Consider the following 288,358-nt stretch of genomic DNA (forward strand, 5'->3'; position numbering starts at 1 on the left):
AAGATCCCTTCAGTACTTTCTCAGAAATAGCGATAAAAAATTTCAATTATCAAAATACAAGATGACTGCCTGTCGGCCATGTTGTTTTCCGAATAGTCTCAAAATGCAATATGCATAACCAGGCACAGAGGGGAACCTACATATGAAATTTCAGAAAGATCCCTTCAGTTCTTTCTGAGAAATAGCAATAACAAACTTCAATTGTCAAAATCCAAGATGGCTGCCTGTCGGCCATGTTGTTTTCAGATTAGTCTCAAAATGCAATATGCATAACTAGGCACCGAGGGAAACCTACATATGAAATTTCAGAAAGATCCCTTCATAAGTATCTGAGAAATAGCGATAACAAACTTTAATTGTCAAAATCCAAGATGGCTGCCTGTCGGCCATGTTGTTTTCCAATTGGTCTCAAAACGCAATATGCATAACTAGGCACCAAGAGGAACCTTTATATGAAATTTCAGAAAGATCCCTTCAGTACTTTCTCAGAAATAGCGATAACAAACTTCAATTGTCAAAATCCAAGATGGTTGCCTGTCGGCCATGTTGTTTTCCGATTGGTCTCAAAATGCAATATGCATAACTAGGCACCAAGGGAAATCTACATATGAAATTTGAGAAAGATCCCTTCAGTACTTTCTCAGAAATAGCGATAACAAACTTCAATTGTCAAAATCCAAGATGGCTGCCTGTCGGCCATGTTGTTTTCCGATTGGTCTCAAAATGCAATATGCATAGCTAGGCACCAAGGGGAACCTACATATGAAATTTGAGAAAGATCCCTTCAGTACTTTCTCAGAAATAGCGATAAAAAATTTCAATTATCAAAATACAAGATGACTGCCTGTCGGCCATGTTGTTTTCCGAATAGTCTCAAAATGCAATATGCATAACCAGGCACAGAGGGGAACCTACATATGAAATTTCAGAAAGATCCCTTCAGTACTTTCTGAGAAATAGCAATAACAAACTTCAATTGTCAAAATCCAAGATGGCTGCCTGTCGGCCATGTTGTTTTCAGATTAGTCTCAAAACGCAATATGCATAACTAGGCACCGAGGGAAACCTACATATGAAATTTCAGAAGATCCCTTCATAAGTATCTGAGAAATAGCGATAACAAACTTTAATTGTCAAAATCCAAGATGGCTGCCTGTCGGCCATGTTGTTTTCCAATTGGTCTCAAAACGCAATATGCATAACTAGGCACCAAGAGGAACCTTTATATGAAATTTCAGAAAGATCCCTTCATAAGTTTCTGAGAAATAGCGATAACAAACTTCAATTGTCAAAATCCAAGATGGTTGCCTGTCGGCCATGTTGTTTTCCGATTGGTCTCAAAATGCAATATGCATAACTAGGCACCAAGGGGAATCTACATATGAAATTTGAGAAAGATCCCTTCAGTACTTTCTCAGAAATAGCGATAACAAACTTCAATTGTCAAAATCCAAGATGGCTGCCTGTCGGCCATGTTGTTTTCCGATTGGTCTCAAAATGCAATATGCATAACTAAGCACCAAGGGGAATCTACATATGAAATTTGAGAAAGATCCCTTCAGTACTTTCTCAGAAATAGCGATAACAAACTTCAATTGTCAAAATCCAAGATGGCTGCCTGTCGGCCATGTTGTTTTCCGATTGGTCTCAAAATACAATATGCATAGCTAGGCACCAAGGGGAACCCACATATGAAATTTGGGAAAGATCCCTTCAGTACTCTCTGAGGATTTGCGATAACAAGAATTGTTTACGGACGGACGGACGGAGGGACGGACGGACGGACGGACGGAGGGACGGACGGACGACGGACCACGGACACAGGGCGATTTGAATAGCCCACCATCTGATAATGGTGGGCTAAAAAGGTCGACAAGGGACATGGAATGATGGCATAAGAACACTTTCTATTCAGATTAACAATAAAACATTAATTTTAATTTTCTTATCAACTTTTATTTTCCAATATTTCATTGTTGGATTCTTCTCCTCAAAATCATGAAGAACAATATGAAACATGAAATTTTTATCAATGGAAATCAACAACGTATCAACCGTATGTAAATGATATAAATATAAATTACAACAATGATCACCATATCATTACTAGGTCTAGTTTTACCTTGTAATATATATTAACAAAAACAAAACATCTGGATACAACAACTTTTCAAACCCAGTCCATAAATATCCTGGAAATAAAAAAGTAACTTTCATATTTGTTATGAAAGTCATACTTCCTTCAGGATGTAAAAAACATTATCTTTAAGATTCAAAACAATTCATTTCTTCTTGCACCACAATGTTTTATTGTAAGCTTGAAGACTCCATGCTGAATCATGTGGCTTTGAAGTATGGAAGTATGAAGCACTTATAGTATTAGAAATGATTCGATATAACAAAACGAGGCCTCACACCTCACAACAGTTACCTCCCTTTGTTGTACATACTGATGGCGTTAGACCACAAAGTACAATGTACAAAAATGTAACATCCAACTGATGTATTGAGTTCTTTGTAGGAAACTTTCATTGTTAGTGTTTTAATTGTTACTAGGAACAGTATAAATAATTGGCTTTTATTATATATTGTACACTATTCTGTGTAATTACCATAGAGTACGATCTATAAATACTGGATATCCAATTAACTCTAAACAGAAGTGAAGTCATCATTGATCCAATACTCTCTAAACAGAAGTGTGGTCATCATTGATCCAATACTCTCTAAACAGAAGTGTGGTCATCATTGATCCAATACTCTCTAATTAAAGTGTGGTCATCATTGATCCAATACTCTCTAAACAGAAGTGTGGTCATCATTGATCCAATACTCTCTAAACAGAAGTGTGGTCATCATTGATCCAATACTCTCTAATTAAAGTATGGCCATCATTGATCCAATACTCTCTAAACAGAAATGTGGTCATCATTGTTCCAATACTCTCTAATTAAAGTGTGGCCATCATTGATCCAATATTCTCTAAACAGAAGTGTGGTCACCATTGATCCAATACTCTCTAATTAAAGTGTGGTCATCATTGATCCAATACTCTCTAAACTAGGAAACTCGCTTACTGCTGTCAAAGATGACATTTTCATCAGTTTAAGAATATCTTTCAACAAATCCTTATATCAACAATATATACATTCAATACTGAGATTAGAGATATTATATGATAAGGCCTTTATCTACTTAAGGGCATATGTGATACAAAGTTATAAAAAACCATAGGTGTGTAGAGCCAACACAGGGCAATTGAGAAAACGGGAAAAACTAAAGGTGAGTATTCAATCCCAATAAGGTCACGATATGTTGGTGTCTGTATTTTCTGTACATCTTCTGGTTTCGCCCGAACATGTGGGATAAGTATTCAACACAATTTTTCTTGATACATCTTACCCCCTTAAGTACTAAAATAAAGGTTAAATATTTGTGATGAATACAGTTAATGTCACATGATATTTAACTAGTAACAATAACTCTAACAGTTCCATTGTACAATGTACTGAAGAAGCTGGTAAACATACTGAAAATGGAGACACCAACCTATCCTGAGTTTTAATTTTTGTTGCGATTGAATATTAACCGTTAAAATTACAAATAGATACACGATTTCAATTAAAATCTCAGCATCACAAATTTACTTATGTTCAGTCAAAACAATACTGTTAATTAAGTGTTGTATATGCTGATACCCCCTTGGGATATAATGGACTTTATTTTATGCTTCATTAATTATATAAGGTAACTAATGGAATGTTCCAGAAAGGGGAGTAATCAGTGTACACACAATTTGGCACTAGTATCATGGCAAATATATCATACATAATATTTACAAATTTTAAATAAATTATTGCAATTGCACAATTAACTTAATGAAAAGGGAATAAATATTACATACAAATTATAGGAAAACTGAGAACCAGAGTTTTGAATTTTTTATCAAATTCTTTTGATTTCTTATAAAAAATGAAAATAGATATAAAATGTATCTTATAATCTTTAAAATACAACAATTGTTTCTCCAATCTGCTCGAATACCACTGATATGTAAAGTTGAATTCAAACACTGATAATGTCATGTACTGATAATATCATGAACTGTTAATGTAATATACTAATAATGTAATATCCTGATGTTGTAATGTGCTGATAATGTAATGTACTTATAATGTACTGCACTGATAATATAATGAACTGATAATGTAATTTACTGAATATATAATGAACTGATAATGTAATATCCTGATAATGTAATATACTGATGATGTAATGTTTTGATAATGTAATTAACTGATAATGGGTCCTGATAATGTAATGTACTGACAATGTAATATCCTGATAATGTAATGTACTGACAATGTAATATCCTGATAATGTAATGCACACTCTTATAATGCAATGTGCTAAAAATGTAATGTTCTAAAATATCCACACGGCGAACAGTTTGGAGGCTGACTAAACGAAAATTTCAACGCGCGAAAATATCCACTTTTACAGTAACCTAATGTACACACTTATGATTTAATTATACAAAATCATGAAGGCAATATTTTAAGTGTCAAAAAATGTAATCCTCAAGGCAAAAGGGGAGATAAAAAAAAATAGACACAGAACTACAAAAACACAAATGCATATCAATGTTCAAATTGCATATCAGCTTTCCTTGCTTGGCATATGTTCTTTACTAAAAGATTTCCAACAAAATTCTATAGTTTTCGTATAAAAATTACTACTACAGGATTATTGAACAAAGTGTTCCCCCAAAATCTACTTGGTTCTCACGAAAACTACTGCATAAAAATGTTTACTTTTGAAAACAAGAATACTGCATACCCAGACCTACTTAACAGGAACCGTATTCCATCTAATAAGTGCACCTGTCTGATAAGCGTACCCCCACCTTTTCGGGAAAAGAGGATGGGTGTGTTTCTTGAAACGTGAAAAGTTTGACCTTTAATACCTCACTGATCTGCCAATATAATCTCCAGTCTTTTAACTTAAACAGATATTGATAGTTTTTGTTGCATAAAAGTATTTAAAATGAAAAAAAAAAAAAAATTTCTTCTCAAATTTCACCTGAAAATACACATGGTTGTAATAAGCCCATCCTCTTGTGTTTTTGTAAGCACACAGTGTGCTGATTAGGTCGAATTTGGTACTCCTCAAAAGACCCTCTGGGAACCTCATAAAGTACTGCAGCCCTTATCAAGTATTCCACACCAAACAACATGTTAAATAATTCTGCTAACAGGACTACTTCCAACACTTCCACTGTATACAGTATTTTTTTCATGATAGCAACCAGGGTCCAGTTGTTCAAAAAGTATTTAGGCTAATCACAGTTTAACAACGACTTTGAAATTCTGATAAAATAATTTTTGGTGAAACTGACTTGACAAAATTTTATAAAATGCTGCAACACCCTTCATTCTCTTCATCTGTCTTTTTAAAGGAACGATACACACTTATCTTTTAAAATAAAGATGAAATATATAACATTTCCTCTAATCCAGTAATTAAGCTAATCACCTTTTGAACAACTGGGCCCTAGATTCATGACTTACATGACAATGACAATTCAATCAACAGACATATTGGGAAAGGGCTTTCATAGGCTTCGCCTGCTGCACCTTTCCTGCTGTCTCTTAAAACACATCCAACAAAAAAATAAAAATCACAAATTCATCTTGTGTTGAATAAATCATGTTTCCCTATACATGATAAAAATAGCACTGCCCAATATTCACAACTGCAATGGACAAAATCTAGTACAGGAAAAATATACAGTCAAACCTTGTCATCTCAAATTTTGATAACTGAAAGACTCTGTTTAAGTTAACATTCAGTTCCAACAGTGAAAAATCTATGTTAACTATCTCATAGTTACCAGGAATACTTACGTAAAAGTTTGTTCATGTCCCCATTAAACTGATTTCAAGATATAAAGGTTCAACTGCACCTAGTTCAGAATCTGGACAGCCAGATAACAAATTTTAGTATCAAAATCATTTCTATAAAACATATTTCTGCATAATATTTTGCAAAATTTATTCTGGCAAATTCTGACAATATGTAATTGCTTTCTAAAGCATGAGTTCATTGTTTATGAAAAGAGTTGTACTTGAATGATTTTCTGAAAAGTTATCAAATGGTATACATCTGTCAATAACTGTGTATGTAAATCAAGTTGTGTCATAATGGGACGTCTAACGCAGCTGTTGGGATGGACATCTTGGAGTCTAGACTGTGTTACTACGAATACAAATCTGTCTTAAAGACATAACAAACAAGATGGCTGGATTCTTGCAAAAAATTGATACAAAAAAACAGTCTGCCATGCTCTGTGATGAACATCTTTCGAAAAAAAGAAGATGTTTTCTTTGGCAGATCACAAACCTCCTAGAAGTAGAGATCTTGTTAAAAATGTTTCATCGGTATGGCCGAAAAACATGTTCCGGAGAGTCTGACCTTTCCCCACTATCCACTTGACCTCTTGGTCATGCATTTATGACCTTGTAAATGTCCATGCATGCAATTTGAAGGCAGGATATGTTTTGGGAATGTTCATTCCATGGAGATCATTAGGCATATTGCAGCTTAGCACTGTAGCTTCTCATCCTGGGAATGACCTTGGGATTTGACCTTGAAGTTGGAACAGTACATCACACCAGGTGTTTGAACATGATGTTTGGAAGTGCATTCCTTCTCTTTCGCCATGTCCCTAAGTCTATTGTCTGTTGTTTCATATTCTTTAACCACAGTTTCACTTCATTGTCCTCACCCTGAGTGATAAAGATTAAAAAAAGAAAAATAATAAGTTTTCCAAAAATATATCTAACTATGTTCATAAAGTGACAAATAAATTTAAGTTTTCAATTGAATTTTGAAAAATGAATTTGTTTCTACACAATGCCTTGATTAATATAAATTTACATGGATTACAAGAAAACAAAACAAAGTCATTTGGTTTACCAAATTCCCAACAGACCTGTTTTTTTTTCATTACCTTAAACACAAAAGGCTCCTTGTTGTTTTCCAATACTTCAAACATATCCTCAGTGTCTGGGTCATGGTTCACTATACATCGGTTCAGCATGAACGGCTCCTGTAACAGATGGTAAAGAATTGATTGACGTATGTCCCAGGGAATATATACCTATATCAAATGTTCTAATTTTGAAAAGAGACTTGATTCCGATTTCTTGCATGAAACATCAGTAAAAAGTAATTATTTCAAAATTCTGATTGGTCTATAAGAAAGAACAGTTTAAATATAATTTACAGTTTTGAGATATTAATTTACGAAAGAAGATACATAAATATACTTTTCTTAGTCTTGGAATGTAAGTATGATATATCATATTCAAACTGTAACCTTTCCAGATACCAAGCAGAAGCAGTTTATTCTTCATAATAAAAAAGATCATCTTGAGAATAAAAATATCCTAAACTGTGATTCATGATGCCAGCTTCATCATATATTGTCATGTGACTTATGATATCATGTGATCTACTGTCATGTGACTTGTGGTATCATGTGACTTACCCTTAATGTCTGGTATTTGCCATTTTTCTCCTTGAGTAACACCACGGCGGCTTGGATGACTTGACTTTTACGAGGAAACAGCATATCGTCCTCATCAGATTGGTGAAGCTCACCCTAAATGGGTAAATTAGACAGGAAATTATAAAATAACTATGCAAGCAAAATATGTATGAATAAAACATAAATAAAGTCTGGCAAGTGGAACAAAAAATAAGGTATGGCTAGAGTCAGTCTTGCTAGAGTCAGTCAAGTGGAACAAAAAATAAGGTATGGCTAGAGTCAGTCAAGTGGAACAAAACATAAAGTATTGCTAGAGTCAGTCAAATGGTATAGACAATGTCAATCAAGTGGAACAAAACATAAAGTGTAGCTTAAGTCTGTAATTTTTACCTTTCCAAGGGTTAGAAGAATTCCTTGCACTGTAGAAAATTTAAGTCGGGGGCGTTTGGTAGCCCAATTATGATCAGCTGCTAAGGCAACCTGCAGTCGGCATGTTGTGATGTCATAAACATCCTTCTTGTTCCATCCGAGAATGTCAATGGCTGCCTGTAACAAAATCTTTAGATTATCAGAACATTTGTGGGAATTCAACGGTGATCATTTGATCAGTCAAATTATCAAGTTAATTTTACCTTAAATTCAATCAAAAAGGTCTATTGTTGTAAGTTCAGTTGTTATTTTATAAAAATAGCAATAACAACAACAACAAAAACTTCGGCCCAACCCAGTATTACCAAATTCATCCCCCAATAAGCCCAGGGGATCAACGCATGAAACTTTCACACAATGTAGAGGGTTGACTTATTACACAACATTTAAATCACTTTTCAGTATATTTCTTTAAACTACAGCAGACAAAGATGGGCTTAACCTAGCCCAAGTTTCCTCTGGCCCCAACACCATGTCTGGTGTCCTACACCAGCCATGGTGTCAGGGCCAGAGGAAACTCGGGCTAGGCTTAACCAGGTAAACACTTCTTGCAGTACAGAAAATATAATTATATCATAAGAAAATGAACATTGAAATCAGCCACACAGTACTGAAGAGTTATATCTACCAAATATACTAGATTAGATTTTATGACTTTCAACATAAATCCCCCAAGCTTATAGCAGAATAGATGTATCTCAATTTTTATCATTTTTTACCTGTATTTTCCCAAATATTCCAAAGGACATTCAAAATTAAAAAAAACTTTGCCTTTAGTTTGATGTGCAAATTCCTAGCGGTAGGCTAGCTGAGACATGTCAGCAACATTTTTAGTTTCACAAAATTCTTTCAGTTAAAACATGAATTGAAATACTCTTATCTTTATAAGAATTATCTCCCTTGGATTGTAATAATCTGTGGTGAATGACAAATGGTACCAAGGTAAAATAGAACTGACAAGAATTTACCCAGAGATTCTTAACTCTTAATTCTATCAGCCCACCTACCTTGATCTTAATCTACAGTCCAGTGTTTCGAGTTGTCTCCCCTTAAGCTTTATCTGTATAGAAATGTTATTACCAAATTTACTTGGCAATTATAAGCCTATGGTGGGAAGTAAGCCAACCTATATGATATTTATTGCAGTTTTGTCCAACTGCCAACAAATGTAACATAATTGTCTCATAATACGCCCACCCCAACTCCTCAACTCCCGTAAGAGACCCCAGGCTGATCACGTCATATATAGCTAGTACTACATGAACTGTACTCAGGATTGATTATACTTACTCGATTGAGTTCAACTTTCTCCATAGAATGAGCCTGTCTTTGTAACAGTAGGTCTGCTACCTTCTTCTTCATTTTCATGGACCCACTACTCTTTTGTGTTTTCTGTAAATAAAAAAAAACATCAGCAATTGGTACAATTTACAAAAAAATATGGTATCAAAACCAATTAATTTTTTTTTATTATAATTTTTTTTTTTTTTTTTAGATTTATCAACATAGGAAGTCAAAAAAGTGACTAAAATCCTAAGTTATTACCTTAAAGTTAAAATAAATATTTTTCTGATGTGATTTTTGAGTTTTATGACTGATTTTCGAAAACAATTTTGAATGAAAAATGCTCTGACATGATTGAGAATTACTCACCGAGTTGATATGGGCGAGTATTTCTTCCATTTTAGCTTTCGCTGTCATGATGGCCACTTTGTCTAGATTTTCAGACGAGGTGGACTTGTAGAGGCGTTCCAGTAGTAAAGGATATCTGTAGGACAACCAACAGTAATCAGTTTCAGTGAATTTCCCAAAGTTTTCAGTATAGATGAATACGCAAATGCTTAGGATATCTCAAACTTTTTTCATGCCCCCCACTGACTTTTTGGTTTGATTAATCTTAATTTATGTCCTATTAACAGCCAGGGTCATTTGATGATGTTCCAGGTTTTTGGAGGTGGAGGAAAGTTCCTAGTTCCTAGAGAAATACCACTGACCTGTGGTCAGTACCTGGCAACTGCCTAATGTGGGTTTCGATCTCACAACCCCAGAGGTGGAGTGCTAGTAATTAAGTGTCGGATACTTTAACCACTCGGCCACTGATTCAAAGATAATATGGTTTAACTGTATGCATATATATGTAACAGAGCGCATGATTAATTAAATTTAAATCACTGCCACCACCAGGGATCAAACCCGGACCTCTGGCTTACTAGTCTTACGCTCAACCGATCAAGCTAATGAGAAGATCTCTCTAGCCGAGCGGTATATTGCAGCTAGTATTTACCAGGGTTACATACTACCCCTACAGGAAAGAACTCGTCCTTGAGTTTCCAGGGGTAACAGTGATGTTTTCGCAAGCAGCGATGAGTATCATTCCCAAGTCCCTTAGTGACATGGGCGCCAATGTAACAGAGCGCATGATTAATTAAATTTAAGTAACTGCCTCCGCTAGGGATCGAACCCGGAACCTCTGGCTTACTAGTCTTACGCTCAAATGATTTAGCTAAAGAGAAGATCTCTCTAGCCGAGCGGTATATTGTGGCTAGTATTTACCACCGGGGTTACATATACATTGTAATTGTCAATCACCTAATGAAGGTGATAGGATACAAGGGAATCTATGTGTAAAATTAAGTCAAGTCAAAGTGTAAATACAGAAATTTGTTTTTTCACAATTTAGTTTCCATCATGGTTACCTCATAATTCGTTGGACTGGGAGGATAAGGAAAGACTTGAGAGGCATTCGTCGTAAGGCAACATTATCGTCCTGTGAGGCTTGTAAGAATATCCTAAGGAGTTCTTTCTCCTTTTCCAGTTGTTCTAACAAATTGCCAGCATGGCTCTGAAAACAAATACAGTCAATTAGATCAGGCATGTTAAAATGAAGTTAAGTAAGTAAGAAATTTTTATAGAAAAGACACAGACAGACAAGTTAAGTAATTACTTTATATCCTGACCTCCACTCTTGATTAATTTGGGAGGGAGTTGGGGGGGGGGGGGGTAAATGTACAGATGTATTGATATGTAATCCCAAAAAGAATCTTGTTAAGAGTAATGATAGCTCTCCCATATCAAGAGTCTGATAAGCTTTCCCACATCAAGAGTCCTGCTAACCTAGAGTTTGTCTGTGTAGTGGTCTGCTCTCCTACATCAAGAATCTTGTTAACCCTGATGTTAATGTTGGTAGAGCGGTCCTTGTACAGTATTCTGAGTCTTATAACCAACATTTCTCTGTGTAAGAATTAGCTTTTCCATATCAAAAGTCTTGTTAAACCTTAGCTTGCCAGTGTAACTGTCAGCTTTACCATATCAAACATCTTGTTAACCAAGTTTTTCTGTTGTGCATACATGATCATTGATCTTTCCAATATCAAGAGTCAAATTGTGAGACTTTGTGGTATTATTGACAGGTTTTCCATATATCCAGAATCCAGGCAACCTGGAGTGATCATTCCCTGGAGATCTGTTGTAACGGAGAACATGTCTCCTACGGAAAGGTGATAATTGTATTAAACTTCCTCGAGTGGCAGATAATTAATTGTATTGAACTAGACTGAATCCTTATACAATATAGGTCACTGTGGCACATGTCAAATTTTCATATATTCTTGATTAACCACTATATGTACATAATCCTATATCTAGATCTCTTGGCAGTCAGCAATCCTTCACAAGAGTGAGGAAAAATATAATTGATATCCATAAACATGTACTATAAAAATATATGAAAATTAAAAAATAAAATAAAAATAAATTAAGTATCAATTTATTTCAAAACTATATTTTCTAAGGAACCTTTTTCCATTTAAAGTCTTAATTGTGTAAGAATCATCATTAAAAGTCTGTAGAAAATCTAAATCAACGATTCTCATATGTTTTGAACGTGGAAATTTATGCGAGGGGGGAAATTTACGCTAATTACTCCTTTTGATCGCGAAAATTTCCCCCACGTGTATTATTTTGATATCAATTTGCCTAATCTCAAACTACAAACAAATGTGGATCGATTGCGAAAATTACCCCAGCGTATAGTTTACATATCGAAATTGCGAAATTAACCCCCCGCAAAAATAACCTTGTTTACAAATTTTTTGATTGCTTCATATTCATCTCTTGATTGAGAAACCGAGAAACACAAACTACCCCAATGGGATCAAACCATGGACCACAGGTCTTAACGAGAGGTTTTGTTGCCCAATGTTTTCTCCACTGAGCTATCATGGCCGTGCCCTAATTGTCATTTAAGCATATTTCACAATGTGTAGAAGCTTACCTGATTAACACAATAATTCTCAAATGCCATCATCAGGTCTGTTGACATTAAAAACAAGTTGCCAATGGAAACTGTCACAAAATCCTGCCAACGGAATAAAATCACATTCAGTTTCTCACAAATACTGTAATTACCATAATTAATACAGAGCAAAAAGTCTGTAACTTTTTCACACATAATAAAGTTGTCAAAATTAAGATATTTATTTTGAACATTTTCAACAGAAACACATGTAACTATTATTTTGTAATCTACAAATCATTTCAACAGTTGAAACAGTAAACTTACGTGGTCATCACTATTGCTAGCATCCTGAAGAGCCACGTCCAGTTTGGCCGTAAACTGGGCATTGGCATTTATAAGCTGCTCCAAATTGAGGAAGATGGCTTCAACTTGTTCTGAGCTTAGAAGTCCATTTGTTTTCATTGGTTTATAGAAATGCTGAAAATATAAAAACAATCAATCTCTTTATTGGGTCAAACTTGTCTATAAAGGTCACAAGAACACAGAAAACTGGCCTTTATAGAGAGGTTGATAGTAAATGTTTGGCGCTTTCAAATTTTTTCGTAAGAGCAAACTTTCGTAGTTAGCATGTGCAACGATGATATAACAATAGTATAAAGAACAATTTTTATCGTATTTATATTTGTGATTCCATAGAAACCAAGAAAACAACGAAAGTTTATACTTGATAAATGATGCATGCTATAAAGTATATTTATTTCAGAATTATTTCTTACCGTAGGCAATACAGGTAACACATAAAACAGTTTCAACTGAAGTAATTTCCTTTTTTCCTTTTTCCAAAAACAAAATTTACATTCCGAGTCTTCTGATGATTGTATAGAGTTAGGGCTTAGGATACATATTTTTCAAAAACTTTCTTTAAGAAATTAAAAATTTTGAGTTCGGATGAAGATCTAAAATTATTATGACTGAAGGAATAATGATTTAAACTTACATCCTTAAGAATGTGTAAGTCTCGTCCATAGCTTTTCTCCGTGTCTCTAATTTCAATAATTATGTCTTTTCTTTCGGTCTTCTTTGCGTCCTTGTTACCAACACTGATAATTGACTCTGCGTTTTCTTCATCTCTCTGTTGAAAGGAAAAAATTAAACAAATTCAAGAAAGACCAAATGGAGAAGGAAACCCAATCCTCCATACTAAAAAAAAATATTCCAGAATTTACTGTAATTTTAGATACAGGTTATTTTGTTTTCTGTAGGGGCTCTCATTCGGTTATTTTTCATGTGTAACCTCTTTCGATTTGGACTTGTAAATTCGGGGAATTTCTTGCCCTCAATTCATTATATCATATTTTGTGTATGTATTTCTAATCTAGAGGATAAGCTTGGGATCGCTCAAGCTCGGGGGTCGCCCCATCTGAAACAGTCTTAGCAGAGCCGTCTGCTTTAGCTACCAGCTGCTTATATTACTCTGTGGCTTAAGATCGCTCAAGCTAGGGATCTCTCCTTTCTGTATTCAGTCATAGCTAGCTAAGCTTGTGATCGCTCAAGCTTGGGGTCGCATGCCCCTAGAGTATAATTAGTATTTTAATTGTTTAGGTGTATCTGTTTTAGTGGTGAGTCAAATCATGTACTATTGTTAGTTGTGTTGATGTAATTTAGTTGTAAGAATGAACAGCCCCTCAGAATGCCAAAACATTTAATAATTAATATGAGCCTGAACTAGTTACTGGTTCCATTCAATAATTTTTTGAACTTTCATACTGTTTTGTTGTGTTGTGTATAAATCTGTATTTAATGACATTTAATGAGATTGTTCTGGTACAGAATACACATCTTCTGCACCAGACTTAAACTAATTATGTGATATACATTTGTAATACAAAAATAATCATATATCTGATTTGAAATTATGCGTTAAGTCACCGTTTTCCCAGAATTTTTACTAAATCAATTTGTAAAACATAATTTCACTGTATTTGCTGGTAAGTTGTTCCACACAAGTTTCTTTTAGTATGAGTACATTGTTGAGGTACATAACTTTAATGTAATAACTTTAGAGAATTTCCTCATTATCAGACCATTTTGAAGCAATCCCTCAGAGAAACCAGTTTGGCTTTCAGCAGTTATGCTGTTCCAAGCAACCCTCTCTATTTTGGGGAGAAACTCATTATTTTTCACCCCAATATTGGATATATATTAAACTTCATGATTCATAATTTCAAGTTCCAATTAATTCACAAGAAAGAGCAATGTTACTATGTCAAAACAACATCCATAAAATGTTCATTTCAAGGCCTAAAGTGATTGTGTACAATCTCCATGGAAATCCAACAAGAGTAATATAGTGACACGGGGCCATCTCATACTCGCCAACGAGGCTCGATTTGTGATACTAGATTTAGACCAAATCAGTAAAACATCTTTATTAATAATATTTTCCAGAATCCAGTTTGTTCATCAGTAAGAACAGCTATTTAATTAAATCTCTAGTTTTATGGCCTTAATTTGCCAGGAAGAGGTAGCCAATTGCAACTACATATGTATCTCCCCCAGAGAAAAACTAAAAAGCTGTCAATTATTTCTTCTGGTGTGAAAATGACGTAGATTCTTTTATAACAAAAGATAAGGAAACGTAACAGATGGAATTGTTCAATCTATTTGTCAAGTTGAGAAATCTCACAAAATTTGAGGGACAGATGGACGAAGGGATACCATAATATTCCCACCAAGTTTAAGGACGGAATGACAAATCTATATACCATAATACTCTTACCAAGTTTTAGGACAGACAGAAAAATCTATATACCATAATAATCTTGCGAAATCTATGTACCATAACACTCATCAAGTTTAAGGACGGGTGGAGAAAACCAAAAACCATAAAACTCCCACCAAACTATAGGATGGACAGACAGACGGACAAACCCATATTATACAATTCCAATAAAGTTTTAGGACAAATGGACGGACGAAGCTACACCATAATACTTTAATTAGCTTTTTAATTGTCTTTAAAAATTTGGCAAGCATAGAAAACAAGCATAGATGATCTTTAAAAATCAGTTTGGGACACAAGAGTTGTCATTATGACATATATCTGTCTCAAACATTAAAGTTTACACACACTTACCCAAGTATTGTAGCTGCGGACCATCGTCAATTTTAAAACTTCCAAATAGATAATGTTAAATTTCTAAATTAAAATTCCACAAGGTGTATCTAAAAGTCTAGCACCAATTCACAAATATGAAAATTTTGCCTGACACAGAAACTTTTAATCCAACGAACTCTGCAGTACGATTCTGTGCTGCCTCATATCAGCATGTTGAAGGGGTTATTGATCTATCATCAGGAGGTCTCCAAATCACCTAGCGACAGCCTTAACGACAGGACTGGAGGCTGACCAATGATAGACCAATCAGAGTATTGCTCAACTCAGGTATTTCTGAGAAGTGCTGTCACATTGATTACAGCGTACATATGACGTCATTGGCAGACATCATCTTGTTAATTGACACTTTGGCCAAGGTACTTCTGGCTTGCAAACCTTTTGAATACATATTATATATTCACTCAAATAGCAACATGATAACAATTATGTGTGTAACGGATATGTTGAGAAGTAAAACCGAAAAAAATATCGGTTAAAGAGCAAAAAAATGTATCTGTGATAACTGAATCTAGGACTCTAGGTTTACCGAAATACACAATTTATGTCTGTAATTGGTTTCAACAGTAAAAATTGGTTCAAGTATATGATGTCCAAACAAATCCTTTTCGGTCTGTTTCATAACCTTAATGATATTGACTTTTTAAATTCCTGCGCTATACAAAATTTCATTTTGTTACTTGATGCCAAATTAATATATTAGTTGATTAAAAAAAATTATACCAATCAGGAGAAGTACTCTGCAAACGCTGTTTGGCTTCATTCTAGAACACCATCATGACTCTAGGCCTCTTCTTGCTTTTTTTTTTATTCTGTCATGATTAAAACAAGATTTGCCAGCTTATCCAAATCACTTCATAGTGTATGTTTTTTTAATTGGCTGCTGAAGGCAATTCCAGCATTTCTGTCGTTATCTGGCTGTTTTATGAAGTCTACCCTTGTTATACTGCCACCTTTTGTCCATGGTGATATTGGCGGTATAACGAGGGTGGAAGTAATATCCAAATTTGATAATTTAATTTATTTGTGTAAAATACATTAAGCATTATTCAAAGTTTTATTGCAAAAACATCATGCACATTGATCTGCTCAGCGAAGGATATCGCTGAAGGGTAACTGTCTCTAAAAATAGAACATTAGACTGTTCCAAAACAACCGAATTGGTGATTACATCGAGGGAAATGAGTAGTGATTAAGAATTTGTGTATATTACAAAGTATGGCGAACGGCAGTATGTGAGAGTCGCAAACGTATTGAGGGAATTATAAAGTGAGGAAATCCGGGGTTTTAGTAAGTGGTAGACGGAGGGTGTTATCTGGTGGCCGTATTATTGGGTGGCGATAGGTCGAGGAAGCAATTTATACATGCTTGTTATATAGCTATGTATAAATACTGTTATAATTTATGACGTCGCTCTAGGTATATGATGCTGCATCATGGACATCGTAAACTAATTACCAAAGGAATCGGAAATAGCCAGGGAGATAACTGGTCAGGGGAGGTAACTGGTCAGGGGAGATAACTGGTCAGGGGAGATAACTGGTTAGGGGAGATAACTGGTTAGGTGGTCAGGGGAGATAACTGGTCAGGGGAGGTAACTGGTCAGGAGAGATAACTGGTAAGGGGAGATAACTGGTCAGGGGAGGTAACTGGTCTGGGGAGATAACTGGTTAGGGGAGGTAACTGGTCAGGGGAGATAACTGGTTAGGGGAGATAACTGGTTAGGGGAGATAGGGGAGATAACTAGTTAGGGGATACAACTGATTGGGAGAGATAACTGGTCAGGGGAGATAACTGGTCAGGGGAGATAACTGGTTAGGGGAGATAACTGGTCAGGGGAGATAACTGGTCAAGGGAGATAACTGGTTAGGGGAGATAACTGGTTAGGGGAGATAACTGGTTAGGGGAGATAACTGGCCAGGGGAGGTAACTGGTCAGGGGATACAACTGATTGGGAGAGATAACTGGTCAGGGGAGATAACTGGTCAGGGGAGATACTGGTCAGGGGAGATAACTGGTCAGGGGAGATAACTGGTCAGGGGAGATACTGGTCAGGGGAGATAACTGGTCAGGGGAGGTAACTGGTCAGAATTTATTGGTCAGGGGATACAACTGATTGGGAGAGATAACTGGTCAGGGGAGATAACTGGTTAGGGGAGATAACTGGTCAGGGGAGGTAACTGGTCAGAATTTATTGGTCAGGGGATACAACTGATAGGGAGAGATAACTGGTCAGGGGAGGTAACTGGTCACAGATTTCTGGTCAGGGGAGATAACCAGCCAAAGTTTACTGGTCAGAGGATACAACTGATTTGGGGAGGTATCTAGTAAGAGATTTCTGGTCAGGGGATACAGCTGAATAGATGAGATAACTGGTCAGGGGAGATAACCAGTCATAATTACTGGTCAGGGGAGGTAACCAGTCAGAGATAACTGGTCAGCAGAGATAACCAGTCATAATTACTGGTCAGGGGAGGTAACCAGTCAGAGATTAGTGGTTGGGGATATAATTGATTTGGGGAGAGATTAGAGATTACTAATCAGGGGAGGCAACCAGCTAGATATTACTGGTCAGAGGAGATAACAAGTCGGAGATTACTGGTCAGGGGAGATAACAAGTCGGAGATTACTGGTCAGGGGAGGTAACCAGTCAGAGATTAGTGGTTGGGGATATAATTGATTTGGGGAGAGATTAGAGATTACTAATCAGGGGAGGCAACCAGCTAGATATTAATGGTCAGAGGAGATAACAAGTCGGAGATTACTGGTCAGGGGAGATAACAAGTCGGAGATTACTGGTCAGGGCAGGTAACTAGTTAGTGGCTACCGGTCAGGACTGATTTGGTGAGATAATGATCAGGGATTACCTGATACAGGAGCCAATTATAAATACCCCATTCCAACTGGAAGGCAAAATTCACTTTATATGTGAACAGTACCAGTACAGATCACCCATTTCATATAGCTGCTGTGTACCTGTTCAGTCACTGTGAAACAGATACATCGACAGTCAATCAAACGACCATTAAGTGTCTGTAGCGTAAAGAACACATACAGATAAGCTAAGAAAAAGGCCCATTCAACATTTCTTTGCAGCAATAAAGAAAAATCAATTTGGTTTTGTACTATAGAAGAAACAGATTGCTATAGCAACTTTCAAAATATTGTTCACGTATAAGTGACTTCATGCTATCATGTTTACCTTCTGATTTGTTTGTTTGTTTATGTTTAGGGTTGAACGTCATCACAACAGCTACGATTTTATAAAAAATCAACGATGGATGTTTTTATAGTGAATTCCCCTGAAATGAACCAAACCTGAACTTGTTAACAGGACACCAGGGCTTTTTAGGGTCAATCAAGGGATCCAATCCCAAGTGAGCTGATTTCATGTATAAGCCAAATTCCCCTTTGCATTTTTTCCTTGAAAATTCACCCAATTTTTCCCCTGAAAAAAGTTCCAGTTACCCAACTAACCACATTATAATTGGCTGACCAGTCTGAGTCCTAACCACCACAATATAATGGGCTGACCAGTCTGAGTCCTAACCACCACATTATAATGGGCTGACCAGTCTGAGTCCTAACCACCACAATATAATGGACTGACCAGTCGGAGTCCTAACCATCACATTATAATGGGCTGACCATGCAGTCTGAGCCCTAACCACCACATTAAAATGGGCTGACCAGTCTGAGTACTAACCACCACATTATAATTGGCTGACCAGTCTGAGCCCTAACCAACATTTAAATGGGCTGACCAGTCTGAGCCCTAACCACCACAATATAATGGGCTGACCAGTCTGAGTACTAACCACCACAATATAATGGGCTGACCAGTCTGAGTCCTAACCACCACATTATAGGGACCACGGAACCAAATCAAAAATAGAATGTGGGTTTTCCCCGTTTGGGCAGAAGATTTAATAGGAAGGTGAATACATCGGGGCCTACTGATTGGATATTAAGATGAGAGAAGTTTCCAAAGTTTTAATATGTGGGTCGGGCAATACATATAGATGTAAAATATATAGAAAAACAGTTATTTTTTTGCTAGCCTGTTTTTGTCAGGGGGAGGTAATTAAGTGTGTATTTTGTTATTAATTTAGATGAATTTTTGGTGCTGATTTCAATACAAGATGGCGGCCCCCATATAAAAAAAGTTCAAATTGGTAGAATTTTTTATAATTCCATTTAGAGGTTTCCGAGATGACATACTTCAAAATTATTGCTACTGGACCAGTGTTGAAAACTCCATTTAAGCAGTACAGTGATAAACGTTAACATTACGGTCTATGGGAAATCATTTGGTTCCGTGGTCCCTATAGGGAGCTACCGGATTTGACATTGTATGCCGTTCAGCGTCCCTGGACACCAGATTACGGGACCGATCTGAACATATTCGGCTGGTATTTTCATCATGGAGATATTTTGGCAGAATTTAAGCAGGAAATTAGATTCTGAGCTTGTTTATAATGAAAATATGGGCCTGTGTACAGTGTAAAGGGGGCCATAGACCAGGTTAATAGGAAAATATAGTATTTATTTCAATGGTAGCTGTATAACGTGTGTTTCGTAGTCCCGTGGTGTGTCTGGTTGTACTGTAGTCAGTACCCCGGTTCGATTTTTGGTGTTTTTTCTGGTTGTACTCTTGACTCTAGCCCGGTTCGGTGTTCGGTGATGGGATTGGTTGTTCTGTTGTCACTACCCCGGTTCGATTTCTGGTGGTTATTTTGGTAGTTTTGTTGTCCCTAGCCCGGCCCACTGTCCTGTGTGTGTGTTTGACTCAATTATATACAAAAATGCTCTTGTCCTAAGTTTTTTTAAGATAAAAGGCGAGAAATAAGGGGGGTGGGGAGATAGCATGGAGTCATCTGCCCTTGATCTTCAGGGTATTTCTTATTTGTTTATATTTTTCAGTAGTACAATATCAATACTCTTATATGACCAAAAGACATCTATCTGGATTTAAAATTCAGCAAGATATTTCTATTTTAACTAAAAATTTGTTTCAATTTTTATGTCCTTTTCTAATACGAATCTCCATCTCCGGTACCAATAGAAGACTTGACCTACCAGCCCAAGACTTGCAGCCAGCCACTTCCTATTTGGACATCATACCCTATGGTCCTATCCTGTCCCAGAAAAGTTAAATTTGGAAAATGTGTACGATTCTATAATGGGCTGACCAGTCTGAGTCCTAACCACCACAATATAATGGGCTGACCAGTCTGAGTACTAACCACCACAATATAATGGACTGACCAGTCTGAGTCCTAACCACCACAATATAATGGGCTGACCAGTCTGAGTCCTAACCACCACATTATAATGGGCTGACCAGTCTCAGCCCTAACCACCGAAATATAATGGGCTGACCAGTCTGAGTCCTAACCACCACATTATAATGGGCTGACCAGTCTGAGTCCTAACCACCACAATATAATGGACTGACCAGTCTGAGTACTAACCATCACATTATAATGGGCTGACCAGTTGGAGTCCTAACCACCACAATATAATGGGCTGACCAGTCTGAGTACTAACCACCACAATATAATGGGCTGACCAGTCTCAGTCCTAACCACCACAATATAATGGGCTGACCAGTCTCAGTCCTAACCACCACATTATAATGGACTGACCATGCAGTCTCAGTCCTAACCACCACAATATAATGGGCTGACCAGTCTGAGTCCTAACCACCACATTATAATGGACTGACCATGCAGTCTCAGTCCTAACCACCACAATATAATGGGCTGACCAGTCTGAGTCCTAACCACCACAATATAATGAGCTGACCATGCAGTCTGAGCCCTAACCACCACAATATAATGGGCTGACCAGTCTGAGTCCTAACCACCACAATATAATGGGCTGACCAGTCTGAGTCCTAACCACCACAATATAATGGGCTGACCAGTCTGAGTCCTAACCACCACAATATAATGGGCTGACCAGTCTGAGTCCTAACCACCACAATATAATGGGCTGACCAGTCCAAGTCCTAACCACCACAATATAATGGGCTGACCAGTCTGAGTCCTAACCACCACAATATAATGGGCTGACCAGTCCAAGTCCTAACCATCACATTATAATAGGCTGACCAGTCTGAGTACTAACCACTACATTATAATAGGCTGACCAGTCTGAGTCCTAACCACCACATTATAATAGGCTGACCAGTCTGAGTACTAACCACTACATTATAATGGGCTGACCAGTCTGAGTCCTAACCACCACAATATAATGGGCTGACCAGTCTGAGTACTAACCACTACATTATAATGGGCTGACCAGTCTGAGTCCTAACCACCACAATATAATGGGCTGACCAGTCTGAGTCCTAACCACCACAATATAATGGGCTGACCAGTCCGAGTCCTAACCACCACATTATAATGGGCTGACCAGTCTGAGTCCTAACCACCACAATATAATGGGCTGACCAGTCTCAGCCCTAACCACCACAATATAATGGGCTGACCAGTCTCAGTCCTAACCACTACATTATAATGGGCTGACCAGTCTCAGTCCTAACCACTACATTATAATGGGCTGACCAGTCTGAGTCCTAACCAACATTTTAATACTGGACATCAAGCCCCTTAGATAGTGCATACATCTTTCTTTGCTTTGGCTTAACACTTAAGGTTGTGCCAAGTCAGTCATTAGGGAAGAAAAAGAGGCCAATGGGCCGTTACTCATTCTGTACCATTGTTGACTCTAGTCGTCAGAAAAATATGCTCCCTATTCCATGTTGTTGACTACAGTCAACATAATTTCAAGCTCCCTCTTCCTCGCTAACAGAATAAGCTGACGTTATCGAAGTATTGATTTGTTGAAAACAGCACCCGACACATACAAATATCCAATCTAATGACCATAGTCACCCGACACATACAAGTATCCAATCTAATGACCATAGTCACCCGACACATACAAGTATCCAATCTAATGACCATAGTCACCCGACACATACAAGTATCCAATCTAATGACCATAGTCACCCGACGCATACAAGTATCCAATCTAATGACCATAGTCACCCGACACATACAAGTATCCAATGTAATGACCATAGTCACGCGACGCATACAAGTATCCAATGTAATGACCATAGTCACGCGACGCATACAAGTATCCAATCTAATGACCATAGTCACCCGACGCATACACGTATCCAATCTAATGACCATAGTCACCCGACGCATACACGTATCCAATCTAATGACCATAGTCACCCGACACATACAAGTATCCAATCTAATGACCATAGTCACCCGACACATACAAGTATCCAATCTAATGACCATAGTCACGCGACGCATACAAGTATCCAATCTAATGACCATAGTCACCCGACGCATACACGTATCCAATCTAATGACCATAGTCACCCGACGCATACACGTATCCAATCTAATGACCATAGTCACCCGACACATACAAGTATCCAATCTAATGACCATAGTCACCCGACACATACAAATATCCAACATAATGACCATAGTCACCCGACACATACAAGTATCCAATCTAATGACCATAGTCACCCGACACATACAAGTATCCAATCTAATGACCATAGTCACCCGACACATACAAGTATCCAATCTAATGACCATAGTCACCCGACACATACAAATATCCAATCTATAATGACCATAGTCACCCGACACATACAAGTATCCAATGTAATGACCATAGTCACGCGACACATACAAGTATCCAATCTAATGACCATAGTCACCCGACACATACAAGTATCCAATCTAATGACCATAGTCACCCGACACATACAAATATCCAATCTAATGACCATAGTCACCCGACACATACAAATATCCAACATAATGACCATAGTCACCCGACACATACAAGTATCCAATCTAATGACCATAGTCACCCGACACATACAAATATCCAATCTATAATGACCATAGTCACCCGACACATACAAATATCCAATCTATAATGACCATAGTCACCCGACGCATACAAGTATCCAATCTAATGACCATAGTCACCCGACACATACAAGTATCCAATCTAATGACCATAGTCACCCGACACATACAAATATCCAATCTATAATGACCATAGTCACCCGACACATACAAATATCCAATCTATAATGACCATAGTCACCCGACGCATACAAGTATCCAATCTAATGACCATAGTCACCCGACACATACAAGTATCCAATCTAATGACCATAGTCACCCGACGCATACACGTATCCAATCTAATGACCATAGTCACCCGACACATACAAGTATCCAATCTAATGACCATAGTCACCCGACACATACAAATATCCAATCTAATGACCATAGTCACCCGACACATACAAATATCCAATCTAATGACCATAGTCACCCGACACATACAAATATCCAATCTAATGACCATAGTCACCCGACACATACAAATATCCAATCTAATGACCATAGTCACCCGACACATACAAATATCCAATCTAATGACCATAGTCACCCGACGCATACAAATATCCAATCTAATGACCATAGTCACCAGACGCATACAAGTATCCAATCTAATGACCATAGTCACCCGACACATACAAGTATCCAATCTAATGACCATAGTCACCCGACACATACAAGTATCCAATCTAATGACCATAGTCATCCGACACATACAAGTATCCAATCTAATGACCATAGTCATCCGACGCATACAAGTATCCAATCTAATGACCATAGTCACCCGACACATACAAGTATCCAATCTAATGACCATAGTCACCCGACGCATACAAGTATCCAATCTAATGACCATAGTCACCCGACACATACAAGTATCCAATCTAATGACCATAGTCACCCGACACATACAAGTATCCAATCTAATGACCATAGTCACCCGACGCATACAAGTATCCAATCTAATGACCATAGTCACCCGACACATACAAGTATCCAATCTAATGACCATAGTCACCCGACACATACAAGTATCCAATCTAATGACCATAGTCATCCGACACATACAAGTATCCAATCTAATGACCATAGTCATCCGACGCATACAAGTATCCAATCTAATGACCATAGTCACGCGACGCATACAAGTATCCAATGTAATGACCATAGTCACCCGACACATACAAGTATCCAATCTAATGACCATAGTCACCCGACACATACAAGTATCCAATCTAATGACCATAGTCACCCGACACATACAAGTATCCAATCTAATGACCATAGTCACCCGACACATACAAGTATCCAATCTAATGACCATAGTCACCCGACACATACAAGTATCCAATCTAATGACCATAGTCACCCGACGCATACAAGTATCCAATCTAATGACCATAGTCACCCGACGCATACAAGTATCCAATCTAATGACCATAGTCACCCGACGCATACAAGTATCCAATCTAATGACCATAGTCACCCGACACATACAAGTATCCAATCTAATGACCATAGTCACCCGACACATACAAGTATCCAATCTAATGACCATAGTCACCCGACACATACAAGTATCCAATCTAATGACCATAGTCACCAGACGCATACAAGTATCCAATCTAATGACCATAGTCACCCGACGCATACAAGTATCCAATCTAATGACCATAGTCACCCGACGCATACAAGTATCCAATCTAATGACCATAGTCACCCGACACATACAAGTATCCAATCTAATGACCATAGTCACCCGACGCATACAAGTATCAAATCTAATGACCAGTCACCCGACACATACAAGTATCCAATCTATAATGACCATAGTCACCCGACACATACAAGTATCCAATCTAATGACCATAGTCACCCGACACATACAAGTATCCAATCTAATGACCATAGTCACCCGACGCATACAAGTATCCAATCTAATGACCATAGTCACCCGACGCATACAAGTATCCAATCTAATGACCATAGTCACCCGACACATACAAGTATCCAATCTATAATGACCATAGTCACCCGACGCATACAAATATCCAATCTAATGACCATAGTCACCCGACGCATACAAGTATCCAATCTAATGACCAGTCACCCGACACATACAAATATCCAATCTAATGACCATAGTCACCCGACACATACAAATATCCAATATAATGACCAGAGTCACCCGACACATACAAGTATCCAATCTAATGACCATAGTCACCTGACACATACAAGTATCCAATCTAATGACCATAGTCACCCGACGCATACAAGTATCCAATCTATAATGACCATAGTCACCTGACACATACAAGTATCCAATCTATAATGACCATAGTCACCCGACACATACAAGTATCCAATCTAATGACCATAGTCACCCGACACATACAAATATCCAATCTATAATGACCATAGTCACCCGACACATACAAATAGTCACCCGACACATACAAGTATCCAATCTAATGACCATAGTCACCCGACACATACAAGTATCCAATCTATAATGACCATAGTCACCCGACACATACAAGTATCCAATCTAATGACCATAGTCACCCGACACATACAAGTATCCAATCTAATGACCATAGTCACCCGACACATACAAGTATCCAATCTAATGACCATAGTCACCCGACACATACAAGTATCCAATCTAATGACCATAGTCACCCGACACATACAAGTATCCAATCTAATGACCATAGTCACCAGACACATACAAGTATCCAATCTATAATGACCATAGTCACCCGACACATACAAATATCCAATCTAATGACCATAGTCACCCGACACATACAAGTATCCAATCTAATGACCTCAGTGTTAATTTATTCTAATTCTGCATTTCGAGTGAAGCTAAAGTAAGGTGATATTTGTTTGCTTGTATGCTGTGTTTATCGCTCTAAACAGCCATTTTTAGAGTCATTTTTAGATGGAGTATCCTTGAAGTAGCTGGTGACTACCTCACTAACCAATGAGAGAGATCTGTCACAATTAATTATAGAATCCAGAGCAATTGGGGTAAAAATCTCTTTACAAAAAATATTCTTTAGCTGAGGTTGCCAGTTTCGTCCAATGCACTAATACCAACTTAGGAGCTTATTATGTTGCTCTCTAAAAATGAAATTTAAAACACCTTTGAAAAATATTGTAATTAAACTTAACTGATACATTGAACTGTCCAATGTTGCAATATTTATATGTGTGACTTCTCGCACATTCTGCACCCAGTGAAGTTTGAGGTGTGACTTGCTGTGTAATTGTTTATCTATAAGATTAATCCCTATCATATTTTATTACACACCCATTATCCATACCATTTCACTCCCCTTCTCACATACACAGATCCTGCATTCATTGCAAACCAATCCTGTTGTTATGGATACAGTAGAAATACCTATTTGTAATACACAGGAGAGTTCTACTTCCTGTCATCAGATATTTCAAGGTCATAGGATGTAACCAAATAAATCAATACAGTTCTTGGTCCTTGTGTATGGGATAACCCCATGATGGATTTAGTAGTTATTGTGACCAGGAGGCTTGTATTGCTCTCAGTTTACCATCAAAACTATTCTCACTAATGACTATATCAGGTTATAATTTGTTGAGAATTCTAACAAGTGTTCATTAATATACCGTATTTGACCTAATAAGGGCGCAGGTGCGGGTAATTGACAGTGGGGGCGCCCTTATTAAGATTAGTTATTCTGAAGTTTTATGAAACAGACTATACCTTATAGCAGAATACCCAAGGTTGTGGAAACGGTAAAATATTCAGTCATAAAAATATTCTTGATGAAGATATCTATTCATTATCATATATTAAGCTTAAACATCACTTGAATACTCCTGTCAGCCGATCTTTAGAACAGAGAACGTGTGTTCCACAATTCATGTTCAAATGGAACTCTTTTGTGTTCTATTTATAGAAACAGCTAGGTGATTTCCCAGATCATATCAGACATCGTTTTCTTTGACCTAATATTTGATTTACAAAGTCTTTTACTAGCTTTCTGTTCTGAACAAAAGTTATTTATCAACAAGAATGAAGTCTTTACTTTATCTTCAAATAAAGATGGTAAGTTATTATTTGTATGTGTGTTTAGTTTTGGGTGCTCTTTGCACTGATATGTCATCTGTAGCAATACACAAAATGTGGCGAAAACATGTGTTCCAGTTACTTAATTTGCTGAAGAAAATTGAACACATAAAGTAGCAAAATATTTCCCATGAATTATTACTTTAAAATTTGAACACCATTTTGACACTCGGTCAAAGATTTATTTCCTTGAAAAAAGGTAGGGGCGCCCTTATTAGGTCAAATACAGTATTCATTTTATAGGAATTGAGTATTACAGATATGCTTATATATGATGATATTTATGATGATTGGAAACTTGGATTAAAATTTCATGCAAGTTTAAGGGTAAATGATGCTTTTAATATTACAAGACATATGATTTTGTTAGAGTTACCTCCCTTATATTTACAGAAAATTACATTTTTGCTCTTAATTACTTGTTGTATTTAACAACTTATTAATGATCATGTCACCATTCATCATCAAGACTAACTTTTATCAGATTTATAACGAATCAGAAGCCACAGCATTTCCCATTTAATTAAGTGTTGGATTGGCTATGAGCTGGCCCAATGAGAATGTATGTACATTATAAACCGTTTTACTGTGCAAACAGGAAAATGGATGTATCGATGAGCTTCTCTTCATAATGTGTCATGGCTGTGAATTAAGGTTAAATCTTTATATAATGTCCACTTAACACCTCTTCTTAATACTTTGATACAAACAAAATATACCTTCACGAACATTCATTTCTTTAAAGTTGCTTGTTTGTTTGACTAAAATCATTTCTGATACGTCAATATTAAGCTGACAGGAAGAAAATGTCTGATCAGATCCTGTAGAAACTGGGACTCACTCACATTTGATTTATGTTTCACTATTGTTATTGTAACAGAATCTGGTGTAGAGGATCGTAATTATAATTTATATTATAAACATAACTATTAGTTTCCCAGTTGCTTGTTATATGAGTTAACCGAAATCATTTCTGATACATTATTAAGCTGAGAAGAAGTTATATATCTGCATGATCAGTATGTGACACAGCTGTGCAAAAACATTTTTTTTAAAAATTGAAAAACAATGTCAACGTTAATGACCTTTCTTTGAAAATGAAACACAATAAATTACAATAGTTAACAAGGCATTGTTTATCTATAATCCCAGCCCTCTGACAGTATGTATGCTACTAAATCATCGTCATAATGGATTGTCTTTAATTGATATTTCAGTTACCGAAGCCCTGTTGACTTTCTCATCCAGCCTCATTTCATGAACGCTCTGCAATGTACATTAATGTACTTAACACCTTCGCTGTCAAATCCTATCGGACATCTACAGGCCACTGTACATGGCATATTTCTATAAATATGGCTTTAGCAAAATGTCAACTAACTAGAAAAACAATTGTGATGATATGGAAAGTGACATCTGTTGCGTGGCAATTATGACGTCATAATGGTATCCAAAAGAACAGCGACATTTCATGGCAAAAAGGATGTTCAATTTGAAGAGCTACTTTGTCCACAATCAAGAACTATTAATAAGATAAGCCCCCTCCCCCAATGTAAATTTTTAGCACTTTTTTATCCTCAAATAAGCCCCCTCCCCTTGTGTATAATTTTAGTACCATATTTATCCCCAAATAAGCCCCCTCCCCTAATGTAAAAATTAAGTACTTTATTTAACCTCAAATATTTTTGGCCCCCCAACTTTTTGTGAAAAGTTTATTAGCTGTCTTTATCCTCAAATAAGCCCCCTGAGGGGCCCTCCCCTTGAGTAAAATTTTAGTAATATATTTATCCTCAAGCAAGCCACCTCCCATAGTGTAATAGTTTAGTACTGTATTGATCCTCAAATAAGCCCCCTCTTTTAGTGTACAAGTTTAGTACCAGATTTATCCTTAGATAAGCCCCCTCCCCTAGCATAAAAGTTTAGTGCCATATCTATCCTCAAATAAGCCCCCTCCAATAGTGTAACAGTTTAGTACTGTATTTATCCTCAAATAAGCCCCCTCCCCTAGTGTATAAGTTTAGTACTGTATTTATCCTCAAATAAGCCCCCTCCCATAGTGTAACAATTTAGTACTGTATTGATCCTCAAATAAGCCCCCTCTTTTTGTGAAAAGTTTAGTAGCTGTATTTATCCTCAAATAAGCCCCCTCCCCTAGTGTAAAAGTTTAGTACTGTATTTATCCTCAAATAAGCCCCCTCCCATAGCTTAACAGTTTAGTACTGTATTTATCCTCAAATAAGCCACATCCCCTAGTGTAAAAGTCTAGTACCATATTTATCCTCAAATAAGCCCCCTCCCATAGTGTAACAGTTTTAGGTAAATTGAAAAGAAGACAGTGATATTGGGAATATAAATATGAACATTGGCACGCATTACCATGGTATCTATAGTTGTTGACAAATACGCTTATCAATAACAAGGTCTACTTGCCTAAACAGTCATCTGACTAGAAAGACTTACAACAGGGGGTATGATGTTATATTCACACCACTAAGATTCTGTTTTCCATGATGATAGCATTTTTGGTCAGCAGTACTTTTAAGTATGTACATCACAATCATTTGGTTGAAAAAGCTCATTTCAAATTGAGTTCCCACCCTACTGTCCTCAGAGGTGAATCCAGCTTCATTTATTAAAATCATGATTGCCTTACCCCAGTAATGTTTCAGACCAAACTTGGTTGAAGTCCATTAAGGCATTCAGGAGAAGTAGTGTTTTAAATCAAAATTTCAGCTATGTTCACTTTTAGAGACTTGCCCCTCTATATCCAGGGATTGAACCGGCCTCATTTATATGCATTTATTTGATAGCTCTCCCCAATGATGTTTCAGGCCAAATTTCGTTGAAATCTTTTAGACTTTAAGGAGGATTAGCCAGTTAATGTAAAAGTTTACACTTGGTGGACTGTGGCGTCATCGCATGAAAAGACGGACGAAGCACAACAGTTTTAAGTCATCCCGACTGGGTTACATCTAGTGAGCTAATAATCTATACATTTTTATTAGCAAATATTATCTTTGGTTCTCAAAAATATGTATTTGCAAGACAAATCAAGCACAGTTTGAACGTTTTAGACTGAAGTGGTCAGATTCAGAAAATGAATCAGCTAGATGAACCAGTACTTCGACTGGAGTGGTGTGTTCCATTACAAGTAAGCAGATTAGTACCAGTTCACCTGGTACGGCCCAAATAAAGGTATTCACAATGTGACATAGTTGAGCTAATAATAATCGGGAAAAATTCACTGTGGAAAACTCAGACATATGACTTACATTAGGGTTGATAATGGAAAATCCAGAGTTGTCTCCCACTTTGGTGACAAAACCATAGGAACCACTACTTTCTGTCGGACTTGGTGGTACTTCCTGTGATCCATCTTGACCTATGACCCCACTGTCTGTACTTGCATCACTGACCACACTCATTCTGATTCGGCGTTTTCGGTCGCGCTCAGCTTCTGTTTCGGCCAAGGTAACAGCCTATTCATAAAAAATGATAAACAGTTAGACGAAATCAAATTTTGGGTGTCATGGCAATATCAATACATGATTTTAAACCTTCTAACCATTTATAAACTTTTATAGCAACTGATCAAAATACTCAAGTTGGGGAAGGTAGATGTTGAAATATATATATTTGTAATAACCAACAAAAGCCTTGTTATTAATCTCTATGGACTTGGCATCATTGTTAAAAGATAATACTCATCAGAATTGATATCCTTACTTCTCTATCGTAAAAACAAATCTTGTCTTAAGGTAGAGAGCCCCACCACTTCTCTACTGTATACAGGCCTTGTCTTAAGGTAGAGAGCCCCACCACTTCTCTCTACTGTATACAGGCCTTGTCTTATGGTAGAGAGCCCCACCACTTCTCTACTGTATACAGACCTTGTCTTAAGGTAGAGAGCCCCACCACTTCTCTACTGTATACAGGCCTTGATGTTAAGGTAGAGAGTCCCACCACTTCTCTACTGTATACAGGCCTTGTCTTAAGGTAGAGAGACCCTCCACTTCTCTACTGTATACAGGCCTTGTCTTAAGGTAGAGAGCCCCACCACTTCTCTACTGTATACAGACATTGTCTTAAGGTGGAGAGTCCCACCACTTCTCTACTGTATACAGACCTTGTCTTAAGGTAGAGAGCCCCATCACTTCTCTACTGTATACAGGCCTTGATGTTAAGGTAGAGAGCCCCACCACTTCTCTACTGTATACAGGCCTTGTCTTAAGGTAGAGAGCCCCATTACTTCTCTACTGTATACAGGCCTTGTCTTAAGGTAGAGAGCCCCACCACTTCTCTACTGTATACAGACCTTGTCTTAAGGTAGAGAGCCCCACCACTTCTCTACTGTATACAGACATTGTCTTATGGTAAAGAGCCCTGCCACTTCTCTACTGTATACAGACCTTGTCTTAAGGTAGAGAGCCCCACCACTTCTCTACTGTATACAGACCTTGTCTTAAGGTAGAGAGCCCCACAACCTTTCTACTGTATACAGACATTGTCTTATGGTAAAGAGCCCTGCCACTTCTCTACTGTATACAGACCTTGTCTTAAGGTGGAGAGCCCCACCACTTCTCTACTGTATACAGACCTTGTGTTCAGGTACAGTGCCCCACCACTTCTCTACTGTATACAGACCTTGTGTTAAGGTAGAGAGCCCCACCACTTCTCTACTGTATACAGACCTTGTCTTAAGGTAGAGAGCCCCACCACTTCTCTACTGTATACAGACATTGTCTTATGGTAAAGAGCCCTGCCACTTCTCTACTGTATACAGACCTTGTCTTAAGGTGGAGAGCCCCACCACTTCTCTACTGTATACAGACCGTGTGTTAAGGTAGAGAGCCCCACCACTTCTCTACTGTATACAGACCTTGTGTTAAGGTAGAGAGCCCCACAACCTTTCTACTGTATACAGACCTTGTCTTAAGGTAGAGAGCCCCACAACCTTTCTACTGTATACAGACCTTGTTCTCTACTGTATACAGGCCTTGTCTTAAGGTAGAGAGCCCCACCACTTCTCTACTGTATACAGACCTTGTCTTAAGGTAGAGAGCCCCACCACTTCTCTACTGTATACAGGCCTTGTCTTAAGGTAGAGAGCCCCACCACTTCTCTACTGTATACAGACCTTGTCTTAAGGTAGAGAGCCCCACAACCTTTCTACTGTATACAGGCCTTGTCTTAAGGTAGAGAGCCCCACAACCTTTCTACTGTATACAGACCTTGTCTTAAGGTAGAGAGCCCCACCACTTCTCTACTGTATACAGGCCTTGTCTTAAGGTAGAGAGCCCCACAACCTTTCTACTGTATACAGACCTTGTCTTAAAGTAGAGAGCCCCACAACCTTTCTACTGTATACAGGCCTAATAGTCTTATTGTGTAAATGATGTTTCCATGTTATTTTTGCTTTTATAAACAAGGAAATTCATAGGTTGGGGGCCATTTAAGAGAGATTTACAACAATTATTGATAATTTTGTAGGGATTATATTATAACCATGTAATACCTCAGCTTCATCAATCTCATCGATCCAGTCCTCTGTAAACCCATCATCGGATGGAAGACCTCGATGGCGTCCTATAAATGGGATTGAAAAGAGCAGGCATGATAGATGACTCTAAAATTTTCCTAAGAAAATGATACAGAAATTAATACATGTTTGTAAATTGAACTTTGACCCTGAGGTGTAGTCTTGTTTCTGATACAAAACTGGAGACAAACTAACCTGGCTATCAGATGCACTTTTTAATTTCTATGGAGATAAACTTTGTTACAGTTGCTATGGTAAAACTTACTAAGGAAATAAACATACATAAAATGGAGATGTACATAACGATGACTGTTATTGACTATGGTTGCTATGGAGATGTAATGTAATGTAATGACTATGGTTGCTATGGAGATGTAATATAATGACTGCAGTTGCTATGATGATGTACTGTAATGACGATGGTTGCCATGAAGATGTACTCTAATGACTATGGTTGTTATGGAGATGTACTGTAATGACTGCAGTTGCTATGATGATGTACTTTAATGACTATGGTTGCTATTATGATGTACTGTAATGACTATGATTGCTATGATGATGAACTGAACTATAATGACTACAGTTGCTATGGAAATTTACTTTCGCTAACTATGGTTGCTATGGCAGTGAAATATAATTGCCATGATAATGTACTGTAATGACTACAGTTGCTATGGAAATTTATTGTCAATGACTATGGTTGCTATGGTGATGAACTATAATTGCCATGATAATGTACTGTAATGTCTATGGTTGCTATGGAAATTTACTGTCAATGACTATGGTTGCTATGGCGATGAACTATAATTGCCATGATGATGTACTGTAATGGCTATGGTTGCTATGGAAATATACTTTCAATAACTATGGTTGCTATGGCAATGAAATATTATTGCCATGATGATGTACTGTAATGTCTATGGTTGCTATGGAAATTTACTTTCAATAACTATGGTTGCTATGGCGATGAACTATAATTGCCATGATAATGTACTGTAATGACTATGGTTGCTATGATGTACTAACGAATGAACTGTCCTGGGGATGGTCGCTTGCCTCCAGTGAATGGGTCACTTTTGTACGGCCTGTCCTTGCGTTCCCTGCGTTTCTGTAATGCTTCAGGAGTACTGACGGACACATCAGACGATGATCGGTATACATTCTGAACGATAAAATTAGACTAGGATTAACAAAATGCTTAATTTGATTACTTTAAATTGAATCAAGTAAAAGGCTAATATTGAATATCTTTAACAGAACTTGAACTGAAATATACTGCTAATTATTATGAATCATAAGATGATTATTTCAGAAACAGCATCATTCGCCTATCTGCCTATATAAAAATGAATTTCAATATTTACAGCTAAACTTTGAGCTTATAATTATAAGTCCAAGACATGTCATAGAGAAATCAAATACACCCTGCTTAATGACTTGTGTGCCCACAACTACCCTCAACTGATTATAAGTTTTCTAAAGCACACATTTAATAGGATAGTAGCATATCTATAGGTATTTTCAGCACAATTTTGCCTGAACAAAAAAATAGATAAAAAAAACCCCACCAAAATGTCATAATTGAAATTTAAAAAAAACAAAAAAAACCCAAACACTTTACTCATCTAGATGACTTGCATTACTCAAAGCAAAGCTCTATTTCAAAAAATCTGAATCCATGTTAACATGTACCCGGTATATTATGAAAGTGCAGTTCAGTACTAAAACATCAAACAATTTAGATATTCAAACAATTTATATATGGCATAGTTATTGTACCTTAGTAGAGTCAAATGTGGCTGCAGAATAATTGTTTTCAAACTCTGTCCCACTTCTTGGCTGCTCGTTGCCACAAGGTCTGTAAATATTATCAATACTAGTCGGTAGCCATGACGAAGGTTTGTTGCTCGTGTCAGAAGCAACAGATTCCGACGTCGACATGAACGACTGGTCACTATGGTTACAAGATTCTTGCGTTGCTGTTTCTTCTTGATCAGACAGAGGAGAGTTTAACATAGGTTCTGGAAACACAAACGTTGAATCCTCACATTGAACAGGTGATGTTATAGACGGAAAGTTAAACTGATTTAGCTTCTCCGAGAAAAACGGACTCTCCGGGAAATAAAAAGTGCCATCATCACTAGGACTGTTATTGTCTGAAGCTGGGACATCAACAACATTAAAAGGTCCAGTTTCATTTAGTGATCTTGACAAAAACGGAACATACGATGTTTCAGTTTCAGTTTTCAATACTGGTGATTTCATAGCTTCTGTGATATCATCAGATTGCATATAAAGTGTGGGCGGTTCACTGTCAGGTAATGACGGTAAAAGGATTGAGGGAGGTGGGCGAGAGGGCAGAGGTGGAGTTGAGGGCTCATTGGGAGGGGAATTAGAGGGTAGAGGTGGAGAAGGCGGATACAAATTCTCAGTGTCATTTCTTCCCAGACTAGATGATTTCACCTCGGATATGATCTCCTGCACATGTGACACTTGTTCACTATCCAGAGATCGTGAAGTCAACAAAACTGATGGTGATTCCGTTGATTTTAGATTACAGTCACTCTTTGTGCGAGAAACTCTCGGTGGGCGAGTAGGCAATTTCCGTTTTCGTGGCCTTATACCAGTTTGCACAACCTGTGACCTTGAGGGGTCATTGACTGGCCTTGACCTTGGTACAGGTCGAGGAGGAGTGTCAGGTTTTGTCTGGCGTTTTTGTATCCGGGGAAGAATTTTAGGCTTTTCAGGACTCAACGGTTTATCACAAATTGAATTGTCTTCTTTATTTTGATTTTGATCCTCACTTTTCCCCCCGATAGTGCTTGTTGTGTTAGATGGACCAGTGTTTATCATATCTATCACAATTTTATTTCCATTTGAACCCTCCAGACAGGTGTCCGGACTGCCAGGTGGCTTGGTCAAGGTCACTGTTTCAATGTCACCGAAAAAATCTTCTGGAACACATGTAGCACTGTTTAGTGTTTCCGAGAAACCTGTTTCCGAATCTAGGACTTTTTTCTCAGGAAACAGACCACAGTCTCTATCACATAGTGATCTTTTGTCAGGTAATTGAATATCATCGGTACTTGACTCAGAAGGAACTTCTAAAGTGATGAAATTGTTTTTGTCTCTAGAAGATTCCTGTTGAGAATTGAAAGTGAAGGTATCCTCCCTCATGCTACCTGAGGGACTTGAGGAGCTTGAAGGTTTATGATGAGTACTTATATTGCACATTTGTTTTGTGGTTGGGACATCCAAATCTTCTAGCACTAACATTTCACCCTTACCAAGGTCAAGGTCATGTCTTTCAATGTCACAATCCTCAGAGCTGTTTCTTTGGAGACAGATGTTTATTGGTGGTTTTTTGCTGGAAATCAAATCAGAAACCTCTTCATCATCAAAAACTTCATCTGACATCTGTGTTTCCATTGAACTTCCCATTAATGCAAGGACAATATCCTTAGGTATCTCACTGTCACTGATTTTCTCTGTTGGCATAGCACTAGTTACCTCCCCTGAATTATGTTGACTTGACTCACTTGGATCACATCCTTCCTCTCTAGGGAAGGAAACACTGGTTATCTCCCCTGAATCATGTCGAATTGACACACTAGGAGTCTCTACCTCAGCAGGGACAGAAGCACTGGTTATCTCCCCTGAATCATGTCGAATTGACACACTAGGAGTTTCTACCTCTGGAGGGACAGAAACACTGTTTATCTCCCCTGAATTAATTAGACTTGACACACTAGGAGTCTCCACCTCAGTAGGGACAGAAACACTGGTTATCTCCCCTGAATCATGTCGATTTGACACACTAGGAGTCTCTACCTCAGCAGTGACAGAAACACTGGTTATCTCCCCTGAATTATTTAGACTTGACACACTAGGATTCTCCACCTCAGCAGGGACAGAAACACTGGTTATCTCCCCTGAATTATGCTGAATTAAAACATCAGGTGTCTCCTCCTCAGGTGCAGGGAAAGAAATACAAGTTACCTCCCCTTCATTTTTTACTTTGTCTCTTGTTATGGAATGTAATTCCTCAGAATTATCCAAAGATATCTGTGAATCACTTAAATCTGGAATACTCTCTGCTGAGTTGCACTGTTCTAATGATGGTATTTCACCCTTTTCTCTAGCGACAGATGTCGAAGCTATCTCTCTCGCCTCCAGCTGACATGGCATTGAACCCTGTACATCAAGAACTGATTCACAATTTCCAAAAGCATGTGTATCAACTTGCTCACTGGTCTGAATAGTAACTGTCTCTGGTGTCACTTGCTCCAGTCTTTCAACAATGTTTTCTTGCACTTTTTGTTCGTCCTCATTAATCGGCTGTAACTGATCTGCAGAATCAGAGTTTTCGGAGGAAACTGCAGTGATCAGAACTGAAGCTTCTGCCAAACTCTGAGAGGACACTTCTGGTAAACGAACAGCACTCTGATTATTGTTTAACAAGGATTTCGCTTCCTTTGCATATTGATGGCCACTTGCAATACGCATTTGCCTCTGTTTTCTAAATTCTGAAAAACTTGGCACATTGAATTTTTGTCTTTTGCCTCTGCTATAAATGGCTGTTACGGCTTGGGTCCTTTGGCCATTAATAGTTACCTCCTTTCTGATTCCCGAAAGTTCATCCACAATATCTTGAACTTCCTGTCCACTGCTTATTGACACACGTCTTCGTCTTTGTTGCCCTGTATCCTTAGCTTGGCCTTGACTATAATGCTTTTCATTCCTTTTATCTGCCGTAGAAAATGAGGCTGACTTCCCATTATTACTAAGAGGGTTATCAAAAGTTTGTGATAAGTCTATATTCGTAAGATCTACATTCGAATATGCTTTACGCATGCCACCACTGAAAACTCCTCCACGCTGTTTATAAATCCGCTCAAGTATGTTCTCATGATTTTGTCCGAGATATTTTTGAAACAGATTGTTACTAAGTAGTACATCAAATCTTGAAGAAACTGGCACACGCGACAGAGCGTTCTTACGCGAATTTGTCCGATGCACTCTGCCTTTTTCCGACAAATCATCCCCATCATCATTGGCCTCACTGTCATTCAAGTGTTTCAATTGTCTGACATTTTTACTTGCCTTGGCAACAATTTTGCGTGAGAAAACACCCTGGACAACGGGCGTATCCGACCTTGCATTGCCTACAACATGTGCACTTGCCACAGAGACAGGCATACTGTCAATCATATCCTGATCTACCTGCTCATCTGCGTCATCCATGTTTTCCTTGTCCTCACGTGGTTGTCCAATGTTACTTACTAGGTTTCATATTTCTGTCATGCATTTCGTCGAGATTGTCTCCCCTTTCCTGAGTCATACTTCTCTGACCCCTAGAGTTCGCTGTTTGGCCAAAACAATGGCTCTGCCTTCTATCTCAACACCATTCTCAGAAGTATGACATCCTTGTCCTTGAACCGCTGTGTCTTTAACCTCGGAGCTGTTATGATATTTACTGTTAGAGTCATCCTGATCGATCGTCTCATTTATACATTTATGTCCACCATCAACATTTGAGCTCATCAACTGACATGATCTTCAAAGCTTGTCGTCCATTTTTACAGCTCACTGAACCTTAAAAGACAGAAAAAAAAATTAACTACTTTGCTAATATCTCAATCAAAACAGTCAAGTTTTAAAGAGGATACAGTGTGCACACAACAAGGATCGCAGAGGGCTCCCATCGCCCACTATGGTGACCATTGAATGATATTTATTGGTTCATTGTAAGACTGATATTTTCTCTACCTTTGCCTTCTTTCCCTTTTTCCTCTTTTTTTTCTAAATAATCTGATAAAAAAGAAAAGAACTTTCTGAGAAATAGAGATAACAAACTTAAACCATCAAAATCCAAGATGGCTGCCTGTCGTCCATTTCGTTTTCCCAATCGAACCCAAAATTAAATGGAAACAATTAGGGACTAAGGGGGACCTACATGTTAAATATGAGAACGAATCCTTGGAGTATTTTTCAAGAAATAGCCATTACAACTTCAACTATCAAAATCCAAGATGGCCACTGGCCAGCAATTTTTCCCCCCAATTAAAATCAAAATTAATTGGGTACAACCAGGGACCAAGAAGAACCTACATATGAGGTTTGAGAGATATTCCTGCAGTTTTTCTCCAGAAATAACGATAACAAAATTCATTTATCAAAATCCAAGGTAGCCACCTGTCTGCCACCTTGATTTCCCTGATAAGACTCCAAATTGAAAGGGCACAACTAGGGACAGGTCTGCTGAAGTCACAAATAATCTCAATTTTAAGTATAACTGACATCAGATCATCTAAATCTGATTTCCACCACGGCCTGAATTGAGTAACACCAGCCAATATGACATGAACATCACAATTGATCAATGTAGATTTACTCAGAATTCAGGAAACTCTTAATCACTTAATCAATGTGTGTAGCAGACTGCTGAATTTCTAAAGCAGTGTAAGTCAAAATGCCTGAACATACTTTAATACATATTTTTCTGGATATAAGATCATGCTTGGGGATAAGCCAATTGTACCAATTTCTAGTAAAATTTCAAATCATTAAAATTCTGACCAATCAGAGGACTCCATTTCACTACCATCAATCAAGCTTTTGGAAACTGTTGTCGCCTAATACACCTATAGCTACTAACTATTTCATAAACACTGGACAATTCAGTACTTTCAGTACTTTGATTTAGTATTTCAATTAAAGTACGCCAAGGCACTCCTAAGGCAGTCAACCTTTGTCAGTGAAAATGAAGTTTTCATATTAACATTTCAAATTTTAGGAAGAAAAAGAAGTCGGAAAAATAAAAATAATACTGAGAAACAGAATAAAAACAAAAAATCCATAAATGAATAATTTTCCATTTTGATGTTTGACAAATCTGGCTGAAATGTACATCAAACTAATATCTAAATATTTGAAATATTCAAAGCATTTCTGTAATCTCCTTATACTGTCGAGGACAGTCTAACTTACCTACCTAAGTACTTAGTTATTGATAGGACTTCCGTCCTTTGTTATAAGTCCCTATTGTTATCGTATCTATTTTTTACCTGTGTGTTTGTAGTAATTGTTGATTGGAACCTCTAGATGTTTATTTTCACCTGAAGTTTGGCAGAAATTCAAGAAAAGCTTCAGCAAGTCAAGCAAAAATCATAAACCATTAAGCTATGTTTAGCACTAAACTGTATTGTTGAAATGTTAAAAATGTTCTCGTTTTGAATAAACTTTTTACCATATAAAGAATTCTTTTGATTTACTTGTTTGTTTTTTGTTTCTTTTATAGACAATGTATATATATAATTTGAATTGATTGAACTTCTGAGTTTTTGGAACAAATAAATGAACAATTGAAAAATAAAAACTGCCTGCATGGAAAATGTCAAAAGCTTCACTACTGCTGTTGTCCAGAAATTGTAAATGCATAGCATCAAAAAGGATTACTAGATTTTAAACGGAGGCAACTTGTTATTCTTAAGACTTAATCAGTAAGTCCTTGAGTATTGGGAACCTAATGAATGGAATGTCCTGGAAGGGAGAGGGGGATAATTCAGAATTAGTTTTAATTATCATATCCCTGACCTGTTCTGCCATGAAATACGTGATCCCATCATCAATCTTGTAAGACACATGTAATATTTAACACTATTGTGAGGTCATCAATGATTTATGATGTCACAATTTACCATATGACATCGATAGAGAAACACAGACAGCCAAGGTCAAAGTTCACCTGCCTTATATCATAATTCGTTTGAGTTTTCACAAAATATTACAGACATGCCTCACTTATGGCATATCAAATTAATGACAGTCGCGAGTGAATTTGAAGATTTCACATCTACTATTTTATGTACAAGATTTTGCTCTATATTCGTACAGGGTTCTGATCATGATTTGAACATGACAATCAGTGAAAATCGGTGTAACTAACAAAGAATGGAAATGATGTAATTGCACACAATGTCGGGTCAGGTGGCACAGTGGAAACACTTGCCTTTCACCTAGGCGGCCGGGGTTCAATATCACTATCGCACGTGAAAAGGTATGGTGTCACGTGCCCAACCGCATGGGTTTTCCTCGGGTACTCTGGTTTCCTCCCATACTAAGACCCCTCCTGCGCTTCCAACGGGCTAACAAGCGTGATTTTTAGAAGTTGATATCACTTGTTTCGCAATTGATGCAAAATGATTTAAGTTAGAGTTTGAAATACAGGTGATGTTGCACCAGCAATCACATTACCAACAGGTGTATTCAAATCTAAATCAAGATTTTAACAATAATTTCTTCAAAAATTAACAATAAAGTTTGCTTTTTGGCTAATTTAAAAAAATAAATCAAAAAAACCATTTTGTGTGTGTTTTTACTAGATATATTTTTAAAATTTGTAACAGAGTTGTACAAATTTACATTTTTGTTGTTTTAAATTCAGTTTGTATCGTCTGTGAATTCATCAAATTTATTGACAAGATTTCAAAAAATGTATTGGTTAGAATAACAGGCTAATATTCAATTAGTAAATACCTCTTTTGTTTGCAGATTAATGGTAAGACCAGGCTACATGTATGTATTGTTACTTCCATTTAAGCAATTAACAACTGAAATATAATTAAAACCATGTATCTTAAATTACCAAATCTATTTACCTGGTCGTAATAGGTATAACACCTCTTTGATTTTTTAAATCTTCGTTAAAATTCCAGTATTTTATGGCGTGTATCAATTAATGATATACAACTAATTAATGAAATAAAACTCATAATTGATTCAAGAAACACCTTACAAAATGGCGTACTCTTGAAACAATGGCTATATATAGGCTTGACATTCAGTCCCCTGACAAAGTTGTACAACAACTTAGAAAGCATTCTATGAATTTCAAAAATATACATTTCATAGATTTTATACTTACTGTGTAAATAATGTTCAGATTTATCCCATGTTTCCATTTAAAACAAACATCCAAATTTGGTAATTAATGAGTTGATTAGGTTCACATCCTAGACATAGGATTTTTAAAAGCCGGCAGGTCTTCTACCCTCCATGGGTGTCTGCCAAGTCTACCGAGCTGGAAACTGTCTATAGAACTGGGCCTATCATTTATACCGTTTTAACATTTTTACAACCCTGTGTTTTTGATATCTAGCTAGATGTTCTGAAGTAAACTAACATGTGAAATCACTTTAAAAGGATATTTCCAGATAATATATATACTGACTGTAGTTTGAATGTATTTTATTTAGCTGATTTCGATTGACCCTACTTGACCCTTGTTTGAAATTAGTTGACTGTAATTGACCCTACTTGACCCTACATGACTGTAATTGACCCTACATGACTGTAATTGACCCTACATGACTGTAATTGACCCTACATGACTGTTATTGACCCTACATGACTGTAATTGACCCTACATGACTGTAATTGACCCTACTTAACCCTTGTTTGAACATAGTTGACTGTAATTGACCCTACATGACTGTAATTGACCCTACTTGACTCTTGTTTGAACATAGTTGACTGTAATTCACCCTTCTTGACCATAATTTGAAAGTAGTTGACTGTAATTGACCCTACAATTAACATTATGGCCCAATAGGGTTAATTTGCTGATTTTGAACCGACTTAGACTACTACATCCTACTTCAACATAGGTCACTCATGATCAGGTGAATGATGGTTAACCACCTGTAACCTTTAGATGTACCTGTGCCTCGACAATTATATTAACATTGATATAAATTGTCTTTTCAAAAATAATATTTACATTAACAAGTACCTGTTTCAAAGGTCAAGGAATGCGTCACCTCGGAATAAAGATAAAAACTTCAACCTTTTGACTACTGCTCTGGTGTGAAATATATTTCCTGTAAATCACACATATACTTTTCATATCCTTCTACAATATACTTCGTCTTATATGGAAAGTACCTAATACAAAATCTAATACATTTAAATAAAACTAAATAAATCTTTAAAAATATATAAATAAAAACCCAACATATCGTTAGCCCACTAACCTCTATATCACTAACACTTTTATACACCTGATTTAAATATCTTGTTCCCGATTTAAGATTACAGTCTACTTCATAATTTTGTTTTGTTTCTGATATTGTTACCAAAGAATGATTTAAAAATTATGGTCTGGTATTTCATAATTTCATCTTGTTCCCGATATTTATACCGAAGAATGAAGACTATATGGTCTATTTCGTAATTTTGAGGAATATTCATGCATGTCTTTTCTTCTCAAAACTGCAGAAATCTGAACCAATTAAAAAGCAACCCTAAAAGTAAAATAAAATATATGAAGATCTATAAATAAAAATTAATTGTGGCATCTAACTGTTTTTATTTAACATCTAATGCATTGGTGATATACTGATGTATGCAATAATGAATTAGCATACTTCAAAAGCTTTAAAAAAAAGTTTTAGAAAACATTATAAAGAAAGTTTAATTAGTAGAATTAGCAGAATGCTTTTAGTGCAGAAAATAGAGTGTTTAATTTTTGCTTGTCAAATGGGCTTATTGTAGGATACACATGGCCTAATGGGCTTATATTGTAGGATAAACATGGCCCGATGGGCTTATTGTAGGATAAACATGGCCCGATGGGCTTATTGTAGGATAAACATGACCCAATGGGATTATTGTATGATAAACATGGCCCAATGGGATTATTGTATGATAAACATGGCCCAATGGGATTATTGTATGATAAACATGGCCCAATGGGCTTATATTGTAGGATAAACATGGCCCAATGGGCTTACTGTAGGATAAACATGGCCCAATGGGATTATTGTATGATAAACATGGCCCAATGGGCTTATATTGTAGGATAAACATGGCCCAATGGGCTTATATTGTAGGATAAATATGGCCCAATGGGCTTATATTGTAGGATAAACATGGCCCGATGGGCTTATTGTACGTAGGATAAACATGACCCAATGGGCTTATATTGTAGGATAAACATGGTCCAATGGGCTTACTGTAGGATAAACATGGCCCAATGGGATTATTGTATGATAAACATGGCCCAATGGGCTTATATTGTAGGATAAACATGGCCCAATGGGCTTATTGTACGTAGGATAAACATGACCCAATGGGCTTATATTGTAGGATAAACATGGCCCGATGGGCTTATTGTACGTAGGATAAACATGACCCAATGGGCTTATATTGTAGGATAAACATGGCCCAATGGGCCTATTGTACGTAGGATAAACATGACCCAATGGGCTTATATTGTAGGATAAACATGGTCTAATGGGCTTACTGTAGGATAAACATGGCCCAATGGGCTTATATTGTAGGATGAACATGGCCCGATGGGATTATTGTAGGATAAACATCGGACAACAGGCTTATTGTAGGATAAATATGGCCCAATGAGCTTATTATAGGATAAACATCGGACAACAGGCTTATTGTAGGATAAATATGGCCAAATGGGCTTATTGTAGGATAAATATGGCCCAATGGGCTTATATTGTAGGATGAACATGGCCCGATGGGATTATTGTAGGATAAACATCGGACAACAGGCTTATTGTAGGATAAATATGGCCAAATGGGATTATTGTAGGATAAATATGGTATGTTATACCAATCTACTTATGATATAATATGTATGCTATGACACTGCCACAGAGCAAAGCATAGCTGGTCTACAACAATAGGTAACTGTAGATATATTTTACTCGACAAGCAACGATCAAACTTTAAAAACCAGTGTACTATACATAAATATATAACAATAGAATTTTAGAATGTCTACAGCCATTTGGTACATCAAAATATTCAAACAATACCGATATCTCTATTGATACATATTATCTACCTCCAATATACAAATACACAACACAGGACTGACGTTTGTCTTTTGAGAAGGCACAGGTCTGCCGTTTGTCTTTTGAGAAGGCACAGGTTGTGCTTTGTGTCTCGATGTCTGAGGGCAAGGTTCTTGTACAATGTGTATAAGGCATATTGTTTCTTTCAATCAATAGTACTTGAATCTGATCAGGAAAGATCGACTACCGGTACCGTAATTATATATATCAGTATGATAATTACATGTAAGGCATTTTTTTATCAGAACTTTGAGTATTCAAACTAGGTAGTGTAAATTTCAGAAATGAAGTATCCTCAGCTTAATTCAACACTATTTAATTTTTGAAATTAAAATTAATGCCAATTAACTGATCTGAAAAAACTATATTTCAAAGAAGCTGATTATCAAATCAATTAAATGTTATATATGTAAATGTTCAAATTGAAGATGTGGAGGTGTATTAATTATGACAGCGATGTCCTTCATTAATCGGTTTTTCTAGTTCTAGCTGTGGTAGATGCACCGATATCACCACCTACGTACCAGCAAGCTGTGCCAAGTCAAAAAGTTCCTGGTACTGTAAATCCATTTTCTCAGTTATAAAATGTATGTGTTTTAACAATCTAGTTAAAGGGACATAACCCTTGTAATACTTCATCCTGATGCAGGCAAATCTTTTCTCATCAAACCTTAAAATCCATCAAGTTTCTGTATTTTTATTATCATGTCTGAGATCAATGTTTCATAGCTAAAACACCTAACACATACAAATTCACCAAAATACCTTCTTTCACTGAAGGCTTGAAATACAAGATAATTACGAAAAATACAACGAAGTCAACAACAATCTGACAGCTACGGAAAGTTTGCTGCTTAAGATCCTGAAGATCTGTTACGAGATTACTGTACTCAATCACAAATATAAGAGGCATTCTCATCAATAGCTAAAATGGCTTTAACTCTACAGCATTGCTCGACTTATTGTATATTTTTCGTTACAGCCGACTAATTTCTGAGATCTTACGATATCAAAACAACATTATACCATTTAAAAATTTGCTCCCGATATCAAATGTCAAAACAGGAATTCTAACCACATACTGTTGACAGAAACATCACCCAAATTATCTGTCAAATCTTTAATCATGCGGCCAATCAACAAATCGTTCAAGAAAGAAAACTATTCAAATTCTAGCACGGCTTAAATTTTACAGGGCTAATCTAAGAACACAATTAGTATATTACTTCCTAAACTTGCCAACATCCGAAGTACAAATAGTGATTCTGATTAGTGTGGAAAAGAGGACTTCATTTAATAAATAAACAAATAAATAAAAAGATAAATAAATGAATCTATTTATTTATTTATCTCTCTATTTATTTATCTATTTATCTATCTATTTATTTCGTAAAACTTTTCTGAATATTTCAATTTCTTAAGATTTCAAAAGTGAAAGATGTCATTTAATTAAAAGACAATTTTTTTTTTTGTAAATCTTTTATGTGAGTAATATAAATGATAAAAGATTGTGAAGATAGACAATTAAAAAAACCAAATGCAAGTGCACATGGTGACTGCACATTTGGAGCTTAACTAAATACCAATGAACCTAATATTTAAGAAGTTTGTATACTAGAAGAATTAGTTATTAATCTCTGTTTTTCTACACTCAACTGACCTTACAACCATGATGTCCAAATTAAGAAGTGTTTTCAGTGTTAATAATCATTTATAGATTTAATCAAATTTAACATACAAATACAAGGTATTACCTTTCAATAAACTTCTCCTTCATTTCCGACCGCTCGCCTCTGGCAAGGGACACAATCCAAATTCAAATCTGAAATATAGATATAAAAAAATAAGTTCACGTGTATTTCTAAAGCTTTTTTGTCTAAAAATGAAATTTCAATAAAAAGTACTTTATATATATTTCAAGAAGTCTTGTTATGAAAAGAGTCACAGTGAGGTAGTCACCTGCTACTACTACAAAGGGATATTGATTAATTTTGTTAATGTCCAATTAACAGCCTGGTTCACTTAAAGAACATGCCTGGTTTTAGAGGTGGAGGAAAGCTAGAGTACCCAGAGAAAAACCACCAGCCTACGGTCAGTATCAGGCAACTGCCCCCATGTGGGCTTCGAACTTGCAATGGTAAAATATTTGGGTTACTCTGAAGGATGTTTCGTCTTTATCATGATCCTATTGACACTAAGTTCAAACTTAGAAATACAGGATGTATATCATAGGGTAATAAACCAACCAAAACAAAATAGTTTCCCAATCAGATTCAAAAGCCTCTTTGGTCCTTATAAATTATAAGGAGTTCTCTCCCTTGTACTCCATTTTGGAGATATGTCTATATATCATATTCTGTTGTTTACAACTCAGTTTAAATGCTGTCAATTAAACTTGTTATTATTCAATAACAGCAAAACTAGAATTGTAAGCCAAAGGCTAACTTAATCACATAGCTCCAATATACAAATTCATGTAAAGAAATTATTAAAGGGACACAACTCCTAAAAAAACCTGTTGAAATGAAAAATATGTCAAAACCTTAAGTACCAATAATAAGTATATCAAGTCCATAAACAAACTGTCCAAAAAATAAGGAGTTTTAGGGACAGACAACCTGATTCCAGTATTTATATGTCACCACCTGTTGCCACATACAAATTTTGGCAGCATAATGGGGATGGCCATATAGGCCTGAAATGAGCATTTATACATACATCTGAAACGAATACTGCATATACATGTATACCGTTGATTTATGATATTTACATTACATATCATACATGAATATTTACTTTCATATGTGAAAAACAGCAGTGAATGTTTTCTGATCTATAACAGCCTCTGTACATGTGTTCACACTGTAATCGAGGTGCCTTGCATTGGTTGTATAAAATTACTTTACACAAGGACAAAGTTTTAAGTTCAGGTGTCCTAAATGAACCTGGAACGATAAACGTACTACCCAATATATTAATTTGGAAGTACCTACTCCGGAAAGTCGCCCTCTCACCTGGCCCTCGTTATCTACCTGTATAAACAAGATTGATACCTGTTTATAGACTCTATCTCCTGCTAAAGTATGGTACTTCAATCTTTTGGTGGAATGAAAGTCACAGAATGACACAATAAAATAATAAAATAGAGATATTGTTTTATGGATCCTAGTCTGAATGACTGACATTCTATCAACTTTGATATATTGTAGTTTATGGATGATAGAATTATATCTTGCTATATCAGAACGAAATTGAGCCGACTGACCCATATTGGAATCACACATCTGTACATAAAATATCTTCAAATTTCTTTTCAAGGTCTTTTACATGATCCTTGAGTGTATTTTTGACTCGGGGTCACTCTCCAGAATGTTTTGACTCTTGTGAACTTAAGCTATTATCCAATTAAAACAAAAAACGTCATTGGCACAAGCGACAATGAAACAGCTGTCACACGGTTGTGAATATACTTTCAAAACAAAATTCTAGAATTTCTTCAGGATTTTGATCTGGTTAAACCAAATTCAAAGCAATTTCAAGATTCTACTTAATTTATTAAGGAAACTGCCATAGAGAATAAAGGACATATTTTACCTGAAAGATTTTTTCAATATGTAATAAAATGCTTCACACTTTCAATGAATGCATGATTTTAGTGTTAATCAAATAATTTCTTGCAAAAAAGTAATATCAACTTAAATTGCTCACTCTTGTTGGCCTGGTCCGTAGCCTGCAAGGGTGAAAACTGGAGCACCCGAACAAAACCCACATTGTCGGGCAGGTGACTATCATACCTTTTCATGTCCGATCAAGAAATTAAACCCGACCGTAGTTTACTGTAAACGTACATATTTTAGCGGTAATCTTATTTTAGTGATTTTGGCGGCGAGAGAATTTCGCCAATTTTTGGTTGCCCTTCTGGTAGTTTATCTGCAATGTTTTGTATCGCAAGCATTGTCGGAGTGTAATTTATCATTTTGTTACCTGTTTTAATTAGCTTTAGTGCTAAAATTTGAGCACGCTAAAATAAGTATGGTTTTAGTAACTTGTTGACATGACGTGCCCATTGCAGGAGCATGTGAGGTTGGCAATGTAAAGGTATGGGGTCACCTGATTGATCATGTGACTGGTTTTCAATGTAATGGTATGGGGTCACCTGATTGATCATGTGACAGGTTTTCAATGTAAAGGTATGGGGTCACCTGATTGATCATGTGACTGGTTTTCAATGTAATGGTATGGGGTCACCTGATTGATCATGTGACTGGTTTCACACCCCTCCCCCCAAACAAGTCCTGTTTCAATCTGGTTCAATTGTTTCATAATTTTTTGTACGAAAATATATTCAAGTTTGATGTAAAAAGATTAAAATAATGATACTCAGGTTGTCATTTGTGTACAAAGTTATGAATTTGATGACTATTCCAAGCGTAATTAAGCAAGCTATCAGAGATTGAGAGGCTTCCTTGGAACCTTCAATTAGAACCTGGGTCATGATGGATGGAGAAGTGTAAAAATGGGAGTATAGGTCACCTTACTAGCTCACAGGTTGATGAATGGATCCTTTAGCCTGGTGGTCGTATGTCAAAATAGAGAGCGAAAAGTCACCGGTTCAAACCCCAGACAGGATATTTACAATTATATCGTACCTATAGTTCTGTAACATGTGACAAATGTTCTTGTATCTTGTGTACAGTGTAATATCAAGCATTCGTAAATTATCAAGAGAGTAAAGTTATAAAGTGATCGGTGAGACAGTGGAAGGATATCGGTACAACATTTTACCTATAAACAATTTGACTGTCTGCCAAAACAGACAGAAAAAGTTAATTTGTAACAAATAGTGTACCTGTGTTTTTTCTTGGTATGCAGAGAATGTAGGGTATTGAAAAAATACACAGGTTTAATCTATCTTGGAATGTCAGATAATGACATTGGCTGAGTGAGATTAAGGAAGTGGGGAAACTCAAACTAAATTAATTCTATGTCCATCACGATTCTTCTGAGGGTCATTTTATGCTGAGGAGCTTTTTATCCTCGATGTCAAAGGTTGAAATTACAACAGAGCATTGCATTTACAAACTGCTTGGGAACACACTTCCTTTGAGTTGTAGAGATGAAATGGATAAATTCATTATGTGGGGAGCGTGACAATTTTTTTTAGATAATTGATAAAAAATGAGGTTGCAGTGTTCGAGTGGTAAAGGATCACTAGCCCTCCACCTCTGGGTTTGCGAGTTCGAAATCCAAGTGGAGCATGCTCAGTTGCCTGGTACTATCTAGTGCTTTTACAAACATGGTGATTATTCTGAACACCAATCCTGACACCAGTTATCTAAACAGGCTGTTATTGTATAAGACTTTGATGAAAGTTTTTTATTTAATATTTTCAATACAAAAAAGTTTTTAAGTTTAAATAAACTTATTTGAAATCCAACATAATGAAATACATAACCTAGCTTTTATTGAATATTTATTTCAGATTAATAGTCTTTTAAAAATAAACTTGATAAGTCTATTATGATTATTTTCACCATCTTTAATGTCCTTTAATGTTGATAAATTTAAAAATTATAAATTGAAAGGCAAAGATAATTTCATGTTGAAAATTGTGCAATTGGATTTTAAAATATCGTTAACAGGTTCTTCACATGCACAAGTTTACTCCTCCATAAGATATATACATATTTAAATACCATATGTAGGCATGTTAAAATCTATGGAATTAATTGTAAGGGTGATTGTAAAAATAATCAAATATTTTCAAGAATATCTGAAAGGAATCAATATGATACATTAAATTTGTGCTGTAAGATCCATCAAGCTAACCAATCTCATTGCAAAGTAAAACACAAGTTTGAAAAATTATTAATAAACCGGTTTCCAAAACTAGTTTCTGGAAATCAAAAAGACCTTAAAATTGAGTATGGTGAACCTTTGAATTTTATACAATAGTATAAGAGTTCTTTAAAATTTGAATAATGAAAATATAAATGCATCGATCATAAAAATATAGAAAAACTTCAATTATTACCAGTACTTAAATATATATACTAACACATATGTATGCTTATACATAAATCTTCATTATTATAAACAAACTTGTTTCCAAAACCAGTCCCTCAAATAATTCTTCATGTATAATTGGCTCTGAATGAACTGTATCCATCCTAAAATAAACGCAGGAGGCCAGCACATCAACTGTGATTTAAAAAATAGGGGTAGGCTTATTACAGGTGTGGGCTATTTGCAGGGGTAGGCTTATTACAGGTGTGGGCTAATTACAGGTGTGGGCTAAATATTACAGGTGTGGGCTAATTACTGGTGTGGGCTAAATATTACAGGTGCGGGCTTATTACAGGTGTGGGCTAATTATTGGTGTGGGCTTATTACAGGTGTGGGCTTATTACAGGGGTGGGCTAATTACAGGTGTGGGCCTATTACAGGTGTGGGCTAAATATTACAGGTGTGGGCTTATTACAGGTGTGGGCTAAATATTACAGATGTGGGCTAATTACAGATGTGGGCTAAATATTACAGGTGTAGGCTAATTACAGGTGTGGGCTTATTACAGGGGTGGGCTAATTACTGGTGTGGGCTTATTACAGGGGTGGGCTAATTACTGGTGTGGGCTAATTACAGATGTGGGCTAAATATTACAGGTGTGGGCTTAATTATTACAGGTGTGGGCTAATTACAGGTGTGGGCTTATTACAGGTGTGGGCTTATTACTGGTGTGGGCTAAATATTACAGGTGTGGGCTAAATATTACAGGTGTGGGCTAATTACTGGTGTGGGCTAAATATTACAGGTGTGGGCTTAATTATTACAGGTGTGGGCTAATTACAGGTGTGGGCTTATTACAGGTGTGGGCTAATTACTGGTGTGGGCTAAATATTACAGATGTGGGCTAAATATTACAGGTGTGGGCTAATTACTGGTGTGGGCTAAATATTACAGGCGTGGGCTAAATATTACAGGTGTGGGCTAATTACAGTTGTGGGCTAATTACAGATGTGGGCTAAATATTACAGGTGTGGGCTTAATTATTACAGGTGTGGGCTAATTACAGGTGTGGGCTTATTACAGGTGTGGGCTAATTACTGGTGTGGGCTAAATATTACAGATGTGGGCTAAATATTACAGGTGTGGGCTAATTACTGGTGTGGGCTAAATATTACAGGCGTGGGCTAAATATTACAGGTGTGGGCTAATTACAGTTGTGGGCTAATTACAGATGTGGGCTAAATATTACAGGTGTGGGCTTAATTATTACAGGTGTGGGCTAATTACAGGTGTGGGCTTATTACAGGTGTGGGCTAATTACTGGTGTGGGCTAAATATTACAGGTGTGGGCTTATTACCAGGCATGGGGTTATCACTTGATAAATATGGTAACACTACACTATTTCTACATGAATAATCAAAGTTAAAAGTTATGCATTGAAATTTGAAAATTGTTTAACATAGATTAAAATTGAAGAGATTGTTTAATATTGATGTGTAAGATGTATGCTGTAAACAAGTGTTTATGATTGATGTGGGGATGAAGACCTTGTCTGAAACACAACACATTATGGAAATGATGCACCTTGATTTGCATACGTTGCAGACAATTTTACGCATCATTATATAATATAGATAAACATGTTATTTGTGGTTCTAGAATCATTCTGACAATGTGTTAGGGAACTTTTAAAGATGGAAAATAGAATGCTTATGTGAATTCAGAATGGGGAAAAACATTCCTGACAGGAATCGAACCTGGGTCTCTGGTGTGATAATGCCTGGCTCTACCAACTGAGCCTTTGTATTATGATGCATGCTTGTTTGTTTGTTTGTTTTTGTTTACCATCCTATTAACAGCCAGGGTCATTTAAGGATGTGAAAAACCACCCGCCTACGATCAGTACTTGGCAACTGTCCCTCATAGGTTTCAAACTCGCAACCCAGCGGTGGAGGGCTAGTGATAAAGTGTCAGGACACCTTAACCACTCGGTGGAGGTCTTGTGATAAAATGTTGGGACACCTTAACCACTCGGCCACCGCGGCCCCATAACATGCTTCTTCAGCTGAGTGAGTGAGACTTAATATCACAGGACCCACCGACCTTTTCAACTATAAATTTGATACAATTAACCACAGGTTCATTTTTATTTTCAACTCTAAATAATTCTTATTATGTATCGTAACGATAATGTCTGGTTTATCCCTTAGTGAAATACACCCAGAATTGTATATCATTTGTTATGGTATAAACCAAAACTATATACATGCTCGCTCCTCAAGGCAAAGTCTTGAAGTCAACAACAAACAACTGTGTATTCGGTAAGTACTCATCCTAAGAGAAAACAAAAAGCATTAAGAAACAATATTTGGTAAACTGGAAGCTTTACAATAAATATTTAAAATTTCTCCATTGGTATGTATAAATTTCTTACCTACGTGTGCCATAACGGGTTCAAAAGTGTTCATTGAAGAGTTCTGTTTGATCTGGGTCATGCAAATGCTTTAAGTTTGATCTAATAACTGTGTAAGTATTTGTTGTTGTGAAAATATTTTGAGGAATGACCTTTAATGCTTCGGATTATTAACAAGCTTACAATAGTATCTTGGATTACCTCCCCTGTTCAGACCTGGTGGTCAGGATGAAATTTCACTAAAAAATGTGAAATGAAATAACTGGTGTTAAGGATGAAATGCAGTTTATCTCTCTAATGAAAAAAACAAGAATACTTCACTGTATCTATCGATACAAATTTACTTCATTGTTAATTACTATAGCAATATATTCTAAAACTTTTATACATATCGCCATCAAATAGTTACTAATTAGGTAACTTCATAATACTATTATATTTAAAACATTTTTGGGAAATAAAGAAATTGTAGGCAAAAAGTAATGTTTTTATTTCTCTTAAAAATTAGATGAAAACTACAGATGAAATGAAAACTTATTTATTTATAAGATCTTCATTACCTGCAGTAGAAATTTCAGAATTTTTCAATGAATGCTTATTAAGATAATCGAGCTGAAAAACATGTAGAGGTGTGCCGAAAACAATTAAAAACCAGTACTGTTATATGGAAAGAAAAAATAGAATTTTAATTTTAGTACTGTTTCTTTGTTCTTCAAGAAATAATTATGATAATTTTGTGTCGATGACATTTACACACTGTTCTGCATGGTAGATTAAGTGTGGAGTCATTGTGCTCTGGTGTGGTTGTTTCTGAACTTAATTCATTATTATGAATTATTCTACACATTTCTTCACAAACAATTGCTTGCCCACATAGACATATTCTTTGAATTACAAATTTGACAATTTTAAGTATTTCGATTACCCTAGTCCTAATTGTACAAAGATAATTTACACACAGTCATAATATAAACTTTCTTTTGTGTTGAAAGATTCTAAATAAAGAATTGTAAATTACATGTATGAAATTTTGTTTCAAATTCTGACAAAGAAAATGAGTAAATATGAAAAAGGCAGTGTTTAAATGAAGGGTATTGATTGTCAGTCAGTCAAGTATATTTCAGGTTTGTGTTGAGATAGAATTTTAGTCTTTCAATCTGACATGAAAATGTATCTTTTAAAGCTTCTGAACCTTTTATAAATTGAGTTTGTCATGAGTGACTTATAATGCTTAACACTATACAGCTAATGTCCCTTAATTTTTCTCTTGAAGGTGCTACTAAAAAACTTAAAGTAAAGGAACAGGATAAAAAAACCATGCCCTATCAGGATGCAAACCCAGGTCGCCAGTGTAATAGTCCACAGATTTACCTTCTGAGCCAAAGAAGCATGTCCTGTAAGCTGGGTGACAGAGACCATATCTAACACTATGTACAAGCCACACAGACCCACTCCGTCAGCTGAGTGACAGAGTCTGTATCTAACACTATGTACAAGCCACACTGACCTGCTCCGTCAGCTGAGTGACAGAGTCCGTATATCTAACACTATGTACAAGACACACCGACCCACTCCGTCAGCTGAGTGACAGAGTCCGTATATCTAACACTATGTACAAGTCACACAGACCCACTCCGTCAGCTGAGTGACAGAGTCCGTATCTAACACTATGTACAAGCCACACTGACCCACTCCATCAGCTGAGTGACAGAGCCTGTATCTAACACTATGTACAAGCCACACACACCCACTCCGTCAGATGAGTGACAGAGACCATATTTAACACTGAGTACAAGCCACACTGACCCACTCTGTCAGCTGAGTGACAGAGCCCGTATCTAACACTTTGTACAAGCCACACAGACCCACTCCGTCAGCTGAGTGACAGAGACCGTATCTAACACTATATACAAGCCACACTGACCCACTTCATCAGCTGAGTGACAGAGCCCGTATCTAACACTATGTACAAGTCATACTGACCCCTTCCATCAGCTGAGTGACAGAGACCATATTTAACACTTTGTACAAGTCACATGACCAGATCCTTTTACATAAGTTCTAAAGACCAATCCTGGACTATGAAGAATCAGACTAAACAGTAATCATGAATGATACAATGTTCCTACGGTCGTCACGACGTTCTTTCGTCATGAAAAATTGAACATGTCATTACTTCATGAAAAATTGACCATGTCATTAATTAATCTTTAATATTCTTTTTCGAATTCTACTCAATACGTCCCATTTCTTCACTAAAGGTTTAATTGGTTAAAAAAAATAGATTCTTTCTAATTTAGGAAAATTTGGACAATTTTAGAAGTTCTGCAATCATTTCTTTTTTATTATTCTAAATTATTGAGTACCATGGGTACATTTAAGGTCAAATACGATATGTCTAACAATTTCAAGTAATTTTATAATTTGATAAGAGCTAAGATAATTTTATGATAATTAAGGTACTACCAGGTATGTAAGTTATAAAAAACACATATATAGATATATACACCCCCCCATTAAATCATTAATGGAGTGTAATCTATCATAATTATCTCCGTATAGGATATCTGTTGAAAATCGTCCTGGGAACTGTGTCAGCTGATAATGCTAATTGATTTCAGTCAAGGATTGTTAGCTTAATAATTAATTATTGATGATAAATTATATTATTTTTTTTTATCAATTGTCTATAAATTTTGTATATTTTCATTAAACTCATTTTCATAGAAATACGTTAGATCCTGGACTGTATATCCCTGATTTTACTTAAATAAAATAATAAGGTTGGTAAAAATAGCTCAATGTATTATCTGATGATTATCAATGTCAGTCGCTTAAAGGCATTACCAGCAAAAACTCAAATGTATATATATACCACATAATAATGCATATGTAATGCATGCATATTACCTTTCAAAAAATATTATTGGTTAGTTTGGTAGTTACGTCAATTTTTCATTACATAATGATATTGAAAATGCATCCAAGCCATAATAAATTAACCCCCCCCCCCCCCCCCCCCCTCCAAAGGGGCCGCGGTGGCCGAGTGGTTAAGGTGTCCCGACACTTTAACACTAACCCTCCACCTCTGGGTTGCGAGTTCGAAACCTACGTGGGGCAGTAGGCCGGTGGTTTTTCTCCGGGTACTCCAGCTTTCCTCCACCTCCAAAACCTGGCACGTCCTTAAATGACCCTGGCTGTTAATAGGACGTTAAACAAAAACAAACAAACAAACAACCCCCCCCCCCCCTCCATCCGATTTTAAATGGGTGAGAATCTTGGAATTAATAGTTATGGCTTTAACATTTGAATCTGTTGTTAAAGAAAATATATCTCAATTTCCTCATTATTAAAGACTCGAGGCATTATATGAAATAATGATGCTGTAATGATAGCAAAAATGAAATATAACCTGATTTATCGGGCCACAATGACAATCAATAATGATTTATTGTACTTGAAATCACGTAAACATCTCCAGTACTCAAGAACTAAAGGTATTTTGAAATGTTCTGCGTTATTTTGTACATAACACAATTCTTCTTGTATTTTTCAGTTACAGTTTTTGGATACATTTGAGGCCGAATATAGGCTGCTTCCGTCATGGAATTTTGTTGTATTTTCCCAATTTCATGTGCAAGTGTACAACCAGAATGTATTTTACATAATGTTTCACAAACATATCTACATATGCTACTAGTTTCTATCTGTTGATGATATTTCCCCAATTAGCAAAAATGCCACTGTATTTTCCCCTGTAAAATGAGGATAAGAAAATCATTTCTTTCAAGGGTCTCTTTGCAAATTTGCATTTTTCATTTGTATTTTCCTCATGTTTGTAGACTTTGAGATAGAATGATGATTTTAATTTACGCTGGTATTATCGGTTTTTTTTTAGTACAATATGTATATTGTACAAGTTAAGATAAAGAATATGTTATTTTGTAAATACAAAGTACCGCACTGTTTCATCAAGGCCAGGACAGCTCAGAAATCAATACATTTAAACAACTGTGCCAAACTTTTCCGAGGCACTCAATCTTAACACAAACTTACCATACAATTAACTTATAAATACTTTATTATTCCGAGATAATAATTGCCGTGTTTCCACAAGATTTTCTGGCACGTTAAAATTTTAAATTGCATGTGTAGTAAAGATTACTAAAAGTTGTACACTAGTGAAATCGAATCTGACAGGCAGAATGTGATTGTCAATGTCATTGGGTCAAGGTCATTGGGTCATCAACATCAACAGTTGAAATGATTTAGGGCTAATGTCACTGACACATTTCATGTAAATATTCTCATTTAAAGATGTCAATGATGTGTTTTGTGTCCTAAAATTATAACACATCATATTTATAGTGTCTTCAAATGAATTGGTGCAGACACAATTTAACATTGACGTTTGGTTTGTTTGGTTTGTTTTTGTTTAACGTCCTATTAACAGCCAGGGTCATTTAAGGATGTGCCAGGTTTGGAGGTGGAGGAAAGCCGGAGTACCCGGAGAAAAACCACCGACCTACGGTCAGTACCTGGCAACTGCCCCACGTAGGTTTCGAACTCGCAACCCAGAGGTGGAAGGCCTATGCTAGTAATAAAGTGTCGGGACACCTTAACCACTCGGCCACCGCGGCCCCTAACATTGACGTGTATAAAAACTTTAAACAGTAGATTGCTTATAACAAAGGCACTTATTAAAATTACTAATCGAATATATGTATGTATGTATGTATGTATGTATGTATGTTATGTATGTATGTATGTATGTATGTATGTATGTATGTATGTATGTATGTATGTGTATGTATGTGTGTATGTATGTATGTATGTATGTATGTATGTATGTATGTATGTATGTGTATGTATGTATGTATGTATGTGTATGTATGTGTGTGTATGTATGTATGTATGTATGTATGTATGTATGTATGTATGTATGTATGCTTTTGATGGTTTATGGTATTAACAGCATCAGATTTTAGCACAGCAGTCCAAAAACACACACTATGATATCAGTGTTCTAAGTAATTATCGAAAAACAAAAGATATAGAGAGAAAACAATTATACAGCATTAATCTGCCAATATCTCCGGCCGATAAATAAGACCCAATTTTTTCAGAATCATCAATTTTATAATGGTTAACAAAAGTGGTTAACATATCAACCCAAAAATTCAAACAAGGGGCAAACTTTTACATTAGAGGAGGGGCATATTTTTTCACTAGAATAGGGGCAAATTTTTACGCATTAGAGGAGGGGGCATATTTTTTCACTAGAAGAGGGTGCATTTTGTTTCACTAGAATAGGGGGCAAATGTTTACACATTAGAGGGACAAACTTTTACACATTAGAGGAGGGGGCCAACTTTTACACATTAGAGGAGGGGACAAACTTTTACACATTAGAGGAGGGACAAACTTTTACACATTAGAGGAGGGGGCAAACTTTTACACATTAGAGGAGGGGACAAACTTTTACACATTAGAGGAGGGACAAACTTTTACACATTAGAGGAGGGGGCCAACTTTTACACATTAGAGGAGGGGACAAACTTTTACACATTAGAGTAGGGACAAACTTTTACACATTAGAGGAGGGGGCAAACTTTTACACATTAGAGGAGGGACAAACTTTTACACATTAGAGGAGGGACAAACTTTCACACATTAGAGGAGGGGGCAAACTTTTACACACTAGAGGAGGGGACACATGTTTACACATAAGAGGAGGGACAAACTTTTACACATTAGAGGAGGGGGTAAACTTTTACACATTAGAGGAGGGACACACGTTTACACATTAGAGGAGGGATACACTTTTACACATTAGAGGAGGGACAAACTTTCACACATTAGAGGAGGGGGCAAACTTTTACACATTAGAGGAGGGACAAACTTTTACACATTAGAGGAGGGGGCCAACTTTTACACATTAGAGGAGGGGACAAACTTTTACACATTAGAGTAGGGACAAACTTTTACACATTAGAGGAGGGGGCAAACTTTTACACATTAGAGGAGGGACAAACTTTCACACATTAGAGGAGGGGGCAAACTTTTACACATTAGAGGAGGGACAAACTTTTACACATTAGAGGAGGGGACACACGTTTACACATTAGAGTAGGGACAAACTTTTACACATTAGAGGAGGGGACAAACTTTTACACATTAGAGGAGGGACAAACTTTCACACATTAGAGGAGGGGGCAAACTTTTACACACTAGAGGAGGGGACACATGTTTACACATAAGAGGAGGGACAAACTTTTACACATTAGAGGAGGGGGTAAACTTTTACACATTAGAGGAGGGACACATGTTTACACATTAGAGAAGGGATACACTTTTACACATTAGAGGAGGGACAAACTTTCACACATTAGAGGAGGGGGCAAACTTTTACACACTAGATCTAGAGGAGAGGGCAAACTTTTACACTAAAGGAGGGGCTTATTTGAAGATAAATATGTTAAGTATCTATTTTAGACTTATGTACAAAAGGCCCTGACAACAAACTTTAGATAGCTTGTAAGAACTCGTATCTGAGTTCTTTCACCTTTGTGACCCTGTGTAGCCAATACACATTACAACAAAGGGCAAGCAATGTCTGTCAACTCATTGTGTTACAAAATTAGAAAATAAATTTAAACCAGGAGTCCTATAATGAATTCCTGCTTTTCAATATTAGTTAACAATCAACCCTTGTTATGGTCTTAAACTCTTATTACTTTACTTCAGAAAGAAATGAAATTGGAATTGGCTAATGATAATGTTACGATAACTTATGGTATGGTATGTATATTAATTCATATCACTATCTAGATAAAAAAAACTTTTAGACCTACAGTAGAGAATTTGCTTGTCAAACTTTAACACAGCTTACAAACAAAATAAGCCATTGGTAATATTTTGACCGAATAATGAAACTGGCATTATGTCAGAATGATGCACGTTTTAAAGCTGTAGTTCTGGCAGGTAAGAATTAGATCGACATAATACCTGAGGTTATAGGTTTAAATTTATCATGTTTACCTGTCTTTAAAGTCAATGCACCTGCACTATAATTAATGTTACACATTTATATACACAGTTATAGAGTGACCTCCCCTCCACAGAGTGACCTCCCCTCCACAGAGTGACCTCCCCTCCACAGAGTGACCTCCCCGCCACAGAGTGACCTCCCCTCCACAGAGTGATCTCCCCTCCACAGAGTGACCTCACTTCCACAGAGTGACCTCCCCTCCACAAAGTGACCTCCCCTCCTTTATAATCAGAGTGACTTTCCGTCCACAGTTCAAGAATGACCTTCACTTCATACCACAGAGTGACCTCCCCTTTACACCACAGAGTGACCTCCCCTTTACAGATATAATGCAATATCTCAGTTATTTTACAAAAAGGTTTATTTAACAGTGATAGAGTGCAGCCATAACTAGTAAATACTTCAGTCTACTACATAACAACAGTTTATATACAGCCAATTGTGTACAGCAGAAACTTGGACAAATTAAAAATTTAAATAATGTAAGCTATATATATATACATAATGAATGTCTCCAAATTTCCACTTGGTTGATCCCTGACAATCATATGGTCTATTACCTCAATATAAATCATATTTTCAGAATATAGAACTCCAGGTAAAAATGCACACCTGTGTGTGATTAGGAAACAGACAGCAGTGTGTTACCTGTGAACGAGCAGTCATAAGGTAAACTACCTATTTTGTATAAGTATACCTACTGGGTATATACATTTTTTTTACATAACAATGGAAAGAATAGCTAATTGGTTAATCTACAAATATTACAACCTACAATTATCCTTCAAAAATTAATTTCATGGAATTTTTATGGTATTGAAATGTTTAAAAAATATAATGCATATATAATACACATTTTCAGTATGAATGACTTTGAGTTTCAAGATCAGGATCTCATATTTTGATTTATTTATAAAAAAAAAATGAATCTAACAATGCATGGAGAATATTATAAAACTAGGACTAATTTGTCGAGTCATGGTATCAAATGATGTGGTCCCAGGTTCATTAGCACTCCCGATTACATTGAAACAATGAATCTAAATATCCGGAAACCATTTAAATGTTAGGATACATTTCACATCATACTGTAGAAATATTACAGGTATGGAAATATATCTTAAAACAGCAGCAATATGTGATAGCCGAGATTTAAAAAGTGACCTTAGTTGCAATGAATAGTTACACAATGAAGAATTTACAGAAGTCTACTTCATGTTTCGCAACAATATTCAAAACAACAGCAGGAAGGCAATTAGCCCGAGTTTCCTCTGGCCCTGTCACCATGTCTGGTGTAGGCTACACCAGACATGGTGACAGGGCCAGAGGAAACTCGGGCTAGAAGGCAATTAAAATTCAATTCAAAACTAACATTGAAGAAAATGGCAGTTTGTTCGTCAAAATTGCCAAAAACAATAGAATGTGCATGCCAACATTCCCATTGCAGCTGAAAGTAACAAATGATCAAATGAGAAAAAGGATGGATGGTTTTATATTTCCATAATTCAATATACACATAACATTACAAAATTTACATTATTACCATGCAACGTCCAAAATTGTTAGATTCTGTTTCTACCTTTTAAATAAATACTAAATTCCACTAGCTCTGTTGGCTTTATATTTGTATGTAACTTGCGATATTATAAACATTCTTCATTAGGAAGGTGAATTTGTTTAGTTTCATTTTTGTGGGTGTTACTTGGATTTCTATACCTTGAATGCCATTTTATACATTTATATGACGAGCAGCGCAAATAGTTTTCTTTCTCCTCTTCCTCATTCTTATATTAAAATTTTTCTAGGTATCTTATGAATTCCAAAGAAAACCTAGCTAAATGCTTTGAAGTGCAATTTCAATTTATCTACAAATTAAGCCCCAGTCCACAAATAAGCTCCTGCCCATAAATAAGCCCAAGCCCTTTCTTCATTTTGCAGAATCATCAATATTAAAAAAGTTAACTAAAAGTTATTCACAAATAAGCCCTCCCCAACCTTTGATACTAAACTTTTAAGCAGGGGGATAAATATGGCTTTAAATATAGTCAGCCATTCATATCAAGTCACATGACGTAATTAACAACATTCTAATTGCCATATAGACTAAAGCTAAGTATTTAAAGTGACCAAAATGTCATGGCTTAACTTTTAAAATGTCTCATATAGAAGTTACAGTATCCATTTAGGACTTCAGCTACATTATACATTTAGTTACAAGACCCTGGCTCAGCAAGGCCACGTACCACAAAGACGACCTTTCATATCAGCGATCTTTAAAACGTGACACAAATGCATACAGTTTTGATATTTCAGTGTTTAAATGTATTTTATACCTAAACAAACATATCTTAGGACTATCGTTGTACATTCATGAATAATGAAACAATCATAACTGGTATGCTGTGTCGATGTACTTTTAAAAAATAGTATTGTATGCTGGTATGATACTGTTTCAACCGATCCCCTAAACTCATTCACGAGACGTCCTCATTTCATTCATGATGGTTTCATCATAATGTGTGGACTTGGGCAGACGGCGATTGGCTTTCTTCCCGAAACAGGAAGAAATGTATACTGCTTATATTTCAAAAACAAAAATATTTTATAGAATGTCATTTCGACAAAGTTGCATTCATTTTGCTGATCATATTTGAGTTTAATTATTTCCATTTTTCAATGAATTAACATCATTTGAAAAGCTGCCAATCACAATATTGAAATGTTTTTGTTGGTGCCAGAAAGGGTCTGAAAGAATAAACTTTAGGAGAAAATGTTGATGCAGAGTTCTGAAAAATTCAGTAGTATTTAAAAAAAAAAGAAGCTTCCCATATTTATTCTGCAAAGCCATGGGAGCAATTTTAATACAGAAAGTGCAACTCAAAGAAAATGGTGGGCTTATTGTAGGAAAAATATTAGTATTTGTTTACATTAATAGTTATGAACGGGTTTCTTACCAAGCATGGGTTCATTTTTCGATAAACACGGTAGGTCACTTTTGTCACACCATTTCCATAGGTTATTTATTATTTTTGAAGTTTCTTCTATAAAAACTAATTACTCTGGTTGCATAATATTCTTTCATAATCAATAGACATAACTTTTTTTCCAATTTTAATTTGAAAGAAAAAATTAATATCGAAGAAACAAAAACCATTGGAAATCAGGATGAATGTCAGACAGTTGTATATAGTGACATTGAGGATGAACGGATGAAAAGCTGATGACTTTCAAATGAAGGATATCTCTCATAAAATATAACCTTGAGATTTTATAGACCCTGTAATATACACCTTTTGTAAATAACAACTGATATAAATTTTTACATTATACATACATACATCAACCCACGCTTTACATCAGATTGTGAAATCTAAAGTTACTTTTCAAATCACGAACGACATTTGGTAACAAAGCATGTTTGATAGGTAATATGGCACACTATAAATGGGTATAGTGCCAAAGTCTGATTCTCACATAGAGGTCATGAGAGGTCATTCCATAGGCTATGAGCCTGATCCAGCCTGAGATTATGATCTCAGAGGTGTGTTGCAATCCCTACTTCGGGAAATTGATGTCTTTCTGGAAGCTGAAGGTCACAGGAAGCCCTGTGCTGTGTGTGGTTGTGTCCTTTAGCAAGGGACTTTTATTTACCTAACTTGCTTCTGATAGCATGCAACACCTGGCTTCCTGTATGTTGTTCAGTGAGGTAGCCACCAGCTACTACATATCACCCCCTGTCTCAGAATGACCCTTACTGCTGATGAGGAGACATACCCAGCAAAACAACCCAATTCCTTTAAATTTTCCACAGTTGTTAAACCAGGAAACAAAAAAAAAAAAGAAAAAGAAAGGAAGTATGCTAATTAACAATGCAAACCATCCTCAAAAAGTGCTGGACAAGAATCGAACAAGATGCAGTGCTTATATAGCAACGGACATCAGGTTTCTATTTCCATTTTAATACAATCGCAATCTGGTTCATAGGAAGTTATGGAATTATCAGTTTAGGAATCCTTTACTGCAGAAAAACACTCTGACTTAATTAACAATTAGATATAATTAATAAGCAACTGTGGTGTCCTAGTTCAAAAATGTTCAGGGAATCAAATACTGCTGTAACAGTGAATTCTAATGTTGTACAAATATGTCCAGATATGACCCTATTAGTAAGAAAACAATTTCAAAATAAAAGCTTAAACGGTATGATATATATTACCTCGACAAGATGTTTTGACAGAAAGCATTATTCCTAACCAGGTCAAGCAAAGTCAAAACAGGAGATCGATACTCAGATAGTCCGTCCAAGTATGACCAAGCTAAAAGATACTCTTGGTTACTGTTCAGACTGACAAAGCTGAAAGATTTTTGAATTATAAAATTAATTCCTCTGAAGTTTACATCTTATGCCGAGTACATATTGTTTTTCCATGGAAATTACTTTTAAGACCCATTAATTCTCCTAGCTCTTTGCATCAATATCTTTTTTTTTTATACAAGCTTGTTAGATCATTAATTGATAATCATACTCAATTGAAATCTAGTATCTTGGTATCATTATCAAAAAATTATCTTTGATGTTCTCATACAAAACAATGATTAATATGAAATCGTGCTTTCCTCCTAATAAATCTACAAAAAAAATCCATAGTTGAAAGGTATCTATAACCACTTGTGATTTTAACCACTATTAACAGCCAGGGTCATTTAAGGACATGCCAGGTTTTGGAGGTGGAGGAAAGCCGGAGTACCCGGAGAAAAACCACCGGCCTGCGGTCAGTACCTGGCAACTGCCCCACGTAGGTTTTCAATTCACAACCCAGAGGTGGAGGGCTAGTGATAAAGTGTCGGGACACCTTAAACACTCGGCCACCGTGGCCCCCAATGCTATGCAAGCTTCCCTCTGATCCCAACTAGAGCTCGGCCACCGTGGCCCCCAATGCTATGCAAGCTTCCCTCTGATCCCAACTAGAGCTCGGCCACCGAGGCCCCCAATGCTATGCAAGCTTCCCTCTGATCCCAACTAGAGCTCGGCCACCGTGGCCCCCAATGCTATGCAAGCTTCCCTCTGATCCCAACTAGAGCTCGGCCACCGTGGCCCCCAATGCTATGCAAGCTTCCCTCTGATCCCAACTAGAGCTCGGCCACCGTGGCCCCCAATGCTATGCAAGCTTCCCTCTGATCCCAACTAGAGGTTGGGGTAGCGGTAATGAAAATCAATGTGACTTGGCTATAACCTCAGCAAGGTATACATAACAGACAACGAATCAATGCTTTATACATTCAGACTAGGAAATATCGAACCAAACATCTTAAATGCCTAAAAATATTGAACTGGATGTCAAAAACAACTAAAGGCAGAAATTTTATGTTTTTAGGAAGTACTAAAATCATATTTATAAGATATGTCCGAGACATTTTCATACCTCAAAAAAACTTTTAATCAGAAAAGCCAGGCAACAGATTGATGATAGAATTCAGGACATTTTGTAAGTGATTTTTTTCTTTGATTAATCAATTTAATTGATAAGCTGTTTTCAATGACAGTTTTCTATGATCGACCATGATTTGGCTTAAACACTTTTTTAAGTATGATATTTTTTTTTCAAGTCTGATAATTTAACACAGGGATGAACAGGACTTTGATATGAAATACTTTTAAAAAGAACAGTATCAATCTCTAAAAACCTAGAAGTGCTTGTAACAAGAAAACTTTTAAGAAATTATTCATATTGAAAATTACTAAAAAGTGATAAAATGTAAAATTTTACAAATACTGTTTCTATAAACTGACTAAAACAAATACATTGATGAACATAGACGGATATTATAACTTCCTGGAGTCTAGAAAATCATGCGATCCATCATACACTGTAGAGATAAATAGGAGACAACTCTGTTTAGAGTAAATTTAAAACATTTCTTGATTGCGAAACCTGAAAATAGATGAACAGTATGGTGTTGTAAGATGCTTTGAGCAATCACATTTTGATATGCTTTTTAATCCCATCATTAAGACAGAATATGGCTTTTGTTCGAGTACCATTTATCCTGCAAATTTAGTTGAAGTTTGAGGCCAATTTAATTAATGAACTCAGACTCAAAGTTGGGCGGGGCCTAGTACAGAACAATCAAATAGTGTAAATAAGCCTTGCTTTGCTTAATATAGGTGGGCTTATTACTAGGCAAGGGCTTATTGCTGGATAGATACTATACAGTCAAAAATTTCAAAAACAAAATCACTCCAGTCTGCTATTGGCCTATTGGTCCTAAAATGTCAGGAATTTGGACTCCATACAAAAGATGATTAAAAAGCAATTTTCCCATGCCTTGTCCAAACCGTTTGAAGCTGAAGATATATATGGGCAGGTAGGAAGAGAGCAAAAGGCTGAACCGTATACAATGAAAATAATTATGATGCCTCTTCTTGGCAGGGAACACACCTTCAAGTGGACTCCTGTCTCAAATTCGGAATAAATTAAATCACGACACTAAGGGGGAGACAACCCTTCTTTGTTATCTTGACACCTAGAATTATTACCTTTACATCCAAACACTTTGCTATTTTGACATGTTGAAATTGATCCGTATTTTCAACATCTCACCTTGGATAAAGCAACTAAGAAACTTGATCCTGAGCTGTTGAAATCATGCCCAGGAGGTACATGATTTGACACATAAATCTAACGTGCGTGCTTGCTCAATCAACTTTTTTATCTTGTTTAAATCTACCAAGAATAAGATAGGGACAGCATACAAATAAAGGAAAGGATTATGTAGGTTTAGTAATTAGCAATCAATTCTGCACTTTAATATTGGATACTGTATTAAAATTAAACAGGTAGCTTTGAAAACTTTCTTGAGTTTATCAAGCAATTACTAAATCTAAACTGGTTTTACTAATTATTTAATTATGCCTTGATAAAAAAAACTGTGGAGTCAAAGAAATTTGTTTCTTACATAACCACAAGACTCTTTAGATTTGAAAAGAATTTCTAATACTGCAACATAGCCTTTCACCCCTACTGACCATATTGGACTTCAACTGATGAATGAAAGGTAGAGTCCACTTAGGTTTCTTAGGGTTGAGTGGGTTAAATTTAAATTAGAGATAAATCTACTAATTAAAAACTTTGTAAATTGGAGCTAACTATTTTTCATTACATAACTGTAGACTTGTATACAATTGAAAAGAATTTCTACTTCTACACAGTAGATTAAGGCTATTTGATATTAGAACCTTTTGAAGTTGAAAACTACTTAAATTTTTAATCTGTTGATAATGTATTTAAAACACCTACATCCAAAGATTATAAATCTCTAGACACAATGTGTTTACTGGTAAACACATAGGACCTTGTGTTAGGAAGTTAGCCCCAGAAAATATAGAACTAAGCGAAGTACCGGTAGATGGTTCATCATGGCAGAAATCTTTTGATAAAGATTGAATTTCTGATTCGTGACTTGTTACTTGGTCTCTCAACCAATCATACTATGTACACTGTATCTAATGGTAATCGTGATAAAAAAGACATCACAGGTAAACAAAAGATTTTTTGTTACATTCTGAGTTTAACTCAAATTTATGGTTAAGAGATGAATGAATCAAACTCAATGGATATATGGTACACGAAGATTATAAATAGAATATTTATAAATTTGCGTTTTTTTAATGTTTGAAGGAAGAGATGTCTCTGATAAAAGAAAGGGGTCAATATTCAGGACACACTTGATATCAGTTTGGAATGAAATATCAGATTACGAAAAAGATACTTTAAGTTCAAACCTATCCAAATTAAAGCAATTGTGAGCGGGCTGGAATAAATATCCAACATCCCAAAGTGTGACCTTTGACCTTTGACCTTGACTGATGATTACTAAAAGCTAATCGGGTGTAGAACTTCATGATGTGATGTTAAAGTGTAAATGAATGTTTGATCGGGAAACTTTAATTTTGTCCTTTGAGCTGGATTTCTTGGAGAGATGTGACCACAATCTCCGATTGAGTGGACACCATATCACCAAGTTACGAATGGACCCGAGTTATGATGGTGTTTGTCAGGAGGGAACCATAATCACGTCATTTGAGGAACTCAATTATAAAATAACTGCTATCATTGGCTCTTAACAAAAGTCGGTCAATTACGGATATAAGAAAATCAATAAGAGCTGTCATTAGTGACAAACTGTTGTAGTCAGCAGTTTTTTATGTAGTGAGGCGATATGTTCGTCTGATACACAATGATATTGTTCTATATAGCTGATCCAGTATCACGACTTAAAAAGACATATCAGATTCACCAATTCACTGCTGGAAGGTACATTGGTGAAACCTGACTTTACCGACCACCGACTTCACCGACACTGACTTTACCGACCACTGACTTTACCTGACCACTGACAGCGACCACCGACTTTACCGACCACCGACTTTACCGACCCCTGTCTTTACCGACCATCAACTGAACCGACCACTGACTTTGCCGACCACTGACTTAACTGACACTGACTTTATGGATCACTGACTTAACCGACCACCGACTTTACGGATGACTGACTTTACTGACCACTGACTTTACGGATCACTGACTTTACTGACCAATGACTTTACCAATCAATGACTTTACCGACCAATGACTTTATCTACCACTGACTTTACCGACTTTATCAACACTAATTTTACCGACCACTGACTTTACGGATCACTGGCTTTACCAACCACTAACTTACCGACCACTTACTTTACCGACTTTATCGACACTAATTTTACCGACCACTGACTTTACGGATCACTGTCTTTACAATTCACTACTGGAATGTACTGCAGTAAATGTTAATATTTTAGTGGTTTCCACACTGGAAGTATTCCACTGAATAATATTTTTGCTAATTGTAGTTTCAGTCATTTTTTCTACTGTTTTCTATGGTCAGTATTTTGAGTCTGGGTATTCCACTTCCTCATGGCATTGATTAAGCTGTATTAATTAAGTAATGCACTAAAATTTAAGTCCATCAAAATTGGCATATTTTACAAGACATAAAGCTTGACAATGCCAGTCCGCATTAGACAGGGGATGGTTTTAGAGAGGTATCTGTACTAGACATCGGTCAGGGGCCACGGTGGCCGAGTGGTTAAGGTGTCCCGACACTTTATCACTAGCCCTCCACCTCTGGGTTGCAAGTTCTAAACCTACATGGGGCAGTTGCCAGGTACTGACCGTAGGCCGGTCAGTATTGGAGAGGTATGTACTAGACAGGGGTCAGTATTGGAGAGGTATCTGTACTAGACAGGGGTCAGTATTGGAGAGGTATCTATACTAGACAGGGGTCAGTATTGGAGAGGTATCTGTACTAGACAGGGGTCAGTATTGGAGAGGTATCTGTACTAGACAGGGGTCAGTATTGGAGAGGTATCTATACTAGACAGGGGTCAGTATTGGAGAGGTATCTGTACTAGACAGGGACCAGTATTGGAGAGGTATCTGTACTAGACAGGGGTCAGTATTGGAGAGGTATCTGTATTAGACAGGGGTCAGTATTGGAGAGGTATCTGTACTAGACAGGGGTCAGTATTGGAGAGGTATCTGTACTATACAGGGGTCAGTATTGGAGAGGTATCTATACTACACAGGGGTCAGTATTGGAGAGGTATCTGTACTACACAAGGGTCAGTATTGGAGAGGTATATGTACTAGACAGGGGTCAGTATTGGAGAGGTATCTGTACTAGACAGGGGTCAGTATTGGAGAGGTATCTATACTAGACAGGGGTCAGTATTGGAGAGGTTTCTGTACTAGACAGGGGTCAGTATTGGAGAGGTATCTGTACTAGACAGGGGTCAGTATTGGAGAGGTATCTGTCCTAGACAGGGGTCAGTATTGGAGAGGTATCTGTACTAGACAGGGGTCAGTATTGGAGAGGCATCTGTACTAGACAGGGGTCAGTATTGGAGAGGTATCTGTACTAGACAGGGGTCAGTATTGGAGAGGTTTCTGTACTAGACAGGGACCAGTATTTGAGAGGTATCTGTATTGGATAAAGGCTTTCAAGGGCATCAAATATTTCATTTCCCTTAGATTTATCTTAATGTTTGATATTTCTGTATATGACAATTGTTGTAGCATCTATACATCAACTTCTATATATCAAGTAAATTAAGTCATTATACAGGACTCTATTTAAACCTATCCCATCCAGTTCGTGTGACTCCTGGAAAACATCTTTAAAAAGTACATTTAGAACGTTAAATGGTCCAAGCTGGATCTAACTAACTTGTTTAATATGAAGTTTATGGCAAAAACATTTACAGAAACACTTAACTCAATAAATCTTGTACAAATATAAACCTATGTAAATAGAATTATGTTTCCTAAGACCAGTGCAAATAAAATGTGTTTAAAGGCCTGCAGACTTTCTGTGAAAAATCTATCTACCCACATGTCCATTAGAAAGAATATCTAGAATTTAGAAATAAATTGTAAATGATTACAATATCTCCTATTGAAGTTTTAAAAGATTGCAAGCCGAGGGTTGCTATTTACAGATATGAAAATATGTGCATCAGAACCAAAAACTTTCTTTTTTGGAAATATATTTTTGATTTCTAGAGGTTGGGAACTAAAGTATCTTTAACACAAACTTGTATTGATCAATCAACTGTTTGGAAAGCCGAACTTCAATAGAGTTGTATTGTACTTACTTAGAAGATTAATTTCTTGGTCATTTACACAGAAACGAGTTTAAATTTTTCCTAACTCAGGTCGTATAATGTCCACTTGGACAGCAAGAGGTCGATAATTCTAGGCAGGGTATTTATCATAACTCGTTCATATTACAGATTTGGTGCTGTTGACCACCACAAGTGAAAGTTATAGGAGATTTAGAGACTGCCTTCGCGTTAGAGAACCTGATGGGTTATGGTTGTCTTTGGGGGCGAAGACTTTGCCAAGGAGGAAGTAGTGTAAATGTTGAGAGTATAGGCCACCTTACAGACTAGTTGGAGGGAACCCTTCAAGTTCAGTCTAGTGGTAGGATGTTTGCCTTGAGAGCGAGAAGTTGCTGAGTTCGAGTCCTAGAGCATTTTCCTTTAGCCTAGTGGTAGGATGTTTGTCTTGAGAGCGAGAGGTCGCTGAGTTCGAGGCCTAGAGCATTACCCTTTAGCCTAGTGGTAGGATGTTTGCCTTGAGAGCGAGAAGTTGCTGAGTTCGAGTCCTAGAGCATTTTCCTTTAGCCTAGTGGTAGGATGTTTGTCTTGATAGCGAGAGGTCGCTAAGTTCGAGGCCTAGAGCATTACCCTTTAGCCTAGTGGTAGGATGTGTGCCTTGAGAGCGAGAGGTCGCTGAGTTCGAGGCCTAGAGCATTACCCTTTAGCCTAGTGGTAGGATGTGTGCCTTGAGAGCGAGAGGTCGCTGAGTTAGAGGCCTAGAGCATTACCCTTTAGCCTAGTGGTAGGATGTGTGCCTTGAGAGCGAGAGGTCGCTGAGTTCGAGGCCTAGAGCATTTCCCTTTAGCCTAGTGGTAGGATGTGTGCCTTGAGAGCGAGAGGTCGCTGAGTTCGAGGCCTAGAGCATTACCCTTTAGCCTAGTGGTAGGATGTGTGCCTTGAGCGAGAGGTCGCTGAGTTCGAGGCCTAGAGCATTACCCTTTAGCCTAGTGGTAGGATGTGTGCCTTGAGAGCGAGAGGTCGCTGAGTTCGAGGCCTAGAGCATTACCCTTTAGCCTAGTGGTAGGATGTGTGCCTTGAGAGCGAGAGGTCGCTGAGTTCGAGGCCTAGAGCATTACCCTTTAGCCTAGTGGTAGGATGTGTGCCTTGAGAGCGAGAGGTCGCTGAGTTCGAAGCCTAGAGCATTACCCTTTAGCCTAGTGGTAGGATGTGTGCCTTGAGAGCGAGAGGTCACTGAGTTCGAGGCCTAGAGCATTACCCTTTAGCCTAGTGGTAGGATGTGTGCCTTGAGAGCGAGAGGTCGCTGAGTTCGAGGCCTAGAGCATTACCCTTTAGCCTAGTGGTAGGATGTGTGCCTTGAGAGCGAGAGGTCGCTGAGTTCGAGGCCTAGAGCATTACCCTTTAGCCTAGTGGTAGGATGTGTGCCTTGAGAGCGAGAGGTCGCTGAGTTCGAGGCCTAGAGCATTACCCTTTAGCCTAGTGGTAGGATGTGTGCCTTGAGAGCGAGAGGTCGCTGAGTTCGAGGCCTAGAGCATTACCCTTTAGCCTAGTGGTAGGATGTGTGCCTTGAGAGCGAGAGGTCGCTGAGTTCGAGGCCTAGAGCATTTCCCTTTAGCCTAGTGGTAGGATGTTTGCCTTGAGAGCGAGAGGTCGCTGAGTTCGAGGCCTAGAGCATTACCCTTAAGCCTAGTGGTAGGATGTGTGCCTTGAGAGCGAGAAGTTGCTGAGTTCGAGTCCTAGAGCATTTTCCTTTAGCCTAGTGGTAGGATGTTTGTCTTGAGAGCGAGAGGTCGCTGAGTTCGAGGCCTAGAGCATTACCCTTTAGCCTAGTGGTAGGATGTTTGCCTTGAGAGCGAGAAGTTGCTGAGTTCGAGTCCTAGAGCATTTTCCTTTAGCCTAGTGGTAGGATGTTTGTCTTGAGAGCGAGAGGTCGCTGAGTTCGAGGCCTAGAGCATTACCCTTTAGCCTAGTGGTAGGATGTTTGCCTTGAGAGCGAGAAGTTGCTGAGTTCGAGTCCTAGAGCATTTTCCTTTAGCCTAGTGGTAGGATGTTTGTCTTGATAGCGAGAGGTCGCTAAGTTCGAGGCCTAGAGCATTACCCTTTAGCCTAGTGGTAGGATGTGTGCCTTGAGAGCGAGAGGTCGCTGAGTTCGAGGCCTAGAGCATTACCCTTTAGCCTAGTGGTAGGATGTGTGCCTTGAGAGCGAGAGGTCGCTGAGTTCGAGGCCTAGAGCATTACCCTTTAGCCTAGTGGTAGGATGTGTGCCTTGAGAGCGAGAGGTCGCTGAGGTCGAGGCCTAGAGCATTTCCCTTTCGCCTAGTGGTAGGATGTGTGCCTTGAGAGCGAGAGGTCGCTGAGTTCGAGGCCTAGAGCATTACCCTTTAGCCTAGTGGTAGGATGTGTGCCTTGAGCGAGAGGTCGCTGAGTTCGAGGCCTAGAGCATTACCCTTTAGCCTAGTGGTAGGATGTGTGCCTTGAGAGCGAGAGGTCGCTGAGTTCGAGGCCTAGAGCATTACCCTTTAGCCTAGTGGTAGGATGTGTGCCTTGAGAGCGAGAGGTCGCTGAGTTCGAGGCCTAGAGCATTACCCTTTAGCCTAGTGGTAGGATGTGTGCCTTGAGAGCGAGAGGTCGCTGAGTTCGAGGCCTAGAGCATTACCCTTTAGCCTAGTGGTAGGATGTGTGCCTTGAGAGCGAGAGGTCGCTGAGTTCGAGGCCTAGAGCATTACCCTTTAGCCTAGTGGTAGGATGTGTGCCTTGAGAGCGAGAGGTCGCTGAGTTCGAGGCCTAGAGCATTACCCTTTAGCCTAGTGGTAGGATGTTTGCCTTGAGAGCGAGAGGTCGCTGAGTTCGAGGCCTAGAGCATTACCCTTTAGCCTAGTGGTAGGATGTGTGCCTTGAGAGCGAGAGGTCGCTGAGTTCGAGGCCTAGAGCATTACCCTTTAGCCTAGTGGTAGGATGTGTGCCTTGAGAGCGAGAGGTCGCTGAGTTCGAGGCCTAGAGCATTACCCTTTAGCCTAGTGGTAGGATGTGTGCCTTGAGAGCGAGAGGTCGCTGAGTTCGAGGCCTAGAGCATTTCCCTTTAGCCTAGTGGTAGGATGTTTGCCTTGAGAGCGAGAGGTCGCTGAGTTCGAGGCCTAGAGCATTACCCTTAAGCCTAGTGGTAGGATGTGTGCCTTGAGAGCGAGAGGTCGCTGAGTTCGAGGCCTAGAGCATTTCCCTTTAGCCTAGTGGTAGGATGTTTGCCTTGAGAGCGAGAGGTCGCTGAGTTCGAGTCCTAGAGCATTTCCCTTTAGCCTAGTGGTAGGATGTTTGCCTTGAGAGCGAGAGGTCGCTGAGTTCGAGGCCTAGAGCATTTCCCTTTAGCCTAGTGGTAGGATGTTTGCCTTGAGAGTGAGAGGACATTATTTTGAGGCCTAGAGTATTTCCCTTTAGCCTAGTGGTAGGATGTTTGCCTTGAGAGCGAGAGTTCGCTGAGTTCAAGGCCTAGACAGGGTTCATACGGATTATGTCAAACCAAATTCAAGGCCTTTTCAAGGCTTTTTCAATGTCTTAATTAAATATTCAAGGCCCATTTTACTCGTCATCTAAGTCATCTTGAGAGGAAACAAGAGAACAAAAAGGCAACTTATAACTATCCACTTGATCAAAATACAACTTGATATGGTAATTATTTACATCTGTACGAGAGGCAGCATAATCAAAGTTGAATCCAAATGATCAGTGGCCAGGGTTTCACTTCTCATAATGAAACCTTAATATTCAAGGCTTTTTCAAGCCTTTAAACTAATTTTCAAGGTTTTTCAAGGCCCAGAATGAAATTCAAGGCTTTTCAAGGTCCAAGGTGAAATTCAAGGCTTTCTCAAGGCCCGTGCTAACCCTGCTAGAGTAGGCAGGATATATTTTATTAACCCTCGCTATTAAAGATTTCGTACAGTATAATATTCACCCTTGAATAATTATATAAATTGTCCGGTTAGATAAAGATGACTTTTCTGTAGCTTTCTTGTGGATAAAAAAATAAAGTATACATTTATTATACTCATACACCTATCTCGGGGGCTGCGGTGGCCGAGTGGTTAAGGTGTCCTGACACTTTATCACTGGTCCTCTACCTCTGGGTCCCTAGTTCAAAACCAACACGGGACAGATGCCTGGTACTGACCAAAGGTCAGTGTTTTTTCTCGGGTACTCCGGCTTTCCTCCACCTCCAAAACCTGGCACGTCCTTAAATGACCCTGGCTGTTAATAGGACGTTAAACAAAATAAACCAAACCAACACGATTTGCCTGGACCATCCTACCTACAATTATAACAATACAGGTATGTATGACATAGGTATACACATTACTAGAGACTTGTTACCTATCCACCACTAAGTGGCTACACTATGCTCTATCGGGTATATGGGTAAGCTTCGGTGGGAAACACCACATCACCGAGGTTACAGGCGATGCAATACTTAGGTGTTTCTGTGCACTTAATTAACCCCTGAACTCGCTGTCAACTTCTGCAGTGCACATTTGGGATAGCATGTACATGTAGGTGTGTTATCAAAATTGTCTGATGTGTTTTACTTTTATAAAAGATTTTCCAGGAACAAGATTCTCAATTTGTTTATATCCTATAGGTGTTATCATACAGATAGAATTGTACAGGTAATTATGATATTGTACAGGTAATTATAATATTGTACAGGTAATTATAATATCATACAGGTAATATTGTACAGGTAATTATAATATCATACTAGTAATATTGTACAAGTAATTATAATATCATACAGGTAATAGTGTACAGGTAATTATAATATTATACAGGTAATATTGTACAGGTAACAAATAATGTATAGGTGATATTGTACAGAAAATATCATATTTCATATGTAATATTATTTTACAGTTACCATAATATAGTGATATTGTAGAGAAATCATTGTCCAGGTAATATCACTCTACCTCCTGACTACCTGAGTATTTGTTTATTAATGTATGTATCCTCAGGCCGAGATACTATTTATCTAAATACATAAAGGGACTTATTGATTTTCGTTTTCAGCATGATAGTATTAACGTATATAGAGATAGGCAGGTATTCCTAACGAGGTAGCATAATGGTTCTGTAGGGTTTGACAGGTGTATATAAATACTTAACAGGTAGGTAACTTCTCAACATTCACCTCGGTAAACTATAGCCTAAATTAATACCAAATTAATACTCTACTGTCTGTTTACTCTCGCTCCGTAATTATTTTTACAACGACAATCCTAACTCTCTCAAAGTGTAAGCATATCCAGATTCTGCAGGAAAAACACTTAAACGGGTGTATATAGCACATATATGGCACCTGGACTACAAGCTCCAACCCCTCGACACGAAGCCAGTTCGTACTGTTAGCATGTTGCCTCATAAACACAACACCATTTTGTTGGCAGAGAAGGGATTGCAGCAAAGTTTTCATAGTGTTTTGGCTGAAAGCTGGAGTACCTGGCAAGGGTTTTGGTTTGTTTTTGTTTTACGTCCTATTAACAGCCAGGGTCATTTAAGGACGTGTCAGGTTTTGGAGGTGGAGGAAAGCCAGAGTACCCGGAGAAAAACCACCGGCGTAAAGTCAATACCTGGCAACTGCCACACGTAGGTTTCGAATTCGCAACCCAGAGGTGGAGGGCTATAGTGATAAAGTGATGGGACACATTAACAACTCGGCCACCGTACGTGGCCCCTACCTGGCAGGGGCCATGATACCTCAGTCGGTAAGACCACTGGCCATAGATCCTAAGGTGAAGAACCGTGGTGCAAGGTTTGACTCTCCTTATCCTTGTCAGTTTGTGTTTCTCGAGAACCTGAGAAACAGTCTAGTCTGTGCTGTCATAGTTGTGTCCTTGGTGAGACACTTTACTCTTATATTACTCTAGATGGCATGTGACAGGTCTCCTGCATGTTGTTCAGTGAGGGAGTCACCAACTACTACAAGGAGAATCCTCTCTCCTACAACGTATTCTTCAACCTCTGTGACACACAAGACCCCATTCCGCCTTCTCTAGGTATTTTAGTTGGGCACCAAATGTAATAGCAAAAGAAAAACCGGACTCGAACCCAGTACCTCCAAACTCTAGACAGCCATTCTAACCATTTGAGCTAGCTGGTCATTATGCTCAGTTCATCAGAGATGCTGGCTGTTGGAAAAAATATATTTTTAACCGGTTGCTCCAGCTTTGATCTAGGGACCTCTACACTATAAAATGAGAAGATCGACTCTCCTCAGGGGTCGCGGTGAAGGTGTCCCGACACTTTAACACTAGCCCTCCACCTCTGGGTGCCGAGTTCGAAACCCATGTGGGGCAGTTGCCTGGTACTGACCGTAGGTCTGCGGTTTTTCTCCGGGTACTCCGGCTTTCCTCTACCTCCAGAACCAGGCATGTCCTTATATGATCCTGGCTGTTAATAGGGCGTTAAACAAAATAAACTTAACTAAATATAAACCTCAACTCTCCTTCATTACCCTGATCACTATCATATAATCTGAGTTTATATAATAATGACTTTGTAGTGTTCCAATAGAATCTATAGTATGCAGAGTCCGCAGCTAAACCAGATAACCAAGGTTCGCAACCATGAATAATTAAACCAGTAAATTATACAGAACAAATGATGTCTTCTGGCATCGTACACTCCAATGAATTTGTCATTTTTTTCACGGAAAAAAATCCATTTGTTTTTTTTTGCAAAACAAATAACAATCAAAATAGTTTTTGTGTCGGACATACAGTCTAGAAAAACAATTACGGTAAGTCTCAATTTAGACAGATATGACTTTACTACACAACTTTACTCTGGTAAATAGTCCAGAGTCACTGTTTCTGGGGGTTAACTTTAAATTTTAACCTAAAGTAATAAGATCTACAATATTCACATGAAAAATGTATGTCCATGCAGTTTTAAGGGATAATTGACTCTAAAGTTGAACAAATAAATAAAAAAATATCTTACAATGTTTTGTTTTCACTGTCAAAACCATAATTAACGAGATATATAACGTAGTCTTCGTCCAGCCCATTACTGGTTAAATTTTCAAAATACAAAAATCACATTTCTCACATAAAATTTTTGACAAATGAATGATGTATGGCGTCATTTCATTACACAATATATAGTTATATCAATCAAATTAAATGCATATTTTCTCACGAAAAACACCATCTGTCAGACAGTGTTTTTGTGAGGAAATATATCATAGATCCTATCGGTTAAATTATTGACAATTTGGTGTGGTACATATACCCCGGTATTTTATTTCTGGCAGATAACTTTGACCTTTAACCTTGTCACACAATTTGATTTTGAACCTATCTAGCAAGATCACATGCCTCTCTAGATCTATGGCCACTTATAACAGGTTTGATTGACCTGAGAATGTACCTAATGGGTGACGGGCCTACAATTTTCCCTCAGGCTTGTAAAACTGAAAACTTTCCCTATTAAAACGCACTTAAGTTGTTCTAATTGTATACAGACTCATATATTCTCATTTATGATAAAACGTACTATGTATAAAAAAATTACAAAAAAAATAAAAAATTTCCTCTAGATTTAATTGATTATGAGCATAGATGGTTACGAGAAATATCCCCAATGTCTGTCAGTAAGGAAGTACAGCTTTCATCATCTCTTGTACGGGTTTCAACAATCACTTAACCCTCCATTATAATGACTGGGAGCAGTTTTGGGGATTTGACGGGTTATCCCCCTCTAATATGACATTAACAAGAATCTAAGCTTTTGCAGGGACCAAATATGACCGTAATCATGAATAATTGAACCAATGTTCCAGTTTCCTGGGATTCTTTTATGTCAATACCATACAATACCATACAATACCATACAATACCATACAATACCATACTCAATGCTTTTTCTGAGGGTTTTTTTGCCTAATGACGGGCCTAATTTTTACAATTTAAATTATATTATTTTCACAAATTTGCTGTTACTCCTGAAAAAATTCCTTCTAAATTTCTTCCCAAAATGAGGTAAAATAATCCAACCCCGACTCGATGACAAAAAGCCTGATATATTACAGGACCATAGATTCTTCTGGTACAATGATTAAACATATCAACTGTTTGGTAAAGTTTGTTCAATAAGATTTTAAGTTAATTAACTTGATCAAAGCACATTGTCAAGACCAGATCTTATAATAAGACAATTGGTTTGGTTTGTTTTTGTTTAACGTCCTATTAACAGCCAGGGTCATTTAAGGACGTGCCAGGTTTTGGAGATGGAGGAAAGCCTGAAGTACCCTGGAGAAAAACCACTGGCGTACAGTCAGTACCTGGCAACTGCCCCACGTAGGTTTCAAACCCGCAACCCAGAGGTGGATGGCTAGTGATAAAGTGTCGGGACACCTTAACTACTCGGCCACCGCGGCCCCTTAATAAGACAAATCATGGACCATAAAAATTCCCTCTTAGTCCACCTTATCTCTATATATATGGTAAAAAACATGCTCAGTAATATGCCCACCCCTTGCCGTGATCGAGCCACTTTTAAAAACAAACATACTGGATATTGCTAAAAAATACATGTCCCCTACTGGCCCCCACTTAAAATGGTACAAGTGACCTTGACCCAAAAATTCTTGAAACTCCAACTTGTCCAGGATATCAATGGTCCTTTATTATTGTGTTAAGTTTGATAAAAATTCCCGAAGGAATGAAGCCAACTTGAGAGCTGATGAACATTGGAGTTATGTACGCCTATAGAAAACGGAAAGAGAGAAAACCTTTATATTTCCCCCGTTTTCATCTGTAGTGGACTTATTAGCCCGAGTTTCATCTGGCCCTGACACCATGACTGGTGTAGGCCAGACATGGTGTCAGGGCCAGAGGAAACTTGGACTAGGGACCAATAAGTTGTGCATGCCTGCGTGATTTTGTAGCCACATATTGGGTAATATCTGAAAGGTTCATTTCAGATATGGTAATATCTATAATTATTTTTCTGCATATCAGATTAAACAATGACCAGACTTGGTCCCTCTTATTAGCCATGAGCTGAAATATTTGGCTTTGTCAGGTGACAGGAATTAAAAGATCAGAAATCAGTTGCAGCTTTATTTCAACGTCTGGTTAAGTGACCAAGAATAAAACACAGAAGTCCATCTGTATTCTGCCCCTCACTTTATCGCCAACCCTGCGATATACTGCCATGAATTTGCTTGAAATGTTTTTCCTCACTGGTAACATACAGACAGACACTGCGTATTATCACAAGCCAATGAATGTCACACACCAATTACAGCTGTTGTCTTGTCACCGGTCAGAATACTGCATTGCAGATTGATCTTGCAACATCAGCCTTAGTCTGCATACATGTGTACAAGTATATATGCACAACAGCTAAAGTTGCTGCAGCCATACGTCGATGGACCATTAGGAAATTGCATCAGAGGTGGCAAGTACTTTTCATTAAAGATTATATGTTTTGACATAAGTGACTCTGTACACCAAATAAAGAGATTGGTAAGAAGCAATTTTACTACAGTAATAAATCTTATATTGTGTTTTGAACAGATTTTCAACATCAAGAAAAAGACACAGTGTCCTTAAACTGCCAACCCTCTTAATTATCTGGGAGGGCAGACTCAAATTTTGGACCCTAAATTCATATAAATTATCAGTAAAACTTCTTATTCTCTATAATTAGGAACAAATCGAATTTGCCCACTAGAAAGGGTAGCTTCAAATATGAATTTACAAGGTATTAGATTGTCAAAAGTTCTATAAATGTACAAAGTCAAATCTATCGAAGCGACCATATCAATTAGGCTTCTACCCTCTGTTGTAAGAGACTATTTAAATTCCCAGCGAGCATCTCACCTACATATTTATACCACATCAAGTGACCATTTCTCTAACACAACAGCATACTTTCTTTCCTGTGGTCATATATAAAAACCCTCGATCCAATGAATGACCAGAAGTCTCGGAAAATGCCATCCATTCCGACTTTCATTTTCAACTTCTTGGAAATTTTAAATGTGTGCAATCTCCTGTGACCACAGGAATGTAGGCATGTATATATGTTATTTAATTGTATTTCCAAAACAAGAAATAATTTGTCCTGTATTTAGCAGTAAAGCAATTACATATAACATTGTCATATGGAAAAAATCAAATTAAAATATGACTCACCTGTAATTGTCACAGACCCATTTGCACCTGTATATTCCTGACGAGTTTGTGTCCTCACTGTTAATAACAGATCCTGAGAGTATTGATTTTGAAGATGATTGTGACTAGGTTATGATTAAACCATTCCCAGTATACACTTCCACAAATGCCACAGAAATATCTCACCTGAAAATAAATCAATGAAGATTTTGTGTGGATGTTTACCTTATTCAGATATACAATATTAACTAATTCCAAATACGGCACGCCTTTCACAAAAAGCAATATTAGCACCAAGGTCTATTTTCAGCCATATTATATTGTATTTTTGTAATTCATTGTATATTTGTGTATTGATGTTTGTTATTACAATTTCATACGAAAAAAAAATCAATAAATACCTAGAATACCGGTAGCTTAACACATATGAACCCAAATCCTCTGAACATCATTTAATGATCTGAATTGATTTGAAATCTGCGTGGTTCCTAGTCATATCTATAAATTAAAGTAATGCTTGTTGTGATTAATAAAATTGCAAGTATTGTCATTTGTCAATTCAGAAATGTTACCTAACAAATTTTCACTTGAGAATAATTGATTAGCACCATTACGTAAATCTCGTGAAACATTGCAACATTTTCTGCCAACCGAGCTGATGTTGAATTTGACATCTACAGTGTACCGATACATTAAAATTATATAAGCTAGCTATATAGCTGACCAAAGCTTCCAGATTAAAATATGAGGCTGGTCATCGTTTCTGTCAAGACTACCTGTGTTTACACCTGAGCTCATTAAATCATATCCTGTCGTAATGTCCAGGTGTGACCACTACTGTCGGTTTAATCTGATAACGGAGAAGAAACACGTGTGAATATAGGAGACTTACAGAAAATCCACTTCTATATCATGTATATTCCAGGTAAACACACATACATCCAGCGAATTGCTATATGGTTTTAAAGCTTATCTTGACTCGTTAGCGTCCAGGTAGCACAAGGCTACCGACTAGTACACACCTGTACACATGACTGGCTGCTAACACTCTGATCCCAAATAGGTATATCTACCCCACTTACACCCGGGTACTCAGAGAAATGTTTGCTTCACCTGGGCTATCCATTTCTCCATGTAGACTTATAGATTGTCGTGTATGTAACGGCTCTGTTTATTTCATGCTTGAAAGCCAATTACGATATTATAATAGCATCGGTCCTGGCTGGGAGAGGTCAGGTATGTGTTACACCTGGACGACTTCATTGTTTGTATTGCCATATGAATAAACATTGTATATTGCATTGTTAAAATATGTACACATTATTTGAGCACTGCATTGTATGTGTACCTGGTAATTCTAAGTGAGCCTGTATTCTGTGTTTTGTTTGCAAAATTTATGAGATAAATTGTAACTCATTTACAAGCTGAATACATAAAAAGTATTTGATGTATAACTTTTTAAGATAGCTCAAAGTTGCATTTATTCAAAATGAAATCTAAACCTGTTTCACAGTGACCTTGTTGATGCTTTTCTCCATATCATAGTCAGAATGCACACACATTATTTTGACACCTGTCCAAACCTAAAATTCTGGCAGCCTGAGAGAGGTGATTCTTTTACCTTTTAGTTATCTAATGCTTCACTCTATAATGTACTTCTAGTGGATGACCTTTGGCCTTGAATTAAGAGACCGGGGTCATGGATCTGATATCTTCCTGTCTATAACTACCACCTGCCTATAACTACCACCTGTCTATAACTATCACCTGTCTATAACTACCACCTGCCTATAACTTCCACCTGTCTATAACTACAACCTGTCTATAACTACAACCTGTCTATAACTACCACCTGTCTATAACTACCACCTGTCTATTACTACCACCTATCTATAACTAACACTGTCTATAACTAACACTGTCTATAACTATCACCTGTCAATAACTACCACCTGTCTATAACTACCACCTGTCTCTAACTACCACCTGTCTATACCTACAACCTGTCTATAACTACCACCTGTTTATAACTACCACATGTCTATAACTACCACCTGTCTATAACTACCACATATCTATAACTACCACCTGTCTATAACTACCACCTGTCTTTAACTACCACCTGTCTATAACTACCACCTGTCGATAACTACCACATGTCTATAACTACCACCTGTCTATAACTACCACCTGCCTATAACTTCCACCTGTCTATAACTACAACCTGTCTATAACTACCACCTGTCTATATCTACCACCTGTCTATATCTACCACCTGTCTATAACTACCACCTGTCTATAACTACCACCTGTCGATAACTACCACCTGTCTATACCTACCACATGTCTATATCTACCACCTGTCTATATCTACCACCTGTCTATAACTACCACCTGTCGATAACTACCACCTGTCTATAACTACCACATATCTATAACTACCACCTGTCTATAACTACCACCTGTCTTTAACTACCACCTGTCTATAACTACCACCTGTCTATAACTACCACCTGTCGATAACTACCACATGTCTATAACAACCACCTGTCTATAACTATGATCTATCTAAAACAATTGTCTGTCTATAACTACCACCTGTCTATATTTACCACCTGTCTTTAGCTACCACCTGTCTATAACTACAACCTGTCTCTAACTACCACCTGTCTATAACTTTCACCTGTCTGTAACTACCACCTGTCTACAACTACCACCTGTCTATAACTACCACCTGTCTATAACTACCAGATGTCTACAACTACCACCTGTCTATAACTACCACATGTCTATAACTACCACATATCTATAACTACCACCTGTCTATAACTACCACCTGTCTATAACTACCACCTGTCTATTACTACCACATGTCTATAACTACAACCTGCCTATAACTACCACATGTCTCTAACTACCACCTGTCTATTACTGCCACCTGTCTATAACTACCACCTGTCTATAACTACCACCTGTCTATAACTACCACCTGTCTATAACTACCACCTGTCAATAACTATCACCTGTCTATAACTTCCACCTGTCTATAACTACCACCTGTCTATATCTACCACCTGTCTCTAACTACCACCTGTCTATATCTACCACCTGTCTATAACTACCACCTATCTATACCTACCACCTGTCTATATCTACCACCTGTCTCTATCTACCACCTGTATATAACTACCACCTGTCTATATCTACAACCTGTCTATAACTACCACATGTCTATAACTACAACCTGTCTATAACTACCACTTGTCTATAACTACCACCTGTCTATATCTACCACCTGTCTATAACTACAACCTGCCTATAATACCACGTCTATAACTACCACCTGTCTATAACTACCACCTGTCTATACCTACCACCTGTCTATATCTACCACCTGTCTCTATCTACCACCTGTCTATAACTACCACCTGTCTATTACTACCACCTGTCTATAACTACCACCTGTCTATAACTACCACCTGTCTATATCTACCACCTGTCTATATCTACCACCTGTCTATAACTACCACCTGTCTATAACTACAACCTGCCTATAACTACCACCTGGTAGCATTAGTGTATCAAACGTGTGAGTCGGGCATGATAGAAAGAAATTAGCCATTCAAGCATGAAAGTAATATCGATATTTCTATGTGTTGATTGAAAATTGTACACCAACAGCTTTTTCTGATAGTGCTTTCATCATATTTTATCACTACTTTTGATGGCAGTTTTAGAACCATGCATCTATATATATATATATATCATTCGGTAATGTCGATATCTAATCTGCAGGCCTAGACACAATTTCTTATACAATTTGTATAAAATACATTTTCACTTCGCTCCGCCCCACCTCAATGAAACTAGTATTTAAATTTAGATAATTCATTTCCTGATGAAGATTTTGGGTCGCATGCTTCTGTTCTGAATGGCGAATCCCTTTTTCGCCGGCGTGTGAATTCACACACTGTGTACATTGGGGACTTATATATTTAGTTTTGTACCACTAACAGCGTGTGCAGTTCACTTCAATTGCATGAGATTCACTTCCCTTCATCAGTCCATGTAAGCAACAAAATAGACAAACAGTCCATCAATGGCTTTAAAATTAATGTGTGCTTCTGATTTCACCAGCTTAGGCGATTAGGTTTGGTAGGTAGGGGGATATTTGTATTTCATTCTGTATACTGAAAACTCCATATATTTGTGGTAACCTTATGTTTAAGACATCCTCTCAAAAACTGGAAAGGGATATCTTTTAAGTTGTGGCTAGTGGTAAAATAATAACAAGTACATGTATATAATGTTCTTTCTATAGGTCATGTCATACAGAAATGTTTATACTGATATCAACTTAGGCAGATAAAAGACCGTGATCATTTAAAATGTGATACGGAGGCTGAAACCTGACGAGGAAAGTTCTAGTCACACAGTCTGCTGGGCTTCAACACAAACAGACTAGAGAGGTACCAAATGGAAACATAAGTTTACATGTGTAAACTGTCTCGTAATTAGCATGTCCCACCACTTCTCTACTACATAAAGGCCTTGTCTTATGGTAGAGAGCCCCTCCACTTCTCTACTGTATACAGGCCTTGTCTTATGGTAGAGAGCCCCACCACTTCTCTACTGTATACAGGCCTTGTCTTATGGTAGAGAGCCCCTCCACTTCTCTACTGTATACAGGCCTTGTCTTAAGGTAGAGAGCCCCACCACTTCTCTACTGTATACAGACCTTGTCTTATGGTAGAGAGCCCCATCACTTCTCTACTGTATACAGGCCTTGTCTTATGGTAGAGAGCCCCTCCACTTCTCTACTGTATACAGGCCTTGTCTTATGGTAGAGAGCCCCTCCACTTCTCTACTGTATACAGACCTTGTCTTATGGTAGAGAGCCCCACCACTTCTCTACTGTATACAGACCTTGTCTTATGGTAGAGAGCCCCATCACTTCTCTACTGTATACAGGCCTTGTCTTATGGTAGAGAGCCCCTCCACTTCTCTACTGTATACAGGCCTTGTCTTAAGGTAGAGAGCCCCACCACTTCTCTACTGTATACAGGCCTTGTCTTATGGTAGAGAGCCCCTCCACTTCTCTACTGTATACAGGCCTTGTCTTAAGGTAGAGAGCCCCTCCACTTATCTACTGTATACAGGCCTTGTCTTAAGGTAGAGAGCCCCATCACTTCTCTACTGTATACAGACCTTGTCTTATGGTAGAGAGCCCCACCACTTCTCTACTGTATACAGACCTTGTCTTATGGTAGAGAGTCCCACCACTTCTCTACTGTATACAGACCTTGTCTTATGGTAGAGAGCCCCTCCACTTCTCTACTATATACAGGCCTTGTCTTAAGGTAGAGAGCCCCTCCACTTATCTACTGTATACAGGCCTTGTCTTAAGGTAGAGAGCCCCATCACTTCTCTACTGTATACAGACCTTGTCTTATGGTAGAGAGCCCCACCACTTCTCTACTGTATACAGACCTTGTCTTATGGTAGAGAGTCCCACCACTTCTCTACTGTATACAGGCCTTGTCTTATGGTAGAGAGCCCCACCACTTCTCTACTGTATACAGACCTTGTCTTAAGGTAGCTAGCCCCACCACTTCTCTACTGTATACAGACCTTGTCTTATGGTAGAGAGCCCCATCACTTCTCTACTGTATACAGGCCTTGTCTTATGGTAGAGAGCCCCATCACTTCTCTACTGTATACAGGCCTTGTCTTATGGTAGAGAGCCCCTCCACTTCTCTACTGTATACAGACCTTGTCTTATGGTAGAGAGCCCCATCACTTCTCTACTGTATACAGGCCTTGTCTTATGGTAGAGAGCCCCTCCACTTCTCTACTATATACAGGCCTTGTCTTAAGGTAGAGAGCCCCTTCACTTATCTACTATATACAGGCCTTGTCTTAAGGTAGAGAGCCCCTCCACTTATCTACTATATACAGGCCTTGTCTTAAGGTAGAGAGCCCCTCCACTTATCTACTGTATACAGGCCTTGTCTTAAGGTAGAGAGCCCCATCACTTCTCTACTGTATACAGACCTTGTCTTATGGTAGAGAGCCCCACCACTTCTCTACTGTATACAGACCTTGTCTTATGGTAGAGAGTCCCACCACTTCTCTACTGTATACAGGCCTTGTCTTATGGTAGAGAGCCCCACCACTTCTCTACTGTATACAGACCTTGTCTTAAGGTAGCTAGCCCCACCACTTCTCTACTGTATACAGACCTTGTCTTATGGTAGAGAGCCCCATCACTTCTCTACTGTATACAGGCCTTGTCTTATGTAGAGAGCCCCATCACTTCTCTACTGTATACAGGCCTTGTCCTTATGGTAGAGAGCCCCTCCACTTCTCTACTGTATACAGACCTTGTCTTAGGTAGAGAGCCCCAACCACTTCTCTACTGTATACAGGCCTTGTCTTATGGTAGAGAGCCCCCACCACTTCTCTACGTATCCAGACCTTGTCTTAAGGTAGAGAGCTCCAACCACTTCTCTTACTGTTAATATATACAGGCCTTGACTTAAGTAGAGAGCCCCAACCACTTCTCTTACTGTATTACATGCCTTGTCTTAAGGGTAGAGAGCCCCACCACTTCTCTACTGTATACAGGCCTTGGTCTTTATGGTAGAGAGACCCTCCATTTCTCTACTGTATAATTTGCCTTTGTTCTTTAAGGTAGAGAGCCCCCCCACCCTTCCTCTTACTGTATACAGGCCTTTGACTTAAGGTAGAGAGGCCCCACCACTTCTCTACTGTATACATGCCTTGTCTTAAGGTAGAGAGGCCCCACCACTGCTCTTACTGTATACAGGCCTTGTTCTTATGGTAGCGAGTCCCACCACTTCTTTCTACTGTATACAGGCCTTGTCTTAAGGTAGAGAGCACCACCACTTCTCTACTGTATACAGCCTTTGTTCCTTATGGTCTGAGAGCCCCACCACTTTCTCTACTGATTATACAGACCTTGTCTTATGGTAGAGAGCCCCACCACTTCTCTACTGTATACAGACCTTGTCTTAAGGTAGAGAGCCCCACCACTTCTCTACTGTAATATATACAGGCCTTGACTTAAGGTAGAGAGCCCCACCACTTCTCTACTGTATACATGCCTTGTCTTAAGGTAGAGAGCCCCACCACTTCTCTACTGTATACAGGCCTTGTCTTAAGGTAGAGAGCCCCACCACTTCTCTACTGTATACAGGCCTTGTCTTATGGTAGAGAGCCCCACCACTTCTCTACTGTATACAGACCTTGTCTTATGGTAGAGAGCCCCACCACTTCTCTACTGTATACAGACCTTGTCTTAAGGTAGAGAGCCCCACCACTTCTCTACTGTAAACAGACCTTGTCTTAAGGTAGAGAGCCCCACCACTTCTCTACTGTATACAGACCTTGTCTTAAGGTAGAGAGCCCCACCACTTCTCTACTGTATACAGACCTTGTCTTAAGGTAGAGAGCCCCACCACTTCTCTACTGTATACAGACCTTGTCTTAAGGTAGAGAGCCCCACCACTTCTCTACTGTATACAGACCTTGTCTTAAGGTAGAGAGCCCCACCACTTCTCTACTGTATACAGACCTTGTCTTAAGGTAGAGAGCCCCACCACTTCTCTACTGTATACAGACCTTGTCTTAAGGTATAGAGCCCCACCACTTCTCTACTGTATACAGACCTTGTCTTAAGGTAGAGAGCCCCACCACTTCTCTACTGTATACATGCATTGTCTTAAGGTAGAGAGCCCCACCACTTCTCTACTGTATACAGACCTTGTCTTAAGGTAGAGAGCCCCACCACTTCTCTACTGTAAACAGGCCTTGTCTTAAGGTAGAGAGCCCCACCACTTCTCTACTGTATACAGGCCTTGTCTTAAGGTAGAGAGCCCCACCACTTCTCTACTGTATACAGACCTTGTCTTAAGGTAGAGAGCCCCACCACTTCTCTACTGTATACATGCCTTGTCTTAAGGTAGAGAGCCCCACCACTTCTCTACTGTATACAGACCTTGTCTTAAGGTAGAGAGCCCCACCACTTCTCTACTGTAAACAGGCCTTGTCTTAAGGTAGAGAGCCCCACCACTTCTCTACTCTATACAGGCCTTGTCTTAAGGTAGAGAGTCCCACCACTTCTCTACTGTATACAGGCCTTGACTTAAGGTAGAGAGCCCCACCACTTCTCTACTGTATACATGCCTTGTCTTAAGGTAGAGAGCCCCACCACTTTTCTACTGTATACAGGCCTTGTCTTAAGGTAGAGAGCCCCATTACTTCTCTACTGTATACAGGCCTTGTCTTAAGGTAGAGAGCCCCACCACTTCTCTACTGTATACAGGCCTTGTCTTAAGGTAGAGAGTCCCACCACTTCTCTACTGTATACAGACCTTGTGTTTAGGTAGAAAGTCCTGCCATGAGGTTTGTAGTGAAAGAAATTTTATCAGAATACTTGAAGAAACACTTGTAACTGGGTTGGTGACACATTGATCAGTGTATTGAACCCTGGTGAAGTTGGTAAAAGAGAAATCATTATCCACCTCAGAATTTATCTACTACCTGTCTTGAAAGACCAGGCTACCAATGCCTTCAAATGGTAAACTCACTTCTGACTCAGATTAAAATGATAAATTCATGAATTAAAAAAAAAAAAATCTCGCTTCATCAATAACTGACAATTGACAACAAATTAAGCACATGTATTATGGTATGGTAGAAAATATGTTCTAGTCAATATGATGAAGGTCAGATATTTGAAAACTTTCTATTATGACCTAAATACATAAGTACCACCATAATTATGTAGCCATAGCCCGGTTTTTAGCATACTGTAGAATTAAAGGATGACATTTCAAAGCTTGTTTAGGTTGTCATTGAAATATAATAGGAAAAAATAAGGCATACAGCAAAAATGAATTTAATGTACATCTAGAATTTCAGATAAGTTATTGTTTTGAGGGAAAAATCTATACAAAAGAAGATTCAGTTTTAAAGATATTTAAAAACATTCAATTTTGAAAATGTTATTTTACCAATCATTAAGCTGACTATGCTTAAGAAAGATTGACTAAAGTTAATTGGACAGTCGATACATGGAATACCTTTGAACTGATAATTGAGAACTATTTATAGAATGGGCTGATTGAAGTCGTTCATGAATCGATCGATAATGATATTTCTTAAAAGACAACTTATAGTTCCACGTTACTGTAAATCATAAGGTCGTATCAATATTCGTGTTTGACTCATGTGAGAAAAAGACAATCTTCAATTATTTGATATTGTTATTTAAGGAATTTAAACTTTTATTTTAAATGCTTAAGGAGTTTTTTGTCCTTAGAATTTATTTAGGTGTGAAAAATGCAAAAATATAATATTTACATGTAAATGAAATACCGTTATAAATGTGATTTGAATTATCTTTCTTTGAACATCCCCACCACATCAGACAACACAGAGACAGCCCAGTAACACGTCATTTCAACTTCCAATCACAGAGCTAATTGGAAGCGATCGGAATACTATTAGATACACCGACTCTTTACCATGACAACACTAGGGAGCAATGTCCATGGGTAATTGTTGTATCCTACTAGATACACCAACTCTTTACCATGACACCACTAGGGAGCAATGTCCAAGGGTGATTGTTGTATCCTACTAGATACACCAACTCTTTACCATGACACCACTAGGGAGCAATGTCCAAGGGTAATTGTTGTATCCTACTAGATACACCAACTCTTTACCATGACATTACTAGGAAGTAATGTCCAAGGGTAATTGTTGTATCCTACTAGATACACCAACTCTTTACCATGACACCACTAGGGAGCAATGTCCAAGGGTAATTGTTGTATCCTACTAGATACACCAACTCTTTACCATGACATTACTAGGAAGTAATGTCCAAGGTTAATTGTTGTATCCTACTAGATACACCAACTCTTTACCATGACACCACTAGGGAGCAATGTCCAAGGGTAATTGTTGTATCCTACTAGATACACCAACTCTTTACCATGACATTACTAGGGAGCAATGTCCAAGGGTAATTGTTGTATCCTACTAGATACACCAACTCTTTACCATGACACCACTAGGGAGCAATGTCCAAGGGTAATTGTTGTATCCTACTAGATACACCAACTCTTTACCATGACATTACTAGGGAGCAATGTCCAAGGGTAATTGTTGTATCCTACTAGATACACCAACTCTTTACCATGACACCACTAGGGAGCAATGTCCAAGGGTAATTGTTGTATCCTACTAGATACACCAACTCTTTACCATGACACCACTAGGGAGCAATGTCCAAGGGTGATTGTTGTATCCTACTAGATACACCAACTCTTTACCATGACACCACTAGGGAGCAATGTCCAAGGGTGAATTGTTGTATCCTACTAGATACACCAACTCTTTACCATGACACCACTAGGGAGCAATGTCCAAGGGTAACTGTTGTATCCTACTAGATACACCAACTCTTTACCATGACACCACTAGGGAGCAATGTCCAAGGGTAATTGTTGTATCCTACTAGATACACCAACTCTTTACCATGACACCACTAGGGAGCAATGTCCAAGGGTAATTGTTGTATCCTACTAGATACACCAACTCTTTACCATGACACCACTAGGGAGCAATGTCCCAGGGTAACTGTTGTATCCTACTAGATACACCAACTCTTTACCATGACACCACTAGGGAGCAATGTCCAAGGGTAACTGTTGTATCCTACTAGATACACCAACTCTTTACCATGACACCACTAGGGAGCAATGTCCAAGGGTAATTGTTGTATCCTACTAGATACACCAACTCTTTACCATGACACCACTAGGGAGCAATGTCCAAGGGTAACTGTTGTATCCTACTAGATACACCAACTCTTTACCATGACACCACTAGGGAGCAATGTCCAAGGGTAATTGTTGTATCCTACTAGATACACCAACTCTTTACCATGACACCACTAGGGAGCAATGTCCAAGGGTAATTGTTGTATCCTACTAGATACACCAACTCTTTACCGTGACACCACTAGGGAGCAATGTCCAAGGGTAATTGTTGTATCCTACTAGATACACCAACTCTTTACCGTGACACCACTAGGGAGCAATGTCCAAGGGTAATTGTTGTATCCTACTAGATACACCAACTCTTTACCGTGACACCACTAGGGAGCAATGTCCAAGGGTAATTGTTGTATCCTACTAGATACACCAACTCTTTACCGTGACACCACTAGGGAGCAATGTCCAAGGGTAATTGTTGTATCCTACTAGATACACCAACTCTTTACCATGACACCACTAGGGAGCAATGTCCAAGGGTAATTGTTGTATCCTACTAGATACACCAACTCTTTACCGTGACACCACTAGGGAGCAATGTCCAAGGGTAATTGTTGTATCCTACTAGATACACCAACTCTTTACCGTGACACCACTAGGGAGCAATGTCCAAGGGTAACTGTTGCATCCTACTAGATACACCAACTCTTTACCGTGACACCACTAGGGAGCAATGTCCAAGGGTAATTGTTGCATCCTACTAGATACACCAACTCTTTACCGTGACACCACTAGGGAGCAATGTCCAAGGGTAATTGTTGTATCCTACTAGATACACCAACTCTTTACCATGACACCACTAGTGACCAATGTCCAAGGGTAATTGTTGTATCCTACTAGATACACCAACTCTTTACCATGACACCACTAGGGAGCAATGTCCAAGGGTAATGGTTGTATCCTACTAGATACACCAACTCTTTACCGTGACACCACTAGAGAGTAATGTCCAAGGGTAATTGTTGTATCCTACTAGATACACCAACTCTTTACCATGACACCACTAGGGAGTAATGTCCAAGGGTAATTGTTGTATCCTACTAGATACACCAACTCTTTACCATGACATCACTAGGGAGCAATGTCCAAGGGTAATTGTTGTATCCTACTAGATACACCAACTCTTTACCGTGACACCACTAGGGAGTAATGTCCAAGGGTAATTGATGCATCCTACTAGATACACCAACTCTTTACCATGACACCACTAGTGACCAATGTCCAAGGGTAATTGTTGTATCCTACTAGATACACCAACTCTTTACCATGACACCACTAGGGAGCAATGTCCAAGGGTAATTGTTACATCCCCAGTCAGTCTTATGAAATACTATTACAAGTTCCATTTCTTTTAAAAATTTGTTAATTCCCATCCTAAAATTTTAACTGACCAAAATGTTGAACAAAGTAGCCTTTAGGGACTTAAACCGGGATTAAAACACTGGACGAATGCTCTAGCTGTTTGAGCTACATGTACTGTACTTCTCCATCAATGTTCAGCTAAATCCAGTTCCACTACATTTCAGTTCCTTCAGCAAAGTCTTCAACGTTGAAGACAGACATGAGACCCTATACCACATCTGATGGTATTTAGTACCAAATGTAACAGAAGAGGAAAGACTGCAACAACCAGACCAGGACTCGAACTCCGGACCTGGGGAACTTGTCTAATATCAAGAGTCCCACCACCTTAACCTAAGGTAGAGAGTCCCAACACCTTAACCTAAGGTACAGAGTCCTGCCACCTTAACCTAAGGTAGAGAGTCCCACCACCTTAACCTAAGGTACAGAGTCCCACCACCTTAACCTAAGGTACAGAGTCCCACCACCTTAACCTAAGGTAGAGTGTCCCACCACCTTAACCTAAGGTAGAGTGTCCCACCACTTTAACCTAAGGTGCAGAGTCCCACCACCTTAACCTGAGGTAGAGAGTCCCACCACCTTAACCTAAGGTACAGAGTCCCACCACCTTAACCTAAGGTACAGAGTCCCACCACCTTAACCTAAGGTAGAGTGTCCCACCACTTTAACCTAAGGTGCAGAGTCCCACCACCTTAACCTGAGGTAGAGAGTCCCACCACCTTAACCTAAGGTACAGAGTCCCACCACCTTAACCTAAGGTACAGAGTCCCACCACCTTAACCTAAGGTAGAGAGTCCCACCACCTTAACCTAGATACAGAGTCCTGCCACCTTAACCTAAGGTAGAGAGTCCCACCACCTTAACCTAAGGTACAGAGTCCCACCACCTTAACCTAAGGTACAGAGTCCCACCACCTTAACCTAAGGTAGAGAGTCCCACCACCTTAACCTAAGGTAGAGAGTCCCACCACCTTAACCTAAGGTACAGAGTCCCACCACCTTAACCTAAGGTAGAGAGTCCCACAACCTTAACCTAAGGTAGAGAGTCCCACCACCTTAACCTAAGGTAGAGAGTCCCAACACCTTAACCTAAGGTACAGAGTCCCACCACCTTAACCTAAGGTACAGAGTCCCACCACCTTAACCTAAGGTACAGAGTCCCACCACCTTAACCTAAGGTACAGAGTCCCACCACCTTAACCTAAGGTACAGAGTCCCACCACCTTAACCTAAGGTACAGAGTCCCACCACCTTAACCTAAGGTACAGAGTCCCACCACCTTAACCTAAGGTACAGAGTCCCACCACCTTAACCTAAGGTACATAGTCCCACCACCTTAACCTAAGGTAGAGCTTCCCACCACCTTAACCTAATGTAGAGAGTCCCACCACCTTAACCTAAGGTACAGAGTCCCACCACCTTGACCTAAGGTACAGAGTCCCACCACCTTAACCTAAGGTAGAGCTTCCCACCACCTTAACCTAATGTAGAGAGTCCCACCACCTTAACCTAAGGTACAGAGTCCCACCACCTTAACCTAAGGTAGAGCTTCCCACCACCTTAACCTAATGTAGAGAGTCCCACCACCTTAACCTAAGGTACAGAGTCCCACCACCTTAACCTAAGGTAGAGAGTCCCACCACCTTAACCTAAGGTAGAGAGTCCCACCACCTTAACCTAAGGTACAGAGTCCCACCACCTTAACCTAAGGTAGAGAGTCCCACCACCTTAACCTAATGTAGAGAGTCCCACCACCTTAACCTAAGGTACAGAGTCCCACCACCTTAACCTAAGGTACAGAGTCCCACCACCTTAACCTAAGGTACAGAGTCCCACCACCTTAACCTAAGGTAGAGCTTCCCACCACCTTAACCTAAGGTAGAGAGTCCCACCACCTTAACCTAAGGTACAGAGTCCCACCACCTTAACCTAAGGTAGAGAGTCCCACCACCTTAACCTAGATAGAGTGTCCCACCACCTTAACCTAAGGTACAGAGTCCCACCACCTTAACCTAGATAGAGTGTCCCACCACCTTAACCTAAGGTACAGAGTCCCACCACCTTAACCTAAGGTACAGAGTCCCACCACCTTAACCTAAGGTAGAGCTTCCCACTACCTTAACCTAAGGTAGAGAGTCCCACCACCTTAACCTAAGGTAGAGAGTCCCACCACCTTAACCTAGATAGAGTGTCCCACCACCTTAACCTAAGGTACAGAGTCCCACCACCTTAACCTAAGGTAGAGCTTCCCACTACCTTAACCTAATGTAGAGAGTCCCACCACCTTAACCTAAGGTAGAGAGTCCCACCACCTTAACCTAAGGTACAGAGTCCCACCACCTTAACCTTAGGTAGAGAGTCCCACCACCTTAACCTAATGTAGAGAGTCCCACCACCTTAACCTTAGGTAGAGAGTCCCATCACCTTGACCTAAGGTACAGAGTCCCACCACCTTAACCTAAGGTACAGAGTCCCACCACCTTACCTAAGGTAGAGAGTCCCACCACCTTAACCTAAGGTACAGAGTCCCACCACCTTAACCTAAGGTAGAGAGTCCCACCACCTTAACCTAAGGTAGAGAGTCCCACCACCTTAACCTAAGGTACAGAGTCCCACCACCTTAACCTAAGGTAGAGAGTCCCACCACCTTAACCTAAGGTAGAGAGTCCCACCACCTTAACCTAAGGTAGATAGTCCCACCACCTTAACCTAAGGTACAGAGTCCCACCACACTAACCTAAGGTAGAGAGTCCCACCACACTAACCTAAGGTAGAGAGTCCCACCACACTAACCTAAGGTAAAGAGTCCCACCATCTTAACCTAAGGTAGATAGTCCCACCACCTTAACCTAAGGTACAGAGTCCCACCACCTTGACCTAAGGTACAGAGTCCCACCACCTTAACCTAAGGTAGAGAGTCCCACCACCTTAACCTAAGGTACAGAGTCCCACCACCTTAACCTAAGGTACAGAGTCCCACCACCTTGACCTACGGTAGAGAGTCCCACCACCTTGACCTAAGGTAGAGAGTCCCACCACCTTAACCTAAGGTACAGTGTCCCACCACCTTAACCTAAGGTACAGAGTCCCACCACCTTAACCTAAGGTAGGGAGTCCCACCACCTTAACCTAAGGTACAGAGTCCCACCACCTTAACCTAAGGTAGAGAGTCCCACCACCTTAACCTAAGGTACAGAGTCCCACCACCTTAACCTAAGGTAGAGAGTCCCACCACCTTAACCTAAGGTAGAGAGTCCCACCACCTTAACCTAAGGTAGAGAGTCCCACCACCTTAACCTAAGGTAGAGAGTCCCACCACCTTAACCTAAGGTACAGAGTCCCACCACCTTAACCTAGATAGGGAGTCCCACCACCTTAACCTAAGGTACAGAGTCCCACCACCTTGACCTAAGGTAGAGAGTCCCAACACCTTAACCTAAGGTACAGAGTCCCACCACCTTAACCTAAGGTAGAGAGTCCCACCACCTTAACCTAAGGTACAGTGTCCCACCACAGATGGATGCTCTAACCATTTTTGCTACCTCAGGCTATACTGGTTTTCATACCCAACCAGTTCTACTACTAATAGTTGAGCAACACACAAAAGAAATCCAAAACAGCTGATCACTTTACACAAGTAACTTGACACACTAAGAGTTATAAAATGATATTCAACATGACATCAAGTCATTGTACAATACATTCATAAACAAACAATACTGATTTTCAGTTAAACAGAAAATTGACCTTTGACCTCAATGTGACCTTAACCTTATCTACAGATATGAAAACTGAATGCTAAGCACCATCATTACATCCGACATAATTATTCAATAACAAAATAAGGTCAAAATACATTGTAATTAATTTGACCTTTGACCTCAATATGACCTTAACCTTATCTTCAGATATGAAAACAGAATACTTAACACCATCATGACATCCGACATAATTATTCAATAACAAAATGAGGTCAAAATACATTGTAATTAATTTGACCTTTGACCTTAATGTGACCTCAACAATAGGCACACACACCAGAAAATGACTCTTGTCTATGTGAAAGATCTACATGAATAGTACCTTTAATAAGTAAGAGGTTCTAGCCCAGACCTCTTATTTGACCTTAATTGACCCCAACATTAGGTGAACAAATTCAAAAAGTATCGAGACACACAGCCCTGCCATCCTTTATATTGATATTGACCAATATATCCACAGCAAGTCAGAAAGGAAAAGGCCTAGACATGCATGTCAGACAAACAAATGACCTTTGACCTCATTATGACCTTTGCCCTTAGGTTTACTGACAAAGAAGTGGTAAGCAACATCTTTCCATTTTCCATGTATCCATCAAATTTTACTGACCTATTTTAGCATGTCAGATGATTTTGGCCAGAAAAACATCTTGGACAAACAGACCATGAGACAAATGGACAAAAAGTTCATGAGACAAATGGACAGACCATGTGACAAATGGACAGACCATGTGACAAATGGACAAACCATGTGACAAATGGACAAACAGACCATGAGACAAATGGACAAAAAGTTCATGAGACAAATGGACAGACAATGTGACAAATGGACAAACCATGTGACAAATGGACAAACAGACCATGAGACAAATGGACAGACCATGTGACAAATGGACAAACAGACCATGAGACAAATGAACAAATAGTTCATGAGACAAATGGACAAATAGTTCATGAGACAAATGGACAAAATGGAAACTTTCTTTTGGTTGAGCTGCTAAATGTACGTCATGTGGTTACTGTTTGGTTTTATTTGTCTAACATCCAACTAACAACTAAGTTCATTAGGAAAACCTCCCCTGTGTGAGACATCATAGTGCTACCTCACTGAAACAAAGGCACCCAGCAGGACACCCCACCTGATTTCATTTTACTGACAACTGGCAAACCAGTCGTCTCACTCCCAAAATGCTGAATTCTAAGCAGGAGTAGCACTTATACCATTTTCAAAGATTCTGGTATGTCTCTGCCAGGGGACAGACTGTAAAGCATTCCTCCCCGAGGTTAACTCTCATTGCCAAGGCTGAAAGTAACCATAGGTAGAGTCAATATAAACATCAGGAAGAAGAAAGTTGTTTAGAAAGAAGAGGAAAAAAATCCTTAATTTAGTCACGTCGTATCGTGCAATGGGGCAGAAGGTACCGTGTTGCTCACCAGTTTACAAATAATTGTCTACCTTAAGTTTATAATAAAACATTCCGTACTTACCATTAAAAATGGAAAGGTCAATTTCCAATCCTATGTGTCAAGTTCGACAAATTTCCGGGTAAAACCAACTCAACAATACAATGATATCTTAGTGTATATCCACAGTCCCTTGTAGTAAAAAAACACAGCCACAAGAATTGAGTCAGTAGATAATCAAATAAATAAATAAATAAACAAATAAAATAAATAAATAGATAGATAAATAAATTGTCTCAAACAACTACATGAGGTAAAAATATCCTTGAAATTAATCCTCGATAAATATTTAGAATGAGAAACGATTTCTCTATAGCACTAGAACATAGATACTACACTGGCTTAAAAATGTCGGCACTGGTCTTACTAAGTTCCAGGTGTTGGTATAAATATCAGAACATGGAATACTACAATATACATGTATTATAAGCACTAGGTGAGGCAGGGACCATGGTTTTAAAAGGCTAGTCAGCTTAACAAGAAATAAAGTTGTTTTCTTTTTTGTAAATTTTGGGAAAGGAGAGAAAAATAAACAATTGTTTATAATTTAAAATCTTAAATAACAAAAGGATTTTAGAAATATTTGATTAAATAGTCTATAGAAACTAGAGATTTTTAATTAGATTTTTTTTTTTTTTTTTTTAGTTAAGGTGACCTAGTTTGGAACACATGTGGTCAGCAGGCATGTTGATTCCTGAGTATGACAGGGTGGTGTGGCCATAGATTAAAGGACTCACAATTACTTAAAGATTTGTTAGCTTGAAAATTATATTGAAATATTCAAATTAGTTTTATTTCTAAATATTTGTTAATTTTGAATATTTTCCCTCGACAATTAAATTTAATAACACAAACCTTTCGTTAGAATAAAAATACATGTATTTTTTCACAGAAATCTGATAAAATTTTGTTATGACTTTTCATGTATCAAGTTGACCAATCTTTGAAAATCTTCTCCCCATGGTTTAATACACCTAATTAACATGGTTGAACAAATGGCCTGAGGCTTGTGAAAATACATTAGTAATTAAGTGAACATTACAGAACTTAATCAGTCAACATTACACGCAGTGGTGTCAAAGCCTACAATTAGCACTTTGTCCATGGACAATCAATATCAGTTTTTCATTGTAGAGCCTATTGATTGGGTAAACCACTGGTACTAATCCTTTTATCATTGCTATCATTTTTTTCACACTTAACATCATTTTAATTCCATTATCATTTATATTTTTTTAAAGTGTTTTCTGAAGGATGGGTTTATATATATACAAAATTTACTTTAAGTACAATGTTTGAATATTTAAACTGAAACTTTTGTAATCTAATCAAAATAAGATGGGGAAAATATATTGAAAGTATCTTCAATTAAAAATGCAAAAAAAAAAATGATTTTCAGCATTGAAAGATATATCTGTTATTGGTCAAGATAAAAGATGTGAACACACAGGTAAAAATGTTTTCAAGGTCATCATGTGATAGGAAGGTCAAATTATATGATCTAGGTCAAGTTAATAACCACCAATTAATTAGACTTCGTCTCAGGTGACCTAAAAAATCTAATTGTAGAAAATTATAGTCCGTTTTATAATTTCCGTGAAAAAAATCCCTGTATCTGAGACTCATTGAAACTTCAAAACTATGAATCATGAACTATGCCTTGATAGCTAGTATTTAACATTGATCAGGTATAAGTTGTGTTGAGTTTTAATTATGTTAATACGCCGATATAAAAAGTCGATGTTACATGATGCATGTTTACGGTTTTACCGTTATATATAAAGCTGTTTAAGAGATTAGCGGAATGGTCTGAAGAACTTTAATTAGTCAGATTAATCCTTTAGACCCTAGTTAATGTTGATTACTAGATATTACAAACGCGAAGATCGAACGTGAACAAATACAGGTATGATTTCCTTCATGGTGTGTCGTTTTTATTTAATCTTTAAATATTTCTAAAAGCTGTTGGACGAATGCGGAAAATTGAACGACAGTAACACAATTGGCAAAAATCATGTTGCAATGCTACACATGGGGTGCATGGTCAGGTAGCATAGTTGTAACACTGTAACAGCCTTTCATCTGGGCGGCCAGGGTTTGATTCTCCGATCGGACGTGAAAAGGTATATAGGGGTCACCTCCCAGACCACTTAGGTTTTCTCCGGGTACTCCGGTTTCCTCCCACAGCAAGACCCTGAGTCACTCGCTTCCATCTAGGTCAACAAAAGTGACTAATATAAGTCGATATAACTTGTTTCACAATTGTTATAAAGTTTTGTGATAAATAGAATCTCATACTTCCCTAAAGTAGATTGGTTACGGTCAACAAATTAATGTCATTGTACCTGCCTGTGACATCAAATCATTTATCACATTTGATTATAGTTCCTATTTTCCCTGATGAAAATGGAATTTTTCATTTGAAAAATATCAACTTATTTTGGCTGTATCTGCCTTTTTTAATTTTCATTTCTTACTTTTTTAAAAATATCTTTTTTACCAACCAAAGTAGGCGACTTAAATTATCATTGAAGTTTTAATTTCGACACCAATTTTAATGTTTTTTCTTATTATTATATATTTTTTCAAATGTCTCTTTTACAAACCAAAAGTATGTGACTTACAAGACTATCAGTTTTAATTTTAACACTGGAGTGTGCCCATTGGTTAAGGGTAGATAACTCTTTCATTTTTCCATAATTGTGCCAAATTTACCATCATCTTACTGATGTAATGTGATGTCATTAATCAATAAAGACAAGATATCATGATCAAAATATCACCAAAATAAAAAATATTGTTTCGCAGAATATTTGGGGGTCTTGGGTCATCCGAAAAATTTGTGCATGTACATGCCTGTTCAAATTTGTAGGATAAAATACATCTTTTAAAAAATTATCAACTTTTATTTCTCCTATTATCATTTTACAACTATTTTTAGTCCAAGTTTCTTCTGGCCCTAACAGACCTTTGACCTCTTGAAAGACATATGATATACACCAGACATGCTTATTGTAAAGTTGGCTGTTAATATCTTATCAGACATATTTTATTTTACAACATAATGACAAAAATATCATTGATTTAATCTTAATTGATTTTATCTTTTCCATTCTTCAAGAATGGAAAAATACACCAGTTTTTTTATCATTTTAAACACAGAAAACAGGTTTGATATCTCTTACAAAGGTTCACAGCTTTTATCAAGAATTTTTGTTCACCTATAATTGTAAAACAATGTACATGTCTCTTATTGTACAAATTTCTGTCTTAAGGACAACAAACACAAAGATGTAGATTTGAAATTTCCTTTATTATAGAAATTCAAATATGGCAGAAACTGACATACAAAAATAAATATAAAATACAATAAATATAATGAACTACTTCTTAGTAATGAACCGACATTTTTCTACTACAAAACAAAATACAACCTCTCATCCCTTTGAACCTAAATGGAACAAACCATGTGAATGAAAGGTTGGATCCATTTTGTCAATATAGGTAGGATCCATTGTGTCAAAGGCACAGGATTTATCAGTTTCAGAAATTAACATACAGGACAAATCCTGTGAGTATATAAGCACCATTTAATTTTATTATTTTGTAATATCACACAAAAATCTGTGGACAAAATAGATCAGTCTGGATTAAAAAAAAAAAAGATAAGAAAATGTCCATATTGTCACTGAAAATCAAATACCTCCTTTACATTGGTTTCAAAGTACAGTTTGTATAATATTATCCAGATTTTCATATTTTCTTATATACAATTACCAGAGTGAATATATATCATTAATAATTTTTTCCCCATGTAGTATTTATTTCATGGTAAAATTACAACTTATTACTGGTACTCCGTGTTAAGTTTGTCTTTGCCATTACATTCCTTAATATCAATTTTCATGATAATTCACCAGACTAATCCACAAAGTTAAATCTTATTTGGATGATAATTCCAAATTCTGTAGATAATGCTCTCAAAATCAAGTTCCAGTATTCACAGATAAAAAATTCCAGGTATGGCAAAAGTTAACCAGGCTACAAAATTTAACCAGGTAAATAAAATAAATAACAATTTCATTTTATTTCAGGATCTGTTACCATGGTTGCGTAGTAGTAAAAGGGAATATGATGCAAACAATAATGAATTTCTCTCTAAATTTACAACTCTACGATCGAGCTTCTTCTTGAGGATAAATGACTTCTAATTAGCTAGAATTGAATTAAAAACCTGTCAAACACTGATGGAGATTTCAAAATTTATAGATTTTAAATTATGATATTGCCAACATGCATCCATAATACTATTTATAATTTTCTAGTTATCTCCCTTGTATTATACTTAATTTTTTAAAATAAATTCCAGACAAATATGACCTTCTGAGAAAATTAAAATTTGATTATAAATTTAACTGAATAACTATAACATTTATTAAAATGACACTCATAATTGAGTCTCCCTGACTTCAGCCTAAATAAAATCTTGTTTATTTATGAGAGTAAATTTTAGTTAAAATTTTGACCAAGAAATTTTTCCTTGGGTCTACAATAAAATATAAAGCGAACTCTCCAAATAAATGCCTTTTTTGGTATTAAAATAAAAATTGTCCATAAGACATGGGTACAAAGAACATGTATAATGTTTGGTAAAATAATCATTTGTTTGGTTATAATGAAACTTTCTCGATAAGTTACCCTTCTTCACAATGTACAAAAAACACAACACCAGGGCAATTGAGGATGAACTTTTTGCAGTAAACAACATTTCGTCCCTATGGAAAGGTTTGGGGTAATGACTATTTTGGTTAAAGGTCTTTCTCTTTCAATAGATACATTAATACACCAATCTATTTTAAGAAACTATATTCGATAAGATCTGAAGACACTGTATTATGCTATTTTTGAAGGGTTCTATTGTTGCTATTTTAGAGAGTAGAATAATTCCCCGAAAATAAAATTTCTAGAAAAAGTTTTACCCCGTTGTACAATTTCTGCCAAAAGTGAATCTATTTTAAGTAGAAAATTTGGTAAAACCTTGGACTGTATGAAAACAAATACTTTACAGTATTAAATGGTTAAAATCATTAGAAGTGACTGTTCGATACAGCATCTGATCCCTTAATGGATATTTTTTTACATATAAAAACATGATGTATACTCTAGCAGGGTATAAAGAACTATGTCAGTATCCAAGTAGACACATACATATATCCGGGATAAATTTCTGATAAAATTTGTATTATTATTACTAAAGAGCCATTTCTCAAATGAAAGGAAACGTACGAATGCTACACGTTATTCCCGTATATACTCAGTGGGTAAAATCTCATCAATTATATATGTTTTACCAGTAACCATATTGTCTCTTATTGTTCTCGGTAATATCTCTCAAGAATTACTACAAACACTTCCTCTCGAGTACTCACACACACACATCGAAATCCTATCTTATTGCTTGTAAATCTCTCAATAAAATACACCTGTTAATATGAGTCTTATGAGGTAGAACAACCCTCGTAAAACACCAGTATACTTAATCAGTACAGCTGAATAATCAGATCTGAAGGTCACTACAGAGCTCCTTATTGCTAAAATGTCCTTGATAGATGTTTTACAGAATTTAATATTGCTAGCATAGATATATCATAAAATATCAAAGATATTCATTGGGCAAGACTGTTCAGTAAAAAACCCTCCGGGCCGAATTTTACACAATGAATTCATCTTCACTAAGTCCACTGACTAAAGAATCGCTGGCGTAACAGTTGCCGTTGATTTCCTTGTTTGTTGTTCCGTTGACTGCATCACTCTGCGGTTTCCATGGTAACATGGCATTGAGTTCTCTGATTGCACGTTCCTTTCGCTTGAGTTCCTGTTTCATGGACTCCAACTGCTTCTTCAGATTATCCACCTCGGGTTGAGATTCTTTCTGATTCTGTGAATGAGCGAGATATAAAATAGTTTATTTTGTTGTCAGCCTAGTTAATTGTTTAAGTAAATACATAAATAAAACAATAATTAGATAAATGAATGATAGCCGCCGACGTTTGAGTTTCTCTTTTTATTTTTTGAATTGAAAGTAATCGAGGAAATGTCTGTAAGACATAAATGCGAAATTTGGGTTTCTCTTTTTATTTTTTTAATTTAAAGTAATCGAGGAAATGTCTGTAACACATAAATGCCACTGCTGCCACTTGACACCCGGATACACAGTTGGGTAAGGATCGCATCAGCAGTTTCTGAGATAAGTTAATTACATTGCATCTGGACGGGGATGGGACGGGGATGGGACGGGATGGGACGGGATGGGACGGGGATGGGAGGGACATGGGTAACACAATAATCTCATTCATGGCGGGGCATAAAAAAATGTATCTGGTATGTAAATTTCCATGTTGTAAGCATGGATTTTTGTGAGAAAAAAAACAACAAAAAAACCCAGTATTTTGGCAGTGTTGCATCTTTACTGATCAAGAGACAATTATTAAAATGTGTACATCTTATTGGTGAAACCTACATTCACCTAATAAACTTCTATGATACTGTAGTAAAGCTGGCTTATACAATGTTACTTCAACTCAACCAGGAGGTCATTAGAAGGACTCAAAACTGTTAAAATTCATTCACAGACACTGACAAGTTTCACTCTTTGAAATATCAGGAGATTAAAAGGCCAGACACATGCTACATGCATGGCCAAAGGGGGATAAATCTAAAATTCTCTGCAATATCAGAAATTATGACAAAAAATTAATTAATTAACTAGTCCTCATTCAGTCACAAATAGAACTCAATATCTCAGTAAATCAAGACGGATCTAGTTACCTTGGTTACCGGGGTAGGTGTAGATGACCATGCCCTGGCGACAGTGAACACAAATTCTTCAGGACCTTCCTGTATCAGTGCCTTTATGCCCATCACAGATTCAGCCATCACTAGGCTTTCATTCACCTGTAAAACGTAAATTTATTCATCAAAACACCATTCTTCTGCTTCCTGCAAATCATACTTTACATACCCAGTATTTTTAGTTTCAGATTCTGTAACAGAATTTTATATTTAAGTTCTGGTGACTTAGTATAATCCGAGATGAAAAAAGGATAATCTTAAGAAGTGCTGAAATTTACTTTTTTTTTTTGAGGAAGCTATATAATATATGGAATTAGCTATTTTGGGGAGCTAAAAAGGCTCAAATCAGCCAATTGTCTGAAGGTTTTAATTTCTATACATTACAGATTTCTGGTTTATTGAAACAGATTAATACAACTTTACTGTAGCTCTTAGAAAGTTTGAATCTTGGTCATTTTCTTAATGAATGTGTACATACTAAATGATGCAAAAAAAAAAATGTGTCTAAAATCTGCTTACCTCTATGATTATGTCCCCTTTACAGAGCTCTCCTAAATCACAGTACTGACTGAGTTGCCTAGATACATCAGCTACAGTTACCATGGTGAAGGACACATTATTGGTAGGGATTTTCACAGGTTTAAATGCACTGCCAGGTCCGCCCAGCTGTGCATATTTCCCCTGAGGTGAAACAGGAAGAGAGTTGTCTTTCCTTGGCAGTTTGCGTAGTACAGGCAAAGCTACAGAACACTCGCACAATCTCATGTTATTGAACAACACCGATTTGTCCTCAATCGTGAAGCGAACAGACGCCAGTTCATGTGACACAAGGATTTGAAAAAGACATGGTGTATTGCTATTTTTACTGTCTTCATCCGACCTAGTATTGAATTTAAAGTTGCCGGGCAATGTACTATATTGTGATGTTCCTGGATGTGTACCGTTTGCTTTCATGGGTCGTGTCACAGTTGAGTGACCCGGCTGGCTTGTAGATGCATTATGCTGTGAACGAGTGTGCTTCAAGTTCAAGGTCAGTGCATTTACAGGATAATCCAAAATCCTAGGTGGTTCACCTCGAGGTGACATATTTGACCTTTGATCAGACCTCGGTGACCTTTGTCTTTCTGACCTTGGTGACCTCTGTCTCTCTGACCTAGGTGACCTTGACCTATAGTCTATTACTGTGTCCTTAACATGGCCAGTTGAGGGCTCTCTGTTTCTGATGAAAGGATTTCCACCCTGTTGGATGGGACGATTCTGAGAGTCAATGTTGTTCTGAATTGTTTTAAAGTGTCCCTGATGAACATTGATATTGTTAGAGGTAGGAGGCACGGCTTTGATGCCCATTGTGGCATTGTTCCAAGCGGACGCAGATTTGGCCTGATCAGGTGGTGATGTCATAGAATTGTACACTTTTTGTGCAGGAGAAATCCGTCGATTTGCTGGAGAACTCACAGAACTGGAACCTCTTTGCACATGTGAAACATGACGATTGGTTGGTGAACTGATAGAGTTATGCCCTCTTTGGGCGGGTGATACATGTCGATTTGTTGGTGAACTTACAGATTGATGTCCCCTTTGTACAGGTGACAGATGTCGATTTGTTGGAGAACTTACAGAGTTATGTCCCCTTAGAGCAGGTGACGCATGTTGATTATTTGGTGACACAACAAAATTTTGTCCATTGTTATTTTTTACTCCCTGTCGGTGTGGTGGCGACACAACTGATTTATGCCCCCTTGGTGGTGATGAGTTGTGTCCCCTTGTCCCAGACTGGTTGTATGAGTTGTCTGTCCTTGGTACCCTATTCACAGGTACAGCACTATAGACGGACAAGTTGCCCATGGCAGCCGGGGGACTGCCCGCACCAAAAGACACTGGCCTGACCCCTGGGTCAATGTCACCACTTGATACTGATCTCATCACTGAAGAATGTCTTCTATTTGGCTCCAAGCTCTTTGCGTTTAACTTGCTATCACTATTGTTTGTATTGGGAAAGCAAGGAGCATTCACTTTTGTAGGACTACTAGTGGCATTAGGGGGACTGAAAGGTGAGTTGAAATCCACAGTCTCCCTGTGACTTGTAGAGTCACGCCGATGACTCCCCCCATACACTTTACCGTTAGTGTACAAACTCTGGGCAAATTTCTGTAAACTTTTTGAATAGGAAGATGAGGAATACACATCATTTTCAGGATCGTTTGTAGAATATCCTGAATCGGCTGTACTACTGACTGAAGTTACAGTTGTCACCCCTGATTCACCTCGCACACTAGATGGCATCGTGGCGTAATTCCCACCCACATAGTCCGACGTATCTAACGGTGGGTTGTTTAACTTATCCACCGGTGCTGATGCCCTCTGTTCCGATATATTTTCCAATTTGCCATTTTGAATTTCTTTGGGTTGCGATGATTTGGATGAGGAATCCGATGACTGTGAGTCTAGGAGGTCTGACACTTCGCGGTCGGAAGGAGTACCACTGACCCGTTTTGATTGGTCACTGGTGGACTGGGGTGTGTTGACAGACTGACGCGACGAAGATCCACTCATACTACTGTGTACGTTGATCCGTTGTCGCACCATCTCAGTGTAGTGCTTCTTCTTTTCCGAGACATCACTTCCTCTCGGCACAACAGGAAGTGAACGCCGTGGCTTTGCCGGAGCTACAAGATTATTCACATTAGTTTCACTTTTACTGACAACAGACTCTTTGTTGTTTGCTGCACTTTCCCTCGAAATCTTTTTTCATTTCCCGTTTTAGAATTAACTAGCTTACTCTTAATATCTTCTGGCATTTTGGTTGTGTCTTTTGGCAATGTGAAGGAAAGTTTTTCACCTGCTACATGCTGTGAACTTTCATACTTTCGCTGCCCAACAAGAGACAGTGTCAATCCCGTTGTCAGGTCACCAAGGCTGTGTGACCTTGACACTTGTTCAGACACGGGTTCTTCCTCTTTAATATCTGCCTCCCTCCGAACTGGCTTATACAATTCATCACTTTTTAATGCACAGTTTTCATTCGTCTCTTTCTCAAACATCCGTGATGGTTTCGAATGTGAATAAATATCATTATGACTACTATACATTCGATTTCCATTGGATAGTTTCTTATTATTGTTTATCTCCCTTGCACCATAGTTATGTGTCCTGTGATTTGATTGGCCGTTCCTCTGTCTATACTGTGACTGTGAATGAGACAGAGTACTGGATTGGTAGGAGCGTTCAGACATGACCTCTGACCTCCAGTCGTCTTGTTCGTCCCTCCAATGATTTTCCTTGTCGGAGTTGTTGGTTGGCACGTTGTTGTTTGAGTGGTCGGTTAAACCGTTGGACAGATTTGAAATGCCCTCTGATGGCAACTGTTGAAGATCCGACTGTTTTCTCCTCATCTGTGTAAAACAAATAATCAAGTCATTTAGGTCATAAACAGTCAAAACATAAAATCTGACTTTTCATTCATATTCTAGACAGTACTGAAAGCCCATCCCTAATTTTGATATAGATATTAAGTACTGAGGAATTCAGATTATCACAGGATCTAGTAATTATCACATTTTCATATTGTACTATAATTAATCTCGGTTAATTTCTGTATTGACCACATCTACCTACATTTCACAGTTAGCCAATAAGACATGCGCTAGTGAACAACAATGATAAATTGTCACACAGATTTTGTGAACAACAAATTAATAGAAATTTCTGCAAAAAGATGATTGTTCCATTGGCAGTAAATATAAATGAAGAAATGGAAATGAACCCTTTTTCAACTATTTTTATTTGGGACATTTTTATTCAGATTTTCCACAAAGTATTCACATGATACAGAAAGAAACAAAGAGAACTTTCACACACACTTACGTACACAAACACCTACGTACACAAACCCTTGTAACCCCCTTTTTTACATTGTTCTCAAGGATCTGTAGATTATTTTAATTATTATATACAACACCACTCTGGGATGAAATATTGTTATAATATATAAGTATTTAGTAGTAGACATAGTTACCCTATACTTGGCATGTCGGCGACCATCACCATGGTAAGCTCCGTCCAACTGTTTGTACAAATTGGAGTCGGACGCGCTAAGATTAGCCCAGCTCTGTGACTTCAGCATCTGAAGAGGATAAAAACAAACTAATTACTATAACAAATTAATAGTAATTAGAATAATGTTCTACTTTCATAGGTTGACAATTCAGAGAGAAAATATGAATTCGTTTAGGACAATGCAGATACAATACATTAGTATTATAGAAAGTATAATAGACTGGTTTATCAAAACCAGTGTAGGATGATTTTTAAGCATTTAAATATTCTATATTGGTTGTATGTACCAAAGTCTTTACACATTCAAACTTACCAGTCTGAAGAAAAGGTTAATTATAACTTCATGAGGCACGTGTTCACATAATTTTACAACACTGCTAAATCTACGATTTCTTCAATATAAAAGTGATCAGATGAAACTATTGCGGAAGTCTGCAGATAAGAACTACCTTTTTTTAACCTGTTGTACCTGGAACAGGTACATAGTAATATCTGAACCAGTGTATCTAATACAAGGTTCACCATTATATATATCATATGTTATATTGTTGATAGCTAGGTCACTTAATAGGAGACATCTACTAAACTCCTAATTATATTACCCTGCAGGTAATTATGTTAAGTTAATTAGTACTCAGAATAGATAATTAAGGGGTTCTCGTCTACAGCACTTTGTACCAATTAAACTGTCAAGCATTAAGTCTGAGCTAGAAGTACTCCACCAATTCACACCTTGTCCACATTTCCTATGTTAGTCAAATGCAAACTGATAATTGAACTTTGACCTATCAATTATATGTCCCACACCTTTTCCCTGCAGTAAGCTAACAAGTCTTGTAAGAAAAGAAAAATTCCTTAAATATATAAATATTATAACCAGTCACAAGTGTTGAGTACTGTTCATGTAATTGTCTCAAACAACTTCTCTCTTTTCATTATTAAAGCTGATCAGGTATGTTTTCCCTGGCAAGTATCTGTTCTAAATGAGGTAAGATTAAAACAAGATGGGGTATGTATATAATAGACATTGTAGGTTTGGAGTATTTCCCTGTTTCGCACCTGACTTCTGGTTTCTTTATTCACCTGTTTAGCACCTGACTTTGGTCTCTCTATTTACCTGTTTAGCACCTGTCTTTGGTTTCTTTATTTACCTGTTTAGCACCTGTCTTTGGTCTCTCTATTTACCTGTTTAGCACCTGACTTTGGTTTCTTTATTTACCTGTTTAGCACCTGTCTTTGGTCTCTCTATTTACCTGTTTAGCACCTGATTTTGGTTTCTCTATTTACCTGTTTAGCACCTGTCTTTGGTCTCTCTATTTACCTGTTTAGCACCTGACTTTGGTTTCTCTATTTACCTGTTTAGCACCTGACTTTGGTCTCTCTATTTACCTGTTTAGCACCTGTCTTTGGTTTCTCTATTTACCTGTTTAGCACCTGACTTTGGTCTCTCTATTTACCTGTTTAGCACCTGACTTTGGTCTCTCTATTTACCTGTTTAGCACCTGACTTTGGTTTCTCTATTTACCTGTTTAGCACCTGACTTTGGTCTCTCTATTTACCTGTTTAGCACCTGTCTTTGGTCTCTCTATTTACCTGTTTAGCACCTGACTTTTGTTTCTCTATTTACCTGTTTAGCACCTGACTTTGGTCTCTCTATTTACCTGTTTAGCACCTGTCTTTGGTTTCTTTATTTACCTGTTTAGCACCTGACTTTGGTTTCTTTAGTTACCTGTTTAGCACCTGACTTTGGTCTCTCTATTTACCTGTTTAGCACCTGACCTTGGTTTCTCTATTTACCTGTTTAGCACCTGACTTTGGTTTCTCTATTTACCTGTTTAGCACCTGATTATTGTTTCTTTATTTATTTGTTTAGCACCTAATTTTGGTTTCTTTATTTACCTGTTTAACAACTAAGTTTGGTTTCTCTATTTACCTGTTTAACAACTGAGTTTGGTTTCTCTATTTACCTGTTTAGCACCTTACTTTGGTTTCTCTATTTACCTGTTTAGCACCTGACTTTGGTTTCTCTATTTACCTGTTAAGCACCTGACTTTGGTTTCTTTATTTACCTGTTTAACAACTGAGTTTGGTTTCTCTATTTACCTGTTTAACAACTGAGTTTGGTTTCTCTATTTACCTGTTTAACAACTGAGTTTGGTTTCTTTATTTACCTGTTTAGCACCTAATTTTGGTTTCTCTATTTACCTGTTTAGCACCTAATTTTGGTTTCTCTATTTACCTGTTTAGCACTTAATTTTGGTTTCTTTATTTACCTGTTTAGCACCTGATTTTGGTTTCTTTATTTACCTGTTTAGCACCTGACTTTGGTTTCTCTATTTACCTGTTTAGAACCTGACTTTGGTTTCTTTATTTACCTGTTTAGCACCTGTCTTTGGTTTCTCTATTTACCTGTTTAGCACCTAATTTTGGTTTCTCTATTTACCTGTTTAGCACCTGATTTTGGTTTCTCTATTTACCTGTTTAGCACCTAATTTTGGTTTCTCTATTTACCTGTTTAGCACCTGATTTTGGTTTCTCTATTTACCTGTTTAGCACCTGACTTTGGTCTCTCTATTTACCTGTTTAGAACCTGACTTTGGTTTCTTTATTTATCTGTTTAGCACCTGATTTTGGTCTTTCTATTTACCTGTTTAGCACCTGATTTTGGTCTCTCTATTTACCTGTTTAGCACCTGTCTTTGGTTTCTTTATTTACTAGTTTAGCACCTGACTTTGGTTTCTTTATTTACCTGTTTAGCACCTGACTTTGGTTTCTCTATTTACCTGTTTAGCACCTGTCTTTGGTTTCTTTATTTACTAGTTTAGCACCTGTCTTTGGTTTCTTTATTTACTAGTTTAGCACCTGACTTTGGTTTCTCTATTTACCTGTTTAGCACCTGACTTTGGTTTCTCTATTTACCTGTTTAGCACCTGACTTTGGTTTCTTTATTTACCTGTTTAGCACCTGACTTTGGTCTCTCTATTTACCTGTTTAGCACCTGACTTTGGTTTCTCTATTTACCTGTTTAGCACCTGACTTTGGTTTCTCTATTTACCTGTTTAGCACCTGACTTTGGTTTCTTTATTTACCTGTTTAGCACCTGACTTTGGTTTCTTTATTTACCTGTTTAGCACCTGACTTTTGTTTCTTTATTTACCTGTTTAGCACCTGACTTTGGTTTCTCTATTTACCTGTTTAGCACCTGACTTTGGTTTCTCTATTTACTTATTTAGCACCTGACTTTGGTTTCTTTATTAACCTGTTTAGCACCTGACTTTGGTTTCTTTATTAACCTGTTTAGCACCTGACTTTGGTTTCTTTATTTACCTGTTTAGCACCTGACTTTGGTTTCTTTATTTACCTGTTTAGCACCTGACTTTGGTTTCTTTATTTATCTGTTTAGCACCTGATTTTGGTCTTTCTATTTACCTGTTTAGCACCTGATTTTGGTCTCTCTATTTACCTGTTTAGCACCTGTCTTTGGTTTCTTTATTTACTAGTTTAGCACCTGACTTTGGTTTCTTTATTTACCTGTTTAGCACCTGATTTTGGTTTCTCTATTTACCTGTTTAGCACCTGTCTTTGGTTTCTTTATTTACTAGTTTAGCACCTGACTTTGGTCTCTCTATTTACCTGTTTAGCACCTGACTTTGGTTTCTTTATTTACCTGTTTAGCACCTGTCTTTGGTTTCTTTATTTACTAGTTTAGCACCTGACTTTGGTTTCTCTATTTACCTGTTTAGCACCTGACTTTGGTTTCTCTATTTACCTGTTTAGCACCTGACTTTGGTCTCTCTATTTACCTGTTTAGCACCTGACTTTGGTCTCTCTATTTACCTGTTTAGCACCTGTCTTTGGTTTCTTTATTTACCCGTTTAGCACCTGACTTTGGTCTCTCTATTTACCTGTTTAGCACCTGTCTTTGGTTTCTTTATTAGCATCAAACATTTATTGTTGGCATCTTTCTTCTCCAGTTCATTCAGAACGACATCATCATCTCGCAGGAAGGAGTGAACTGAAAAAGGAAAGGAAAATGATGAGTAAGGGTTTCAATCTATTAGGAATGATAATATAAATATGACAAAGCGTATCTAAGTCAACTTGTATAGTTTTTTAGCACCCATTTATACATAGAAATATACCCTTTTTCTTGTGAGAGGTTTCATGTGAATTGGCAAGAATCATTAAAATTTTCGATCAAAATTTCTTCTTTTTTTTACAACAATTGCGAAACAAATCATACCAACTTATGTTGGCACAGATGCCAGTGCACGAGAGATCTTACTGTGGAAGGAAGCCTGAGTACCCAGGAAAAAAATCTCACAATGTTGAAATTTTGTACAAATCTATCCACATACAAACTTACTAAACTGAAAAAAAGTTGCAGAAGTGATTATTATAAATGCCCTGTATTTTTACAGAGATGATTAACTTAATTTCAATTTTTAACACAAACATCTATAACTTGGAGACCAGTAGTCTAGCTTGTGATAGTACAAGTAGTGTGTCACTATTGAGCTTCATGTGATCTCAATATACTTTTAAAAAAATCACATGCAAAAAAACAAAAACGAAAAAAATTGAAAATATGATAATCATCTAAAAAATCCTTTCCCAAACAAAATTGAAATACAAATATTCAATTTTATATAATAATCAATAAAATGATATCAAAATATAAGTGTTTGGACAATTAGATCAAATCAATATGAAACATTCAAATAAATGCCCTTAAAAATTAAAGCATTCAATAAGATTATACAAACTAAACATATTAAAATTTCACAGACTTACAAATTTCATCTTCTATATGAAGAATATTCAATTTAAGTTCCAGAATTTTTTTCCAGCACATATTCTCCATTCTGTATGGCATGGGACCTGGCGTGTGTTTGGTGGGTGTCAGAGTATATCAGGGTATGTTTGAGTATATGGCTATCACAGATCTATCTATTGATAAATCACTGATCTACCGGTGGAACACGAGCCAACAAAGTAACAGGTGGAAATACGAGGGTAGGGTGGGGACCCCGGACACAATAAAAAATATATATCAACATTTTTATCAACAATAAAAATTTTACAACAAAAAAAAAAAGAAGATTTATATACTGTCCAGAGAATGAAAACATTTGTATTGATATATACACACGCATGATTTTTATCTTATCTAATACCACCCTAAATTAAATTTTTTTTTTTTCATTCTTTGATTTAAATGAAATTCCTTCTTAAGTGCCTCTTGTTGTATTTTAAAAACATATTCAAAGTTCTTGTTTCCATGAGACAAAGGAGAACTTTGGGAGGTCAGCTATTGAAAATAGCCTTACGATAACGTGCTGGTACTCAAGTTATATAACCAATACCCGGTAACATCCAATCTGTCGGGTGGCCAAAACTGACAGATATGTCTTCGAACAAAGCAGGCCCCTTTGACAGATTTTAATCAAATAGACTTTCTTTCAATGTTAATCCAACCCCAATCAGGAATGACAGTTGTAAAACAAACATTTCCATTTATCATTTGACAGATTTAGAATTATTAAAAAAATAATGTCTACCGTTTGTTCAGAATATTTGCATTGGCAGGCTTCCACGATTAAGACAATTTTATCCCTTATTGTAGGTAGGATGTTTATAATTTGCCCTAGTAGGTGTCGGGTTCAATTTAATTTACCACAGCACAGGAACTTAAAACAAATACTAAAACTATGTAGTTTTCAATACGACCTATAACCCTGCACAGTAGATTGTTTGAGCGCTCAAACCGCTGAGAAGCATATACCTCTGTGTGATATTGTGTACAACGAAACCTCTATACGATGTGCCCAACACACGATACGCTCAACACACGATGTCAAATTGCTTCTCAGGTTTTAGTCTTTGTTGAGAGACCTAGTATCAAATTTCTATATTTCAGAGATATAGTAATTGTTAATTAGATATATTTTATTGCATGACACAAATTTGCCATGTGACAACAATATGCAGGAACGTGAGGTCTCATAATCTAGATTAATACGACAGGATTTGACTGATAACATTTACATGTGTAAGGAATCACTAAAGACCACATGGTCGGACTTTTATCACGTTTTGAAACTTATCAAACGAAAATCATTTAAACCTGTACCCTTATGTTTTATTTACTAAATATCTCGTTATTCTAAATTAGATTAATTACAGACTGAAATATATGTTTACTTCTCAGGTTTGTAGACACATCCAAATCAGATATAAATTGGACTAGCCTAGCTTATGTAGACTGAGGAAGAAAAACATTATCATTTTCTATAATTTGTATGTCTACATGTGTAATATCAATATCAGTTATAAATATACTGACAAGTTGTCCCAGTTTATCGAGATAAAGATTAAAATACAAAATTTTGTCTCAAATGATATTTATGTGTATATAGACAAATGATATTCATGTGTATATGTTTGGTGCGTGGGAACATACGAAATATGAACTTACGACAAAGTGTTTTTGGTGTACTAAAACTACCTATTATTGGCAGTTAATCAACTGCACTAGACTTGCTCAAGTTATTTTATTGATACCCAAAATATTGTACTTTGTTTGACATAAGCACTCTATCTGTAACTCGATTCCTTCACTTGATTGACAGATTAACTTCCTTCACTTGATGACAATTTAAATTGTAACTATATTCCTTCACTTGACTGACAGATTTAAACAAAGATTTCTTATACACAAATTTCTTAAGAATTTGTAAGGTTATATTATGTGACAATATTATACCAGCATTCCTTCCCCAAAATATCATTGCCAAGGATGCTTATAATCATATAAAATATGGGTCTCATTGTAGTAGCTGGTGGCTACCCCAATGACCATATCAAGAAGTCATAGCCATGACGGCACTTTCATTTCAAAAATATTTATTGTGAGAAAACAAATGGATTGAACAAAAGGCAAGCTTATTTAAGTCCATGTCGGCACAAATTGGTCTGTTGAGAAGCCTGCATCCCATGAAGGAACGAACACTAAACCTCGAATCAACACCTAAAGGTGGATTAGCCGGATGTTCAACAATCTGACCAGTCATGGTTCCTTGTTTATAGATGTACTAGAGTTTTCTACTCTCTCTAATGTGATGCTTCCTTAATAAAACTTTTTAGATCTCTACATTTATGTACATATGTGTAACAGGATATGTTTCATTCCTCTTTCCTTGATGTATAAAATGAATCATTCACCGTGTATGAATTTTCATTATTTTCGTGGTTGGTATGGAACCATGACTACAAACATAACTAGAACTGTCGCCAGGATGGCTGACTAATACCCCCGCAATCTGCACGAGTCAATGGTGAATTGGAACTGTTAATTAGAGGCTAACTAAGATAACCCAGTAATATAGTGACCAGTTGCCATAGCGACCATAATTTTGAGAAAAAGAAAGTGGCGTGCACATCTACACATGGTCCTCTATATTTGTGTGAAGTTTCATTGAAATCGGCCATTTGGTTTAGGAGGAGTTGTCCGGACAATCTTAAAGTTATGGTTCTTATCGGAAAACCTGTTTATAGTGACCAGTTTCCATTGCAACCATAATTGTGAGAAAAAGAAAGTGGCATGCACATCTACACATGGTCCTCTATATTTGTGTGAAGTTTCATTGAAAGTGGGCGGCCCTTTGGTTTCGGAGGAGTTGTCCGGACAAACTTAAAGTTATGGTTCTTATCAGAAAACCTGTTTATATTGACCAGTTGCCATAGCAACCACAATTTTGAGAAAAAGAAAGTGGAATGCACATCTACACATGATCATTAATATTTGTGTAAAGTTTCATTGGAATCGGCCTTAACTAACTTCGTTGCGGGGGTATAACAAGAGGCCCAAGGGCCTTAACGGTCCTCTGACTCTAAAGTCCCTTGTACTCTCTAATTGTAGCTACATACTCAGTAGCAAGTATAGTGGTACTGTTGGCCATGGCGGCCATCTTAGATTTCGGACCGACCAGAAAAATACCACTTGTTCAGGACTATCTCAGGATCATTTCAGGTAAGTTAGAGCAGAATCCCTCTGGTGGAACTTGAGAAGAAGTTTGAAATAGGTTTTGTTCAAGAAAACCATGACTGCACATCATGCTAAAAAATGTCTGCCATATCAGTTTTTACCGGGCCAAAACATAACGACATTTTTTTGGCTCCCCTTCCTTAACATCCTCACCAATTTCTAGCTCAATGGCGACCGTGGAACTGGTTTAAAATGTGTTTTTCAAGATGGCTGCCACGGCGGCCATCTTGGATTTCGAGCTGACCCGAAAAATTACAACCCTTGATTGGGACCTTCTCAGGATCATTTCTAATAAGTTAAGTACTGAATCCCACAGGTAGAACTTGAGAAGAAGTTTGTAAGAAGTTTGTAAATTTTACAGAAAGGTGAAGGTGAATGACGACAGACGAAGCACAATGACTATACTTCATCCGGACCCTTTGGGTCAGATGACCTCACAAATATTGTTGTATGTGTCATTGTTATACTGTTGTTGTACTGGTAATTACTACAAAAGTTTATACTCATGAAATAATTTGAAAGCTTCAAACTACGAAAGTATACACATGAACATTTCATGTTATACAGTATTACATATATGTGCCGACAGATTTCTTCATAAACAATCATTTTACTAGTACAAAGTGACTGACTGTATTTTTTTCATTAACTTGTAGTTTTCTTGTTGTATTGTTTTTTAGAATTATTTTACAAATTAGAAAATTTTCTGTGAAATTAAGTATACTATATAAACTCCAAAGTTGTATATTAATCCTGTCAACCCCCTTCTATTGAAAAGATTTTCTTTGAGGGTCCAATCTCAAGGCTCAGGTAAACAATTTTTACAGACTCACACCTAAAGTACTAATAAATCAAAGACACCTAAAATGGACACCTTGGCTATTAACTTTAATTTTCAACAAAGTTTATTCTAATTCTTTTTTTTTTTTTTAAATAAAATCATCTGTGATTTTGTAGTCAGGAATTTATTAAGGAAATTATGGTGAAATATCCATTATCTTGTTAATATTACTACTTAATGCTGACACCATATTATAGTAATTGTAAAATTATATTTTTTTCGGTTCTAGATAGTCACTCATGTAAAGATCCCTTTGTCTTATATCTTATAACAGAGTTTAAAATAAATCAATTACTTACACTTTACTACACAATAAACAATGTGACAAAACAAAATCTTGTATCCTATATTGACACAGCGCTCAGTTTAACTGTTAAATACAGGATATTAAGTTTACCCCTTGGAAGGTTTACATAAAACATGTTCCGTCACCGATGGTGTGGACGATAGATATCTAGGATACTACTGAGATCTGTAACGACTTGACACTAAAAATCTTATCTGTTGGACAGGTAACAAGACAAACACAGTTATCTCCCTTTACCCAACATGGGTTAACCTCTTGCTCCATTTGTAATTTGCTTACCAAAGGGGATATTTAAACAATGGCTTCTGTTTATTCTTATAATAGAATATGAAATTAACTGGACCAAAAGGTCTACACCTCCAAAGATTTGTTACACAAAACATTTGAAAGAAACAGCAACTTCAAAAGTAGTTTTAAGTATCATTTGCCGGAAGGGACATCTATACATTCATTGGCTTGAAAATTTGAAAATGTGCAATCCCACCACTTAAAAAGTTGGCAAACATATTGACAGACTTATTTTCACAGAACTTTAATACACAACTCACCATGCCCAAAACTAGAAGCGACGGTCAGAGCATGCTTTGATGTCTTCTTGTTTCGTTTGTCAGGTGTTGCGGGATTAAGTAAAATGTTGGTCTTGACCTTATTAGCGCGATCGCCTGGGGACACAACGATGCTTCCACACTGGACCTGAAATACACAACGGTTGTAACATTAGGTAACTTGACACGAGACAAATGATCAAACCTGAAATAAATCTGTCATTGTGACACTCGACCTTTGTCTGTGACGATGATATTTCAGTATAATCAAGAGCTTAGAGCACCGAAAGTTTCATTTTTGATGGACTACCAATTATTAAAGAGCATTGTCTGGAACATCACTAACAGGTAACTTTCTGATCAAAACAAGACAATATTTAATAAGCTGAAAAAGATGTATTTAGATCATGGGTTCAGTATGGAGAACATATGGATACTTATTTACGACTTGAACATATGAGATCAAATGTTGTTTGGTTTGTTTAACGTCCTATCATCAGCGATGGTCATGATTAAGGACTCTCCTGTATGGGAGATGCATTAATTTGCTAAAAGAAACTGAGCGAAAATTTCAAGATATGCCTCTTTATGGTAAAATATCTAGAATTTCATTCAGGAACTAATTCAACCTTAATATTGAATCTTTCGTTGTTTGTTTAACATATGTTATATAGGATATCCTATTAACAGCCAGGGTCATTTAAGGACGTGCCAGGTTTTGGAGGTGGAGGAAAGCCGGAGTATCCGGAGAAAAACCACCGGCCTACGGTCAGTACCTGGCAACTGCCCCACATAGGTTTCGAACTTGCGACCCAGAGGTGGAGGGCTAGTGATAAAGTGTTGGGACCACACTTTATCACTATAGCCCACATTGAATCAGTCATTCCGTAGGTTTGTCGGATGCTTGTTGGCAAAAGCTTGTTAGAATGTGTCTAGGACGGATGAAATTATATTTACAGTCGGACTCAAAATCCGACACTGGTATCTTAACCGTATATACATAAACTAACACTCGGGGTACCTTACTCTATACCAAATATAAACCTTCTGTTACACAATGTAAAAATTTAACCATAACCCTGGTAGTTTCACATTTCATGTTTTGTATATTTTATGTAGTAGGTGCTTGACCTCGGGTGTCCCCTCTGTTTGAAGGGTAAATGAAGGGATACGTTGACACACACACAGCGACCTGTAGAAATTATCCCTGATCAGTTTACATCAGATACCAGCCTGATGAATAAGCTTATAAATATTTACACCACAAGTACTAACAGAACCAGCTACTGTTGCAGCTAATATTGGACTCGATTAAGTCCTGAGGTGACAAAAATTCTGTATTGTATGCATGAGTGAGTAGGCTACTATACTGAAAGTGTGACTGTCTGTTAGTCTCGATAGCCAGTGTTCTAACACAGGGGCTTGACACATTCATATGACCCAGAATATTAACACTGGGGTCTGTCCCCTAGATTACTTAGCCCTTGTCAGTAATAAATGATCTGGGGGCTGAACCCTGGGGCTAAGAAGTGACAATATATCTTTGGGCTAAAAAGTATGATAAATATATTAAGTTGATATGACTTGTTTCGCAAATGTTGTAAAATAAATAAATTTACATTTACATACAATATCTAAAATCTAATAGATGTAGTCAACAGTCTTTATAATGATGATATACAAATTGTAAGCCAATTCATGTTTCCTGCATCCATATAAAGAAATAATCAAAGGGACACAACTCTCAGGAAATTAATCTCAAGCTCACAACTACTATGACACAAGATAATATTCACCATGCAGTTCCATAAAATTAGGATGTGAGAGTTAGACTTATCACTCAGATTAAATTGTCAGAAAATCGACGGACAGATGTCCTTCTTTCACACAACAAAGTATATCTCGTCTATTTTGTTGTAGCAAAATTTTCAAAGATTTTTTTTTTTTTTAATATTACTGATATTCAGAGTTGTTTTTATCATATTACCCTAGAGTTCCATTACAACGAAGTTAAGAAATGAGGAAACAAGAATCATTGCCAAAAAATAAATTAGATTCTTCATTTTGCAGCAGAAACGTGTATACATTTTAATTACCACCAGAGAGAGCAAAAGGATTGGTAGAACAGAGCTTTTAAAATCACTGCCATGTGTGGGGAGTTACTCACTCCAACAACCACATAACCTAATTTATTGTTTTAAAATGAAAAAAATATCTAAATATAACAATAAATTTCTCTATCAGAAGATGTTGCATGATTGCTACTAGCTCTGATAATGGGAGAGATTCTCTACGACCGAAACACTGCCAACTTTTAGTTTGGTTCACGTCACGTTTAATTTTCTAAACAGATTCATTGAATAGTGTTCTAGTAACATTATCATGTCAGATGCCAAATTATCTAAACTAGAGGATTTTTTCCCCCAAATAGTACAAAGATATTCTATAATTTGATGAAGACCGTGCCAGAAGAAGGATATAAGTGCTGGCTTACGTAACGCTATAAAATTCATCCTCTGAATTTGTGCCGAGCTTATTTTATTTTTTTTCTCTCGATTAAAATCATGAAACTGTCTGAAAAGATAAATGTTGTTGGCATGGCTTTAATCTCTTCACAAAGAATAGATTAAGTAAATATCCCATGAAGATAAAACATTTCTATTAGGGTTAATACTCCAAATCCTAGAGGTACAAAGTTGTGTCGGTCAGGGGGAAACTTTATCGTGTAACATTGTTTAATAAACCTATTTGAAGTTTAAAGTAGATACTGTATTTGCAGGACCATGTGTTTTATGAAGTAATATACCCGTAATGATATGTTATAAGCTAAGGGGGCCAAAAACACATAAAACTTGATGAAAAGTATAAAGAACGGCTTATTGCCGAACAATGAAATTTAGCATGTTTTCATATTTTCACTGAATGGTAAGGTTACTAAAGGCTTAATACAAACACAGGTTTATGTTTCAAGAATAAATATGGTATCTTTCTCAATTACCAGAATTTCTATATAAATTGTATATTCAGAAAAGTTTCTGTTATTACAATTATGGTGACATGAATTGAAATAATATTTTAGTCCAACATTCAGGGGCTGTAGTCTTTGACCCCAGTTATAGGTTTACATAACACATGTGACTACAACTTCAACCTTACCTCTTCATCCTCCCATGAGGGGGGTTTGTCGGGTTCCGATTTCGCCCTTGGACGACGTGGGAGTTCTATGGGAGAGGATGCCCTGGGGTTGGGGTTAGCGGTGTATATTATCCAGACCATCCTGCTTACCCCAGGGACGGACACCCAGGGTCAACGTCAATGATAAGTTAGGGTATCGTCAACTTTAAACTTGACATCAAGATATAACATCCAACATCGACATCGCCAACAACACGGTCCTTGTAAACGGTCAACTCAACAACACCATGAATATCAAATATATCTGGTGACTACCTGTACCGTAAATTCCATTTACCATATCACTGTACTGAAGATTTCACTCACCAAGTGAAGTTTTTCTATCACAACTTATAAAGCAATTCAGTAATCCAGGAATCTGATTATGGTAAACTTGATTTTCTTGTTATTGTTAATTTCCCTTCTCCAGTTCAGAGATGCAACATAATTGTGACTCCCCACAAGGTTACGAGATACAAACGACCACTTCTCGTACTCCTGTATGAGTTTGTCCCCTCCGGAGCTGGAATCGGCTGTGATTCCTAACAGTCGACATCACACTACCAAGTCCAGGAATCATCTGTAGAACATTAATTATTCAACACTCCAGATCTCGGCTAACTAACACATAAGCATGTTTTCATAAATACAGCACTCATCTGGACACACCTCAACTTCTAATTAACTGTGATGAAGTCATCACTTCTACGAAAATTAACACCCATCTTATAATCATGAACACTTGTGATACTTTATATCATATCAACGTTGGAAATTGAAGGATTTTGCACTTCATAAACCTTTTAAAATATGATTACTTAGCATAAATAAACTGCACCAACAAAATCTACAGACACTGTATTGCAGACCTTAATATCTGTACCCAAGAAAACATCCATCTTCGCATCAAAAGTATAATACCGCATTATCAGTTTGACATTAGCAACTCAGATTTTCCATATAAGGACATGTCCATATTAAGATGAATAAAATCCAAATGTGTGAATTTGTATGTCCCAAATACGTAGAGACTTGCAAAACATGTCAAATCCAATCTCTCCAAGTCCAACACTGGTATGGATCAACATTTCAGAAATCAATACCATAGGTATTTAACCTGGATTTTCACAGCTGTCTGCATCTATTTCTTGATTTTCATTGTACAACACAAATATATTGATTCAAATACAGACAGCATAAGAATATCTTTCCCTTCCATCTCCCAAAACATATCTCCCGGCAAAATAGAATCCCAATCAATACATCTCATAAACGACAAATATACTTGTGTGTGAATGTTCATTAATATGCAGAATTCTCACATGTTTTTCATCAAGATGTAGAACGTCACAACAAAATCATCAGAGTTCCTTAAGTAACGCGACTATAGCCTCAGAGACTGTGTGAACCAGCTTACTAGGACAATAACACTGCCGAATATAAAATCCAACCGAATATAAAATCCAGAAAATCCTCTCAACAACCCCATCTTCTGCAGCAGTAAATTTGTTCCTCCATTGTTGTGTAAATTATCCTCTCTGTTAGACGGGCTATGTGTCAATATTGCATCAATAACACCATTATCTTGCGTTACTGAGAATGCCCTCCAGCCTCTGGTAATTTCACAAACTGTATCCAATTCCCTCTCTGTAGTCATCACTTCTAATCCTACTCTATATAACACATGTTCCCTCCTAATCCTACTATAACACATCCTCCCTCCTAATCCTACACTATATAACACATCCTCCCTCCTAATCCTACTCTATATAACACATGCTCCCTAAGTCTATAAACTCTATATAACACATGTTCCCTCCTAATCCTACTATATAACACATCCTCTCTCCTAATCCTACTCTAAATAACACATCCTCCCTCCTAATCTTACTCTATATAACACATCCTCCCTCCTAATCCTACTCTATATAATACATCCTCCGTCCTAATCCTACTTCAAAAACACATCCTCACCATTGACACTATTCTGGTACAATGTGTAATGTTACAGTAAATTAAATAAACTTAAACAACATGCTATGCTTGACATCAATACCATGACATGTGTTTAAATATTTTCATATAATGTCTCGCTGATTTCAAAGACTGCTTACTAACATCTGGTACATTTACATAAATATCACTGTATGAACTTTCATTTCGTAAAATAATACAGCCCCACTATATCACATGGAATGTACCACACGCTATTAAATCAGCTGTATCATTTCATCAGGTCCCAACTGTTTGTAAAACAAACAATAGCTAGATCCAATAAGAAGGAATCAAGACTTTCGCTTATACATTATTGTCACGAAGATATCAGACTAACTACCGTATGTCCCTCAGCAGATCCCCACCAACAGATGGAAACATCAGCTATGTCCCTCAGTCGATCCCCATCAACAACAGATAGAAACATCAGCTATGTCCCTCAGCAGATCCCCATCGACAGATGGAAACACCAGCTATGTCCCTCAGCAGATCCCATCAACAACAGATGGAAACACCAGCTATGTCCCTCAGCAGATCACCATCAACAACAGATGGAAACACCAGCTATGTCCCTCAGCAGATCACCATCAACAACAGATGGAAACACCAGTTATGTCCCTCAGTCGATCCCCATCAACAACAGATGGAAACATCAGATATGTCCCTCAGCAGATCCCATCAACAACAGATGTAAACATCAGCTATGTCCCTCAACAGATCACCATCAACAACAGATAGAAACATGAGCTATGTCCCTCAGCAGATCACCATCAACAACAGATGGAAACATCAGCTATGTCCCTCAGCAGATCACCATCAACAACAGATGGAAACATCAGCTATGTCCCTCAACAGATCACCATCAACAAATAGAAACATCAGCTATGTCCCTCAACAGATCACCATCAAAAGATAGAAACATCAGTTATGTCCCTCAGCAGATCACCATCAAAAGATAGAAACATCAGTTATGTCCCTCAGTCGATCACCATCAAAAGATAGAAACACCAGTTATGTCCCTCAACAGATCACCATCAAAAGATGGAAACACCAGCTATGTCCCTCAGCAGATCACCATTAACAGATAGAAACACCAGCTATGTCCCTCAACAGATCACCATCAACAGATAGAAACACCAGCTATGTCCCTCAGTCGATCACCATCAAAAGATAGAAACACCAGTTATGTCCCTCAACAGATCACCATCAAAAGATAGAAACACCAGCTATGTCCCTCAGCAGATCACCATTAAAAGATAGAAACACCAGCTATGTCCCTCAAAAGATCACCATTAACAGATAGAAACACCAGCTATGTCCCTCAGCAGATCACCATCAAAAGATAGAAACATCAGCTATGTCCCTCAACAGATCACCATCAACAACAAATTGAAATGTTTCATTCTGAATACAATAATACAAATCCATAGAGTAGATGGTAGTATTATGTATATATTCTTTTGTCAATAAGAATTGTAACATCATTGCCATCTTATTTTTTGTTTGAATTTTACAGGTTCCATCCTGTCAGCCAGGTACATGTATATGAGGTAGAAATATATCTGGTTACAGGCAATAGCTACATGGTGCATTAATTTTCATTGATAAATTTCTAACTGAATGAAAATTGACTGCTTGTATGTAAATAAATTAAATGACGCAAAGAGGTTGTATAATTACACCATGTAAAATCCTGAGACGCTAACAGCCATGGGCCATTTTCAGAAATTTTTAGACCATTTCAAATATAAGACAGGTCTGAAGGCTGCAATTTATTTCAAAATAAAAAAAAAAAAATGATGGGACCTTTGTTTTGAAGGACCCTTAATGGCTGACTCTAATGTACCTTAAATTACATGTACTTTAAATTGTAATAAGTCCTCAGGCCATCACAGAAGTTTACTCAAAATAGAGGCTGGGACAATGACATATCATTTGTTAACATGTATACTGATTCCAGACATGAGTTTATAGCCAGATAAATGCCGTGTAGATGATATAACATGTTGTGTCGTTCATGCTATATGTTATGCTTATTACAATGTTACTGTGTAAAAGAAAGGCTGCGATAGCTCAGTTGGTGTCGGAGCGCCGACTGACCATGTTACCTCAGCTGAATCAGATCCGAGGTGTTTTGTTTTACAGTCTCTACCCATGTTGGTTTGTGTCCGTGGCCGAGACACTTTATGCTAATTGCTCTGGATGACATGCCACAGACTTCCCCTATATTGTTCGATGAGGTAGTCACCAACTACTACAAAAAGACCCAGCCTCAAAATTACCCTGGCTGTTCACATGGTGATAAACCCTGGCAGCAAACTATGTAAAAATCTGTGAACATCATAAAAATGATTAATGCTACTATATGAGGGATTACAATCTACTTAAAACATACAGATGTAACTCCTATGGCCAGGATCTTGTCCTTACATTGAACACTCAATTTTACCTAAATCAAACCCATAAAAAATGTCTTATCATCGTTAATATAGCAGCTAGCATGAAAGTCAATATATCTTCGTTATTGTTACTGGGTGAAAGAAATTCACGGAAGATATGTCAGTCCTCTCAAACTTTAAATACCAACGTCTGACAAGTGATCTTTTCAAGATGTGACTTTCAACATATATAATCTACACAATTTGATCTGCTTAGTTGAGCCTAAAATCTTAACTTTTCTATCAGCTGTACAAAAGAACATACTGGTTGTAACAGGTGGACTGGTGTATGTTTTCCTAAGATGTGTGAGATTTGTACTCTCATGAATTTCTCCTGATTTGGCCTGGATAAGAAGACAATAAATCTCTACCAGAACTGATACTAGGCTTAACTTGAACACCACAGAATTTGCCTCTTGTCCAGCTCCAGATAATATTCCATACTAGTACCTAGCAATCTATTACTACCTCATAATGGTCCTTCTGTTCAGTCTTTGGACAGTTTATGATGGTCAATGTCATCCCAAGGTCAGGGCGTACTTTCCCATCTATTTACAGTGTAATGGGCAGCATAGGGTGAGAAGAGATATGGCTATGGTTTTCTACATGTAGTATAGCAGAAGGTTTGGTGTTATAAAAAGATACATCAAAAGTTTTTACTGAATTATCTTTTAATGATATTTTTCGGCATAGCCGTCTAATTTTGTTTTGGCCCCCTGGGATATGACACGACAGGTGGTGTTACTGGTCAAGATGAAGTATGTGATTGGTCAATGTAGCGGTCAATGCAAAATGCAGATATGCAGTTAAAAACGAAACAGAGTTAAGATTGAATACAAGCTAAATAAGTGGATGTATCTTTTCAAATGACACATTAATAATATCATATTCCTGATTCAAATGCAGTCTTATTATCACCAAAAATGATTCAAACTGATCTAATTTTGTTATCTGTGCTGAAACGCATTAGTTCGTGGATTTATTTCACCAGCAGTATTACATTATAACCACCAGCATTTAAACTATGCCGTTTATCTTTTTTAAAGATATTTCTTGTTTAGGATTGTAACTTAAAGCAAGATATAAATACATGTACATCTTTTGTTGCTTGTGAAATATGTTCTTATTCTAAGTTTAAACTAACTGGAAAGATGATATACAAATAGCATATATCACTTAATGGTGACAATTATGTGCAATTTTTAGTTTTTTTTTTTTTGTTGAATGCCATATTTATCCTCAAATACGCCCCCTCCCCTAGTGTAAAAGTTTATAAGTTTGGGGAGGACTAATATTTGTGAATCAACTTTAAGCTTAAAAATTGTAGAAGGGAAGATGGGCTTTTTTGTGGACAAAGTCTTACTATATTTGTGGATAGGGACTAAGTTGGTGGACAGAAATTTAGGTCTGCTGAACCTAACATGAAGCTAAATTGTAATTTAGTAATTGGCACGAGACATGATTATCCTTCCTATCAGAGTTAACAAGGATCTTGTTATGTCTAAATGTTTTATGGCTCCCAATCAAACATTTTGAACACCATGACCACCGCTTATCATTACTGAAGCTATGCCTGGGTCTTTCAATTAACTCAAGTCAACAAGAGTTCAACATATCTGAAATCAGCTGAAGCTAATCAATAATAAATATTGTCCCAGGCTGCCAGTGAAATCCTTGATGTGGACAGAACAGCCTGTCACACGACCCACATAATATTCTCTCACATAATATTCTCTCATGTTTCCTACACCAGTCAGCCTCCATTTAGCCCCAACAACTAGTAATTAGCCTTTGATTAATGGCCATTCGGTCACAAACTTATTTTTTTCCATTTCCTGTTTATCTTTGACACATAATACAGCAAAATACAGCACATCGATAAGGCTCAAGTGGAAATGCAGTTGAATGTTACAAATTCTAGAAAATATCATTAAATGTCATTTTAATACCTTGGTATGTGTTGTAAATGTTATTTATTACCTAAGTACTATACAAATGTGTACAGAGGAAAATCTCTAATGTTCAAAAATGATTCCCTTTAATTAATCAATACAGCTGTGTAGATTTTACTGTAATCTGTTTACATGCAAGTACTTTAGATCAAATAAACTGCCAAGAGTCCCAAAGGATCTGTGATACTTTCATGTTTCACACTCAGATTTTCTGAAGGGCAGCAATTAAAATTGTATTACACTGGTAAAATAAATAACTGCAGTAGGAAATGAGACTCAAGGACCAATCAAAAATTGCATTATAATTTATATTGGTAAAAATAAATAACTACAGTTAATTAAGTCTTAATCAAAATTATAATATGGTGTACATCCGTAAAAATATAAACTACAGTACAGAAATGAGACTTAAGCGCCGCAATTAAAATTGTATTATTGAGGAAAATTGAACAGTAGAAATTGAGACTAACAATAAAATTATCTCACGGAAAATAAACATTTCTATTGGTTAAGTGTTGTTAAATGGGATTCTAATCCTAAGGTTGTATATAGGATAAATAAACAAAATCTGACCAGAGAAGTAAACACTAGTATGACCAGCTAGCTCATGTACAGGAATAAAATCACCGACCTACATAGTAAACACCTACTATACAGACTCCAGACATCAATACATGTTTACAAGGTCTGTGTTTTGCCAAATCGGTGAGCGAATACAACTCTAGCTCCAAATATATGTATGAAGTGCATGATATATGCTTTCAATATATCTTTGATATCTCCTTTCTTCATCACTTACAATATTGCAGTATTAGAATTCAGAGTAAATGAGCACATCTCTACTATACAAATACACACTTGCAATGTCTGAATTATGTTGAATGATTCAATGAAAAATCCCTTTTTATCCCACAAATTTACACTGTTTAGAAATTATTAGTGGATAAATAATAGAGGAGTATTTCCTCAAAAAATAAACAAAGAAAGGAATTATCAGTAAACAACAACGAGGAACTCCTCCACATATCAACACTTACTGAGGATGAGCTTTCCTCTACATATCAACACTTACTGAGGACGAGCTTTCCTCTACATATCAACACTTACTGAGGACGAGCTTTCCTTATTCCCCATTGTTAAAACCACGTCTCCATCAGTGTTGTAAAACTAGAGGAACTAACTCAGTTACACTATAGCACACATTCTCATGGTAATTAGCAAACACCATACTGACAGGTGCCCTAACTCTGGGTAACATATCTGTGACTATATCACCATTGACTCAGCATCAGGACCATCATCATCCTTGTATCTATACTCAGCAGCAGCAACAACAACAGTAGCCCCCCCCCCCCCCCCCCCCCCCCCCTCCTTACCTGATTCCATCAAAAACTTCACAAAGTCCCAACAAGTATCAGATAAACTTGAGTTTAGTTGTACCAACAACATCACCAGACATTCGTTATACAAACAAGTAGCCGACTTCGCCACACAAACTCCTGGCCTGTGTGTAAATAGAACTGAAACAGGTGCTCCACAAGTCATACCCATTTCACTGGAGTATCAAATACAGCCCCTATAGGTATCGACCATCAACCAGCCATCTCCACAGCCCCTATAGGTATCGACCATCAACCAGCCATCTCCGATATAGATCATTAGATCAGATTCTTCAAGGCATTCTCATCTTCCATATTCCTATATCTTTGTTTCCAGCCCTGGTTAGATTCCTTCACAATGAAATCAAAACTTTCACTCTTCAATATTTTTAGCCAATCCATTGTATCAACCAGCCCCAGTTTCATCAATGTTACATTAACTTAAGAAAACATTACAGAATTTAAGGAAGGTCCTAAGATTTGTAATGATTTCTTACTGAAAATTTAAAGTTAAGGAATTTCCTAAATGTGAAGAATATTAATGAAAGTGGTCCTATTCATCTCAGGAGATGCTTGTGGTCGGATTGTATGGCCTTGCTCTCCCTGGTAGGATGATCCCTATGTAGTAACACATATATACCCTGGTGTGTCCAACAGGAACCTGTCCATATGGTCTGTATCATATGTCTTCCTAATCTTATCTAAGAGTTATCTGCCCTTGGTCAGCATCAGTAGCCAGATTCATTAGCACCCTAATCCCCTTATCCTCTATTGTTTATCACCCTTTTACCATCTACTTGACCAGTACAGCATGCCACTCTGTATACCTACTCAAGGGTATCCTTACCTTCACAGGATGTACTGTGATGAGTAATGATATTGTTGAGTTTACTTTAGTTTCTATTGTTTAACATGCTATTAATTGCCAGGATCATTTAAGGAGGTGCACAGTATTCGAGGTTAGGGAAAGCTGTAGTACCCGGAAAAAAACCAACGGCCTACGGTCAGTACCTGGCAACTACACCACATAGGTTTCGAACTTGAAACCCAGAAGTGGAGGGCCTTGTGATAAAGTGTTGGGACACCTTAACTACACTGATATTGTAATGATTATAGACTGGCTATAGGTAGTAACGCCCCTTATTTTCTTACTACATTTCCTCATCTTATTTTAAAACAAAGAGCCTGGTTAAATCTGGAAAAGCAATATCTGGAATCTAGACTCAGGCAAATTTTAAAGAGACCAAAATCATAAGTCTCATTGTTTTTCTGAAATTTTCCTTCTTTTGTTTGAGATCTTTTCCCCTCCCAGCAGTAATTTCCAGAAATATGTTACTCAAGAAGAGATATGTTTTATATATTAGTCTGTAACTCACTGTAGATATTCTTCGACTAAGGAAAATATCCAGAAATAATATTTAAGTGCTTCATTACTGTTGAAAGTTATCAAACTTACACTCTAGGTATCAGGTTTGCTACTAGAGATATCACTGTATATATGACCAGTATGTAAAGTGATGAGGTCAAAGGTCACACTCTAAATATAGTATACCACACCTAGCATTGGAAGCTGCAATATGACACAACCACGGGCATCTTGCCCATTTGACCAAACATGCATGTACACAATCTTACACGATTCATTAAACGAGGAGAAATCTGTTCCGTAACTTGTCTGTGTAGTCGTGTGATTTATTAAATCTTCCTCAGGTAAAAGTACAGGGGATTTATACAGACACGCTACATAACACAATCATTTCTAACTATAAAGTAAAACCTACTAACATCAAATAGATGTAAACATGTATTGCAAATAATACTTATTGTGCAAATCACTGCTGTTCAGAAACTTTTCCTAAAATATTGTACTGCTCAAAAGAAACTTTCCCATTTGGTTAAATCACTGCTACCCAGAATCTTCCTCTTTTGCTGAAAGCACTATTTATCAGAAATCCCTCCTTTGCATGAATCACTGCTCACCCGAACTTTTCCTATTGTAAACTACAGCTACCAAGAAACATTCCTCTTTTGCATAAATTGCTGCTCCAGAGATTTATTCCCTTTGAATGAATTACTACTCTCCTTTTCCCAGAAACTTTTCCCTTCTACATAAATGACTGCTCCTGCAAAACTTGCTCTTCCTAATTTTGTGTATGTGGTTAGTATGCCTGGCTGTGATTTCTCTGACCATTACTTCTAACTGGATAGAAAACTGCTGGGATGATTGATATAGACTTTGACTGGTCAATAAAGCTGGTCATCAATTTTGTCTAGGGCCACTTGACCTCAGCTGGAAGCTAAGGTTATTATGAGGAATCTTCAAGGGATATGACCATTGACCTCAAGGTGATGAAGGTCAGTATGGAAAAATGAACTCTTTGAACTATTGTAATGGAGAAAAAAAATGGAGAAAACATACCTTGAATGGATGATCAGTATGGAATCATGAGCTATGAATGATTCTTATTTCAATAAGAAAAAAAAAAGAAAAAAAAAAGAAATGGAAAAAACAGACCCAGAGTCACATCAGCAAAAACAAGAGCTGAAGTGAAGGCCTCACTAGTTTCAGATGCCTTGTAGCGCCCCCCCCCCCCCCCCCCCCCCCCCACAAAAAAAAAAGAAGAAGAAGAAAACCCTACACAGATAACTATAGTCTCTCATGTTGGAGTATAATCTTTAACTTCATTCCAATTGCTCAAATCAGTAATGCAAGAAAATCAATTCAATTTCACCTAATTTCATTTCATAGCCTCCAAAGCCTTCAATTATAAATCCTTTCCTTCTAAATTTTAGCTCTAATTTTGATCAAACTATTTTTTCTATGAAAATAAAGAGCCATAAATATTGATGTATCTACCCCTGAAATAGTACATTATCCTTCTGCTAAATAAACATGTATAATGGAGAAAATATTGAATTCCTAGTGTGATGTCCTTTATGACTACCATTCTCCTGCTGCTCAGTGATTGAATAAGCGGGAAACATCCCATAATTTCTATAATGAATAAAGACTGATCTGGTTATAGAGCCAGTATCAATATTGATCTTACTTCCCTTTTTAAACAGTAAAAGTGACAAGGTGCTTCACTAATTATATACGCCCAGTGGCTTGTAAGTGTATTATACAGAAAACATCCTAATAAGGACACGACTTGTAAGTGTATTATACAGAAAACATCCTAATAAGGACACGACTTGTAAGTGTATTACAGACAACATCCTAATAAGGACACGACTCGTAAGTGTATTACAGACAACATCCTAATAAGGACACGACTCGTAAGTGTATTACAGACAACATCCTAATAAGGACACGACTCGTAAGTGTATTACAGACAACATCCTAATAAGGACATGACTTGTAAGTGTATTACAGACAACATCCTAATAAGGACATGACTTGTAAGTGTATTACAGACAATATCCTAATAAGGACACGACTTGTAAGTGTATTACAGACAACATCCTAATAAGGACACGACTCGTAAGTGTATTACAGACAACATCCTAATAAGGGCATGTTTTTCAGAGCTACATCCTTAATGTAATTACACATACCCGATGCCTTCATGTGATGAGATTACATTACATATGTATTTATCCACACATAAATCCCTGCCCATAAATAAGCCTCATACTTCATTGTTGCAAAAAGCAACCATTCAAAATTATAAATGAGCTTCCTGCGGATCACAAATAAGCTGTCCCCAAACTTTTACACTAGGGGCTTCACGGATACTGTACATTATACAAAATGTATAACTCTGATTCCTCTTCATTTCTGATGTAAAATTACCTATAATTTAGTTAGAATAAAATTCTGTAATCACATCTTACCTACATCTATGTTTTCTAACCATCAAAACATCACAGGTCCTCAGTCCAAATGATGACTTCGTTAGTCACAGTATACTAGACACCAAACTTACTTTACTGAGCTTAAATTAACCTTCAAATTATCTGTATCAAGTTATATAATTCAATAAATTACAGTCCGCATTGAATTTTTAAGGAAAAGATAACGAGATCTGATTTGGAAAATAATTGTTCTATTGAATATTTCTAAGTACAACCTGACTGTAAATCGATATGGAAGTCTTACCCAAACCTGTAAAGTTTACGTAACGACGGGTATGGACGTACCTGGGTATGGTAATTGTAATCAATGCGTCTATGTATGTATATGTATGCTGTTACCTGCCCTTAATAGGTTCTATGAGGAATGCTAATTAATGAAAATCATTATTGTTTGAAAACTGACACCTGAATCACAATGAAATACCTCTATACTGACGTATTGATTATAGAATACTTTACCGTCTAGAGTACTTCTGATATAAACAGGGCCATATTGTTTAACATCAAAGGAGAATTTATTCACGTTCTATTATTAGATATTTCGCTTTATTAAATTTTAATGGTTAATTACCCCTATCAATACGGATAGCAACATCTTGTTTTTATAGAAAGCCACGGTTTCCTGGATTTTCCTTATCCGATGGAGATTTTCCGATGGAAAATTATGGGCAAATTTAACATTCCTCAATTGAAATGGATTTTCCATTTCATACAAAAATTACATGCAGACTTTTTTTTAGCAGCCATGCTGAAGGAGTTTTTCCATGAGAAAATCAAGGATATTTCATCACTAAAGAAAATTCTCATAGTAAAAAAATCTCTACCTATGTTTCCTTAACTAAAAGATTTGTTTTTACAATGCTTGAAACTTACAGAGCACTGTTGAAAATAAAAGTAAAAGAATATTTGTGAAAATGATCCTGTTATCTAAGACAAGCATCCGACATTCTGACTATCAGCAAATACATGATCACATATTCATACTTATTCATGAATACACAATGTGCATGTAGCACACATCAAAGACCTTTTTTTAGATTTCATGGAAACATATGGGTAGTTATTACGGAAACAGCAATCCGATACTCATGGGAAATAAAAATTCCAGGCAGATAGAATGGAATGTGATTTTAACATTATAACTTTCAATATCAATGGATTACAAAAATATTCCCAAGTAATTGTGAACCTGTTCCTACTAGACTGCTTGTATGTATTTTACCTAATTAGCACCCTGGGAATACAAAAATTGGGAGAAAATTAAAATCATTTAATGGCCATCTAAAATTTCTGAATTGATACTAATATGGAAAACAGGGTAAACATAACATAACATTTCAGTAAGGTTTGGTATATTTCAATCGCGAAAATGATGGGATAATTTTAAGGAGTAGAACATTTATTGAGATATGAAATACGAAACATTTATTGTTGTTTTATTTCATGTTGTTCATGACACAATCCTAATTGTAATAATTTGTTAGTAAGTTATACACTATACATCTTGTATATCAATATGTGAACTTGTAACAAATTCTTTTCAATTAAAATGATATAAGGACTTCGTCTCTTAATCATTAAAACTTAATTATCCACAGTTTGTTTGTTAACAGAAAGGTTAATATAAAAAATTTCATCTAGTAATTAACAGCATATTAAATAAAACTAAAAGCAAATTACTTATGTAATACCACTTCCTTCTAACATGAAAGAAATAAAAATATGGACAAGAAATCTAGAATCCATAGATATCAGTCAAACGCTGGTCTGGCTTTGGTACCTTACCGTCAAACACTTGATTGAATCTGATTTCATCAAACCCTGTCATACCCTAACAAACCCAGTGGTCAGAATCTCCTTCCCTGTAGCACTTTTCATGATAGGATTCCATCAAACACTCGACAGACTCTGATTCTACAAAACCAATTGCCATGGCAATTCCGCTTCTGATGAAACACATTGAGCCCAGGATTCTATCCAACGCTTTTCATATTAGAATTCTATCAAACATAACTGTGATCTGTTAATATTCCATCAAGCACTTGTCAGATTCCTTCTGAAAATCAGATAACATTTACACATAGCTAGCAGTTAAAAGATGATAATAAAGGATTTTAAATCAAACACAACTGAAACCATTTGGACACCATCCTGATCCTTATTTCAGCAATATTAGTCTCCACTGCTCAAACCAAGGTAAAATCCCATAAGATGAAATTATCGGTGAAAAACTTAGAATCTGACGCACAAATCCAACAATACTAAATTACCATGCAGCTCCTTTCCTAAAAAATGTTTAATGAAATACCTTCAGAATCCTGTAGGAAGTATAGGAATACACTGTTGATTTCATGCCAGATTTCAAATGAAGCTTGACACTCCTCAGAAATTAACCCCAACAGACACATGTTGTTAAACAAAACAGCCATCAATTATTTCTAGATACCATGATTACTAAATTATCTCCTTCCTGGGTCGTTCATTAATATAGAAAGGTCATATCCTATACAGGCCCTGCTTATCCATATTCTGGGGTGGTGTTGGGCAGATTTCGGCAGTGGAAATGAAAGGATTTTGTGGCAGCTTGTGTATGTCTTTCCTGTTAAAGTTGATCTTTATGTATATGTTTATTTATACCAAAATTGATAAAGGCTGGAGGGAAATGTGTATTATCTAGGTTTGGTTGTAGGTGTTTGTTACCTGTGATAGTAAACAATTGGCCAGGTATGGTCTAGGTAAGTCAGCACCTTCTGGCTATAGACAGATACACATCTACAGTTACTGAGGGTCTGGAGTAGAGAGAATGTTGCACCTGTGTAATCTGACATTCTGGTTTTAGTCAGATATATATAGTTACTGAGGGTCTGGAGTAGAGAGAATGTTGCACCTGTGTAATCTGACATTCTGGTTTCAGTCAGATATATATAGTTACTGAGGGTCTGGAGTGGAGAGAAAGTCCCACCTGTGTAATTTGACATTCTGGTTTCAGTCAGATATATATAGTTAATGGGGGTCTGGAGTGGAGAGAAAGTCCCACCTGTGTAATCTGACATTCTGGTCTCAGTCAGATATATATAGTTACTGAGGGTCTGGAGTAGAGAGAAAGTCCCACCTGTGTAATCTGACATTCTGGTCTCAGTCAGATATATATAGTTACTGAGGGTCTGGAGTGGAGAGAAAGTTGCACCTGTGTAATCTGACATTCTGGTCTCAGTCAGATATATACAGTTACTGAGGGTCTGGAGTAGAGAGAAAGTTGCACCTGTGTAATCTGACATTCTGGTCTCAGTCAGATATATACAGTTACTGAGGGTCTGGAGTAGAGAGAAAGTCCCACCTGTGTAATCTGACATTCTGGTCTCAGTCAGATATATATAGTTATTGGGGGTCTGGAGTGGAGAGAAAGTCCCACCTGTGTAATCTGACATTCTGGTGTCAGTCAGATATATATAGTTACTGAGGGTCTGGAGTGGAGAGAAAGTCCCACCTGTGTAATCTGACATTCTGGTTTCAGTCAGATATATATAGTTACTGAGGGTCTGGAGTGGAGAGAAAGTCGCACCTGTGTAATCTTATCTTTTGGATATATACAGTTACTGGGGCTTTGGAGTAGGGGGATGATTAACCTGTGTAATCTGACATTAACTCTACTAATAAAGTGGGCAGAAATCCAACCAGTGTAATCCAATATACAGTAGGTAACTGGGGGTCTGGAATGTAAAGAGAATTTTTTCAATTCAACCTGTATAATCTGACATCCTGGTAGATAAATTACTACAGAAAATATCAGTTTTTGTAGCGCACATAACCTATTGTACAGCTAGATTATTCTGGACAAATTAATTAAATGGAAAAAAAAAAAAAATTCATCCAATTAAACCTACAACATAGTTACAAACTAATTTATTTTCTTGTCACTATAACATTTAGATTACGAGTAATTTGATGAGGATTAAGTTATCAGAGGTGGAGATTTGGTTCAGTAAGGTTAATGATTAAGTCAGTATTCACACGATAAGGAGACAAATAATTTCAACTGGTGGTATAGAGCTGGTAGACTGGTAATGGACTAAAGTCTGATGTTTTATAGAGTTGGTAGACTGGTAATGGACTAAAGTCTGATGTTTTATAGAGTTGGTAGACTGGTAATGGACTAAAGTCTGATGTTTTATAGAGCTGGTAGACTGGTAATGGACTAAAGTCTGATGTTTTATAGAGCCGGTAGACTGGTAATGGACTAAAGTCTGATGTTTTATAGAGCTGGTAGACTGGTAATGGACTAAAGTCTGATGTTTTATAGAGCTGGTAGACTGGTAATGGACTAAAGTCTGATGTTTTATAGAGCTGGTAGACTGGTAATGGACTAAAGTCTGATGTTTTATAGAGCTGGTAGACTGGTAATGGACTAAAGTCTGATGTTTTATAGAGCTGGTAGACTGGTAATGGACTAAAGTCTGATGTTTTATAGAGCTGGTAGACTGGTAATGGACTAAAGTCTGATGTTTTATAGAGCTGGTAGACTGGTAATGGACTAAAGTCTGATGTTTTATAGAGCTGGTAGACTGGTAATGGACTAAAGTCTGATGTTTTATAGAGCTGGTAGACTGGTAATGGACTAAAGTCTGATGTTTTATAGAGCTGGTAGACTGGTAATGGACTAAAGTCTGATGTTTTATAGAGCTGGTAGACTGGTAATGGACTAAAGTCTGATGTTTTATAGAGCTGGTAGACTTGTAATGGACTAAAGTCTGATGTTTTATAGAGCCGGTAGACTGGTAATGGACTAAAGTCTGATGTTTTATAGAGCTGGTAGACTGGTAATGGACTAAAGTCTGATGTTTTATAGAGACGGTAGACTGGTAATGGACTAAAGTCTGATGTTTTATAGAGCCGGTAGACTGGTAATGGACTAAAGTCTGATGTTTTATAGAGCCGGTAGACTGGTAATGGACTAAAGTCTGATGCTTTATAGAGCCGGTAGACTGGTAATGGACTAAAGTCTGATGTTTTATAGAGCCGGTAGACTGGTAATGGACTAAAGTCTGATGTTTTATAGAGCCGGTAGACTGGTAATGGACTAAAGTCTGATGTTTTATAGAGCTGGTAGACTGGTAATGGACTAAAGTCTGATGTTTTATAGAGCCGGTAGACTGGTAATGGACTAAAGTCTGATGTTTTATAGAGCTGGTAGACTGGTAATGGACTAAAGTCTGATGTTTTATAGAGCTGGTAGACTGGTAATGGACTAAAGTCTGATGTTTTATAGAGCTGGTAGACTGGTAATGGACTAAAGTCTGATGTTTTATAGAGCTGGTAGACTGGTAATGGACTACAGTCTGATGTTTTATAGAGCCGGTAGACTGGTAATGGACTAAAGTCTGATGTTTTATAGAGCTGGTAGGCTGGTAATGGACTACAGTCTGATGTTTTATAGAGCTGGTAGACTGGTAATGGACTAAAGTCTTATGTTTTAATCCCATAGAAGTACAATCTACCTCATATAACGAAGTCTTTTTTTTTTTTTTAATCATATTGAAGTACAATCTATCTCACATAACTTAAATGATGGTAGAAATCACAGTAAAGAAAGGCAATTATACTCTGAAATTGTACAGGTAAAATTCAAGCCTAACAATTTTGTTAAGTTTTTATATTTGCGAATCTGATTTGTTCACTGTACAATATGATGTAGCATGCTATTACACAGGCCTATAAGTTGACTGCTATAAAAATTTCAATTAAATTGAAATTGAAATTTGCAAGAGTCACATTGATACTACTGCAATGAAAACTAAAAAAGACTAAATAAAAATCATGTTGTCTGGGATTTCTTGTTCTCAAATCAAGATGAAAGTACTGTAGGAGGCGTTAGTCAGATGTAAAAGGAGATATTTGAAATAAAGCAAGAATACAAATTAAACTGATATCAACATGACTAAACATTTCCACTTAAGTGTGTCAAACCAACTGGACATAATGGTTTTCACAGTCCTGATGAATGTAATGGTTTAGACTGTTTCGATGTAAATAATGGTTTTAACCATCTTAAAAGTTGCAAACCTACTTCTAAAAGTAGTTAAACATTTCTTATTTCAATCAAACCTTTACTTAAAAAGTCAAACATTTTAATTTTTTTTCAAATCAACTTCTACTTAGGTACATGTCATTAACATTCATACTTTAAACCATCTTTTATACTTAAGTAGTTCAAAATTTGCATTTATGTGTTTAAAACAAACTTATATTTTATAGGCCTGGGTATTAGAAATGTCGAAACAATATGATATGCATTTCGATAAGTTATAACAATACACGATATGTATTGAAAATACAGGGAGTGTCTGCTACTTTTTTTGTTGAAAGTGTGCAATGTCTTTCAATATCTTGTAAACAAAATTGTTTATTCCTTTCTATTTTGATCTTAGAATAATATCAAAATTAGATTGACAGCTTTTAAAAGTTATTACACTTTTTTTTCAACAAAGACCTCATTTTTAAGGACAATTATTTCAAAATTAGATATCAATTCCATCTATTTTAATAGATCCAATGGCAATATTCACAATAAACTGTGATTTGTGATTTGTAGCTTTTTAATTTAGACCAAGATGTAGATAATAGCCTAGTAGCTATATAGGTACTGTATATAAATATACAGCGTTTTACATGCAAAATATTGAAGAAAACTTTCATATTTGATATCAATTCAATTTGATTGTATAAGGCCCTTGGGGTGGGGAAAGAACCCTGGGCCTATTTTTACATCAGGATTGTGTTCATCTCTTGTTGTCCAGCAAGATTATGGAGGGTGTGTTCTCCATTTGCCCACTTTTTTTAGAACAAAGAAAAGTGTATACTTAGGAGAACAATGGAAAACCAATTATAGTCAGTTCCATAATAATTTTACCTGTGTTTACCTGTATGATTTACCTGTGCTAAAAAGTGGGCAAAAAGAGAGGTATATTTATGTACCTGAGAAGTGGAGAAAATAACACTAAGTTATAGTTGTTTTTTTTTATTTTATCATTTATCCGTGAATTTCATCATACACACATCATATTTACAAGCATATATATATAAGAAAGAACACACATTAGATAGTTAACATATCCACAAACATTATACATAAGCACTGGTAATACATTATAATATATATTATATGCTAAAAACATTTTTCATACATTTTGTATTACATTCTTCAGTTAAAAAAGAACATCATATTCACACATATATATAATATTAGATACATAACATATTTACAAACATATATAGCACATTATACATTAAGCACTAGTAATACATTAGCAGTAACATATTGCATTTTTTCATTACACTTGCATAATATAATACAATTTACGTAACATTTCAGAAAAAAGATATATCTCTCTATCTTTATATGCAATATTATTATTTTTTCATATAAAGTACTGTATATTTAAATATAAATACTTATAAACAGGTACATTGCGCATCATAAATAACAACAAAATAATAATACTGTAATCAATGTGTATTTTTTCCTATATAAAGTACTGCATAAAATTATACATGTAGCTACTTATATGTTATAGTTCCTTATAGGTATGAGCCATGTAGCACAGGTAACACTGGTGAAAATCCCAGGTAAATCACAGGTAAAAACAAGGTGAACTACTCTGAAATAGACTATAATCCCTATCACAACATTTTCCCCATATTGTGATTTTAAAAAGTGGGCAAATGGAGATACAGCCTTATGGAGTTGGGATCTGAATGGTTTCACAGATAAAACAAGAGGCCCAGAGGGCCTGTATCGCTCACCTGGTTTTATGAGATATGAAACAAAAATGATGCTTAAGTTTATTTGTCAATATATCATAAGCATTTTATATGGGTACATGTACATTGGTTTATTGTTATTCTTAAAATGTCAATTTAGCGAAATTGACCTATTTTGGTCCCATCCTTCAGCCCCCGGGAGGTTAACCCCAACATTCGTACAATTTTGAATACCCACCCATAACCATGCTACCATACGAATGTAGGTTTTATACCAAATTGTGCAATCAATCCATGAAATGAAATTGACTTTGCGTACAACCCCATAGGGATTGCTACCACACCAATGTGAGTTATATCCATAACTTAGTTTCAGAGAAACCAATTGACCCCTTTTGACCCTGCCCCCCGGGGGTCAACCCCACCATTTTTACAATTTTGAATCCCTACCCAAAAGGATGCTACCAGTCAAGTATGAGCTATATCGATTGCTTAGTTTCAGAGAAGAAGTTATTTCCGTCAATTGAGCCAAATTGACCCCTTTTGAGCCAACAATTGAATTGCAATTTATGGATACTTTTTGATTTTGGCAAGAAAACATTCTTTAAAGGGCATGTCTGCATCATTTTTAATAATTTGCCTTTGAAACTTCGCACACACCTTCATAAGAGCCGGTTCTTTAAAATGTGAATGAAGGTCAAGGTCAGAGAGATAAACTCAATATTTGTAGCCAGTCACACATCTTACATATATCCAGCCTTCGTGTGTATGTGCAGTTTTGGGTCATTTTTTAATTTTGGTAGGAATTTCTTTTTAAAAGTGCCATATCTGCGTCATTTTGATTATTTGACCTTGATGCATTGCACACACCTTTAAAAGGGCTGATTCTTTAAAATGTGACCCAAATTAATAATTTGAAAGAACTTTGAATTTTCTTGATCATTTGACCCCCATGACCTTGAATGAAGGTCAAGGTCAAATATAAGTATAACATTTGTAGCCAGCCATACGTTATCGATGCGCCAAACATCAAGCCTTCATGTGTATATTATAGATAAAAGAGCAGAAACCTTTATTCTGCAATTTTGGATTATTTTTTAATTTTGGCTGGAGAAAATAGCTTTATGATTCTTTTCCAAGTGCCATATCTTTCTGCCATATTTTTATCTGATGACAATAAAATATGCACATTCTGTTTCAGTGGACTATGTTCTTTCATATGAAATGAAAAAAAAAAAATCAATATAAGATTTTTATTTTTGACATTCGAACCCATAACAAGTCGTTGGCCTTGACATTCTCTGACAATATGTCATTGAGAAAAGTTTGCCCTAACCACGTGCTAACCAATTTCCAATGAAAATGAAACAAATTATGCTAAAATATGTGTGATGAGTTTTCTATATAAACTATAGCAAAATGTATCCTCTCCCCAGGGAGAATGCGACACATAGGGGGCCATGAAATTAACAATTTTGATAAAACAGCTTAAGAACCTTTTGTACACCATTCTGCGATATCTTGGTCTTAAGAAGAAGACCGACACATGACGACAGATCAAATTATAATGGTGTATATTATGAGCTGAATGTCAAAGGATTGTAAACTCTGTACAAATTGTATTATATTATCAGGCAGTCAGCCTAAATGTATGTTTCATTTCTACCATATTAGAAGTTTGATGTTTTGTACGATATATATATATACTTAATTTTTACACATACATTAAAGGAGTTAGCTACTTTCATAAATTAAGATGTTTTTTCTAGAGTTTACTAGGCCGGATGAAATATGATCATGAGCAATCAGTATGGTAAATATGAGATTTGATAAAATGCCTCTCGTAGTCAACCAATCATGATCACTCAACTTCTTTTTGTAGGAGTCAATATTATATGTAGGAGAATTAAACTCTCGCGATGTCTGTTGCACATAAGTACAAAGAAATACATTATCACTGAAGCCGAAAAAATTCACACTTAAGTAGCAATAACACATAATAGTCAAAAACCCAATATATGTGATCAGTGATAAGAAACAGTACTTATAAGCATTTTTGGGAATTTATCCTGAAACAGCTATAGCCTTCCATATTTGACATCCCACAGATTGTTGCTTGTATATATATATAGTTTTAAAGGTCAACATTGGAAAAAACCTAAATGGTTATACATGAATTCATAATGAATAGAATTATTGACAAAAAAGTTTCATTTATTTTCACACTTTCTGGAGACCAATAAGGAGATTGATGATCATTTTAAGGGATTTGTTCGTGACATGAAAATCAAACATTTTTAATGAAATTTCAAATACAAATATAGATTTATTTTGAAAGTTATGAGGATATTGATATTTGAGAAAGTCTTATATTATATGGATTGTATATCGATTGCCAATAGATATACATGTATTTATCATTTTACATGAAAACAACAAAAAGTTATATTACATGAAAACAACAAAAAGTTGTACTAGTACGTTAAAATGCAATTGGTATACATTTTGTTAATCTACAATTACTTTGTATTGTTTAAATATTCTATGTAATACAAACATTTCACAGCTTGGTGCATACAAATGTATATACACTGTATATATATTACATGAAAACATTTGAAAAGGTTGCATTGAATCGTGAGCTGAATAATATATAAATAAGACAAGCTGGTTCAATAATAATTTAGCATTTTCATATATATTACGAGTGCGAGTAGCTACTGCAGTAAACCTTATCACAAAAATCCAGATTCTGTATATTGTCTCTGTCGGGGAAGGTACAGCACAAATGACCACCACGACAGATATGTGCCAGTTTTCTTAGTTTTGAAAAATAAACGATCGAATTCCATCACGCCATCACGTAGGTCTGCCGATTCATAGATTTGAAACACAGGGACTTCGATCAGTTCACAGGGACACGTTACAATAATAATGTATGTATAAAATATATGGGGGGTCGATATAAACATAAACAGACGAAACACGTGATCGCTAAATATCGGACCAAATCTCATAAAATCTCGTGAACAAACTACCAAGTTGTAAACAAAAGAAATGTTGTTAGCCAAAACCTGGAGGGTTTTATGAAAATCGGAAATTTGTTTGCGCTTGGGTTGTTATGCCGTCTTTATTCCTAGTAGTTAAACAAGTGTCCTCTGTAAGGTAACGTCAGAATATCGCAGTTATCTCCCTTCAATCAGTATTTTCGATATAGATTTGCAAAAATCGATGCAGGTGTAGATATTTACAAGACATTATTCTTATTGTTTATTCAAAATAGTTCCTGAAATATTCACAACATTATCAGCATAGTTAATACATTTCTGTGCACATCTACTTTGAATGACGGACTACAATGACGTGCCTCATACTTGGACTAATAAGCGAATCATTACCCCTAGTTACAGAAATTACCACCAGAGGTCTCAAATTCCGGGCTTCCGCCGAAGAGAAATTTATACTGAATATACCTTTTTTCATGTAATAGCACTTTATTTGTAGTCGTGATAGTTTTCATAAATGTATATATAGTTCAACTACATCATATATGAACCGAAAGAAACTACAAAATGAACTGTGAAAGGAAATATAACGAAAATGAAAGTGAGAGATTGTGACGTCACAACTCGTAGGTGATTGTAATATGGCAGGCGTAAACGCCTCCATAAAAAAAGGGAAATACATTTAATTATACACTTTAGATTGTATCTGTCAAAATAGTAACCTGATCCCTAAATCTACATTCTCCTCCCCTTCAACAAAGACTTTGACCCTGAACACACAAAAGAAAATTTCTATGGCTTCATTTAATCTGGTGTGGAATATCACAGGAAAAATGTAATGATTTAAACCCAAGACCTCCAAATTCCAGATAGAATCTGTAACCGACAAACCTGACCTCCAAACTCCAGATAGATGTTATTACTGACTAATGGACCTCGAAACTCTAGATAGATTATGTTACCGACTAATTGGACCTCCAAACTCCATATAGATGTTGTTACTGACTAACTGGACCTCCAAATTCCAGATATATTTTGATACCAACTTATTGGACCTCCAAACTCCAGATAGATGTTATTACTGACTAATTGGACTCCAAATTCCAGATAGATGTTGTTACCGACTAATTGGACCTCCAAACTCCAGATAGATTTTGTTACCGACTATTTGGACCTCCAAACTCCAGATAGATGCTGTTATTGACTAATTGGACCTCCAAACTCCAGAAAGATGTTGTTACTGACTAATTGGACCTCCAAACTCCAGAAAGATGTTGTTACTGACTAATTGGACCTCCAAATTCCAGATAGATTTTGTTACCGACTAATTGGACCTCCTAACTCCAGATAGATGTTGTTACTGACTAACTGGACCTCCAAACTCCAGATAGATGTTGTTACTGACTAACTGGACCTCCAAACTCCAGATAGATGTTGTTACTGACTAACTGGAATTCAGTAACTGGCCCAACCATAAATATAAACTACCTCTGACTATTGGATACTCATCATAGATAGCAGATATTGTCAGCAGAGATTTTAATGTGTGCCTTTGGTATAACTCAATTACCTGTCAGATATGTCCAGTAGTCTCCATGGGTGGTCCACACTTTGATGAAAAGCTACTTGTCATAAGGGTCAATAGATATAACCCCAAGTCATGTATGAAATTAATTCAACTCCAGAAGACCACAGAGAAATTATTAAATAACTTTACCCTCCGGACTGATTATATCTATAGTTCAGCATGTGTGATGGATGCATATGGTTGTTTTACTCTGGGTCATGATGACACTTGGTAGACTTGTACAAGTCCAAAATGAACCTAAAGGTAGAATTTATGAATTGTTCAATGAGCTCTGTCGCAACAGCTATAAATATCAATAAACCAAACCTGATATGCAACAATTCTCGTGTGTAATAATGCAGCATAATTGCAATCACAGGAGAAGGAAATAGAAAAGGAAAGTAACTGGAAATATGATGTGGTTTGGAACACAAAGGGAAATAACTTCAAGTATTAAGGGAGATAACTGGAAACACAAAAGGGAATAATTTTAATTTTAAAGGGAGATAATTCAAAGCACAAATTGGGACTATTTTAATGAAAAATTGAGGCAATTTGAAGCATAAAGGGAGATAACTCAAAACGAAGGGAAGAAATAAAGATTCGATCAAGATCAATCCTTTTGCAACAACAGCAATTTATGTTGTAAGAGGAAAAAAAATTGTACACATTTTTACAATATCAATCTTTCTGGATTATGCTGTCCTGTTTGAGTGCTAAATTATACAACTTGCTCAGCAGGAGGGACACATGTGCATTACCTACTTATACCATTGGGTGAATCATTAAGAACACAATCTAGAATTGTAAAAAATCCACCATGTAAGGTCATAACCTTCTAAATTATAGCACTATTGATCAGAATCACAGAAATTCAAAAAGAATTATTAAACATCAAGAAATCATTCTATCATTTCACCTCGCTATTCAAATATTGATTTCCGTTTTAATCCAATATATCAGGTCTGGAGAGTCTGTCAGTGGTATACAACAGCTGGATTGTTCTCGGAGGTCAGGGGTCACATTCACTTAGCGGGACATGTATTGTCACCAGTGAATTCTATGGTCTAGATTTACATATGAAAAACTAAATTTGAAATGAAGAAATTGATCCATTCTTAAATAGTGTACAGAATTTAAAAGCTACAAAAATTGTAAAGACGATTTTGCAAGTTTCTGAAAGCTACTGAAACTAAGAAAAAATCTTTAAATTTACCAAAGCTCCAGAGACTCAACAGTTGATTCCCACTGGTGATAGTTTTGTAAAAACCAGCATATGGTCTGTTCAGGTGTTGCAGCAGTTCGGACAAAACATAACATCAGATATAAACAAGAGTTCCTTCTGTATGAAAAAGTAAATAACTTACCAGCATCACAATACCAGGTTGGACACGTTTTTGTCAACTTAAATCACTGTGAGAGATGTACTGTTCAGAATTTCAGACTACTACCTGAAGACACCTGTCGTTAGTACAACCCATCCCACCTGTACCATTTATATACCTGTACTACTGTAATCTGTCTAGGTTTGTTGCAAAAACCTAGAATGTATTTTAACATACCTATATTGTTCCCTGGGCAGACATATACTTCATGATTCGACTATTGATAATCACGTCACCAAACATTTCTAATTTACATGTCGTTAGCCAAACACCTGTCGTCATACTACACAGAATACACAATATTACACACACATCAAATAGGAACCTCACACTTTAATGTTTCTACAGAAATAAATGTAGCAGAAAATTGGGGAAATGGTCAGAGTGATGATCCATAAAACTATATAGCATGGCATCATGTAAAATAGATAAAAATCTTAAAACATCCAGTATTACATTAGCGGTAAATCAATATTATTAGATGATGATATTGCAAATATTTATTGATATTTGATAATCAAACATTTTTTTAAGTAAATCAATTTTTAAAAAGAATTTTAAAATACAGACATTACTGGTATCAAAATATTAAAATAAACTACAATTTCATCTTTTTTGTATAAAGCCAGCATTTTATAATACTAAAGCCCTAATAGATAAGAAGACTAGGATAATTATATTTTTTTTTCTAAATTCTCGAGTTCTTGAAAACAGGAACTCTTCAATGATGGAGATAATAAATTGTTAAGTGCTGGAGCACTTTAAAATCTGAAATTTAACCAAATATTGAAGAAAAAAATATCAACATCCTTGCTAAGTAACTTCACTTTCTTCCTGCTGTAAGTTCTGTACTTAATTCAAATCACACTGCAGATCTTAAAAACATAATCATTAAGATTTCAGCATTTTACAAAATTATAAAAGAACTTTTCTTCACAGGAAATTCATAGATCATAATTATTTTAATATAAATTCTAAGGCCACTTTTATGCTGGTACTTTTACACAGATGAGTTAGAAGGGGGTTAAACCAGTGCTTTTAATAAAGTCATTTAAAATCTCCCCTGTTCAACAGCGTTCATCTGATAATGTCTATAATTATGTTTTTGATTGATAGATAAAGATTTCTGGCTATGATCCATATCCTTAGTGTGTTTGCCAGTAAAATCCCTTCCCAGTCTCCTTTACACTTAAACACTTCCCCGGATAGACCAGGTATCGTGCAACTGGCTAATAGGCAAAGTATGGCAAACATTCACATGTAAACCATCCTTGTTAATATGAACAATACTAAACAGAGGCACAGAGTACATAAGATTACCAATATGTAATGAAAAGTAATTGGAAAATGAAAGTACAAAGTGTTGGTTATTCTACCAGGACTGTACCGAATTATCACAGGCACTCACACAATATAGGGATAACTAATCTGTTAGATTTACCTCCCTTGTATAGGAAAAATACAAATGTGAAATGGGTTAATATGAAAATTTTAACAGAATATTACAGGAAATGAACAATTTCTTAGGATAAAAAAACAATACTTTTTTTTAAATATGAAAAAAAAATGTTAGACGGAAAAATACAATTGTGCGTATTCACAAAACGTTTGCTGTGTTGTAATTAAGTACTGTTTTTAACAGATCTACAATTCTTCATCCGTCAGATGTTATAACTTTCACCTGTTTTCAGTTACCAAGACAATTTTTCCATTAGTTCCCTGCTTCTCTACAGATAAACCTGGGCACATGGAATGCTGGAACATGATGGCCCAGTTAAATTAAATCCCCCAACAGAAAGTTTTGTTTCCCAAAGTCTGGTAGGAATGTGTGGAAATGGAATGTTGTGGACAATATTTGACCATTAACAGCTGATAATTCAGAATGGTCAATCCATTCCAGTGACCACTTATGTGGTCACTCAATAATAGTAAGTTAATGTAAACATCTATGTGTCCAGTGGAGAGGTGCTAAAATACCCACGTCCAACAGATCCGCCCACCACGCTGGTGGTCATTCATGTCCAGTTTATTTAAATCTATCAAGTATGGTTCAGAAAACCTTAGAACTCCTGGTCATTGTGGCATCCACTTAACACTAAAACACCTTATGTAATTTTTCAGAGTCATGGCATTCATTGGCCTATGAATTTCACCAGATTGGGTGGAATGTTTATCACAACTGACCACAGCTTGACAAGTAAACATTGGTCAGTTTTATAGTAAGTAACAGTATCCAAAGCTCTTCAAAAAGGAAAACAAATATCTACACAGGATTACTGTGTCAATATTTAACGTAATTCAATATAACAGAACATTCACTGATACTCAATGGTCTGACGTAGAATCAAAATATTGTCAGAACCTATATTTGATGTAATATGATGGCATTCATTGACATATGGATACATGATATGAATAATGTACGCACCTTTTTTTTAATGAATATACACACTTATTTTTTTAATGAATATCCCCAAACGTCCTTCATATTTTGACCTTTTTTCCCCCAGAAGCTATGATGATCTCTATATCCCTCTCCTAAGCTAAAAAAAAAGATGGTTTATCATAATGTTATTTCTGACAGATTACATTTGTAAATTTATGTGTAGATAAGTTCCGTGGTAGCTTTGTTTGTGTTCAATAGGACCTCATTTTGATGGCGGAAGTTGATAAACAAAACCAAACGGATGACTTCGGTTCATTCACTTCAGCTTTGGCAGGTGAAATGGTTCATTGTTTTCTGATTGGGCAGGTGAAAATGTTCATTGTTTTCTGATTGGGCTGGTGAAAGGAATTCCACTTACTAGTACACCAGTCATTATCAAACTTGATGATTAAAGATTAACTGATTTTAAAAGGTTATCAGATTGACAAGTTTTATCACAGTTCATTGATAAAATTCCAGTCTAGAGCCATTAAGTGGACCATTGTCAACTCTTGATAGTCTGACCTTCAGAACAATCAACTCTTGATAGTCTGACCTTCAGAACAATCAACTCTTGATAGTCTGACCTTCAGAACAAAGGATATCTAAATGCCATATACAAAAATAAATGTTATATATATTGACTTAATGAATTTTCTCAATAAACTTAAGTTTATATTACTGTTTTGATGCTGAAGATGGGAGAAAACTTGATCAGAGAAATATTCAAGATATCGTTGGTAAAATCACTTATACAAGGTTATTACATAGCGGAGACAGTTCCAGGAAAAAAAATGAAAAAAAATCACAAAAAAATAAAGAAGGATATATGTCTCCAAAAATAATCCCAATACCCTGTGACATACAAGTTCTTCAGTTTAAGACTAAATCTCTAACAGATCCATTCTGACTTTATTGGTTATTGAAGAACTTTGAAAGCTCCAGTTGACCCAGTTGTAGAAGTATACAGCAGCATATTGGGAAGTATGATTTGTGATGGGCATCTATCTTTTTAAAGTGAACTTGATATGTATTTGAAATAAAGATAATTATAAGCTAGTCTTGTGTTTGTCATAATTTCTAAATTTATAATGTCATAAATTTAGCTCAAAGAAGAAATGACTAAGATTATGAAATGTTATAGGATTGATCAGTTAGGTATTTCAGACCCTAACCAGCCAAACATTGACTGATATATATATATATAGTTACAATGTAGGGCATAATTATGAGACAATCTATATTGAATATTTTCGTATGATCAATCTTACCTTGTCAAATGTGTCCGACGGACCTAAATCCAAAGTCATCCTCGTCCTTAAATTGACACAAAATTGACATCACGATCTTAACGTATTATAGAAGATCTTGGCAATCCTATGGAAATATGTCATAACGATCCATCTCTAATATCTCATTGTGGTTAGAATCATGATTCGTGTTTATCACAGATACAGGTATGAGTGTCGGTATACCACAGGTACTATTGTATAAGGACGATCCATAGTCCCAACTAGAGTAAGGTTACTCAATCTACTTCCGTCAGTGATCTTTTCAGTATACACACCACACCTATGTATAATTACCGAAATATTAACCCAAAGGCCTACTCACCGAATAAACACTTGTAACAATTGTTAAAAACATACAAGTGATTTAAAATCATTGTAAATATAAACTTTAATATAATACTTTTTCACCTTCTATTGAGGGATTGAACCCTGGCTACCGAGGTGTTTTTTTTAATTCTCACACCATTATTACTGTATTTAACCATAATAAGCACCCTAACCCCATGAGTACCCTTAAACTTTTCTAGTCAAGAGGACCAGGATGAGAGAATTGTGCCAAATTTTTTTCAACCTTGAGACCTTTCCTCTGTAGATGATTTCCTCAAAAAAATACACACCTCCTTGCCTACCTTACTTGTTTTAAAGGACAAAGTATATTAATTGGTAAAACTTAACTTCAAAATCTGACTATCAATATCTAGGCATGCCAACGACAGGATTCATTCAATTGATGAGACAGAGTCTGTATGGTAAAGTTTTCCCGAGTGAATTTGATCGTACCTGGTTACACCTGTACAAAGGGTCCAGTGATAACCAGTGTAAGGAGTAACACAGGAACAAGGTGATGTTGTTCACATCTACTTACAGGTAAGTGGGGGTGGTACATAAAGTACACAGGTATATCAGCTAAACACAAGCCTGTACAGCTTGTCGTATTTTCCACAAATAAGACCCGACCAACAAATAATCACTATTCATAAATATTTATAAAAAAAAAAAAAAAACTCCCCTGAAATTTCCATGATAGGGAGGGTGCTATTTTGAAAATAAATACAGTAAGGTTTCGTCAATAGATCTAGAAGTTTGTCAGACACCTGAGATTATCAGAGCCGACAATAACCATCAATACCTTTTGTCAAATAATCACAACAATCACTGATAGGTCTTAGTAACAATGGTGTAGGTCTATAGGGCCTTCAGCCTGGTGTCAGTAACTGAGTCAGTCTGCCTCCAGCTGTAACTGGTGTAACATCAAAGTAAAATCTCTACCTTAAAGCCTCCTTAATCACTGTCAAAGCTGACCGCTAATACCTATACTGACCAATCACCAGTCTGACCACTAAGTACCTTCTGCTTCATCATCTGTCCTCGAGCTTGACCACCAAATATCTAACAATCGTTCAGCTCTTATTTCTATTAACATATTTTAAGTATTTGTCATACATTTCTAAATAGAGCTAAACATTGTTAAAATTCCCTTTCCTTAACACATTTCAATTGATTTTGAAAACTTGACATAATTTTGACAGCTAACAGAATCCCTCCATCTTGTGGTGTTAGTCATTCTCAGAAGCTAAGATAATGACGTGTTGTGTTATGTTTATTTCCTGAGGTAAGATACCAATTACTTCATAAACAATTGCCCTGCATACATAGCATATGACATACCTTGACGTTTAAGTGAGGTAGCCACCAACTACTACAAGGATAATCCTGCCTTAAAATTTCCCTTGCTACTCATAGGGTGATACACTTGGCAAAGAAAACATATAATCCCTATCCCTTACATGTACAAATAAAAATACCCCCACCCTCCCTTACTTCTCTCCAAAGTTAATATAATACTCCCCCCCCCCCCCCCCCCCAACTCCAATAGACCATTCCCAATATTACATTAATGGAGAATGCCAATTAAGAGGCTGTAGCCGTTTAAATTTTGAATAAACCGGCAGAACACAAGAGCTTGGTTATAGATACAAAACATTAAAAAACTGCCAACATGCTGAAGAACTTACCAGATCACAAACATCCCGCATCCTTTAGCTTGTAATTACACACAAAGAGAAAGTTATTGATGATCTGCTTTTCCCTGTTCATGAAATATACCGTTACACCTGCTCCATACCTTCCACTAATGACTGTTACAATCCAGGCGTTAATAACATGCAGAACTACGGGCCAGTACAAAGTTTTTCTTTTCCTCGAGCCAGTATAAACTTTTTCTTTTCCTCGACCAGACAGCAATATTTCACGATTCAACAATTTCTTCACCAGTACCAACCACTGTGGTGAAAGGATTAAATTTTGTTCCAACTGTTCTGGACGAGCTGACCAGTGGAATAGAATTGACCATCTGCCCAGTCAACAATAAATCTATTGTGTGTTTCATTATAATTCGGTCTGATCCCACTTATTCAAATATTCAAATTAACCTTGAGGGGATGAAATCTAAAACCTGAGACTTCCAAACACTTCATTAAACCTGAATGTAGGGCAGCTAACATCTAAGCATCTACGTCATGTCAAAACTATTTTCTTTTCCACACATAAAAACCAGCATGATTGAAGCCACTTTATTTTACCTTTTTTCTTTTGTTCGTGTTTCGTTTTTACCTGGACAACTTCCTATTCCAATTTAAATCCGGCAGATCTTGTGATCTCTGTCCCGACCAGCCGTCACGCACACACGTTAGACAATACCGAACTTTAAAACTAATATCTAGCCAATATGCCATGAAAATGAGATATTTTTACTTAAATGTTTTCGGCACATGCCATTCAATAATCAATTTCCTATCTCGTTTCATCTCAGGGCTACTGAATTCCAGGACTGGCTTGCAATATTAATCAATTACATTGAAAAAAAATAATCTTGAGGAACTTTTTTAACAAATCAATATCATTATACTGCCATGCTATAATGTGAACTGAAAATACTGAGACTGAAAGTTTGATGTAATTAAACAAACAAATAATTTTTGACATTAATTAATTTGGTGCATACTGGTAGTGTTAATTTGATGACTAATTGTTATAGTAAAATTTTGGTAATTTGTTAAAAAGTCTTAAACTAGCATGAAAACAAAATGTTCAATATTCATTCTATATTAACAGGGAAAAAAAAGAAAAGAATTAAATTCCAGTAGACACAAACCCATCTGTGTCAGTTAACAAACAAATCAAACATACAAGAAATAATTATGTTCATTCCTATTTGATTTGCAAGGCAAGCATAACGTAATTAAATCTACATCTATGTACATGTATTTGGTACAGGGAGACATTCACATTCCAGATGAATGATTAACTCACATGCAGGCAGAAACCTGCAGAAAATTTATCATTTATGTAAATATTTTAATTTCTGTAATTTCAAAATACATAGAAAATAATTTAATTTTGTTGGACGTACAAGTTATACTTAGTAGGAATCTGCATTCTTAATGGTCATAAAGGATGATGTAAGTTCATTATTTCTTGTCCTGACTTGAACACTGTTTATAGGCAAAAACTAACCTAGAAATACTGCAATATGAAAATCACATAGACATTTAAAAAAAAAATGCAAATACCTTAACTAACTAATTCAAGCAATATTGGGGATAAATTGTCAATAATAATTATCTACTCAAATCCATAATATGATACCCAGTAATGTTTTACTGTTTAAAGATATCAAGCCTAGAGGGTCAATTGATATATTTACTTAAGATTCAAAGAAGGTATGGGCTTATCACAGGACAGAGGCCAATATCAACGGTTATATATAAACAGTTAAAAATCTTTTTCCTTGTCCTGCAAATCACCAGTAAGCCTACCCCCTAGTTGAAGTTGACTTCTGTAAATATGGTACTGTGTGGGAGGAGCTATAGGACTTTTATCAGTTGGACATTTGACAAAATTATTGTTTTAATATATTGTCGTTAAGTACAAAAGTCCATTGGACAGAAGCCTATCTCGATGTCCAGCATGTATCCTGAGTCCTTGTCTCAAGTGGATAGGCCTATCCCTGAGTGTCCAGAGCATGCATATCTCTGTCCCCAAGGGTCAGTTAAGTTCTTGTCAACAAACATGACATTCCATAACCCTATCTGGGGTTCAGCCTCTGCTTAACATTCCAGGACCTACCATGGTCACCAAAACAACCTCTACTTACAAGGTCACACAAGGTCACAAAGGGAAACGAAAACAACTGACACACGTACGTCAGATGTACATTTCACTTTCATGTGTAAGAGATAAGAAATGAGCATGTTGTTTTCTATATTAAATGTTACCTGTCTGTATCTTGACAGGACAGGTCAACAGTTGTGGTACAGAGCCTCACAGATAAAAACCTTTATTTTTCAGATCTAGAAACAGATATCATAAAATATCTTCCTATACAAATCTTGTTGATTTCAAACTGAAATCTTTCGTAATTTTGATACATATCTTTACATGTATAATAATGCTAATCTAAATTGTTGGTCCTAAGACCTGTTAAGTATTGATGGCCCGTTCAGAATATAATAATAATAATTATTAAAATCTTAACATTGCAAATTAAATTAGGCCCACTTTCATTTACACTCATGTCAAGGACATAATGACCTACATATATGATAACTAGGTCACCCTGACCTATATTTTATGATAATTGGGTCACATGATATTTAGGTCATAGACTTACAATAAAGTCTGTGCTATGCCAAGTGAAATATATTTCAGTGTAATTTTTATAGAAGAAAATACTTTTCACAAACAAACTAACCAAACCTTTTGGTAGTTTTACCATTTCAGGAACATTCTACCGAAGTAAATCAGTAAAACTCACCTGATAGAAATACGGTAAATAATACCATTCCTCCTCCTCCTCGACCTATTGAGTAAAGTGATCCTCCTGTACAGACAGGTACACAGACACCTAACACCATCCGACAGTACTACCATGATACTCCATCCTCAAAACTGTTCTATGTTTACAATCCTCAAATGTCAAATTACAGAATTTCAAAAATGTTAACTAGTGCATTGCATTGTAAAATTCTTTCAATTTCAGGTTCATTTAGTTTCAATTTCCACACAAGTTAAATTTTCTAGCCGTGTACACAAGCTGTCAGAAACAATGATCTATTGACTTGATATCTGAGAAAGGAGGGAGGGGTGGGGGGGGGGGGGGGGGGGGGGGGGGGGGGGTTCCCAGGCCCTCAGTGTAGGTGAGGTAAAATGCTGGACCTAAGGGAAAAAAAGAGGTGAGAGGAGGGCAGAAGATGAAAAAAAAGGACTGCATAGGGGCCAGAAAGGGACTGGAAGAGATCACAAGAGACCAGGTTCTCATAATATACTGAACAATAATGATGACAAATCTCTACTAGTAGACATTGGGTCAATATGTGAGGGTACATCGGGTCACTGAGAGGTAGCTAGAGGAAGAGGGAGGGGTACATCGGGTCACTGAGAGGTAGATAGAGGAAGAGGGAGGGGTACATAGGGTCACTGAGAGGTAGATAGAGGAAGAGGGAGGGGTACAAGGGGTCACTGAGAGGTAACTAGAGGGAGGGGTACATGGGGTCACTGAGAGGTAACTAGAGGAAGAGGGAGGGGTACATGGGGTCACTGAGAGGTCACTAGAGGAAGAGGGAGGGGTACATGGGGTCACTGAGAGGTCGCTAGAGGAAGAGGGAGGGGTACATGGGGTCACTGAGAGGTCGCTAGAGGAAGAGGGAGGGGTACATGGGGTCACTGAGAGGTCGCTAGAGGAAGAGGGAGGGGTACAGGGGGTCACTGAGAGGTAACTAGAGGAAGAGGGAGGGGTACATGGGGTCACTGAGAGGTCGCTAGAGAAGAGGGAGGGGTACACGGGGTCACTGAGAGGTCACTAGAGGAAGAGGGAGGGGTACATGGGGTCACTGAGAGGTAACTAGAGGAAGAGGGAAGGGTACATGGGGTCACTGAGAGGTAACTAGAGGAAGAGGGAGGGGTACATGGGGTCACCGAGAGGTCGCTAGAGGAAGAGGGAGGGGTACATGGGGTCACTGAGAGGTAGATAGAGGATGAGGGAGGGTACAGGGGGTCACTGAGAGGTCGCTAGAGGAAGAGGGAGGGGTACATGGGGTCACCGAGAGGTCGCTAGAGGAAGAGGGAGGGGTACATGGGGTCACTGAGAGGTAGATAGAGGATGAGGGAGGGTACAGGGGGTCACTGAGAGGTCGCTAGAGGAAGAGGGAGGGGTACAGGGGGTCACTGAGAGGTCGCTAGAGGAAGAGGGAGGGGTACATGGGGTCACTGAGAGGTCGCTAGAGGAAGAGGGAGGGGTACATGGGGTCACTGAGAGGTAGATAGAGGATGAGGGAGGGTACAGGGGGTCACTGAGAGGTCGCTAGAGGAAGAGGGAGGGGTATAGGGGGTCACTGAGAGGTCGCTAGAGGAAGAGGGAGGGGTACATGGGGTCACTGAGAGGTCGCGAGAGGAAGAGGGAGAGGTACATGGGGTCACTGAGAGGTAGCTAGAGGAAGAGGGAGGGGTACATGGGGTCACTGAGAGGTAGATAGAGGAAGAGGGAGGGGTACATGGGGTCACTGAGAGGTAGATAGAGGAAGAGGGAGGGGTACATGAGGTCACTGCGAGGTCGCTAGAGGAAGAGGGAGGGGTACATGGGGTCACTTTCGAGGTCACTAGAGGAAGAGGGAGGGGTACATGGGGTCACTGAGAGGTAGATAGAGGATGAGGGAGGGTACAGGGGGTCACTGAGAGGTAGCTAGAGGAAGAGGGAGGGGTACATGGGGTCACAGAGAGGAAGAGAGTTCGACAAGTTTGTTATGAGAAAGATGAGATATTTAAACAGGAAAAGAGATGGTGGGATGGAAAAATGAAATAAAAAGGGGCAAATTGGGAGGATATTTGAGTAATGCAAGGGGAGATAACTGAAAGGTAATCAAGTTAGATCTGTAAGAAATAAATGTCATGTTCATCTACCTACCATTTCTGTGGAGGGGGGGGGGGGGAGCTAAAATCACATCATCTCTGAAAGAGTTGGTTGTGAGGAGTAGGGGTAAAAAATGATACAATTTTGAGTTGGAAGGTTATAACAGGGCAATTAAAGCAGTTCTTTCCGTACAGTTATGTGTAACACATTAATAGTTCTATACATACTGTTGAGTACATTTGTTGTGAATATCAAAAGCATAGGGCATAGAGACCAGTTATAGACAACACATTACCCGCCTAAAACCACCCGCTGGGAGTGTAGCCTACATCAACTATACACAAAATGCATCCAATCTTTCTTCATTTCAAACTTGAGTTGAGATATTTATTAAAGTTTAAAGGTTAGGGTATGTATGCCACAGTCTAAGATTTAGGGTGATAGTTTAAATCTGTATGATATTGGGTTTTAAGTGATAGTAAACACATACAAACACCCCATAATACCTGGCAGTAGTTCTCTGTATGTTAGTAAACAAATCGGCCATGCAGCCTCCCCGCCAACGCCAACCGTTGGAGGTACCCTGTACTTACTGTGAAGGTCTTGTCCGATTCCTGGTGGAGACTTGACACAGATTTCATATATGAAAACAGGATAGAAATGAAGTATTCAGTTCTAAGGCTTACACTGTTGTAGTAGTACAAATCCTATTTACTTGTGTGGTCCACCTGTTCGGTTTGTAATACACACACTATATGTGTAGGGAGACACTGCACACATTTAGGACTTGGACACAGTCTAACACATGTACCACAGCCCTGCTTGTTATATCCAACACAGCCCTGTATGTTATACATAAGACAGACCCCTGGTTTATAACGGGCACCATCTGTAGTATCACATGTGAAGTGATAGGTAGGACACTTTCAGTGTAATGTTATAAAACATGTGTAAACATTGATTTCCAGGTCAACCCTCTAATCAACTTCAGTGGCTGTGTAATGTTATAATAATGTCTATTGGGGATCCTCTCTGGTATTTGGGTATAGTCTGACTAACCAGTGTTATCTGACAACCTGTCTAATCTGACAACCAAACACCTGCCAACAGTTACCAGACAACCTGTCTAATCTGACAACCAAACACCTGGCAACAGTTACCAGACAACCTGTCCAATCTGACAACCAAACACCTGACAACTGTGCTACATGACAACCTGTCCAATCTGACAACCAAACACCTGACAACTGTGCTACATGACAACCTGTCCAATCTGACAACCAAACACCTGACAACTGTGCTACATGACGACAACCTGTCCAATCTGACAACCAAACACCTGACAACTGTGTTACATGACAACCTGTCCAATCTAACAACCTAATAAATGCCAACTGGCTAACTCAACAACCTGTCCAATCGGACAACCAAACACCTGGCAACAGTTACCAGACAACCTGTCCAATCTGACAACCAAACACCTGGCAACAGTTACCAGACAACCTGTCTAATCTGACAACCAAACACCTGACAACAGTTACCAGACAACCTGTCCAATCTGACAACCAAACACCTGGCAACAGTTACCAGACAACCTGTCCAATCTAACAACCAAACACCTGGCAACAGTTACCAGACAACCTGTCCAATCTAACAACCTAATAAATGCCAACTGGCTAACTCAACAACCTGTCCAATCTGACAACCAAACACCTGGCAACTGTCTAACTCAACAACCTGTCTTATCTGACAAACACCTGACAACTGTTTAACCTAACAACCTGCCGAGTCTGACATACAAACACCTAACAACTGTGTTACATGACAACCTGTCCAATCTGACAACTGTTTAACCTAACAACCTGTCCAATCTGACAATCAAACACCTGACAACTGTTTAACCTAACAACCTGCCCAGTCTGACATACAAACACCTGACAACTGTGCTACATTGACAACCTGTCTAATCTGACATCTAAACACCTGGCAACAGTTTAACCTAACCAGGTCAACTGTACAATCTTAAAGAGTTCCTGTATTGTGCTACTTTTTACCCATTCAGACAACTTGTTGTATCTGACAGCCTGCTCTATCTGACAGCCTGCTCTATCTGACAGTCTGCTCTATCTGACAGCCTACTCTATCTGACAGCCTGCTCTATCTGACAGCCTGCTCTATCTGACAGCCTGCTCTATCTGACAACCTGCTCTATCTGACAGCCTACTCTATCTGACAGCCTACTCTATCTGTCAGCCTGCTCTATCTGACAGCCTACTCTATCTGACAGCCTACTCTATCTGACAGCCTACTCTATCTGACAGCCTGCTCTATCTGACAGCCTACTCTATCTGACAGCCTACTCTATCTGACAATCTGTATTTTTGGACAGCCTGCTCTATCTGACAGCCTACTCTATCTGACAGCCTACTCTATCTGACAGCCTACTCTATCTGACAATCTGTATTTTTGGACAGCCTGCTCTATCTGACAGCCTACTCTATCTGACAGTCTGTTCTATCTGACAGCCTACTCTATCTGACAGCCTACTCTATCTGACAGCCTACTCTATCTGACAGCCTGCTCTATCTGACAGCCTACTCTATCTGACAGCCTACTCTATCTGACAGCCTACTCAATCTGACAGCCTACTCTATCTGACAGCCTACTCTATCTGACAGCCTGCTCTATCTGACAGCCTACTCTATCTGACAGCCTACTCTATCTGACAATCTGTATTTTTGGACAGCCTGCTCTATCTGACAGCCTACTCTATCTGACAGCCTACTCTATCTGACAGCCTACTCTATCTGACAGCCTGCTCTATCTGACAGCCTACTCTATCTGACAGCCTACTCTATCTGACAGCCTGCTCTATCTGACAGCCTGCTCTATCTGACAGCCTGCTCTATCTGACAGCCTACTCTATCTGACAGCCTACTCTATCTGACAGCCTGCTCTATCTGACAGCCTGCTCTATCTGACAGCCTACTCTATCTGACAGCCTACTCTATCTGACAGCCTACTCTATCTGACAGCCTACTCTATCTGACAGCCTACTCTATCTGACAGCCTGCTGTATCTGACAGCCTGCTCTATCTGACAGCCTGCTCTATCTGACAGCCTGCTCTATCTGACAGCCTGCTCTATCTGACAGCCTACTCTATCTGACAGCCTACTCTATCTGACAGCCTGCTCTATCTGACAGTCTGCTCTATCTGACAGCCTACTCTATCTGACAGCCTGCTCTATCTGACAGCCTACTCTATCTGACAGCCTGCTCTATCTGACAATCTGTATTTTTGGACAGCCTGCTCTATCTGACAGCCTACTCTATCTGACAGCCTGCTCTATCTGACAGCCTACTCTATCTGACAGCCTACTCTATCTGACAATCTGTATTTTTGGACAGCCTACTCTATCTGACAGCCTACTCTATCTGACAATCTGTATTTTTGGACAGCCTGCTCTATCTGACAGCCTGCTCTATCTGACAGCCTGCTCTATCTGACAGCCTGCTCTATCTGACAGCCTACTCTATCTGACAGCCTGCTCTATTTGACAGCCTGCTCTATCTGACAGCCTGCTCTATCTGACAGCCTGCTCTATCTGACAGCCTACTCTATCTGACAGCCTGCTCTATCTGACAGCCTGCTCTATCTGACAGCCTGCTCTATCTGACAGCCTGCTCTATCTGACAGCCTACTCTATCTGACAGCCTACTCTATCTGACAGCCTGCTCTATCTGACAGCCTACTCTATCTGACAACCTGCTCTATCTGACAGCCTACTCTATCTGACAGCCTACTCTATCTGACAATCTGTATTTTTGGACGGCCTGCTCTATCTGACAGCCTGCTCTATCTGACAGCCTGCTCTATCTGACAGCCTGCTCTATCTGACAGCCTACTCTATCTGACAGCCTGCTCTATCTGACAGCCTACTCTATCTGACAGCCTACTCTATCTGACAGCCTACTCTATCTGACAACCTGCTCTATCTGACAGCCTACTCTATCTGACAGCCTACTCTATCTGACAGCCTGCTCTATCTGACAGCCTACTCTATCTGACAATCTGTATTTTTGGACATCCTGCTCTATCTGACAATCTGTATTTTTGGACAGCCTACTCTATCTGACAGCCTGCTCTATCTGACAGCCTGCTCTATCTGACAGCCTGCTCTATCTGACAGCTTGCTCTATCTGACAGCCTACTCTATCTGACAGCCTACTCTATCTGACAGCCTGCTCTATCTGACAGCCTACTCTATCTGACAGCCTGCTCTATCTGACAGCCTGCTCTATCTGACAGCCTGCTCTATCTGACAATCTGTATTTTTGGACAGCCTGCTCTATCTGACAGCCTACTCTATCTGACAGCCTACTCTATCTGACAGCCTACTCTATCTGACAGCCTACTCTATCTGACAGCCTGCTCTATCTGACAGCCTGCTCTATCTGACAGCCTGCTCTATCTGACAATCTGTATTTTTGGACAGCCTGCTCTATCTGACAGCCTGCTCTATCTGACAGCCTGCTCTATCTGACAGCCTACTCTATCTGACAATCTGTATTTTTGGACGGCCTGCTCTATCTGACAGCCTACTCTATCTGACAGCCTGCTCTATCTGACAGCCTACTCTATCTGACAGCCTACTCTATCTGACAGCCTGCTCTATCTGACAGCCTACTCTATCTGACAGCCTACTCTATCTGACAGCCTACTCTATCTGACAGCCTACTCTATCTGACAGCCTACTCTATCTGACAGCCTACTCTATCTGACAGCCTACTCTATCTGACAATCTGTATTTTTGGAAGGCCTGCTCTATCTGACAGCCTGCTCTATCTGACAGCCTACTCTATCTGACAGCCTGCTCTATCTGACAGCCTACTCTATCTGACAGCCTGCTCTATCTGACAGCCTGCTCTATCTGACAGCCTACTCTATCTGACAGCCTGCTCTATCTGACAGCCTACTCTATCTGACAGCCTACTCTATCTGACAGCCTACTCTATCTGACAGCCTACTCTATCTGACAGCCTACTCTATCTGACAGCCTACTCTATCTGACAATCTGTATTTTTGGAAGGCCTGCTCTATCTGACAGCCTGCTCTATCTGACAGCCTGCTCTATCTGACAGCCTACTCTATCTGACAGCCTGCTCTATCTGACAGCCTACTCTATCTGACAGCCTGCTCTATCTGACAGCCTACTCTATCTGACAGCCTGCTCTATCTGACAGCCTACTCTATCTGACAGCCTGCTCTATCTGACAGCCTACTCTATCTGACAGCCTACTCTATTTGACAGCCTGCTCTATCTGACAGCCTGCTCTATCTGACAGCCTGCTCTATCTGACAGCCTGCTCTATCTGACAGCCTGCTCTATCTGACAGCCTACTCTATCTGACAGCCTACTCTATCTGACAATCTCAGTATTTTTGGACAGCCTACCCTATCTGACAATCTGTATTTTTGGACAGCCTGCTCTATCTGACAGCCTGCTCTATCTGACAGCCTACTCTATCTGACAGCCTACTCTATCTGACAGCCTACTCTATCTGACAGCCTGCTCTATCTGACAGCCTGCTCTATCTGACAATCTGTATTTTTGGACAGCCTGCTTTATCTGACAGCCTGCTCTATCTGACAATCTGTATTTTTGGACAGCCTGCTCTATCTGACAACCTGCTCTATCTGACAGCCTGCTCTATCTGACAGCCTGCTCTATCTGACAGCCTACTCTATCTGACAGCCTACTCTATCTGACAACCTGCTCTATCTGACAGCCTGCTCTATCTGACAGCCTACTCTATCTGACAACCTGCTCTATCTGACAGCCTGCTCTATCTGACAGCCTACTCTATCTGACAGCCTGCTCTATCTGACAGCCTACTCTATTTGACAGCCTACTCTATCTGACAGCCTCCTCTATTTGACAGCCTACTCTATCTGACAGCCTGCTCTATCTGACAACCTGCTCTATCTGACAGCCTGCTCTATCTGACAGCCTGCTCTATCTGACAGCCTGCTCTATCTGACAGCCTGCTCTATCTGACAGCCTACTCTATCTGACAGCCTGCTCTATTTGACAGCCTGCTCTATCTGACAGCCTGCTCTATCTGACAGCCTACTCTATCTGACAGCCTGCTGTATCTGACAGCCTGCTCTATCTGACAGCCTACTCTATCCGACAGCCTACTCTATCTGACAATCTGTATTTTTGGACAGCCTACTCTATCTGACAGCCTACTCTATCTGACAGCCTACTCTATCTGACAGCCTACTCTATCTGACAGCCTACTCTATCTGACAGCCTGCTCTATCTGACAGCCTACTCTATCTGACAGCCTGCTCTATCTGACAGCCTACTCTATCTGACAGCCTGCTCTATCTGACAATCTGTATTTTTGGACAGCCTGCTCTATCTGACAGCCTGCTCTATCTGACAGCCTGCTCTATCTGACAATCTGTATTTTTGGACAGCCTACTCTATCTGACAGCCTGCTGTATCTGACAGCCTGCTCTATCTGACAGCCTACTCTATCTGACAGCCTACTCTATCTGACAATCTGTATTTTTGGACAGCCTGCTCTATCTGACAGCCTGCTCTATCTGACAGCCTACTCTATCTGACAGCCTGCTCTATCTGACAGCCTGCTCTATCTGACAGCCTGCTCTATCTGACAGCCTACTCTATCTGACAGCCTGCTCTATCTGACAGCCTGCTCTATCTGACAGCCTACTCTATCTGACAGCCTGCTCTATCTGACAGCCTACTCTATCTGACAGCCTACTCTATCTGACAGCCTGCTCTATCTGACAGCCTACTCTATCTGACAGCCTGCTCTATCTGACAGCCTACTCTATCTGACAGCCTACTCTATCTGACAGCCTACTCTATCTGACAGCCTACTCTATCTGACAGCCTGCTCTATCTGACAGCCTACTCTATCTGACAACCTGCTCTATCTGACAGCCTGCTCTATCTGACAGCCTACTCTATCTGACAGCCTGCTCTATCTGACAGCCTACTCTATCTGACAACCTGCTCTATCTGACAGCCTGCTCTATCTGACAGCCTGCTCTACCTGACAGCCTACTCTATCTGACAGCCTACTCTATCTGACAGCCTGCTCTATCTGACAGCCTGCTCTATCTGACAGCCTACTCTATCTGACAGCCTACTCTATCTGACAGCCTGCTCTATCTGACAGCCTACTCTATCTGACAGCCTACTCTATCTGACAGCCTACTCTATCTGACAGCCTACTCTATCTGACAGCCTACTCTATCTGACAGCCTGCTCTATCTGACAGCCTACTCTATCTGACAATCTGTATTTTTGGACAGCCTGCTCTATCTGACAACCTTCCACAACTAATTCTGTGGTGTCCAGAGTCTGAAGCCATATTGTTAACATATGGAATTGTGTCAAGGCCAAACAAGCCCCCTGTCTCTAGAATATCAAAATTATAAATGAAATGGCATGGGCTTTATCATTTTGGTCTCTACGGTAATTCTAGCCTAAGTTTCAAACTAGAGGATAATAATCTAGCATTAGAATTCAGCTGAGCAATCCTTTACACAACCTTGGTTTATCAGAACACATAAATCTATTTATTATCATGGAGAAGCTGTCTAGTCTGGTGAATACCTAACATCATTGTATGGCCAATGTAAGAAATAGATAGCAGGTTATATTTCAAAATATTCCATATATGTACTGTGTATTTACATTTTCTAAAACAGTTTTAATCTGAAGGTAAACAAATTAGAAAATAATAAAATCTAAAATTTTTGATGCATCACAGTGAAAGTTAGATATTAATTCAGCGATTTGAGTTTTAGTAGGCGACGGTGTCTAACAGGTCGCCTGAAAAAAGACTTTAATAAAACTTCAAAGATGACAAGCATTCAGATAGACTTCAAACAACTAAACAAAGAGTTACCTGTATATGAACAGGCTTCTTCAACAGCTGTTTGTTATATCTTTGATGCTGAAACACTTCAGTCCTCAGAAAGGTATAGAAAACTCAAGAGTTGTGAAGGCCTAAACCACCTAGGTTACTTGAACAGACTTTTTCTTTATTTATGATATTTTATGATGCTTTATATGCCTCTGTCTGCAAAATATTCTGTGAAAGAATTATACGAAGTGTATAATTTCCTACAATGTCAGATTTTGTACCGAGAACCATGGGACAGTAATGTATATATAGTAATGTCTTCCATCTTCTGTCAGTGACAGAATGAGTATACCTTGTACTTTTTCATACTAAAGCAAACTGATGGACATCTCTATACCTTAAGACAATTTTAAGGATACAAGCATACATTTTTCTTATATAAAGCCTCTGAGAAGTCAGGAAATGAAACAGCCGAATATTCTTGATTACATCTTAAGCTGCATGGAATATTGTATAGACTAGATACGAACCCTGAAATATACAATCTTTACACCTGAGAAACATTCAGAAGGGTGAAGATTAAGTTTCATGACACATTGGAGCCAGATCCTCTACCTCCTGCATAACAATCTAAATATCAGTTTAAATTTAATCTTTTAAAATCATTTAATCTTTTTAATATCAATGGACATTTAAATGTAAATCCCTCACTGTAATTCAACAATAATTTAATCCAGTGACTTCTGGACTCTTGGAAAATGGGGCAGGTGATTAGAGGATTGAATTACAGGGAAATTTATGCTTTGTTATGTTATTCCAAAGCAAGAATCTGTTCTAGGCCAATCTTCTAAAACCTTATTACAGGCTTATTACAGGGTGTGATGTTCTACTACAGCTTTCATGCATAAAAAAATGTTTTGAAACACACCAACACAAACAGTAAAAGTTCAAACCAGGTATTTATATTCTCATTAAAAACAGGTATTTACATTCTCATTAAAAACAGGTATTCATTTCTCAGGTTCAAAATTCATTGGATGAATAAAGACTTGATAATAGTAAATTAATCATTAAATAAAATTCATAAAATTCCACAAACACATGCATTGTATCACTATTTCTTATGGGGACAAAGAGACCTAATTTAGAAGTACATTTTATTTTTAAAATTCTAAATGAGAAACATGGCTTCCTTTTTTTTATTCAATAATATAAAACAGCATAATGTAGGTAATATATATCAGGACAATGATCATGACCTATCGCCTCTTAGAGTCACCCACACATTTAAACCTTAAGCTGTTGATATTTTTCTGTACAAAGCAAATGTTTATTTGTTAATTAACTGTGATATATACGTTTAGTATAAATTCAATAACATTTAGATTTTTTTTTCATTTCTGGGCTTGGTCAAAAAACTGAATTATATTGCATGCATACATTTATTATCTTAGATGTTTCATTATACACTCCACAATACTGATTTTTCTATTTCAGCTCCTTATCACATAGCATTGGCCTTAACAACCTATGCCCTTAGATAAATGGATGAAAACAATATTATTTGCATTTCTTTTTAAATTAAGTTTTGCAGATTAATTATTGATATTATTTTTTCCAGAATTTGTGTTATCAAAGAAGGCAAACACAATGTGATACAGCTAACCAAATAATGGGATGCTGATCAAATTCGGTCCAAACAACATTTATTTTTTAGTTTTGTGGAGGATTCATCTTCATCTTAGTATGTATACTTATAGATTATCTTTGTTATGTGTATATATTTAAATCATAATATAATTTTAAAAAATTGAGTTACTAAAATATTTCAATATTTCTGAGAAAAGAATTCTTAATTAAAGAATGTACTGAATTGTTTCAAATCTGATCAAGTTTTATTATTATGCTAACAAATCTTTATCAGTTAGGGGTCAAAGGTCGTGATACATGTCACCTGTCAATGAAGAACATGTAAATCATCAGAACAGGGCTACAATAACAGTGTTAGAGGACAGAGGGAGACAGACAGGGCATGTTCCTAACAAATATTTACTTAATGGCACTGTCAAATACATGTATGACAGGAAAATCATAAAATATACCAGTAGGCTTAATTTTTAATCAGAAACTTGTATCCTGTCTAGAATTATGGCCTGTCTAAAAATGGCAAAGCATGTTAATGCTGTATACATGTATCCTGTACAATCTTATGTGAGTTTGCAGATTTTTGTGCAATAATGATACGTTTGCTAATCTTTTGTGCAATTATGTATTTTTATGAAAAATCCTTAATGAATATCCCTGATCTCATTATGAAAGACATTTTTGAAACAACCTATAGCCTGCTAACCTATTATTATCTGACAATGATCTCATTATGAAAGACATTTTTGAAACAACCTATAGCCTACTATATCTGTTATTATCCGACAATGAATTATTTACATCAGATAAAGATTCTAGCTGGCAAAGTGTCTGAGGAACCGTGACGATATCGGAGGGTAATTAATACAGGTAACTGGTAATTATAATACACTGTAGTTTCACAGTATTACAAAGTATTCATTACCATGTAATAAATAATAAAAAAAACAATCAACACTCGTAATGCTGTTAAATCTTTAGGAGTTGGACACACGTACAAACATTTAGGCTATATTAGCTCTTTGTTTGACTGATAACCTTATCTGAGAAATATTTTAAGTCTTTGTTGTAAGTTGTATGACACTTAGATGACTCAAAGCAAACTGTCAATGTTTGTATAGGGTAGGTTGTACAGAGACAAAGATAAACAGTCGCACAAAGAAACAAAATCAAATTCTAAATCAATATTCTAGACAAAAATATCTACAGAATATTCAAATATAACTCCATGTTATCATGCTTGCTTTTTTTTATATAATGTTGATTGATTTGAAAGACTCTCAAGTTTCCAATGTTAAGGAAACAGTACTTGTTGGAGCCATTATTAAGCTGTGTGGAGTTTACACAAGCTATCTTTATCTTTCTAACACTCATGTGGATTTCTTTCTCGCAACAAATGCTATGGATTTCGAAATTCTTTTTGTTACAGATATTTCACATTTTTTTTAACCATATTGATTTAGACAAATTCTAAGGCCTTGTCTGGTGTAAAGGAATGATCCAAACAAGACTTAAGACATAGAAAATCAATCTGTTTTAAAGAGATTAACAAGTATGAAAACTTAACATCAGCAGATCAAAACTAAACCATATGTCATGTTTCCTCACCATTTGTTTGCTCCAACTGACAACCCTTTATAATACTCACTTTTCATAATCAATAATGGACAGAATCTCTTTTACATTTGACCTTGACCTTATCCCGACCAATGCCATTAGATCAAATGACCTTGGCCTAAAACAGGGGCTTATTTGTGGACAGGGACTTAGTTGTGGGCAGGGACTTATTTGTGGACAGGGACTTATTTGTGGGCAGGGACTTATTTGTGGACAGGGACTTATTTGTGGAGAGGGACTTATTTGTGTACAGGGGCTTATTTGTGGATGGGGGCTTATTTGTGGACAGGGACTTATTTGTGGATGGGGCTTATTTGTGGACAGGGACTTATTTGTGGATGGGGGCTTATTTGTGGACAGGGACTTATTTGTGGACAGGGACTTATTTGTGGACAGGGACTTATTTAGGGACTTATTTGTGGACGGTGACATATTTTTGGACAGGGACCTATTTTTGGATAAATGTTATACAGCAAGGTACGTAATTGACACTTCGTATGTGTAATGTACATCCTTGATATATTACACACAACTATCCCCAACTTATTAATGACTACAGGATCAAAGCTGACCAGTATGGGAGACAGCATATATAATTAATCACTCGGTTTACATAATTAATCCTAACTGACCAGTGGTCATTCCCTATATATAATCAATTATAGCCAGTCTTTACACCTGGGACATGAAGACTGACCACAGACATAATGATTAAATGACCCATAGTGTGTATTACCATTCCCACCTGGCCTTAAGCTCCTGTAAGCCTGGATTTATAAACTGTACAATGATTGGAAAACAAGTTATATCAACTTATATTAAGAAAACTTGTGGCCTCATGGGATGGTAGAGAAACCCTACATGGTTTGATAGGTGACCTCCTGTATCTTTTTTACATCGGTGGGTGAGTGGGGGTTCGATCCTCTGGTTGCCTAGACTTGTGAACAGCCCCTTGACTTATGATCAGCCCCTAGACTTGTGATCAGCCCCTATAGTTGTGATCAGCCCCTAGACTTGTGATCAGCCCCTAGAGTTGTGATCAGCCCCTACAGTTGTGATCAGCCCCTAGAGTTGTGATCAGCCCCTACAGTTGTGATCAGCCCCTAGACTTGTGATCAGCCCCTAGACTTGTGATCAGCCACTAGAGTTGGTCAACTGGGACTAGTACCTCAATATATTGATTTAGTCCACTAGTTAGAAAGACTGCAGTTGATTTGAAACAGTCTGTAATATAATGGGGGGCCGTGGTGCCCGAGTGGTTAAGGTGTCCCGACACTTTAACACTAGCCCTCCACCTCTGGGTTGCGCGTTCGAAACCTACATGGGGCAGTTGCCAGGTACTGACCGTAGGTCGGTGGTTTTTCTCCGGGTACTCCGGCTTTCCTCCACCTCCAAAACCTGGCACGTCCTTAAATGACCCTGGCTGTTAATAGGACGTTAAACAAAAACAAACCAAACAAACCAAACTGTAATATAATAGTTCTTAATGTAAAAATGTTCCTAAGTCAATAGATAGATTGGTACATCACACAAGCCCCTTGCAAGCCAAGATACATAGTATTATGTATAATTACTTAAACTGAATGAGCAGTGGAAAGGCACAGAATGAGGAAGTCAGCCTAAACCTTGTCCATATGGAACCACAAATAAATGATACAGTACCTACATCCTCCAATAAGCCCATGCCTGATGATATGCCCATCAATGTCAATTACAGTTCAGCTGAAATGCTATGTTGTACGGTAATAATCCCAGCCCTTAATTAGTATAAGTATTGGCCCACTGGGTTAATTAATGATTAACTACACTTCACAACTTGTTGAAAATATAGGAAAAATTCAGAACTTAAGCAAGTCTATGTCAAGGAAAGACAGATTGATCAAATGAGCATTACCACAGGGACATATTTATGTTCCCAACAACACGTTCATTTAAAACAATCCAGAGTCTTTTGTTTAAAGACTAAAGATTATATTGGTAGATCAGTGAGATAAGGAACCTTTTATATGTTTCAATTAGTGCACCAATCATCTCCCCCCCCCCCCCCCCCCCCCCCCCCTCCCCCAAAAAAAAGATTAAAAAAAGATTAAAAAATAGATTGCGCTTATAGGGGCAGGTGCCCTTATAAGGTTGATTGTGGCATATGTATACTGGACTGAGGGTTGAGAATTTGTACAAGTCCCTGTGAGCTTGACAGCTGTATCTGAGGATGTATTGGGTCATAAACAATACTGTATAGATTTAAGTTAAACATCTAAAACAACTGTCTCCTACATATGATACATTACAACCCGGAAAACATCTGCTTTACAGACAAAGCTTGTTTTGAAAGTCATATGTCTGTAAAAACTTACTGAATAAAACTAGGTCATTGTGAAGTTACTGGGGTGGAATCTTCTTAGAAAAGGAAATTTGTACCTCTGTCTATGTATAGAGTCAGACGTTGATGCCTAAATAAGTCAGGATCTTATCAAGGTAAAATGCATCTATAATGACTATGGAAAAGACATATCAGGTATGACAGTGGCAGAAAGTCAGAGATCCCTTTTTAAGTTTGGGTTTGTTTTTGTTTAACTTCCTATAAACAGCCAGGGTCATTTTATTTAAGTACGTGCCAGGTTTTGGAGGTGGAGGAAAGCGGAGTACCCGGAGAAAAACCACTGACCTACGGCCAGTACCTGGCAACTGCCCCACATAGGTTTCAAACTCGCAACCCAGAGGTGGAGGGCTTAAAGTGTCGGGACAACTTAACCACTCGGCCACCACGGCCCCTTCCCTTTTTTTTTTTTTTTCTTAAGTGAGAGCCATGTAGACTTGGTGGAAGCAACACAAAATTAAGAAATCTGTTACATTGCTACCTATAAATCTTCAATATTCCCTAACTTTAAAGGTTTCCAATGGGAAGCCTTACAGAATTTAAGGAAAAAATTTTAGTTAAAGAACCTTCCTTAAATTCTATAATGCTTTCCTACAGGAAATTTTAAGTTAAGGAATTTTGATGAAACTGGCACCAGATAAAGTAGATATCAACATATAAATTTACATTCCAGTCCATAGTGGTTATATCCAGAGATCCAGGAGAGAATTAAATTATGACATCTGTTACTTATAACCATACAGTGCTCTAATGGCCGTGGTCTGAGGATCCTATCTAATTATCAGCAAACGGTTGACAATGTAATTGTTGGTGTCTTCTTAATTCATAGTGACAGATCATCGAAATTAGAAATTTTGGCAATTTAGACATTGATCTGCCAAACCTCCAAATTAAATCTCCGTTAAAATGTCCCCACTATGCTGTATATATGATGGAACTGACATGAAGTTTGTTCCCACACCTGTGAATAAGTTTGACATAAATTTTATCAACAGAAATCTGAGAAAAAAAAACGTTAATGGAATTTTGAATCTTATCATAAGGTATGTGATTCAGTTATAAAACTTTGGTGGTACATGTATCTATAAAATTCAGACTTTCAGTATTTATTTATTTTGTTTTTTTCAAATACAGGTGCTCTTAATACATGTGACAGGTGCATTGGTGCATTCCCATCCAACCTATAATCACAATCTAACGAGGGATCACCGCACCGATAATTGGCATTTAATATGTTCATGACAAAGACATTCCCAATTTGAGTTGAATTCTTTTTACCATGGCAGAAACTGGTGTTTAAAAGGATTTTTTTTAAATACATTATGTAAATTAGGTTCCATACCTGGACAATTGATCTAGGTCATAGAAAGATTTACATGCATGGTCATTTCAATATGTGACTATATCCTAGTTAGGCTGTGTAGTCTTCTAAATATACATAGGTTTATATATAATAGAGATATATATTGATATATATATTTTAAAATATTAAAAAAAAAGGTCTAAAATGTATTTTTATTAATTGCTGAAATTCAACATGTCGTTTTTCTAGTTTGATAAATGAATATTACATAATAGTATTATCCAAGTATCAAATGACTCAAAGTTGAACCTCTGCATTGTCAGAAAATCTATAAAACAAATGACATAAGTGATAAACATACAATGATAAGATATTGTATATATGTTACCTGTAATTTTATGAATATCATTTGTGTAACTTTTGAAAATTGTAGCCGCAATATAATACTGCTTGGTTAGAGAGAGGTTCTCTTTAGCTCGATCAATTGCATTTACAGGTTTAGTATCAGAAACCAATGGTTTCAGGTTCGATCCCAAGCAGAGGCATAGACCTAAATATAATTGATCATGACCTCTGTGACATTTGTTTTCATGAAAGTTTGAATATGATCGGTCTTATAAAGCAAATACTTGATTGATACGAACTCTGTGAATTATATGACAATAATAAATCAGTTAAGTGTTACCTGTAGCTGTGATAATACCATCCGTTTTCCAGACTGTTTCTGTCTTTGTGTTATAAAGCCTTTTAGCACCTACACCTTACCTTTCTCTCCTACCTGTGTCATCACAGGTAATAAATCGTAATCAATGCTGCCCATTGTTCAGGTGCTAATAATTTACCTTTAAATCCTTGCTCCTGATAAAGACGATCTGCAAACTATCCCTCCAGGTAAATGATCAACAACAACAGAAATGCCAGGTGAAAATCCTAATCTCGTTAGGTAAATATAAACACTTAGGCACTTGTTATCACAAAAAAAGAGGACAGAATCACGTCAATTTTGAGCTGTAAAACAAGCGTGTAGTTTTCACTTTGTCTGACATCCCTACCAAGTTACACTGTCAAGAATACTACAGTTTTAGTATCGGAAACCATCACATCGGTGTGTTGAACTAGTGTCTGACCTCGACTAATACCAAATCGTGGGCTTATATGACAAGCCACCCAGTCATTGTTGTAAATGACAACCTCCTCTATTACACCTGAATGTGCCGCAATTTTTTCACCTGAGTATAGTCTGTTTCGGAAAAATATCTTACACTGGAATTTTACTAATCAATTAATACGTTTGACAAATGACAGCTACCTTCAGTATTAGTGTATAAGGAATATTTTTGGTGTGCAGCCCAAGAAAAAAACTCTTAAATAAGAAATGGTTATTCAGATATTGAAAAAGAAAATAACAAAAAGTAATAGATTTAACACTTTAAGATGTAGTTGGCTTGGTCTTCAACTACAGCAAGGTCTTTCCCAGGCCAATGATTGACATATACGAGCCGCAATAAACCTAGCGGCTTAAAAAACAATTCACTGCCCTTTCTGTTCAGTCAAGCGAACATTCATTTTCATGCCTAAGCAGTTTTTTTCAAAGAGTAAAAAAAAATCAAATAATTAAATGTAATTATTCTGTCGGAGAATTTTTAGCTCTTTTACATGAATGGAAATTTCAAGCTCTTCAACGCTGGTAATATTAGCTTAAAGACAGGTAATACGAGGAACCAAACAGGTTATATATGAGTTAACATGCAAGTAATATGATGCACCTAGCTCAATATTTGACATAGTAATTGAATATTTTTCTACCCTGGAGTTAACACAGATCTTTAAAAGGGAACAGATATTACAAAATTGTAAGGTACTATGATATTATGAATAAAATTTAATTAAAAACGAATATTTCTAATCATAATTAATCTACAATGTACCGTAGCTGCGTCGGTTATAGCTAACTGGGTAGAAATTATGAGGAAGCTAGCTAGAGCCAAGTAGAAATTGACATACCTTGTAGCTCAAAAGTGATTACCCGATATCCTGTCATTATCCCTATGTGCCAAACACATCAACATTGGAGAAACTAAAGATGTGACTTGTTACTGAACAATAAAACAATAATTATCAGCAGTTTACTGAACTGCAATATAATCAGGTGGGCTTATTACCAGGCATGCAGGGCTATAATTGCTGGAGGAATACAGTATAGCTAATTACTTTTAAGTGTTGTCTTTCTAACTGTCCTTGAATTCTAGATCATATACAGGTAACTCGATAGTGTGATTCGTAACAAATGTTATCTTTCAGAATGCAGCATTTTATTGTCTTGTCCTTTTGACTGAAGTGAAATAGAAACAGGTGGGCTTATTACCAGGCATGGGCTTATTATTGCCCGATAAATATGGTATAACTGATGACTTTGCAAGTGAAGTGTTGTCATTATATATGACTGTCTTTAAATTGATATCCTGTAACTCAATAGCGTGATTCACCAAAAATATTTTCCCTTCAGATTCCAGGGTCTATTTTACTGAACTGCATTTTACATGGGTAAATGGCTCATTTGCAGGCATGTACACATGTTCATAAATTTAAATCACTGCCCCGCCAGGGATCGAACCTGGGACCTCTGGCTTACTAGCCTTAGCTCAACCAATCATTTACCAGTGCTACATATGTATAAGGTAGAAACCTTATAACTGTCGCTTGAATTGTATGCAATGTTCTGTAGGTACCTCAATAGCATGATTCATAACAAATGTTATCTTTCATAATCCTTGTCTTTTGTCCTGCTCAGTTTCAGATTTCTTCATGAAAATTTCAGAAAAATTCTTCAGCTCAAGTTAACGTTTCCTACGTACACAACAGATACCAATGCTGCTATATAGCTAGATATATTGAGTCTATAACCACAGGGTGTTGTCACAGAAGGGGCCTATTTCAAAATCAAAATATTTACAATTTCTGTTACAGAAGAATGTTTTGGAACCAAAGAGCCCGACGGGGTGAACAGGTAAGTCTTCCCTAATAGGAAAGGTAAACCACACCTCTCAGGTACAAAAGGAAAGATAGAAATAAACGATTATTGTCTACAGGTGATGAATGAATGTCTTTAAGATTTGTCACAGATTTAGAAGGACGGTCGTGAAAAGTTTAACTTGTGTTCCCCGACAATCGCCCTGTGTGCAGGAGAATGTTGTCAAAATAATCCTGTTTTAGAATATAATGTGACAATACGGATACCTGAATCGATCAAATTACAATTCTAAACTGAAATACCTGTAAATAGGTCAGATAAGTGTGAGGGCGTAGTCATCAAAAGTATTGTCCCTTTAACGACACAGGAAAGTAAATTTTATATTCACGATACTCTGGCAACATAATTCATTTGAAAAATGCTAGAGTCAAGATGAAGTTAACAAAATCAATAACATAACCTTTTTTATCATACCAGGATACTCATTTTACTTAAACAGACAAAATATTACTAGATTATTGCATGACTATAATTGTCAACCTCCCCTATATACATTTCAATATGATTAACATAAATCAGGAGTAAAAATGTAACGATAAGAGTTAAGTAATTCAAAGATTTTATGGTTTTTAAATTGATCTGCACCCTATACAGTAAATATAACCAAAGATTTTTTTTATTCCGTTAATGTAAGTGCAGAGTAAATAGCATTTGAAAGGTATTGGAATTTAATTTGCACATTTAAATGCCAGGATATCCATGTTGATGCTGTAATTTGGAAACGTTCCATAATGGTGAGTGCCCATTTAAAAATTTAATCTGAGATGATTTTTTTTATGTATTTTTCAACTAAGGTATGTGTAATGCTTGTATATTAAATATATCTCTTCTGCCTTACAGGAAATTTGAACTGTTAAATGCATGGGTACCTTCAGAGAAACAGCACAGCTCTCGTAATGAAAATGTGTTTACCAATTTGTAAGAAAAGATTTTAGACACCATGTTAGGTTACGTTAGGAATTATGTCAACATTGATCAGAGCCTAATGTAATATTGTGAGAATAAGTAAAATATATCCCAAGTAATACAAGTTTGGTGAGACTTAGCAATATCAAAATGTCACCAGCATAGCAGATATGACTCACTGATATTTTCAGAATAAGTAAAATATATCCCAAGTAATACAAGTTTGGTAAGACTTAGCAATATATCAAAATGTCACCAGCATAGCAGATATGACTCATTGATATTTTCAGAATAAGTAAAATATATCCTAAGTAATAAAAGTAAACTTAAGGATTTCCCTTTTGCCAACTTGTGGGATATCTATTTATAGAGTGACAACAATCTAGTGAGCTCATGCTTGAGTGACTTTCCCTTTAGCCTAGTGGTAGAACGTCTGTTTATAGAACAAAGATAGCTATAGCCAATTCAAAACATATATATAGTGCGAGTGGGAATAATTTTCATTAATCTAAATTCCTGTAACAGATTTGGTGCCGTGACCAGTACATGCACATTGTACACTGAGGTTGATGGGAATTTCCTTGTGGTAGAGCATCTGTTTATACAGCTACAGGTCACTATTTCAAGCAATAGCATGGGCATCTTTTATTACCTCTTCCTTTTACACAGTTATCTCCCCTGATATGTCCTTTTACACAGTTATCTCCCCTGATATGGTCCTTTAACACAGTTATCTCCCCTGATATGGTCCTTTTACACAGTTATCTCCCCTGATATGGCCCTTTTACACAGTTATCTCCCCTGATATGGAAATTAAATCTGTTATGATGATAGTTATCATGTCATACAGTTAATTACCTGGTTTATTGCCATACAAGTTTACAAGCAATACCCAACACTATCAATTTAAATACCTGTCTGATAAACTGATAAACTCCTCGATTTACTCTACCACTTGATATGTACAATTCACTCTGTAGAGGTCAGACATCACAAAAAACCCACTTGGGATTCTTCTATAATGCTGATAATTTTCAACCTGTTTTAACACAATGTACCTGTACTTTATTTATTACATTCCTAGGATGATAAAATATTACCTGTTGATGACAGAATCTACCTGTCTTGAGACATATTACCATGTTTAGTAGCGAGACTGGCTGTAAGACTACACCAGTGAAGTGGTACTTGGACAATTCCTGTGGACTATTGAAGACTCAGATGGCCCCCTTTATATGACACTTAATACCCTGTAAGGTTGTTTGTTGTACCCTAAAATGGTTTTCTCTTCAGGAAGCAGACATTTTCTAATAATTTAGTACCACTTGGACCAAGCGACCTTCTTATTTCATGAATTCGTTATAGATGAGTGCTTAAACCACATGAAGTAGGTGGAATGTGTACCATGTTTTATCCACGTTCGGTCAGTTAATCGGCCTCTACCCCCTTCTAACCCCCAAACCCCCACCCATTCCAATATTACATTATATCTACCCAGCTATTCAGATCATATTTCAGGCTTTCTCTCACTGATTTGGGATGGGGGCATATTTGCCGCATTTTTGGAAGAAAACTTAAGAATTGGAAAGGAAATTTTCAGGAGTTAATTGCAAATTTAGGGTATTGGGCTTTGTATCTAGAGGTTCAATTGAGACATAGCGGTCATTTATGGACAGAAGGCAGCAAAATATAAAGATGGCCCTTTATGACTTGGAATATTTGAACATCTTTTATCAGTTTTTTATGACGTCAACTATAAGTATCAGATTTTTAACCAAAGGTTTTGAAGTTTAATATGTGTCATTTGTAGGGTATGAAGTTGTTCATATTGAATCAACTTCTCAAATGTTATAGCCCTTCATAACTTTGGAATCATTAACATCTGTTAGGTTTATGAATCGGTTATTGAATGTACAGGGTACAGTGCCATGTTAAACACTGCCATTGTGGTCATTATAAAAATCGTCTTCACTTTCATGTATTCATCAACAAATGTCCAACAATATTTGAAACGTGACTCTTGTTAAGTTTTTTTAGACCAAATTATTAAAGCCATACCATAATGAAATTGTTTTAGTAGTTGGCTTAATTCTCTCTCCCGATGAATGGAGAGACTGGTAGATAGTGTGTACGATGTTTTTGATGGAATTTAGTATATAATAGTAATGGTATCAAAAATCTTAATAATATCATCTTATCTAGAATTATGTAATGTTAAATGTTCAAAAAGAAGAATCCTTTATTTTAGCAAAAACATTTCACCATAAATAAGAAAATTGTCACATGAAGATTTGAATTAATTTAAACAACAAAACTGGGAACAACTGAAATTAAATCTAGCCTAAACATTTTCTTTCCTTTTCAATTAAATTTCATCAATGTCGGTATAGATATTACAAAAGACAATTTATTGAAGTCTTTGTGTCACCTCTGAGGCTCAATTTTTGGCAATTGCCATACATTTCGAAATACAGTAGAGCTATTCCTTAATTGAAATGTCTATTGTACTGAAATTAATTTCCTTGGAAAGTACATATATTTATAACAGCAAATTTTCTACATTAGGTTTGATGAAACCAATAATCTGAGTGTATCCTAACATATGACTAAACAAACATATTTATCCTCAGGTTTAGTACTGTATTTATCCTCAAAGAAGCCCCCTCCCCTAGTGTAAAAGTTTAGTACTGTATTTATCCTCAAATAAGCCCCCTCCCCTCGTGTAAACGTTCAGTACTGTATTTATCCTCAAATAAGCCCCCTCCCCTCGTGTAAAAGTTCAGTGCCATAATTATCCTCAAATAAGCCTCCTCCCCTAGTGTATAAGTTTAGTACTGTATTTATCCTCAAATAAGCCACATCCCCTAGTGTAAAAGTCTAGTACCATATTTATCCTCAAATAAGCCCCCTCCCATAGTGTATAAGTTTAAATAAGCCCCCTCCCTGTGTGTAAAAGTTTAGTACTGTATTTATCCTCAAATAAGCCTCCTCCCCTAGTGTTAAAGTTTAGTACTGTATTTATCCTCAAATAAGGCCCCTCCCCTAGTGTAAATGTCTAGTACTGTATTCATCCTCAAATAAGCCCCTCCCCTAGTGTATAAGTTTAGTACTGTATTTATCCTCAAATAAGGCCCCTCCCCTAGTGTAAAAGTTTAGTACTGTATTTATCCTCAAATAAGGCCCCTCCCCTAGTGTAAAAGTTTAGTACTGTATTTATCCACAAATAATCCCCCTCCACTAGTGTAAAAGTTTAGTACTGTATTTATCCTCAAATAAGCCCCCTCCATTAGTGTATAAGTTTAGTACTGTATTTATCCTCAAATAAGCCCCCTCCATTAGTGCAAAAGTTTAGTACTGTATTTGTCCTCAAATAAGCCTCATCCCCTAGTGTAAAAGTTTAGTATTGTATTTATCCTCAAATAAGCCTCATCCCCTAGTGTAAAAGTTTAGTGCCATATTTATCTGCAAATAAGCCCTTTCCATTAACGTAAAAGTTTAGTACTGTATCTATCCTCAAATAATTCCCCTCCCCGAGTGTAAAAGTTCAATACCATATTTATCTTCAAATAAGCCTCCTCCTTTAGTGTAAAGTTCCAACACCATATTTATCCTCAAATAAGCCCCTCCTCTAGTGTAAAAGTTCAATATCATATTTATCCTCAAATAAGTTCCCTCCTCTAGTGTAAAAGTTCAACACCATATTTATCCTCAAACAAGCCCCCTCCCCTAGTGTAAAAGTTTAGAATTTAAGTTTTGAGAGGGCTCATTTGTAAACCACTTTGGACTTTTTTTTCTGAAACTGATGATTCAGCAAAAATTGGAGGCTTACTTGTGAGCAGAAACTTATTTGTGGATAAATACGGTTATAATAATTGGGAGCTGTTTTTATTTCCTTGATATTTCCAGTCTGGGTGTCAATAAACTGCTTGCACCCTAACTCAATTCTCTACATACATGTATGTAACAAACTATCTCGATCCAACCACTTAAGTTGTCTACAACATCACCGGGAACCATTATAACACACATCAGCACTTCTCTAACTAATGTTCTCTCTGTGGCTGTATATTAAGGCAATCAGATGAGCTACAAATTCAATTAGTGAGATATTATACTTCTTGTGTTTCCAAATAGGAATGCAGAACCCGCATCAAATAGTGTCGTATATCCAGCTAATTAGCATACATCTGAGCTAATTAGTATACATCTGATCAAATTACCTTACTTCTGAGCTAATTAGTTGAAATGTTAACTGTATTATGAGAAAATAAGTAAGAAATACAATCAGATTCGTTTGATACTAAAGATGGACTCATAATTTCATCAGAAAATCTGTAGCCTAGCTATAATAGTATGACAATCCAAGCAATTAATACAATTTCCAAACTTGAAATAATTGCCCAATTTTACTGAATTTGAAGTACAGTGTATTCCTAAAATATTTAAAGGAAACGTGTAGATTACAGAAAAATTTGTACGATGGGCAAGTACTCGCCCATTTCCCATATTTACTTGCTCATTGACAAAATCTATGACCTTATTAAGTTGGAATAGTTCTTGTCATGTAATTGATAACTGTGTTGTAGTTCAAGATTTCATCTCATCTTTTTTAATGTCTAGATACAATTATTATCATTTAATTCAAGGAATGGAAAAGTTAAACACTTCTTGTTGGAATAGCGTGTTTTAGTGACTGGAGAGTTAGAAGGGAGACAACTCTTTCATGATTGTGTTACTGGACAAGTTTGTAGCTGTTTGGTGATAGACAAAATTGAAAAATAAAGCGACTTACCACTGGCCAACTCCGTCCATCGTAAACATCTACCACGAATCCTTTATTCTCCTTCATGGTAATCCTGTAGAAGATAGAAATATGTATTGACAACACAACCAAGTCAAAGCACGCTGCTTATCTATAATTATTTTGATACATATAATCAAATCTTTAATTTTAAGAGAAAATATCCTGTATTTACAATATTTCTCGTCAAAATCAAATAACTATGAAGTTCAACTCTGTATCATTGAAGTGTGAATATTGCCTGAAAAAAAAACCAACATGATAAAAAATACAAACATACCATTGTGTTTCATAATTCTAAATTTAATTATAATTCTTAACTGTATTTTTTGATAATGATACTTTTCAATTTAAATGGCCCTGCGATTGCGTGTACCCTACCAATACTACACCTGAAAGAAAGTCGCCACACAAAATGCTGACTTTGTCATAAATTTCACAACAGAGGAGGGGAATATAATGCTGCCATAAATATTTACAGTTCAATGAAAGCTGTTACATCATATTAACAAACAACAGAAAGTTTGGTCTTGATAAGCGGTTGGTGGTCTATGAGTGTAAACTCGGTTACATTATATTTAGTCGTGACAGGCGGGTCCTTCCAGGGTGCAGCGCAGTATGTGATGTGGTTCATGAAATATAAAACGTAGGAATTCTGCTTGAGTTTGTGTATGACCATCAACACTAGTATTGGGTGGTCACGCAGAAAATAGAACCAGAAAAGTGTTGTAAATCACCGCAGATCATTATGTTTTTCCATATGAAGGTGATTTATGCGAATTAAGTTGTTATATCCAGTAGGGTTGGAGTTTGGGTTGAAATAGGTTTGAAATTTGGCCTTCATTCATCCTTGTGTGTCCTAGCTAGTTTCTTCATTCTTGAGGTCTTCAAACTAATTGATAATTGTGTCAATACTGACAGGCAAGTTCAAGCTCCAGCTCAAGTTTTACTTTGATATCTTGGACTTCTCTAATAAGATGAAAGGACAATTAAGTTTAACATTTTGTTGTACAGACAAATAGAAAAGGAATATACTTAATGACCCCCCCCCCCCCCCCCCCTCCCCATAGGTGGCTTTTTGTTAGGTTTGTCACAAGTCAGCTGACTCCCTCACCTCCCTCTCTAACACACCTACACCTAAGCTAGACAGTCAGGATCATTTTGAGGCAGGGGCAGGGAGTTCCTTGTAGTAGCTGGTGGACACCTCATTCAGTAATATATAGAAGACCCATTGCATGATATCCCGAGAAATTAGAGTAAAGTTTCTTGTTCAAAGACACAACCACAGCAGTACAGGACAGACAGTATTCTGAGCTTAGAAACACATAACTGCTTGCACTCTGGAGGCCCTTTGCATGCCATCCAGAGAAATTAGGGTAAAGTGCTTAGTCCACGATCACAACATTGACAGCACAGCTCATTCCTGATCCAACATTTAATTCATACAAATAAAGTTTAATAATAAACTCCAGCATATATCTAAAATCATTTCTCAAGTTACAAAGAAATTCCTGGTGATATTTCAAGATATCAGTCAAAGAGATCTGGGTTAATTCAAAATTTTAAACGTTTCCCAATTAACCTCTATTAAAGAATCTGCTTACCTGGACTTGACGGAGATGAAATGGATCAAGTTTCTTCAAAAGTAAGTACAGAATCTAATGAGCACACACTTTTAACTCCCTATTGTATTTCTTGAAATCTTGTAGCGATTAAATTTCTCATTTTTTCTCTAGATACAATGGGCCTCTATACATTCATTCAAGCCGCCCCGGTAAATATTCTTAAATTTTGATATTTTCAATAATGAAAAATTTGTTCCTAGTCAAATCTGGAATGTGCAAAATATGTATTTAAATTGTTGTTAACTTTTAACACTAACTGGGTCTTTTGTCAAGGTATGATCCCAAACGTAAACATCTTGCTGATAATATATCATTAAATTTGTAATGTTGTCATCTTTAACATACACAGAACTACAAACTACATGTAGTAATACAACCACTATAAATCATACAGTAATTTTTTAATGTATAATTAATCAGGTGACATTTCATATTCTGAACGAAGTCCACAGATGTTGAAACATATTGTACTAGCTAGGTTGTACTTTCTGAACCAACACTAAAAACCCTGAAAATAACATATAACATGCAGATACAGTGGGGATATCTGTGACGATTGTTATCCAGCGTAGGTCTGCACCGTTTTAATTGAAAACTTTTTCTCTAGAAATAATCGTACGAGTATATCATATCCTGTTAAACACTGGGCTTTATGCTATAGAAATTGATTGCTCCTGAATTAAGCTTGCAATGCTTATTCAAAACGCACACTTTTAAAATAGCCTACATGTAATATGCTAATGAGGCTGGCCATCTACAGAATAACATAGTGTATTAGATATGAGATACAAGAGTATTTATTTAAAGTTGTATGTAATAACAGGAAACTGTTTTAACTACCTGTGGTTCAGCATCAATCAAGGTGAGACAGGTTAATACAGATATACATACATATGTATGACATTTCTACCTACCAGCTCACCTGCTACCAAAGTTGGGACATTGTGATATTTCAACCCAATAAGCTAAAACCATTAACTTTTGTTTCAATGTATTAGATAAAGGGTGGGATGATGTGGGACAATAACATTTGTGAATATTTTTACTGAACTATTAGAAATTGATGGACTTATTACCAGGCATGGACTTATTGCCAGGTATGTGCTTATTACCAGGTATGGACTTATTACCAGACATGGACTTATTGCCAGACACAGGCTTATTGCCAGGTATGGGCTTATTACCAGGTATGGGCTTATTACCAGGCATGGGCTTTTTGTCAGACATGTACTTATTGCCAGGCACAGGCTTAATTATTACTAGACATTGGTTTATTGCTTGTCATGGGCTTATTACCAGATATGGGCTTATTGTCAGGCATGGGCTTATTGTCAGGCATGGAATTATTCCCAGACACAGGCTTATTACTAGACATTTGTTTAATGCTTGACATGGGCTTATTACCAGATATGGGCTTATTGCCATGCACTTACTGTCATGCATGGACATTGGTTTATTACCAGAAATGGGATGATTGTCAGGTACTGACTTATTACCAGACAATTACCAGGTATTACCGGACAAGAAACACTACAATTCTTTCGCTAACCTTGCCACAGATACAGTACTTCCTCAAGTGAAGCCCGTTTGGTCTGTGATGTATAAGTTTCTTCCCTGTAAAAGGGAAGTTGGTCAGTCCCCCAGCCACGTAACCTCAGGTGAAGATCCGAGGTGCGTGGTTCGATGGCCTATACTCATGTCAGTTCATGTTTCTCAGGAAGCTGAGAAACAAGTCAGTCTGTGCTAGCTGTCGTGGTTGTGTCCCTGGGTAAGGCAAGACACTTTACCCTAATTGCTCTGAAAGGCAAATTAAGTGAAGGGCCTCTCGTATGTTGTTCAGTGATGTAGTCACCAACTACTACAATAAAACGCCACCTCAAAATCACCCTGGTTGTTCATGGGGCGATAAACCCCGTCAACTAAACACCTTCCCTGTATAACGAAATACATGTTATTCTCTGAACTGTGATCCATCAATATATCAATGTATACACGACAATTACACGTAAATCAGTAATTACAATAACCACACAAAAACTTGATTAAACATATATTTACTACGTAATTTTACAGAATTATAAATCTAACGCATGTCTAGTCATCGTAAATCTCGCTATACAGTTGTTCTTTAAAATGTCACACACACGTCAAGTACATAAATCTATCTGTCACACATTAATCGAACTACGCATTCTTACATGACTTTTATTATTTGTAGAACCACTGAGCTGTTGTCTTTTTTATGCTAGCTCACAACGCCTAATGCTATAACGATGATGGATTAGAGTGACCTACCTTTTTTAATTTGTGTTTTCATGACATAATTTTATAAGATATTTATAATTATTTTTTGTAAACATAAGAAATATTTCAACTCCACCATAAAACCAATTGGGAGAAATTGGATTAAACATTTGAACTAAACAAGAGGTCAAACAGGCCTGTATTGCTTACTTTTTATGGTGATTGAAATATTCTACATTTAATCTTGAAATGCTAAGAAAATGATTTGAGTATTACAGTCAAAGTTCATAAGTTGACCCCCTGCGCTTATTACAGGATTATTTTCGTAAGCAGATACAACTGATAATTAAGAAATGGAACAGTGTAATATCATATATTTGTATCCCTTATCAAAAATGTACGTATCAGATACTTTTTTGATGGGCGACACACTCTGGGCTCTCACAAGTTTCATCAACTTTTAAGGTAAGAAAAACCCCTTACTTAAAATTTTTCATAGGAAAATCTTTCAGAATTAAAGGAAATTTTCATAACTAAGAATTTTACCTTCAATCAATAATGCTTTCCAATGGAGAATTTCATGTAAAAGAATTTCCTTATATCAAGGAACATTTATGAAAATGTGGTCTTGTTAATTGTTACCATAATGAACACCTGATTTTGGTTGTACCTGTATTTTGACTTAGTCTATTGGTTCTATAGTTGTATTTGTACAACCATTACTAGCCTTACGGATGTTATTGACTGTGTATATCTATCCTTAGTCTATCGGTATTTACATTTTCCACCTGTTTCTGTCTCTAGCACCATACGATCACAACAACATTTAGACAGAGGATATCTAATTATCAAAGAGTCCAAAGTTTGACTATAATCCTACTGTCTGCTAAAACCCTCAGCTCTACACATACATACAGGTACGTTTGGGGATTTACGAAATTGACAGAGGGTTTTGGAATCATTCCATTGCGACAACTCTACGGTATTAGTTGTGACGACATGTAAACATGAGATTATCCAATTTGTCTGAAATCTGACGAGTAAATATGTTAAAATCACTGTGGTTTTATATAGTTACCACAATCTTGTAGTGACAAATCACAAATGTTTGTTAAATAAATATTTGTACGGATATGTATCGATTCCAATATAGATTACATTCTACAGCTTAAATATACCTAGACATTTTAACGAATTCTTTAACTTTGAAATGAGGGAGGGATAGTGGGTAAAACCATTCCAACTTAACTCTTTACGTACTCATTCAAATTTCGCGGTCGCTACCGGAAGTGAATGCTGGGTAGGTCCTTTGTGTATTGGAGCATATGGCTATCACATCAGACGTCGATAAAACGATCTTTTACTGATCTTTTACTGTTGTATAATGCTTAATATTAAATGAAGTTTATCATATGGAACAAGTTCTGAGTACGGAAACTCTTTTACCCAATTTTTCCTTTAAAATACGGCGAAATCACCAGGCAGAATCGCGGGAAATGACATGTTAATCGGCACATGTGTCACACATGTGCAAGAAATCACGCAGCCAAAACATCGTTTTTTCGGTGTGTAAAAATATTTTACATATTTCTTACTTATTTTGATGATAAACGTTACTCAATTATATATATATTATCGTTTTTAATGATTTTATTGTGTTTAACACCTCAACAATCTCGCAGAAAACGAAAGTAAATTTGAGGCCGCCATTTTGTAGCTATGTAAACAGCTCAGCATGAACCGGCGGAATTCTTTGAAATAGACAATCTTAACGAATGAATTATGCTTCTGGTACGTAAAATATACCATCAATACAATATTTACATTGCTTTTTATTTCTTAAAAACATCATTTCCGTGTCAATTCCTTCGTATGACTATGCTAAACCAGCAAGTAATATCAACATCTTTCGCGATGTTTTACGACGATTTGAGTCGTCACAAAGGATGGAAGGCATGTTAATTGTGACGTGTGTAGTCGTCATGAAGGATACAAGAGCACATTTTTGTGACGTCTGTAGTCGTCGTGAGTACGGAAAGAGTTAATGTAAAAGAAAAACAGTTAGTCACACAAAATACACTATGACCATCATATCAATGTTTGAATCTTTCAAAATCTAATTTTACAGAAGATTGAAAATGTAATAATCAGACTCAGACTCGAACTATAGACCTCCAAACTCTAGATGGACACGTATTTGAGCTCCCTGGCCACTGACGTTCAGCCTAGTCCTGTTCCGCTACATTCTTCCCTCTTTCAGCAAAGTCTTTGATGCCGAAGACATACACAAGACCCGTTATATAACCTCTGTGGGTATAAGCTGGGCATTGGATGTAACAGGAGAGGGAAAATGCATGACCAGACTGGGACTCAAATCCTTGACCTCTGAAATCTAGATGGATGCTTATCATTTGAGCTACCTGACCACCAGCGCTCAGCCAAGTCCAGTTCTGCTACACTATTCTTCCACAATATGTACCGAGTAGGAAAAGTGCCTGGACTAAAGTTTAATGCCCTTGATATAATTTTGGAATCCTCAATGTCCGGTAGAGTCTACCTAAAATTCTACTTGGAGTTTACCAGGAATCCACCCCGGTTCCTTATCGATTTTTCCTTATTCCTGGCCCTAAAAAGCTTCATCAACATTCCTTAAACTTATTTTATCTATAAGGAAAACAATGTAGGAGACGACGAAAATTTTCTTCAAATTTGAATTGTTCTCCTGTGGAAAATTTTAAGTTATGGAATTTCCTTCAGGACTTGCATATATTTTTCTCACACATATATATATATATATACCTCTTTCTACCTATCTATTTATACTTATAACATCCTGTATATTTTGTATATAAATTCCATCTCGTTCAGCCATCATACAGGCTCTGATAAATTGACCTTACAATACCTACTTTCACTCCCACAACAAGACAGTGACCCCTATATACCTCTATTGAAAATGTTTCCCAATAATTCTTGCATAATTTCAGATTTAGTTAGCGTATAGTCGAGTATAAAAATCTCAGTTTACATTACTACAAGACAAATTGTGAACGAGATTCTTCTTCACAGCCAAGGTGTCCATACGAAAATCAATTTAACAGGTTCTTGACCTATGTAAATGTACTAACACATATATTTTCATTTCTCATTCAACATTTTTTAAGCCTATGCTTTGTCAACAAGGCAACCGGAGTCCAAGTCCTACAACTGACTGTGAGGCCAGGTTTTAATTTAAAATGATTATTTGAAATGGTTTATGTTCCTTTATGTACTCAGAGAAATATTGGACAAATATTCTCAATCAAAAGCACATGTACAGTAGTGTATATATGATATAATTCAATATTGGACTTATAATCAAAGAAAAGGTGTTAAGCATTAGCGAAAAGCACCGTTGGGAGTATTTTCCAAAACTGAAAACTGAGACTGTGCTTGAATAACATGTGGTTATAAAAATACACACAGTGAAATAGAAAGCATTGTCTTCATTATTGTGGAATTTTAATCACTGCTCTATGGTCGTGGGTTGTAATGTCATTTTTTCTTCAAATGAAAACTTTTGTTACTCTAAATTGTGTTATGCCGAGGCAACCAATCAAAATCATATATTCATCTGTTAGGTTTTGTCATGGTTTTTGATTGGTCAATAAAATGACTTGTGAAAGAATAATCCTTAGACTTATGTCGGGCAGGAAAATACAGATAAAATAACATATGTATGGGTTGAGCACCCTTAAAGAAAAATTTGTGCTCCCTCCAAATTGACTTTGATGCCCTTTTAGGGCTTACCTGTCAAACAGATTGGCATCAAAAAGGATCAGATTGAGAATTTATCTGATAAATTGTGGCCTTTCATACAAAAATTACCATATTTATGCCATTTCTGATGATTGCAAAACATTTGTATAGTATCTGTATCAACAGTATGACTTCTCACTCCCATTCACAACCCCTCGCTTAACGGCTTCTCGTTTAAAGACGACACACATTACGTCTGCAATCTTGTATACGCTTTATCTCAGATTGTGTAGGAATGTGTTTTCCAATAAAACATCCTTTTCACTGATCTCCTAATGACAGAGTAGTTGACATGCATAAGTGTCGTTTTTTCTAGGCCTTCAATTATAGACCTCTGTCGCTCTAAAGTGTGCTGTGCAGAGTTAACCAATTAAAATCCTCTACTCCACAGTATCCCATAGTTTTGTCATTGTTTGAAATTTGGAATCGTTATGCTTTCTAATTTCTCTTTGAAGGCAGCTCTTGTTAACAGATATAATTCAGTTACAAATCCGTGTTGTATAATCCATTCAAAAAGTGAAGTTACCTTTTGGGTACTTCCATTATGTTACATCTTTTACCCTGAATTTGTAAAATCAGACTTTCTGAGGATATTGAAAATAAAAAGATTCATTAACACATAGTGAATACTGTCTAAACAAAAACTGGAACAATCAATCTTTAAAATATTAAATCAGTGAAACATCTGCCAAGACAATTAACTTTCTTGTGTCAAGAAATATTTTATAAATTTGTGCAGACAAGCCATTTTGACATGTCACTTCCATTAATTAAAAGACATAACCAATGTTACGAGACCACTTTTAAACTGGACATTACAATTATTTCTATTGAAGGTGTACTTGGAGATCCCTTACTTTTCAACTTCTTCATAAACTTGATGAGATAGTCTCTGTCTCTGAATAAAGGTTTGAATCAATTAACCATCAATCCCATATCCCATAAAATAATGGACCAATTCTTTCTGAATAAGGATTGTTTCACCAAGCAGACGATGGTCAGACTCCCGTAACAATAACGGACCAATATTCAAAGCTCACTTTCTCAATAAAGGTTTACCGGTATCTTAATGAATCAACAATTAATTGGGACAACCGGCCCTTACAATGAAGAACCAACTATTCAAAGCTCAGTTTCTGATCATGAATAAAGGTTCTTATCGAGTTATCAATTAATTATGACACTCGTTACAATAATGGACTAACTTGTCAAAGCTCACGTTCTCAATAACGGTTCATCTAACCGAGTTTAATCAGGATAACACTTACCATAATGGACTAACTTGTCAAAGCTCACGTTCTCAATAACGGTTCATCTAACCGAGTTTAATCGGAATAACTCTTACCATAATGGACTACATTGTAACTTGTCAAAGCTCACGTTCTCAATAACGGTTCATCTAACCGAGTTTAATCGGGATAACACTTACCATAATGGACTAACTTGTCAAAGCTCACGTTCTCAATAACGGTTCATCTAACCGAGTTTAATCGGAATAACTCTTACCATAATGGACTACATTGTAACTTGTCAAAGCTCACGTTCTCAATAACGGTTCATCTCACCGAGTTTAATCGGGATAACACTTACCATAATGGACTACATTGTAACTTGTCAAAGCTCACGTTTTCAATAACGGTTCATCTAACCGAGTTTAATCGGGATAACTCTTACCATAATGGACTACATTGTAACTTGTCAAAGCTCACGTTCTCAATAACGGTTCATCTCACCGAGTTTAATCGGGATAACACTTACCATAATGGACTACATTGCAACTTGTCAAAGCTCACGTTCTCAATAATGGTTCATCTCACCGAGTTTAATCGGCGGATAGCGCTTACCACAAAGGACCAAATTGTTGAAGCTCACTTTCGGAGTAAATTACCGTTTGTCTGAATCACTATTGGGTATCAATTCATTATCAACAATCTTGATTTCTCACCAGGAAACTTTCCTAAAAACTTAAGGCTGAAATAAAGCTTTTGTATCATTCTCTGTGTGCCCAAATAAACATGGTATACACCACAGGTACTTGTAGGTATATATTTTGTGAGATCAGACAAGACTCGGTGAAGACAATGTAACCAGGCCTATACTACATACTAATTTAGGTACTCCCTACCACAATCCCTTCTACTCACTATATACATGTATACATAGTATATATATATGTCTTTTTGTACCAACACTATAGAGGTTTGTGTACATTTGTTTGATATCATAATGCTTTGTTCTTCGCATTACTGCCACTTTGTATGTTGGAGGACAATTAGCAAAGACACGAAAACTGGAAAAAAAAGCGTTTCCATGGTGATGAAATATCATACATGCATCCATACTAATAAACAGATATGCAGAGCTAACAGTGAAAGAAAGTAGGAAAGCATTTCTTCCTGTTAAGTGCTCAGGCAGGAATCTAACACAATCTCGAGCGTGATGATCCACAATTACCAACTCTCAGCCAAAGAAATGTGCTCTGCCTGCTGAGTGACACAGACCAATTTGCGACTTTTCATACACTCACACAATCATATTGCACTCATTCAAGATTGCCGTCCGATAGTCCTTAAACTTGCACAAGTACAAGTCACACTGACCCATTCCATCAGCTGAGTGACAGAGATTGTAGTTAACACTATGTACAAGCCATACATTTCGTCAGCTGAGTTACAGAGTCCATATCTAACACTATGTACAAGCCACACCGACCCACTCCATCAGCTGAGTGACAGAGACTGTATCTAACACTATGTACAAGTTACACTGACCCACTCCATCAGCTGAGTGACAGAGACCGTATCTAACACTATGTACAAGCCACACCGACCTGCTCCATCAGCTGAGTGACAGAGTCCGTATCTAACACTATGTACAAGCCACACCGACCCGCTCCATCAGCTGAGTGACAGAGTCCGTATCTAACACTATGTACAAGTTACACTGACCCGCTCCATCAGCTGAGTGACAGAGTTCGTATATCTAACACTATGTACAAGCCACACAGACTCACTCCATCAGCTGAGTGACAGAGTCCGTATCAAACACTTTGTACAAGTCACACTGACCCACTCCATCAGCTGAGTGACAGAGACTGTATCTAACACTATGTACAAGTCACACTGACCCACTCCGTCAGCTGAGTGACAGAGTCCGTATCAAACACTTTGTACAAGTCACACTGACCCACTCCATCAGCTGAGTGACAGAGTCCGTATCAAACACTATGTACAAGTCACACTGACCCATTCCATCAGCTGAGTGACAGAGACTGTATCTAACACTATGTACAAGTCACACTGACCCACTCCGTCAGCTGAGTGACAGAGTCCGTATCAAACACTATGTACAAGTCACACTGACCCACTCCATCAGCTGAGTGACAGAGACTGTATCTAACACTATGTACAAGTCACACTGACCCACTCCGTCAGCTGAGTGACAGAGTCCAAATCTAACACTATGTACAAGCCACACTGACCTGTTCCATTTACACTTTAATACGGTATTTACAGGATTCAAAAGTAAACTTATATTTTTCTAAACTAATTTTTAATGCTAATTTAAATGCTCATGATTTTGGATAAATGTCCATGACACAAATATTCACCTTTTACTTTTAACATTGACAACACAACATTAACAGTGATTCTATAACTACACACAACAATCCTCTAATTATGATATGGAAAACACCAGCATTGGAGACCTTAAAACCAATGTCAAACAGAGATCAAGTTACTGTGGATAATGAATTTTAGCCACGACATAACATATACAAGTATTTATTTAAACAGACTGTAGATGGCGTTTGGTGAATGTGGTTACCAAATATGGTTACATTTTAAAAACGAAAATAAGATATATCTAGATTCTCGTCCTTTTGTGTTTTTGCCCCAAAATACAAGAATCAGCAATTCTTAAATTTCATTTGTGTTCCATATCCTCGTCTTTTCGGCTTGTCGACCCGACAAAACACACAGTAATTATCAAACCATAGTTTTCGTCTGATTTCTGCCATATTGTTTTCGCCTCGACAGAATGTTAAGTCGCATATCTATGGGGCAACTTAATTCATCCTGATAATAATGGTGTTTTCGCCCAGACAACACAGATAACTATTGTAATGACCCCCCCCCCACCCCCCCAAATAAAAAAAAACCTAATTCGGATTACAGCAATACATCATAATACATCACAAACAATTTGTATTACCTTGTACCTGACAGCATGTCAAATATTATATCCTTGTTTATAGTTCGCTGTGGTGATGGTCTCTCATGTAGTAATAATCCATGGAATATTCTCATAATTTCATTCAGTTGTTAAAATTACATGCAGGTCATTTAACGGGATAGAATTCTTCCAGCTCACTAATTGAAATCAGATTCACAATTGTCTGTATATACATCCACAGAAAATTGACACGGAACAGAATTCACCGGTCGAACAGGACCACAGCACAACCAATAAATCCTCTTCAGGAAAAAATGAGAATTTTTTTTTCTCGAAAATGATAACCAGGTGCTTGATCATTTAAGATTTCAATAATTAATGTCCTTCCAATTATGTGAATGCATTGGAGCTCCCTCACAATACACAAACAGGTGAATCAGAGTATAATATACATCAATATAAATTTTCCAGGTAAAAATTTAGGAATATATAACAACAAAAATATGGTGAGCTCTGTCACCTGTTCACCTGTCCACCTGGACAAACACAAGGGGAGTGGGACATAGTGACCGTTGATGACCGGTGTCCAGGTCTGGACAACAGGGCGTAATGATCATCTAACAAAGCCAACATGAAATTGTATTGCCTGGCCAATTGCAATTGCCATGGGGCAACAGAGAATTGTTCATAACATCATATGGGAAATTTATGACACTGAAGAACATAAAAATTACCATGTTATAATACCTAATTAATAACCCATCACCAGCAATATATCAATATATACCTGTCAACTCTCCAGACAATTATTGGCCTCAGTGGACTGCCTCCGGGGAAACTTGGATTCTAGACCAAAGGCCCGCACACCTTACCCACAGGGAAGTCACACCCGACTACAAACCTATACACACATTACCCAGGGGAAGTCACACCCAAATACAAACCCATTCACATATTACTTACAAGCGAAACGGATGATTCAACCATTTCTCACACTAAAAGAATCCAGTGCTATATATCCCAGCTTTATAATCATAAAGTTTTATATTTTTTACACCATACAATAGAAACTGTTGTCAGAAATATGTTTTTAATTGCCCTGCAGGTAATAAATTCATATCAACATATTCAATGGTATATATATATATAAACCAATATAGGTACTGGATCCTAACAAATAAATGTTGGATGCGTAATATATATACGGTGTATGTATAATTATATTTTCAAACAACATTCTAGTATAGCCACAATATAAATTTACAACTCCTGATCAACATTTATATATCTCAATGAAGATCTGTATCTTTTGTTTTCCTACAATGTGGCGACATGTAACGATCCAGGCCATGACAGGTCTATGGGACTATATAAATATCTTACAACCATGATTCAGAATATTGATAAGAAAATATCAAAAATTTCACACATGAGCTTGTTGCAAATAGTAATTTAGGAGTTTGGATTTGTACAATAATTAAGACATATGCTTTTGAAAATTTGGACTTAAACCTGAAAAAATGAAAACTTGAACTTGTAAATTAGACATCTTTGATTACCAAATTACTAAAATCCTTTACCATTGAATTACACTGTTTCCTCTTTATACTGTAATATGTAAACAATTGTTCGTTATTTCAAATTAAAAACAACAGAGAAGATAATTTCAAATTAAAACCATGAAGAAAATACTACAAAGAAAATAATTTCAAATTCAAAGCTACGAAGAAAATTATTTTGAATTCAAAGCTATGATGAAGAAAACAATTTCAAATTCAAAACAACAAAGAAAACAAAATATTTTCAAATTCAAAACTACTAAGAATATCATTCAAAATTGAAAAGTATAAAGAAAATGATTTTGAATAATATAATGAACCAGAGAAAAATCTTCAGAATGTAGATTATATTTTATCATATATCTACCCCTGTTTGTATACACTCTCTCGAATTTCCTTTATCTACAAAATGTACTTAAATTGTAAATTATATACCCCAGCGAAGGGTAACAACATTCTTGGGAATGGCTGATTGACAGTACAAATCGTAAACAATTTCCATGATGTGGTAAGAATAACAATAGGTTCAATGGAATATTTCCACCTGTGATTTCTCCGTCACATTACAGTTAATGAGAGCATATCAGGTTTATAGACCCACTTCAAAGCGTAGGTGTTAATATATACTGGCTGATAAATTGACCAGGATATTTCATCAGGAAAATTTCTAAAAGAACATTGTTCCGTGACTTTGTGTGACCTCTGCAACATTGAGTGTTTCGGAGATTTTAACCTTGTCAAGACAGAAGTGTCTCCCAGTCAATATAGAAGTATATCACTGCTGTTTCTCATGTTCCAGTTTTTATAAAGAGGTAGATCTATCATGATAAATATTAAGGTCGCCCATTTTTCTTCATGAAGCAGTCATATTTCAGATGGTTTACGCATATATATATAGAGTCAAAGATATGATACATGTAAATCTAGAACTGCAAGCTAGGAACCATCAACATCAACGAATCTAACACTGCAAGCTAGGAACCATCAACATCATCAAATCTAACACTGCAAGCTAGGAACCATCAACATCATCAAATATAACACTGCAAGCTTGGAACCATCAACAAATCTAACACTGCAAGCTTGGAATCATTAACATCAACGAATCTAACACTGCAAGCTAGGAACCATCAACATCAACAACTCTAACACTGCAAGCTTGGAACCATCAACAAATCTAACACTGCAAGCTTAGAACCATCAACGAAGAACCATCAACAAATCTAACTCTGCAAGCTAGGGTAGATTAACAAATTTGAAATCTAACACTGCAAGCTAAGTACCATCAACAAAACTTAACACTGCAAGCTAGGAACCATCAACGTCATCAAATCTAACACTGCAAGCTAAGAACCATCAACGAATCTAACACTGCAAGCTAGGAACCATCCACATAATTAAGCAAATCAAGTTAGGAACCATCAACATAATCAAACCTAACACTTTATGTTACTTTCTAAAGAGTTCACCTAGCACTTTAACAAACTGAGAATTAAAAGTTGTCCTAATATTTTATAACACTTTACACTACATGATATTCCTAAGACTTATTTCCGATATCCAGACAAACCTCTTGAGCACAGGAGTGTTGACCTATAAATCACCATTCATTGGTACATTGCATAGATTTCTCGTAATTTTTACCACAAAACTTTTTTATGTCCTCTGCACCTTTTAAGGACCACTTCTTAAGGAGCTAAAGACAACCTTTAGACATATGTACATAGCCCTTATATATTCATTTTTTCTAAAAGAAATATTCTTCACCGCATTCTTTGCAGAGATTTTATATATAGCATTTCTTAACTACTCAAGGAAAAGAAATCCTAAGCCTTTCAGTAAACAAAAATGATACATTCTACCATACCCCATAAACCTGAAAATGGCTACAAAGACATGTACATCACATGGAATTTACAGGGTAGTTATTGCCATAAATCCTACCCTACAGGCTCATCAGAAAAAAACAACCCAAATTGTTGACCTAACAAGACTTATGACAAAGAAGTGAACCGCTCTTTATTGCTTTATCAATGGAAGCTTTGTTTAAAAGCAAGTTTTTTAAACATTTAATGGGAGATTGTTATCAGTATACCAGAAACAATATCAGATCTTTGTCACAAAGTATCATTCTCCGACCAATCTATAGAAACACGATTGTTGATAAATACAAACTATAGCATCAAAACTGTTGATAAAAACAATCTGAATTTCCAGTCATTTTAATCACAGATATATTTCTTTATCAGCTTTAAATACAGAATATCGTGTGCACAACCAGAAAAATACAAAAGAGTTCATTTTAACGGATCTCAATGTATCTGAATAAACAAGTTTAGGGCAGGTATAAGTATGTTACATTACTGTAGCGATACTGCGGACTTGGCTGAACGCTGGTGGCCCAGGTAGCTGAAATGGTTAGGGTGTTAGTGTTTAGAGTCCGAAGGTCCCAGGTTCGAGTCCCACACCCATGTTGAGAAAGGAGAAGGAACTGAATGACACAAAATATTTGTGTGTACTTTTTTGTATGGTTTGGAGCTTTCAAGTTATGTTGTGGGAACAAACTTTCATGGTTAGCCCATACAAAATAATATAGCAATAATACATACAACAATTTTCTTTTGTTTTCTGTTTAACGTCCTATTAACAGCCAGGGTCATTTAAGGACGTGTCAGGCTTTGGAGGTGGAGGAAAGCTGGAGTACCCGGAGAAAAACCACCGGACTACGGTCAGTACCAGGCAACTGCCCCACGTGGGCTTCGAACTCGCAACCCAGAGGTGGAGGGCTAGTGATAAATTTATTAAAGAGTCGGAACACCTTAACCACTCGGCCACAATTCATTGTATTAATATTCCATAAGCAACAAAAACAACGAAAGTTTATACATAAATTTTCAGGATATACAAAAATGGTGTACTTGATTAACAATGCACCAATTTGAAGTTCCCAACAAAGGTTGATGACTCAAATCCAATACTCAGCTCATCAACCAATGTGTAAAGAAAGAATTTCTGTTCAGCTTTAATAAATCAGCACAGCCCTAGAATATTCTTATTAAAAGTAGCCTTTATAGACAGGTGACCCTATATAGAGGTTCATATACAATTGTTACATTGGGAACTAAAACAGGTGGCCTTTATAGACAGGTGACCCTATATAGAGGCTCATATACAATTGTGTTACATTGGGAACTAAAACAGGTGGCCTTTATAGACAGGTGACCCTATATAGAGGTTCACATACAATTGTGTTACATTGAGAACTTAAAGATGTGGCCTTTATAGACAGGTGACCCTATATAGAGGTTCATATATAATTGTGTTACATTGGGGACTAAAACAGGTGGCCTTTATAGACAGGTGACCCTATATAGAGGTTCATATACAATTGTGCTACATTGGGGACTAAAACAGGTGGCCTTTATAGACAGGTGACCCTATATAGAGGTTCACATACAATTGTGTTACATTGGGGACTAAAACAGGTGGCCTTTATAGACAGGTGACCCTATATAGAGGTTCATATACAATTGTGTTACATTGGGACCTAAAACAGGTGGCCTTTATAGACAGGTGACCATATATAGAGGTTCATATACAATTGTGTTACATTGGGAACTAAACAGGTGGCCTTTTAGCAGGTGACCCTAATAGAGGTTAAAAGTGGCCTTATAGACAGGTGACCCTATATAGAGGTTCATATACAATTGTGTTATATTGGGAACTAAAACAGGTGGCCTTTATAGACAGGTGACCCTATATAGAGGTTCATATATAATTGTGTTACATTGGGAACTAAAACAAAGGTGGCCTTTATAGATAGGTGACCCTATATAGAGGTTCATATACAATTGTGTTACATTGGGGACTAAAACAGGTGGCCTTTACAGAGAATTTGTTGTACAGACTTTTTGGCAGGTTTTGAGTATAGTTCCTCACAAAACTGCTGAAAATGGACACATATCATTAAGCCATGACAATTAATGTTTCAACATACAAGGCACTGAAGATGTAGCTACTGACGAAAGACGTAGCTGCTGAGGAAAACAGTTTGTTTTCTCACGCACATTGTCTCAGGCGAGCTATACTAATAGGCTGTGGTGATGATAATTAATTCATTGATACAGAATCACTAGACTGATTTATTCCTCACGGACATGTACGTACCTATAGCTTACTCAGCTCTGCATCTACAATTCACTTCAAATTTCATATCATGCACAGTTTTTTTCTTCTTTTTATTTTGAAGGATTCAAAAGGATTTCAGGACATTCTTTATTTTTTAAATGGTTTTTATTGATTATTCTAGAGCTTGTTTTTTTTTTCTTTTTTTAGAAATCTGAGGAAATTTAGAAGTTTTTCTTTTTTATATCCTACTCAGTAAAAATAAGCCAAAAAATATTCACATATCAAGCTTTTAGAGTTATATTTAATGAAAAAGCAGACAGAAAATTAGGAGAGAACTTATATAGGCTATGTGATCCTTTTTCCTATTTGAAATAAAATTTGTTGAAATTGAAAGAAAAAATCAGGATTGAAAATAAGGACTTTTCGAAGAAAATTAGCATTTTTTTAAAACAGCTTTTACAGAATATTTTACCCTAGGAAATAAAGAAAATTTCACACACACAAAAACACACATCTTTATGACGCTTAAATATAGTTCGAATATTGAAACAAAAAAATAAGTTAAGTGCCATTTATGATATTAAGCCTACACCAATTCTAGTTGTAATTAAGTTTTAGTTACCTATAATTTCTTCCTATTTTATTATTAATATTTCAGGACTTGGTCTTGACATTTTCAAAGCCAATAATTATAAGATAGACTGGCAGTGTATGTCAATAATCAGAAATGTCCTATCAGTAAATGGCTCCTTGTATGATAATCCTTCATAAAAACATCTTCTATAGTCAGAAAGTTAGATAGGTCTGTCCAACCCAAAGGAGATTTATGGCGGTAATAAAGCTCCAGGTCAAATTGGAATGAGATAAATGGCCGCCCCTTATGGAACAGAAATTTAAAGTTAAAATTAAATAACGAACACACTGTGGACTAACAATGTAATTCACAGGTAACTGGGTACTTAAGTGGCCATTATCGGCCGGAGGGGGCAGAAGTCCATCCATTGTACACACCTGTATGACCCATCATGGAGGTGACACACCAGTCTATGACCGTAAAGAATTCTCGCCAAGTTGTTCATCACCAATCCCTAACTAGTAAAATTTAAGATTTATTGGTGACAAAAACATTTTGTTAAAAGGTACCCCCTTGAATATTTGTTATCGGACTTACCAGTATGGAGTGTTTTTATCATTGACCTGGTCTGATTTTACCGATTCAGGATGAAGAGAGACAGAAATGTGGGTCAAATGGGAAGAACAAAGGATAAATAAACTGAAAGGTACAATTTAGGTTTCATGTGGGAAACAACCAGCTTGAAAAGGAGGAAATAATAGATTTGTGGGGTGAGGTGAGGATGGATAAAAGTGCAGTTATAGTTTTAGTTATTTTTTACAGTTAAAAACATTTAGGCTGTTTCCTTAACAAAATGTTATTTTCTTCCGAAAAATAAGAAAAAGGAAAAAAATCTTACCAATTCTCAATATTTTCCCAATCTATACTGACACAGGCTGCTTGGATAGACATACATGTACACCACTGTAGTTGTTAACAGAATTAATATTGCTAAAGTTTGGTACGACAAGAAGTTACGAAGTGTGAAAAGTTCAAAAAGTCAAAATTTCTTTGCTAGATTTATTGCCCCATGAACAGCCAGGGTCATTTTAAGGTAGGCTCTCCTTGTAGTAGTTGGTGACTACCAAACTGAACAACATACGAGAGGATGTCGCAAGCAATCAAGAGAAATTAGGGTAAAGTGACTTGCCCTAGGACACAACCATGAAAGCACAAACTGGCCTGTTTCTCAGCTTCCCGAAAATCCCAAACTGACACGAGTAGGGAGCATCGAACCACACACCTCGGATCTCCACCTGAGACTACATGTGGCAGAGTTCTAACCAACTGAGCTATTGTAGCCCCCTCTTTAAAAATAAAAAAAATAGTCAGAAAATAATTCTATTTTATAAGTGAAATTTTGTTTAAGGGAGACGGGTATGAAAGTGTTTGAAATTATATATGGTCTGTAAAATTGTCACATAGGAGTATTGTGTGCGATTGGGTACTGCTGTTTTACTAGATGGAAGCAGGGACAAGGTAGGACTTCAAGAGGGATTTGAACAAGACTGAAATCAGGTGAGGTCGAGGTCTGAAGGACAATTTCTCCTTTGATGGTTTTATTATCAATGAGAGTCTGAGAGTGTTGGTTTTATTGTCAATGAAAGTATCCCTCTCTCCACGTCGCCAGGTACTCAACTCAAATCAAAGGACAAAGGCGAGAATCACTGTCAGACTTTTTACCCCATGATTTACACAGGTACTTCTAGATCGCCCCTTATACCCAAAATAATTTAAAGAAATTTCAACAGTTATCATTTACTCATGCATGCTGGTGTTCTCTAGATTCATCAAATCAGGTTCAATACTTTAAAAAATCTTTTTTGTGGAAGTTTATTTTTCTGATTCTGTATGTATCAAAAAAAATTTCCAAAGCAAAATGCTCACTACGTTGGGACATGTATATTTCCATTCTATACCTGAAATATTTGAATATTGATCATGTTCGCTTTTTCACCAAGTGAATTATGTTTGGACGTGAAATCTTGAATGATATTCCTTGACACTTGAACAGTGTATAATTGTTGTCCGAGTAAATGCTCCAACTTTATAATCAACCTAAAGTATGTCCTTCATAATTTTATAATAATTGTATGGATTCTCCATGGTGAAGGAAATCCTGACTTTGTGTAATTGTGTCATTAATGAATTAAATTAAGATCTTAACACATTGAAATATGTCATTACCACTTTAAATGCAAAACAAAACGCACAATAGGTAAAAGCCGAATTCCTGCAGAGTACTTAATTTCGTAATTATTTTGTATACATATCCTGTCTCCAATCAGCCTTGAATGCATAATTTTCCTCATTCATTGCATTTCCATACAATTACATGTACATTAACTTTGTATTCTACCTTGGCTGTGACCATAATAGATTTTAATATATCTGTATAATAATACATCATAAATATATATGTCCGAGTTTGGACCATTTTGTATGCGATATATATTGTTCATGCCATTAAATTAATTTGTAGGCCAAATTCATGCATATGTGTACATAGTACATTTGTAGTTGTCCCATATAACATATATCATTTCTGGATATGGTGTAGATTACTTCAAATCATTTCTGAATGACAGTTGATTGAAATGAAAAATCATTATCAATCAAATAAAAAAAAAAAATTATGTGCTGTTGTAATTCCGACGTCTTTTTTTCACTTGTCTGGGATAGAACCTTTTTGTCTCATTTTAGGAAGAAAATTGGTGAATATTAGTGGAAAATCCTTCGGGAGTAAATGAAAATTAGGAATTTGGCTTATAGATATGAAATAATTTTAATTAGGAATGTGGCCCATTTAGCTCAGCCCCAAAATTAAAAGCCCTCAGGAAAAGCTCTGCTGACGTCATAACTGATGAAATTGTGCAGACATGTACATGTATAAGATAAAATGGTTATATATACAAATGTATATCAATTATAGTACGTGTATTTTCATTTTCTAAATTGCATTAAGCTATACCCCAGACCCCCGTATCATCCCATGGAGCCAACAACCAGATCGATTTTAAACAGCTTGATATCAGTTAATTTGACGTAGATAGAGACTAATGACAGACAATTATAACAGGGACTTAATTATATTTGTTGAATTCCTTTATTTTACAGAAGAAAAAAACTTTCAAAATTATGTCAAAAGCTAACTAGTCTTTTGACTAAGAACAAAGCTATATCTCCTAACATCTGAAGGGGAATTTTTAAAATCAGATTTTTTTCAGGAATTCTATATTGATTTCAAAATTAAACCTTCATGAAGACATAAGTGCATGTTCTATGATAAAAAATTCCATTCACTTTGAAATAATGTCTTTCCTTTTAAGATACCATTACACATACACATAAAGCTGAAAAGGTTATGTTGTAATAGTACAACTCGTCAGAAATACGTACTTAAAGAGAAAAATCAATTATGATCGGAGTTTTGAATTCCAGCCAAAATCGGATATATATGTTCAGGTCAAAACAAAGCTTATGTACTAATGAAATAGGTGTTGTGATATTTCCCAGACAGACATGTACATAATGTGTTACCTGTGCTTAAATACCTGTACACCTGTAATCAATACATATATCAGGTATCTACAACCTGTACAGGTATAATTTTACATTTCACTATTCCTTACATATAATTCCATATAAGGTGAAATCAGATCTGTAACATTATAAAATCAATATGAAATGATATCAAATATAGATCCTATTTTTATACATTTATCACAAATAAATATGTGACCTATTGGTAAATATATACTATACCTGGGTAGACTCATTATATCAAATTTAATTCAAACCTCACTTACACCTGGAATGTACATGAAACCTGACTTTACTGACTTTAATAACATCCTGTAACAATCGACCATATCCTTGGAATGGTGACATGCTCCACTGACTTTAGTGACACACTGTCTTATCCGACACTGACTTTAGTGACACACTGTCTTATCCGACACAGACTTTAGTGACACACTGTCTTATCCGACACTGACTTTAGTGACAGTCTTATCCGACAATGACTTTAGTGACACACTGTCTTATCCGACACTGACTTTCGTGACAGACTGTCTTATCCGACACTGACTTTAGTGTCACACTGTCTTATCCGACACTGACTTTAGTGACACACTGTCTTATCCGACACTGACTTTAGTGACACACTGTCTTATCCGACACTGACTTTAGTGACACACTGTCTTATCCGACACTGACTTTACTGACACACTGTCTTATCCGACACTGACTTTAGTGACACACTGTCTTATCCGACACTGACTTTAGTGACACACTGTCTTATCTGACACTGACTTTAGTGACACACTGTCTTATCCGACCGACACTGACTTTAGTGTCACACTGTCTTATCCGACACTGACTTTAGTGACACACTGTCTTATCCGACACTGACTTTAGTGACACACTGTCTTATCCGACACAGACTTTAGTGACACACTAATAAAATCTATTACCTGTAAGTGATCGAGATCGGGTTATCTCAGTCGAGGGCTAAGATTCTGTAACATAATCACAACCGAGGCGTTAGCCGAGGTTGGGATGTTACAGAATCTTAGCCCGCACCTCTTACATATATCTAGTTGTATAATAACAACCCATCTATATATGCGTTTAGAGTGTAAGAGTATTCCGTCTGGGGCCTCCCAGTTCAAAGCCGATTAACCACTTCATCTGCGCTTCGAATTAAGTCCTTTCGCGTAAAAATATAGTTCGGTTATATCAAAGAAGAAAAACAATGATCAATCGGTACATATTATTTCAATAATAAACAACAACCAACCAAACAATGCATAGTAATTAAATACATGACAAAAACAGTTTGAATGCACATATTTCTAATATTATTATAGTACATATTACGTCACTTGCGCGGATGAATACATGAATGGGTTAAAATTCCGCCAAAACTCACGTAAAGGTACCAGACAGATCGGACGAGATAGAAAAATCTAGCACTGGGTATCACGTGAGATTTCCCTGTCCGAGGTGCGAGAATGTCTTATCCAACAAGTTGACTCAGTCTACCAAAGTGTTGGTAAAGTTAGGTACCGTAACGGTATATGTTTTTACCAATTTTTTACTTCCTGTAAAAGTTGATAATTATTGGGATTTATACTGCTTTGGACCTTGCTAATTAATTATTCGAAAGATCAAATCAATTGATTAATGATTTATGGTACTTGGTAAGATAAGCATCATTAACTGCTATCAAACATTCTATTTATAATTACTAATCAAGACCCCTGCAGAAGTGTTTAGATTTTTTCAAATTACAATAATGATAAATGATTATCAAAGTCAGTTTGCGGTTGGTCAGTGTATGGTCTTGGTCAATAAAATTGGTTCAAATTAAATTGTTAAACATTCTATCCAATAAAGTACTTGAGTAAGTGGTCATCACCAAGACCCTGCCCTATTGACCACAGAATGACCACAGGTCTTACAATTGACCAATCTAATCTACACAACAATTCTCCAATTATTGCCACTGAGGATGTCACAGGTCTGAATAACATGGACAATTACCGACAGGTACAAAGGGCTATAAACCCCAGCCCTCATAAACCATTCCTTAGTATACAAACACAAACCCTGGTCATGTTTATAAATCAGCCCCTACACCTTTATAAATCAGCCCCTACACCATTATAAATCAGCCCTGTCACCTTTATTAATCAGCCCCTACACCTTTATAGATCAGCCCCTTCACCTTTATAGATCAGCCCCTAAACATTTATAAATCAGCCCCTACACCATTATAAATCAGCCCTTTTAATCCTTTCTCCTTCATATTATAATCACCTTTCTTTACATCTCTTCAATGATTATAATTTTTATCAATCTTGCATCCAATTTATTACTGATTCTTAAAATGCTGTAACTCCTACTTCTACCATTGTCCTTAACCAATACAAACCTAGTCTGTTTAACCTCTTGACCTTCACCTTCATAAACCAGCCCTTTTGAACATTTCACCTTCATAAACCAGCCCTTTTGAACATTTCACCTTCATAAACCGGCCCTTTTGAACTATTGACCTTCACCTCTGTAAACCAGCCCTTTTGAACATTTGACCTTCACCTCCATAAACCTGCCCTTTTGAACCATTGACCTTCACCTTCATAAACCAGCCCTTTTGAACATTTCACCTTCATAAACCAGCCCTTTTGAAACATTGACCTTCACCTTCATAAACCGGCCCTTTTGAACCATTGACCTTCTCCTCTGTAAACCAGCCCTTTTGAACCATTGACCTTCACCTTCATAAACCAGCCCTTTTGAACCATTGACCTTCACCTTCATAAACCAGCCCTTTTGAACCATTGACCTTCACCTCCATAAACCAGCCCCTTTGAACCATTGACCTTCATCTTCATAAACCAGCCCTTTTGAACCATTGACCTTCACCTCCATAAACCAGCCCTTTTGAACCATTGACCTTCACCTCCATAAACCAGCCCCTTTGAACCATTGACCTTCATCTTCATAAACCAGCCCTTTTGAACCATTGACCTTCACCTCCATAAACCAGCCCCTTTGAACCATTGACCTTCATCTTCATAAACCAGTCCTTTTGAACCATTGACCTTCACCTTCATAAATCAGCCCTTTTGAACCATTTACCTTCACCTCCATAACCCGGCCCTTTTGAACCATTGACCTTCATCTCCATAAAACAGCCCTTTTGAACCATTGATCTTCACCTCCATAAACCGGCCCTTTTGAACTATTGACCTTGACCTTCATCAACCAGACCTTTTGAACCATTGACCTTCACCTTCATAAACTGGCCCTTTTGAACCATTGACCTTCACCTTCATAAACCAGCCCTTAAAAACACCCCTGTCATTTTTTGTGAATGATAGGACTCAGTATAAAGGAATCCACATAAGGAGTCGGGACAATAAATTTATAAATGAAATAGCTGAAAGTTATCAATATCTCTGTGTATATCTCTGGACCAGGGTATATATATATACCTCAAGTGTCACTTCCTAAATGGAGGTTAGCTCAGAGTGTGACACACAAAATACCTTTTATGAAAACCTAAATGGCAAACTGGTATAACAGAAAGGCGAATGTGTTCATGGAGAAAAATCAAATTATAGTCAACATTTTATACATACGTGATGTATAGTACGGTACATAAATGTATGAAAGTCTTTAACTTGATAATGAGTTAACAGTTTTAAATCATACACAGTCAGTCATTAGTAAGTTATCAGTTTTTAAATCATACAGATTTAGAAAATTTAATATAGGTCAAATGCAATATGCCTATTTACTGAATAAAGAATAAATCATGTCTAACTTCACAAATTTGCACATGATATTGCCTTTATAAGCATATATATCGGCTTTTATTAAAATTATATGTCAAATAACTTTTTTTAATTAATTCTGAAATCCTTGTTAATCACTGATACAATTTAACTATCAGAATTTTTGGTTTTCATTTGATGCACCTAGTGTAAATACATATATACTTAAAATCACAGGTAAATCTCTGTATAAATGCAAATTAGAAGGTCAATCAAGCATTCTACACACATGCTTTTCATATGTACACCTTAAGTCAATGTCTAGTTAACAAGCGATAGCTGAAAAATGATACATGCATTATCTTTTTTTTTTTAAATCTTCACATAATTTAAATAAAAAAACTTACCCTTTCTGAAGAGTTGTCGTAGCATCCATTGTTGGTAAATCAGTAATGATGTCTCCACATGATCAAAAACAATTACACCAGTTGAACATTCACCGTTAAATCCATTTCTGACAATTCACCTCTTACTTCGTGAATAGCTCCCAAATTTACAGGTGAACACCGCCCGGTAAAATCCACTTGAACCCCTAAAGAGTGAAAACATAAAACGTCAGCTACGGTGTGAACCATTAGTGTATAGGTCTATCATACGAGAGCGCCAGATCTTTGTTGATCTTTTTAAAGCTATTTACACACAGCACTCTAGGTAGAAATGCTGAGACACAATGTTGTTTTACTTAGCTGGTGTACACCACCCATAGTGGGACTGCTAGGTTATATCCCTCACTGTTGATAGACTATAGTGTCTTATACCAGTCAACTGGTAGCCACTTTGATAATAATTCTAATATAAAACTCTGGACAATGGACTCAAATGTCCGTAGCCTGATCCCTTAAAGGGGTTTGTGTGACATAAATGGGGTGATCACTAGGGGCAGGCTTTAATTCCAAGCCATATTCTGTAAAACAAACGTCTGCGCTCTCTTTAAAGGCCGTTCAACCTTTGATATTGTACAGGTAGGATCTGATTAACTATTATAAACAGACAGGTGTAAACAAACCAGGTATGACCCTGTGTACAGGTAATTAAAACTAATACATCAGCAGTTATCTCCCCTCTCTTTATTGCTTGATCAACAGGGAGAGAGGTTTGGATGTGGTAAATGTCATCAAATTTTGATGGAATTAAACAAAATGTCAGCAAGTAGTGATACTGGTATGATGTTCAAAGTCACTATTGTTGTAACATTTAGTTAACTTTCAACACTACTGAAGGCAAACTTTTTAAACAAAACAAAACGAAACACAGACAAACAAAATAGGAAATATCATATTTGTTTTCTTTATTATTAGCAATATTTCACATTTTAAATTTGACATTTCATTTTTTTTGAAAACATAAATTCCAGATTGAGTGAAGCTAATCTAGATGTACAGTTAATTTTAAATTTAAATGCTACCATACTGCATACAGATCACAAAAGCTGTTTCCACTAAGACACAATTGACCTTAACCTCTACATGTATATATGTCGAGTCCAGACTTTGTTGTAACTTTTTATCTAAGAAACATTTCAGTTCTGCTGAGCCTTCTCCTCAGATGACTGACCAATCAGGTTTAATATAATCCATCAACATTTGTTGGTATTTACCACAGTGTAATCAATAAGATGATACCAGGTAGAAGAGGGCCCTTTATCTCTCAGCTGATAAGGAGTTAAGCACATCATTTCTACCTGAGGCACATATTTTAGATGTCCTGGACTAAATTCTGATACCATCAGTAGTGGTCAAATATTGACCAAGGGCTACCTAGTTGACCATGAATTATATATTCACCCAATCTAATTCAAATCAGATGTCTCATTTCACTTTGACATAGACGAAGGAATGATCCAATTTTAATTAGATACTTACTTATATCTTCTATGTTATACATAATTCAGAAAATAATTTGGTTGAAATTGGATGTTATCAACATCAACTAGATGGATGATTAAGGACACCCAAATAATTTATAACTTTTCCTCGTTACAACAACAACTTAGTATCTCGTTAGTATTTCGTTACAACAACTTAGTATCTCGTTATAATGACTTAGTATATTTTTATAATGACTTATTATTCCACTATAGTAAGATGTTGTGATATATTAATTCAGCTGCAGATATCTTTCTTGTTGATGACAACACTAAATATATTTCAATAAAAATTTATTTCAATTCAATGTTTATATCAGAGAGGTTTTGGATAGCCAGTCTTTTATTTTCATGTCTACTTATGAAAATGCTTTTTGCACTTGATCAATTGACTAGAGCTTTTTCCCTCCCATCTCATTTACAGCTTGATTGCAATATGGACTTCTACTTGTATCTGTAACATGAGAGGAGAAAATGTAGCGGCCAGACCGGGGTTCGAACCCGGGACCTCCGAACACTAGCCGGATGCTCTACCAATTGAGCTACCTGGTCACCGATGATCGACCCAGTCCAGTCCCGCTACACACCTCCCTCCTTTTTTTGAAGTCTTCACCCTCGAAGACACACGAGACCCTTATACCACCACCGTGGGTATTTTAGTTGGGCGCCAATTTTGTAACAGGAGAGGAGAAAATGTAGCGGCCAGACCGGGGTTCGAACCCGGGACCTCCGAACACTAGCCGGATGCTCTACCAATTGAGCTACCTGGTCACCGATGATCGACCCAGTCCAGTCCCGCTACATATCTATAAGAGAATGGTGTAGGCAGTCAGTCAGTCCTCCGTTCATGGTACTGGAGGTGCTTGAAAAATATTAATATAATAGTCATTTTACAGTTCTATCTTAGCAAGTCTCCTATGTCAGTTCTGTTTCTAATTTAGCAATGACATAATTGTATTTTCTTCATTCATTTATACATTAAATTAATAACTAGGCAAACTTATGTTTTATGTTACTTTTAAAATGATTTCCGTTGGCCTCACATTACTTTGCCTCATCCTATTTGTTAAAAGCAGGGCGGATGATGGGGTTGGGATGGGAACTAGAGTTTTATTATGCAAGTCTTAGTTAGTGCAGCTGCCAGCTGGTGTAACGCCCCAAATAGAGACAGATCTAATGACACTTGCGTTATCATGGTAAAGATGCCATCAGATTGTAGTGGCTCAATCAGTTCATGCCAGTACCAGCCACACTAATATTTTGTACTGTACATGCATATATAAGCACATTTCTCCCTTCCATCTTACACAATTTGATAACGCAATAAGTAGTTATTACAAGATAACTAACTCATTATAACGAGATGCTAAGTCCCCATAAAGACATAAATTTAATTATTTTAATCAGCCATCGTACATTATTCATTAGAGACTATTAATTTTCTAGTTGTTGTTTTTCTTTCTTTCATTTTTCTGTGTGTTTTGTTGTTGTTGTTTTTTTCTTCAAAACATCGTCTCTTATAATTTCTCGTTAGGCCGAGTTTCCTTACGTTGCCAGAATGTCCAAGTTTGGACTCAGGGACAGAGACATTTCGGACTACAAAAGATCTCACCACGAGTCAAACATATGATTCCTTAAACAGACTTACAGTGATTTAAAGGAGAACATCCTTCATATAATATATTAATTATGTGTTGAAACACACTGGCACCTGATATAATCAATGTAAGAAACCAATTATCATAGATCCGTGAGTTAAAGCTGAACAGCGCAAAACTGTCGACATCCACTTCGACGGAAACTTCCCTATATTTTCCTTCCTCAAAAATAGAAGAGTTCTGTACATGCTGCACTGAAGGGCGGGAATCTTATACAAAAGAAAAAATGACGAAACTTATCTGAATGATAATACGATTTCGCTTAGATTAATAACCGTCTCCGGGGTGATAATATGATGGGGTAGGCGAACAGTAGACTAAATCATAGCGACTTGATTCGGCACGAATTCCCAACCCATGGTCATATTATATGTTAGGCATTCGTGCCAACTTCCTATCTAGATTCACCATCAAAATAAAAATGAATAATCTACATGTGTTTTTGGATACATATCTAATTCCATGATGCAATCATTTGGATCGGATTTTTTTTCAATTTAATTAATTTCATTTTACAAGATTTCATCTTCAAAGCCAAATATATCTGCTTTCGACATAAATATCTGCAAAAGATTTATATTAAGACCAAAATGATTGCCCGTGGATTTCGGCATGCATTACACAGGTTGGAACATCCAGGCCCTGCAGTTGTGAAGGACATCCAAAACGCATGAGGCGCCTTTTTACTAGATCTAGGCCTATTTATTTTCATAGATTTCTTTCCTTTTATAAATAAAAAATCAAGACTATTTTCTGATATATAACAATAGAATTATTAATATTAGAAAATATTTTTGATACAACTACAGCAAATCAAAAAATAGAAAATAAAACAAACAAACAAACAAAAAAGAGTGAATAAATAGTAAAACGGGGCCTCATAAAAACGGGATCATCATAATACCTGCCCATCTGTATCTAATACCTTTATCCTAAATGTGCATGATATCTCCATTACAGGTAAACACGGATCGGTTGCCATAGTTTCAGATTGAGTCAGAACTAGGCCTCTATTGTTTGGTGATTGGGTCAACCGGGCTTAATCGGAATAAATGATATTGGGATGAGTCAACTTCCCGAGGAAAATACAAAAAGGAAGAGGGAGCATTGTTTAGTTACTCTTTTTATACTATACTTTGAATGTTTAAGAAAAAACTATAAAGAATAAGATGAAACGCCGATCGTTTTAAAGTTTAGTTTATTGCTGTCGGTCATGATCTGATGTTTAGTGGAAAACAATGCTCCATTGTTGTTGTTGAGTAAGATGGGAAACGCCCACCCCTAAATTTTATTATTTCGTTTTTACAGACCATCAAATGTCGATGTGCCCGGGTGTTAGATCAGCGGGCAGGACTGATTTGTAGATCGACTTCTCACTCCCAAATGACTCACAATTAAAATGATTGCGTGAGATCTACATGTATAACTGTTTGTCTAGATGGAAGAAATTTGTTAAGTTATGCATAGTCCAAAAAGACTAGATCAAGATCACAGATGTCTTTGAGCATAGAATTCGACTAGTTACCACAGAGCCTCGAGAATGGCTTCTCCCTGAGCAGTAGAAAATTTAAATACCCGAACCGCTTACGTGTAAGTGCATTGTTCGATCTAAAAAAATAAATAGATAAAAAAAAACAACAACAACAAACAACAAACAACAAGCAAACAAAAATGAAAGTGCCAATTTGAATGAGTGTATTAAACCCTGGTAAACACTAGCCGCAATATACACTGTATAATATACCACTCGGCTAGAAAAAAAACAACACTTTTCTTTAGCTCCATCTCTGGCGGAGATAATGGAATCAGTTTAATGTACAATATGTATCTGTTACATTGCATAACTATTTAAATGACGCCTGTTTTTTCTGGTATGGTAGCACTATCTCATAGGGTCGGACATTCCAGGTAGAATTAAAAAAAAACCTTCAACTTTATATAAAATTCACATGTAATGTATATATGGTCGTTAAAGAACCTGTTTCAGTTTCACATGAGAGTTGTTACAATAAACCTATTATGTCTGATCTTTCTTTGGTCTTTAAAGATCGATTTCCGTGTTTTTGCTATTTTTGTTTGTTCTCGTGACACTAAAATATATGAATCAGTAATTTTTTTTTATTGTCGAAGTTCTGAGCTTTGTGTTTATACCAAATTTGTGAAGAGTAAATATAAGCAATAAAATGAAAATTCACAAATAAGAATATAATTCCATAACCTGGTACGTCGAAACCCAAGTTGGTTTTTGGTTGCCTTATACTGACCGTAGGCCGATTGTTTTACTTCTGGTACTCCGGCTTTCCTTCGTCTCAATAACCTGACACGTCATAAAATCACCCATGGGAATCCCCAGCTGACATGATGGCAGACGAGAGAAGGTTTTCTGAAATAAGATAATAAAATACCTAAGTCATTCCGTAGATATTGTGCTGTCTCTTACAATATTTGACTTGCAATATAATGCAGGTATCATGGACCGCAATCATTGAGCACAATACAGTGACGTCACGATGATGGTCAGCTGTTGACTCCGGATATTGTCACACTTAATGCGACACGAGTCGGTAACCAATGACATATGACAGAAAAGAAATATTGATTGAATTAAGAGTATTTGAATAGATAGAATATTTTTCCGTTTGAAACCACGCCAAATAGATTTAGATCAGGTCGGTTTGTTCAAATTAATTGGAAAGTAAACATTTGTACTCTTACGAAATGGAGCAAAGTCGCGTTGTCGCATTGGCTCATACGTTTTGTCGCGTTGTCGCGTTGGCTAGAACATTTTGTCGCGTTGTCGTATTGGCGGGATGCCAATACCGCTAGGTAAACAAAAATGTCTTTCGATAATGGTCCGAAGGACCAAGGTGAGCTTATGCCATAACGTGTCGTTCGTCGTCCAGACATCCGCAGTCTGTCCATCCACAAATTTAGTTCACAGATGTTCTCTTTAATTTATTATTTATTAACGGTTTTACAAGAAATTAGGTAAATATGTTCAGTTCTCAAGAATCAAAGTCCCATGTCAAGGTCATAGGCCAAAAGGTCACTTTTATTTCGTCCAAAGGAAAGTATGTTGCCACTATACTGGTATCCTGAGGTTAGCATACAGGCACTCTGGACCTCTTGTTACAAGGTACAATTAAGGGCTGGTATGTTATTACATAATGCACAGTTGAGCCACTCATACATGTATATCACGGGACATGATATACTAGTAAATACATATCGTAAGCAGACAGGACAGCTTTATGACATAATACACATGTTGCAGAAATTTTACTACCGAAAACATACGGTAGATGTTTTAAATTGTGGTGTCAATTGATGAATTATACGGTAAACATTCTCAGACTGTAGTGTTAATTGATGAATTATACGGTAAACATTCTCAACTTGTAGTGTCAATTGATGAATTATACGGTAAACATTCTCAACTTGTGGCGTCAATTGATGAAGTATACGATAAACATTCTCAACTTGTAGTGGTTTGGTTTTGTTTTTGTTTAACGTCCTTTTAACAGCCAGGGTCATTTAAGGACGTGCCAGGTTTTGGAGGTGGAGGAAAGCCGGCGTACCCGGAGAAAAACTACCGGCCTACGGTCAGTACCTGGGAACTGCCCCACGTAGGTTTCAAACTCGCAACCCAGAGGTGGAGGGCTAGTGATAAAGTGTCGGTACACCTTAACTACTTGGCCACCGCGGCCCCGTCAACTTGTAGTGTCAATTGATGAAGTATACGGTAAACATTCTCAAATTGTGGTGTCAATTGATGAAGTATACGGTAAACATTCTCAAATTGTGGTGTCAATTGATAAAGTATACGGTAAACATTCTCAAATTTGTGGTGTCAATTGATGAAGTATACGGTAAACATTCTCAAAATTGTGGCGTCAATCCTATCGTCTCCGGTAGGGTCATCAGCGAAGATGCGGTAGGGTGTGTTATGATGCTGTGTTGCTTTGGTTTTAAGTTCGTGCTATGCTTTAACTGTGATTTGGATATTTGCTGTGCCTGTGGTCTTCAAGGCCTGGACATTTATGATCAAACCTGCGCCTGGACTATCCTCCAGGGGTTACTACTAGTATCACATACGCTGTGATCGTACCTGGAGTATCGAGCATGTACGATAACTGAAACTGATTGCTGCTCTACGTTGCACTTACAGAAAGTGTTGATGTTATCTTGCGAGATGATAGAAACATGGTTGTCGTTTATTTCCGGAAGATAAACATTTAAAAATTGTTTTGACGTAAAAGCAGGCGTCTGGAGTGTTGGCCAATGTGGTATTTGCAGGTTACCTGAAACTGACTACTCTTCGCTGCACTTACAGATGTTTTTGATGCTATCGAACGATATGAAAGAAACAGGGTTGTCGTATAATTTTCAAAAATAAAAATTTAAAAATGTTTTGATGTAAAAGCAGGTCTCGACTCTGTTTAACGGTATACCAATAATGCAGATACTTCTCGCTTCAGACATTTATGTTTAATGAACTACTGACTCGTGACTGTGAAGATGTTTCAGAGAAAGCGGCGGAAATGGTGATGATATCAGGTCATTTACAGCCGTCTCGATATACAGAGGAAAGTCATTTCACCCTTCAGTGAACAGGGGTACAAACGGTATATCATTATCTATATCAAATTTCGTCTAAAAAACCCGAGTACATCAAGTCTGGTCGACAGACAAAGGTGCCAAGGACATATCGGGTTACTATATACAGTATATAGTACATGAACTCTAAAATACGGCCCAGTCCGGAGTTAATCTTGAACCTTCAAATGAACAAGAGATCCCAGATGGATCTTGGCGCCCACCATTGAATGATCTTTATAGGTTCAATGTCAGATTGATCTTTTCTCTATTTTCCCCTTCCTCTTACTAATCTGTGTAAACTGAGAAACATCCCTCCATACTTTTCAAACCAGGGAATCCTAGCTATATATGAAATTTGAGATTTAGCGATAATGGCTGTCTGTAGACAATGTTTTCAGATTGGTCCAAAAATGCAATACGACGGACCAAGGGGAACCTACATATGAAATTTGAGAACGATCCCTTCAGTACCTTCGGTAAAATAGCGATAACAAACTTCAGTTGTCAAAATCCAAGATGGCTGTCTGTTGGCCATGTTGTTATCCGACTGGTTCCAAAATGAAATATGCATATGCATAACTAGGGACCAAGAGCAACCGATATATCGAATTTGAGAAAGATCCCGTCAGTTCTTTCTGAGAAAAAGCGATAACAAACTTCATTTGTCAAAATCCAAGATGGCAGTCTGTCGGCCATGTTGTTTTCCGATCGGTCCCAAAATGCATAACTACAGACCAAGGGGAACCTACATATGACATTTGAGAAAGATCCCTTCAGTACTTTCTCAGAAATAGCGACAACAAGAATTGTTTACGGAGGGACGGACGGACCACGGACCACGGACGCAACGCGATTTGAATAGCCAACCATCTGATGATGGTGCGCTAAAAAAAGAAGATAACAGGCGAGCATATATGTTTTGTCTGTCTGATGCAGACAGATCAAGTTCTTAAATCTTCCCAAAAAATGATTAAGCATTTAACAGCCTACGTGTGTATTAAACAGTGATACAAAGAGAATTCTGTCCAGAATACCGCGACAACTCGAACACCATTGCGTAAAAATATATATCAAGTACCGTCCGAGTTATTTTACCCAATATACAATTAAGTTTTTTGTTTGTTTTTATTTTACACTTAACAAGCATTATCATGCCTTCCACTTCTCTCATGTTTCTAACGTACTATCGATGTCAAAGTAGGTTACATTTCGGCACACGTGCTTTGCTGTCTCTGGCGATAGTTACCATTTTGATGTCGCTTCTCACAAAAAGATGCGATCGTCAATTCTTCAATGAGCGCCAAACCCACACGAAACCAAAATTTGCTGATGACTTCATCTTCACAGTAAGATGCGAACGAGAAGCAGTCTTTAGACTGGTCATCAGTCTGTGGAGAGTTGAGATGATGATGAAAGGATCTGTGATATCTAATTTCTCCAAACCATTCATTTCATGTTGTGCCCGAGAAGTGTGTAAAGGTCATTTATTTATACAAATTTCATATGTTCCTTTGTCAAATATGTTTTATTTGTAACGTGAAAAAACCCCACATTGGACCCTGACATTGAAAAGTCTTAAATATGAAAAAAAGAAGGTCCCAAAATCCTGTATATATAGTTTAGGTAGAATATTATCTTTAATTATTTTTAGAGGCAAACTTTGGAAAGTTTCCACGATAGCAGAGAAGTATTCAAAACTTCTCCATACCAAAATGCCCTAGTGTGGACTAGTTTGATAGGTGCATGAAGTCCTGCGTAGTTGTCATGAACAGTTGGGCGTTGTCATGAACAGTTGGGCGTAGCAAGGTCTTAGAACTTGCGCTCGGTCTCTGAACTGGTCCCAGTCATTCTGAAAGCTATGTAAGCACGTAGGAGTTGCTTCCCTTTGACCCTCAAACAGGACGATGCCTTGGCAGCCCAAATATCACTCGTGTGTATGTGTGCCTTAAGATGTCATGTCAAGTCCGTAGACAATTCTTGTTGTCGCTATTTCTCACAAAGTACTGAATGAATCTTTCCACATTTCATAATTATAATGGTTCCCATTGGTCCTTAGTTGTGCATGCTCCACTTTGAGACTGACCTGAAAACAGCCTGGCTGACAAGTGTCAGTTTTGATTTTGACAGTTGAAGTTAGTTTAACTATTTCTCAGAAAGTTTTCAAAGATCTTTCTCAAAACATGTACGTTCCCTTAGTCCCCATGCGCTCCCCCTCCGTTATGTGTGAATTCGTGACTAATTGAAAAATAAGATGGCCAACAGGCGGCCATTTTGTCTGTTAGAAGACTGTTGTTGCTATTTCTCGGAGAGTTCCTCATGGATATTTCTTGAACTTCATTTAGATTCCTCTTGGATTAGTTGAATTTTGTAAACACATTTCTCAGAGAGTTCCTGATGGCTCTTTCTCAGATTTATTTTGTAACCTGACTAAAACTATTCAAAGAATGTGTCGGAGTGACAGACATTCCCCTAGCTAGGAAACCTATACATGTATACTAATTAATATAGGTCTTTATAGTGACCTTGAATGAAATTAAGGAGAAAATTTTAATTCCCCACGAACATTACAAATTATACAGTATTACAGAATGTACTATGAACAGAAAAACTTCACATCAGATACCCGCAGTTGATTGCAATACACTATTTACTAATCAACAGATAAGTGTAGTGTAGAGCAATCAAATGAGGGTATCCGATGATGGGCAAGACTGTGATTAACAAACCATTAGGAAACAGACAATGAATTTGTCAAGTTTTCATTTAGACAAATATGACTTTAAATCTTCCATTTCCAATGGATCCTTGTGTGATCAGAAACAAGTCGAAGGTGAATTTAATTCGGAACAGAAATGAAATATCAATTGCAAACGAAAGAGTATAAAAATCTAACAAATGATTTAATTTGTTACAAGTATACAATATACAACATTATCAGAAGTATACAACATTATCAGAAGTATACAACATCATTAAATTTTAAATAATTATTGCTTCCTTTTTCGGCTCTGAACAGCAAAGTCATCTTTCAGATCCTCATATATTTCCCTGAAACATACAAAATGATCCATTTAACAAGACTTCTACGGAAGAAACTTAACAATTTTCAAAAGGACATGTCTCACAAAAATATAATTCAAAGATTCTGAAAAATAATTCAACAATATCAATTTGAAAATGGTCAAAGATGTCTTAATAAGCTCTCTACTCAATAACTAAAATAGAAAGCCTTTGATTAATAAATGTTAGCTTCTATTTCCACATTTTGAAAATTTCCATTCTGTTAAACATATAATTTATACAGATTTTGAGTCACCAAATTACAAGACTTTTCCAGACTTTTCATATCTGTATCAACCATGAAAAACAGAGAAAGATGAAATTACAATTCGATGTGTTTTATTTTTACTTTAAATTTTTTGTGATCAGATAAAATATTTATTTCCATGTTCTTACTTGCTAAGGTAGAAAAAGATGTAACCACTTCTCTCCCGCTTAGAGCGCACCTCCGCCTCTGTTGACTTGGTGACGTGAGAGTCGTCACAACTGAACCATGCTCCTTTCTTCATATCATATACATCTGTTACATAATGCCCTGAAAACACACAAAATTAGAAAATGATTCAGGGGAGATCACTCTGACAAACCTATTTTATGACACTCAATGGCCGTCACCAATTTGAAACATGAGCAATTGGTTGTTGTTTTATGTGTATGTAATATTAATCACATTATAAGAACAGTCAGACAATAGTAAATAGTTGATGTTTGAGTTAGCCAGCATTTTGTTTGACAGCCAAGCAAGATGTATTTTTGTAACATAGTTTTATCTATCTCAGAAGAGTTGCATTTTTTTTTTATTCATGTCTGCATGCAGGGTTAACTCAATACAAAAGTATTTTTCGATATAAGAATCTAAGCTATATACATTTTATTGATAATATCAAATACATATACAACTTGTAAAATACTATCTTTTTTGTTCCAGACCAGGTGTGTTAAACAACACATCTCAAATATTTCCATATATCTCTGTTCAAGATGGCCAAACAAAATTACAAGTAAAACTGTTTGGTAAAGTCTATGATCTGAACACAACAAACAGTATACGGAAATGTTCATCTTTAAATTGATTTTTTGACAGAGATAAACTTAAGAATAACCTCACCTGCAACTGAAGTGCTACCCTGATGATTAACAATGCTGACCAGCTTGTAGGAGTATGGAAGGTCACCCTTCTGTATAAAACAAAAACATTAACTTTGTTATTTCAGATTTACTAGTAAAGACTAAAAGAATCTAACATGGGTCTGTTCCATGGACAGGGATATCTCAACCCGAGTGTAAGAGTTTGGCCAGTCAGCACGAGGCTTGCAGAGTGCTGGCCAGCCAAACTCTTACACGAGGGTCGAGATATCCTTGTTTGCGGAATAGACCCATGTTTGATTATTTTTCTCACATACTTGCAAGCAAATGTAAGTTTTTTTAAAGTATTTCAGCACGCCATCTGCAATGTTCCATGGAATGTGTGTCAAAATTAATGACATCGTCATTAAAGGCATGGTTACTCAAGGTAAAATGATGACGTTACGTTATTGTGAGCAGCGTCATATAGCGTGTGACAGCTGTCTTTACCACCCTGTGTAAGATCGATTTATCTTTTCCCTAGCAACCGATGGACAACCTTGTGAAGTATGTGAGAAATCTACAGTAATAATCATGAAAAGTATTGTTTCAAAAAGATTTTCCCCTTTAATTATTTCTATTAACAAGATTTCAATGCAAAGGGTAATCCAAAGTGTTGTAACTGTCATGAATTGTCAAAGCAGAAAAAATATCATGAGCCAAATGAAGTGCACAATTACATATAATAATCTGTTTTCATTGGAATTTGCCCAGTAATTCAGATAACATGTAGTTTTTCAAGAAGTTTAAAATAACGAAAGCATACACAGAGAACAAACCATAAGATGAGTGAGAATTACTGATGATAAAAAAATTCATTTAATGTTGCCAAGCAGAAGTTAAATTGTGACAATTTCCAGCAAACAGGTACTGTATAGTTGCTTAACTTCACTGGGCTAATTTTTCGCAGCTGTACCTGTCAGAACAAGTTTCCGAATTTCAAACAATGCTATTTTTCAAAATTTGCAACAGATTTATACATTCCACCTATATTCACTAACTGTGAAATCAAACATTACCAATTACACATACAAATGAAAATGCTGATTCTGGTACACTTGTTTCATGGTTATAATAACATGTTATGCTGCCAGCAGAACTGTATGTAACCTCACCTCATTTTCTACTACAGGAAGGTCGAGGTAAGTTTTGGAATCATCCCCTGATTGTGTCTGCACGTCTTTTTGCTCCGGTAGGGCATTCTCTTTATCTTCCAGCAACATCAGCTGAAAATCTATCGATAAACAAACATTTTAGTTTTAACTCTTCCTCATATATAAGATTTGATATTTGGTCATATTTATTGATCATGTGATTAGTCGGTCAAAATAGAGACAATAGATCCTTTCCATTTCAAACTTGTATTTTTGCTGCTTGAATATCATAAATATATACAGCAATAAAAATTTCCAATCTTTGTCATTTAACATTGTACAGGTATATCAATTCGGTGAGACATCCTATATCTAGATCCTGTTAAAAAAGATTACATTGAACAAATGCAAAAACAAATTCAACCACTGTTAGAGCCAGCAAATATTGATTGCTTAGACACCATTGTCAGAAATACCTTTTTAATGTAATTTTAAAGAAATTTTTACTATATATATTTCCCAATTAATGCAGGCACAGGATATTGTAAAATCTAGAAATAATATTACTTACCATCCTCATCCTCACAAAAAAGATTAGCAAAGTCTTGGTCCTGCCTCTCGGATGGAGTATTATCTTCTGTTTTACTCTGATCCGAGTGACCAACAGCTGGGCGATCCGAGTCATCTTCTTGACCATCACACAACTTATCATTGTCCAGTATTATCTCTGTCTTAACCTCTGTACCCTGACAATCTAAATCTATTACAGTGTCTGTATTGTTAACACTGTCACTTATTTCATCAACTGTTGATTTTGTCTGTTTTTGATTTAAATCATCTGTTGAATTTTCAACGAGTTCCGTTTTGATTTGTATTTCATCCACATCATACAAAGTACAGTCTGTTTTTGACATTTTTTCTTTCCCGAAGAGACAGGTTCGTGTAGTTTTTGTTGGAACTGTCTCATTCACAGCATGAGATTTGGTAGAGTTCGAGCCATGAGAGGAAGTGTGGTCTATGCATATGTTATCGGTTAATCTGTTTGAAGCATCTTCGGACATGGACGAATCTTGTAAGTTATGTCCTACAGAATCTGGGTTTACTTCTTCAGTAATCACGTCCAACATGGCGTCCGACATCCTGCCTTTCACAGGAAGACCACTAACGATATTTTCCTGACCATTGCTCAACTTCCTAACACAAAGAGGTGATTTTTGTAGAGGTTTTCCTGAGAATAACGTAGTGGTCTTTTCCTTCTGAACACAGTTTTGCCTGGTTTGTGAGGACATCTCCTCTGTCGAGTTGACTGAAGATGTTCTACATAAATCCTCATCTATTATTTGGCTGGTAGGTTTGTCTTCTTGTGTGTGGTCACTGGGTGTATGATTGGTAGTTTCAATCTCGTGTGTTTCATCCACATGAGGGATACGACTGGTTTCCATCAAACTCTGCTCTATAGCCAGCCTCATCTGTTCTTCCTCCGACATATTCTGAATGGTTTTACCGTAATCTGAAACAAGGATGGAAAACTATCATCAAAGATCGAAGTCTGCAATCAGGGAGTACAGAAAACTAAATCACTCACAATAAATGAAACATATCCACTGATTTCCTGTAAATATACAAACTAAATTTTATGCTCAATCTTTTTTGGAGTCTCTCTCAACCAGTCATTATGAACACTTTTAAAGGTATTTGATAATGTTTTAAATTTCTGACATGAAGAGGTCTAGATTTTGAAATCATTCATTTAATAGTCGAAATTGAGCTATCTATCATGATTGTCAGTGCATTTGAATGTGTCACTTACAAATACTAATGTTTAGGTCTACCTGTCCGGAATTCTTTTAATATAAACCATGTCTTTAATAACTAAGTGGAAGGCATTGTCATTGGAAAATAAAGTTTTAAAGGGACAGGGCACCTAACATAACCAAAAAGTGTTTTGAGAAAGTTCCAACATAAACGCATCCGGTGTGTGTAAATGTTATTCCCTTTTCGAGCTTCAACATTAATGCTTTATACGTCCTTGAAATATGTTAGACAACATGATCGATATTGTCTTTTTTCTTTCATTCCTTATATATTTTTTTCACTTCTCCTTGGTCCTGTGGGTATTTCTCATATCTTTGTCAGGACTGGGAAGCACTATTGACAAATTTCTTGGTAATAGGAACGTTCATTATCAACATTCCCCTGGCATTTTTTCTGCTGCCACATGTTTGAAAGATCATAGAGAAGCTTGTATGCAGCAGTGTATTGCAAGTATGCTTGTAAGGTTTTGTAGACCAAGATTCTGGTGACACTGATGTACAGGGGCCGCGGTGGCCGAGTGGTTAAGGTGTCCCGACACTTTAACACTAGCCCTCCACCTCTGGGTTGCGAGTTCGAAACCTACGTCGGGCAGTTGCCAGGTACTGACTGTAGGCCGGTGGTTTTTCTCCGGGTACTCCGGCTTTCCTCCACCTCCAAAACCTGGCACGTCCTTAAATGACCCTGGCTGTTAATAGGACGTTAAACAAAAACAAACCAAACAAACCAAATGTACACTGATGTCCAGGGAAAAAAATGGAATTCCAAATTCAGAATTATCATTAGATTATGTTTTACTAATTTCCAAAGAGTGCTACTAAATCTTAACATCACTATCAGAAATATGTGTTTCAAATGTATAATTGGCCTATTTAGGGACTGGTTTTTTGATATATATATAAAACCTTATATTTAGGGTCTTTCAGGGTCATAATCAAATCCAGAGTCTCCAGAATGTTTTTAGGACAACCCTTCTATAAAGCGTCTTTTCAAGGCCAGTGCAAATCCTGTAAACTGACTTGATTTGGGAGTTGCTCCTCTGACACATCATCTGACATTCAAAATATTGTTTCAGCCCAGCTGTAGATTTCTGTTTGGAACCAATTTGCATGGTTAACTGCAGTGAGCCTTGAATTTTGTCATGACATTTTCCAAGTGTCATGACAAGTCCAAGTACAGATATCAGATACAATTCACATGTACTTACCATGATCAAACTTCGAGGCTTTCTCTACCTCCACTCGGCTCATCTCCAACACCTTCTGTAGTTCACTCTCCTTCGTCTCATCTACATAATGCTGTAATCAGAAAATTTTTCTTTTTCATTGTTCATAAAATAAAGTCTAAAAAATACCAGTTTCTGCTTACTCTATACCAGCCCATTATTTTTGTGCCCACCCTGAAGTATTTTGGTAACAATTAGTTAAGGTTCCTTATCTGTACACATCAGCAAAAATTATCAAGAAACAAGAGATCCTTTAGGGATCTCGGTGCCAACCATTGAAAGATTTGTATGGGTCCTATGAAAGACTGATCCTATCTCTACTTTCCCTTTTTACCCCTCTTCCTTTTAATCATTTGATAACAAAGGGAATCTATATATGATATCGTTTGTGTGTGTGACTTTTATGTATTTATGTATTGATAATGTCTTAAAAATAAAATAAATATAAAAAAATATATGATATCTAAGAAAGATCTATGAAGAACTTTCCAGTATACATGTATATCGATGATATTTCCATTGTCAAAATCAAAGATGGCCACCAGTTGGCCATTTTGTTTTCTTGATCTGACTCAAAACTTAACGGTTTCAACTAGGAACCAAGAAGCCCTTAATATGAAGTCTGAAGTATCCATACAGTGCTTCTCAAGAAAAAGCAATAACAAGAATTCAGAACAGACCACTGACAATGACAACAAACCACAGATGTAGTGCGATTCGAACAGCATCAGATGGTGAACTAATGAAAAGATTTCCCAAATTACCTCACCATTTCTTTTCTGGCATTTTAGCCGAAATACATGTAGTATTTTCTGGCCTAATGTTCTGCTTTCTAAATCAAATTTATTCTAATGCTATTTAGAAAGACAACAACCAAGTTTTTCAATAATCATCAAGCTGAATAATTCTAAAAAGATTAATATTAGAAGTACATTAAAACAAGTCTTGGTAAAACATTGATCTCTTTTTATATAAGACGTGATAATTTGATCGCATCAGGGTCTATTCCTCTACGGTCATTAGCTTCCTGAACGCTACATACCTGGGTACGGTCGTTAGCTTACTGAAGACTACATACCTGGGTACGGTCGTTAGCTTACTGAAGACTACATACCTGGGTACGGTCGTTAGCTTACTGAAGACTACATACCTGGGTACGGTCGTTAGCTTACTGAAGACTACATACCTGGGTACGGTCGTTAGCTTACTGAAGACTACATACCTGGGTACTGTCGTTAGCTTCCTGAACACTACATACCTGGGTACTGTCGTTAGCTTCCTGAAGACTACATACCTGGGTACGGTCGTTAGCTTACTGAAGACTACATACCTGGGTACGGTCGTTAGCTTACTGAAGACTACATACCTGGGTACGGTCGTTAGCTTACTGAAGACTACATACCTGGGTACTGTCGTTAGCTTCCTGAACACTACATACCTGGGTACTGTCGTTAGCTTCCTGAAGACTACATACCTGGGTACGGTCGTTAGCTTACTGAAGACTATATACCTGGGTACGGTCGTTAGCTTACTGAACACTACATACAATGTACCTGGGTACGGTCGTTAGCTTACTAAACACTACATACCAGGGTACGGTCGTTAGCTTACTGAACACTACATACCTGGGTACTGTCGTTAGCTTACTAAACACTACATACCAGGGTACGGTCGTTAGCTTACTGAACACTACATACCTGGGTACTGTCGTTAGCTTACTAAACACTACATACCTGTACGGTCGTTAGCTTACTGAACACTACATACCTGGGTACGGTCGTTAGCTTACTAAACACTACATACCTGGGTACTGTCGTTAGCTTACTGAACACTACATACCTGGGTACTGTCGTTAGCTTACTGAACAATACATACCTGTACGGTCGTTAGCTTACTAAACACTACATACCAGGGTACGGTCGTTAGCTTACTGAACACTACATACCTGGGTACTGTCGTTAGCTTACTGAACACTACATACCTGTACGGTCGTTAGCTTACTGAACACTACATACCTGGGTACTGTCGTTAGCTTACTAAACACTACATACCTGGGTACTGTCGTTAGCTTCCTAAACACTTCATACCTGTACGGTCGTTAGCTTCCTGAACACTACATACCTGGGTACGGTTGTTAGCTTACTGAACACTACATACCTGGGTACGGTCGTTAGCTTACTAAATACTACATACCTGGGTACGGTCGTTAGCTTACTGAAGACTACATACCTGTACGGTCGTTAGCTTACTGAACACTACATACCTGTACGGTCGTTAGCTTACTGAACACTACATACCTGAGTACGGTTGTTAGCTTACTGAACACTACATACCTGGGTATGGTCGTTAGCTTACTGAAGACTACATACCTGTACGGTCGTTAGCTTACTGAACACTACATACCTGGGTACGGTCGTTAGCTTACTGAAGACTACATACCTGGGTACGGTCGTTAGCTTACTGAACGCTACATACCTGGGTACGGTCGTTAGCTTACTGAAGACTACATACCTGGGTACGGTCGTTAGCTTACTGAACACTACATACCTGTACGATCGTTAGCTTACTGAACACTTCATACCTGTACGGTCGTTAGCTTACTGAACACTACATACCTGGGTACGGTCGTTAGCTTACTAAACACTACATACCTGGGTACGGTCGTTAGCTTACTAAACACTACATACCTGGGTACGGTCGTTAGCTTACTGAACACTACATACCTGGGTACGGTCGTTAGCTTACTGAACACTACATACCTGGGTACGGTCGTTAGCTTACTGAACACTACATACCTGGGTATGGTCGTTAGCTTACTGAACACTACATACCTGTACGGTCGTTAGCTTACTGAACACTACATACCTGGGTACGGTCGTTAGCTTACTGAACACTTCATACCTGTACGGTCGTTAGCTTACTGAACACTACATACCTGGGTACGGTCGTTAGCTTACTGAAGACTACATACCTGGGTACGGTCGTTAGCTTACTAAACACTACAAACCTGTACGGTCGTTAGCTTCATGAACACTTCATACCTGTACGGTTGTTAGCTTACTGAACACTTCATACCTGTACGGTCGTTTGCTTACTAAACACTACATACCTGGGTACTGTCATTAGCTTACTGAACACTACATACCTGGGTACTGTCGTTAGCTTACTGAACACTACATACCTGTACGGTCGTTAGCTTCATGAACACTTCATACCTGTACGGTCGTTAGCTTACTAAACACTACATACCTGGGTACGGTCGTTAGCTTACTAAACACTACAAACTTGGGTACGGTCGTTAGCTTACTGAACGCTACAAACCTGGGTACGGTCGTTAGCTTCCTGAACGCTACAAACCTGAGTACGGTCATTAGCTTACTAAACACTACAAACTTGGGTACGGTCGTTAGCTTACTAAACACTACAAACTTGGGTACGGTCGTTAGCTTACTGAACACTTCATACCTGTACGGTCGTTAGCTTACTGAACACTACATACCTGGGTACGGTCGTTAGCTTACTGAAGACTACATACCTGGGTACGGTCGTTAGCTTACTAAACACTACAAACCTGTACGGTCGTTAGCTTCATGAACACTTCATACCTGTACGGTTGTTAGCTTACTGAACACTTCATACCTGTACGGTCGTTTGCTTACTAAACACTACATACCTGGGTACTGTCATTAGCTTACTGAACACTACATACCTGGGTACTGTCGTTAGCTTACTGAACACTACATACCTGTACGGTCGTTAGCTTCATGAACACTTCATACCTGTACGGTCGTTAGCTTACTAAACACTACATACCTGGGTACGGTCGTTAGCTTACTAAACACTACAAACTTGGGTACGGTCGTTAGCTTACTGAACGCTACAAACCTGGGTACGGTCGTCAGCTTCCTGAACGCTACAAACCTGAGTACGGTCATTAGCTTACTAAACACTACAAACTTGGGTACGGTCGTTAGCTTACTAAACACTACAAACTTGGGTACGGTCGTTAGCTTCATGAACACTTCATACCTGTACGGTTGTTAGCTTACTGAACACTTCATACCTGTACGGTCGTTTGCTTACTAAACACTACATACCTGGGTACTGTCATTAGCTTACTGAACACTACATACCTGGGTACTGTCGTTAGCTTACTAAACACTACATACCTGGGTACGGTCGTTAGCTTACTAAACACTACATACCTGTACGGTCGTTAGCTTCATGAACACTTCATACCTGTACGGTCGTTAGCTTACTGAACACTTCATACCTGTACGGTTGTTAGCTTACTAAACACCACATACCTGGGTACGGTCGTTAGCTTACTAAACACTACATACCTGGGTACTGTCATTAGCTTACTAAACACTACATACCTGGGTACTGTCATTAGCTTACTAAACACTACATACCTGGGTACTGTCGTTAGCTTACTGAACACTACATACCTGGGTACGGTCGTTAGCTTACTAAACACTACAAACTTGGGTACGGTCGTTAGCTTACTGAACGCTACAAACCTGGGTACGGTCGTTAGCTTCCAGCTGAACGCTACAAACCTGAGTACGGTCATTAGCTTACTAAACACTACAAACTTGGGTACGGTCGTTAGCTTAATAACACTACAAACTTGGGTACGGTCGTTAGCTTCATGAACACTTCATACCTGTACGGTCGTTAGCTTCATGAACACTTCATACCTGTACGGTCGTTAGCTTACTGAACACTACATACCTGGGTACGGTCGTTAGCTTACTGAACGCTACATACCTGGGTATGGTCGTTAGCTTCCTAAACACTTCATACCTTGGTATGGTCATTAGCTTCATGAACACTTCATACCTGTACGGTCGTTAGCTTCATGAACACTTCATACCTGTACGGTCGTTAGCTTCCTGAACGCTACATACCTGGGTATGGTCATTAGCTTCCTGAAGACTACATACCTGTACGGTCGTTAGCTTCCTGAGCACTACATACCTGGGTATGGTCATTAGCTTCATGAACACTTCATACCTGTATGGGCGTTAGCTTCCTGAACACTTCATACCTGTACGGTCGTTATCTTACTGAACACTTCATACCTGTACGGTCGTTAGCTTACTGAACGCTACATACCTGGGTATGGTCATTAGCTTCATGAACACTTCATATCTGTACGGGCGTTAGCTTCCTGAACACTTCATACCTGTACGGTCGTTAGCTTCCTGAACACTTCATACCTGTACGGTCGTTAGCTTACTGAACGCTACATACCTGAGTACGGTCATTAGCTTCCTGAACACTACATACCTGAGTACGGTCGTTAGCTTCCTGAAGACTAAGTTCAAGGGCACGAGCGAGATCTTTGTCCTCTTCATCATCTGGTCCATCTTCTATCATCAGAGGCATATCGGCTTTAATGTTATGATCCTCCTGTTAACAATGTGTTCTGTATTAGGCCTTCCTTAAAACATGTCCACTTTTCACAACTTTATACGATACATCAAATGTGTAAAATGTTTTACTTTTCAAGATGCAATCAATATCCCAGTAGTGAATGCCTTACCCGTTTAACCCAGTATTTCCAACTTTTCCCAGGATAAACCACTAATGTATGTGACCTTTCAAAGTGTAAACCTCACATCTCATGACTAACCCTAAACCCAAGATTCCAAAATTCCAGCAGTTATCAGTCATGTTTATCCAATATATATATTTTTTTTTTATATTTTTTTTTTATTTTTGAAGACATTTTAAATGCATAAATACATAAAAACACACACACAAACACACAACAATTCCAATAGCTATGGTTTACATAATCATAATATCATCTTCACATCATCAATATAACTAGATCTTTCTTCATCATAATCATCATCACCATAATCTCATCATCATCACAATCTCATCATCATGCTCATCATCATAATCATACTCATAATCATATTAATCATCATAGTCTCATCATAATTTTATCATCATAATCTCATCATCATTCTAATCTCATCATCATCATGATCATCCTCATCATCATACTAATCATCCTTATCTCATCATCATAATCATCATCATAATTTCATCATCATCATCACCATCATAATCATCATCATTAATATCATCATTATCATCATCAATTAAACTATGGTAAGTACATATAAAACCGATATATATATATATGAACAAAAAAGATACATGACAAACAATTGCACAAACGAATTTGCAATTAAACGATTCACAATATCTTTATCCTTTTGAACTATATACAATATATATATATTGTAAGTACTAACACAGAATCTAACATGACCAGTGTCTACAGGTACTGCATTATATTCTAACATTATCTTAATTCAGCACATTTCACACTGAAAACATCATGAAGAATTATTATTACGCTAACATCAGTACCTATAAATACATTACTTTCTATGAAAAGTATCATGGGCATGCCATGTCATCAACGCACTAACCTGTTAATGAAGTCGGCTATGCACTAAAATTTGAGCGTGCCAAAATAAGTATACTTGCAGCAGCTGATTCCAACTCACCCCCAGATCAAAGATCTTTGCTTTTTTGTAAGGTGTACTAGTGGCAATATCTTCCTTTTCATCCTCCTCCAGGGGTCTTGTCTTCTTGAATCTGAAACTTTCTCCGAGCTGTAAACGTCGCCGTGGTACGCTCTCATCTGAAGTCAAACTTTTGTCAGGTCTGCAGAAAAATCAGACGTATATATCTTAACATGTCCAGTTCAAGATTTCACTAGCAGTTCTGGGCTAAATTTGGTGCTTAGATGGCTGTCACACTTTCAGAAATGGAACATGTCCAGTTAAGATATCAAAAGCTGGTCTAGACTACAGTTAGTACTTTGATGGATATTGTGTTTTCAGAAACAGAACATTTCCATCCTGTTATATATTTAACAAGAATATTTCAAGGCTGCAATTTTCTACAATTTTCATTGTTGCAGACAGTTTAGCAGGTATTGTCAAGGAGATATACATCAGAAGCATAAGCTTAAAATATTTTGGAAAACAAGGTTAAGTCGTGTATTGTAAGGTAGGAGTAAAAGTATTGTATACAGAGATTGATAATTAGAATATATATATCTAGATATATTTAAAATGCAGCATGACAGGAAAACACATAAACTCTGAGCTGAAAATATTTAAGTAACTCATGATAAAATTCTTGTATTGTACAGGAGAATACAACAAGCCTGGTTTGGTTCTACATGTCACTGTGCCAGAGAAAAGGAAAAGAATTACATCGGGTGGAAGGGTATACGTACGTTTTGTATTGGTCGGGACACTGGAGCAGGGCCGGATATGGTGGAAAGGTGTCTTCCTCACAGTGAGCATCCAGTGAAAGGAAGCGAGTGATACTGATACTTTGGGCCGTCTTAGTGTTGATGATACTCTGATCAAAGTTGTATCTCTTCAGGTGTAACACCAGAACCCTAAAAACATCAGTACATGTAGATAAATACCTCAAACTGAAACTGAACCCAAAAAACATTCATACAGGTAAATATCTCAAACTGAAACGGCTTCTACCAATTATACAACAGTACAGGTAAATATCTCAAACTGAAACTGTATCTACCAATTATACAACAGTACAGCAGGGCATCCATTAACCCGAGACCTCGGGTCAATGACGCAGCAAAATTTAATTTGACGCACGACTTTTGCATGCCGTGCGTCAATCTGACGCTTCACATTTTGACCACCACTGTCATTAGTCTATGTGTTGTCCAATACCCAGGCTCAACAAAGAGTATATTTGCTATGGTCAGTGACACTAATTAGTAGAATACCCCTAGGAGTCAATTAAAAGAGCCACTCAACTGTGACTAATCCAACAGTCGCTGCCGATTGCCAAATTGGGGCACAGGTGAAGTATCCACTGTACCTACCTGTAGAGGCCGATCTGTACTTTATTCTAAGCAATCACATTTTAATAATTGAAATAAGTAAGCTATAGTAGATTTCCATCCCAACAAATTAATGTAACATATGTTTGTGATAACTTTCAATCATGTACATAACAAGAATGAGATCGTAAGCAGGCCTAGTTTGCATCATGCCAACACAGGCGGCAGCCATTTTGTTGTTAACCTGAATAACCTTACATATACATGACCTCTGCAGTGCATTTGACAGGGTGGGAAGCGTAAATCAATCCTGTTATATTTTGGCGGCAAATATGAAAACATGATTTGCATACAAAAATAACCTCTAGAGGCTGAGCAGATTAAAAAAAAAAAAAAATGGTTTTATAAATTATGCTTAACCATTGTAACACATTTAAACATAATTTCAGCCAGAAAACTGTGATACAAATTTATTTGTTAAAAGCTTTACAAGAAATTTATTTCAGTGATTAAATTAAATAAAAAAAAAAATTATGTTTTAATTCTGCTTTATTCAAACAAAAATATATAATTTAAAGAAAAGTTCAAATTTTTAAAACACTTTTATTTAATATAAACAACAATTGGATAATAAATTAAGATGAACTAAGTTCTTTTGAATTTTTAATTAAATATAATGTTAAAAAAAAAGACGCTTTTATCAGCTTACATTCGGAAACGATTAACCGTCAAGTTTGAGAATTCCATATTTTGACTCTCAGGATTTTGATTTGACTCTCAGGATTTCAAAGCTGAGGGTCACTGACTCTTGAGATTTTAATCCTACTGGATGCCCTGGTACAGGTAAATATCTCAAACTGAAACTGCTTCTACCAATTATACAACAGTACAGGTGAATATCTCAAACTGAAACTGTATCTACCAATTATACAACAGTACAGGTAAATATCTCAAACTGAAACTGTATCTACCAATTATACAACAGTACAGGTAAATATCTCAAACTGAAACGGCTTCTACCAATTATACAACAGTACAGGTAAATATTTAAAACTAAAACTGCTTCTACCAATTATACAACAGTACAGGTGAATATCTCAAACTGAAACTGTATCTACCAATTATTAAATCTTAAATTGTTTTAAGTTTAAATTTTTAAAGAAATTTAGGTCTTCTTTTTTCTTCAGAGTTTTCTGGCATTGTTTTAATCAGAACAAAATCATCTTGAAAATCTCTGTAAAATATATTTAAGTAAACAGTTTTCTATGAATTAAAAGTGTTTTTCAATGCTCTGCAGTTTGAAAAACAAAATTTGACATGGTTGCAGTCATAACTATCCATATTTGGGAGGGAGATTCCAATAAATTTTCTACTATTCAGACAAACTGAACAGCAAACTTTTTAACTGTTTATGATTTTAAAATTCCTTTTAGTCAAGAAGAAAGAATAGTTTAAAATAAATAGTTTTAAGATGTTAGCCTGTCAAAATGAGGTGAAAATAAATGTACTATTCTTTGGCTTGAAAATTTAAAATATGCAAAATTTCTTACATGGAAATTTCAAGAATGCTGTAAAGTATAATGCGGTGTAAAAATGACAATGGATATGTTACTACCATCACCTACCTTGGAAGCCGAGTAAATTTATGAGTCACTTCGGACTTATTACTCCCACATTTTTCACACATGTATTCAATTGCCTCCGACCGAAAGAACAAATCCAGTGCATTCTGAATGGAAGAGGGATCACCATTTTTCCTGAACAAAATCAAACATGTTTGTATTAAAAGAAACATAAAAATATGTCGTCACTCCTACTGCAGCTAAATTCAATCAGCGATATTCTTTGCTATGTTATAAATGGAAAACAGGCTGTTCCCTTGGCAAAAATATGTTATTTTCTAAAAATGAAAATAAGGGATTATCTTTTCAACTTTAATCAAATGTTACTATACTAGACTTTCCAAATTCATGCAGGCTGTTGGAAAACAAGGAAGAAAATAGCACTGAGCACACATGTGATAAATTATTTCTGCAATTTATGAGCAATGATTCTTGTAGGGAATGAGGAATGATTCTTTTTAAGTGTTATAGCAACAGCAAGTTTTATGCTCGTATCAGTGGAACTTTTTAATCAACATGGTTAAAACTATCTCTACGTACCTTCGTCTTGGCATATCCACGGACAGGTCATTAAACTGCTCTGCCTTTGTGACAACCTCCTGACAACTACAAAGGAAAACATTCTTATGTTTCTATCAGGTAAACTAAGACAGCAAACGGCCAAACACTAACCAGTTAAACGGACTCTGTGAGGTTAAATGTCTATTATCTTATAGTTGTAATTTGTCAAATATATTGATAGTATCATGACCCTTGTTACACCGCAAAATCATCATGGACAAAAGATGGTGGTGTGTCAAGGGTAGGCTGTATATATCAGGTCAATTTCACAAGTATTTCCTAATGAAGTTCATAAACCAGCAGCCAAAATTTTCTTCATGGAGGATCAAATTCACTGTTCGTTCAGATGCCACATTCCTAGGGTTAACACATGGGAAATATGACTTTGAGAATGAGAGATATAAGTTTACTTCAGACAGGTGATGGAGTGGAGGACTTCCATTTCGAAGTTCTGTACAGTGGGGTTGATGTATTGAGTGTCAGCGTCAGATTCTTCCCTGTGAGGACTGGGCGTGGAGCTAGCAACCTTGGTCACCTCCTCCTTCAGCTGGTCCAACACCTGACCAAGGAACTCGTGTGCATCCTGTAAAATCATTGATAACAAATCTAAACTCGGGGTATAATAGAATCTTTCACCCCGTGGGGGTGAGACAGGGGAATCTCAACCCGAGGGGAAGATTCTTAAGTTGCCAAACACCAGGCTTGCCAAGTGTATGGCAGCTGATCTTAATTCACAACAAGGGCAGAACTTGATGCGAGGTGAACAAAGTTGACAATCATTGTATTGTCGCCATGACGTCATAGTATTGTTGACGTGACAACATGCCATTGCTGAGAACTTACAAAGAGCTTGTGTAGCTTGTCCCCTAGCTGGGCATTTAAAAGATTATAGTACCTCGGAATTCCGACGTAACAAGCGTAGGAGAGATGCTGACTCAGAGGACGGGGACGGAAGGGCAGTTCGCGGTTAACGCTTGTGTTTTTTAAACTGTACTTTGGAAAAATAAACTATTGGACCCGTATGGTGAGAAAAGAAAATCTCACATCGGTAAAATTTTGGATATCCCTGTCCAGGGTAAGAAAAATGATTGTCCTTCACTCTCTTGAGGGTGAGATGAGGATCTCAACGTAAGGGTGAATATCCCAATTTTGACAAATACAAGGCTTACTGCCCTTAAAATGAAAATTACATTGATCTTAGTGGGGTACACTACACTGCAAGGTAAACAGGTAACATAAAGGGAGGTAACTTACATGTTGTTGGTAGCCTGAAAATCTCTTGGCTGTTGTGGATATTGCAGACTTAACATTCCGTAGCATATCCCTTCTTACATGCTCGGGAAGAGTTTTACTTCTAGATCGAAGTAATTTATACAGGGCACTGCAGAGAAATATTCATCATTTAGTCCAACGTTAAGCAATTTAAATACGAAATAATCTTTCTCAATTTATCTCAAAATGAGCAAATGCCTAGTTTCTGATATATGATGCTTACTATAGCTGATCATCAAATTGCTGAATATCAATATTGATTCAGAATGTAAAATTCAGTGAGTTTTAACCTGTAAAGAAAATGTCAATAGGGCCTGTATCATTCAATAATAATCCAAATTTGCCAAATACATTTAACACTTACAACCAAAATATTTCAAGATCAAATGTATGGAAACAGTATATGCTTTCTGTCACTGGTCTTTATTGCTTATCACTGGAGGAAATTTGGTTAATTTGGAAGAAAATTTGGCCAATTATCAAACAAAAAAGTACCTCAGGAAATTCCCTACCTGGGTATCTGTTCAGAATACAGACCTGTACAGAGACTGGGAATGGAGTGACTTCATCACTCGACCGTTAGAAAAGAGCAAGTCATTGGAAAAGGTATCCAGACAGAACAGTGACTGCAGAATTGCATTCATGTAGCACGTATTTCCAAGGTTGGAGAAACTGTAACAAAAGATGTAATACTCACATTTTTGATCTGTAATACCAATCAATAACAATCTGAATCCAATTTAGCAACTGGAAAGCTGGTTTTATGAGAAAACATATGTCTACCCTTATTATTTGACCTTTGATCTTAAAATCCAGGTCACAGTGACCTAATTCAAGAGCAAAGTACATTGCATGCGGATGACACATCTTTATTTCAAGTGTCATGAAGACAACTTTATCCTTCTACCATGCAGCAAGGCCATGAAAATGAAAATATGTATTATTTATCATCGTTTACAAGTTATTTTCATGGCTGTAACCGTCGTTACTGTGTCATAACACTGTGACGTCATAAATAATGAATATATGACGTCACATTATATTCTTTGTGGAGAAAAACAGTGTCTGAGTAAAAATTCTCATGTATATATAAAATAGATTGAAAAATTGTCATTTTTATTCTTATCATAGTTATGTGATGAACAGAATCTAACATTTGTGTCTACCACTCAGGTATGATCCATTATTTAACAGATCTGTTATGGAGGAGAGAACAAGTACTAATACAATGCTTCTCCCTTCAGTCACAGCGGAGATATTGTAAAATTCTGTAACTGATCATTAAAATTAATACGTAATTTTCATTTTATTCTGATTTCGATTCACCCTTGAACATTAAGTTGGTGGGGCTCTGTAGGGTTGATGGAGATTGTTGTAGAGGATTAGCCTGTTCCAAATTTGAAACTAGCTACCAAGAGTAAGGGCCGAGGACTTTCTGCAACAGCAACAGGTCATTTAATATCTCGGACCATGATAAGAGTTTGTAGCTGATTAAATTTTATAATTAATTACCCTTGTAGGCTTTTGGGTTGGGCTTGAAGTTGGTTGTTCCCGGAGGGAGTTGTATTAGATTTGTTCCAGGTGTAGTTTATCGAGTCAGACAGACGAGGACGTTTCTGTTGTGTTGGGTCAGGCATCATCCCAGGTGTTCTTTTTAAATTACTGTCACAAAATATAAATCACATTAAATTACTGTCACAAAATATAAATCACATTTAAATTACTGTCACAAAATATAAATCACATTTTAATTACTGTCACAAAATATAAATCACATTAAATTACTATCACAAAATATAAATCACATTAAATTACTGTCACAAAATACAAATCACATTCAAATTACTGTCACAAAATATAAATCACATTTAAATTACTGTCACAAAATATAAATCACATTTAAATTACTGTCACAAAAATATAAATCGCATTTAAATTACTGTCACAAAATATAAATCACATTTAAATTACTGTCACAAAATATAAATCACATTAAATTACTGTCACAAAATACAAATCACATTAAATTACTGTCACAAAATACAAATCACATTCAAATTACTGTCACAAAATATAAATCACATTTAAATTACTGTCACAAAATATAAATCACATTTAAATTACTGTCACAAAATATAAATCGCATTCAAATTACCGTCACAAAAATATAAATCACCTTGAGATGGCAACTAAAATATAATATAGATGTACACAAACATGCATCGAAATATTTTTTTAGGCATATAAAAATTTTCAAAGGACTCTCATATCTCCCAATACACAAGATGTATCTTTTTTGTTAAATGATGAGTTATCACTGAAAACTGGAAGGAAATATACAGACACTTAAATGTCAGAAATACCTTGAAACTGAAAACGCCCCATAACTTCGAGGGGTTGAAGATGAACTACTATAGAATCCAGACGTCTCAATCTGCTGGAGGTGGTTACGGGCCTTTTCCAATCCGTTCTGTAAGTACTTTTGGTTCTTCTCCTTTGAAACCTGACCTCTGTATAATGGGAAAATGCATCATCACCATGCAAACAAGAACTTTGACAGCAGTGGATGCATTGCATGTGTACACAAGGAGCATTTTTTCTTGGCCATTTTTGGAAACTGGCATTTGATGAAGTTCAAATTTTTTTGTGAAGCAACAGAGTAAATTATTTTTTTTTTAATTTGAAGGACATAGGAAGAACAGGTTGCTGGATTTTGTATTCTTAAACTGAAATTACCTAGACTAAAATTGGATTTCTGAGAATTTTGATGACTTCATTGGGGAAATAACGATATACATTATCAGTCAAATGTGGCCTTATTTGTGAAATGGTGCAACATTTAGATGACATTACTGTAAGTGGGGCAATTTTATACATATAAATTTGAAATTACAGACAAATTCAACTAAATGATTACAAAATATATCCAATATTCTTATCCCCCAGCAACTTTGAGACACTATCATCAAGTATTGATGAAATGAAATTTACCTGTTTTGATTTTCTTTGAATTCATTCTCATCATCAGTATCTTCAAACAGTGTTACCTCTTCTGACTTCTTCTTTACACTGAAGTCAAAACAAGGTCTACAACTAATCATGATACTGTGCCTAGTGCAACAATCCATACATGTACGTTTTAACATAACTGAAAATGCTGCAATTTAAATATTTCAGTTCATTTTTGGAACCAAAGTAATTTTTGGTTTTTGCTTTGTTTTTGTGTTTAAATTCAAATGATCTGTAAGTATAATTTAGATCAAATTATTAAAATCAAGATAAAAATCCAGAGAGACAGAACTTTTACTTTAATAACCTTATTTTGCCCGAGATATTAAAACAAGTCATAATATATTTCACAATGACACTGCCGTAACGTAGGTACTGAACAAGTACATGTATATATATATATTAACAGCAACAATAAACCAAGAATTAATTGCCATGGGACTGTCAGGTTTAAATCTCTAACTGCACAAAACTGATGGCAAAATCCAACTATAAAGCAACTATCTGAATTTAAAATGTCTAATGGTTGGACTAAAACTAAGACACATGCTACTGCAGTTTCTGATTCCAAAGAAATATCAACTAATAATACCTTGTGAAGTTGGAGTCTTTGGTAAGCCCTTGTTTGGAAGGTGTCTGTTGCCACCCAGTAATGCACACTGTGGCAGGGTTCTGCTGAGATTCGGATGCTGAAATGGAGTTAATGTGTTTTACTCATTTGATCCTATACACATCAAAATTGACTTATTTGTTATGTATGACCATATGCCCATGCTTACTTTACTGTCACTATGAACTAAATGCAGTTTTATCCTTCTTTGCATTTTGTTACCCGAAGCAGACTTTTTCAACAGAGAAATATTTAAAACAAATCTCAAGTACAAGCCCAGTGAGTGTGTGATGTTAAAGGCTGCTTTATATCATATTTTGTCTCATCATATTAAACTAGCGCAAAACTGATGCCAACTTTAGAGTGCTACCTCACTGGAGCACATATTGCTAAAGACGCCCAGCTTGTCTCTACACCTGGCCACATTATACTGACACAGTAGTAGAAATGCATAACAAAAATATATTTACAGGAACAAAAACCTGTTAAGGATTGAGAAAAGTTTTACAGCTTTGCCTTTATATAAGTTAATTATGTGTTCCTCTGAATTGGATTGATAAATACAGCAGTTTATTATTTTTAACTTATTAACGTTAATTCAATTTATTTAAAATACCAATTTTTCCAGCACAGATGTCTTTGATGAGTTGATCCAACACTGACATCGGTTGTGTGTTCTGAGAAGTATTGTTCTCAGGTTTAAATTGGATGGCTGAAGCTTCAGATCTGTTTCTCAGGGTGATAACTAGTTGGTTCTTGCAGATCACTCCTTCAATATTTGCATTGTTCACCTGAAAAAATATGAACATTTGATAAATTTTTCTTTCTTTCAACTTTCAAGTATTCGAGCTCAATTTTCCGTTTCAAGTCCGTGAACATTTGATAATTTTTTTTTCAAGTTTTAAGTATTCTACCTCAATTTCCTGTTTTAAGTCCATGCTCTATTTTTGGGAGCCCTTAATTCATTAAATAAATATTACCAAAATCTTTATACTGTTTCCTTTGCTCTGAGGCACTTAATTCTGAAATTTCTGCTCAAAATCTGCTCATCAATACATGAGAATTAGTCTTATACCATTTAGAGTGAAGATAGATTAAACCACCTCTTCTTGTGAGTCCATTCCTCTCTTAGCTTCCAGCTTGTGTTAAACCTAACTTCAGATAACCAGAATGAAAAGAGAATTTTTCATATTTTTCTTGAAAAACACTAAACATGTCCATAGATTACCTCAGTTGATATTACAGACTTGTTTGGGGATGTACAGTAGAAGACTTCCAGTTTCCATCTGCCATTGACACAGTGTACACAGACACTCCCAGTCTTCCACTTTCCTGACCCTATTGTAATGCCCCTCTGCTTTACATGGCCGTAACAGGCATACTTCTTGTTGACGTCCCATTTCATCACCTTCAAACACAACAAATATCCATTATTTTTAAATATTACCTAAAAAGAAAGAGAGCAAGGGATCACTCAAGTGGAATGATAAACTATTTCCGTGTCCCAAACTGTATTTCTGTGTCCCAAACTATATTTCCCTGTCCCAAACTGTATTGCTGTGTCCCAAACTGTATTTCCTTGTTCCAAACTGTATTTCGGTGTCCCAAACTATATTTCCCCAGTCCCAATATGTACTTCCCTGTCCCAAACTGTATTCCCCTGTCCCAAACTATATTTCCCTGTCCCAAACTGTACTTCCCTGTCCCAAACTGTATTTCTCTGTCCCAAACTGTATTTCCCTGTCCCAAACTGTATTTCTCTGTCCCAAACTGTATTTCTCTGTCCCAAACTATATTTCCCTGTCCCAAACTATATTTCGCTGTCCCAAACTGTATTTCTCTGTCCCAAACTGTATTTCTCTGTCCCAAACTATATTTCCCTGTCCCAAACTGTACTTCCCTGTCCCAAACTGTACTTCCCTGTCCCAAACTGTATTTCTCTGTCCCAAACTGTATTTCTCTGTCCCAAACTGTATTTCCCTGTCCCAAACTGTATTTCTCTGTCCCAAACTGTATTTCCCCAGTGTTCTAAAGTAAAGGTGGTCTGATAGCCAGAGGCTATAGAAAACCTGGTCGGTCTATGTAAAATTCCTAAGTGTTGGCCCGATTGGCTATGAAAATTTGAGTCCTGACATACATTACAATTCATGTAAACAACATTCCAATATTTTCAGACAAACGATCATATGAAATCAGAACTTACAATTGAGGTGTTTTCACTGAGAACAGCACATTATTGGCTTCAAACATTTGAGTGAGTATGAACTGGATGATGCAAGTGTTTGCGTGACACAGCTATGCTACTTTCATCAATATGTATTTGACTTGGGCTATGGGATTTCAATTTTCTGTAGACCAATTGTCTAAGGAATTTTCATATATACTTTCATACACTGTTTCCCTATCCCAATCTGTATTCCCCTGTCCAAAACAACATTTCTCCTGTCCCAATCTGTACTTCCCTGTCCCAAACTGTGCTTCCCTGTCTCAAACTGTATTTCCCTGTCCCAAACTGTATTTCCCTGTCCCAAACTGTATTCCCCTGTCCCAAACTACATTTCCCCTGTCCCAATATGTACTTCCCTGTCCCACACTGTATTCCCCTGTCCCAAACTACATTTCCCCTGTCCCAATCTGTACTTCCCTATCCCAAACTGTACTTCCCTGTCCAAAACTGTATTCCCCTGTCCCAAACTGTATTCCCCTGTTCCAAACTGTACTTCCCTGTCCCAAACTGTACTTCCCTGTCCAAACTATATTTCTCTGTCCCAAACTATATTTCTCTGTCCCAAACTGTATTCCCCTGTCCCAAACTACATTTCCCCTGTCCCAATATGTACTTCCCTGTCCCAAACTGTATTCCCCTGTCCCAAACTACATTTCCCCTGTCCCAAACTGTACTTCCCTGTCCAAAACTGTATTTCCTTATCCCAACTGTATTCCCTTGTCCTATAAACTGTATTTCCCTATCCCAACTGTATTTTCCTGGATCGTTTCCATGTATTATAAATGGTGTATGTTCGTTGAATTGTTTACTTGTATCAGATATATCATTGTCACGCAACACCTGTTATTTGTAGCATTTTGGGGGATGTGGGGTTTTTTTGGCAACATTATGAGTAATGGAAGGAAATCGCGGGTCTGACGATAACCATCTGCCAGAAATTGTCTGTCATTCAGAGATACGTTATCACAGCTATAGCCAACTTGACATGCCCATGTCCGGCCCAGGAAGCTTGAGCTGTCCAGCCATTGGACAAACCAGATGCAGAGGACATATATATCTCATCACCAGGGACTCGGCCATCACCCCCTAGGACATATCTCATCACCAGGGACTCGGCCATCACCCCCTAGGACATATCTCATCACCAGGGACTCGGCCATCACCCCCTAGGACATATCTCATCACCAGGGACTCGGCCATCACCCCCTAGGACATATCTCATCACCAGGGACTCGGCCATCACCCCCTAGGACATATATCTCATCACCAGGGACTCGGCCATCACCCCCTAGGACATATCTCATCACCAGGGACTCGGCCATCACCCCCTAGGACATATCTCATCACCAGGGACTCGGCCATCACCCCCGGCCATATATCTCATCACCAGGGACTCGGCCATCACCCCCGGCCATATCTCATCACCAGGGACTCAGCCATCACCCCCGGCCATATCTCATCACCAGGGACTCGGCCATCACCTCCTAGGACATATCTCATCACCAGGGACATCACCCCCTAGGACATATCTCATCACCAGGGACTCAGCCATTAACCCCTAGGACATATCTCATCACCAGGGACTCAGCCATCACCCCCTAGGACATATCTCATCACCAGGGACTCGGCCATCACCCCCTAGGACATATCTCATCACCAGGGACACAGCCATTACCCCCTAGGACATATCTCGTCACCAGGGACTCAGCCATTACCCCCTTGCATCACCCAAGCACAAGTCTTTGACCCAAAAATATATGATAGGGGATGTAAATTAAACCAACCAAAATGCAACCTAACTATATTTATCAAGCACTGTGCTGGAGTCCAGCAAATTTGTTCTAACTTAATTTACAAAAATATAAAAAAAAAATCCGACAATTTACTCACATTTACCGATTAAATTTTCTAAAATTTTTTTTCTTTAAACATTTCATTTAAAGAAATGTCATTTTTTGACTCCCAGTTTAAGATTGTCTTTGGTTTGATAGACCTTTCAATAACTAATTAATATCGTAGGTTAGCTAGAGTCGAATGTAAGAGACCACGTGAGAATGATAATAATATATATTTATTTATAAACAAAAGGTATTCTGAAAGTGTACATTCAAAAGTATGTAATTGTTACAAATTACAAAAAGGGGCTAAGTAAGCAATAACACTTCGTTTCTTTTAAATCCATATCTATCAAATAACGGCATAAATATGCCGGTATTGTGAACATTTTCCGCAACAATAACAAATTCAGTTCGGGAAGGGGGGGGATGTTGCGCCAGGCGGCGGCCATTGCGATTCATTTTGTCTGCAACTCACACCTTACATCCTGGTGACCTGTTGATTGAATATAACACAGACGATCTCATACTTACCATCTCGACGATCAAACCAAAAACAACGTATTCTTCTACATTATTCCAATACTTTCTTCATTTCATAAAAATAACTCTTCTTTCGCGGGGAAAACACAGGAAATCGAGACGACTTCCGTCAGATAATTTCAACCAATCGGAGAACTTCTGTCAATTAACTTCGGATACTGAGAAGACCGACTGCCGATGATTGTTGGTATTGATATGAATTATAGGGAGACATTTATCCATGGGATATTTACATGTACTTACGTAATTGTACACACAACAACATGCCATAAGTTAACAAGAAGATGAAGTTGTGCCAGTTGAGCCCGATAGTGACTCATCTGTTTTCTTAAAGGTCGACGTTTCTTTGTGATAACGGATACTGAGTAACTGAGCATCGCATTCGTTCATATTTTACATTGACATCAATAAGATTTTGTCTGAATTTGAGATGACATCCGATATCTCATTGCATTAATATGCTTTATTAACTGTAATACTTGATGATGATTTGAGTCTGGTGTATGCAATCTTAATCATCTGTGAAAGTTCAGGGGCATTTGCCTGGTTGAGAACTCAGCATGGGTAACAAGCACTCTTGTAGCTGTATCTACAGCCCTAAGTCAAGAAAACCCGAAGATGCATACCGTCCGGCAGCGACCGTGCGAAGTGAGGAGGTGGGAATGGAACCAAAGAATCAAAGCTTGTCTTCACTTCATGGGGTACCTCACATCAGTGACAGAGAGATCCTCCCAGAAGGTTAATATGAGGCCACACCCACTTTGCGGAACATGCTTTTAATTACTATGTTTCTTCCAGACGGATACTGTGTCTGTTGTCAATATTACCTGACAAATTAATTACAAGATACGAGGAATTTTGTTTTGTGTCATATACATGATAACATGAACGTTAGCTCTGAAGAGCTTTTAGTATGGCAAACATATGGAAAATATCACAGTATGGTTAACAAAAAAATTAATAAGAAACACATAAATCATAGCAAGGAGTTACAGGAGTACAATAACATGAAAGACAATCTAGTGAATAAGATAATTGATATTTAAGAGCAGTTAAGTTAAATAGCAAGCACAAATCTCATGCAAAGTCATTGAGTAATTAAAAGCACATGGCTATATATATATGCTAACATATATAGCAAATGTAAAAATTGACAGGATATAGACACTACCATATTGTACAATCCAAAATTCATACTGAGCGTATACGTATGGAGCATGATAAATGAAGGTAAAAAGGCACATATAAAATGGATGTATTTAAATACATACTGTGATACATGCAAACTGAACTTACAAACTATAAGCAACATATAATAAAAAAAGCCAGCATTGACCAGGTGTTACTGTATACTAGTTCTATGTGCGACAGACAAAGCATTTGACATCACAAAGTGTGGACAGTAAAAATAAAAATATAAAGAGAAGGCAAGCATGTTGATAAACACTAGGAGGACTTGCAGAGAGAGCCGTTCAGGGTGCGGCGCAGTCTGTAGAAAACCGAGTAAGAAGTTCATGCTGTCCTGAGCTCGCTAGCTATATACACTGTATATATATATTATATATATATAGGCAGGCTGTTCCACACCCTGGCTGCCTCAAAGAGTCCATACCTGGTGCTGTTTACTCTCTCGGCTGTGTTTTCTATCCTGAGATTGTAAGATACAATTTAAGTTTTGATTAAATCTTGTATGTACAAATGTAGGTAGGTGATAAAAATTTACAACTCTAAAAACCTCTTTGGCCATTAATTTGATGCACCTTACATGTAAGAAATCCATATAACAGTCAGTTAAAATGTGAATAAAAGGGGTATCATCATTCATGATCATCGACAATATTGGTCATACTAAACATTGTGTAGTGTACCAAAGTCATGGCATGCACTCTGTGATAGTGCTTGCCATTAGCCATTTAGCCGATGGCTAATCTTGAGATGGTTTGGCTGAAGACAATTACTATTTCCACTAGATTTTTAGCAAATATCGCAAAGTAAAAGAAAGCATTTCATGTGTTTTGGCTAAAGTATATGCACAAAAATAAGCCAGACGGCTTCAAATAATTGTATCCAATCGCTAGCACAGGCCACTCTACTCCTAAATTACAGAGTTATTGCCCTCTTTAAAAAAAATCTGTGTCGTATGAGTAAATGGAGCATAATTTTGCCTACAGTTTTGCAAGAATTATGAAACTCTCTGTTTCACTTCAGTTACACAAAGGCAATGTTCTGCTAGTCGGAGCTAGTAAAGGGATATGACCTAAAGTGGCTATGTACTCTACCTCTTACAATATTTAAGCATTGATGTCAATTTTTTTTAGTTTCATCGGGGTATGAAAAAAAAGTTTGCAAACTATGAATCCGCATAGCAGATTCTTACAGAAGTTTGCAAACAAATTTTTTTTCATATGAAACTAAAAAATAATTTACATCAATGCTTATGATTAATTTTTGAAAATAATTTTCTAATTTAAAACATGTTTTATGTACAATTTTACTGGTTTTGTATGGGATTCTTTTTCTCAAATTAATACGCAACATCAATATTGGTATTGTGACGTCACATTTTCCGCGCCATTTTCGGATTTTTTTTCATAGTGGTATGAAAAAAAATCTCAACCAATCAGAAAGCCGCATTCTGTGTACAAACAATGGAAAAGTAATTATTTGATCATGATGTTGCAAAGTTGTTTCATATATATATATGTCATTTGATTAAAGTTCGCCCGTTGTCAGTATAATGTGACCGGGTGGGGTGTGCTGCTGGGTGTCTTCGGCAGTATGCTTCAGTGAGGTAGCACTATAAATCGGCAAAAGTTCCGGCCTACCGAACATACCGCAGCCTCTCACCACACGCATGCATGTCGCACACACGGGAGGCCGTCCTTAAATGACCTTAGCTGTTAATAGGACGTTAAACAAAATAAACCAAACCAAACATTTGATTAAATGATTAAGAGGATTTTATATTTTATTTTTCAGACAATGTTGGTGATCCTTCTATACACCCTCTGGCAAAACCAATATTTTCGTCACGGTCACAGAGCGAAATAAACAGAAGTAAGTCACGCCGCAGGTCGGATGTCAGGAGCAGACACGCCGGTATAAAATGTTTTTATTCTAAGCACGAGCACTCCAGGAATGCTCCTCACTAGCATGTGGAAGATGACAACAACGAAACTTGTAATAGAATGCTAGTTTAGAAATTATAAAGTTAAATTCTAATATTGGTGAAACGGGATTACCGGATGGAATCTCTGTATTCTAACAGTAAGATTGTAATTTGATTGAGGAAAATATCCAGAATGTAAAAAAAAATTATTACGCAGGAGCTGCTTGAAAAAAAAATAAAGATTTTTTTTCAATATTTATCGATAATTCATGAAATTACACTGTCACTACATGATTATAATGATTAAAGTCTTGCATATACAGTTATCATGATCGAGTTAAAGTAAAATATTTTCAATACTTTAATTCTTCCGAAATTCATATTCAGAAGGATAAATGTTCTATGACATCCTGTAAAATTTGCAATTTAGGATGAATATAAGTAGAGTATTAATGTTGAAGTGCATAATCCTCTGACTTGTAACTGCATGATTATACACAGAAAAATATATGATACACATATATAACCTTATAAAGGGAAGTAACTCTATAATCACATATTATTACATCACACCCAGGAAATATGTTATGTAACACACAACTACATGTATAATTGAATTGTCCTATTATACATTTTCACCCTGGAATGTCTTTAGTTCACTTTCTAGAAATGACCATATTAATTTCGTATTTATTATTTTGATTTATATTTACCTTTGATATTAGTTATGACATATATATAGCCACCATTTTACTCAATTATAGATATGTGTTAAAATATTTGCATATGATTTTTGAGCAACCATATATAGGCTTTCATGAATTTTGAAATTTGAGCTGGTTCATTTTTGATTTGTAGCAAAAGACTGTCAAGTTCTTAAAATCTCTTATTAATTGGCAAGATTGGAAAACTTTGATGATAGCAAAAGTCAGAATGGATGGACTTTCTCCCATAACACTGAATCAGTTGATATCACTGACTGATTTCTTGCATTGTATATATACTTCCACAAAAACACACCCACCAAAAAAAAATGAAAACAGTACATTATGTGAAAGTTAAATGTTATTTTAACACTTGGTCATGTCCCTTGAATGTTTTAATTTACCCACTAGCAAAGTACCATGCTTGTATATATGTATATTGAATAAAAACATGAATGAATTTTAAACAATGATCTATAGATATGTATAAATCATAGAAAGTTTAAAATTTCATTTGCTGTCATATAAAATACCAAGTTTTCAGACAAAACAAAAAACACCCAAAAACATTGACTTCTGACTAATCATTGTTTTCAGACTTGCTTCAAATTTATTTAAGATGTATAAATCATTGCACAATGTATAGCTAAATATTTTCAGTTAAAATTTCCAGAATTTGAAGGAAAACTTCAAAAACTTCAAATTCTGCAATATTCTGCTTCATCCAAGGTCCATGATGTTGATACAGTGAACCTTGTGTACACGTTTGAAGTGAAAAAAAATGAAATAGACAGAAATATGTACAAGCATGGAATGAGGACAATGTAAAAGTATTTATTTATATTAACCCACCTAAGTATTTTACCTTTCCGATAGGCACCTTAATTGACTCTATTGTTCACTTTCCTGATATACATTGTTACTTATTGTGGTGGCGCGTTATGAGGACATTATCAAGCTTATGTAGTGATATCGCACCATATTCTCAATGTAGAAATCAATTCCATAATAATATTTTTTATAGATATATATATTTTCCTAAATAGAAATATAATATGAAATGTATTTCTAGACCAAAATGTTCAGATGCAATATTTTCCTAAATAGAAATATAATATGAAATGTATTTCTAGACCAGAATGTTTAGATGCAATATTTTCCTAAATAGAAATATAATATGAAATGTATTTCTAGACCAGAATGTTTAGATGCAATATTTTCCTAAATAGAAATATAATATGAAATGTATTTCTAGACCAAAATGTTCAGATGCAATATTTTCCTAAATAGAAATATAATATGAAATGTATTTCTAGACCAGAATGTTTAGATGCAATATTTTCCTAAATAGAAATATAATATGAAATATATTTCTAGACCAGAATGTTCAGATGCAATATTTTCCTAAATAGAAATATAATATGAAATGTATTTCTAGACCAGAATGTTTAGATGCAATATTTTCCTAAATAGAAATATAATATGAAACATATTTCTAGACCAAAATGTTCAGATGCAAACTTGTGCAATTTATACAGATATCTATTTATACAGATATCTATTTATACAGATACATATTTATACAGATATATATTTATACAGATATCTATTTATACAGATACCTAATCTACCATAACTATGATTTGATACATACTGGTACAATGGAATAACTTCAGATGAAAGAATGAAAATATTTATTCAAAATCTATTGTTAACCATTTTTGTAGGAGTAGTATCCGTGTTTAAGGTTAAAAAACAACCAGGTACAAGTTTCATCAACCTTCTTTGATGTAAAATTCCATATAGGAAAGCATTATAGAATTTTAGTAAAGTTCTTGAACAGAGATTTTTTAAAAACCAGTAATGCTTTCCTATAGAATAAAACTTTCTTGTTACCAGTAAGGAGTATCTCTATGAATTAAAGAAAATTGATGAAACCAAGTTCTTTTGCCTTTAAATTACCAGTAGATTAATTATTGGAAAAAAACCCCCAAAAAATAAGACATCTTAATTCTCTTTCACAGACATCAACAAAAATTGACGAAGCCAAGTTCTTGTACATTGCTGGTAGATTATTTAAAAGATAAAATTTCAGACTTTTTAATTCTCTATTACAGATAACAAAAACCGAAGAAGGAGTCAATATGACAATAGAATATTACAACTACAGGTACGGTTGGCAAACTTTTAAATCAAGGTATTGGTTCCTTGTTCTAACTGATGCTATTATTGCTAGTGTCCAAGTCGACTTGTAAAAGTATCTATTTAGAGTTCAGTAGAGGTCCTATGTTTTGAGTGTCGGATTGCATGTTGAACTCCTTCTCTACTGTTAAATGTGGTACCCAACTGAGGCACATGGTAGAGTTTTGTGAGTCTTCGAGGTTTAAAACTTAGTCAGAGAAGGGAAGATTGTAGTGAACTGGATTGTTAAGAGTATCCATAATATGATATAGAGTTTAGAGGTCTGTGGTCATGTCTCCGTTTTAATGTTGAATTTTTCTCTCATTAAATTTCTGATTGGTGGAAATTTAGATATTGTCTGATTTTGATGAAATTTGGAATTTATGACTGTGGTAAAATATATTTCACGAATGGGGCAAATATTTTGATATTTTTCACAGGTGCATTATTACTGGAGATACTGTTAGATAGTCTGTTTATTACATTTTTATAGCAAAATCTGCCGGGGCAGCTTTAAAGTCCTCCCATTGTCATTTGTAAGCAGTGCTTTGATTGGTCAAATCAGAAAAAGTGATATTTTTCACTTTTATAGAATGAATGTTTTTTGATATTTCACTGGTAAAAATGTAATAGATATATTTAATGCACTTTAGAAAATGTTTTTTTTTTCAAAATTAAAAAAGAAAAAAGGATAATGCCCTTGACTTATATAGATTCCTGTTGTTGTAGATATGTCTGTTCTATACTTTTGTGCTTATATTGCAGACACCCCCGCCCATGACAGTGAAAAAATACAGCTCCTGTTCAACAATATTCATTGATGACTCCACTGTCAGCCAGCCAAACCTGAAGAACACAATCAAAGCGGTGGCTTATGCTATTTATTTTCATATAAAAAATCGTGAGAGTAATCGCACAATTGTGATTTTTGATGAAAAACTACATCCTTTGTCAGTAAGTTCAATGTGTATCTTGCATTTATGATAAATGATTAGATTTCTGATGAATGAACTTTCATATATTGCAACCATGTTTTGTCTGATAAAGATGACAGTGTGATCGAAACGCCAGACATAAAATGCAGTACTGATTGTGGTATACCGAAGTCTGTCTCATCCCTAAATTGAAGAAAACCTTTCATAACATGTATGTCAGGATAATATTGACCAATCAGAAGGTTATCCTATATTTGCTGCATCAAGGAGATTTAAGCATTCAATTCTTTTCAAATATCAATTCTACAATAAATGCTTACTTCTTTTGAAACAATCTTGAATAAGCTGAAAAGAAATTTAGGTGGAATAGTTATCACCATAGTGATATTTTTGCTATTTTACTGATTTTTTTTTTATTTTCGCAAAAAAAGTGTGTTATTCCCTAAAACAAAGGAAAGTGAAGGAATATTTCCATTGATCTACATTTTCAATATTTATACAGATTGTAGGGAAACTAGTTAAAAAATAACTCAGTATTCATTTTAAATGTATTGTCTTGTTTCAGAGGGAAATAGTCCCTGAAGATTATGATTCTAGAGACCCGGAACACAAGTCCATCTACCGATTTGTGAGAAACCTTTTTAGTGCGGCACAGTTGACCGCAGAATGTGCAATAGTTACCTTGGTAAGTGGTCAGTGGTATCTGCAAGAAATTATTGGTCAAACTGGCGTAATGATACTTCACTCTGATGTTTTCTCTCGATAATATGAAGTAAATTGTACACAATCTTAAATCTGTCAGTCTGTTACATAACGATGAAGATTCATTCAAATATAGAATTTATTGTTACATAACGATGAAGATTCATTCAAATATAGAATTTATGACTATGGTATCTGAAAGCTACTGGTACATACAATTTATATTAGCCTTGCTACCTTCTTCAAATTACTGATCTGAAATATTTTAGGTATATTTGGAGGGTCATATTAGCCTTTCTACCTACTACAAATTAATTATCTGAAATATTTTAGGTATATTTGGAGCGGCTCCTCCACTATGCTGAAATTGGCATAATGCCGGCTAACTGGAAGAGGATTGTGCTGGGAGCGATTCTGCTTTCTTCTAAGGTGTGGGATGATCAGGCTGTATGGAATGTGGACTATTGTCAAATCCTCAAGGACATAGCTGTGGAAGATGTGTAAGTACTCTCTTGAAATAAAACAGCCATGTTACTCGTATCTTGAGAACCCCACAACAGATTTTAAAAGTAATACATTTATGATTCATGTTGATACTAATGTACGTAATACATTTATGATTCATGTTGGCACTAGTTACATAATACATTTATGATTCATGTTGGCACTAGTTACATAATACATTTATGATTCATGTTGATACATAATACATTTATGATTCATGTTGATACTAGTTACATAATACATTTATGATTCATGTTGATACATAATACATTTATGATTCATGTTGATACATAATACATTTATGATTCATGTTGATACTATTTATACATAATACATTTATGATTCATGTTGATACCAGTACATAATACATTTATGATTCATGTTGATACCCGTAAATAATACATTGATGATTCATGTTGATACCAGTACATAATACATTTATGATTCATGTTGATACTAGTGTACATAATACATTTATGATTCATGTTGATACTAGTTACATAATACATTTATGATTCATGTTGATACATAATACATTTATGATTCATGTTGATACTACTTACATAATACATTTATGATTCATGTTGATACTAGTACATAATACATTTATGATTCATGTTGATACATAATACATTTATGATTCATGTTGATACATAATACATTTATGATTCATGTTGATACATAATACATTTATGATTCATGTTGATACATAATACATTTATGATTCATGTTGATACTAGTGTACATAATACATTTATGATTCATGTTGATACCAGTACATAATACATTTATGATTCATGTTGAAACTAGCACATTGATGATTCATGTTGATACTAGTTACATAATACATTTATGATTCATGTTGATACATAATACATTTATGATTCATGTTGATACATAATACATTTATGATTCATGTTGATACATAATACATTTATGATTCATGTTGATACATAATACATTTATGATTCATGTTGATACTAGTTACATAATACATTTATGATTCATGTTGATACATAATACATTTATGATTCATGTTGATACTACTTACATAATACATTTATGATTCATGTTGATACTAACACATAATACATTTATGATTCATGTTGATACATAATACATTTATGATTCATGTTGATACTAGTTACATAATACATTTATGATTCATGTTGATACTAGCACATAATACATTTATGTTTCATGTTGATACATAATACATTTATGATTCATGTTGATACATAATACATTTATGATTCATGTTGATACTAGTACATACTACATTTATGATTCATGTTGATACTAGTGTACATAATACATTTATGTTTCATGTTGATACATAATACATTTATGATTCATGTTGATACATAATACATTTATGATTCATGTTGATACATAATACATTTATGATTCATGTTGATACATAATACATTTATGATTCATGTTGATACATAATACATTTATGATTCATGTTGATTCATAATACATTTATGATTCATGTTGATACATAATACATTTATGATTCATGTTGATACTAGTGTACATAATACATTTATGTTTCATGTTGATACATAATACATTCATGATTCATGTTGATACATAATACATTTATGATTCATGTTGATACATAATACATTTATGATTCATGTTGATACCAGTACATAGTACATTTATGATTCATGTTGATACTAGCACATACTACATTTATGATTCATGTTGATACATAATACATTTATGATTCATGTTGATACCAGTACATAATACATTTATGATTCATGTTGATACTAGTACATAATACATTTATGATTCATGTTGATACTAGCACATAATACATTTATGATTCATGTTGATACATAATACATTTATGATTCATGTTGATACTAGTACATAATACATTTATGATTCATGTTGATACTTTTATTGGTTGAAGGAATGAGTTGGAGAGACAGTTCCTCGAGCTGCTGCAGTTCAACATTAATGTACCATCCAGTGTGTATGCCAAATACTACTTTGATTTGAGAGCTCTAGCTGATGCTAACGAATTGAGTTTCCCACTGGAGCCCCTCAGCAAAGAAAGAGCAGAGAAACTTGAGGTCAGTAGCACATTTTATTACATTTTTACCAGTGAAATATCAAAAATTATTCATTCTATAAAAGTGATATTTTTCACTAGTGAAAAATATCACTTTAGCTGATTTGACCAATCAAATTAATGATTAGAAAATACCAAAATAATTGACCAATCAGAAAGCCCGACATATATGTCAGCACCTGGACAGGGGGAACTACTTTTTTTGTTTACAAATTATCGCTGTAGGCCTAGTTAGCATACGGGGTAGGTTTTTCATTGATAAAAAATGTAATAAACAGAATATCTAACAGTGTCTTCAGTAATACCAAATAAATTTCACTCGTGCGGCTAATATTTTGATATTTTTCACCCTGGCTGCGCACTCGTGAAAAATATCAAAATATTAGCCCCACTCGTGAAATATATTTGGTATTACTGAAGACACTGTTAGATATCCTCTATATATATAGGGCTATTTCTGTCAAATATATATAATACAGGAGGACTCCAGAAATAAATCTTTCTATGCATGGTGGGTGCTGGAGTATGTGTCTTTATAGGATACTGTTTTATTAGTCCCCTACTGGGAAACTGGGGGGCTATACGTTTCTTTATCGACCATCTTGTACATATGTGCGTTACACCAGCAATCTAGCAGCTTAGGAATTTTGATCAAAATCCACACAATGACCGTAATATCTCCGACAAGTTTCAGGGATTTTAGATCAAGGTTAAGGTCACTGTCACCATTTTTAGTTGGGATCGGTAGGGAACATGTCTTGCTTCAGCAATACCGAGTTTGCTTCTGTTCGTGGTCCCTGTAATTGATGAATCAGGAGTATTCCTGTTGGGTAGAATAATACATGGAATAACCATCAATTTTGAAACAATTTTTCAAGGACATCACTTATTACCTGAAGTCCTGCAAAACAAACAGTTGCTTACCAGTTTGAGGCATTTGTCTGAACTTAGCAAAGTCAAGGCAAAATTAGTGATGGGAATTGGACGATATTTTTGTAATTGATTCATCGGAAAAATCGAATGACCTCTTTCGATCAATGATCGATTATAATCAGATTATATCTGTTTGTTATATCAAGAAATAAAAACTCTTGAACCCAAAGTGATGCCAAACATTCGAAGAACTTGCATTAGGATGATTATGCAAATCTTCCATGTTACCGTTTGTACAGTTTGGGTCAGTCAGATGCTTGAATACTATATAGGCTGCTATTAAAACGTCTACAGGACCCTGTCAAATAATGAGTAATGAAGAAATCTAATGTCTAAGAACAATTCCAGAATACGGGAAAATTCAGGATGACATTTCAATGATCAATTATGATATTTCATGATCGATGTGATGTCACTAGAATAATTTCCAATTGATTAACTTTTGATTATAATCGATGATCAGTCCACCACTAGGCAAAAGTGAGGATATAAAATTGATTTAACCAAATATTTCTATTTATTACATTTTTACCTGTGAATTAATGGAACATTATTCATTCTAGTGAAAAATATAACATTTTCTGGTTTCACCTATCAGAACGCTTCTTACAAACGACAATGGGGAAAATTAAGATTTGCATAAAGTTCTTTGTCATGTTATATGACGTCATTATGGAACATAGAATACACCACGATTTGGAGTACATTTGTGAACTGTTGACGGGGACTGCAATGAATTCTGGGAGAGATTGAGCTGCATCCATATATTTTACTATAAAACATAATAAACAGAATATCTAACAGTACCTTCAGAAATGCCAAATATATTTCACGCGTGTGGCTTATATTTTGATATTTATTAATCATGCTACACACTTGTGGTGCTAGGCAATTGTGAAAAATATCAATATATAAGCCAAACTGGTGAAATATATTTGGTATTACTGAAGACTTTTGGTTTGTTTTTGTTTAACGTCCTATTAACAGCCAGGGTCATTTAAGAACGTGCCAGGTTTTGGAGGTGGAGGAAAGCCGGAGTACCCGGAGAAAAACCACCGGCCTACGGTCAGTACCTGGCAACTGCCCCACGTAGGTTTCGAACTCGCAACCCAGAGGATGGAGGGCTAGTGTTAAAGTGTCGGTACACCTTAACCACTCGGCCACCGCGGCCCCTGACTGAAGACACAGATATCATATTTATATAGTAGATAATGAACAGGTATATGTATTATCACAGTTTCTGTGATAATGATAGATCATCTGTTATGTAACGCTGATTTCTGTTTTGTTTTCCAGGCAATGTCCAATGATGGAACAATATCCAAATTATGGCAGAAACCAACCCTACTACGATCAAACAGCCTTGATGGCATGACAACGAATCCCAGACTCAGTGTGGCCATCTTGTCATGACAGCTGCAGAATCAGGGTTATTGGATAAGTGATAGGGTCAAAGTTCACTGGATGGGGATGCTGTTGCTTCGGACCTCATATCTCAAGATCAGTTCTGTTGGCGGCAAACTGTTTATTTCTTCACATACAGGAATTATTGTGATGAATATCTTTTCTGTAAAAAATACCTCACAATTTTTTCTTGTGGGAATATCTTTGAGCACCGATGTATTAGGAATAACTGTTTTGATGGATATTAATTTGCATGTTTCCCAATTTTTTTTTTTTGTATTTGAGTATGAATATTCCGAATTTTGAAACTATTTGGAAAAAACTACCTGCAATAATGTACTTTGATCAAATTTTTCTTTAGGAATGTGAAGGATAAATTAATGATAAAGTCCAGAATTTGAATTTTTTAAACATTTTAATGCACGCTATATTAATAGTATGTTTATCAAATTGGAAAGTTTGGAAATTTGTTAAATTGAATTTTTGAATTTAGGACATTACTTAGTAAATGTGCATTTATATAGAACTTGGCATAGCACACCTAGAATAAATTCAAGCGATATCGTTGAATAAGTGGATTGTGATGTTTCCACTGCTGATAACCTGTGCATGCTTATATGTCAGAGTAACGACTTAGCCTTTTGTTTGTAAGAAGTTTAAGCATAATTATAAAAAGCTTGCTTAGTTCGTAGCATTGTTCAAACACCACCATAATCGGTGTTAAAACAACTGTCTCCCATGTCAATACGTAGGATAATGTATGTATGTATACAAAATCATGTACAATTCAGAAAGAAAATGTCATAATCATTTTATATGTGTCATGATACCTTTCATAAAAGGGGTCATTATTAATGTATTGTTGAATTTTTGTAGAAATTGTTTTTATAATCACTGTCATCCCTGTGTAAATCAGATTTAAATCATACTAATGTGATTTCATTGCCCACATTATTCTCATTTTTAGAATTGAGTTTATTTTTCATATTTAGGATTCATTTAACAAAGGCATGCAACAGTTGATGATATGTATTAACTGAAGACTCCCAACTCAGTATCCCTGGATATTTTTACCTCGGCGTTATCTTTGCCGTTTCCAGCCCTCTGGACATGATCTCTGTGTACAAAACATAATACTGACATCATGATCAATTTTCAGATTAGCAAAGTATTCAAAATATCAAATTTGTAGTCTGACCAAAATTTACTGAAAATTTGAGGTTGTCATCTTTAAAAAAAGTTCTAAAATTTTAAAACTTAAAATGGATTTTGACTATGGACAGTTATTTTCAAAAAAATTGTTATTTCACCTTTTTAAGAATTTGAATTGATAGCATGAAGTTTTTAAATTTTGGAATAGGAGTAGGGCCTGTTCGTTTATGCGGATAAACCGGTTCGTCAGTTTTTAAATGTAATATTTCAAGCATATATCTTGACGGACCTGCAAATGTTAATACAGGCCTTGGGAGTCTTTGTCAAGGCTCGTCTGAAAACAATAAAAAAATCGCCAGGTCCGTCTTTATTTCATAAATGAACAACACTGGTCCACCTGGACCAACCGTTTGGACCGCAAAAACGAAAACGGCCCAAGTTTGAGAACTTTGTGTACTAAGGGGATATTAGACAGGTACTCTCCTCAGTTACCTCCCTTGCGTACACTACACAGAGGACTGGTAGAGAGTAACCATCTTGAGTAGGAATTCCTACTCCAGCGTGTGGTCATCTTAATAGCGCGTGTAATGGCATCGATTAAAGCAGCAAGTGTCAATAGTGTCATTGTCATAAGCACATTGGACACTGTTTGCCTGAAGTCATTTTAAAAAGGGAAGAATAACATTATCTTGTTTGTTTACCGGCCAAAGAGTATATTTACTCTCAATGACGAAATCTATCTGCATCTTGAATTAGTAATACGTACATCACCTATATAGAAATCAATCGATGATTAAACCAACATGGCTACCCACTACCATTCCTTTGTGAACGGAGCGCAGCCCTGGTGGAGAGTAGAGAACAAAGGGAGGGAACCAGTCTGTTTATACATGAAGGAAAGATGATATGCTATCTTGGTATAAGATTCATTATTTTAAAAAGTTGTCAGTGTAAACATGATCAAACATCATTTTGATATTGGCAAGAAAGGCCAGTGATTATTACAAATGTATATATAATATGACTGGTGCATCATATCCTGTGGGAAGCCAATGGATTGTCTCCCTTTGTGAAAAAATCCATTGGCTTTCTGTTAGTTGTATAACAAAGACAATATTGATATAAATCATTTGTCAAATGTCATACATTACAGCATTTGAAAATATTTCATCTGAAAAAATGTTTTTTCATCTTGAAAATCTTCATCTTAAAAATCTTCATCTTGAAAATCTAGAAGTAAATAAAAATTCCAGAACCTTTTCCAGTTATGTTGTAAAATGGGGAGCAGGGACCTTTTTAAAGAAAAAAAGATTTCATAGAATTACCTGATTTGACAACTAATAATCCTGTCACTTTTCCAAGATACCCATATTTATCCAAATTAATTTGTTTTAATTCTTGAAATGGTCACTTAAACTGACATAGCATTTTTGAATTCTTATATATGTATTTTACTCCCTGTGAATTTTAAATTGATAACATTTGATAAATTTAATTATATATTGCAAAAAATACATAATTTCTTTAAATATATCTTGCTGCAATGTATTGTTTAAATTTGCTGAAAAGAAGTACTTAATATTTATTTCAACACATATTATCTTTTAAATTGTAAGCTATGTAGCTTTTGTGTTCATTTTGTTGGTAGTCTTGTATCAGCTTGATATTCTTGCCAATAAGTTAATGTTTTTTTCTGTCTGTAATACGTTGTTCTTTTTCCAGAAGGAAATGGTCATAAATTAAAATGACAAGTGTGAATATTTTAACATCTATAAGATACAAATATTTCTGAGATTAAGACATATTAAAAAAAAAGTTTTCCTTTATTTCTGTGGCATGCTACAAATATTTTTTGAATATTTTATTTTCAATGAAAAAGGAAATAATGGGAATTACAGGAGCTTCAGGTTGCCACTGTTTAAGTCTCTGCATTGTTTTATATGATACAAGTCTTATGTACTGTTTCACATACAAATGCCAATTTTTATGAGTTATTATCAGTGAGAAAGTACTGAAGGGATCTTTCTCAAATTTCATATGTAGACTCCCCTTGGTGCCTAGTTATGCATATTGCATTTTGAGACCAATCGGAAAACAACATGGCCGACAGGCAGCCATCTTGGATTTTGACAATTGAAGTTTGTTATCGCTATTTCTGAGAAAGTACTGAAGGGATCTTTCTCAAATTTCTCATGTAGGTTCCCCTTGGTGCCTAGTTATGCATATTGCATTTTGAGACCAATCGGAAAACAACATGGCCGACAGGCAGCCATCTTGGATTTTGACAATTGAAGTTTGTTATCGCTATTTCTGAGAAAGTACTGAAGGGATCTTTCTCAAATTTCATATGTAGATTCCCCTTGGTGCCTAGTTATGCATATTGCATTTTGAGACCAATCGGAAAACAACATGGCCGACAGGCAGCCATCTTGGATTTTGACAATTGAAGTTTGTTATCGCTATTTCTCAGAAACTTACGAAGGGATCTTTCTGAAATTTCATTTATTATCAGGATGGAAAGGCATCGCATATTTCAAAACATGACTTGTATAATATACTTTAACACTTTCTCTGGCTTGATTTTGTATATGGAGACATTTCATAGGACAGAAAAACAGAGTTACGTCCCTTTGTCATTTTTCAAGCCAAAGATTGTGTGGATGTATAGGACTTCTGATTGCTCACATCGTTTTTTGTTGTGGTATTTTCATCTATAATAATTCAATAATGTTGAATTAAGATTTAGAAAATCCACTCTTTGAAATGTAAGAAATGGCATTTTTGATGTAAACATAAAAATGATTATATCCCTTTACGTATTTATGTTTAAAGAGTGGCAAATATAAATGCATCATAGTGTATGTAAAGCCCCAGTCACACTTATCTCAGTATTTACCCGGTGTATCCTTGATCCACCGTCTCTATTTCCCAGAGGAAAATCATTGTTCATTGTGCTTCATCTATTTCGGCACAAAAACAGTAGTTGCAACAGCACTGGTACAGTATGCTACAGTATATTACTCTAGAATCCTACAGGTGATGCTAGTACTACTACCGATCACAATGATAGGTCATGGTACATCCAGATACCACTTCGGTGCTACTCCGTTATCTTGACATGTTGACCTGGGGTTTTTCCTGGTTTATCAAGGTTTTGCTATGGTCAGACTGCAGTGTTGTTGTGGTGTTGCCATGGGTCACCATTGCTCTGGAATACTACGATGGCCATGGAAGCTTGGTCGGCAGTCCCACGGTGAGCGAGGTGGTCCTATTTTGTAACTTTGATGTCCCTATGATATTAAGATACTGTGTTTTGGCCACAGATTATCCCAGAGGTTCCAACATTTTACATTACTATATGACGGTGAGCTACTATATGACGGTGAACTACGGACCATCAGGGATCGACTCGGATCACCAAGGTTTAGGAACGATCCTCCCAGGATTTCCTCCAGTTTACAACAGCGTTTCTTTCCGGGCCTAAATCCAGGTATAGGATGAATGGGACTTAAATACAGAAAGAACACATCTTGAAGTCAGATTATTCAGCAGGAGTGAAGTCTGTCAAAATTGAACAATATTGGCCCCCTGTTCTTTTCTTTTGGGAGCGGGGTGGGGGCTCGGTGGCCGATTGGTTAAAGTGTCAAGACACTTCATCACTAGCCCTCCACCTCTGAGTTGCGAGTTTGAAACCTACGTGGGGCAGTTGCCTGGTACTGACTATGGCTGGTGGTTTTTCTCCGGGTACTCCGGCTTTCCTCCACCTCCAAAATCTGACACGTCCTTAAATGACCCTGGCTGGACATTAAACAAACTAAATCAAACTGTTCTTTTCCTGTCACAAGTAGAATGTGTTAAAAGTAGGACCTACCCTGTACATGCAGATATTTTTTTTTTTTTTTTTTTTTTACCGGAAAAATTTGAAGAGTTTGGAACATTTATTGTTTCAAGGGAAGTTTTATATACATATATAAATAAAGTAGCTTTATAAGATAGATATGTATAACATGAAATTAGTATCTGTCACTGCAAATGGTTTTAAAAGTATTGCTTTAAATGTCATTTTCTTCGAAGTTCTCTTTCCTGAGGATTAATATGCTAAATAAGGCTGAACATTTAAGTCTCTTTGGCATTGTGCGACATGGATCATCACTGCACAAGCTTTACTTGTTATTGAGATGCCAAATTCTTGTGATAGTTGTGAGAGTTCTGTGTGTATCTCGGCCAGTTTCAGGCTGACTGGCGGTCGTTGTACCCTGTAAGACAGGGTTGTGGATTCATTGTGATAATATAAGTACACCTTGGTAATCGTGTATAATATTACAGTATGCAGTAGGTGTATGGCTGGGCTATTGTTTTATTGTTATATATATATTACTGTGTATTATTGTGAAGGACCACTGTCATCAGTTGATATTGTTAACCTATGATCAGCAATGTCAAGTGTACTTGTTTTATAGAAGCCATGCTTTTGGTGCATGTATATATACCCCCATCAATCACATTTTCTGGAGACAGGTCTGAGATATGAATGATTTAAAAAAAAAAAAGATCATTTATTTAAAAAAAAATTAGTTAAAAGACACACAGTTTGATAATATGGTGATGATCTTTTTTTCCCCAAAAAATATTGAGAAATTGAATTATAAGTTACATAATCATTTCCTACTTAACATGTTTGAACTTTTTGAATTTCAATGATATTGATGTTATCAAGGAAAATATATCATTGGTTGATCTACTGAGAAAGTGTATCTTTGCTATGGAGAAGTGACAAGTCTACGGTGGACTTCAGAATACAAAGGTTACATTTTCGATTAGTTATCTCCTGTGCAGAAATCATGTCTGAACACAACCCCTGGAAACTTCATGGTGTCAGACTTCCAAATGTATTATGTACATCAGCAATAAGAAAGTCTCAAAATGTTGACATTTTGGATTTCTAATTTTACATGTATTTTCTACCAATCTTACGGATTTTGAAGTTGGTCACGTTTTTTTTTTTTTTTTTTTTGACATGAAAAATCTCCTAGAAAGCACAAGTTACCTAGTGTATATTTTACACAATGAAGCAAGTGTTTCTGATCATGTCATTCATCGATCAAACCCTAAGTTACATGTTTATTATTGGTGTAGGTGTAAAGATTTGAAATTATCACAACATCACATTTGGCTATTGGAGCATGCATATTTCTCCAAAGATCTGAATCTTTCTTTATTGTGATGTTTTTTATTCAAAAAAGTTTCCATTTCGCTTCAGACTTTTGAAGATTTTCTCTTGATGCGTTGTCAGCGTTACTGTTTAGAAATACTTTCATATCACATAAACTCTACAGTTGACTTCGGCAGTGTTTAATATGTGAAGGTATTGAATCTCTTTGTGAATATTTTTAATATATAAGACATGTATGGTGCCCAACACATTGGGTTTCTTAAGTAATAATTAGCGAAGGTTGATATTTTTAATCCACTGATATGCTCAGCCTTGTAACAATATAACATTAGAATTATGCATGTTCATTTTAACAATCTATAACTTATTGTATAGCAGGTATCTGTACCCCAAAATGCATGCCGAGTATTATATTTCTTACTTTCTAGTCGTAAACTTGTGATGTTGTTTTTTTATTCAAATGAACGGTTGTGCTACTGATGATAATACAATAAATACATGTATGATCAGGAAATGAAATACTTACTGCATTTAGATGTAGTATTAAATGAGCTTCATTCTATGGAGTAAAAAGCATAGAATTAAGTCCAGATTTTGATGTTCAATATTGCGTGACATCCATATCAAAATAAATATGTATACGCGTACCGTAGTTATCGACACATTAACCCTGCCCACAAATAAGCCCCCTTATTCATTTTTGCAAAATCATCCACCTTGTATTTTAAAATAACAAGTTATAAGTGGTTCACATATAACAATTACACACTTGGGGGGGGGGGGGGGGGGGACTTATTTGAGGATGAAAACAGTATCTGTTAAGAAGCCAAAACTGAAAAATTGAAGACCTCCGGTTTGAAAGGCCTTCAAAAACTAGAGATTATCTGTTATGTCTGTAAATTAAATATTTTTTCATAATTTTGTTGCCATATTGTCATATTACAACCTCATGTGCTGTAATCAACTCTGTTTTAAGGAAAAAACAATAAAGTTGAACCTCGTTAACTCGGAAGTTGACAGTCTCCTGAAAAAATTTCGAGTTATCAAAGTCTTTGAGTTAAGCAAGTTTCAACTAAGAAAAGGAAGGATTTTAGCCAGGACATGAGGAATACTCCGAATTAAAAGGGATCTTCCAGTTATTTGAGTTTGCACTAGCAAAGTTTGACTGTAGGTCATTGGAGATAATAAATTTCATTTTCTATAGTTTCCCATTTAGACAAACATTTTTGACTGCAGGTTGCCAAATTACAGAAATTGATCTATGTGAACACGGTCAACCCTCCACCCTATAAATGGATATATATCCTTGACACGAAAACCAAAATTTTGGCTGAGTTCCCCTTTCCTATCCACCACGGCAGCCATAACCACATGTTAAAGTTCTAGATTGCTCAACATTAAAAAAAAATGGACTTAGTTTTGCTGTTTTTTCTTCATGGTTTGTTGGTTTTTATACACTTATACATACTCATGACTCCAATATTTGATTTTTATCATTTGCAATGTGAACTGTTTTATTTTGATAATCAAAGTTAAGAAAAATTGAAATATTGTGAGTTGAAATCTTTTGTGGTTCCGTTGGGATCAGTGGTGGTTCCGTTGAGATCAGTGGTGGTTCCGTTGAGATCATCTCCCTGATATATTGGAGGCAAACCCCAAAATAAAGAAATAAATTATTTAAGACTTGCAAATTTTGTAGAATACTTTAGAATTCAATATTTATTATCATGAAAGTTTTTCCTAATTTCGCATAAATATGTTGATCTATGGCAAGCTGAATCGTGTGTAAATAAATTACTGTTAAACTACATGATGCAATCTTTAGAGGATTTACATTTTAAGTTTGTTGTCAATTTTTTATGTCGTACATAAGACATATGAAGAAATGCCTCTGTAGCTTTTTAAAACGACATGTATTATTGCATACGTGTAGAATTAGCTGTTCATACCTGTGCTATTTGGACCTTATATAAAACATGGACCAAAGTTGGTATAGCCTTGTGCGAGTGTGTGTGCAGTGTAGATGTATGGGAGGTTAGTTTTAAATTATTAGTGACTGGCTTTTATATCTAGGTCTGTAGAAGTGTTCATGGTGTATCTGTCTGATGTAATATTGAAACACAGTCTACATTGCATTGTCGTTGAATTTGAACGCTCTCAAGTCAAAGTGTATGAGCTGGAATAATACAAAATATCCACAGAAGCAATGCGTTTGTTATTTTTATCGCAAACCATCATTTTGGATTAAGGTTTTTTTGAAGATCCTTGGGCAAGACACTTTAGCCTTATTGCCCTGAATGACATGTTACCGGCCTCCCATGTTATTCATTTAAGGTAGTCACCAACTACTACATGGATACCTCGCTTCAGTATGACTGGCTGTTCAAGGGGCCATGAACCCAACAAACAAATCTTGTCAACTTTATGGACGGCTGATTGTTCTGAATGATCCTATATCAATGTGATAAAATCTTATCATAATGTAATTTAAGGACGACCGGCTATTATTAATGGTGCTTTCCGAAGTCTTATCATAATGTAATTTAAGGACGACCGGCTATTATTAATGGTGCTTTCCGAAGTCTTATCATAATGTTATTTAAGGACAATTGGCTATTCTTAATGGTCCTTTAAGAAGTTTTGTCACAATGTAATTTAAGGACGATTGACTATTCTGAATGGTCCTGTCGTTGTGATAAAGCCTTATCACGATGTAATTTAAGGACGACTGGCTATTCTTAATGGTCCTATATCGTTGTGATAAAATTTTATCACAATGTAAATTAAGAACGACTGGCTATTCTTAATGATCCTATGTCGTGATAAAATCTTATCACAATGTAATTTAATGGTGAATGGCTATTATTAATGGTCCAATATCGTTGTGATTAAATCTTATCATCACGATGTAATTTAAGGACGACTGGCTATTACTAATGGTCCTATATCGTGATTAAATCTTAACACAATGTAAATTAAGAACGACTGGCTATTCTTAATGGTCCTATCAAAAGTCTTATCACAATGTAATTTAAGGACGATTGAATTTTCTTAATGGTCCTATATCGTGATAAAATCTTATCACAATGTAATTTAAGGACGACTGGCTATTATTGTGGTCCTATATCGTTGTGATAAAATCTGATCACAATGTAAATTAAGGACGATTGATAGTTCTGAATTGTCCTATATACAGCTGTGATAAGTTGATGAAGGCGTCTGTTCGTCCAGTTTCCGTTCTACAGGCCACATAATTCGCTAGCCCGTGTTTCCTCTGGCCCTAACACCATGTCTGACTGTCAGGGCCAGAGGAAACCCAGGCTAAGAATTCGCGTGATTGTTTATGCTTTTCTTCACCATTTCATCTCCCTGCTGGTGGGAATTGTATCTAAAACTAGCAATCATTATGTAATTGCAGTGTCTCGTTATAATCCTGGCATGAGGTACGTGGCTTAATGACAGTGGCTAGATAATAATTGATACCCCTTGGTAGAGCACGGGGAAAATACATTGGAAATCCTTCATTTACATTTGTATTGGTAGTTTAATTATATACATATCAGACATGTGGTAGTGGCATTTTGTCTGTCTGTAAAAGGTCTTAATGGATTGACCACTATGATGTCAAAATTATGATCAATTTGAATGGTGACGTCACATCTGTATACTGACTTCGAACTAATGGGCCACTGAGCTTTTTATAATGTGTGCAGTGGTTCTCCCAAAATTGACTTATAACGCCATTCAAGAAAAGTACAACTGTTCACGAAAGAAAGCCTGCTCATACCGACCGGAAACAAAAAATTATACGGGAAAAATAAACGAGGATGTCTTATTGCAGAAATATGTCTTTTTATTTCCTTGACGCCGAAGCAATATTCAAACAATTTAAATTGATTGAAACAGGCACTGAAAACCCCTGAAACGAAAACGATCGTATCTCATCAGAAAACATACATTCCAGTTTTACTGAAACCATATGAGTTGTAAAAGACTTTGATGAGGATTTACTGTGGCTTATCGTAATATATTACTTTCATTATCACTAGATAGCGCCTCTAGGTCTTCTTACCTCGACCTGTGTGCAGCAGTATTCTGCAGAAACAAACAAGTCATCAATTTTTGCCTGCCTTGAAATCATATCACCGTTAGAAATTCTCCCTTTGCCAGGGATGATGGTGATAGGACAACTAAATAAAGAGCGATACGATATATCATAGAAGATATCCTGTCGTATGAAAAGAACCTGGCATAAGTTATCTGCCCAGGGTTCACTTATATATATTACAAGAGTCCCACAGGGCCTGCAAGGCTCACCTGAATATTTTTATGATTTTTGATAGGGTAAAACTTTAAGTTATGTTACAAATAATTTCCCCCAGTTTTTGGATCTGCATTTCAGTACAATGCATGACAGTCAACAATTTCCTTTAATTAGCATTTAGCTTTTTAGTTCAAAAGAAGATTAAGCGTAAATTGATTTAAACAGTACTCAGTATCAATAAATAACTTGGACTTCCTTTGTTTGTGTCGTCTCTCTTCCTCAGGAGAATACTTTTAATTAAAACCATATTTCGTTACTGTAATATTGCCGAAGAATGCTGCGACCAAATTTGATCAAACCATGTATCAAACGGAATCCAAATACATTGCAATGAATTATTTACTATAATATTAGGCAAATGTTAAGATTATGGAAATTCAGTTCTAGTTAGCCAGTGGTTCAGATAATTTATTAGGAAAGGAAAACTGCCATACCATGTTTTATAGAGAATGAGTGCTTACAAAAACATCCAAATAACAACCTAAATGGTATACAGATAATTCACGAAAAATCACAGAAAAATTATAATGAATTATAAGCGCTGATGTCAACGAGGATTCATACAGTTTGCAAACAATAACGGGTGGTTCCGTTGGGATATAACTGGTGGTTCCGTTGAGATCGCTGGTGGTTCCGTTGAGATCACGGGTGGTTCCGTTGAGATCACTGGTGGTTCCGTTGGGATCACCGGTGGTTCCGTTGAGATCGTTGGTGGTTCCGTTGGGATCACTGGTGGTTCCGTTGAGACCCTGGTGGTTCCGTTGAGATCACTGGTGGTTCCGTTGAGATCACGGGTGGTTCCGTTGAGATCACTGGTGGTTCCGTTGAGATCCCTGGTGGTCCCGTTGAGATCACTGGTGGTTCCGTTGGGATCACTGGTGATTCCGTTGAGATCACTGGTGGTTCCGTTGAGATCAATGATGGTTTCGTTGGGATCACTGGTGGTTCCGTTGAGATCACTGGTGGTTCCATTGAGATCACTGGTGGTTCCGTTGAGATCACGGGTGGTTCCGTTGAGATCACTGGTGGTTCCGTTGAGATAGCTGGTGGTTCCGTTGAGATCACTGGTGGTTCCATTGAGATCACTGGTGGTTCCGTTGAGATCACTGGTGGTTCCGTTGAGATCACGGGTGGTTCCGTTGAGATCACTGGTGGTTCCGTTGAGATAGCTGGTGGTTCCGTTGAGATCACGGGTGGTTCCGTTGAGATCACTGGTGGTTCCGTTGAGATCACTGGTGGTTCCGTTGAGATCACGGATGGTTCCGTTGAGATCACTGGTGGTTCCGTTGAGATCAATGATGGTTTCGTTGGGATCACTGGTGGTTCCGTTGAGATCACTGGTGGTTCCGTTGAGATCACGGATGGTTCCGTTGAGATCGTTGGTGGCTCCGTTGAGATCACGGGTGGTTCCGTTGAGAGCATTGTTGGCTCAGTTAGCACTACCTCGTCTGTTATCTTGGGGGCGTTGCATTATCCAGATTTTCCCTAGATTTACATGACAAGTGTCTTCGAGGGAAAAGAAGGCGCTAATAATTTCCGATTATCTGATTTTGTTTCCCTTTAGCGTTTTCGAAGATATCCGCGTGAATCTATAGCCATTTTTTCACTTTCTATTTTGAGTTGGAATTACGGATTCTTTAACATGTCGTAATAACCGTGTTTTGTAAGAATTCGCTTTGCGGATTCATATAGTTTGCAAACATTTTTTTTCCATATCCCTATGGATTTCACAAAATACATGCATTGACATCAATGCCTAATTTAAAACACTTTTTCAACATGACATTGTGCCATCACTGTTGTTGAAATATTGTTACTGTATCAACTCCACCGGATCAGAATTTACCCATCAATAGCCTTACACACTCGTCTATAAATGTCTGTAATAGGTTTTGTAACAAATGGTTATTGCTGGCTTGGCCCGTTACTCAACCCTTTATCCAGATTTCTCCTCGTCATTCTTGTCACTGTTACATCAGGGTTACAATTGTATAACGTCACTGGATACTTCAGCAGTGGGATCCATGGAATGTGGATCAGGAAGATTTTGATCAATATTAAACACGTGCTTCTATTTTTTTTTCTCTATTAAAACATTTTATCCTGCAATTGCCACCGTATTTTCGGAATACACCCACCTTATATAGTTTTGCTGTATACGGCAGTGACGGAAAACAGCTGTATTTTGGAATCTTAGCACGTGCGTTAATTCGACTGACCTACTTCCAAGTGAAACAACGTTTAAAAGACGATATTTGGATTATTGTTGATACCGTTTCACTTCAAATCGATTATTTTTACTAACTGTTGCAGGATAAATAGAATACATGGTCAGTGCTTAAAATATAAGCTGTATTTTTGGCTCGGGACAGAAAGACAAAAGTGGCTCGCCAAGGTTCGCCACTTTTGTCTTTCTTTACCCTCGCCAAAATACAGCTTATATTTTAAAGTACTGATCATATATTCTCAATTTATCCTGCAACTGCCACCGCATTGTCAGAATACACCCACCATATTTGTTTTTGCTGTATACGGCATTGACGGAAAACAGCTGTATTTTGGAATCTTAGCACGTGCGTCAATTCGACTGACCTACTTCCAAGTGAAGCAAGGTTGTAAAAGGCGAACATATTTGGATTATTAGATCTATTGATACCGTTTCACTTCAAAATGATTATTTTTTATAACTGTTGCAGGATAAATAGAATACATTGTCAGTGTCTTAAAATATAAGCTGTATTCTCTATATATCTGGTTCCATTCTGTACACTTATAAAGCCCTAACTTGATGGTTGTGAATTACAATAGATTTAATTACCGAGAATGACACCGTGTGAATGATTGTAATTTCTGGTTGACGACATGTTGAGGGTAGTGGCCAGATCTTCCAACGACTATTGAGGTACCCTAGGGTACAAACTGGGCTCCCTCTCATGTCCATCGCTTTCATACGTGTCTGATTTCATCAATGAGGTTATCGAACATGTCCTTCAAGTGTACCTACAATTATGTTGATGAGGGGTGCCTTTCAGTAACAAAACATATTAACCATATCGATTGATTAACCCTAAAAATACCTTTATACAATGTACTTGAAATTAAGAACACTAAAGACACTGTCATATTAGCCGCCCAACTCGATCTTTACTTAAAGGGACATAATGGTTAGATTTCAATAGTTTCTTCATGCATTTGATTTCCGGAAAGCGTTGTGATACTTGAAATTAGATTGTTTACAAAATTATGACACTTTTTGTGAAATATTGGCAATGTTTATCAACTTCGAATTATTCCGTTGAGATCACTGGTGGTTCCGTTGAGATCGCTGGTGGTTCCGTTGAGATCGTTGGTGGTTCCGTTGAGATCACTGGTGGTTCCGTTGAGATCACTGGTGGTTCCGTTGAGATCGTTGGGCGTTCCGTTGAGATCACGGGTGGTTCCGTTGAGATCACGGGTGGTTCCGTTGAGATCACTGATGGTTCCGTTGATGTCACGGGTGGCTCTGTTAGCACTACCTCGGCTCTCATTTTGAGGGTGGTACATTATCCCGATTCCATCCAGATTTAGATGACAGGCGTCTTCGATGGAAAAGAAGACGGATATTTTTTTCGGATTATCTGCTTTTATTACCCTTTTATCTTTTCGAGGACTTTCGTGTGAAATTTTGATATTTTGATACCCCCTCCCTTTTTTTCTCTCTCTTTCTCTCTCTAGGAATTACGAATTCTTTAACATGTCGGAATAACCGTGTTTTTGTGAAGACGTTGCGATGGTAGACATTAATCAGTACTCATCCAGATACAGTGTTAATCTTCCTTGTGCCTTTTAATTTTATATTTTAGAGACTGATTCGCAGAAAATGTTTCTATTCTATAACAAAGGGATGTCATTTATCAGTTCAGTTGTGTGAATTTTTCTTCTGATTAAATTTATTTTATAGATGTATATGTCTGAGACCAAAATAGAGTTTAAACCACAAAAACCTTAAATAAAATGTTAGAACGAAGAAAGAAACGTAGAAATCCATGGATTGGATATTCTAGCTAAGATTGAGTCTGCGTTTTTATTTTCCAGAAAAAAACTAATTTACAGAACTTCGTCGGCTTGCAGTAGTCTTTGTTCCCCGTTTCCTGTTTAGTCTACATGACGAGAGAATATATTTGGAAAAGAAACATTAACAGATTCCTTTGTGTAAAAAGGAAATCCTCTCTACAAAAAAGTATATATAACCGCCAAAACAACACTCTAGCTTTGTCCAGATTGGCCGAAATCAGATTTCTTTACGCTATAAAAGGGCTCCAATGTTATAGCTGGTAGCCAATTTGTTGCTCTCTACACTCCTTGATATTCTGTATTTGATTTCTGTGGCTTCATTCCCACGCCATTTCATAGAGAATTGTCTCCAGATCTTCAATATTGAATCACGTGCGTGGACATAAATAGACAGGGTATGGGAGAGAGTCATCTTTACCACTAAATCAAACCTAATTGGGCCCGTCCCTAGGGATATGACCGACGACATCGCCACCGACATGTCACCGTCCATCACGCAGTTTCTCTTATCCCTAACATACCAGCCTTCGTTAGTGGTCTAAGGTGTCCTTTGCAGCGCCTCCTGGCGACAAATTTATCAAGTTACACGACGTTTTGGTTGGTTAATGATGTGACATGGGTAAAAAAAACTGAGCAAGTACGTTGAACTACTTGTCCTCTTATCGCAATTAGAATTGTAGACGTGATTATGGCGGTTTATATTGTATTGTAGACGTTTGTCGTCAGTAACGTAAGCCATAAGCCATTTAACCTGATGTTTTCTGCCGGATATTTTTTCCTTTAAGTGTTGTGATTCGAGTTTTGAAAGTGCGAGCTGTGAGTTGAAAAGTGCAGATTGAGAAAATTTCGAATTGTGTGCCGCGATGGCCGAGTGGTTAAGGTGTCCCGACACTTTATCACTAGCCCTCCACCTCTGGGTTGCGAGTTCGAAACCTACGTGGCACAGTTGCTTGTTGCCTGGTACTGACCGTAGGCCGGTGGTTTTTCTCCGGGTTCTCCGGCTTTCCTCCACCTCCAAAACCTGGCACGTCCTTAAATGACCCTGGCTGTTAATAGGACGTTAAACAAAAACAAACCAAACCTAACCAATGCTGCGAGTTGGAAAGTTTGAGTTACGAATTGGAAAACGCGAAATGAAATTTGCGAGCGAGGTACGAGTTGGAATTGCGATTTGCAAGTTGGAAAGTGCGGATTACAAGTTTGGAAACGCGCCATGAACGTGTTTGTTTAACTTACTCACTGACAAAAAGTAAAACCTTGATAATTACATCTCAGGCCTCCCACGCAGTTGGCTATCTGTCACCAAGAACCTCTAATCCAATTAGCCTCGAATTATGTCACCCACACTTGTTTGCACTTAAAATGAAAATTGGCAAATTTTTATTTACGTTTATCCTGAAGCACTTCTGACGAAAATCATGACCACAAACTTAATGACACATCCGACGAATAAATCCCTATAGTTTGCGCAAAAGTATACGATCGAAATGATTTGTTGCTATTTTAAGTGCTAAAGAGTGATAAGATATTTGTGTGAACTAATTACGTCTGCCAGCTGGGTCCTACAGTTAATAATACTAATAAATCCCACTCACTTCTGTGTTAATTAATTTTGTTTGTGGCTGTCTCCTCGACTGGTTCCCACGACAAGGTGTGACGAAAACATACATATTACCGGCAATATTAGATAGACAGTTATACCAATATTCTCTATTTTGAGGCTACCTTACAACGAGTTCCCTTAACAGGTGGATTTGATTAATCCTATGGCCTTTCCTAATGCACCATCCATTATATTATTTTATCAGACAAAATTCATGTTTTATTTTATCTATAGTGGTCAAGTCACAACACTGGTTAATCATTTTACAATTTATATAGGTAGTAATATAAATGAAACTGTATTGATTTGGTTTAGTTTGGTTTGGTTTTATTTGTTTAACGTCCTATCAACAGCTAAGGTCATTTAAGGACGGCCTGTCGCGCGTGCGACATGCATGCGTGTGGTGAGTGCGTATGTGTTTTGGGAGGCTGCGGTATGTTCGTGTTAAGTCTCCTTGTGATAGGCCGGAACTTTTGCCGATTCATAGTGCTACCTCACAATGACAATGACAATGACAATATTTTATTCTCATAAACATATAAAGTGTAGAGAATTATATACATACAAAATTGTACAGGACATATGATATAATATATGGATACATTTGTTAAGCAAGAGATTATCTTAAATATTGTTGAGTCGTATACTTATTTGTTTAATTAATTTCACAAGTGATTTCAATTTATCGTCTACTACAAAATTAAAAAGGGTATTAAATTTGAATGTTCTTGGTCTTCATAATAGTATCTAGATATATATTTTTTCTGTTTAATGCTATTTGTTGATCGCTACAATTAAATAAATAATGGAACTCGTCTCCTATTTCATTCAGGTTACACAGACTACAGGTTCTATTTTCTCGAAATTTACAATAGGAATTAGCTAGCTTAGGAGGGAGGCCAAATAGATATTTTTCTACAATTAAATCATGTTTATAAATTCTGTAATTGGTCCCTTTCGGAGAATTGAAAACATCATTTTTCTAATTACAAATGAATACTGAAGCATACTGCCGAAGACTACCAGCAGGACACCCCACCCGGTCACATTATACTGACGGGCAAACCAGTCGTCCTACTCCAAATGTACATTCAAGGAATGAAACGTCAGTTAACGAACATTGGTGGAACATATATAACGAAAATTTGTTGAGAGTTATTTGAATATTTTACATTGACACATAGCAATCACATTCATAGCTTCAATTTGATTTGTTACTGGGGGTAACTGTGTCAAACCTTTTAGAATAAAGAATAAAATTCTGCACCGCAGCAATAATTGTTTCATTTTCTTCGTCAGATAAGTCTTGGTGTCCTGATAACAGTATATCGGTGTTTAAGTCTATAGGGTAAAAATGAACTGTTCTCTTTAATTTTGATATTTTTCACACATGAAGAGAAAATGAAAGTTGTTTTCAATATATCCACACGTACAAAACGGGCTGTCAGATAAATTTCTATCGAACAAATGTTCTTTTAATGTACTGCAATGTAAGCGAAGTCTCGTGTGTAGAATTTGCAATTTATGTTTTCCAAAGTTTCTGTATGAAGGAGGACGTGTAAGATTTCTATTAAGGATTTTTTTTAAAGTTTGTCATTGAAGGTTTATTTCTAATTTCTGGAGGTACCGAGTTCCATTATTCTACAGCTGACGGTAAGAAAGATGATTTATAATAATTTGTTTTTGACTGGACTGATAAGAGCTGACCAGCTTTTCTGGTTCTATAATCATGAAGATCTGAGTGTAAGGAAGGTACAAGGGAACATAGATAGTTTGGTGCTTTATTGTGAAACATTTTGAGAAATTGGGCAATTTTATGCTTTTTCCTTCGATCTGATAATTTTTCCGCGCATAAGTCTTTAAATAACAGTTCTATGTTAACAATTTTGGTAGCACCTGTCACTATTCTGCCAGCCTCAATTTGAACTTGCTCTATTTTGTCTATAAGATATTGTGGTAGTGCATCCCAAACAATATCGGCATATTCTGCAATGTAATATTGGTCTTATGAAAGATATATATAGAGTCTGTAGAGAGTTTCTATCAAGAACAAATTTCAGTTTCCTAAGTGTACCTAGACGTTTGGAAGTTTCCTTTAAAATGTATTCAATGTGGCCAACCCAGTCAAAGCTAGAGAACAAGTATACACCAAGATGCTTATGAGATGTTACATTGGATACGACTGTAATGTTCTTTAACACTGGCGGATGAATAGGTCTAGTACGGTTTTTGCTTACAACTAGAGGCTCTGTTTTATTTTGATTGAATGTGACTAGCCAATCATTTGCCTAGTTATTCATTTTTGCTAAATCATTATTTATCAGCCGGTTAGTTACAATAGGATTGTCAACTACCATATAGATGGTAGTATCATCCGCAAAGAGTTAAATTGTACTGTCAACAATATCATTAATATAAACGAGGAACAGAAGAGGACCTAAAATTGATCCCTGGGGAAATCCTGCTTCCTTGTCCCGTTAATTACCAAACTGTGTTGTCTGTTGGAAAAAGTTTTCCGGAAATTCCCGCCCTTTCTAGTTCGTTAATTAAGCCTTTATGCCAAACCCTGAAATACTTCACTAATATCTTAAAATATAACTTGTATTTCTTTCCCGTTATCAAGAGCCTTACTAATAACGTTCGCAATAATTATCAATTGGTTAACAGCGGAGTCCCCAGGGATGAAACCAGATTGTTACGTATACTGACGAAGTTAGTTCTGTGCAAAAAGTTGTATACATATTTAAACACACATCTTTCAATCAATTTACCTAAAATACTGATGAGGGATATTGGTCTATAATTTGTAGCATTGCTTTTGTCGCCTTTTTTAAAGATGGGAATAATATTTGCAAATTTCCATTCATCTGGGTAATAAGAGGTATTTAAGGATTTGGTGGACGAGAGAGTTCATTTGCACCTTCAACCAGTAGTTTTGCACTTATCATATCTGGACCTGAAGACTTCTACTTGAGGACTTGAGGAATGTATACACTTATTGCATCTTTAACATCTTCAATGGTAATTATAATATTACTAAGAGTTTCATTGGGTTCATTAGTTAGAGGGGGTGGGTAAGTTTGTTGATGTCATCTATCTGTTTGCTAGTTTCCACCAGTTAAGTGGTTTGTCTTTCATCGTGTTAGTAGTTATAATAGTCGGTTTTAGCTTTCCTTATAATGTCTACGCATGCGTGACGTGTTTGCCTAAAGTTAGCCCAGTTGTGTTGATTATTTGTTTGTTTTCCTTTCTATGTTCTCATTTCCTTATTCTTTTCAATCTACGTACATTTGTATTCCGTTGTGTATCCATGGTGAGTCATTTTCCCTAATTATTATGTTTTTATGTGGAATTGTGTTAGTAGCTATTTCTAACATCTTATTTGTTACGTACGTACAATTGTTATTAACGCTATTGTTTTCAAGATGCACATACCGGTCAATTGCTGCCAATCTTTCTCTATAGTTGAAACAGTCACAACGTTTGTAAAGCCAAACGTTTCTCATGACATTTTCATATATATATAAATTGGACAGTGATACCTCTGATTGGCTGGTAAGAATGGGTCACCAATGACGTCAGAGCTTAGCATAACGTAACTTATCAGAAATATATCTAATAGGAACGAGGATGTTTCAGTAAAGGACTTGCACAACTAAATAATTTACTATATGTTATTACTACATGTAGTGATACCCCAACCCTTCATTCGCTCGTTTGAAGTTCAAATGATGTGAAATTTATATCAAATCAAATTTTGAAGTTTTTTCTATCGGATAAATGTTGTTATCGTATATGTTTAATGGCATATCAGAGCACACGGGTACTCGAAAGACAGTAACCCTGACATTTAAAGTAAACTGGGGAACCCCCACCTGGGGAATTCCCGCCTTTTTACACCTCGAATCCTACGTCATTCTATTTTCAGTAGGAGTGTATATTTTTAATTTTCCAAACCTCAAGACCCTCCTCTTTATTCTCGTATATAGAAAGTACCAATTTCATACGTTATTTACTCCGGAAGACAGCTACAAACTTACGAAACACATTTTCCTCAGGGACTTGATTCAGCTGATTGGCTTATTTAGTTGTGTGAGTCCTAAAGTTAGTTGGTTCGGTAATTAGTTGGGTTAAATCTTAAAAAAATTGAAATTTCACTAATAAATTTGCCGTTAGGGGCATGCTGGTTTTCATTTAAGTCACTAGTAATTAGTATTTCCAAATTAGTATGGACTGCTTGTTCGATCGAATAGTTAATGTGGTTCCAGATATCGACAGAAGAATTTTGGGCTCTGTAAAAGGTACATGAGAAATTGAACATTTTTGATATTTATCTCTAACCATATGCATTCTATATTTGGTATTTATAAATCAGGACGTCTTTTAGCATAGATATTATTTCTGACACAAACAACAACACCAAAACCAATTCTATCTCATCTACTGCAAAAGTAAGGAGTTTGGTATCCATCTAAAATAAGATCATCGGTTTGTTCTGTTAAAGGATTGAGCCAGATTTTGGTAAATGAAAGGATATCGTATGAATGAGGTTCTGTGATCATAATGTCAATTTAAGGTAAATGAACTTTGAACGTTATAGTGTACTATGCTAATGTTGTCTTTAGTGTGGGTCAAATAGATAGAGCTGTTGGAAAGAGGTCCAGGGTTTGATTCTATATCACCACAAAGAGATAAGGTATCACAATAATGCTTTCAAAGTTTTCAAAAGGTGTACCGACCGGTCTATTATTTGTTATTTTGACTATTGTTAAAGCTATTATAATGGCCAGAGAAATACCCCCGTAGCAAACTAACATGTTTACATGTACATACAATACTGCCGACATCTCAAACAATTTTCTCTTAGGTAAAATGCTAGATGTTGGGTAGAAGAGTCCCGTTTAGGGGCCGCGGTGGCCGAGTGGTTAAGGTGTCCCGACACTTTAACACTAGCCCTCCACCTCTGGGTTGCGAGTTCGAAACCTACGTGGGGCAGTTGCCAGGTACTGACCGTAGGCCGGTGGTTTTTCTCCGGGTACTCCGGCTTTCCTCCACCTCCAAAACCTGGCACGTCTTTAAATGACCCTGGCTGTTAATAGGACGTTAAACAAAAACAAACAAACCCGTTGTAACGCGGTGGGTCAAAAAATCAGTAGGCATTAGTTATGTAACAGCATATAGGTAGGGAAGAAAACTGCATGCGTTAAAACAGGACCTACCTTCCTAGGTAAAATGACCAGGATATATAAACATTAACTTGTATACATAGTCCATCAATATTTAGAAATACAGAGGGACAACATGATAATAACATAGATACGTTCAGTTTTCAGTGGTAAGGACATTAAATAAATGGATGCTCAGAACTCAGTGTTAAGTCAAAGGGAGATTTCTGTCATTTTGTAAAACGATATTACTTATTGGTACTAGGACATTCTAATTTCCGTAAAGAATGTATGACTACAATATTCTTTTGATTTTTTTTATCAGATTTACTGGTAGTGCATATGTTGTAAGATCTTTTAAAGTTGTGATCAACCTGAATCTTATCGCTATTTCGTCAGTGATGATGACATGTTGGTACCTAGCACAGGGACTTGAGGATTTAGTTACAGTCTACCTGTATTTGGACCTCCCCTAGTGTGTATAGCACAGGGACTTGAAAATCTGTTACAGTCTACATGTATTTGGACCTCCCCTAGTGTGTATAGCACAGGGACTTGAGGATTTAGTTACAGTCTACATGTATTTGGACCTCCCCTAGTGTGTATAGCACAGGGACTTGAGAATCTGTTACAGTCTACATGTATTTGGACCTCCCCTAGTGTGTATAGCACAGGGACTTGAGGATTTAGTTACAGTCTACATGTATTTGGACCTCCCCTAGTGTGTATCACGGGGACTTGAGAATTAGTTACAGTCTACATGTATTTGGACCTCCCCTAGTGTGTATAGCACAGGGACTTGAGAATCTGTTACAGTCTACATGTATTTGGACCTCCCCTAGTGTGTATAGCACAGGGACTTGAGGATTTAGTTACAGTCTACGTGTATTTGGACCTCCCCTAGTGTGTATAGCACATTTTGAGACGTTTCGGGGGGCTAGATTAAAATTTGGCAAAAATGACATCCCCGGTGGTCATATATACGAGTGAAAATTTCACTAAATCTGAAAACAATCACTTTGATCATTCAAACGTTTTACAGAAAATATGATTCTAAAGAAGTATTCAACGATACAAATGTTTTACAATTCAAGATTCGGTAAGTACATATGTATGCCCAGATGTTGATAATTCAAATATCAAAACAAAATATGATGATTGTCCAAGATGTGCTTCAGTTTTATACACTATTTCTGAAACGTTTTGGCAATCATTAACAGCTAATGCTTTTCTGATCACCTAACAGGTGAGTTGATTTACCTGTGTTCTGATTTACCTGTGTTCTTAGACTGAGAATATTTCTGTAACAGACTATAACTCCCTATCAACACACCTTAACCCCTATGTAAACACCCCACCCTAACCAGAGTTGGTGTTCGGGGACCTCCCTACCAACACACCTTAACCCCTACGTAAACACCCCACCCTAACCAGAGTTGGTGTTCGGGGAACTCCCTACCAACACACCTTAACCCCTATGTAAACACCCCACCCTAACCAGAGTTGGTGTTCGGGGAAGACCCCAGTTCAAGAACCTTTTATATATATATCTATCATTATGTTTGGTGTATCGTGTTATATAACACTTCAGGAGAGGAGAAATAACCTGTTATATATGTATCATTATGTTTGGTGTATCGTGTTATAACCTGTTATATATTTATCATTATGTTTGGTGTATCGTGTTATATAACACTTCAGGAGAGGAGAAATAACCTGTTATATATCTATCATTATGTTTGGTGTATCGTGTTATATAACACTTCAGGAGAGGAGAAATAACCTGTTATATATTTATCATTATGTTTGGTGTATCGTGTTATATAACACTTCAGGAGAGGAGAAATAACCTGTTATATATTTATCATTATGTTTGGTGTATCGTGTTATATAACACTTCAGGAGAGGAGAAATAACCTGTTATATATTTATCATTATGTTTGGTGTATCGTGTTATATAACATTTCACGAGAGGAGAAATAACCTGTTATATATTTATCATTATGTTTGGTGTATCGTGTTATATAACACTTCAGGAGAGGAGAAATAACCTGTTATATATTTATCATTATGTTTGGTGTATCGTGTTATATAACACTTCAGGAGAGGAGAAATAACCTGTTATATATTTATCATTATGTTTGGTGTATCGTGTTATATAACATTTCACGAGAGGAGAAATAACCTGTTATATATCTATCATTATGTTTGGTGTATCGTGTTATATAACACTTCAGGAGAGGAGAAATAACCTGTTATATATTTATCATTATGTTTGGTGTATCGTGTTATATAACACTTCAGGAGAGGAGAAATAACCTGTTATATATTTATCATTATGTTTGGTGTATCGTGTTATATAACATTTCACGAGAGGAGAAATAACCTGTTATATATCTATCATTATGTTTGGTGTATCGTGTTATATAACACTTCAGGAGAGGAGAAATAACCTGTTATATATTTATCATTATGTTTGGTGTATCGTGTTATATAACACTTCAGGAGAGGAGAAATAACCTGTTATATATTTATCATTATGTTTGGTGTATCGTGTTATATAACACTTCAGGAGAGGAGAAATAACATGTTATATATTTATCATTATGTTTGGTGTATCGTGTTATATAACACTTCAGGAGAGGAGAAATAACCTGTTATATATCTATCATTATGTTTGGTGTATCGTGTTATATAACACTTCAGGAGAGGAGAAATAACCTGTTATATATTTATCATTATGTTTGGTGTATCGTGTTATATAACACTTCAGGAGAGGAGAAATAACCTGTTATATATTTATCATTATGTTTGGTGTATCGTGTTATATAACACTTCAGGAGAGGAGAAATAACCTGTTATATATCTATCATTATGTTTGGTGTATCGTGTTATATAACACTTCAGGAGAGGATAAATAACCTGTTATATATCTATCATTATGTTTGGTGTATCGTGTTATATAACACTTCAGGAGAGGAGAAATAACCTGTTATATATCTATCATTATGTTTGGTGTATCGTGTTATATAACACTTCAGGAGAGGAGAAATAACCTGTTATATATCTATCATTATGTTTGGTGTATCGTGTTATATAACATTTCACGAGAGGAGAAATGACCTGTTATATATCTATCATTATGTTTGGTGTATCGTGTTATATAACACTTCAGGAGAGGAGAAATAACCTGTTATATATCTATCATTATGTTTGGTGTATCGTGTTATATAACACTTCAGGAGAGGAGAAATAACCTGTTATATATCTATCATTATGTTTGGTGTATCGTGTTATATAACACTTCAGGAGAGGAGAAATAACCTGTTATATATTTATCATTATATTTGGTTTATCGTGTTATATAACACTTCAGGAGAGGAGAAATAACCTGTTATATATTTATCATTATGTTTGGTGTATCGTGTTATATAACACTTCAGGAGAGGAGAAATAACCTGTTATATATCTATCATTATGTTTGGTGTATCGTGTTATAACCTGTTATATATCTATCATTATATTTGGTGTATCGTGTTATATAACACTTCAGGAGAGGAGAAATAGCCTGTTATATATTTATCATTATGTTTGGTGTATCGTGTTATATAACACTTCAGGAGAGGAGAAATAACCTGTTATATATCTATCATTATGTTTGGTGTATCGTGTTATATAACACTTCAGGAGAGGAGAAATAACCTGTTATATATTTATCATTATGTTTGGTGTATCGTGTTATATAACACTTCAGGAGAGGAGAAATAACCTGTTATATATCTATCATTATGTTTGGTGTATCGTGTTATATAACACTTCAGGAGAGGAGAAATAACCTGTTATATATCTATCATTATGTTTGGTGTATCGTGTTATATAACACTTCAGGAGAGGAGAAATAACCTGTTATATATTTATCATTATGTTTGGTGTATCGTGTTATATAACACTTCAGGAGAGGAGAAATAGCCTGTTATATATTTATCATTATGTTTGGTGTATCGTGTTATATAACACTTCAGGAGAGGAGAAATAACCTGTTATATATTTATCATTATGTTTGGTGTATCGTGTTATATAACACTTCAGGAGAGGAGAAATAACCTGTTATATATCTATCATTATGTTTGGTGTATCGTGTTATATAACACTTCAGGAGAGGAGAAATAACCTGTTATATATTTATCATTATGTTTGGTGTATCGTGTTATATAACACTTCAGGAGAGGAGAAATAACCTGTTATATATTTATCATTATGTTTGGTGTATCGTGTTATATAACACTTCAGGAGAGGAGAAATAACATGTTATATATTTATCATTATGTTTGGTGTATCGTGTTATATAACACTTCAGGAGAGGAGAAATAACCTGTTATATATGTATCATTATGTTTGGTGTATCGTGTTATAACATGTTATATATCTATCATTATGTTTGGTTTATCTTGTTATAACATGTTATATATCTATCATTATGTTTAGTTTATCTTGTTATAACATGTTATATATTTATCATTATGTTTGGTGTATCGTGTTATATAACACTTCAGGAGAGGAGAAATAACCTGTTATATATCTATCATTATGTTTGGTGTATCGTGTTATATAACATTTCACGAGAGGAGAAATGACCTGTTATATATCTATCATTATATTTGGTTTATCTTGTTATAACCTGTTATATATTTATCATTATGTTTGGTGTATCTTGTTATAACCTGTTATATATCTATCATTATGTTTAGTTTATCTTGTTATAACCTTAGGAGAGGAGAAATAACCTGCCTGTTGTATCTCGCTGTACGGTCGTAAGAGTCGACTAAATGTGGGAACCCGCCCCCTGGGTTCGGGGCTGTTTTTTCCAGTGTCTTTTGTTCAGGGGACGTTTGAGAGCCCGATAATAAGGCCCGCTGTATCCCACTGCATGGTGATCGTATAAGGCGACTAAAAGTGGGCCCCTGAATAATCGATTGTTCCCTTTTTAGGGGACAATTGAAGAGACAAAATAGATCTTCAGCTCCCATTGGAGCACTTGGGATTTTGTATCCTTTATTTCTTTCCTCGTTGCTGTCTTTCTGTACTTTTTTTCTTACTCCAAGGGGAAGAACGGGAACATATTGGCGCATTCTCCCAAGGATATGTATAAACCTTCACGAATACTTACCCAATACATTGTATTGCATAGTGTACGAATGTAACTATTTATAACATAAATGATTATTTATGATATGATACATTATCCGTTCTAAAATTAAATGACCATTTCTTCAGATATACATGTACATATATATTTCCTCATACTGTATATTGTGTCTGGGTGTTCATAAAATCTTGGCAATGACCACAAGCGATGAGGAAATCGAACGCCCTCGCCTAGGCGAAAATGCGTCAGAACACCTTATTCTGATCAACCATTTTTGAAAAAAAAACCCGAAAAAACACGTACTATTCCGCACATATTGCAGTGTGTGAAGAGTGGATTTCACATCTGACGGCATTTTAGGTATTTTTCTTAAATGTGAATACCAAAATGAAAAAGCGAATGTTCGATTATAAAAAAAAAGTCATTTACGAAAGCCGAAGGGTTCAATCTCGATTTGTTTTATAACAATGTCCCAATACTTACCAGCTAATCTAATTGTATCACCGTTCCCTCATTTCTGTGATTTCTCTAAGACTTCCCAATGTCTGCTCAGTCTCCTGTATAAACACTTAAAAATATAATAACTTCATCTCACCTGCTTTTTAGGATTAAACTCAGAGATGTTGGAATAGAGCTTGTATATTGTATACACCTCAAAGAGAGATGAAAAGGTGTTTAGATACGTAATCGAAAGTATTCTGAGATGAAGCTAGGGAAATCAGTATCATTTTACATTGGTCCACTGTTTTAATCATTCGGCAAACCTCGGCAGATTCCGGTACACTGTCATTCAAAGTCCTACAATAAATGGTTTTATTGAGTTTGCTATTGGTAATGTACATGAAAACATAAAATAAAAATAAATTTAAAAGAATATGTAAGCATGAATTTAATTGGCAATAATGAATTTACACATTCGCACCATACAGCTATAACTTTTCAATCATGCTGGTGGAAACAAGTTTGGAATAGAGAATGAAAGCCAGGAAAATCGAAACCGGTCTAAACTATTGTTTAGGAAGTACATTGTGTATGTTAACACCATGCTATGCAAAGAAACTCGTATCATTAATAATATTGACCATTTGTAATAATCTAGAAAATTTGTGGCAGTCTTTTATGAAGAATTTCTTTAGAAATGTATCTCTTGTTTTTTCTGTCTAGACTATATATAATAACCTTTCACACTTTATCAGATATTCACAACAAGGTGTCCCGACACCTCTGGGTTACGAGTTCGAAACCTACGTGGGGCAGTTGACAGGTACTGACCGTAGGCCGGTGGTTTTTCTCCGGGTACTCCGGCTTTCCTCCACCTCCAAAACCTTGAACGTCCTTAAATGACCCTGGCCGTTAATAGGACGTTAAACAAAACAAACCAAACACAACTATTGCATTAATTAAAACCAAGCCAGAAAAGTAATATTTTCCAACGTAGCTCTATAATGCAAGGGAATTTCATCTTATTGAAAAATAACTAAAAACAAAAGCAAAAAAAAAAAAAAAAAAAAAAAAAAAAAATCGATCAAACGAGGTCATTATACAAATTAAATAAAGTTTAGCGTGGAGAACCTTGAAAATATTACAAGACCTTTTCAGAGTTCTGTTAACAATCTGCAAACGGCGATAGCTTATTTTAAAAATTTATTAAAATATCACCAAACCAGGATACAAAGGATGGTTCATATATATTTCACTATCTATATCGAAAGTCATGGTAGATTAATAGCTCAGATAATATACCACTCAGCACTTCATGGACACTCTAAACTTATCCGAAATATTCTAAAAGGTCAGTCGACAGTGAATAATTAAGAAGGTATATAAAAGACCACCATGTGATAATTTATGCCCACTCTTAATTATGAAGAATATGTGATCATGCCAATGTGCTGGTCGCTTTCTTATCTTTTCTACAATTCATCGAAACCAGTAAAAACCTTTCCTTGAATCCCTACGTTATGATCATACCCTTCCTTAAAGTTCAGATTGAAATTGAAAAAAACCAAAAAAAAAAAAAACCCCAAAAAAACAACAACAAAAAACCCATCAACAACAACAAAAACCCCTGCAAAAAACCCCCACAACATATCACCAATGTCCTCCGTACCTTACCGTGTAACATTTCACCACTGTCCTCCGTACCTTACCGTGTAACATTTCACCAATGTCCTCCGTACCTTACCGTGTAACATTTCACCAATGTCCTCCGTACCTTACCGTGTAACATATCACCAATGTCCTCCATACCTTACCGTGTAACATTTCACCAATGTCCTCCGTACCTTACCGTGTAACATTTCACCAATGTCCTCCATACCTTACAGTGTAACATATCACCAATGTCCTCCGTACCTTACCGTGTTACATTTCACCAATGTCCTCCGTACCTTACCGTGTAACATATCACCAATGTCCTCGATACCTTACCGTGTAAGATTTCACCAATGTCCTCCGTACCTTACCGTGTAAGATTTCACCAATGTCCTCCGTACCTTACCTTGTAACATTTCACCAATGTCCTCCGTACCTTACCGTGTAACATTTCACCAATGTCCTCCGTACCTTACCGTGTAACATTTCACCAATGTCCTCCGTACCTTACCTCGTAACATTTCACCAATGTCCTCCGTACCTTACCGTGTAACATTTCACCAATGTCCTCCGTACCTTACCGTGTAACATTTCACCAATGTCCTCCGTACCTTACCGTGTAACATTTCACCAATGTCCTCCGTACCTTACCGTGTAACATTTCACCAATGTCCTCCGTACCTTACCGTGATGTTGTAACCGTGTTATACTGAGAAGCCTTAGTAAGGTACATTTCTGTAGTAACGCTAAATTACCGCCAGAAAGCTTGTTTATACTTATCTCGTTATTTCGGCTTACCTATACACATTAATTAAGTTGCTGCACCCAATGCAAATATAAAACTTAGAAGCAATATCGATTTCCTGTTCGTCCTGTTACATAGAAATACGTAATGGTGATTACTAACTCTCAGACCGGGCTCAAGATGGCGGCATGGAATGTGTTTATCGAGGTTACTGAAAAGCTTGATTGCTCTCCGGGGACTTCATTGCATAAGCGTATTGACATTTATTTTCATTGGTTCCAGCCATTTTTTCTGTATGAATATACATGAAATTATTCAATTAAAGAAAGTGATAAACGTGTTGTTGACTTTGGAAATTTTCAATTGGGAAATTTAAATTAGAACACTTATCATACAGCTTAGTTGTAAGCTGTCCGAGCTGGTTTCGTTGTGAGCTGATATCGAGGTAAGCGGCTGCTGTTGAAGAGTTGTTATCGTCCCGGATTTCACGTTTTACAGGGTATAACCGATCCTGAAGTTTTTTTATATTAAAGGATAACAAGGTCCCACAACATGATTGCCAACATGACATTGTATGTTTTTGCACTTTTAGAAATAGCGTACACGTGACAGACGTGCGTGCGCATATTTCTTGACTGAAATACCGTTGCAACAGAGAACTATTGGCATCTTAATTAAATTATAATTTTCAATTACAGTTCAAAGTGGGAATGAAGAGTAAATGTAATTAGCTCTAAGTGATAATGTGCTGGGATTAAAACCTTGTAGAATTACAGAATCAGGGTATTAGATAATCTTTTTAATCTGACTTAACCGTAATCTTGTTTTCATAAGGATGATGGCCTCAAAGAGGAGGAAAAAATAGGTCACATGCATCACTCAATGTATATGCTCTTCGGCTAAATTGGTACTATAGCTAATTCAAATTAAAACGCTTTAGACACGCACTTTGTAAAAAAAAAAACCTTAGTTATATCATAAAATAACACAAGGAAACATTTCATGTTCACTTCTAGAGCAGAACATTTCTGGAACAGGTTTCTGATTTTAAAATTCTACTCTGAATATCTTTTACCTTTTGAAGATGTACGTTTTTTTATGGCTTTCGTTTGTTCACTTTAAAATGTGTTAAAACTAATCATTATTTTCTATTAAACGGTTTATATCGTTACAAATGAGCAAATTATTTATCCTGTAACTAATCCCTTTGTTAAAAGACTGATACAGTATTTATCCTGTAACTAATCCCTTTGTTAAAAGACAGATACAGGATTTATCCTGTAACTAATCCCTTTGTTAAAAGACCGATACAGTATTTATCTAATCCCTTTGTTAAAAGACCGATACAGGATTTATCTAATCCCTTTGTTAAAAGACCGATACAGGATTTATCTAATCCCTTTGTTAAAAGACCTATACAGGATTTATCTAATCCCTTTGTTAAAAGACCGATACAGGATTTATCTAATCCCTTTGTTAAAAGACCGATACAGGATTTATCTAATCCCTTTGTTAAAAGACTGATACAGGATTTATCTAAATCCTTTGTTAAAAGACTGATACAGGATTTATCTAATCCCTTTGTTAAAAGACTGATACAGGATTTATCTAATCCCTTTGTTAAAAGACTGATACAGGATTTATCTAAATCCTTTGTTAAAAGACTGATACAGGATTTATCTAATCCCTTTGTTAAAAGACTGATACAGGATTTATCTAATCCCTTTGTTAAAAGACCGATACAGTATTTATCTAATCCCTTTGTTAAAAGACTGATACAGGATTTATCTAAATCCTTTGTTAAAAGACTGATACAGGATTTATCTAATCCCTTTGTTAAAAGACAGATACAGTATTTATCCTATTATCTAATCCCTTTGTTAAAAGACTGATACAGGATTTATCTAATCCCTTTGTTAAAAGACTGATACATGATTCATCTAATCCCTTTGTTAAAAGACTGATACAGGATTTATCTAATCCCTTTGTTAAAAGACTGATACAGGATTCATCTAATCCCTTTGTTAAAAGACTGATACAGGATTCATCTAATCCCTTTGTTAAAAGACTGATACAGGATTTATCTAATCCCTTTGTTAAAAGACTGATACAGTATTTATCTAATCCCTTTGTTAAAAGTCTGATACAGGATTAGTCTAATCCCTTTGTTAAAAGACAGATACAGTATTTATCCTATTATCTAATCCCTTTGTTAAAAGACCGATACAGGATTTATCTAATCCCTTTGTTAAAAGACTGATACAGGATTAGTCTAATCCCTTTGTTAAAAGACTGATACAGGATTAATCCTCTTTTCTAATCCCATTGTTTAATGACCGATATAAGATTTATTCTGTTATCTAACCCTTTGTTAAATGATATTTGATTGATGCTGTTATAATCTCTTTGTTGGATAGATATATTGTCAATCGGTTTCTAATGTTATCACATCTTGTATAATTGTATTGTGCATCATGCATATAAAGTAATAAAATGTTTTGAAACAAACCGTTAAACAAAATGGTTGTGAATGACATATAATCTAAAGAATGGAAATAACTTAATAACTTTTGATATAAACATTATTTACGGACACGTGCTTCAATCAAGTGCCAGTCTACGCCACAAACTTGTATACTCTCGGCCTAAGGAACACGGGACAGCTAACAGATTTATCAAGTGCCACTCTACGCCACAAACGTGTATACTCTCGGCCTAAGGAACACGGGACAGCTAACAGATTTATCAAGTGCCACTCTACGCCACAAACTTGTATACTCTCGGCCTAAGGAACACGGGACAGCTAACAGATTTATCAAGTGCCACTCTACGCCACAAACGTGTATACTCTCGGCCTAA

At 36.7% G+C, this 288,358-nt stretch overlaps 4 protein-coding genes and 1 pseudogene across 7 annotated transcripts; 1 reads left to right on the plus strand and 4 right to left on the minus strand.

Moving 5' to 3' along the window:
- Window positions 1-1,934: 1,934 nt before the first annotated feature.
- LOC117317583 lies at window positions 1,935-98,836 on the minus strand. 2 transcript variants are annotated; one of them, XM_033872425.1, is made up of 17 exons: window positions 98,671-98,836; window positions 81,214-81,378; window positions 46,647-46,714; window positions 34,793-38,608; window positions 34,040-34,175; window positions 32,990-33,060; window positions 30,747-30,953; window positions 13,216-13,350; window positions 12,543-12,695; window positions 12,255-12,338; window positions 10,678-10,823; window positions 9,635-9,749; window positions 9,272-9,373; window positions 7,943-8,098; window positions 7,553-7,666; window positions 7,013-7,111; window positions 1,935-6,788 (listed from the first exon to the last, which is right to left on the minus strand). In XM_033872425.1, exons 4-17 carry the CDS (start codon window positions 38,255-38,257, stop codon window positions 6,669-6,671), a joined length of 5,103 nt encoding a protein of 1,700 aa, XP_033728316.1. In that variant the 5' UTR covers window positions 38,258-38,608; window positions 46,647-46,714; window positions 81,214-81,378; window positions 98,671-98,836; the 3' UTR covers window positions 1,935-6,668. The 2 variants fall into 2 exon arrangements, with proteins under 2 accessions (XP_033728316.1, XP_033728317.1); XM_033872426.1 differs by lacking the exon at window positions 98,671-98,836 and adding an exon at window positions 82,085-82,226.
- Window positions 98,837-101,940: 3,104 nt separating this feature from the next.
- On the minus strand, window positions 101,941-194,180 carry LOC117317343 (annotated as a pseudogene).
- A 24,326-nt stretch (window positions 194,181-218,506) lies between these two features.
- On the minus strand, window positions 218,507-243,600 carry LOC117317585 (ubiquitin carboxyl-terminal hydrolase 37-like). 3 transcript variants are annotated; one of them, XM_033872434.1, is made up of 22 exons: window positions 243,475-243,600; window positions 240,107-240,286; window positions 239,495-239,669; window positions 238,861-238,957; window positions 238,251-238,346; window positions 237,623-237,769; window positions 236,772-236,921; window positions 235,797-235,931; window positions 235,242-235,368; window positions 234,398-234,570; window positions 233,967-234,032; window positions 233,430-233,561; window positions 231,220-231,387; window positions 230,480-230,639; window positions 229,260-229,361; window positions 226,033-226,049; window positions 223,926-224,020; window positions 221,478-222,416; window positions 220,928-221,046; window positions 219,796-219,865; window positions 219,084-219,222; window positions 218,507-218,675 (listed from the first exon to the last, which is right to left on the minus strand). In XM_033872434.1, exons 1-22 carry the CDS (start codon window positions 243,475-243,477, stop codon window positions 218,615-218,617), a joined length of 3,351 nt encoding a protein of 1,116 aa, XP_033728325.1. In that variant the 5' UTR covers window positions 243,478-243,600; the 3' UTR covers window positions 218,507-218,614. The 3 variants fall into 3 exon arrangements, with proteins under 3 accessions (XP_033728325.1, XP_033728326.1, XP_033728324.1); XM_033872435.1 differs by lacking the exon at window positions 226,033-226,049 and having other exon boundaries at window positions 223,926-224,016; window positions 229,239-229,361; window positions 238,251-238,328; XM_033872433.1 differs by lacking the exon at window positions 226,033-226,049 and having other exon boundaries at window positions 223,926-224,016; window positions 229,239-229,361.
- Window positions 243,601-243,631: 31 nt separating this feature from the next.
- On the plus strand, window positions 243,632-257,484 carry LOC117317586 (cyclin-Y-like). The gene is made up of 8 exons (XM_033872436.1): window positions 243,632-244,221; window positions 246,463-246,540; window positions 249,414-249,466; window positions 250,243-250,431; window positions 250,978-251,097; window positions 251,448-251,614; window positions 253,546-253,708; window positions 255,937-257,484. The coding sequence occupies exons 1-8, from the start codon at window positions 244,044-244,046 to the stop codon at window positions 256,051-256,053; spliced, it is 1,065 nt and encodes a 354-aa protein (XP_033728327.1). The 5' UTR covers window positions 243,632-244,043; the 3' UTR covers window positions 256,054-257,484.
- Window positions 257,485-267,240: 9,756 nt separating this feature from the next.
- On the minus strand, window positions 267,241-270,236 carry LOC117318052 (cell wall protein SED1-like). The gene is made up of 2 exons (XM_033873054.1): window positions 269,975-270,236; window positions 267,241-268,121 (listed from the first exon to the last, which is right to left on the minus strand). Exons 1-2 carry the CDS (start codon window positions 270,234-270,236, stop codon window positions 267,241-267,243), a joined length of 1,143 nt encoding a protein of 380 aa, XP_033728945.1.
- Between the last annotated feature and the right edge of the window lie 18,122 nt (window positions 270,237-288,358).

Source organism: Pecten maximus, chromosome 19, assembly GCF_902652985.1.
Source record: "Pecten maximus chromosome 19, xPecMax1.1, whole genome shotgun sequence".
In the NCBI taxonomy this organism is placed as follows: Eukaryota; Metazoa; Mollusca; class Bivalvia; order Pectinida; family Pectinidae; genus Pecten; species Pecten maximus.

Bases quoted from the DNA above. Each gene is read 5' to 3' on its own strand.
- LOC117317585 (XM_033872434.1), bottom strand. The intron at 235,369-235,796 runs GTCTGTATTCTG...ATTTCTCTGCAG, and splicing joins CATTCCCAGTCTCTGTACAG to TGCCCTGTATAAATTACTTC. The intron at 222,417-223,925 runs GTAAGTACATGT...TCCTTGTTTCAG, and splicing joins AGCCTCGAAGTTTGATCATG to ATTACGGTAAAACCATTCAG.
- LOC117317586 (XM_033872436.1), top strand. From the start codon at position 244,044: ATGGGTAACAAGCACTCTTGTAGCTGTATCTACAGCCCTAAGTCAAGA. The intron at 244,222-246,462 runs GTTAATATGAGG...TTTATTTTTCAG, and splicing joins CAGAGAGATCCTCCCAGAAG to ACAATGTTGGTGATCCTTCT. The intron at 251,615-253,545 runs GTAAGTACTCTC...TATTGGTTGAAG, and splicing joins GACATAGCTGTGGAAGATGT to GAATGAGTTGGAGAGACAGT.
- LOC117317583 (XM_033872425.1), bottom strand. From the start codon at position 38,257: ATGGATGACGCAGATGAGCAGGTAGATCAGGATATGATTGACAGTATG. The intron at 13,351-30,746 runs GTAAGTCATATG...TCCTTTCAACAG, and splicing joins TTTCCATTATCAACCCTAAT to AGAGATGAAGAAAACGCAGA. The intron at 12,339-12,542 runs GTAAGTTTACTG...TTCCGTTGGCAG, and splicing joins CTAGCAATAGTGATGACCAC to GATTTTGTGACAGTTTCCAT.
- LOC117318052 (XM_033873054.1), bottom strand. From the start codon at position 270,236: ATGTACCACCCTCAAAATGAGAGCCGAGGTAGTGCTAACAGAGCCACC. The intron at 268,122-269,974 runs GTTGATAAACAT...GTGCTAACTGAG, and splicing joins TCTCAACGGAATAATTCGAA to CCAACAATGCTCTCAACGGA.